Consider the following 281015-nt stretch of genomic DNA (forward strand, 5'->3'; position numbering starts at 1 on the left):
CGATTTCACAAGTGCACTCCAAGTAGAAAATCTTCACATGGTCCCAAAGTACTGGAGACAGTTCTTAACAGTTTATTGACAAAAAGCTTCAAGGGTGTTTTACAGTCAGTCCAGCCCCAGAGTGTTCACATAGCCTATTAACTGATTAATGCAGCTGTAATGATGTTCTGCAAATTAACATATTTTACATTTCCTTTTTTGTTTTTTCTGTGCGCTATCAAATATCTTATTAATGCCTTTCTTATTGCATACTCAGTACTTTAGCGCACAGACAGATCGCTTTTTCTCTGCAAACACTGATATCACGACAACTATGGCCTTGTAGCATCACAGCACTCAAGCTGGAGTTGCTATAGCAACGGGTGATCAGTGGGGTTATTCCTGTGTTTGTGAACATATTGAGGAGATGATGGGGAAAAGAGGATTTTATGATCAGTCACCAGCTAGATGGCAATTTGTATTCACCAACAGTGAATACAAATTGCAATGTATCTACAGTAAATAGGTCTACATCTACTCAAGTGTATGTACTGTATGTAAGTAGGCTACAGTTTGTAAGTAACCTACTGGAGTAGTTTAATGTATTGCTTCTTTGTTTTGCCAACCCATCACATATAAAAGGTAGATAGGGTCCTTATTACTCACCTCCATTTGTTTGATACTTAATTTCTTTACAGTTTTACGTTACAAACATGAAAATAATTTAACCACACGCTGCCCTTAATAATGTAGATAGAATAGTTCCATCTTTACCTTCTGAAACTTACAGCAAAATTACAATTTCAGTTATCACTGGTGAATCCAGGGATCAAAAATGCATTGCTGTATTTTTTATTTATTTATGAATGAGAACTGTCATTTTAAGATTTGCCACTCAGCAAAGTTCTACTTTTTCTTGACTGACTTTATGTTTATTTTTTGGCAAACATTTTATTTCTCAAGGTGAATTTTCAATGCATACTTAAGTATTTTTATATTTCAATAATGCTACTTTTACTCAAATAAATTATCGAAATATGTCAACAATTAAATAATACTATGCACTGCTTACCACTCTCCTATTGTTCCTCTTTTCAGAATGTGTCGCAATATAAACAACAATGCATCACTTTAATATGTTCCACCTCTTGTGTTGACCACCCAGGAAAGGATAGCTGGCTCCTCTGGCTAAAACCTGCATGAGAGCATCTCCAGAAAAAAAGCTTTCCAAGAGAAGCCCTTCTGAGAAGTAAAATCATGAAGGGCACAGCGTGATTTCTTATCACCCCTACAGAGAGCTGACACTATACTGCCAAATTTAAAAGGTCAGGGCTGGAGGCATCCGCAGCATATAAGGAATATGTTAGGATATGTAGTACTTTTATGCATGTGGTGCATTTTATCTTGTAATCATGGATGCAGGGCCACATTTTATGGTGTTTTTAAAATGTATAAAACATGTTGTTTTCTTTATATAACATAAATAACAAAAAATATTTAAAGCACACACGCGCACACACACACACTTTTTTTCTCTTCCTATTCTTGCTGCTGAGCTCCGTGTTCTCTCTTCTCTGTGGTGCGTGACATTGCTTGAACAGAGAGACCAGTTGAAAAAGATGTGACATATTTCAGACACATTTTATTAAAGAAGCACCAGATGGCTGTGACAGGAGCTAAACACAAGTCAGCTGGAAGTAGTTTGCAAAGTTTTTAAGACACACAACCACAAACATGCAGACAGAAACAGGCTTTATATATCGTCTATTTGTAGGCTTATTGTTCTCATAATTACGTCCCTGTGTTCTGTACGAGCATTACTTACATGAAAGCATTGCAACAGCAGTTGATCTTTGACCTTTCTTTGACTTTAGTCTCTCCTACATGACATATTCCCGCTCACTTTAAAATTCAATGTTTTATCCACTTTAACATAACACATAAACATTCACTGCAGGTACAAGATATAAAGAGGAACACATCAAAGTCAAGGTTGAGAGATTTATGCAACCAGCCTGCCTAGTCGCAGCAGTCACAGCCTATCAAGATGTTGTTCCCATTCTCCAGGTTGCCATGGTTGCATCTTTAAAGTTGTGTCATCCAATCTGTGAACGCAGTCATTGATACTGACATATCATATTTTACTGTTACGTTAACATTTTGCACAACATTTCTTTTCACACATGAGCTAGACACGAGACTTTGTGAAACCTGATACAAAGATAATGATAAGAAGATATCGGCACTGCCTCACATGTTTCTGTTAGCAAGGTTAGTCTGCGGTTGTTTACTGTGGAATGTCATGATTCTCTATACATTTGAAAATGTTTGTAGCTGATGGTTAAAACAAACTTAACCCTTCCACTTTGTCCTCAGACCTAAAAAATTATACACCTAAGTACTGTAAAATATGTCCTGCAGATCCTGTTCTCTATCAATCTAACAAGCTCAATTGAACATCTTGTATCTTCAAATGTTTATATGCGTGTGTCCTTTACTCTGACTCCTCCTGATCTGTTGTGACACCTTCTGGGAGCACATCAGCGGTAGCACCTTAACACGTCTGTTGCTATTAGAATTCACAAAGATATTGCCTTCACCTTTAAAGCCTCTGTCATCGTGCAAACCTCATGTCCAAACTGCTCAAAGCAGTGACAGCGTTTCTTACAGCACTCTATAACGTATTGAATGGGTGACTCCCAGATCGCGTTTATGACATTATCAAATAATGTTGTCATAGAAACCATCTCTCTGTGAACCCCTTCTGTTGGCAAGGTGGCTGTGATTCTAAAACAATTCACTGCGGGGCAATTCAGACTAACTACATTCTTACCATGTAATGAGCAAAACTGTTGTACCATTTTCTTTCTGCACACGTCTTTAGGTTAATAGCTGATGAAGCTTTTATGATTATTAAAACTGGAACAATCTCAAACAATGTACATGACAAAATATTTTAAAGGCCAGTAGAAATTTGCACCGGCCCTCCAATTTAAATATCGACCATGTTGGCATAATTTTGATTAATAAATCCAACTCTTTCATGCTCCATTGGTTCTCTTTATTGGAGTTTCATATGTTGATCTAAAATGAAAATTTCTGATGGTTGGGTCAAGGAAAGTAACTTCATCCAAGCCTAAGAATTGACTTCTGAAGAAAATGTACTTTTGTCCCCAGATCAAAAAACAACACTAGAGTTCATCACGTAGACCGTTAAAATAGTGGACAAAGCCTGAGTGACTTCACCCATTGGTTACTGCAGGGGGGCCGTCAATGGAGGTAGCAATGCTGCAAACGCTGTTTCAACCTAAACTTTCAATCAACCTAACGTCAGGCTAAGAGCTGAAACTAACTGTTAAATCGCACCTACCCATCAATCAGGTCAGCCACGCACCTAACTATGCATAACTCGTACCCTTCATAACATCATAAATGATGGTAGACACGTTCATTTCTGCAGTAAAAACAGGATATTTTGAATGTGACTTCTGGCTTTCTTGGAGCCAGCATTGCATTTTCGCAATGGCTTTATATTTCAGCAAAGGAGGTTGCCGCTTGGTTCAACAATGTTTTACTCAAGAATCATACGTGTATATCATGATTATGTTCATACAAATATGTTTATTGATAACAGTGAGTGTCCCAACTCTAATTTTGTAACGGAAACAAAGAACAATTGCCCTCAGTGAAGCATGAGTGAAGAGAGACAATAATGTCTTCTTCCTCCTACATTCCCAGGTGCAAGCTGCTGTGAGGTTTGGGAAATGCAAATTGAACAACAGCAGCCAAAGAGCACAGTAACTGAACAGTAACCATTTTACTGTGTGACTGCAAAATGTTGATGACTAATTAGAACATCATGATCAAAAAGGCACGTTGGACTTATGTTGCGCTGAGAGAAGACTGCCATGTAAGTGTGGTGGTGGGCTCAAGTTGGCTGCCTTAACTATGCTCAGGCTCATTTAATGAAAACAAAATCTGTTATCTCTCAAATTTTACATTCCAAAGGCAATGCTACATACACTACCCTTATCCACTCTGAGGGCCAACCAACAGAATTCAATTAGGTCATTTCCAGACAATCTTTAGCCCTGCCTGAAAACATGGACCTCTCATCAATTTAAATAAGGTTTGTCCTGCTCAAGGCTAACTTTAATTCTCAAGGCATCAAATATACTTTGCCAGTGCTCTCTGTTACTTATACAGACGCATAAGTTAGCCTTCATAGTCAGCATGAGACGTGCAGGGCTTATAGATGTCCGGCTTATAGCAGGACATTTTTACATTCTCAGATATACTACATATTGATAATGTAGACAAGCTGGCAAAAGAAGGATAGATGCACCAAAAAACATGTGACCTTCACCAAGGAGACTCAGGTTCTTGTCTGCTGGGAAAGCAAAAGTTTATATAATTTGACTGTGTTAACATACACTAAAAATTTTCCTTATCATTCCTTATCAAATCAGATCATTTTGATGGTGGACTGTAGAAACATGTTAGATAAGGGGAAAAAAACAGACGTTACCACCTGTGTCTGCATGACATGTATCTGAGCAGTTTTGTGCATCTCTGAGAGGCAACAGCACAATCTATTTGACAACCTGAGATGAGAACAAATGTGGTAGATGATCGGTTTAAAAGACAAACAAACCTGGAAAAATCCAACAAAAAAGTTATATTTAAATGACATCCGCCATGAACCTATACACTTACAGTGTTTAGTTTATCTTATGATGGTTGTGACAAAGGGTAAATTGTTTATAACACACTGTGCAATTTTCAGATTCTCAGGAGCATTTAAACAAATGATCTGTCTCAAACTGGACTTCTTTGACCATTTGTCCATCAGTTACCTGAACCAACACAGCCCTACAAACCCCAGGCTAATTTTGGTCTGAATACCTTTTTATGCATTAAGAAGGACTTTGATCCTTCTCAGGCTTCCCAACCACCAACACTGCCAAGAGTGCTCTTTGGAACACAAAGCAATCCTAGCAATGCTGTTGCCAAGAATCAAACTTGGTTGAGTTGTTTTTTTGCTCCTTTTCCACCTGGATGCCCTTTGTGTCTTGCTGTAAAAATATTTCTACTATTGGCTTGCTAACAGTTACATATGTTCTTGGCTATGTGTGGTACTTTAACAGTATGGCAGCGAGAAGCAGCTATTACCACATGGCTGACCTGTTCTTTGCTAGAAGCCCTGCAGATGGTCGCCTCTTAGCAATGAGCACCACTTCCTTCTCACAAGCTTGCCATTTCAGAGGAACTTCCCATTTCCAGTTCAGGACCACAAATCTAATAATCTGTCTTTGATAATAAGGATGTGTGGACAGATCTATTTGTCTACAGTCGGTGGAAACTCATAAAATGTGATGATATTAAGCTCACTCTTAGAAAAACATCAGTTTTACTGCAACAAAGAGGAACTTTTTCATCTATCCTGTGACATTATGCTGTATAGAAACTCAGCAGAGACAAGACCTAGATTACTATGTGCTACGACTTGAAGAAATGTTTGGCTTTTTTTGGTAATGAGGGGTAATCAAACACAGGTGAGACTAATGACACAGGTGAAGACAATGAGGGCAATCACACTGGAGGGAAACACAGAGGCAGGATGAAATACAAGAAACACTGAGGACAACTGTGAAATAAATCAGGAAACATTGAAGACAGAGAACTGGAGGATGTAACAAAACACACTAGAACATAAAGAAACACCAGGATATGAAGTCACAAAATAACACACAAAACACTAAAGAATAAACTAGAAAACACACAAGGGAAACGCCAGGGAAGAATGAGAACTAAAACAAGACAAACACATCTAAACTCTGAAAAACTGAACTAAACAGACCAACTCATGACAAAATCAGCTGATGCATTTCAGATGTTTCTGGCTCAAGCCTGCGCCCCTCATGACCTTACTCTGGCCATTGTGTTGATAAATGGTAAAGAACCTGAGCTTGTATAGCGCTTTTCTAGTCTACTGACTACTTAAAGCGCTTGTACACCGCAGGTCATATACCCATTCACACCCATTCACACTGATGGCAGGGGTTGCTATTTAAAGTGACCATCAGAAGTACTGTAACTAATCCTATTGATACTCATTCATACACCGTCGTAGAAGCAGAAGGAGCAACTTGGGGTTAAGTGATTAAGTGACTTGGACTAGGACACGTCAGACGCATAGCTGCAAGAACTGGGGATCGAACCCCCAACCTTCAGGTTGAGAGACAACCGACTGCAACTGACCCACAGCCTCCCTGATAAGTGATGCTTGAAAATGATTCAGCCTGCCTCCATATAGGGTGGAGGAGTAGTCTTTAAGGCTTAATGTGGTCAGTAAATAAAATGCAATGGATTGTAATACGTAACAAAAGCAAGTAATATTTGGTGTTAATGTGAACGCCTTTGCTTTTGGCACAAAATTACTGTTTCATCCTACTTCCTTGCAAACTACAGGATTACAATAATGCTGGCATGTTTCTGATCTCATGGTATGATCTCAGTCTGGCAGATGGACCCAAATTGCCTGGCAAGAAACACTGCTGATGACTTTTAAAGTAGCTCAACAGAATGGAAGGGAACAGTTTAGAATGCAGACATTAGTCTTTTAGCTTCCTTTCCTTCTGTGATGGGTAATGGGACAGCAGCTATAGTGTAACAATGGACATGAATGTTAATAGCTCATCAGTATGAACTGTTTCCAACGATAAAACCTCTCAACTGACACATGCATTTTTTAACCATAGAACTATATATCAACATCTGAACCATTTTGTACGATAGCAGAACATAAATCCTACCAAAAATACCTTCAACAAAAAAATGTCTGTAAAATTGCTTGCCGTTAGTTCCAGATGATAAAGGTTAATGCTCTGAGACTTAGCCTGTGATCTGTCAACCTCTGATGGTCTCATCCCCCCTCTCTGACACACTCACGCACACACACAGTCATGCCCTCTCCTCTCCTTACACACACAAACACATGCAGGAAGTGATCCCAACAACAGAAGTGAAACATCTTCCTATACAGTTTTCATGAGCCTACATGATAAGGTTCTTTGTGGAACTTTTTGTCTTACTTTTTTTTTTGTTCTGTGGCTGCTATTTTTACTAAACACTTGTATCATGTTGTCAACTCCTACCACATCACTGATGGAGTCTGAAAAACCTCAGCAGGGAGCCTGAGATCTGTTTACCATTGAATGCCAGACAATAAGACTGTTTCAAGGTCTTTTTTTACACAAAATATGGAAGAATTGTATCTCCTTTTGGTTTGATGCTTAAAGGGGCTATATGTGACTTTTTACATGTATAAATCGTTTTTTTATCGCCCATTAAAAAGCGGACGGTTAATTGATGTGAAAAAGTACATGTTCACTGTCTATCTGTGTTGCCTGTATAAAAAGTTTCCCCGGGTCGTATTTTCCGCGAAAGCTCCAGGAAGTGACATTTTATGCACGTTCTCAACGTCCTCCTCACTCCGCAGAGATCAACAGTACAAACTCATCACACACTCCCGGTCTTCACCTCCACAGCCAGAGGTCGTCTTCCACACACTTCTATCCGACCTAGGAGCTCTCAGGAAGGACAAACTCATCACACACTCCTGCTCTCAGCCAGTGTCTGCAGAGACTGTCGTTTGTAGGATGGAGAATGAATACAGACACACAGACTCCTTCACAGACTTTCACATGTATGACCACTTACCTCCTCTGTAAACATTATGCTGGTAAATATCCAGTGTTTCACGGCCGATGATGATGCTCGTTTGTGTACGTACGAGCACGTATGACGAGCTCAGGTCATGAGGGAGAGTGAGCAACAGGTTACTGGTGCAGTTCGCCTAACGGCCATGTGGTATCACTACAAACACAGTATTTTTGAAAGTTACATATAGCCCCTTTAAGTTGTACTTTTCTGAAGAGTCTTTGTAGCGTCACTTTAACTGTGCAGGAAAACACTTGGACAATGGCTCTGGGTCTTCTTCAGGTGATGGGTTTTTTAAAAGACTAGGACAAGATTAAGAGATAAGATTTACTTTTATTGATCCCCAGGAGGGGAAATTTCTGTTTTTACACTCTGTAAGTCATGCAACACACACATAGGCTGAACTATACACACATGATGACGGAGCGGCCCACAGCGGGCGCTCCTGAGCTGGTGGTGGGGAGGGGGTTTAGTGCCTTGCTCAAGGGCACCTCTGCAGTGCTCATGAAGTGACCAACTTCCATATTTTGGTCTGCACCGGGACTTGAACCGGCAACCCTCCGGTTCCCAACCCAAGTCCCAACTGCTGCCCAACAGCCATATAGAGATGTGCTCACCAAAATGCTAACAAGCTCTTAGGTAGCAGTTGTGGTTAAAGGTGTACACCACCCAGGATGATAAATATCAATAAGAGCACAATTCAAATCACAAGACATGTAAAAATAAAAAATGTTTTTAAACAATCATTTGAGAAATTCTCACACAAGTAGTCGTTAGAAGTCAGTGAAGTTTCGAAAAGTTACATACATAATGGTCCACACCATAAACATACAAATATGAGATGTATGGATTCAGCTAGGTGTCCACATAATAATACATATAATACAAATAAACAGTACAAACAAAATCATTTTTCCTAATTCTGATGTGCATAAAAATGTTTTACAATCTCTTGAATACAGAGAATAATTATTGATGTTACTAGCATAGCTTTCTAATCCATGGAGTTTAGTGTTTTTGCTGCAGATACAGAAGAAAACCTGTGCAGCCCTATCACCGCAGTGACCATGCTTTTCATTCATATAATCTAGACTAAGCCCCCAAAGCGTTTGACAAAAATGAGCTTACTGTGTTATTTCAGTAGAGCCAGAAATAGCTCTCAGAATCTTGGCACGGACTGATATACAGTACCTGCCATAAATAAACAGACATGAAGACATTTGAACAGCTCTTGCACTTGGCTGTAAGCCTGTATTGAAAAATCCTGTGAGCTCCGGCACTCACATGTTCAATCCAAAACTATTCACGTGCTGGCAGGTAATCTGCTGTAAGAGAGAGGAATGTTTAGGAATACTCTAATATTAAGATTCTACTACATATTCATCACTGATCCTGATTTAAAATGCCTTTACTGTCAAAGACATACGGACACTGTGATTTGTTCATTGTTCAGAAACACTCTTAATATTGGCATGTCGAATACATTTTAGGGATTTGAAAATATAACCAGAAGACATTTATCATTTTTACACATTTAACACCCTGTTGCAATAAACAACTGTCTATACGGGTATTTACTATAAACTGAAATAGCTTGAAATTTTTTTTTAATGTTTGAAATTTCTCTTTATCTACATGACTTGTTTAAAAACACTATCTTGTATTTAAAAACCAAAGAAAATCAGTTCACTATCTGCAGAATCTCAGTGGTTTGATTTTAATTCTAACAATTGCCATGATCTCAGATGCTAAAAAAAAATCCTGCTCAGGGGGAAGTGGATTTGTCAATGGACTGAAATGAGGCCTCTGAGTGCTGTAATGGGCTGTGATGGGGGAAGATTCATCCTTCATGTGGATAGACGTGAATAGCAATAACAATGACACAGAATCATACAAATTCATACTGCCTGTCCTCCCAGGAATAACAATAAAATAATCTGTATATGCTGCCAGAGAGCGAGAGAGACAGACAGAGGGGGGCATGGGGTGGGGGTAAGAGAAAGAGAGAGAGAGAGGGGGGAGAGAGAGGGGGAGAGAGGTAGGAGAAAGGAAAGAAGAAAATGTAGCTACTGGTGAGTATGAACACATAACATGTGAGACCTGAGAGACAGTGACAGTGTTTGTACAGTGTGTGTGTGTGTGTGTGTGTGTGTGTGTGTGTGTGTGTGTGTGTGTGTGTGTGTGTGTGTGTGTGTGTGTGTGTGTGAGAGAGAGAGAGAGAGAGAGAGAGGAAAGAGAGCTGGTGGCAGTAGGTGGGTGGGGGATGGGGGATGGGTGTGCAGAGGATGTGAGTATAAATGTCACTTTATAATGCAGCGCCTTCCCTCTAACACATGACCACCACTTCACCCATTTCACATCTGATTAACATGTTGTTCCTGAGAAGGAACTTGCCGTTAAATTAGAGAAAAGCAGTTGTGATTTGTTAGGTCATCCAAATGTATGTCATTTTACAAGAAAGATAATCGTTTCTAGTATTTAAAGAATTTACTGTGAAGGCGCTTTTTTCTAAGCAAAATATTACTCTGTGGATTTGTACATCCCATGCACAGCAAGTGTGTGTAAGAAGCTATTAGGAAGTGATTCTCCCTGAGTGTGTTGGAGATGAGATGAGATGAGAGGAGTTTATTGGTAAGACAGAAACAGGGAGCAGAGGAGTTGACCTCAGAAGAGGACACTTTTCTCTGCTCTTAATTATCAGCAATCCCTGTGAGAGGGAGGATGTTCATTTGTGCTGTGAGCACTGTGCTCTCGTTTTCCTGCTCTGTAACCCCTACCCCCACCCCTCACATTTATTGCATTGCCGAACAGGAGCCTCAGCCCTTTGTCACTTTCTCATTTAATGATGCTTCTGTGGAATAGTGGAACGCTTCACCTGTACAAACTTTCAGGATAACTCACGAGTATTTCAACAGAGTGTGGGGTTATGATTCATTGTCTGGCATCTAGTGGAGAATATTGACTGGACTCAAACGTTATCCTCACTGCCTTCCTGATGTTACAGCAGCAGGAGATAATGTAGCTGTAAACCATCTCAGTGAGGAGAGTACAGTGCATGCATGTTGAGGGATAAGTGGTTTTATTCATAGTGAGAAGTGGTCCAGAATTATTCTAAAATGTGGTCTTGGATTATTACCACTTGCTGTATTAGCCCACTTTTTGTCTTCAGCATCCCATGGTGCCTAATGAGTCTCATTAAAACAGTTCCTGTTACAGATGGAAAAACACATAACTGCAGTATGTGTGCATGGATCGTTCAGGATGGATTTCAGCTTGTACTGGATTTCCCAGACGCACTGACCCTGTCACAGAAAACATATTTCATACTTAAACTAGTTCGATATGACCCTAAGTGGAATCAGTGTGCGAGCAAATTGTGCTGAAGATAATGTATCAAATAACAAGTTAAAACCATTTCAGAAACATATCCCTCGAGGAGAGATTCAGATTGCTTGACTACTGAATCCTTGCTTCACAGACACACACACACACACACACACACACACACACACACACACACACCTTTTGAGAGTAAGAGAAGAAAGAGGCAGCAATCCCTCATTGTGTTCCTGAAGATATCAGATAAATTGAATTTTTGTGAGAAGGAGCATCCTTCATTTTGCCACCACATGTCTGACAATGGCTGCTTGCAATGGATTATTCTTTATCTATAAATACATATCTTCAGCGGCAAGCTGGCCGAATTGAAGTGCTGTTCTTTCATCAGAAAAACTGTAATAGGCTTGCTAATCCCTCGCACATCAAGCTTGGGTACAGGTATGAAGAAGGGAGATTACATGTTTAGGGTCCCCCAGGTTCGGAGGACACACGCACGCACACACACACACACACACACACACACACACACACACACACACACACACACACACACACACACACACACACACACACACAAATATAATATGATTATTGTAACATTTCTGCACATTGAGTGAAGAATGGTGTGAGCTGTAATTAAAACATATTAGTAATAATAACTGAACCTGGTACAAAGTTCTTAACAGACAATTTTTAAGTTTCACCAAAAGTTAAAAGTAACTGACAGAGAATATAAATATAGATATTTTAGCAAAACTGGAATCAGACAAGACAATAGGCACAACAAATGAAAACACCCACACAGCAGATACATATCTTCTATAAAGCTTGTCTGGTGGATATGCTCCACACAAATAAGGCCCATTCTCAATACACATCTGTTATAATCTACCACTGTAAGAAGACAGCTGTCTTACCTGGTGCATTCTCATCAAGTCAGCAGTTAGGCATGTTTACCTGTCAGCAGACTGCACAGTAAATCTCAAAACTCCCTCCAGCCAAATGTCTCAGTGAAAAAAATGTAGTTCCAGCATACACCAATGCTTCAGGGTGCATCAGGTACAGGCAAGAGTACTGAGAACTCGTGAACTCACAAGGAAAGCTTGTAATAAATCAATATTGCAAGAGTAATAATAACTAATGGCTTTGTATTTACAGCGTTATGGTTTTATCAGTCTAAATAAGAAGATTACATAAAATATTTTCACAGTTTTATAGCAAAATAAAAGCAGGGTTGGTAATTTTCTAAAACGAAACTAAAAATGTTGAAAGTAGCATTCCCCGTTTCTCAGCCGGAAGGTCAAGGGTTTGATCCCCAGCAACATGTCCGATGTGTCCTTGGGCAAGACAATTAACCTTGAATCGGTGGTGTATGAATGTGTATTCAATTCAGTTCAATTCAAAAAACTTTATTTGTCCCCGGGGGACAATTCAAAGGCACACAGAGCAGTAAATTAACAACAGTGCAAGTATGAATGGGATTAGTAACCTCTGATGGGCAGACTATCACTGACATCAGTGGGTGAATAGGTATGAATGGCTACTTTAGCTCCTTGAGTACTCAGAAGACTAGAAAAGCACGATATAAGCTCAAGTCCATTTACCATTTACCCCCTCCCTTCTGTGCTCCCACAAAAGCCACGCCCCTCACTTACATGCTCGAGCACCATTGCTCCAAAAGCAGACCTCAGTTCATTGCTTGCATTGTGTAGAAACTACGTTGTCTCATGTCTCATTCAGCGGTGAGTAGACAAACTTTATCATAATACGCGTAAAAAACAACTTGACTAACGGCCAACAACAAGTTCACAGTAAAACCTCTGCCATCGTTGACATGCTTTGAGTGTGGGCTATAGCGGCTAGTGCACACAAGGGGTTGAGAACGAGCAGGGAGAAATGATTGGTTTATCAGATTGGTGCCAGACATTGGTCAAAGTTTTTAGATGCTTACAACTGCTACAGATGACAGATTTTCTTTGTTCCTTTTTCAGAGCACATGAGTTATTATTTCTGGAAGGACCTAAAGACAATTTCAACCAATATCTTAGAAAGTGTAGCTGGAGAAAATGACCGACCCTGCTTTTAATACATTCAACATCATCAAGTCTTTATTTATAAAATGCATCCTCCCTTCAGTGTCTGCCAGTTTCAGTTTCAGTTCCAGGCCTCCCTTTAACCCAAGGTTTTAAAAAAAAAAAAAAAAAGAAGAAATTGCAATATGTTCAGTGTTTCCTACATGTTTTCAATGTTGTGACCTGAAAACTTGTGGTTTGCTAATTTTTAATTAATACGAATCACTGCTGCAAAATTCTCAACAACCTATTTCTATTTGAATGTTTTGGTTATTCTAACATCAAGAGGAGTAATGATTTGCTACCAGCCATCTACCTATGCCAGATACATAGCTTGTGTCCATTCAATCTGGACAGAGGGACTCTGCACCTTTAAGAAAAAGCTAAAGACCCAGCTCTTTCATGAATACCTACTAACTTAATGATGATGGTCTCCATATTATTGATGATGATGATGGTTGTGACGACTGTTTTTGTTTGATATAATGACTTATAAGATGGTTTCTATGCTGATTAGAGCTCTCAAGAACTGCCGTCAATGTTGTGCTTTGCCTCTGTGCAATGCCTATTAGCACCTGGGCAGCTGTGGCTCAGTTGGTAGAGTTGTCACTTCTCAACCAGAAGATCAAGGGTTCAATCCCCAGCTGGGCAACATGTCCGATGTGTCCTTGGGCAAGACACTTCACCCTGAATTGCTCCCACTGCCACAGTGGTGGTGTATGAATGGAATTAGATACTTCTGATGATACTACATAGCAATCACTACTATGGGTGTGAATGGGCGGGTGTGACCCACAGTGTAAAAGCACTTTGAGTAGTCAGAAGAAAAGCTCAAGTCCATTTACCATTTACCTGTGTGTCCAAAGCTGATCATTTGCGCTTACTGACATTGTTCCCTTTTTTTTGTTTTTCTAGATCCTTGCTTGTGTTGTACTTACTCTCTGAAGTACATCGCTTTGGATAAAAGCGTCTGCTAAGTGAATTGTAGAATTGTAGAAAAGACTGATTCTGCAGGAAAACTCATTTTAAGTGAAAGGTACACTAACATATGCAGAGGGCGGCAGTATCTCAGTCTGTAGGTTGTCAGTTCAAATCCTGTTGTGGACCACAATATGGAAGTTAGTCTTGTAGCTGGAGAGGTGCCAGGGCACTTCCCGGGCACTGTCGGGTTTCCCTTGAGCAAGGCACCAAACCCCCTACAGCTCTGGTGCACTCCCTGCGTAGCAATGTTAACTATCTTCTGCAATGGGCCAGTAAAGGTGGGCATGTAAGCATCTCCTCTTAAATATCAAATAGCATTTATAAAATCCACCTGTGGGACTACAAATATTATACACCATACACCTATGGAAAACTCAAACTTGCAACCTCTTTGTGAGAATTTTAGAATCATTTTTCCATTTCTTTGCAGCATGACTGTCAAGTTTATAATGGTTCAAGCTGCTCTTTAAAAAGAAAAAAAGCAGACTTCTCACATGTATAGCATGAAAAAATATCGTCATTATTTTCCCCTACTCAGCTTTTAACAAAGCTGCTGCAAGCTGAAATGGAGTTGAAGTTGATGTATTATCAATCAATCAATCTTTATGAGTGCCAATTTATAACACCTTATCTCAAGACACCTTATCAAAGAGATAACGAGTCTTCGTTATATTATCAACATAGACCCAATATTAATCCAATATGAGCACAGCCAAGTTACAGTGGCAAGGTAAAACTTCCTTTAAGCGGCAGAAACCTCGACCAGAACTGTGTAAGGCTTTGAAAGTGGGATAGAGGGAGATGCAGAAAGGAGGATTACAATGTCTTACTGAACTAACCCTCACGTGCATTTAAATACATAAAGTGTAAAAAAATGTGCTCCAACATTTATGAAAGCTAAAGATTATTGCATTGACTATGAAGTGATCTTAAGACATTTTCTCCTATGAATGGGGTCTTAGCTCTTCTAAGAATTTGATACAAAATATTTGTAGCCCAAGGTCTTAATAACTCTCTGAAGGGTGCAGCATAGATTTCTAAAATTCCAAGATATGAGAGCTGTTGGAGTCCGTAGATGTACAACCTAAATGCAGTTTTTGTACATAAGAAATGTTTTTAATGTAGAATTGCTTCCATGGGAAACATTTAAAAAGAAAGACAGACTTTTTATACAAAAGATGGAATAAAAAATTGTCTTTGTAACATTTGGTTTCGTTTTGTTAACGTTGCTGAGGAATACTGATGAGGTAGGTAGCCTCTGTCATTATTTCCTTTTTAGAAAGGCAAACCAATCAAGTGTAATGACTAGATTTCACAGCCTCTAAACATGCCATCATTGAGAAACGACCAATGCAATGTTCTTTATAGACAAGGAAACAATTCTAATGTCATCATGGAGGTTTTTTATGTTGTCAGACTCACATTCTAAAAGATACCTTTGGCTTGCAATGATTTCTTGTTATAACGTAAATATTTCGTATTACCCTTTAATAATCTGTAAATGGTTTTTTGGACTGGGTGTTAAATCATGAAGTCAGTTTATTTTCTCTACATGTACTAATGCTGAATATAATGAAATTCATTTGTCAGCTGGTGCATTATTCCTTCATTCACTATTCCTAAGTGGCACTTGTAAAAAGATAAATCACTGAGTACAGAGACTAAAGCTCAATGAAGAGGACAACCAGGACTTTGTCAAATGCCTCAGGTTGAGCAGTGTCAGTCACTAACTCCCTGCAGAGCCTCACTGGACCTCTCAATGATGCCCACTGGGAACACTTAGCAGTGCTTTTGGCTGTGTACACACTCGCACAAGCACCTCAACTATACAGACAAAATGTTGTCATAGTTTTATAAACATTTTATCAATACCTGTGAATTCAGAACCATAAATTCACTATTTTATCAAGGCTTACAATTTCATCCCCGAGAGGAGGCATGAATCAAAGGCTTCCACTGCTTGTTTTTGGTCTGTTTGAGATTACCTCAGGATTTTCACATGAGCAAGCTCGATTGCACAGAACCATTCATAATGCAGGTTGTTTAGACCCAGCAAAGATATCGCACACGCTTCAGGGAAACATTATCCGTTATCCAGTATATCTCTTTCTATTGTTTTGCTCTTTTTTCATCTATTTCTGCCACAAGCTGTACATGCAACACCAAAATACAACACAAATTCACTTGGCTTCCTGACTCCTCGCTTTCTGGCAGGATCTATATTAAGCCTTATAACAAACACAGTTTTCAAAGACTCAGGACTTCTCCACTGATAATTCGACCCAGTTGGACTTGTTGTGTCTTTCTTTCGCTTCTTGCCCTCTGGCCACAAGCATTGTTTATCCCTCAGGCTGTGCAGCTGCTCAACGACTGGTATTTGTAGTGGAGGAAAAATAGTGCTACTTTCTCCAAACATATTTTTGGTTCAAGCACCAGTCACATTCTGTATATTTATTTTGTTGAATCACCATTTGCAAATACAGATGATGATGGCAGACTGCAAACACATTAGTGTACCATTAAGGCACATGTGAACTGAAAATTATATATTATGATGAATATTTCAACATGCAATGCCATCGTAAAACCAGCAAATGAAACCCATTACAGATGCTGACTATGACATTTTAATGTTAGTGCATGTGTACAATTTCTATGTTTTTACGGCTACATTAGAAAGTGTGGAAGATTTACAGCATAGGATCTTGTGATACTGTGATCATCACAACATTTTCATATGTGTCATTCGACACATATTCAACCTAGTCTTCAAGGCATGTTTTACATGGGCACAAACAGCATTCAATCCAGAGGAAAGCAGATCAAATTAAAAAAAAAAAAATGAAAGAGCATCTTGACTCCTTTATTTTTATCCAGCACTCTAAAATAAGAGCTTAAGCTAAGCATTTATAATGAGTTAAACAAAATTTGCTCCAAACCTGAAGTAGGAAAAAAAGCCTGTCTTTTTAACACCTAAAAACTAAAGGACAGATTGTTTAGACTGTACCTGATCCTGGGCAGAAGATGACGATCTGAGCATCTGTATGTTGCGCTGTTAAAGTAAAAAGCTCCGGTTAACAAATAAAATCCTATTTGTTTGGTTAGGAAAAGTAAAATATTAAATAACAAATCATAATTTATGATGCAGGTGCAGGGTGAGTTAACCAGCGTAAAACAACAGTTATTACATCGGAACCATTTACCTAGCAATGAACAGAAATATTGAAAACACCACCCACTCTCCTTTAACCTTTGAGTATGGTGTATAATTTCTGCACAGCATGGTATTATGTGTCCTGCATTACAACTATTCCTTTTGCAAGTTAATAAATAAAAATTAGATTTTCAATTTGTACTGCAAAGCTGGTGACTTCACTGCTGTTATTTTCTACCCTGCAGGGGAAGTGCCAGCGGTGTACCAAGATGAACACGACAAGACACACAAAGGCAACTCAGAGGGGGCCGGTTCCTGTTGTCATTTCTGATCTTTAGCCAACCTCCCTTTGATCCTCTGAGGACTTATAAATGGCACAAGCACTAACCAGGATGCTAACTCCACAAGGAGCTACTCTTTTCAACAAGTGGACCCCCTGCTACCTGAGAGAGCTCTAATGTGCATCAGCGACTAAATGTTACCAGAGCCCTTAAAACAAAGATGGCTTACAAGACGATGTGATTGCCCCTAACCCCTCCTATAAGAGCAAGACTCCCAGACAAAACTACCACAAACCAAGTTCTGGGTGCGTTGTTTGTGTTTTCTCTCCCAGTCATTTCAAGCGTGTTTAATTTATTTTTGTGCTTTTCTTCATTTTTTTGGGCATCATTAGGAAAAATGTACATCTTTTTGTGCAAGCTTTGTTTTTTTATGGCCATTAAGCTAATTATTTGTATGTCTATTTGGTCGTTTTGCATGTCTTTGTTGTTATAAGAGTGACTTTCAAACAAGAATTGTCACTTCACACACAGGATTGCTATTGGGTGTGCCTGACATCTGCAGCCAATGGGCTGGTGCCCAGTAGGCCTGATCAGAATTTAGTTTCCATTTGGAAGGACGCACTTAAAAAGACTTACGTATGATATCCCTCAGTGCTTTGAGTTAAAGCCAAGATCATGTGTCAGCACTGATGCCACATTTGGACTAGCACTGGAAAAAGCAAATGAAGCCCTGCAACAAGTGAGCGGCTGTTGTGGGATGCTCACAACAACTGTGAGGCATGACAAATGAACATCATAGGGAGAGGAGATCTGTCAGATAGTGAGTGGAAGCTGAGCAGAGATGTGAATTAAGCCCTCACAAGCTTGCCTGGTGCACACTGCACCCCACACAGTGTCTGCATTACAAGCAGCTTGTAGGTAGTGAGATGCGGTTGACGTCTCCTTGTGGGCAGATAGTCTGTATGTTTTTTCACTGAGATGAGAGGCTCTTCATTGACTGGGAAGATGGACCGTCTTCATAGAGCCAAAAGTCATGAGTGGATGTCTGCTGTAAGAAAATATCAGAAAACATTGTTTTTTAGTCTCCTTTCTTACAATAGACCCAGGCCCTCTCCAAGACATTGGAGTGTGTTGCCATAGCTATAGGAGGATAGTGGAAAAGCACAGCTGAATGAAGAAATTATTAATAAATGAACAAAACAAGTCTCCTGCGAAGAGCTCGCCTGCACAGATACACGACACAGTGTGCTAATAACATCCTGCCTAAAAAAAGACAATAGACTGTGGATTAAAAAAAACATGGCCTCATAAATACATGACTGAGTCTTGTTTTGGATGCCGTCCATTTAGTAACTCTTTGATAGATTAGTGTATTTTTGGGCTCATGGATGATGCATTGGCTGAATCAGGAACTCAAAATCGTACTCCACTGAAATATTTTGGCGACATTTTCAACTGTGTCCTTAATCCAATTTTTCATCAAACAATGTGCAGAGCCTCTTTTAATTCCAGGTTTATATTTAAAGCTGATAGCCATGGCTTATTGAGAACCAAATGTGAGCTGAAGCAACAAAAGCAATATCTGCATCCAAATTCTCTTGACACAAATACAAGGTTGTTTGATATGGGAACAAAGATTAGCAAAGCTGGAGGTGGTCAACATGAATAGACGTTTGTTTTTTTATATGGATGATGTTTCCAGTAAATTACTATTTCATGCAAAAGATTTGAATAAAGCTGGAAATCTGGTTTGTTGTTTTTTAGTGTCATCTAACACCCAGAGAAATGTGAATGCACATGTTTGTTGTTGTTTTTTTTAACTGTAATTCATCCAAGACCTACTGATACATTTTAAGCGATTGCTTTAAAAAGTAATTTACTAGACACATATATACAAATACAATAAAAAGGAGTTTTGACTTAAATTGACCGTGTCCGGGTTTGCAGACCTGCACAGCGGTGCAGATTCTGCAGGTTGCCTAGCTACCTCACTGTGATGAGAAGACCTTGTGAAGTCACTGCAATAAGAAATTATTCAGCAACCATTGAATCCAGTTTTAAATGACTGTGAACAGAGAATACGATACAACCTGCTAATGTGCTTCAGATGTGCTGGTAGGCATATTTTTAAACCATGCATATTTATGCAAGGCTAAGCTTATCTCCTCAAAATAACACAGAGGTACAGCGTTATCAATATTCTCATCTTATTCTAAGAAAAGTTAATAAGCATATTTCTCAGAGAATGGAATCATGATTTTGAGGTTTGAAAGGCTTGGAAAATCTTAAATTATCTTTTGTCTTAAGGCTAAACTAACTCTTGGTGACCAAATATCAAACACAAAGAGGGAGACTTTCTTTGAAAAAAAATCAAAGGTTATATATGTGTGCATGTGTGTGTGTGTGTGTGTGTGTGTGTGTGTGTGTGTGTGTGTGTGTGTGTGTGTGTGTGTGTGTGTGTGTGTGTATGTTGTTATTACCAATAGACATCTTTATTAAGCAGCTAAAGTGCCAAAAGATATCAGTATCATTCAGTGTTGTGTTTTATGAGTTGTAAGCTCATTTTTGGAAATATCATTCATTTGGCCGTGCAGCTCCTCTTTTATACACTGGACCAATGAGGAACTTCACAGCGCTTCTCAATGACCCCTGCTTTACTGCTGGAGAGGTATCTGTATTCAAGGGCTCTAAAGCTTCTCCCAAGCATCATTTTTCACTGATGACTTGTTCAGTCAACAAGAGACTCTCAGATGATCCCATATAATAAAGTGGCTACTCCAAATCAACTGAAGGTGAGTGTCTTCTTAAGCCGTATATAGACTACGACAAGAGGAAGATGGTGGGGTGATGGAATGAGTAAGATAATGAAGAATCAATGGATTCTATAAACAATAGATTTGGGTTACTGGTTGCATGGATTTCTATTGACACTGCCATGGAAACAGGTGATGTCAGCAGGGTCAAAAGTGCAGGGAGGTGTGGGGTGGGTGGGTAGGTGGGTGGGTTGTGCATCTGATGAGAGGCAAACCTTTGGAGCGGAGGTGGTGATTGTGGTGCTAATGGTGTTTCAGGAGGGGGGCTGGTGTGAGGGCTCTTCATAGCTACTTCTGTCCGTTTAATGACTTCACAGCGTGATTACTCAGGTCAGTCCACACAGTTACATAAACCACCACTCTGGATAGAATGCTAAATGTAGTCATCCTGTTGTTGTGAAGCCCACTGGTGACATGCAGTAGATAATAATAAAAACAGAGTTAATACTTTATACCCAGACTGTGAATTTGGAATGTGTATTGTTACCTGAAAGGAACTATTCTTAAGGATGAGATCATAACAATGGAGATGTATCAAGATTGTTTGGTGTGTTTGTTTGTACCCAAAAGAAAATGTACAATTTGAGTATAAAACTATTGTGATATGCTTTCCATTTGTATCGCTAAAAGGTTTGTGTTAATAAGATCTGAAAGGCACATAAAATATTCATTTTATTTCATAGCATGCTGCATAAAATCTATGTAGAACTGAGACAAACAGGGAGTTGAATTTTTCCTTTTCTGCCCAATAATTATGTCCTGCTCTGATGGTCCTGCGCTCTTTTCATATTTTATTCAGTGCCTCCAACATAGCTTTCACTTATTAGCAAACTAGCATATTCTTGTAATGTGTTGCACCAGTAATAATGTTTGACATCCCTTTCTCTGCTAAGCAAGCCCATCCTTAGTTATATCCGGCAACCAATAATATCATACGAGCTGTGAACATCAGTAGGAGATGGTTTATTGATTTTCCATTACTCAATAGGATGGTTAACAGCAAAAATAGCCATTCCGTTTGTTTTGCTTAAAACACTGTCTAATACATGAGCCATGGCAGTTGGTGCCATTAATGGGTTTTTGATAGATGTGGTTTAGTCCTGTAATATTCACTGAACCAAACCTCGGCCTAATAATCAGTACTGCAGAGAGACTATGACCTTTTTTGTAACTTCCAGCTTTGCCTTAAACACTTTTCTGTGAGTTTACTGAATCATTTGTTTTAGTCAACACACTTAATCGTTTTTCAATGTTATAGTATTGTTAGAGAGAACATAAATGACCAGATTGATATTTGTAGTCATAGAACTTCTATTAATACAGTTGCTGCTCTGGGTTTGCATTTGGGTCAACACTTTTGCCTCATTTGCTTTCCTCAGACAGTTTTCTTGAATGCAAGGCCATCAGTTGGTCAGTCCTTTTTAGCTCAAATATATTTGACAAATGGAAACCAGTTCTATGTAGAGATTAGACTGTACCAAGGCTTTGTAAGCACATGAACATTCATTTGTAAATTATTTATTACTTACAGTTAATTTAGGTCAATCACATGTATAAGGATATAATTTACTTTTGCTTGATTAATGTGTTTATTGTAGTTACAAACAATATAACTTTACAAGTAGCTTTTCATTTTCAAGAATCTTCTGAAGACTACCTTCTTCCAATGTATTTATATTGTCCATCAATTATTTCCTTCTTATTCTATTCATGCTTTTATTTATGTTCTTATTGTTTTTAATCTTATGTATTGTAAGTGTATTGTGTATGGTAGAGCTCTTAGCCTTTAATTGAGATTTTATTTCCATTTCACTGTCTGCATTGGTTGTACAACACAGTCAAATGTGATCATAAATACATTTGACATGACTTGATTTGACCTGACAAAAGTAAGCATTTGACTTCAACTGGGATTAAGGAATCAGTAGAGGCAACGATTAAGACACTACCTTAGGATTTGATGTTCATCAACTGCAGCATGGATACAAACATACTAGCTGGCTCAGTTAATATGCCTTAATTTAGTCGGGGCAGTGTTCCCTTATGTCATTTTGACAGGGTTGCCATATTGGAACACTTTGCTTGTCACCCTCGGCCACTCTTCAAAGGTCAACGAGCAAAGAAGAAGAAGATGTTCCAGCACTCTCTAGTCCTTTAATTAAAGACTTCTGGTGGACAAGAGTTAGCAATTACGGTCTTCTCAACTACTGTATGTCCCAGGGGAGGTGCCAAGAGGAACTCCTACTCACCTATTAATATTTAAACTGGCCTGATTGTGCTGAATTATTCAGCGAGTCACTCGTCCTCTGTGGGTAAGTACCTTGTTGTTGGTTTGGTCCTCAGGCATGTCTCTATGAGCCTGTATGAGCAGCTGCAGGAGCAGGGGTGTAGTAAGTGGTTGCTGTTGTAACATAGGGACTGTAAACACAGATGTATACTGAATATTTTGATAAAGAAGATAAAGAATTAATACTCAAAAGTGGTTTGGAGATAAGCAACATGAAGGAATTAGAACCAGAATGCCTGTTGACCAATGAGTTTATTACTTCAATGACCCATGATGGTTGATAAAGACATTTCAATGGACATTTACAAAGCAACTAGCTAGTTTTTACATTAATGTCTTCTTTTTTTGGCCCAAGTTCAATATACAGTTGAAAACCAGTGAAGTCAGGCTTCCCAGGATCAGCCCGATGTTGTCATTATTAATAAATGCTTTTTTTTAACAGTTTAAGTGATTCTTCCGTCCTGTTGCTGCTATGTCTAATATTCACCATTTTCAACTTACAATGAATTAAAGAGCCCCCACCCACACACACACATCCCCCCCACCCCCACCCCTGAGACAAATATAGACGAATATGATATAAAAGGTTAAACTATGGTGGCCATGAACTAATTCCCTCCTGTCACATTTCCAAGGAAGCCAGTTGAGGTTGGCATCCCTTGGTAAAATATATATAAATACATTTATACATATACATTTATATATATAATCAAACAATAAGATGAGGTTATGGCCATGTCACTGACTTACTGTGATTAGTCAGTACTATACCAAAGTAAACCAGCAGTCCTTCATACCAATCGAATCATAGCATTGTATCAACATGACTGAAATGAAATCACAGGAAGTAGCCCTCAGACCACCATTAACAACATTATTACGTTATGTACGGTGGATAATTAATCATTTATCTATAACATATGATGGCTAGTGAGTTATATTTGAATAGTGCCAGTTGAATAGTCCTCATTGATACAGTCATCCTCAGTCCTGATGATTCAGGGACACATACAGGTAATAGTGCAACAAAGACATTGATACAAGACACATTGATGGACTACTTTTCTTTGTCATGTTTCAATGCAATTTACTTGGTTGGGGAAAATTAATTTAATTATGGAACCTTTGTAACATCAGCATTTTCAAAAAGGTGCAGTTCAGCCCGGGATTCAGATTTTCTTGGCACATTCAAAACATGGTGTGTGTCATATTGATACTAATCCATTATTCACAACATTTCTTCCTCTCACAGAATCACTCCAAACATCCTTTTCTTATCCATTTTGAGAAGAAATTCCTTCACCAAAAAACTGACTTGGCTGCATGTTCTTACTATAAATGGAGCCATTTGTAGTACTTATCCATTTTTTTTTACAATCTACTGCAATGTGCAGCCTGGGTTATCTATATTGAACCAAATTCTGGCATAGCTGCTGGCATCCTACACATTCTCATTGTGAAAACAGCAGTTACCTTGGTAACAAGCACACCATAATAAGGGCATCTTAGGAGACAAACAAATTGTGCTGTGCCGTGGAGGCTGGGGCTGTGTGATAGATTTACATAATCAAGGACATTTACTGTACAGCCCCTTCTGCAGTTATCTTGAACATCTCACCAACAACACCCATTGAGGTGTTTAAGATAGAGATGATATTCTCACCAGGCCAAGCCGGCTTTAATTCACAGGAGGCTTTCACAGTTTTTAAAATACAAAAATAAATATCTCTATAACACATATAGGGACAATAATTCCTTGATAATTCTTGCACATCAGTATTTTCCACATGCAAATATTCCGGGGGCAATCTTGATGGGGGTAATCGGATGAGTTTACTCATTTAAACCAACAGATGTTCCCCTGTAACCACAGCTGTTAGCTTTATTTACCAACTGAGACTTTATGGGTAGCAGGAAGCTGTATCTTGTACACATCAACATCTTGCTGTGCTTTACTGGGCTGTGACAAAAGAAGGAATTTTGTGCTTTTGATTTTGTTACATTCGTTACAAACAAGTAGCTGGTGTTGTCTTTCATGAATATGGCCATTTTGATGATCCTAAAAGGTGTTCTGGTTTTCCACTGTTTTTTAATTAATATCCAAGACTGCTGTACATTTGGCCCAGTGTGTCCCAATAACAAGAGAGAAATTCAAGTGTCATTAGCCTTGGACTAATGTTGTCAGCCTACTTTCTGTCCAGCTGAAAAAACAGCACTCATCCAAAATCTAATTACCACCACATTTATTCCTTAATGTAGGGAACACAATTGTTCTGTAGGTACTCCATCACCAGGAAAGTTTATCTATAGCCCACTATTCCTTTCCTATCACACTGCAAAAAGCTGCCCTTTAAATGTTAATGTAGTTCATTTCCTGAGAAGGATTATTGTGAACAGATGTCAGTACATTACTTTCTTGCAACAGGATTAATTGTTCAAAACATTGACTTTATTTACTTTTATGTGTACAAATGAGGAAAATAAGTTATCTACAAGTCCTATTACAGCACATATCAGCATGATGATGGTCCTCATCACATACATACAAATATGTGTTGTAGCTACGTAATGAGCTCTGAAGTCTGAACAATAACACTGATGACATCATCAGGGTTGTGTATTAATAAATGTATTAATAAATGTATTAATTCATTTATTTTAGACTTTGGGCTTTAGAGAATTTATTTTCGAAACAGAAAGCATGTGTTACATTTACATATACATATATACAGTTATTTTTCAATATGTGACTTTTAACCTGTCCCTTTGTGACCCCAATAGTAATTGCCAGAAACATGCATGTCCCTCTGAAACATACCAATGTAGATCATGAACTATGAAAATGACATAAAAATAAAAGTGTTTTGAAATGAAAATAGAATCTCTCTTAAAAAATACAAGGTGCCACAGCTGAACACACTTCACAATTCCAAGCTGTACCTCATTTATCAGAAGCTCCTCAGCCTGCAAGTGGAATGATTCATGGTCTAAGCCTCAGCCCCTAAGACAGGACTAAATTGGTTGTATAACAGTGACAACATGTAGAATTACTCTGTCATAAAACTGCCATCTAATACAATCATGCTGTGATGCCCTGACCATGTCGCTGTATGTGACAAGAAGGTTTTCCTGTCTTGTATGCACAGTTTGGTGTGACACAATCTGACAGGAAGCAAACTGGATGAAAGTTGGAATGTTAGACAAACATATTAAGCAAAGGTCTATTTTTGCAAGATAAAAATAAATGTGCTAATCTCAGCATATTTTTCAAAATCTGAAAAATGCCTGTGCATGAAAAAAATGAAATTAAAATGTGTGAGTGGGCCAACTTCATCTGAAAACAACAATGAGGAGATAAAACAAATAAAGAAAATTACTATGATTAAAGGTCAATTGTTAAAGATAAACAGAGATGAAAAAATATAAAAGTGCTGCTGCTGAGTTTGCAAGGACACACATATGCATTGAGTTATTCTCTCTGTGGCCATGTGTATTGTATTATTCTTTTCTGCTCTTTCACCTAAGTGTCTTGTTGAATTTATATCAAGAAAGATTTTAAAGTCTCATTTTAACATAGACTATGAGAACATGTGGGAGAATATCCACTCTATAGCTACAACAGATTTCAAAAGAAGTGATTCGGTGGTGTGGATGTTAAAAAAAACATGACAGAGAGTTGAGTTGAATGTATTTAGGTAGCGTTTTAGTTGGCTCATCTGGTGAAAAATAATTTAAATAATTATAAAACGTTGGGTTGAAATACACTAAAAAAAATCAGGGCAGTTCCATTCTTTGATTTTGTTCATTAGGTGTCTCAGAAAAAAAAAGATGTTTGGAGCTGTCCATGGTGCTGAACATGCTCATGCTGAGACTAAAAGATTTGATACAGTTTTTTTGGCTGTCCCTATGATATGAAAGGAAGATCATATCTAGATTGAGGGATCGCTGGATGAACAACATATTTTCATGAATGTTAAATTGATTCTTTCTCTGTTATTGTTATTGCAGAAAAAAACTTCTGCATCCACTCCATGTGAACAAAAAAAAAAGACAGATGCTGGCATGCAATGAGCAGATGGAGCCTGGAAATAGTATTTTATTTCTTGTTCTGTAGTACGCCTAAAACAAAGCAAACGTCCAGACCAGTGGTACTCAACTCCCTACTCAGTAGCCAGATTGACAACAAATATCTTCGCAAGAGCCACAATCCTAAAAAGTTGTGAATGTGGTGATTTGTTCTTGTCCAACTTTAAACTTGTCCTATGTTTAGATCTCAATGCCCGTTGTTTTATTTTACAGTGGGACCATGGGAAGCAGTTCTTCTGTGATGTCAAACTGACTGTCGATTGCTCAGAGAACGATGAGTAAGCTAGTTGAGATATATCTCTGATATTCGAGCTTTCATCCATTGCAATGCTGACAAACTCAGCGAAAGCAAGCAATATGCAAATCTTCACTATATCTCCATCAGTATACGGTTTCACGTTTTTAATCAATTTGTGTATGATTTTGAAGGATGCTTCGGTTGTGGAAGATGTTTTTCTGAGTTGTAAAGTTCACTTTTAGCCTTGCTCTCTTGTCAGCCCTTAGCTACCCACCTTTTTGAAAGTCACCTCTGAACATTGGGTGTTCTGTTTTGTGGTGGCTCTATAAATTAGACCTTTTAAAATCATGTTATCACAAAGCAGACAGATACATTTCCTCAAACTGCTTGACACAAAGAAAAACTTTGGTTTCCAGTTCCCAATTCCTCTTCATACTTGCAATTCTGCCATTGTTTTACCATTATAGCTCCATGATATGTCAGTTATCCAAGTGAGTTTGTCCTTGTCTCATGAACCAGAAAACAGAGCACAAGAAAGAGAAATTGTGATGCTTGGTTGATACAACTGAGGGTGGGTGATGAGCAGTATACAGCCATGCTAACAGCTTTAGCATGAAAAACAGAGGGTGGTTTTCAGAGTTATGCTAAAATACATTTATAAACCCAATGATTTCAAGTAGCTAAATGTATATTGTATTTATGTTGACATACATTTCAATGCAATTTAGTTTGTTGGCATGCTAACATGAAGGGCTATAATTACCAATGAGAACAAATAATAGCTGGTCATTGGATATCTGGACTAAAGAACTGACTCGATGATGGCTGTAGTTTGCTGTAGGCTAAATTAGAAGTAAAATCAAAGGTCTTCGCTTGCCAATAAAATGTCAGTGTTACTTTATGTTATGATGTGACAAATGTTCCATTTTCGTCCATTTTCATTTTCGTACAGAACTCACACTGATGCTTTAAAGCAAGAAGTCAGGTGCAAATAGGACAGAAAACAGCAGGTCCTCCCTCTCATCATACAGGTTGTCTGTCCATTAATGCTCAGATAATCATTAGTAAATGTATGACTCTTGAAGAACATAAAGTCTTTCCCATATTTGATGTACTGTGTGTTGCTTCCACAATTTTGGGTTGTGGAAAAAACTAAAAATTGCTTCCACAGCTATAGCTGTGGCGTGTGAATGTGTTTAAATGGGATAAGTTCATACTGCTCCTCAGCCTGAGGTTCTGCCATCGGTGTGTGAATGTGGGGTTAATGGGTGAATGTGTCATGCTGTGTAAAAGGCCACTGAGTAGTAAGAAGACAAGAAAAGTGCTATTTAAGTTCAATTCCATTTACAAATTACTTATTTATTTTCCCTTATTATTACTACCATTCATATAACTATGGTCGTTGTCTTTCAGAGCTGTTGTACCGTTCATTTTGTATCATTTCATATTTACCTCTACTGTGGTTTTCCATAGGGAATTAAAAAATTCTCATTGTTCCAGGGTCTGACTTACTTACTTACTTACTCCTCTTCATCCCCTATAGGACATAAGGCTTCAATGAGCACTCTCCATTGCATTCGGTCCCTGGCAGCATGTTTGGCCTCTCCCCATGACAGGTTCATCTGTTCCAGCTCTTGTGTCACAGTTCTGCGCCAGGTGGTTTTTGGCCTCCCAGGTTTTCTTTTGCCTGGTGGTGTCCATCTTAAGGCAACTTTTGTGATGTGGTCCTGCTCCATTCTCAATACATGTCCTAGCCATCTCAGGCATCTGTGTGTAATCTCCTTGGTGATGCTCCGGCTTCCCGTTTTTTTGTAAAGGTCATTGTTGGAGATCTTATTAGGCCAAAAGATCTGGCATATTCGTCGGAGGCATCCATTATGGAACACTTCCATTCTTCTCATGTCTGTTTTGACAACTCGCCAGCTCTCTGAATCGTACAGAAGAACAGACTTTACATTGCTGTTGTATAGGAGCATCTTTGTTTAAAGGCTGTATTGTTTTGATCTCCAGATTGGACGGAGTTGGGAGAAGGCACCCTGAGCCTTTCCCAGCCTTGCTTTGATGTCTTTTGATGCCCCGCTGTCCTTACTGATGAGAATGCCCAGATAGGTGAAATCTTCCACAAACTCAAGTGGTTCCTCATTAACAAGGATGGGTGCTGTGGGGATGGAGTTGACACACATCACTTGTGTTTTGGAGGTGTTGATACTGAGCCCAACTTGTCTTGCGAAGTTGTTCAGCCTATCAGTTTTAGCCTGCATGTTGTACTGGTTGGTTGATAGGACAGCAAGATCATCAACGAAGTCAAGGTCTTCCAGCTGGGAGAACAGAGTCCACTGGATGCCTCTGGGTCTGTCTGCTGTGGTGTTGGTTGTGAGCCAGTCTATGGTGACCAGGAAGAGGATAGGGGAGATGATGCACCCCTGTCTCACTCCGGACTGCATGGAAAACCACTCAGAGAGGTCATTTCCCATGATGACACTACACTCAAAATGTTCATAGAATGTTTTTATGATTGGGATGATCTTTGATGGTATTCCATAGGAGTGCAGTATCTTCCAGAGGGTGTTTCGGTGGACACTGTCAAAGGCCTTCCTGAAGTCCCTGAAGTTGATGTAGAGGGGTGTGTTCCATTCCATGCGTAGTTTGGTTTGTACATTTGCCACAGAGTCGCTTTGTGTTTTTGTACACTGTGCCCAGGTTTCCATAGGCTGTAGCTTTCTCGGCTTCACTTGCCAGGTGTTCAACAAAGACCCTTTTGTCTCTCCTAGCACTCCTCTTCACCTCTCTGTCCTTGTTTTTATAGGACATCTTGGCTTTCTCGAGGAGTCGTTGGGACTTGGTGCTCAGCATCTTTGCCTTCAGCTGCTTCCTCTCTTCAACTTTCTGCCAAGTGTTAGCTGATATCCATTCTTTGGCCCCTTTCTGTTTGAAGCCCAGGACCTTTTGTGCTGTTACGGAGTATATGGTGTTGATAGTGTTCTATTTGCTGTTTATGGTGGGTTCTTCTTCCATTTCAGAGGTAGCCTCTGGCGTGCTGAAGCGGTTTCTGAGTTCCAACACAAACTCCTTGTTTTTCTTTGGATACTGGAGTTTTGCAATGTCCAGTTTCTTCTGCCGGTGGCTTTTTGGGATTGACTTCTTCAACTTGGTTGTTCTCGTGGCCAGAATGGAGGATGACAGACCCATCATGCAGGACTTGACGACCGGAGCCAGTCCAGTGACTCTCACTTATCCCCAGGATGTCTAGGTGGTACCTTTTCATCTCACTGAGGACTTGTGCTGTCTTGGTTGTCTCAAACATGGTTCGGACATTCCATGCTCCAATTTGGATCTTGTTTTTAGGCCCTAGTAGGCCCTCTTTCGCACTCCTGACTTCCTTTCGGCTTTCATCAGAAGTGGTCATACTGCCACCCAAAGAGTTTGGGTGGCCGGGGTCTACAATGGGCCTGATGTCAATAGGATTTCTCATTTTAGTTTCTGTAACAGTAGGTTTTTTTACGGGGTTGCGTTGTTAGCGCCACGCCCAACCCCCAACCTGGAGGACCAGGTGCTGCCTTTTGTCTCACTCCTCACCCAAGACCAGTCTGGTATGGTTGAACCTGCTAGGAGCCATAGGCTCCCTTCAGTATAGCTCTCAGGATCATAGAAGCACGCAAGCCTCTCCACCACGGCAAGGTCACAGCACAGGGAGAAGGTCTGACTACACACATTCTTTTTGTCTGCGATGGTCACTCCGTCACTGAGGCAATCATAGAGCCATACGTTTGGGATGTGACATAACAGACTACACGGTGGTATCCTACGACTAAAGTAATAACATTGCAAGGAAGAGGGGCGGGGCTAGAACTTTTTTAAACAAATTAAATTTTTTAGGGTAAGCACGTTTCTTAAAATGTGGAGTCAACCAAGAAGTATGTGTACTGTTTGAAGAGCAGCAGTCTTGCTGTTGTAGTCCAGCCTTTGACATACAGTGTTTGAAGAAACTTCAAACTTTGTATAGAAAGTGATAACAAGTATGTTAGTAAAGCACTTTTTGTACAGTATATTGAATTGTTCTATAGGAGAAGTCAAGTGATGATGCAGGAGTGCAGAGTGAAGTAGTAGTAATCTACAGCTTAAAAGTGTGTGCCCTGCAACGTGGGAGACTCAGGTGACACTCCTAACTGGGCTTGACATTTTCTTTCTGAAATGAAAAGCATCATTGTACTACAAGATGTGACTGTCTGGACATGGCTATTGAACAGTTAAAGACTGGACACCTCATACAGAATCAACAACCTGAGAAGCACGTCTGTTCTTTTGAAGAGCCGGCTAGCTCTCAGGTGAGGATAATTGAGGATTGACCTAAAGACATCAAGTCTCTCAGGAAAAAGTGGTGGACCTGGAAGCGATGAGTCAAAGAAAAAACCTAAATATTAGTCGGTATACCAGAAGGTTTGGAAGCCGGTGGTTTACTCTCGTGGTTGGAAAAGAATGTACAACAAATTCTGGGGCGAACGGACTCGGAGCTGGTGCCCGAGATTGAGTGTGCCAAACACGCTCTGCAGCCCATCCCTGACCTAGGGCATTCGTACAATTGCTAAATGAATTGTACCGTGCCGAAGCACACCTCTCCAAAGTGTGCCAAAGCCAAGGAAATGTATCGTGCCTGGGCACAGAGTGGTCACACTTGGTTGAAGCGTGCTTGGGCACATTACAGATGGCCAGTGTTACCGCGCCTTAAAAAAACAGATGTTGTTTTTCAGGAGTGGAAAACAGCTATGCAGTGCCTTTATTCTGCTTTGATATATCTTTCTCATATGACCTCATGAATGTTTGTGTACAGCGGAATTCTTCTGCACATCTGCTGCTGTATCCAAGAGCTAATAAGTCTTTGTGAAAATAAGGTAATATTACGAGCCTCTCCTTTCCAATAAGACATTCGAAGGGGAGTGAGACACACTGAAGCTGGTGTGGACATACACCCTTGTGAAGTCTGGTATTCACTGGCTGCTTCACTTTTTGTCATAATCAAATAGTTGCATTGCATTATTGTTTAACATTTTTTCTTTCCTGACTCTTTATTTGGCTTATGCAATACAATAGCAGTAGGACAATTGAATTCGAACTCCCAGTGCTCTGTGAGAAACATTATCAGCAGCCAGATTTACAAATTGCTCGAGGCATCTTTGAATTAACAAGAGAAGCAGGCTGGACTGCCAACTGTAGATGCCTGTTGCCTTGTCTAGACTCAGTAAAAGCATTGTTTACTGTCTTACACCTCTCGTTAACACACACTTGTTTCCACCAGTCTCAGATGTGGCAGACTAAGCGGGTGGAGAGTTGCTACAAAGTCTTGATTGATGTTGAGATTGATTGTCCATTGTAATCTTTAGGAAAGCAGGATTTGTCTCAGAGCTCATTAGTCCAAGCTGTCTGTGTCTGATGAACTAGTCTGAAATACATCTCTACATTTCTTTGTAATATTTGTGTTGGTGGTTTAGGAACAGAAAATTGTATTTAATGAAAATGTAGCTGCTGTAGCAAAGAAACATTATTACACTATTTCATTATTTTTACTTTTCAGAAAGCCTCTGTACTCTCTCTGTTTATAGTTTAAAGTCTCAATCTTTCTATTTTTTTTTTTTTATGGTAGTATTTTTTTTAGTTATACTTTTTCAAGAAACACAGATTGTTCTGTAAAAAGTTGCCAGCAATGCAGGCCACAACTAGTGCACATCCTCACAAACCCATTCAAATAGAAAGCAACAATTATTCATTGTTTAGAATAGTTGTGTATTTCTTTTTTGCCTTTTTACATTATATTTTTCTGTATTGAAGTTAAGTGTTTGTACATGGGGAAGTGTGTGCTGCTGGGAATGAGGTTAGTTACAGTAATGAGACACAACCAAAACAATGCGAAAAATGATTTGAACACACCCTAGAGCTGAGTAACAGCAAGGAGATTAGTCTCTGTCGATTCAGCACTGTGAGAATTCCTCAAAAACTTTTTCACTTTGTTGTTTAGAAAGTAAAGATCTGAGGAAATGCACTGTTCAAAAAAGACAGAACTTTCTCTCTCTTCCCCCTAAGCATAAAGCAGATGAGTCATGGATCAAACACAAGCATTCAGACAAAAACTCTACAATTAGCATAAGAAAAACACAGTGGGTAAATATACCAAATGGCTAACAACAGTTGTTGTCCTTTTCCTAAATGTTGTACAAAACAGAAAGCGACTGAAATCGGGATTAGGAGGAAATGATGGGAGATATTGACACAGCTGTGTTTTTGAAGCATAGAGACACTCATCTTTGTGATGATTGACAGGAGGTATTTCAATGCGAGAGAGGAGGTGAAACAGTGTGAAGCAAGGTGTCAGTGGAGCTGGAACATAAAGTCCAGCAGAGACGACAGAGGCAACACTGCCAACACAGCACCCAAAGGAGAATGCATCTGGAGTGTCTCTCCACCTGCTGTGCAGTGAAATAGGTGATGTTCAACACCAATTAATGTGAATCCATATGACGTCGATATCATCTGTACCGTTCAGTTCGTGCATGTTCACTGCAGACTAAAAGTAAGGTTTGATGCACTGAATCAGTAATGGGGCAAAGAACTGACACAGAAGACACAGAACATAGAAACATTTGAATTCTTCTTTTTTTGCATTCTATATCATCAATTAATCAACCTATGTTTTAATCCTGAATAATTGTTATTATACAATTATTTTTAAATAAAAAAAAAACAGTTTCCTGCAATTTCACATATTGTTCATTAAGGATCAGCATAAGTGCAAATTAAAATAACTGTATAAACTGATAAAAAAAAAGAAAATATTACACAAATAAATTGAATTGTTTTATCTATAACTTATACAAATGGATGTAAAATTTCACCCTCAGACTGTAAATCCCCTTAGCTCATGGTATCAATTTGCTCACAAACAAATGAGTGAATTCTGAGTTTAAATCCAACCTCACACTCTACACCTCAATAAAAGATAACTATCCCTTTTTAGAGTCACGGATGTTTGTTGTTGAACCCACCGCCCTCAGTAACCTGTCCTTGGCTAAGTCACTGCTGTTCATCAGCCTGTGTTATTGTTAACTTTAATAACATGAGTGTTTCACCACTATGTTTGTACACAGTCAAATGTTTTACCAATCAGACTCTTGGACAACCCTCATGACCACACTGCAATTGCTAGCCTGGATAGGTTTGTGTTTTTAGCCTCGAGGCTAAGCTAACCCTTTGCTACAACGGAGGATTTAAAACTTTCAGAAACTTGTATGGACTTCCTCTGGTTACCTGTTACCTCTGGTTATCGCTGAGATGGAAGAGGGAGTAAGCCTCGATTGAGCAACTAATTTTGGTTCTTTTCCAATGGTAAAACTCAGCAGTTCTCCCTGCAGCAATTGCAGCTCGAGCTCCAGAGTGGTCTCTCCATCTGACATCACACTCAACCCAATGGCAGTGTTGGACCACCTGATGCAACCCCCCAGACCTTCAATAACGCTTTTACTGTGCAATGAAAAACCTGTTATCCAATGTTGCTCATGTATTATGAACATGCTTGGGAAATTAAGGGCCACTCTATCAATCCTTATAAATCAAGATCTGTTCATTAAGTAGTGGGAGTAATACTCAGCCTGTAAGACAACTTTTAAAACATCCCATATGAAGCAATCTTACCAAATTCTATTAAAAAAAAACTTTGATACTGTCATCAGACTTTCCATTTGCATAAGGAGAAGTGATACATTTAACATCTGCTGTTTGACCCATACTCAGGACTTGTTATCTTGAAATCCACAACTGATCCACTGGTTTTTTTTTTACCATTCTTTTAATATATGTCCTTTGATTCTGCTATCTTATATACAGTCAGAAATTACAGGTGCAAACTCCATGTTGAAATGCTCACCCCTCCAGACACAGCTATAGTAATCAACTGGAAAAACTAAAAGTGGAGGCCTGACTCCACTTGGAAAAAAAAACCCTGCTATGTTTATTGTACAGTGATATATACTTATTGGCTGGCAGGAGGTGCTTTGCTGTCCTCCCTCACTGTCTTTTCCATGTTGTAATTATTATGCAAATTGCCATTGCAGGGATTGAGGACCCTCAGGTTTTCATTAGTTTTGGAGATGAGTGCTAATTGTTTTAGGGGTGGAAGCCTAGTATATCTCATGTTGTGCATGGAGGCATAATAAATGTATTTTTTCATTGCTTCCAATGAGCAGAAAGATAATCTTCAATTAGATGGGAGACAAATTAAAGCAAACAAATATAAAGGGCTCTATGTTACACCTGGTGCAAAGGTGTCCCTGCTATTTTCTGCCTGATATGGTTTTGCCAAGTGTATACATTATGTAAGTAGCAAATGTACTTTGTAGTACATGTAGATAGTCAGTGTAGATTCCTGCTTGCCACATTGGCAAGGAAATTGTGATCATCCCAGTTGGGAGCATAAACTGCCGCTAGAACACCTATGATAGAGTGTACTGGAAACAAGGACAAAACAGCCATTTTGGTCTGCAATTACGTCCTTATATGCAAAATGTGTGTTTTTCCTGATTCCAAAATAGCTGCTCTAATACGTCTAAACTTTAGTTGGCACTTCTATACTAGATAAGATGTGATCGGTATGTCTGTATCGATAGGCTGTAAGCGAACAGATATAATTAAACATCGTCATAAAAGGCTACTCCTGATCCAGGAACCCTTAACTATTGGCCTAGATCTGACCTTACTTTTTAAATCATGACCTTAACCATATGGATATCATTTTGCACATGTTCCTGATAAATCCTCGATACATACTAAAGTTAGCCATGGAGTGCTTGGACCACCTAAGGCAGCACCTTGCAGGTAATGTTATGAGGAAGTAATCCATAAATTGACGTTATTATGCAGGTGACTCAATAAAGCCAGATTAAAAAATACTATCAAATCTAGCAATGTTGACACTTGGATTGCCAGTTTAGGAATCTCAAAGTTTTGATCATGATATGTCCAAAAAATGTAAACCACAGCCTTTTTTCACCTCCACAAATTGCTAATTGAGGCATATTCTACAGTGATGCAGAAAAACTAGTCCATGTATTTGTTACTTCTAGGTTGGATTATAGTAATTCCCTTCATCAGGCTGCCCTAATAAGACACTTACGAGGGCAAATTCTGGCGCACGTGTACTTACTAGAACTAGAAAAAGAGAAATATCTCTCTACACTGGCCTCCTATAAAATCTATCCATCTATCCATTATCTATATCGCTTTTTCCCATTCAGGGTCTCGGGGGGCTGGAGCTGTTCCCAGCTGTCACTGGGCAAGAAGCAGGGTACACTCTGGACTGATGGCCAGTCAATCACAGGGCTGACATAAAGACACAGACAACCAGTCAAACTCACATTCACACATAAGGGCAATGTAGATTCACCAATTAACCTATCAAGCATTTCTTTGGAATGTAGAAGGAAGTTGGGGTAACTGAGGTAACTACCTCGCTATAAAATTCTTTCTCTTACAGTGCTACTAAGCTCTTAATGGTCAGGCACCCTCATATCTTATCTTATAGGGTCCTATTACACTTCCAGAGTGCAGGCCTATTCCTTTTACCAAACAACCCAAACTCATCGTCCTACCATACAAATGTCAGTGCTTTAGATATTGTTGCATGTTTACACCTCATTGCTCTGTGGAAGGAAGAGTATGAGGGTATGTGAGTATTAGAAAGTCACATGACCAACTTCAGTCCTGGCATGTGTACCACAACGTTTTCAGTTGTTTTTCACGGAGCCATGTACACAGCGGTTTTTATCAAAACGTTGTCGTCTGCACACGGAACTCTGTTTTTAAAGGCTCATATTGTGTCAACTTGGCCTTGCACTCCTGTGACATTAACACATCTTGTAAAAAATTTTAAGTGCACTCTCTTTTTGCCTCTATTGTGTCTGCCATTGATCTCTTGAATACAGCAAGTTAGGCAGCTCCTGGCTAACTGATTGACAAAATGCTTTGATATGTAAATGTACCTTTTAATTGATATGCTAACAATGCATATTTCCCCTTCTTAGCTTGCTTTTAATTAAAGCGAAATCAGCCAGAAGTAGGCTTACAATGATAATTTTTCCTCCTCATACTTAAATCCCTAGATATGAAGTACCGGTAAGTATTCTATCATTTGAATAATTTACATTGAGGTGTTATCATTTCACTGTAAATCATTGTTATGTTAAAAATGTATTTTACATTTACATTTTCAGTCGATTGATAAACTGTAAATGTACACATTTTGAGGTATTATAAGTGTGGATTGTCTATTGTTGTTTGTCAAAAATGGTTTGACAAAACATCTGGATGCGTTCTTAAAACATATGATGCTGATCTTGGTCGTATTCTACACATGCACTTCTTTAGGATTGAACCAAGGAAAATTCCTGAATACAGGAAAATAGTAAAATACAGGGAGAGGGGCATGTCCTGTACAGACCTTAAAAATTACCCCTAATGGGTCATGAATAATGATTGAAGTTGATTATTTTTGGATTAATCTGTACACGTCTCCCCCTAATCCTACTCATTTTGCCTTACAGGCAACAAGAAAGATTAACTGTTTACTACACATTTGCCATATTCTCTTAAATATCTTATTGAAGATATAAGTAAATCTCCAAAATCTTTCCATGAACAACAAATCTCACTTCTCAATACAGTTTCAAATTATTATGCACCCATTTTTCTTCACTCTTTGTCTTCATTGTGTCACAGAGCCTTAAAAAATACAAAAGTGGTGCTTTATATAGGCTACTGATGCTAATTTTGATGATTTGCAAAAGTACGTCATAAAAATATCTCTGATTACATTTGAAACTGCTTCATGCAACAACAAAAAAACTGCAGCAGCCAAGAAATCAACCAAAAAAATCAAATTACAATGTGTGCAATGTAGACAACTCAGAAACTGAATAATGAAGCACTGTTTAGACTTTCTAGACATAAATTCAAATGATTTGAATACTTATTAGCATAATGTGGGAAAGGGAGGAAAGAGAGGGCCTGTTCTGTATGCCTTATGTAACAGTCACCCAGCACCGGCCCTCCACAGATGGTCCAGGAGAGGTAGGCAGTTGTTCCAGCACATCTATTTCCACACAGCAGCAGTAAGAGCTCTTAGCCTTCTCTGCAAGCCCTAACTCTGACAGGAGGCTGAGGCACTTGACGAGCAGCAGCGAGGCCAGATACCATGATTAAAAATGGATGCTGTTGCGAGAGAGAATGTCAGCATGATGCTGCCATAACACACTAGTATAAAAAAAACAGTCAGATTGCTGTCTCTGGATGTGGCGCTCACTAGTGGGTTATTGATTATGGTGGGTGAGCAGAGTGTGCTAAGAGACAGGCTGGTCCCTGGAGAAGATTTGCATGATTGATGCTTTCTTTACGATGCCCGTATCCTCTGCTTGTCAACCAGTCAGCTCAGCAGAAAAAAAAGAACATACTTTACCTGGTGATGAATGGAAAAATGTGGAGAGCAATAAAATATTGAATACCTGTAGACCTTCATACAGTATATGGCAGCATGAGTAGGAAATATTTCCTCATTATGAAATGTTTCCATGTGTGAGATTTGAGGAGAGAGCAGCTTTAGTTTCCATGCATGAGCGATACAGCTGGGGCTGGCTGTTTGGATATGCAGCTCTCACAGTCCTGAGGGTTCTATAATTACAGGGGAAAATACAAAAATATAAAGGCCTCAAACACAAAAATATAAGACTGAGCCAAAAAAAGAGACACATACACATCCAGAGGTGAAGAATTCTTCACAACCTTCCTTAAGATAGAATAGTAATGAGACAGTAAAGCAGCTTTGAGAAACATTATATGTGAGGATTTTGGTAGCCCCTGTGGACATAGTGGTGCCTCTTATCTATCACTCTGACATCTCTCCATTAGTGCAGTTTGTGCATGTGTGTACATTCCAAGCCTATGTGTGTGTGCAGCACGTTTAATAACAGAGTGGAAAAACTGAATTCCTGCTCTGGGATAAAATAAACATGATATCTTGTACTTCTTTGCCGATCCATTCTGCTAATTTGTGAACATTATTATCCGAAACAATGCATCCTTTTTAATTGCCAACACAAGGCTCATTGTGGAATGTTTGCAGATAAAGTGTAAAGAAAACCTCTTTAGCCTGTGTGCTGTAAATTGCATCATCAGTGACCCAGCATTAAACTTATAGATATATGGTTTGGCTAATGGTCTGTATCCCTTTTGGAACCCAAACAAAGACATCTGTATTAAATTGAAATCATTTCATAACCGGTTATAAAACCTTTTAATGGTTTAACCAGCAATAACTGAGCTTTTGGCAACTTTGAGGCAGAAGAAACAAGTTGTGAACACAACAATGGGTTTGTTATTTGTTGCACGCTTGAGCACAACAAAAGGAACTTCCAAGCGTGCATGGGTTTTATAATAATTATTTTACTTTGTTCTCTGAAATACAGTAACACAAGCCCATCAATTCAGCGTGGCCGCATATTACCGGACATCTTGGTCGAGTGGATTACGCACGTGTATCACACTCCTGCTAACTCAAACATGATGCACTGCTTGTAATTCTCTCTCATACACTCACACTAACCCTCACACAGTTAATATTAAAGAAGGCTAAATGTGGTTTTGCTGTTTTCTGTACTAGCAAACACAGAAGCTGCGGCATTTCAAAGACTATCAGTTAATTTGCACATTTTCGACATAACATGACTTATTTGCAGTAACCGAAGTGCCTAGTGTCCAGAAACATGCTTGACATTACTACGGGCCCCACATGTGCCAAAAAACTTTACCAATTACTTATAAATATGGTAGTTATTAAGTAGTAAAGTTAAAACATATTCTGAGTGTTGTTTTTTCACTATGAGAAATAGTCTGTCTCCTTAAAGCCTTGCTTGTTATCCCACAGAGGAAAAAAATGTCTTAAAGCTTTTAGCTCTTTAATGCACGACTGTGTTTCCCAGCTAGCTGGAACAATGGCTGTCTGCTGGTTGATGCTGTGTAGGTAGCCTTTTTTTTTCTCTTGAAACAGCTGCATGCTGTCAATGATACAATGATAGTGATCCAATACAAAGTTGTAGTTGCGGGCAAAAAGCTTGAAAATGAGCTGATTGCTGCAGAGAAAGGTCATAATTATCTGTCGATTCTTCAGTGACCCCGTCACACTGTTAATGTATTGTTTTAGGAATGCACTTCAATATAATTTATAGATTATTGCCTCAGCTGAACACGCTTGCTTCACAAAATCAAAACATGCTTCTCCAAATCCAAATGGCTTAAGAACGTTGTTTTTTATGGTCAGTTAAAAATTAATTCCAATTTCTGATCCCCGTCACACCAATTAAAACAAAACATTTGGCCTGCAAGAGATTTAATCCTATCCCATAATACTAAACCTGCCTAATAGCTTTACACGCACACAAACACACACACACACACACACACACACACACACACACACACACACGCTGCTGTCACTGATTAATTCCTATGATAAGATGATTACTTGAAGAAATGGGACTCTCACATCACTTCACTGTAAGAAAAGGGATGCAGGAGATAGGGAGGGAACACAAATCCTGTCAAAGTAAGTAAAGAGCAACAATAGCTGAGAACTTCCATTACCAAATGTGACAATTACACAGATGAGCCAAATATGTGTGGCCTCCCATTGTGTTCCAGTGTTATCACGTTCTACAACCTGTGGCACAAACCAGTGACAAGGATGTCCGAGATGATGAGCTTATCATTAGTTTTGCTTTGTATTGAAGAAATACAATACAAGGCTGGAGGAACAGGACTCACACAAAGCCTGCCATAATTGAGCTCTGCCTCTGGCTGCTGGAACCAAACTATTGTCACACTGGAAGCTATTCTTGGCAACTCATTTCTATATTGATGGCCAAACAATAGCATGTTTATGCTGAAAAAAAAGCTTGTGAGATGGTGAAAGTCCACATGTTTAACATGGGTAAAATGTAAAGTTGCTTGCCTTCTTCTCAACTTTTGCTCATATGTTTATCTGCTAAATGTTTGTTGTTGTTTTTAAAGAAAATAATGAAGCATACAGAGGAGGAGGATTTTTTTTATATCGTAAAGAAAAATGTATCATGTTGTATGTTCAGTTGGAAAAAAAGTGCATAATAATTCAATGATGTAATTGAAAAGAAAAGAACAGACGCTAGCATGTTAAGAAAATGTTGCTTATTTTTCTTGACCCCAGAGATGAATAAATGAATTAAATTCTGTCAGGCAGAGATGGGCTGAATTGGAGTTTAAATTTGATCTAAGTTTCCTGCAAAATGTCAAATTGATTCTTGACTGACCACTTTACTTGGAATGGTAAGTTGTGTTTCATTGATACTAACCTGAGTTTAATTAAAGTTACTGTTTCTTCATTATAATAAGCTGGAATCCTCTTTAGACCTCTGGGATAAGACAACAGAAGAAGATGAAAAGACATGCGTGCATTAGACCAATCAGGGTTGGTCCGAGTACTGTTGATAACAGAACTCTCTGAACATCCTCTGCTTCGGGCAAGGTATCATTAATTCAATATGTTTCCATGGCTGTGATGTTTTATGCGAAAACCTTCCTCAATATATATTTGCTCAGGGAAGATTAATGTTAATGTTGTTTTTTTCTGCATTCCCTCGTGTTTCACTCCTCTAGCGTTCATATATTCAGAGGATGGCAGGGCCCAGGGCAGCCTCGGTCTTGTAGGACCAAGACACAGAGGACCAATGAGAACCTGGGCCACAACTAATAATGATAACTTTCCAAAAGACTTATTTTAAAGGACAAGGATATATTTTATTATTTTTTCCCAGCCAAATTCCCCTTCGACTTTAAGTAGTATTTAACCCACCTCAGTGAATTACTCTGTATATTGGGTTCACCTTGGTTGTACTATAAGAAGAATCTACTGTAGCCTTAAGAAAAGCCGGATTTATTTTAAACCCAGATTCAAGAAGAGGGCTAGGATTCCACCACAGGGACTTGACTTTCAGACTGTTCAAATGCAATGATCCCTCCAGAAGAGGCCATGCAGGGTCAAGATCAGGGAGGATGATTTATATATCTGTATAGAGATGTATGAACTATAAACCATCACTATTCAATATTCCTCAAGGTAATGTCTTCTTTGAAGGACAGCTGTAATGCCCTTTTGACATTTACATGAAGCCTCTAGTGGAGAAGAGGAGACTAATCAAGATCACATTCAAAAACCTAATCTTCACCTGGACTCTTTCATGCTTTGCTTCATTATACTTGCATTACAGTTTGTGTTACTGAGTACACACAAGAGGGCGGCTGTGGCTCAGTGAAAATGTCCATTATCTACAGTATCGATTACAGGGTTGGTGGTCAATCCAGGGACCTGCAGTCTACATGTGGAAGTGTCACTGAGCAAGACGCTGAATCCTAAAAGGACTAGAAATTGCTAAATAAGCACAGTACAATTACAAGTTATAAATTTCCCCCTTTTTGTTCTACAAACAACAGTTGCTCCTATAATTTAAATCTGCGTCCGAATTTCATGGCAGACAGACTCAAACAGCAAATATGGACCTTATGGTTACACTATGGAAGGTAAATAGATCCTCAGTATCATCTGGGAACCATGAATGTCAGAATATAGTGCCAAACCATCATCTCTGTTGAAATATTACTGTCGTTTTAGTTCTCTGAGAAGTCCTTACCACTTAAAGGCACAGTTCACACTTCAGTGATTTAATACCCTCTGCACTCAAGCATAGAGGTGTGAATGGACTTGGACGACTCTCTTTCGTGCTCTCCTGTTTACAATTTACTGCTGTGTAGGGGCAGATGAGAAGCCTGGCACAGCTTGATAAAGATTAATGGGGGCAGGAAATCATTAATTCCCAGCTCGGTGTTCGATCAGGACACAGCTGTGCGTCCATGAGTGCCAAAGTATTGAAAACGTGGGCTGATCCAATCTTAATTCTAATTATTTTGATTTGTAGTTAAATAGAAGAGATTCGATGAAAACTGCTGAGGATGTTGGGCACATTTCCCCTTAATATGATCAATTCTTCTAGGCATTAAAAAAAATGGATGACTTCAAGAAAGAGATGATTTTCTAGGGATTTCACACAGATTAAATTTCCTAGAGATTACATATTTTATAAATAGGAACAGTACAAAGTTTTTCTGGAATTATTTTTATATAGATATGTCTTTCATATTTGTTATGGTAGCTTCCGCCACCTCCTTAAAATATATACAAAGTTCCCCCCAGTAAAAACGTCAGCAATATGTCTTGACCTCCAACTCTACCTCCTGGGTAAAATAATTCAAGCATGGTGTTGCAAAATCAATAGCTTTTAACATTGCTACAGTTCAAGCTCAGGTACCCTGCCAACATCAACTTTACAGAGTGCATCTTCTTTCTGCTTTCGGCAGATGTAGACATAGGGGAAAAAGTTTGATATTTCTTCTCTTTATGAAAAAAAAAATTGTTAATTATTAATGTCTTGAATAACAGATAGAGGCAAGAACACTCAAGGGAGTGAATCTTTTTTCCTCCTGATACAGAACTGACATCAGCCTAACAACAGTTTGCATTCCTCTCATCTGCTGCAGCTAGCAGTGCTCCACTCAGCAGAGCTGGGCCTGACTGTTCAGAGGCCTATGCTCATACCTACACTGATAGAATAAAAACAAGATAACCACTGCAGGTTGCATACACTGTGCTGATGTTTCATTTCTTTATAAAAAAAATAGTGAGCACTAATGGTCAAAGGGGTTTTAATGGCCAGAGAGAATAGACAAGAATATAGAGCTCACGACTTCCAATCATCTCAACACTTTCTTAAACCCCACCTGCTGTAACCATCTCTTAAGGCAATAAAAAGAAAATGTAGACACTTTCTTTCAATTTTGTCACAAATCCTACAAGAATTTTGTTCTGCACATGGTGTTCCACTTGGTCCCTTACTTGGTCCATTCCTTTTGTTGCATTTAAATATACCTCCATATTGCTTTATTATGTTCAATCAATCAATCATTATTTGCCAATTCAGAGAAAGTGATATCTCAAGATGCTTTACAAAAGAGCATATGGGATGTGATGCAGGAAGGATTTCTCCTTTGTATTCATGTTCAGAGTTGTGCAGCCTAACAATTTGAGTAATCATAAACTCCCAACACCATAACACTTGTTGGTGCTCAGAGAGGTACAATGCACCATATTTGATGCTTCTTGTATCTTTAAGAACTGCATTTAATTTAAGTTACTAACCATATATGTTCCTCTGTATCATCAGTGTGGAAAAACAAATATTGATATCAGCCTTACATATATAATCATAATAATGCATTTGTGGATATTTCATTATCATTACAGTTGCTAATGTTAATATAAGTATGATCGGTCTATTATCATACTTTGTTGTTACTGCTACTACTACACATACTTTGCCCTAACTACTAGCATTGTAGCTATAAATATATCTTATTGTTGTTATTGTTATTGTTTCTGTCTCTCTATCCATGTCTCTCCATCGAGTCACTTTCAACCCCAACACAGTTTTGGCAGACGGCTGTTCAATGTGAGTCTGGTTCTATTCAGGGTTTCTGCCTGTTAAAAGGAAGTTGTTCCTTGTTCCTGTTACTTTGCTAAATGATGCTTCGTGCTCATGGTGGATTAACATTGGGTCTTTGAAAATAATACAACAAAGAGAACAGTGCTCTTTTTGTGAAGTGTCCTGAGATAACATTTGTTATGAATTGGCACAAGAAAGTTTTATTGCTTGATTGATTGGTTGTTTTGTTTTTTAATATAATCACAAGCTTACACCCTCCAAGCAGGCGGCCTGTTTTCATGTCCTGCCTTTGCTCATTTCCTGCATGTGATTCACTCTCTCTCTCTCTCTCTATCCCCGATTTTCTGACTGTTCACTGTCCTGTCTCTACATAGGGGTTTTCTCTGCATCATTGTAAATGAGGGTCACCCTCAATGATCTCTCCGAGAACTTAAATAAAGGTTGATGATGATGATGATGGGTATAAGCAGCCCAAAAATAAACTTTAAAAGAAGTTGTAACAGGAGTATTCTTTTTTATTTCAAAGTGCAAATGGTGTTCTAAACTATCAATGTAGTGCATTTGATAGGAAAAGCCATGTCCACCAACTAAGACATACATTATCCTAATTTTCCTCAGCAATACATGCTCAGAACATGAATATTATATTATATTATTATAAATGAAAGACTCAGTAAACACAGTTACTTGGTGCCAAAAGAGCAGGGTTTGTGGATTTAAAAGATAAAAAATTATAAGTTTTAACTTTTACCTGTCCTTTGACCAGTTTGAAAAAAGCAGTGCTTATCTTCAAATTATACTTTATTTTAGTATCCACTAATATCTTTATCTCACCGGCTAAACTTAAATGACACACTAACACTGTTCTGCAGAGGATGGAGTCAGGATGAATTGTAAAAGATGAAAGCTACGATGGCAGTATTAATGCTGGAAGGTTCGTAAGGGTAATACCACAAGTGAAAATGAGACTATTTGAATGCAAATGCTGACAGTGAAAAAGTCCCCAAAAGACCTTTCTGTTTTGTCTTTGCACTGTCTTTCCTGCTGCACAGTGTGATGAGGATCTTGCTTCACGCCTAAAGGGTTCTTCACAGGAATTCTTGTATGCCAAATCTTACTGGAACAGAATCCAAGAGCTTGTGTTTCGGCTCGTGCACTTATTTGTGAGTGCCTGCCATAATCACATAGCAGCGGAAATAATTAGCCTACTGCTTTCAAAAAGTCTCAGATGGCCAATCTCACAGATTGCTTTCCCTCTCTGCAAACTTGACACAGCTCTTGAGCACTGGTTATTCTTGCTCCCTTTGAGGATGCTGCCATGTAACACATACAGCATACAGACATAAATTACTCACACTTTTTGAATAATGATAAACCAGCATCAACTGTTTTTTTTTTTTTGGTTTGAAGTGAACTTAATAACTGAAGAAAAATAGAAATAAGTATTCATTTGAGGGATTTTCACACGAGTTTTTCAGGGCCTGTGACAAAGGTAATAACTGTGAAACCTGGCTCAAGAGAAAAGTTATAAAGCTTGAGATGGTCACACAGCTGACAGCAGCACTCTTTTTAGGTTCTGCACTTTTTATAGCCCTGATAATGCAGCAGGGAACAAGAGAGAAAAAAAGAGATAGAAAGGGGGGGATGATCTAAGGTGGATCCTGTGGGCTCTGCCCTGCACTATGTTGCCTTGCACACACACACACACACACACACACACACACACACACACACACACACACACACACACACATTTTGACAACCTAAGCTAAGCTCACTTTACTCGCCTATATCAAAGGCCCCACCACGTGGGGATAGACTTTTGTTCTTGGCACTTGGCAGCATGAAAAAAGAGAAAACTTTATGATGTTTATTTCCCCCTGGTTTGATTTCATTCAGGTTTTGTTGTGGGGGAAGTGTGCTAGTTGAGTTTACAGCACAGGGAGTTGCTTCTGTATGTCAGTGAAACATTTGTTTGGTTTACTCTTAGGATGACAGATTACTTGTTTATTTTGACTTTTTAATTGAAAATGCAGGTTTTTGCTCAAACCAAATATCAAAAGGCAGAACAAATTAGTTGCTAGATTGATTGTGATTTTGTGGTCTGCTTTTAGCTGTAAAGCTATATGACTTATTGGAGGAATTTAATAGATGACGTTTACACCTTAACACCTGGTTAATTCACATTCCAGTGTTCCTGCTAAACTGACGCACACAAAGGGATGGCTGCATCCGTGTTTCTGTGAACATCTTCAGGAACAATAACGACTAATGTTCAACAGAACGCTGCCCTCTACAGGCAAAATGTAGAATAAGACTGTGAGTTACATCATTTATCATGGAAAACATGGGAAAACATTGATGTGGCTTAGACATGAAGTTTTAAATATTCACTGTAAGTCCACAGCATGAAAACAAATCTATAAACAAATAAATACTTAATTTATTACACGAACTCAAAGACATTGTGTCAGATATACAAGCCAAAGGTTCGGTGTTTGTGGAGCATTGTGCCCTAAAAAGTATTAGTCCAAAGCATACATTACTTAAGGTACACTAGAAAACAATTAAAAGCAAAGGTTTTGTCTAACTAAACATATACACACATGGGCTCTTCAAACGTAACAGTACACTATGCTGTGGGTGGCAAAATAAATATTTCTGTGTAAGTAGCAGTGTATGGTCACATAATTCAGAGCATTACAAGCTGGATGTACCAACCACAGTTAAAAATGATAGAAATATATTTTCCTTGTATGTCTGCCTCTAACAGCCACTACAAAGACATTTAGAATTAAAGACAGTGAAGAGTTTGATGATCATTTCTGTGCAGGACTTGAGTTCAGCACAGTTGAAACACAGTTTGAAGCAAAGCTCAAAGAACATATATGTATACAAATGGCCCTGCTGCTGTAGCAGTGCACTACATTTTAAGATGTAAAAAAATAAATGAATGTGTTACTGAATTATATGGACTTCACTTTGCATTGTAGCTTAGCTTTTCTTTACTTGTTTCCTTAATACTGCAGCCAATACTTTGAAAAAAAACAGCTTATAACAAATACAGTATTTTTTTAATTGAATTGAAAAAAATGTATGTGAGAAAATCAATGTCTATTAATCTGAAACTGTTTCTGAAACTGAAGTTTTTAGCTTTCTAGCTAACCTGCACACATGTAGTATCCCAGTGTAAGCTAACTTTTCAAGGAACATATAAGAAGTATTAACAAGACTTAATTTGTTGAGCCAGCTCAAAAAAATGACCAGTGAAATCTTGTGGCAGTGAATAAAAATGGATACATGTCTATTCAATACTTTTAAGATGTGAGTTTGGAAGCTTGAACTTCATCTACTGTAAGCTGCAAAAGTTTTGAACTTCCAAAGCTGCCTGAGGGTCTGCTTTGTCCAGTGAAAGGATCTTACAACCACTTTCTTGCACAAACACATTAGGAATGTCTCTGTTTCAGATACTGTTTGAGACACATTGTGGTCTGGCAGTGGGTTTTCTTTGTGCTCTTGCTGCTAGCATTGATATCAGCATAAAGTCAAAGGGGGAAGAGGAGTGGCTCAGGAGGAGACTGAGCCTGAGTCTTCAACATCCGTTGAGTCATATTCGTCAGCAGACTCTGTGAGGGCCGGGTAGGGCCTTGGTTGGTCCAGGTTGACGTAGGTAATGTTCAGACTGATGTAGTGTTCTCCCTCCAGGTCAGAAAGAATGGTGGACACAGCTGACACCAATGTAGCAAAGCTGGGCCTCAACTCTGGATCAGGGTCCCAGCACTCAAGCATAATGCTGTACCTGGAAAAACACAGTGAGTCTGTTTCTAAACAAGCATTGAATGTCATGTTTTGATTGGCTAGCATAAAAATGATGCATTTTAATATGTAACGTTAAGCGGGCATTTTACACAGTTGGATACTGACCCACGCTATGGACCTTTTTTTTTCCTAGCAGAAGTGAAATACAGGATCTTGCAAAGTGTTGTTTTTTTATCTGTCTAAGGCCGCTTGATGAAAAAGAAAAAACCTGCACCCACAGTAAACACAGGTGTTGTTTTGTCATTTTACCTAAAAGGCCTCCTGTAAGGACTGTGTGGGAATGTGAAGACTGTGCTTGATTGACATTTAACAATAGCTCTGTGAGTATGCAGGAGGAGTGTAAAATGTAATACAATGAATACACTGAAGTGAGTTAAATAATGCAACCATGTAAAGGAAAAGTTCAACCATGAGGAAAATTCAATCATTTGATTTTTTGCTGCAAGTTCGATGCAAAGATGAAACTACTCTCATATATGTACGGAACATTTTCAGCGTGAGACAGCAAGATTTTGAGCTTAGTGTGAAGACGAGGAGTGGGGAACAGTTAGTCAGGTTTATAATATACATATACAATTTCATTTTTTTACAGTTGTCAGGACACCACGAGGTTGGTTCCTGACAAGAAATAACTAAACACATAACGTGGATTCTGGTACCATTACACAGAGCCAAACTAGCTGTTTGCTTTACATTCTTCATTCAATGCCATGTTACTGGAAACCATTAGGTTGGCTCTAGTTTTATTTAAAGTAGAAAGAGTTGAAAGTGTAAGATAATTTTATCTCCTGCTTATTTGACCCTTTACCCAAATTGGATGTGTAACAAAGCCATAGTGGACAAGAGATATGAATGGTTGATTTATTCTCCATCAATCTGTAAATTAGTGGGAAAAGTTTCTGGTCCGTGAGATTTATCATTATCAGTCCAGAAACATTTGTGTAAGAAGTTTTGCGAGCATGTTTGTATGTGCGTGTGTGTGTGTGTGTGTGTGTGTGTGTGTGTGTGTGTGTGTGTGTGTGTGTGTGTGTGTGTGTGTGTGTGTGTGTGTGTGTGTGTGTGTGTGTGTGTACATTAACTCCTAACCTATATTGCCTAACTGTGTCATAATACCAAGTAGTGGACAATTGACTGGTTTCACACTACTGAGTGACCATAGAAACATCTTGTTCTTACAGCTTTGACTTTGGGACTTTGTACCTTTTCTCTTGTTGCTGAGGGTCTGCATTAGTTTCATTGTAGTAAAAGTATTCATACTAAATTAGTGATTTATTCTTCAGAATTTTACAAAGGGTGTACGAGACATAAACAACAGCGAAAATGAACAATAATTTTTTGGTCCAATTCAACAGGTATGGGCTAAAAATGATATACTTCTATTACTTACAAAGGGTCAGGGCAGTACTGAGGCTGGGGAAGTCTTCTGCCCTTCAGTAAGTAATGTGTTATATCATAGGGGTCCACCTCTGGGTAGGGGCTGGCTCCTCTGGTCAGCATCTCCCACATCAGCACACCAAAGGACCACTGCATCAAGAGAGGCAAAGGTTACAGGAAGTACTGTTTCAAAGGCTCAGAAAGGGACTCCCAATCCGTGTTGAGTTGAGAAAATTACAAATAAAGACATAGACAAAACTTTCTTTCTTTATTTGACTTTGTTATTATTATACATATTTGAATTATTAAGTCCAAAACACCTAACTGACCCAGTAGCTCACAAAACTCGATGTTAGCTAGTTTTGTTTACGTTGGTAAATATTTGATTTAAAGGCAGCAGAATATAGTTTAATTATCAGTGCCATACCCTATCAAAATAATAGTTATTAAAGTACCATTTAGCAGTAGATAATAATTTGCTTACAACATCAGACTTGGAGGTGAATTTCTGTGTCTGCAGACTCTCGATGGCCATCCACTTAACGGGCAGCTTGGCTTTCCTGTGATCCTGAACGCTGTAATACTCTTTATCGAAAACATCTCTGGCCATGCCGAAGTCTGCAACCTTGACCGTGTATGACTCGTCCAGCCTACAGAAAAAGAAAAAAAACATTATAACTGAGCACTTTGACGTAACAACCTTTAAGAAATATGCACCATGAAATGCCTCTCTACATTTATTCAAAGAGGGGTTCCTTAAATGCTGATTCCTCCACACATCTTGGTGACTCACATGCAGTTACGTGCTGCGAGATCCCTGTGCACAAATTTCTTCTGAGCCAAATATTCCATCCCTTTGGCAACCTGCAGCCCAAAGCCAATCAGATCCTTTACAGTGGGGTTCTGCAAGAAGACAAGAAAACTGACTTAGGATGTCATTGGACACCTTTTGATAGCATATTTGATAGTCAACAGTGAGCTGTGTATAATTCAGATGAATGTTTTAACGAGCCTCACCCGCTTCTCGCAGCGTATAAAGTGCCGCAGGTCCCCATGCTTCATATATGGTAGCACCACTAGAGGGAGCCCTTCCTGTGGCAGGAGGATGCCAAGCAGAGACAACACATTACTGTGGTGGAAACCCTTCATTATGATGCCTTCCTTCAGAAACTGCTCCACCTCCTCAACATCTGTTATTCCTAAAACACATACACATAGATAGACATTATGGACTTAAATAGAAAAGAGGATACTGACAACTCAATTTAAAAAAACAGTTTCGAAAAAAGTACTCAGAAAACATTTCAAATCCTCGGCCAGTTGGTCCCACAGCAGATAAACTGAATATACTTTCAGTATACTTTCCTGAGAATGGTGTATATGTGAACACCCACTAAGAAGGTGGTACTCACTATTCAAAGACTTGACAGCGCAGTGGATTTCTCTGTTGTTGTGGTCTTTGAAGTAGCCGTGATAGACAGTCCCAAAATGACCTGCAGGAATGAGACTGGAATACAGCTGGTTCCAAAATATGACATGGCCTGTACGAGGCTTTCTTTAGACAGTTTTTATTTTTAGATAGCAGCCTGGGTTCCTTACCCTTCCCTATGATGCGGTGGTGCTGCACAAGAAGCATCTCAGCAGGAATAAGAACGTCCTTCACCTCCTCCAGCAGCTCCGGCCTAAAGCTGGAGATGGAGATCTTATCTGTAGGCATGAGGGGAGTGTGGGTAGGATCAATGTTACCTGCAGCGTAGGCTAGCCTGGGGAACACCACCGGCCCCACCAGTGGGGAGGGAGGATTCAGGGAGACTACTGGTAAAAACCAAGAAAGAGGAGTTTATTAATGAGAGTCAAGATGGTATGTAAGTCATAAAGAAGTAAGCCTTACAAATATAAAGAGTGGTATATTAAGCGCTTAGCAAGGCAGTCACCTCTCCTGTAGTCTCCAACTGGCGACAGCTCCACATTGTTTGTAACTGAGCGGTTCACACTGTGAGACAAGCGGCTCTCTACCATTGAGGCTGAAAAATATTGAACAATACTTTTTAATCATCAACCCTAGAAGTAGAGCACCTGTACATATTGTGCTACACCAGGGCTGTTCTAGTTCAATGACTTGTGTAGTTCAGCCCAGCAATCCCCACCACTGCTGCTAACTGTTGTATAAACAGGTGTGATCAAGGTCCACAGAGCACAGAAGAGCCCACCTTTCTTCTTCTTCCTTAAGTGTTTCATGACAATGAAGGCCAGCACCGCCCCTGCCACCAGAGCCGCCAAGATCCCCAAAACAATGCCCACCATGTAGTGGTTGCTGACCCTCACCACAGCTCCAACATTGTGGACCTGCCCGTTGATGGAGATCTAAAGAACAGTCCGTCAGAGAAAATGAATACTAGTGATGCTGCATTACTAACACTCTTTGACTGCTCGAGCTGAACTCTTAAGTTTTTAACTATTAACAATAACTCTTATGTATGTGTAAACATAATGAAGAACAGGTTCAGGATCTACTTCTGCATAAGCTCAACTGTGATATTTAAGACTAAGTTACCGTTTTATTTTTATAAGACAACTAAAACAAAAAACATAAATCCAGATGACAGACTGATGATTAATGAAAAGATGAATGGACTGATGTTTAAAACACTACTGGAATCAATCTTGGTATGATAGTATTAAAAGTATTCCAAATATGTTGCTCTATTCCTGGAAGTTCACTGATTTTGATTGCTTGCATAACCTAGCTCTAGCCCCTATATGATGGCTTCTCTCCAGTGTGTTTGCACAATATTTAAGAATGATTTGATTCCTGTTTACATGCTGGGTCCAGGTAAGTCAGTGATTCATTCAACAAGACTTACCTTCACTGGTAGCCCCTCACTGGGAATGGTCATGTTTTTGGGGATCCTGCAGGTGATCTCATTATCCAGGACTTTTGCATCACAGTTAACACCTGCCACTGTCATAATGATGGTCATACAGGAGCTCACCAAATTCAGCTTTTGATGCTGGAATCAGAGATAAAGGTTGGGATTTGAAACCAATTAATACGTTTAAGAATAAATCACAACTTAGCAAAGCGTTTTTTTTTCACAATTAATTGCAAATATCCTCACAACTATTCCTTACATGTAATGAAACTTCGTCAAACCCGGGGTACAAACTCAGCACATGTCCCTCTGTTTCAAAAGGGATGGGCTCGCCATAGGGGTGGTAGGAGAACTCTTTGTTCCAAAGTCCCAAAGCTCCATCCATGTCAAAAGAAAGCTGTCCTTTCTCCGTCTCATCTCTATGGAACACAGGGGAGAGACACTCCATCCTTGTAGGCAAGGACTTGCCTATGCACTCCTAAAAAAACAGTGTAATAATGGAGCTCAGCGCAAGTTCAAGCACATTCACACACATATTCAGTACATTCTTTTCATTCAACTTAGCCACTCCCTCTCTACCACTTCCTCCGTCTCCCTGCTCTGGTGATCAATCTTACTCTTTAAGTTATAATCCAACCAGATTCTGCCACAACCTCTCTCAACCAATCATCCTGCTGCTGTCAAATTTTAAAATCTGTTTTCTCTCTTCTGTAGTCAGTTTGTCATTTCAGTGTGATCGCTGTGACCCTCCTCCGCCCGATTCACCTCCATTCCAGCTCAGCAGAGTTCAGATACAGCCTCAGAAACCCACACCTCATCACCCCCTGCATTCTTCTATCACCATCACCACTAGACTCCATAGGGGAGTATCCTATCCTGCTGTCAGCATCGCTACCCCTCTAAGTGCATGAAGACTAATTGCCAAAGACATTGCATATTTATCTTTTCCTAAACTGTTAAATAAATAATTGTAAACTCTTACTCCAGTCTCTCCTGATTGAAATAGGTTCATGCTTGGCCCAGACATTAAAATAATGGCATATGATAGTTAAGGGTATCAGGTGTTCTAAAACTAAAGACTTATTACAGAAAATGCTTTTGAATGTATCTACTTCAAATTAAGATGATCACTGTACCCTTGTCACAGGTTTTAAGTGGCTCTCATTGGGTTTAAAGCGGATGATGGTTCGGTAAACAGAATCCAGGTTTTCCCCCTCAATTACAATCTTGGACCCCCTGCAATACAGACAAATGTGAGAGACGATAAATGTGTCAGGTGAAATGATATAATCTCTTTCACAGTTAAATATTTGAAATGAAAAGATTTGTTTGAACAGCAATGTTAATGTATAGAAAGTACATTTTTCTTTTTTGTGTTTTCTTTGTCTTGAGTTAAGCGATTTGTTTTCAAATCAAGAAACATATCAGCTGTTTGTACTGGAGGTCTCTGTGGCCTACCTGTCAAAACTACAGCCCGGCAGGATGGATGTAATCTTTGGGTTTTCTCTGTAGTAAAACACCTTTGTTGTTAGGACAGGTGACTTGTCGATGAAAACACTCAGAGGAACGTCCCTCACCTCTGAGATTTGCTGGGACAGACAGATGATGGAGGACACATTGCCTTTAGCCTTTGTGACTCTGGGGAGAGACCAAGGTATGTGAATGACTGTAACAGATCAAAGAGCTTCAAGCTTTGAAATACTTTTTCAGAGTTCAATAAGATAACATCAACAGCAAAAACAAAATATCTGTGTTCTGAGTCAGGCTTTGAGTACCAAGGCCTTTCCAGAAGTCAACCTGGAGTTTTCCAAACCATGATTGTATAATCAAGTTTGAACATGTTCCCCTAATTGTGGCAATGAAAATGTTTTGAGCAGCAACTCATCAACTTTACTTCTCGGAACTAGGGCATGTACAGCAAGCTTTTGGTGGGAAATTTGACATGAAAACAGATAAAGAATGATATTATTCCAAGACCTTTTTATTGGACAGGGCATGTCATTCAGAGTGACTCTCCTTGTCCTCCCAGCGTCCAAGTGAGGCCCTGACACTGTGATGAGTGTGCCTCCAACACGAGGCCCGTAGTTGGGCTGGATTTCTGTGATGTTTGGAATCTGACGGAACAGTTCATTCTGGTTAATAAATTGCTCATCATATTCCTTGAAATCTTGAAAGCTTAGTAAGGCAGCAAAGAGTACCACAAATGTGAATCCTGGAATTTCTGCCTTCCCATCGATAGAGTAGCGGCCGTCCACCTTGCCCTCATGCACCTCCATTGTAATGTTGACTGGTTTTGACAGCTCGGTGGCTCCAGAGCGAATCTTGCACACCAGGCTTAAAAGCAGCACAACAAAACACACAGAATGTCAGTGGCACGTACATTCACTGCAACGAAAGTGACTTATCAGTTCTATTAAAAGTATTGAACATATTCAGGAGATAGCTAAAATAAAGCTATAAGTAAAGTTCCTCTCTGTAGAACAAGGTATAGCTGAATCTATGAAAAGATAAAGAAATCAGCTCTTAGATGTTTAATCAGTTGTAATTTTACACCTTAAACTGTAATTTCACAAAGTTTCATCAAAACGAATGTCATTCACAACATTTGTACTCAACGTCAGCATGAGCACGATGACATTTGCCATTTAAAACAGTATGGTTATCTTTATGTCTGTACACTACCAGTCTTGGCTGTGTATTGTGTTTGGGAAAATGTGACATTTACTTTGTTACACTAAGATATTGGTCAAAAAGCTCCAGCAACACTTGTACTATAAAGATAAACTTTATTAACTTTCTTAAAGTAATGCGATTTGGCTCGTGGCCTTCATTGGATGACCCTGATGAAGGCCACAAGCCGAAACGCATCCTTTTAAAGAAGTTGATCTTCATACTTCCAAGTGATGCTGGAGCTTTTTGACCTCTTTAAGCCTTTCACTCTTCATGCACCTTGGTGGTTGGTGTGCCAGAAAACTCTACTCTGCTTCTTCTTACTCTGAGATATTTACATGTATTAGTGAAAAGGCAGATTAGGTCATATATAAAGTTTTGGTCCCTCAATGTCTGGACTGGATATTTTGTAGTTATGTTCAACAGTCAGTGCAAAAGAGTTTTATGTAAATTATTAGGGGCCTGAATAGATGGATATCTGTGCACAAAAAAATAGCTTTGTCACTTCCTCAGAAGACTTCTTGAAAATGAATTCAGCTATTTTTTTTTTCAGTGGAAGTATATTCCAAAGGCAGGATTGTCCAAAAAAATAACAACAGTATGAAAGGTTGTTGTTGAATCAGGACAAACCCTGCAAAGACACTCACTGTGTCGTATTGCTTTTGGCTGAAATCACAGCGCAAGGTGTCTGTCCCAGTCGGACCTGGTGGGTTCTGGAGGTGATGGCAGGCCTTAAAGGCGACTGGAACTCCCATCCACACACTGTAAGCTCTGTTTGACCATCAGGGGGAGCAGTCCGTGGAAAGAACTGCGTCAATAAAGCAGAATATACGGTGCCTACTTGAAATGAAATGTTTAGTGGCACAAAATGACTTTGTATAGTGCCTTACTGAACAAATCTCACCCCAGTGATCACTGGTGGGCAGGACTCGTTCCTCCAGCGCCTGTGACATTCACTCTTCCAGGAGCACACTCCAGAGCACCAGCCACAGCCCATAAACTTGGGGGCTGTCAGACACATTGCACAGGTGAGGAAGTGTTGACAGCCTGGCCCTCGCTGGGGAACCTGGAACATCTGAAAAGGAGAGAGGTCACAAAATATGCTCTTTCATTATTAATGCGGCAATTAACACAGCTAAATAGAATGACTGAAGATTACTCCTCAATAATTTATTTATTTCAACAGTGAGATGTTAATTGATACTGGGCTTCAGTACCAGAGTGATACTGTAGAGGTCAGATAACCAGCTTCTTTTTCCAAAATGAAGTCCAATAAATGTATTCAAATAATGACCCTATCTATATCAAATGTTCAACATCAAATTGTCTTCTCTCTTTGGTTAAAACTCCACAGCATTGGATAACATAAATGTTGTTAACTGTGTTTATCTGACCAAAGAGATGATAAACTGTTGAGTTTTGCCTCCTTTTTTGTCCCAATGTCAACAAAACGTAATAATCCCATGTGAGTATTGATCCAGCCTCAGCCTCTTATATCCATCCTGTCCTAAACTACAAGGTTATATCAATTGCATTGATTTTGTTTCGCCACTTATGCATTCTGCTGGTCACAGTAGTCAAACCATATCCCAGCATCGATTGGGCAGAAGGCAGGAAAACCACTGTGGGTGGAACGTTGTCCACAAGATCCTCCAGCACTCAGAAGGAGATAATATTCACTAAGCCACAAATATTCATAGAATCTGTCCAGAGGGTTTGCTTTACTTAAAATAGAAAACATGGGATTGCTCTCTTACCTTATCTCCAACAACAAAAAGAAGATACTCTGATGAGTAGACAGTAGCAATTGATGACACTCTCTTGTTCTCAACCAAAGAGTAATTGGCAAAGATAACAGGGCTGGATCTTGTCAATACAAGCTGCCAAAATAGACACAATACATGTTTTGTTGGTAGGATCATACAAGTGTTCAAGTAATGAAAGATTAAAGAAAAAAAAGACTGATATTAAAGTCAATAATGTTGAAATCAAGCCATATACCTGCAGCAGGCGTCCAGTAGAGGTGCCGATATGAGCTACAGTCTTGTTCTCTATAGTTGTGACCAGCAGAGATGTGAGCAGGACGTCTGTCATCTGCCTGTTGAAGAGGTCAACTCTATAGTAAGGCTTTGACACCATCGTAGGATGGTCTCTGCATGTGGCATTGTTCTCCATGCTCTAGGACCAATTCCACCGAGATCCAGAAAAAAACAAGAATATAAAAAAACAATAAATTAGAGAGAGAAGTAGAAAAAAGTACATTATTTTAAGTATACTATCAAACAAGTGCAGTCACATTATGGTCAACATCTGGTGGCGGTATGACACATATTAGTGTAGGTAATAAGTCGTCACTTCCAAAGTGCCTAGCTGATAAACCATTACCAGGACATAAGGTCTTTATGACAAAAGTCCGCAATAGAATATCACATTTTCCTTAATGCTGCTTTAAAGCCAAACAGTAGGAAATTACTCAAATTAGCAAGACAGCTGAAGGAGGTTTTTTAATGAGTTCAAAATGATTTCTACATTCGTAGACAATAATATTTTCTTACAGCTGTATGGTGTTGGCTTGTCAGAAATGAGCATGGTATGAGCTGAGCTTGTCACCAGGGTGACCATGAGAATATCTGATAATATGATCATTTTGTTATCTCGTCGGCCATGATAAATGATAATGTGCTTCATAAGAGACAGGGGATTGCCTTGTAGCTATAGACACAGAGCAGGGTGGAACGCTGTTTGATTAAAGGGTGTCTTTGTGCAAACACGGCTTAATATCCTTAAAACCAATATATAAAAATAACAAGAAACCTTGTTATAGGCAGAGGATGAAAAAATAATTGTACATGCATCCTCTGCTGTATGATAAAAGCCTGGAGTACTAATTACTGAAGTCATTCAACTGCAAATCTTAGGGGAGAATAAAAGCTTGGCTTAAAGTCAGTTTACTCAACCCTAAAATTCATTGAAATTTGAATATTGAATAGCTTAAAGACACTGCACGTTATCAATGAAAGAAAACAAAACAGCAGCCAAAAGCCACAAACTACAAGAAATATTGGGAGAAAAGTTTTGCTAGTCCAAGTAAAATAGTATTTATTTGTTTAAAACTAACAGGTTTGCATTAGTTATAAACCTCATCTTAGAATTAAACACAGGGTATATTTTTCAGCAAGACATATACCTGAATGAAGTCAAAGTGTTGGAGTCACATCTGTTTTCTAACAAGTCTAACCATATAATCTCACTCTCCAATGTAAAATGTTCCCATTAATAGGCTACAAACAAATGTAGGAAATCCCTCTCCCTCTCTAATCTTAGAAACCACTCACTTGATGCAATACATATAAGTCGCTTCTGAATAGTGATAAGTGTGACACTGACTTTTTCATTTAATTATTTTTCAATCTGTTTCCTTGAAAAATCTGATTGCGTAAACGCTGATACAGGTGGTTCTAGTTGCAGGCTGCAACATGAATAATCTCAGTATTACAAAGGGTTTCCCTTCATGGGCAACTCAACTACAAGCTCTGATATAAAATGAAGAGGATGTTCATTTAGTACATGATTATTCACAGTCCAAAACAAAATTGTAATACAATGTACATATCATATATCAGCCCTTGCCATCACATTAAAAATGTCTTCACCATGATTTATTGACAGTATTTGAGAAATGTTCAGTGGGGTTTCTTATTTTAATAAACTCTTTCAGTAGTATGAGGCTAGAGCCAACAGGCAGTCGGCGTAGCTTAGCAGTAAACGCACAACAAACGAAAACAAGTAGCAGCACTTATGAAGCTCAGTTATTACAACCAAATACTATTAATAATTCTCTGCAGGTTGTGTCAACCTCACAATGACGTCAACATTCCAGAAAATGACTGCTCCCGGCCATGTTTTCAACATTGATTGTTTGTTTTTTTGATAAGCCTAGCTAGCTGCTTCCACCTGTTTCTAGCTATGTTAAGCTAGCTCCTACAGTAGGTGTAGCTTCAAACTAGGTGCATAGGTATGACAGTGAAATTATCAATCTTCTTATCTAACTCAGCAATACATGTTTTTCAACTAAGACCCTAAGTCTTATTGTAGCTTCAAAGAATACAGATTTTGTGTTTGTTTGTGATTGGGGATTTTTTAGAAGATACACCAAGATTTTTGCTCCTTGTAATTAATTTACACAACTGCAACAGCAGGTGGACTGCTCTAAAGACTTTAAATGACTTTGACCTGATGACAGACTCTCAAATTAACTAACAGCAGCAGTATTATGGAAAATGTGAACAACAGTTCATTGATGATCAGGGATTTATTTTCAAATATCTCATATTATAAGTGGTAACAGATCATACAACAAATATACTTTATTGTTCCAAACCCTCATTGTAAGATGTTTTACAGGCCCTATCAAGATACCTGCTGCCTGAGTCAGCCAATGGTTACCGCCGTGAAAAGATGTAAACTAGGTGTTTTCTATTTTAGTGACAGTGCCTAATCTGAAAGTATAGATCAAACTAAATGAATCACCTGGAATGGCTGTGCATGGACGTATGCTCTTACCTCGTGTGGACAGCTCTCACAGGGCTGAAAATGGCAGAGCCCTCTGGAGAGCTGTTCTGGGCCAGACTCACAGCAGTCATCCACCCCGTCTACGATTGCTTTGTTAACATTATCCATCGGGAAGGCGCATAGTGCTGAGTCATGCTCCGTCACCCCATTGTCATCAGTTACAGCAAAAACCCCGTAAAGGATGTCATCTTCCTCCTCTGCCCCTAACTCCTCTGCCAGCTCCCTGCCAGCCCTGCCAAAGTGGGCTGCCTGAACCACATTGTATACCACATCTTTATAAGGTTCACTGACAACGTTCCTTCTACGGCGCTTTGGTTCAAAGCGACACTCCAGGATCACCTCACGATACCGCTTCATCTCCCATTCATTCCGTGGGAGACGGCCAAGACGAGTCTGAAACGGAGATGAGCCCTGATCAGGGCTCTCTCTCTGAACAGAAAGGAAGTAGACAAACTCCTGAGTGAAAAAGCTGTACACATATTCTATATTGTATGTCCTCCGTAAACCTGGAAGAACAGTTAGGCCACGCACGTCACTGTAGAAACCATCTTCTGTTGCCAGTGGTCGACGCACTGATATAGATTTCCTTCCATAACGCTGGGTCACACTGTCATTAACAGTTGTGGCAATGAAGAAGTAGACAGTCTGACCCTCTTCAACCATTGTCACCTTGGTGCCCAGAGGGCTAGCCACACAGTCAGGACAGTAGGCAGCAGAGTTTGAATCCTTTCTGAATAAACACTTCGACAGAGAAGGCGACTCTCCATTTGAGGTAAGTTGGTGAAAATAGCACACACCATACTGAGAACTTCCACAAGAGTATAAATACATGAAGAGGGTATCCAACAGCAAGATCTGATTGTTTGTGTCCTCCAGAAAATTTGGATCTTTGTCAACATTGCACAAATTGCATATCTGACACTCTGGGCTTCCAACTGGCCCAGTGCGAAGCTCCCACACCTTCTCCAAGCTTCTGTTGACAGCTTCAATCACGTTCTGAGAAGCAACATACACCTCCTGGTAAAACGAGTTGTTGACTATGTTCTGGATCGGGCTCCGGGCCTGGAAAAAAGGCATGGTGTACACCACAGAGTAGTTGACATTGCTTGGGGCAAGTGAGGAACAGTTGGCCAAGGCAAAGGCCATCAGGGTCTGGAGCCAGGCACATGTCCCCCACTGTGTGGTCCAGTGGACCATCTCCACTCCTAGATACAAGGGTTGGTAGCAGCACAGTCGACGTGGGGTTACCTCCAGGTTTGATGTTCAGACAAAAGCATCCTCATACAGGCTGCTGATTCCTGAATGAGGAGAAATTACAAAGGATGTAATTAATGTAATTAAATTCACTTTGTGGATGGTTTCCAATGGTTACAGGTCTGTTGTCCTCAGCTAGGTACCAGTTCTCTTGGCACAAGCTTCATATTATTAAACATAGAGATCAAATTAAGGTATCAATCTTCACTTCTCACAAATGTGTGAGCTGGTCCTTTACTTACTAGATTTTGAAAAGCTCAAATAAATGTTATTGTACTCAAAAGTGAACCAGGATTTTTTTTTAAATAACTGACAGAATTATACAGATTATTTTTTCAATGGAAAGGGTGCTTCAGATCAGCCTTCAATACTCTGCTCTGCACTGATTAAAAGATCTGATGCAATAAAACACATTGTGGTTGACCCAAATGATGATAAAAGCACATGTGGTCATAAAGTCTAATGTTTCTCGGACTCACAACAAACAATGAAAGGAAATGTTTACATTATTAAGAGAAGGCTGTGTTTTCCAAGGTAAGAATAGCAGTGTTTCCCCTAGGTTCACAGCGCACACACGCCGACACGCTGACACACCGACACAAACACTTGAAGGAATCTTGGTGTTCATGGGTTACTTTTAATGACAGCTGTCCTTTTCTATTGGAAAGGTATCCTTAAATGACTTATTTCCCTGATTTCTGACTCTATCATATCCCTACAATAAAGGCACAAAAAGCCCAAAAATGAATCTTAAAAAAAAAAAATATGTGTGTGTATATATATACACATTTTTTTTTTTTTTTTTACTTGACCTTCAAGGGGGGCGGGGGGGAAATGGTAGGGGAAACACTGAATAGTAAAACATGGATAAACTAAGTTTATTGTGACTTCCTGCACAAGACACTTATACTGTACGTGCTACTTCATGTTTACTCTAGTTTAACAAACATCCCATCTTTTTTTCTCCCACAGGCTGACTGGACTTTTTACATTATTGCACCATTCTATTCAATGAAAATAAACATTATTCATGACTCATCCTCACAAGTCCTCATACAGCAACCAACCATATGGAACTTTGATTCCAACGCAGAGCCTTTACATCCTGAACAGACGCTTATTGGTGGATCATTAACTAGACACATCGTGGAAAGGCTCAGAAAGAGCCTCAGCCTCTCCACTTTGCATTCCTGTCACAACCGCTACGTGCCTTTCAGGGGGAAAGACATGCACGGACTGATGGTCATAGGCGCTATGTGCCTTATTAAGTCCCAGGTGAAAAAGAAACAGCTCCTCTGCTCGTGTAAGAGAATCTCATCAGCGCTGATTTTTTTTTTAGAAACAGAGGAACTTCCCTCTTGCAAAACTTCTTTCAAGAAAGTGACACTTATGCTTGCAAGCAGTCTTATGGAAACATGTCGAGTCAAGAGTCTGATGTCTTTACATCAATTATTCACAGAATACCACTCGTGCAGTGTAACATTCTAACATTTGCAGCTCTTTGTGAACTCAGGTTAAGTTTAGAGAACATGGGTATACATAGTAATGGCACTGATTGACTTTCTTCATGTTCATGTTCATGGTTAATAAAGCTAATGGTTGAAACTAGGTTTCCATTCATGTATCATGGTGTTACTTACAGTCTGGTCAGAAGGCAGATTTTTGCATGAGGCTACAGTGGTGTATCTCTTGACTGTTTATTGGATGTGCAGACTGTTTTTTTGACAACATCATATTCTTTACTTCTGCCATGAGGAAATAATCACAGCAAATTGAACAGAAAGTGATTTTGATTAATAGTCTATGTTTCCTTTTTACCTTAATCATCTTTTTATTGATGTTTCAGCATTTGCATCAAAAAAACATTATTCACCTGTCTGCTTTTCCAAATATACATCACACATGTCTCTTCACAATGAATTATTTGAACAAAGAACCTACAGTGAGGAATTGGGAGATGTTGTATTGGCTGTGGCATGCAGGAGGATCTGTGCCTTGCTCACAGGTACTTTGGTCACAGGTAATTAGTGAGGAAGAGTGCCTCTCTTTCATTATCGAATGCACAAATACCCACAGGGATTTGAGGAGGCAATCCACTGTCCAACAATCGATGGACAAAACATATTGTACCCCAAGGACACATGTATTGATTCAGTATACCTACATTATGCTTCTCAAACCAGTACAGAACCACATCAGCTCTGCTTTTACTTTATTCTGAAAATTCATGTTTTTTTGGTTAGTCAGCTATTTTAAAAAAATTATCCAGATAAATCTCAAGTGGTCAAGTCCACCATAATCATTTTAATTGTGCTTTGTACCTGTTCTTGCCCATTTAGGCATGTTATGTTTTTTATCCTGCCATCCTGTTAATGCTCCTATTTCTTATTCTGTCTGTTAAACCCTGACATTGATTGCTAAAATCCACAAGCAGGATGGTATCTAATTCTATCAGCTGCACAAAACAAAAACCTAATAATACCACACTCACATTATTATTGGAATTGAAAATGCAACTGACAACCCCCTCCTCATATCCTCCTGTTATAGCATCACAAACAGAAATAAAGCAGCACACACGACTCATTAATTTCAAAATCCACAACTAAATCATATTTTTTGGCAATACATCTCTATAATCAAATAAACTTCAGGAAATGTAAACCATTTTAATTATGTGAATGATCATAAGAACTTGACTGTATTTAAAATCGAATCTCCTGTTATGGTATGACTGAAATGTCTCAAAAGAATAACTGTTTTCCTTTCACTTTGTGATTTTTTTTTTGCCATGTTATCTTACAAGAAAAACAACTGAAAAGTTATGAGGTGATAAACGGCAGATTCTTATCCATTTTCCATGGGACATGTAGCTGTGTGTGTAGAGGAAGGCTTACCTGTTCAGGTTAGAAACTGTCCTCTTCGGGGATATGGTCACTGCTAGCTTCAGAGCTTCAGAGCACGGAGATTCAAGTTTACACGATAGTTTAATCTCTGCTATAAAACTGAACCATCTCACACCTCCCTAAGCGCCTTGAAGTGTCGACTGTGTTGGTTTCGGATTTAACTTCTAGTACGAGTCAGTATTGTAGATCCCCAGCTCGCTCCTCCCTCTCCGCTGCAGACTGGCAGACAGAAGCGACAAGCCCAATTAACCCACAGGATCTGTTAACAACCTCTCATGTTGGCCAGTCCTACACAATGCAATACAACTATTTGATGCTTAATCATTTTAACTAACTTTTATTTAAATGGCTTTTTCTTTTCTTTTCTGGAAAACAATTTCAGTTTACATGCTATTCATTCCCCCTTTCTGCTGTGCTACTCTCAAATGTTTGACTCATGCTGCAAGTATTTCCTTATTGTTTTGCCAACAGACCAGTATGCTTACTGGTAAGTCTTTTAATGGTCTACTAAACTTTTATGGTGTATAAATAGTACACAGAAAATCCCCATCCAAATGTTTGAATCATGCCAACAGACCAGTATGCTTACTGGTTTGTGCATGGTTTGTGCAGTATGCTTACTGGTTTGTCCAGTATGCTTACTGGTTTGTCTTTTAATGGTCTACTGAATTTTTCTGGTGTGTAAATAGTACACGGAAAATCCCCATCCTAATATATCAGAAAAGCATTAGTGACAATAGTTGATTAATATATCGACACCACAGTTAGGCTATTGAATTGAAAATATTACAACCAAGGAAACACTAATGTTTGTCAGAGTAAAGCCAGACAGAATCAGGACACAGAATCTGTTAGAGAGTCAGTTTTATTACTTACCACTCAGTTATTCTTTCATTTATAAGCAGCCATAAACCTGCATCTATAATGTTATCATTTATTTATTGGCTTTGTACACAAAAAACAATTAAGGCAGATGTGGCATCGTTGGACTCATTAAGCAAAGCAGGACCCCATGAAATACAGCAAACTTTGATGATTAGTCACAAGTACATAAAATATCACATACTTTTCTCAATTATTATGCTCATTATACTGAATGACAGTAGTGAAGTGTTAATAGGGAAATTCTAACTGACGCTGGGAAATGAATGGACATAAATGTAGTTACATTAATAATACATGTTAACACAATGAAATGACAGTAGAAAACAGGTTACAGTTTTAGGAACACATTTTTCTTGGAGTGCCTTTTGCATAAAGAAAGTGCATGGAGGTAAAATGACAATAGTTCTTACAGTAATTGGTCATCATGTAAAATGCAGGAATGTGCCTTACCCATATTTTGACAATACGTCTTATGACAAGAGATTATAATTCTGCTTTAGGTGCTCAATTACTTCCAGTTTTTTTAAGTAACTTAGCAGATAGCATTAAAAAACACAGGCAGCATTTTTTTTAAATCTCAGAGGCAAATTAAGACAGTTAAAGTAAAATAATTATGTATTTATAACAACTTCAAAAGCATACAAACGCCACAGTATGTCGTTGTTGATTTGCCATCAATATTGATGATGCGTCGCCACCCTGTCGATATCATACATTTTAAAGTCATAAAAATCTGGCGGATTAAAATACAGCGTTAACTCACCCTGATTACACAATCCATACCGTCTTGTCACAAATCTGTGAATGAAATCCCATGAATCCAGAAGCAAGAATAAAGCTTAGCTTTGACAATCTTTCTCAACACAGAACTGACTAGTGCATTATTGGTCGCTGTTGTTAACACCTGGACTGTTAGCAAAGGCTCAGTATGTGAGAGGACTCAGGATGAAGAGGCGATCCTCCTCCTTCCTGATCCACTTTAATAACTTGGTGACAGCAGAGACAGCCAAGGCCTTGGTCCCTAGTGGACTGAAGCAGAGGTAGAGCTCGAAGCCACTTGTCACCTGTAAAAGAAGGTCGTATTTATGATGGGTATGATAGGGCCTGGTGTTAAAAGTAATACAACAATACATTATATTTAAAAATTAAATAAAAAGTTTGCGTTTGCATTTATAGTGTAAAACTAAAATGCCTCGCTCAGTTCTCGAAATACAAGGCCCTCGTGTTACAACAAGTTTCACTACGTATGAAGAAGCATGCTCTGACTTTATGCAGCATGTGTTTGCAAGAATTTCTGATCTTTACAACATACCAGAGCAACATTAAAACCTAATTAAAATTAACTTCAGCACAAACGGCACACATTTTAGAAGGATGGAAATGGGGAAGAGAAACAAAGGTACTAGTTTCATTTACAGTTGCAGTGACTTTGATTACTGCTATATGTCCTCAGGCATTAAAGGTACAGTACAAACCTATGAAATGTATAAAACACATTTTCAATACATGCACTGTCAACTGATCCAGTGAAGATCAATCTTAATATTCTCTCTTGAAAGCATGTAGGGCTGACTGTAGATTAAAGCTTAAATCTAAAAAAAAAAAACGATTCCTTGTTCATATATTTTTAAAACAAACGTACACTTAAACTGATTTACTAATCAGTGCTACACAATCCTGAGGAACTAACCCCTTCATGAGATGAAATAACAGTTTTGGCAGTGTCATTTGATGATCTGATCAACTTTTGCAAAAATTCAAAAAGTCTCACGATGATGCGCTGGTAAATTTAAAAGTCTGTGATGTATTTCTTAGTTTAGGGACGTTTATAACGTGAAAATTTAGTCAGAGCTAAATTTAAAACACCAAAAAAACTACAAGCATCTCACTTCACAATGCCAAGCTTACCCATGCCATCAGGTTTTCACTTTCAGTACAGCGATACAAGGAGCGAAGAGGTCTGGTTGGATGATGCAAGCGGCTATGAAGGTCCTGGTACAATTCCATCAGCCTCTCCTGCTCTTCATCAGTCTGGTACACTACAGGAAATGCTGGGCTGTAGAAAAAAATGAAGTATTATGAAACGGAAAATGCATGAATACTTGGACAAAGAAGGTTGCTTGACATGACAAAATAAATTGAATTACTTAAGACACTTACAGTATGTTTTTCATTTAATAAACCACCTAGGTAAATGTATTACAAGTATAAAATGATCAAGCAGATGTTCCTACCCACCTGGTGTACAACCCTGAGCTCTTCGATTTATACAGAAAGTGTCTCAGCTCTGGGATGCCAACCTGCTCCACACAATAACTTGGACACTTGAGTGCCTCCTTCAGGGCCTGGTAGGCACTGCGCTTGTTCAGCCTCTCCAGGAACCGTTGCTTGCAGTCGGACATGTTAAAAAAGTCCTCTCGATCAGTAGAGACCAGGATCAGACAGAGATCAGAAGCAGGCTCAAGATAAGAAATGTGAGCGTGGAAAAATCCTGCAGTGTTGAACTTTGGCAAACAGATGGGCGTCCAGCCTTCCCCCTCCCGGAATGACGATGAGGAGCCTACAAGGTTGAAGACCAGGTTCAAGTCTATATGGTGCAGGAATTGGTCCTTTTTCCTCACCAGAGTCACCAGGCGATCCCCTGCCAGCAGGATGGAGAACACAAGGCTTTTGGATTTGGCTGCCTGCAGGCTCGATGACACCACATCCCTGTTGGAGCTGGGAAGAGGCAGGCAGGTGACAGCACTAAGCAGCAGACCGGGGTCTCGGTCCAGTCGATGCAGCAGGCTGTCGGTCAGGTACTCAGAGCCGGCCAGCAGGCGGCGCAGGTCGTAGTTCTGCTTGTGCTGGAAGATGTGGTTCAGTTGGGTGAGTGTTAGCAGGCTGACAATCTGGTAGTAGATGTACTGCAGCTCTCGCAGCAGCTCCTTGTCTGACTGAGAGGTTCGGGACACGCCCACCAGGACCAGAGGGCTCTTGGCAAGGAATACCACTTTACAGCCATCTGACACACACAAAAAATGAAAAGTTGACATGAATTAAGGACATTTTAATAAACATGTTTCTGACCATTTTATATATTACTTATTAACTGTATTCTAACCTGCATGGATGGAGCGAATGATGTTCTTCTCTGCCTCAACGAATGACACAAGGGCCATCATCACCCCCATGGTGCTGGACAGGGCCTCCTCTGTGCCGTAGCGGGAGTAGATGGGCTTTCCAGCCTCGCTTAGCACAAACACATGTTTTCTGTGGCTCCTCCATGCCTCACTAGACACATCTTCCTCCTTTGTCCTACTCTCAGATGCATTCTCATTGTTGTGCTGGTCCTCTACGCTTTTCTCTCCCACCAGCACCTCGAGGTCCTCTGCAGACTCTAAGGGTTTGTCCAGTTGAGCCTCCCTCCGAACCAACTCCTCAGTCTCAGCAGTCAGATCTTCAAAAGACTGTGCACGGACAAACATAGCACTCCTCTGACCGGCACCTGCATTCAGGGATAGAAGGGATAGAAGTGAAAGTAATAATGAGTCATTTAAAAATAAATGAAACATACACTTTCATTTCCCTATCAAAGGCTACCAGTCATGCGAGCAGTCATAGAGAAATTATCCAACTCTGGTCATAGCTTAACTCTAAACGAAATACAGATAGTAGATTTTAAAAAAAAATGAGTCAGGCAGATTAATCTGCAAAGAAATGTCAATCTAAAATTGAGCATTGTTTCTCCTGGAATAATTATATATCTTTAAACTCAAACTGAAATACTTGTTCTGCTGTAAATATGCTAGCCCCATGACACAAACACACTTTCTTGGGGGTGCCAGTGGTCTAGTGGTTAGTGCATGCGCCCCATGTACAGAGGCTAAAGTCCTCCAAAGTAGGTGTCATGGGTTCAATGGGTTAAACACTAAACAGTGAAGTTAAAAAAAGGGAAGTGAGAGTGGCATTTCAATAGATCCACTGTAATTCACACACACTCACAGTCCTTATCATAAGCTTGAACCTGGATAGATAGATAGATAGATAGATAGATAGATCAAATGAGAACAACAATAACATTTGGTCAAAATTAGCCTTAAGAGATATTACTTGTAATAGCAGCTGTTCCTTTGTTTTAGGAACTATGGTGTACTGTTAACCTTGTTCTTGTGTACTGTAAACATTTAGGAAGTTTTGTAATAAATCCATGGAGCATGGGCCAAAAGGTGTCATTATAAGAGCATATCAAAAGTATCTGGAAGAGCGTAGTTTGTAACTGCTGTCATTAACTTATTGTTGCAACCAAAGGGTAAACTCTAAGAGGGTAAAGTCATGAAGAGTCAGAAGAGATAACATTTCAGTATATTTAAAGCTTTAAAATCTGTTCGGATTGATCACCAGATTTACACTGCAGTCCTGCCGGTTGACAATGAAGGAATGGAGACTATGGACCTCACCAGGTTCAGTTCCCTCCACCAGACCTGGTGTGGGACTTTCTGCCCTGTCGGAACGGAGGTGGTCCACAGGAGCCAGATAACCATTCTCCCATGACGCAGTCGGCCTCAGGGCTTCTCCATCCATCACTGCTACTTTTGGCAGGGACACACACCTGACAGAACAGACCGACCAAAACCTTTAAGAAACAAGCCAGCAACTTGGTCACTTAAGTTTGACCGGAAATCAGGTTATGCGCATGCTGTACTACTGTAATGAGACAGCTTCTAGTGTAAAAGGCACTCATACTTTACCGCCTGACTTTAACCCTTTTTGTGATGTAAGACACTCCTGAAGTAGAAGCAGTCTCATTGTCGTTGCTACAAAGTGTTGGGACTACATTATTGACACTTTGGTAATATAACATTCACTTAAGCGTTTACGTCAACTTTTTTAATACACCTTTCTTGAGTCACACCCTTTCAGTGTGACTTCACAGGCTACTTCGATCGCTAACTTTAGCAGATAATCAACAGCATCGAAAGCTAACTATTAGCTGGGTATGGTCTATAGCGTTCTTTCTTTTTTTTACAACAGGTCCCGTGACTCTTATAAAAAATGTCCAGATCATTACCTTTCATTTCCAGAGCTGTCAACATTAGCTCGTTGAGCTCAACGAATCGCTTGACACATGACGTGCAGATAGGTCACAAGTAGGGACAAGACAAAAGTACTTGTTCTTGCTAGTCAACATGCCCTGTTAAATTGCGGAAGTATGAACTATGGGATTTGTAGTTTTGTGTTACAGAACCACCTGGAGTGGTAAAACTGAGGATTTGATTTTTATTACAGTTTGGAAATATGTTTGCATTGTTGGTCAATGGAGTTAATTCAATAAAAAAATATGATTCTGCTATTTAGCTCTGTCCATTTCTGACCTTTAACGTTGCATTGATAAAACTGAATAAAACAGCAATGCATTCTAATGGCTATGATAATGGATTAAGGCACACGTCTGTTGTAAAAGGGGGGTAGGCTATAATAGGAAACTAGCAGTATTGGGTCATTGTGATATCAAAACCGTCAGGTGGATGAATGACCCTGACCCGAGGACGTAGACTGAGCGGCGATAAGCAAGTTCTAGTTTATCTGATGAAGGTAGGATTTGCTTTAAATAACATTTCAAGAGAATACCCACGTTAACGAGCAGCACCTAAATGCAGCATTAGGGGGCGGGACTTACGTTTGAACGTGCAGCGGGGAAACACTGCCGCAGTTGTGTTCATGTTAGCTAGAAGTGGTTTGTCTAATGGGGCTAATTCAACTAGGGTGTAATATTTACAGTCTATGGTGTAAACCAACGCGACAATATGGATGTTAGCTTTCAACTCAGGGCGGCGCGGTAACTTAACGTATTTGTTTCGTACGCATCGCAAGGCATTAAAGGGCAACGAACCTCTAACCAAAGCTAAACAGCGTTAGCCTAGCTTATTGGTTACGTCACGAGTGTATGGTCTGTAACGTACTGGCCAACTCTATCGTCACAGCTTCAGCCAAACAAACAAAAAGAGACCTAACACTCACGAATATGCTCATGTAACACCTTTTCATCGCCGAGTGTGGTTTTCCTTATCATAAATAACAGGCTGACACTCTCACATTAAGATGCCTATCCGAGCATATTGCACCATTTGCTCTGATTTCTTCGATCACTCCAGAGATGTTGCTGCAATCCACTGCGGACACACTTTCCACTATGAATGGTAATCCCATATGGCCCTATCTCAATCTACAGTTTTGTTTAACAAAATAAATTAAAATGTATGTCGTGTTTTAAATGTGGTTTGATTTACTTTCATTGTCTCTTCTAAGTCTGCTCCAGTGGTTTCAGACGGCGCCCACTAAAACCTGCCCACAATGTAGAAAACAGGTAATGTAACATCCAAACGCCACCAAGCTGCTTACTTACCAGCAGAGGCTCAACTGGTTGGGTCAAACAGAAGGAAAACGTCAACATACAAACTTATGTCTTTCTGTATAGGTCAGCACCAGACACATTATCAGCAAGCTGTTCTTTGACATTGGTGGAGAAGAGGAGGCAACAGCGGACCCTGAGAGCTTGCAGGTACTGAACGTAGAGCACCTAAACAAAACATCAGTCTTTATTTTAAGATACATTGATTGTGAGGAGGTGAATCATTGTTTAGATTTTCTCTTACGATCAGGCAAGTGATACAGATAGTCCATTTCACTTCTCATTATATCATAAATTTGTGTTTCTAATTGTGTTTTTCTTCCTTACTTAGAATGAGGTCGATAGGATGAAGGCAATTTTAAGCTCTAAAGGTGAGTAATTTGACAATGTTGTTAAGCACTATTATTTAAGAACAATAAAGCACATCTTCATAAACTGTCGAACACATTTGTAGAGCGAGACTGGCGGGACAAGCAGAAGGTGGTGGAGGGCTTGAAGGACACTGTGGAGAGGCAGCGGAGAGACCTGGACGGTGTGCGGAAAGACGTTATGGAAAAGGAGATGCTGTGTTCTGCCCTCAGAGTAAGCTGCCAGTTCTCCTTCAAATAAAACCACATTCTATGCTGACTTGTACTGTTTCTGACATTAGGTGTTATTTATTCTGATTTATGTATATATTTATTTGCTTTTTTTTTTTTTTCTTTTCACAAGAAACAGATGTCCTACCTTGAGACACAACAGAATGACGTTCAGTCAGCCAAGGAGGAAGCCCGGCGACTCAGGACCAAAATGAAAACTTTTGAAAGGTTTCTTTACTCACACAAGTGCTATCAAATTTTGTCTTCAAAGTTCAGCCACACTTTATTTATCTCAAAATTAGGCCTGGGAGATAAAACTATGAAGATAATTATCAACATTTTTTTTTAATAATAGCAATATAATTTTGATCACACAATTGTAACAAAAATATGATATTTTAACTATTTACAGTCTAACAATAAAAAGAGTAGCGTGCTCTGTAAACTGTGCCGAAGACATGGGCATCTGAAACGGGCAACAACACTAAACCTTTTCCACCATTAGAAACAATATCACCCATAAGGACATACAGAAGGAAAGAAATGACCAAATGTCCCAAATGAGTGTTATTGGACAGTCTGCAAGCAGCAGACCAATAAGTGTTACTGCACAACAGAAAACTGTCATATCAGCGTTTTCCAGCTCTGTGCTTATAATTGAGAAATGATGCTCTGTTCAAGTAGAGTTTGTCAAGTTCTAACAATAGAGAATAATTTAACCACAATTAACCATCTGGTTTCTTCAGCTTTCACTCAGGAGCCGAAATCAGCCTTAAGGGTTTACTTCACCCATTTGCATTAAGCTTTGTATCATTAGAAACCTGGTAGTATTTTTGAATGGTTGCGCAAGCTCAGCAGCCGAGACTGCCGGCGGCGATGAGGAGCCGGGGCCAGGGCCGGCTCGTGCTGGGGCGGACTGGTAGTGTCTGTGCTCTCACTGTTTGCCTATGGACACAGACAGAGTCTGTTTTCTGCCAGGAATTTCCAAGATGCTAATTCCTTCTGGAAGAAATCTCGGAATCAATAGAGGAAACGGCCTTATGTGTTGAAGTAAATATGTCTGTAAACCATGACCTTAGTGGAGTGGCCTGCAGTGCTGTACATTCTGGGATTTAGTGTCTTTCATCCACATGAGCCAAAAAGACACTTTGTGCCTTTTCACAGCCAAGAAGGCACCAACTTCAAAATGTATTTCACATTTCTACTACATATATGACCCAATGTCAATACAGATTCATGTTTCAACGGGTGAAGTATCCCTTTAAACATTTCCAAGAAATAATGATTTGACATTTGTCGTGATAATTCTCGATATCGACTGATAGGAAAATTTTTATTGTGATAACATTTTTTGTTATATTTCCCAGCCTTACTCAATACATATCATTCTGAAAGTATGAAAAGAAATTGATTGACCCGATTACCTCAATAACATTAGAATGATGGTCCTTTAAGTATTCACATGAGCATTTGTGTATTTGGAGTTCGTGGCTGATATAGATTAACTAGCAGATACAATTAGGGATTCCATTTTTCAGTTACCTTAGAGACTCAGGTAAATAGATAAAACAAAATTATATTGAAATTCTAAATATGCAAACCAGCCTTTCTCTAAAATGCAATATACTGAACAGATTGTTAATTGAATAATCTGAATGCTCCTTGTTAGTACTGTAGAACCGTGTCTTTATTCATTGTCAAATAAGGCATACCCATGCCATGTACTAATAGTGTTTTTTTTTTTGGTTTTCTTTTTTCCAGTTTGGAGGTGTTATTACAGGGCCAGAGAGCTGAGGTGGAGTCCATGATCACAGATATGGGCATCAGCCAAGCGAGCAATGGAGCAACTCTCTATCTACTGTATCTCTCCTCAAAAAAGTAAGGAGCCCTCGAGGGCTGTTGATTTTAAGTGATTTTCACATTGTGTTGTTTAAGGACAAACATAACTTTTGATGTCTTCAGTCACTGAGAGCATATCCCCTCCCTTCCTTTTTTAGAGAGTATGATAATCTGAAGGGAAGCCTGAAATCTTCAAATGACATGTGGTGAGAAGCTCAAGAGAGAAGTGCTCACCTCAAACAATAAGGTAACTTTATGTTAGAAAGTCACTGCGCTGCGAGAATTCCATTGTTGTATGTGAAATCTTTATAATTTAAGTTTTTTTTGTGTTGTTTAAGTTACACAAAGCCTCACTGGAGGTGAAGCAGACCAACGAGGACATGAAGTCACTGCAGAGCGATTTGGCCAACGCTGACAAAGAGATCTCTGTAAGAGAAATCCTTAAAATACGAAGAGAAATGGATGGATGAATAATATAAAATATGCTTTTACTTTAAATCTGTGAAATTCACTTTTGTATCTCCTGCATGTTTGTCTGTTTGAAGAGTCTGAAGAAGAAAGTGGAGTTTCTGCAGAGGACTCTGAGCACTCCGACACGGACGAATGAAGCCCTGAGTCGACTAGTTTTTGAGAGGTGTGTCTCTCAGCCACCTCACAGAAATGTTCTTACTTTATGTCTTTTTATGACATCATCATACACACATCTGTCTGGGAATTACTGACGATTTTCTCTGTTCATCTATCAGCCCAGCACCAATGGAGCTGAAACAGCCTTATCTCCACCACACAGCAGGTAGCAATGATATTGACCTCAATATGACTTATGACGTCACTACGCCTGATAATGTAGCCAAGAAGCCGATGCAGGTCCCATCAAAGAAGATGCGGCTGGACCCTCCAGCGTAAGTTTAACATTGCTGATTTTGTTTTGTTTTTTAAATTGTCTTATATGCTGAATAACAAAACAGAAACTCTCAATTTCTATATTCAGGTCTTCTATGTCCAAGCACAATGAGAAATGTTCAGCTAAAAGCAAGGTAGGTTTGTGAATGTCACTCACATGGTCCATTTTAAAATCAATCGTGAATGCCCCTGAATATGATTTCTTACCTCAGGCTCGAGATGAGGAGGGATCCATTGATCCTTTTTTGAGGAACTCGCTCCTCTTCAGAAAGAAGACGTTCGGTAGTATGTTGGACCCTCAGAGGAAGCCAGGCGCTGTATGTACTTCAGAGCTTCAGATCGAATGATGCTAAGTGGAAATGATCCCTTCAGTGTTTTGATGACAAAAAATGTTTCTCGTTTCAGGTGAGGACTGGCTATGATGGTTTAGGAGGACGTACTAAATTCATCCAACCTGTATCCTTTTTTCTGTCACTTGGAACATACTTGTCAAACCATTGAGGAATTACGTAAACATTAATTTAGTTAGATTTGACCATTCATCTTGTCAGTCAATAGTTTCATGCTCGATTAGCCATGAAAAAACACTTCTTACTGTCTGCCGGGCAACATATGGCAGACAGAAGCAGTGAGCAAGTAACTGGTAGATGAAGTGAACAGCTAATACACAAATATTCCTTATGATTTTCAGAGGATCCAAACAGAGTTTAGATACTGGACTTAAGACACACTTTACATGTGTCAGGTGTTTAAAACATAATGATTGCTTACACTGCTTTCTTGGCTAGATGTGTTGATACTGTATTTCTAACAGTTGACACTTTTATAAAGTGATATTTCAATGATGCATCTAACCTTCTTTCACTGGTCTGAACTTACAAAAACAGAATGCAGCTTAAAGCCTCTGCACACCCACACAGGTGTTCGTGATTGAGACTATGCTATGACCTCTTCTCAGGAATATGTGGCTGCAACCGAGTTTGTTTGAATGACAGCACCACTAACCTGTTAGTTTTGGAGAAACTTTTCTGACAGGAGGACTTGGTGACCTTTTATCACACTCAGTGCTTTCAATGAATCAAAAGATACACTGTCACCATAGCGCCACCAATCACAAACTGTTCCTGGTCTTATCCGCAAGAATGATTTAAAGACAACTGTGTGGGTGTACCAAGGCTTAAAAAATACACTTTAAGAAAATAGTAACAAGAAGTTTTAAAATCCTACATCCAATTTGCATGAAAAAAACATGAACTTTAGCATTCCTTAACCAAGTGTTTCGATGCAGTCTCCTTTATCAGAGATTCGTCCGCTGATGAAAGCTAAAAGGAAAAAGGTAACCAGGCCCCTTCCCAAGATTGCGACCTGCCTGACATTGGACAGCTTCCTTGAGTAAACGACGACATCCGTGTATCTGGAAAGGGAATCAAAGGACAGATTGCTGCACATGATGAAGCATATTGGTGCTCCTGTGGCACTTATAACCAGCTACTCATCACCAAACAGGACTACATGTTTGAACTTTTATTTCAAAAGCAGTAACTGACCATAATTGTGACACGAGGTTGAGTGTTTGGGCGACATCAGTCAACTTGCTGTATATATTTTTTTAAGTGATGACTAGAACTGATGAACATGTGTGTGGTCAGTGTCTCGACCAGCCTTCTACTTGTTGTTTTGTGGGTGTGTTTCGTATGTGAGAGACAAAGCCAACTTATTTGGGTCCATTTGAATGTCAGTACTCTGTTGTATGTCCTTTAAAATCATTGCTGCATCTGTTCTCTTTAATATGATAAATATTCAGTTATTTTTCTACACTTCTCCTTGAACACCTACATGTGGATATACTGTAGTTTTTTTTTTTAAAAAAGGTCCTGTCGCATGTAAATCAACTCAAATAAACAAAAGGGTTTTTTTTGTTTTTTTTTAAATTAAGGTTTGTGTGGGGTCTGCCATCAAGTCCCTCTTTTTTAGGATTGTATTTACAATGAGGTGTTCCAGCCTCAAGATGGCAGTACAGACTGTTTTCTTTTCTTTCTTTCTTTTTTTTTTACACAGATGTCTTTTACTTTGACAAATGACCTGCAAGTTGATCCATTTGTATTTCAAATCCTACGCCACTACAGAAAGAAATTCCCAATAAAAGTATTATTTAAAACACCCTTGATTAAACCTGAGTTAAACATTGTGATGTACTCAAAAGTACACTGCAAATAATAAAATGGCAAATAATACTTTTTAGGGTTTAGCTGATATGAAATGAACTTTTGTAGAAATAGGAATGCAGGGATAGAAGACCTTATCATGGCACCAATTCATTAAATAAAAACATTTACATGAAGCTCTCCGACAAGGTCCCTGTGCCTTTATGTAATAGTAGCTTGTCTGTGATTTAACCATGTTGTCTGACAGGCTGACCTTTGTGCTGATTGCATGGTATTTAAATAAACAATATCAGGAAATCCCAAACTCTGTTTTCTATCATGGAGAAGTAAAAGTACCTAGCAGAACACATGTATCCTGTTCACAATCACCTGTATCCTGTCTGCCGCCATGAATTTACAGATTCCACAATGAAAACTAGTTGGTATAATAACTGTACAATACTGTAATTTAAATGAAATACATTGTTGCATTAGTGATTGGATGTTGAACGATTCTCCTGTGAGTGGTTAAAAGAAAGCAATTAATTATAGCTTCCCAGGGGTCTTGATCATAAATAGTAACAGGAGAAGGTCTTGGTGTACTTCAAAAGCTAGTTCCTTCCAGTGCAATCAGAAGAGAAAGTTACGACAACCCGTACAAACAATATTTCAGAACATTCATATACACATTAAACACAATCCATGCAGTGCAACTGGAGCCAGTAAACATTGAACAATGAGCTCCACTGACCCCGAGGGATTCCACACATTTACGTACATCTTCCTGTAGGGCAAAGGTTGCCTTTTTAACTAACATTGTTTTTCCGTAACAGCTCTTTTTTCAGGGAAATTCAACCAAACCATACCTCATTGTCACATTGAGGTGTAAATGTGGATTTGGAAAGTAAAATATCTTTAATGTTGCTGTCCATTCGAGATGGCTCAACAGCCTTCGTTCTTGTTCAGATGTGCTAGAAAGTATTCCATTTAAAAGTGAGCATTCGTTTCCATTATCCCTCAGCCAAGGTTCAGCAGATCAGAATCATTCCAATAAGTAGGAAAACAAATATAATCCTGAAATGTCTTTGCTGGTGTTTCAATCGATAGTCCAAAAGAGGAAAAAAAAGTCAAGTCAAACTTAAGTTAGTGCTGATTTTTTACACTGACATCCTGTCATTTCAGTGCAGTGTATGCTGTTAGTGTTGAGAACAAGGACCCAGTTTACTTCTTTCTTTTTTTTTTACTGTGATCTGTCTGGCACAATCTTGGACTCTCCATTCGGTTTGTCATTGGACTTCTGGGACAGATGTGTGGACACAGTGGCTGCCTGAGCCACGGATTTGAAACTGCGCTTTCTCTTCTGGACGTTCTGCTCAGGGTGGAAGATGATGACATAGACCTTGGGGATGTAGAGCATGCCCAGGGACACCGTAGCACTCAGGCTCATAGACACGGTCAGGGTGGTGGTTTGAATGAACATCTGCAACAGAGAAACAGTCGGTCAGGAAGATCATTTTACGCAATATTGCTGAGAAAATCATTGGATTGTGGCATAAGTCTTTGGATCCCCATCAGTATGCAGTCATTATTGATCAAATGATCTTCCACAGCTTCAATAGATACAGAATATACTGTATGTCACCTCATAGGTTGTCACAGCGCAGTCTTTACAATTTTCATCTCAAAGCACAGGAGGCAGTGTTTTTCTCCTAATGAATGATTTATGACCTGCTATATGAAGTCAGGAAAAGAGGCTCTATTTATGGGCTTTGACCAGATCTTCTACTGACTGTTCTTCTCATTGCAAAGCAAACAGTAGTAATTTAAAGTGACTTCTCCTGAGATCTGCCTCCAATAAATTATGAACTCATTATTCCAGCAAACGGTATAGGTAATAAATAAATCAAGCCATATGTGCCATAAATAAGATATATTTGTGCCATAAATAAGTCATCAATTGTACACTATCCTCTGCAGCAATGGCACATCTTGGTATCTCACATGATGATGCGTATATCGTTTCTTTTATCATCTCTATTATTCCTTTTATTTGATCGTCTTAATGGTCTCCATTTCTATAAAGAAGCTGTAGTGTACAAAGTGGCTTGTATTCATGAACTTGGCCTAAGGCGAGCAGAGACACTGATTCAACAACAGTGAATGGTTCCTCCATATGTAAATACAGACATCACGCAGGTAGATCATTTTGTCCCACACGTGCTCTTACACATGATTGGAGGATAACAGCCCATCAGCTGGATAAAAGTTAGTGTCTATATATAGATCTTTTTTCAGTGATGATTAATTGAATGGGATGGCTGAATTGGTCTACAAGGGGTCCCTACAATCCCTCAGCTCAGCTGACCTCCTTTCTATCCAGCCTCTCTTTTCTTAATTCACTTAATTTCCGTTTGGAGGAGGTGAAAAGACTTTGAAAGCCCCTCGGGCTTCAATTGTTTCAGCCTGAATGATTCATAATACAGCTCTCTATTAGTCAAAGCATATATCTGTTTTTCAAATATTCCCCTGTCAGTCTTGGACTTAGTGAGGGCAGAAATAGCCCACAAGCTAAATTAAACTCAATAGTCCGTACAGTGACGGCAGGATGTCCTGTGAGTACAGAAGGAAGCAAATGCGATATGACAGACAACAAGCTCAGGCTTTCCTTTGAACGTCCGAGGGATTCATTTTCTCTCTTACCGTTACCACATGTTATTGTGTATTGCATAATTCTACAGATCTCTGGGAATTCTCCCCATATAACAGATCTACAATGTGCTGTGTAAGTCACCATTATAAATCTCCAGAGGTTAATTTAAACAAAATCTGTACAGGTAAACTAAACTTACCAATAAAAACCAATTGCCCTATCTCTTGATTGTTCAATCAATGATTGCACAATAATGTGGTGATTAACTGAAAACCATAATTAATCTAAAAATAATAATTTGGCAAACTTTATTTTGCTTGTTTTGATAAGTGGATCCATCGCCACATATCTTAATACGTTAAGCTGTTCATTTTTATTGAATAAAAATCAAAATAAAATGCACAATTTAAATTTTGAAATTGATGTAACAAGTACTTAAACACATCACTATTGGATGTTGTGTTGGGCTATCTCTCACTAATTAAGAGGTTCAATTAAGGGTAATTAATGTGCATATTGATAAATGATAACCTTCTGCACATGGATTGACATTTCTGTAAATCTTACAGTATTTCTATTTTGGATTCATTTTCGATAACATGCCCTGGAAATGTGTGACAGTTCCAGAAGGCACATAACAGCAACGGCCCTATCAGAGAACAGTGGCAACATATAACTGGATAGTTATTAGTGATGCATTAAGTGAAGCATTCATTTATAAGCAGCAGCCTAATGGCTAAACTGGCAATAATCTCAAGTACATGAAATACTGTTGGGTTGATCAGTTTGTAGATGCCTCACATTAAGAAGTCGTGTTTTGTTAGCAAATTCTGGATCTTCCACATGAAAAATATATTTCCCGCAAAAATGACTTGGTGTTAAAATATTAGGAAACGATAAAACTAAAGTAGTCAGGTGGTGTAGAAGTTCTTTAAATCTGAGAAGAGGTGGCCAGTAATGATTATATAAATTTGAAATCCCCACCTTCTCAGTTGACTGAGCTGTGCCAAAGAAGATTGGTACAAAAGCAAGCCAGATGATGCAGGTGGTGTACATGGTGAAACCGATGGGTTTGGCCTCGTTGAAGTTCTCAGGAACTCCTCTGCTCTTGATGGCATACACGGTGCAGGTGATCATCAGAACAATACTGTAGCTCAGACAAAATATGAGTGACAGATCGGACATGTCACACTTAAGGAGTCCACGGGCAAACTCTGGGTTTGGAGGCTTTTGCTCCTCATAGTCAATGATGGTGTGGGGGGGCATGACCCCAAACCAGATGAACACTCCCAGAACCTGAAGAGAAAGGAGCATTATTTACAGTGTAACAAAGGATCTACATGATGTGTGTGTGAGAGTGGCATTTGTGTGAATACCTGCACTGCGATGAGTATAAAAGTGATTATAAGCTGAGAGGTCGGACTGATGAACTTTGGGGGCGTGACCGACTTCTTGCCCTGTTCGAAGATGCGGTAGATGCGGTTGGTCTTGGTGAGCATGGCAGAGTAGCTGATGCTCATGCCAAGCCCCAGCAGCAGCCTCCTGAAGGCGCACACAGCCACACTGGGCTCTGCTATCATAAGGAAGGTAATGAGGTAGATGAGGAAGATGCCCGTCAGCAACACATAGCTGAGCTCCCTGCCTGACGCTCGAACAATAGGCGTGTCGTTAAAGCGGATGAAGGTGACAATGACTCCAGTGGTCGCCAGGATGCCCAGGATTGCAATGAAGACAGGAATGATGGCCCAGGGGGAGCTCCACTCCAGCTTAATGATAGGTGTGGGCCGACAGCCTGTGCGATTCTTAAACGGCCTCATGTCGAAGGGGCACATGTCACAGGAGAACTCATCCAGGAGGTACTGGTAGCCATCACAGAGCTCGCAGTGCCAGCAGCAGGGTACACCTTTTACCATCTTTTTCCTCTCTCCAGACTCACAGGGGAAACTGCACACTGACTCTGGGACCTTACGGTCACCACCTGACCACTGCATGTCATCAGGCTAGAGTGGATGTAAAACACACACATTGTGTTATTGTACTTGAAGGACAGGCACTGGGAACGACAATGTAGAAAGCTAGGCCTTGCTGTCATTAATTCAGGCGGACACTGTTTGGATTAAGCCTTTAAACATTAATTGGCTGTTCCTTACTAATTTTAGAATGCAAACGAATTTCTGCCACATCAGCGTAATCTAATGTGACAGGGAATCAGGGTCAAATGTCAAATTAATTGGCTGAAAAGCAACAATATGGCTCTCATTCTGGATATCTGGCATTAAAATAATGTTTTGTCTGTCAAGACAAGAAGCGTAGACATAGCAAGCCTATTACTGGCTGGTTTCAGACAGTACTGCCACAAAATACACACACTTATACAGACACACAGCCGACAGTCTTTTATGAGCTAACTTGTCTCTGGCTATAGCTTTATAGTTAGCCAACAAACACGACAGTGGTATCTTACCAAAATGTCTAACTCTCTGTAAAATTTTTACCTCAAATAGACCAAAAATAAAAATTTACATCGATTCGGAGGTGGTTTGTCCACTGGCCGATGACCCTGTAGCCAGGGTTGGTGACGTTTGATAGTTGGTACTGGAAGATGTCATAACGACCAGGAGCGTCTCCGTTCTCATTAAACATCACTCCAGTTCCTGCACTGCCTGTTTGATAGAGACAAAGTTTTAATGAGCTGTGTACGTCCAATAAAGCAAAGTAGTGAGTCAGAGGAGATAAGGCTTTTAAGATCTTTAAACTGAATACATGCAAGTTTTGACTTGCCACTGTAACTTTGCTAAATGTGCTCATGATGTTGGGTCTTTGTAGAAAACATGACAAAGTGTAAGTGTCTTGAGATAACGCTTGTTGTGAATTGGCGATATACAAATAAAGATTGATTGACTGATTGTTTGATCCCCATCCTCAGTGGCAGGGAAAACACCCACACAAAGTTGAATACAGCTTGTGTTTGCTTGCTTCAGTCTTGTGCAATCGTGTGAAAGCTGAGTGCAGGAAGCTCTTTAGTGAAGGTTCTACACCATGCATACAGTTATCCAGTGCACTCTGCTCTGTTGCCCTAACGTGATTGAATGTTGGTCTTAGGTCCCTGCAGGCGCTCACTCAGGAAATCTTCCATACAAGCCAAGGTCATCCAGCAAGAGGAGAGCAGTAAATAGGATGCTTTCATAGAACACTTTTTTTCTTTCTTTTTCCAAACTGTGATTTTTTTTTTTTTTTTAAATGAAAGACGAGGATGAAAAGCAGGAGCATTGTGTATACAGAAGAGCGAGGAGCCTGCCCTAGGGTAGGGACATGCTTTGAAGAAATATGCTGTATTCTGTAGCTAGGTGCATTAGCAGAAACATTTCAAGGCCTCCGACTTGAAGCTGACCTTCCTTTTCTTTTTTTCTTTTTTTAAATTAGCTCTTTTTCAAACATTCTGTATTGATGAAGAGCATCATACATTTCCTAATTGGAATTTCTTCACCAATGTGAAATAAAAATTTTCAAAAATAAAAATAAAACAATGGAGTCTGAATTTACAACCTGCCTAAAAAGAAGAAAAATGTCATGTCGTAAGCTCACCGTTAAAGTTGACAGAGCGAATGTATTGGAGGAGCATCTGTCCCTCCACAGGGTCCATCTTCTCACAGACACCCATGGAGCCAGGACATAAGTCCAGGTGCATGCTGTGTAAGGCATGGGCCATAGCATACACAGCATCTATCACAAACTGTACCTTGCCCTCTTGCTCGTACTGAGAGTCCTGACTGATTCTTTCCTCTCCTGAGAGATGACAAATATCAAATGCAACAATGATGAAAACACTCAACCACTATCAAACACAGAACTACTTCAATTTAGAGTTTAATCTTCAAAAGACTTCCATAAACTGTAGCCTGCTCACCTGTACATTTTCTTCTGCCAAGTTCATACTTAATACCAGGGCGTGTTAATTTGCACTTGAAGTCATCCTCCCAGAATTCTGCAAACCAGATGTTTCTTCTGTTGTTTTCTAAGGATCTTGACATGAAGTACTGGTCGAACGCTAAACAGTTTCACATACAAGACTTAATTTCATGTTTCATTAAAGTGTCATGCAATCTTTGACAGCACATTACTCAGATTTATATTAATCTATAAATAATAACGGTATTATTGAATTATTTGAGGGAGTGGGCAGAAATATCTAGCGTCTATCACCATTAATCATTTCCTTTATTTGTTGCATTGATATTGGACTCATCTATCACTGTCGTTTGTCACAGTCTATTACAGATATTACTTTTGCCTTGAGTTTGTTACAGATATATTTTGATTTAATAGTGTGGCCCTACCATCAATGGATGCTCTTTTGGGCAGGATGGTGACAGCGCCTTCAGCCACCTCCTCCTGGTCTTGAATGGGGGAGTTTTTGGCCCCCCAGCTGTCCGAGCCAACAAACAGGAAGTGGCCTGTCAGGTTGGCCGTTTTGGCCGCCTGCAACACCCGTCTAAAAGAGGACAGATTTTACACTTCATTGTATACCTTCTACCTTATGCACTTGCAAGATACCAAGTGTGGTCATCAAAAAAGAGAGATTTGGCAATTAAACCTGAAACAGTATTGTTAAGCCCATCTAAAGATGATTGTTAAGCCCATCTAAAGATGATGAGCAGCTGAGCTTGACTCACTTGATGTCATCCTCGTTGGCAAAGATGATGACCCCACGAGCGTTAGAGGTCTCCATGAGTCTCTTGATGATCTTCTCAAACTCTCCTGGTCTGGGCTCTCTGGGAATCTTTATGGACTGTGCAATACACAGCCCACCTGTGTCACAGACATTGGGACTACTTAATGTGGCATAAGTGCACATGCTTGTTTTTCTAATTCACAGCACACAAATCTAATTTAATCATAGCTGAAAGAACATTATAAGTTGCCATGTATTGATATTGCAAACATTTACACTTCAGATCTGAATGAAGTAGATCTGAATTTTCACAAATCATGAAGATGAACCTGAATTTATTCCAATGCCTTGGTTTTTGTCTTAGCATCTAGCAAGATTGACAGTCCCATCAGCATTGTCATTTTTTAGCATTGCTACTTGCTAAGAAAATTAAGGTGGTTAACATTATAAACATTAGAGATGCTTAGCAAGTGCATTGTCACCAGTGAGGTCGCAAGAATGCCAAACTTAGCGTTAAATGTTTGCTCAAAACATCACTACAGCATGAGTGAGTTCCTATCTTGTCTGTAGCCTGAAGGCCTGAAAGTCTGAGTTGACAGATACAGAGCATCATACTGTATCTTAGACAGTGCTGAAACCACTACACTAGTCTAAATTCTGTAAATCAGGTTTTATTACCACATTTTGACATTTTAATTCATCTACAGCAAAACTAGAAAGTATATAATTGTTACTATGTTTCCATGTTACTGATAATAGTACCAAACATAGAGTACAGTCGGAGCATGATAACACTCATTAACCAAAAATAATGATCAGAATTAAAAGTCGTAAAGAAAAAGTCAAGAGCTAATAAGGCTGTGTTAAATCATGAAGAGAACATGAATGTCTGTGTGTACCTCTTTTTAAGGCTATTTAATTGTAATCAAGGATTTTTTTAAATAACTGTGTCGGCACTTGAGGAAAGGTAAGGGGATTATCAAAGAATCCTCTTTGAAATTCAGAAATGTCAAGCTGTGAGAGTGTAAAGAATCCAATAGTTGTAAGATTTTAGTTCACACCAAAGTGGTGTATCAACTACATCACTAGCATGTCCAAAAAAATTGTAGTCTTCAAATAAGCAATATAAATAAATGAGTAATGCCTTAATGTTATGGCAGTGAATTCATATTAAAACAGCAAGATACACAACCTGCTTCACGGGATATCTGGAGGAAGGCATCCACACCACTCTCTCCATAGTTGCCCTCTGAGGCCAAGGTGGAGACATAGTTCCAGCCCATGGCTTTGACGATGTCCACCATGGCTTGCGCTTGGTAGGAGTCCGGAGGCACCACGCGGGAGAAGAACTCATAGCGGCTTTTGTCGCTCAGCTCTGGGGCAGTGGAGGCATAGCTGATCTGGGGGATCTGAGACACGCATATGGGTGAGCGGTGATGAAAGGGTCCAGTCAAGTGGAAAAATTAAGCATCTCTGACTGTAAAGCTGATGTAAGCTACAAAAGGTAAAAAGAATGACTGGAAGAGGCAGTGACCCATGTCAGAGGATGATGCACCGCTTACTCACAGAGCCTTAACAGTGTCAAATGGAGGACTTTCACATTAGTGCTGACAAGTTGCAGTACATTAAAAAAAATATGAGTATAATAAAGATTTATAATATTTTGTAGGGCCTGTGTTCTCCTGGGTTTAGACAACTTTCACAGCACAGTTTGCTCAGGGCCGGTTTGTGCTGAAGATATAACGTCACAGTGAGATACAGATGGTAGAAACCACAGCTGTAAAAGCATTTGTTTGCAGGGAAAATGGATGAGAAGATTAATTTACTGGTGTGCTACTTCTTTAATGACACAGTTTATGTCGATAGTCTCAACCCTGACCCTGCTAATGCCGGTCCCCCAGCATGGCTTAACACCGGGCCCTCTGAAGGGGACGAGGAGAGAAAGGTAGACACAAGGGGTAGTGAAGGGAGAAGGAGAGAGGAGTGAGAGAACCATTTCACAGATTATCTGGAAGGATTATAGGGGTTTTAGTCAAATTACGTTAAGCACAGTGGGAGAGACAGAGATCAAGAGACTGGAAAAAAGGCTAGCATTTCTCAGCTGTAAGCCATACAATATATTTAATTCTGATGGCCATGTGCATCTTCGATCTACTCCTGTGTCAACTTGAAATTACCGGTAAACCTTCAAGTTACGGACAACATCTTCAACCAGGATTGATATTAATCTAAAAAAAACTCCTTCCATCACTTTTTGCCTAGTCCGCTGTCTGACTTGACAAGTGTCCAGAAAGTCATGTGTCAGCAAAGTGCTACGGTTTATTTGCATACAAATTTGTAATTAACAAGGAAACACATAATCCTTTCCATATGAATCCTGTAGGAGCATCTGCACCAATTCACTTTGTAAAATCAATGAGCCGTATCAGTAACAAGTATCCTCTTACTATCCAGCAATGCTGAACTCTTCTCACTGTCAGTAAATAGACAGATAGTGGATATTCTGTAATCCAGGCCAAGGAAACATGATTGTGGTGTAGCCCTGACCTAAAGGCCCGATAAAACAAAACTAAAGGTTAAACATGTGAGTGTGTGAGTTTCAGATGTCATGAAAAGGTGTACCTGGGATGAAAAAATGAATGTTGTATTTTTTTACATTTCAAATCGCTTTGAATTTACAAAAAGACTGGAGGTATGCAGTTTGGAAAACACCGACAACACAGTCTGCATATAATATGATTACGACTTTAAATAGTGCGTTTTTGTATTGGATTATACTAAATTGAATGTATTATTATAAATAGACCACCAGCCATAAATCCTTAATAATATGAATATATAGATGCATGCTGATACATTTTTTAATCTAAAAATGGCAAAGATAGATAAGAGTGCTTTACATCTATATAACCATTATTTTCAAATTGCTTTTTTTTACTGACCAGTGGTAAAAAAAAAAGAAGAGGAAAAGATATTAATTTCACAGTAATGTAAAAGAGAGTGCATCAAAAAGTCCTTAAATCTTTGTGTTTGGATGTTTAAATTAGAGTACGTATAAAATCTACTGAAATCAGTGACACAGTCACTCATGTTTATTTCATTGCGTGTAGCCCTCTCCTTGCTCGAGTCAGTCTTCTGATTAATGTAATGTTATTTCACCACCTGAGTATAAAAACCCCTGATATTGTTCAAACTTCATAAACTGCAACAGAGATAGACTGCTAATGGTAATAATTAAGCTACAGTTTCAGTTTCAACGTATCAAAGCCAACATGATGAGAGAATGTATGGAGAACGATAAAGCATCTCCAGCTCTGGCTTGGAGCAGATGTTCAATGTAAAGTTGATATGATTCTAGAAGCATCCGCGGTCCGGAGAGCAGCACATATGGATAGCAGGAGGAAACACACCATTTAGCTAAATCTACTCCACACCGTCTACGCTACAAGATGCTGTTATCCCAGAACCGATGTCATCCCGCTGCCCTGATGCTCTATTTTCAGCCCAGGGTCCTGAGCTGCTGAAAGGGGCTTAGTGGAGGTTGGGATCTATAATTCTGTAGTTAACATCTGCCTGTATGAAAGCTGTGCTTCTTGGCTCTCAAGCTAACATCCTCACTATAGAGACTGCCTCTAAGAGGAGCACTAAGACAGGTATAGATTTCATACAACATGTAAAAACCAATTTGGCCAATTTGATCCTGACTAATGTTTATCTAAAGACGTTTCTAGATTTCTGGCAGACTGTGTCAGTAAATTGATTAGAACATGACATAATGTGGGATTTACACTGACTCAATGCCCCATCATCACTGTAAGCAGTGTAATCAATTATCAAGGGTCAATCATCTGTAAAAAAAAAAAACAGAAAAAAAACTGGACACTGAACCCATTTAACAGATTAGCGTGCTGAGACTAACCCTAACCATGGACTTTGAATCCTGGGACATGGATCGACTGTCGACACGGTAACACTGTCAAATAATTGATTTTTTTAAATCATGTGTTTCAAAACCAGAAGCAGGTTACAAATGTGTCTCTATACGTAGCAGGGAACAAATGATGTATACCAAGGAAACATTGTTAAACTAGGTTTGTAGAATCCATAAGTGAACTGCAATTGAACTTCTCCATGGCCATGCTTAAGAATACACTCAATGGTGACCCCTTAATTATCTAGGAGTGGACGTCAAATCAAAGACACCTTTGATCACCTGTACATCTTGGCCATCAGCAGTTACTTAAATCAATAACATGAACAGGTTTGTCAGTGAAACGGGTGATCAAGTTCAGCTAGTTTGAGTCTAAAGACTACTTGTGTTAGTGTGTGTTCATGATATAGTAAGTCCTCTATCTTAGCATAGCTGGTGACAAGGAGATATGTTCAATACTTGATCAAGCTGATCAAGTTGGTTTGCTAATGTTGCAGTTATGTGAAACAAGATCTTCACACTCAGTCACAATGCCACTGCCTATATCTGAATATTCAAATGAATATGTTACATACACTCTGTTGTCAAGAGGTATGCTTCTCACACACATAGGCCCGGAAAACACACATGCACAAACAGGACCTATTGACATGCTTTAATGGAGAGATGTCAGAGTGGGGCTGCTACACACTGCTATGTAGGAAGTACGCCAGAGCTGTTGGGGGGTCCGGTGACTCGGGAAGTGACCTGGCACCTCTCCAGCTACCAGACCAATTTGAATGAATGAAAATAAGAGAGAATATATTTCAAAATATTATATTCAAAATATCATAATTTGGTTTCAATTTTTAACAGTTTTCTATCCCTTCAATCATTTAAGGCCACCTTTAATTTATCTCAGGGTGATGCATGATCTTTTATCCATGTGTGTCTTTATCCTTATTTGGGATTCATTTGGGTAAAAAAAAATAGTTAATGGCTTTTACCTGGATTCCCTCCACTAGTTTACTTAATGAACAGAGTAATTAAGTAATATAACTATTTTATGTCAACAAAAACAAGAAGGAAAAAGAAACTCACAGAAAACAATCTGAGCACGTTGGCCACCATGATGGACACCGAGCTGCCAGATGCCCCGATCACTCCAACCACTCTCTCAGGTTTTGGGATGATGGGAGGCTCTCCGTTTGAGCAGCGCACATCTGATGTGTCCTTCTGAATGAGGGCCTGCACAAAGGTAAGCGACTGTTCCAGGGCGTAGGTGTCTCTGGAGCAGGTGTCAAGGATCCGGGCTCCCAGAGTGATGTTAGGCAGCAGGTCCGGGTCACTGTTTATCTGGTCCAAGGCGTACAGCATGGCCTCCAAACGATGGATCCCCTTTTCTCTCTTGACATCACCGCAGGGCACCCCAGCAGGACCCCGGGAATGCACAGGGAACAGCCCCCCTAAGGTGATGTCACCCTCGATTTTGATGGACTGGGGCTGGGTGCCCTGCTGGGCCCAGGAGCCTGGCCCGATACCCACCAGCAACACCCACATCAGCTGGAGCCATATTTGGTGTCCTGAAGGTGAACTGATTTGATGGGATAAGCAAGCTTCTGATGTCATGATGATGACCAGCAGAGGTACTGACAACATCCAGCCACTCCCTCTACCTTTGACACCTGAGGACATTCAGAGACGGGCCTTAACATTTGATCACAATAACATTTAATGACAGGATGTATGCATTTTTTAGACAGATAAAAAAAGAAGAACGGTAAAAATGATAATTCCATTTATCGGTCTTAATGCTTTCAATTTACTCTTATGCACACATTTCAATTTTAAAGCTGTTTTTTTTTTTTTTTTACTTCATCACTTTGTAATCGACTTAGACCTTTCAATAGATCTGCAAGAGGTAAAACAGATATTTGAAGGTTTCTCCCTTTTCTTTACATCATTTTTGTGCCTTTTTTTGGTGAATTATATACAACTTTGAAAATATCTATGAAAGCCACATGAAATAAAAGCTACATCTTTGGACACCATAGATGGTCTGTAGTTGAGGAGAAGATTTTAGCCCGCATGCAGGATGAGAGTGTGCAGAGGAGTGAAAGTTGGAAGCTTTTATCATGGAGAGCTGAGAGCCCATGATGGAAAACACTATAAATTTTGCAAAACACAAAACATCTATAACGGCTTTACTGAATTTCATGCTCCAAAAGTTGGAGCAGATTCATTTTATCTGCATGAGGATCATTGAAAAAGGATCCCACACACAGTGAAAAAAAGATTTGATCTGGTGTGTGAATATATTTAAAGTTTGGCAGCAGAATTTGGTCATAAAAAAATATTTTGGGGTAAAGGATTTAAGTTAGTCAAAATGTCTTTTATAAAACAATATATGCCTATATACCTATATGCCTACAGATTTATTTTTTTTAAATTGCTATTCTTACTGAAAGTCACATGTATGATGTTCAATCTGTCTATATTTACATAATGCTCTGTGAAGTTGGAAAAAGAGAAAAGTCTTGGAAAGATTATTATCAATAAGATCATAATAAAAATCTGCAGCAGTCTAAGCTTCAATTATCAGACAACTGTTGCATAAAATGTACTTTTCAAATCTTTAATTACAGGCAATCTGCAAGTATAGAAATGTCTTCATGACAAAGACTAACTTACCAGTCCATTCTTCATTGACCAGTCTTCAGTTTATCCATCCCATGAACTCTTCCAAACAGGCCTCTGTCCATGGTGCGAAACGTGACTTTATATTTAGAGCCACGACTATCCTCTCCTCACCAAAAGTAAATCCTCTGTCATCTCAGACAGCCGCTGTGCACTCTCCAAAATAACCAGAACACACTGAGAACTGTACCCTAAAAATAATTAAAGACAAAAGGATAACTGTGATTTTTAAAGGCTTTAGGCTGTATTATCATGGCAGAGTCTAGGAAAAGTGGTGGAAAAGTGCAATAAAGCAGCAGTGAGATTCTACAAATCATTGGCAAATCCCTTAAAAGCTCTCTCTCTCTCTCTCTCTCTCTCTCTCTCTGTCGTTCGTTTTCCTCTGCGTGCATCTCTGTCCAGGCACTCCCCCCAGCATCACCACCCCCCTTTATCTCTCTCTCTCTCTCTCTCTCTCTCCCTCCCTCTCTCTCTCTCTCTCTTTCTCTCTCTTTTGAACTCTCTCCTTGCTCGTTCTGTCAGCACACTAATGGCCACGGATTGGGATTATCATGCAGGCGTCTGTGAAGAAAGCACTAGGTGCACTAGCCCATTTCTTTTTTTCATACAGCTAAACCAAATATCCCCCACCCCCACCGACCCAACAACAGTATGATGGAACTCTGTCACTTTGAGAGATTAGATGTGCAGCCATTTGATTCATACTCTCTCTCTCTCTTTCTCTCTCAAAATGACACACACATACACACAAATAAATGCTAACATGCCTCAGAAAATAAGACTCACACACCTGTCAACAGTGGCACAATGGTAGAGAATATCTGAAGACAAACTGGGCTTCTGCTGCAAAGAATGCAGATGGATTATATTTATTATTGATTTGAGTAAATGCTCTGGGGAAAGAATACCCCAGATCAGTTTGCAGGTCATCATCTGTCAATTATAGGCTCGAACGTAGTAACAGTACATCCACTTCCTACACCTATAGACACATCTCAGAGAGCATTTCACTTATTCCAGACTCAAAAAGGCTTTGAAAAAAAAAACAGACAACGTTTGTTTCCCCTTCACATTACATTTTTTATTTCAAGTAAACCCATACTATTAGAAAAACAGTTTTGACTTATTTAAAGTATATTCAGTAAAACAGAGACTTCAGAGATCACTGGTTTATTAATTGCTGTGTAAAACGTGATTTTTGTCAGTGGCTACCCTAAGAAGACAGACTTCTCTAAGCCATCCTCCACTTTGGTGTACTCCAGGTGAGATTTGAAGTACTGGCTTTCATATTGTGGACTGCTGCGAACATATTCCAGGTAGTCTGGAGCTCCCGGGCAGATGACATTGTCGGCCAGCAGGATGCTTCCTTTCCCGAGGAGACCGCACTCCTGATGAAAATGGGAAAGGGGTGTCAACAGCAGGAAAACAAGCATCAACTCGGAAGACAATTAGTAAATACCAAACATACCTCCATCAGTTTTGTGTCAGGAAGGTAGCGATCCTTCCAGTGATCCAGAAAAACCAAATCAAATGTGTTCAAACCAAAGTGCTCCTTCATTTTTGGGATCCAGTCACCAGATGCTCCAACAACTAACTGGACCTAAAAAGAAGAAACATTTTAATTCTGTGTTCACACTACGTTAATCCTGTTTTCATACTTTGTGAAGATATAACTTTACCTTTTCCTCTAATCCTGCCCAAGCAATGACTTGACGAGCAATTGCCGCAAAGTCTGGGTTAAATTCAAGGGTGATGAGCTTTGCATTAGGGGGAAGTAGGCTGGCAATCCGCACAGTGGAATAGCCACAGTAGGTTCCTAACTCCAGCACAGCACCCGGATTTACCTCGGACACCACTGAGTCAAGAATGCAGCCTGTGGCGAAAATACAGTAGGTAGTTACCAAACATATGTGTCAAGAGAGAACTTCTTTTTCAGGGATGGCTTTGCCTAGTTCAGCAATGCAAAGACAAATCACATGCACGTAATAAAACAGGTGATCAACTGGCCCGCCTGCAGTCCCAACTTGTCACCCACTAAATATTTGGTGCGTAGTGAAACATTAAATGAGGCCCAGGCAACCCTGAACTGTTAAACAGCTGAAATCCTACACTGAGCAGGAATTAGACAACCCAACCCAATCATCTCATAAAACATATGGGTCAAGAGAGGAAATTATTTTACACGTGAAATGACATAAATCATTCAAAATCAGAACCTTTCTCATCTCCCACGTTCATGGCCCACTCCTTCTGTCTGCAGAACTGGTCGATGGCTTTTACCACGCTGCGAGGGTCCCCTCTGGTGGCATTCTTCTGTACTGCATTCAGAAGCCGCTGAAGAGACAGAAAAATGTTTCACCAAAGGTTTCAGCATGTTCCTATTGGACAGACTAATATTTCATCCATTAATGCTTTTGGTTTGATTGCTTAGCAGACATAATAGACGTGCTGGGTTCTTAACCTCTTTTTAAAAGAAAGACTCAATATGTTGGCGTATTTTCAAAATCTAGGCCATCTTGTGCTTCTGATTGAATGAGCTCTCACGACAAAAATGCGTGTATCCTTTAAAATCCAATCCAAAGCACGCTGTAGGATTTGTAGAAATTAAAATGTTTTCATTCAAGGTTTCAGTATGTGTCTAAAAATGAGGCCTTGTTCACCTTGTCATTATCAGCAGTAGCACATATTTGTTGTGTTACAATATTGAGTTGAATTGGGAAAACAAGGGGAAAAGGAGATGGAAAATGCAAAATGACAAAAAGAAGAAATACTATAATGTACAAATTCAAAGTGGACCTGAATATTTCCTTAATTAAATTACAGATGGTACATTCTTCATCTTCCTGCTCCACATTTTGAAAGGGACTTTCTAAAGATCAATATTTTAAGTAAAATTTGGGAGTAGTGCCGAGTAGATTCAGGCAGGGGCGGATTTAGGTTCAGACCTTTAGGGGTGTTCAGCTCCTAAAGAAATTCTGACATAAAGAGTTCCTGTTCAATCCTCCTGCTGAACCACTCACTTCATAAACAAGACATATTTTCCTCCACGTGAGATTTCCACAACAATAATAGTAACATGTTATTTTTAAGTAACACTACAATATAGTTTGTAAGGAGATGAAAGATGTTTTTGCAAAGGTATTCCATTTGCTACATGTTTATTATCATTACATTAGCCTATTATTTTTATGTTGTCTTGTAGGTGATTCAGTACAATATGTAGCCTAATTCTACTCATTGTTGAGTCCATATTTTAATGCAAATACCAATCTACTTTATATCAAAGTTTTAAAAGCATCTTAACACTGTGTATAAATACTTTTCTTTACCAAGACAATAATCTGGATATTTTTCTCACTATCAAATCACTTTTCTGTTCAATAAAAACAGCCTACAACTTCATATTTTCTCACCCTTAATAACGAACCTATAATTCTCACCCTTAGGTTTTTTTTTTTTTACCATTTATCAAGTAAGGAAGGGAAAGATGTTCTTCTGCATCCTGACAGGTAATTATTATTTCAAATGTATTGTTTCACAACTACAGTGGTCTACAAAATGCCAACCCACTCACCTACTGTCATAAGATACACGCAGATACACTCATTAATATGAAACACGATGCTACCTTATCACAGCATTACGTTTGCAAGCTAGCCAGAGTGCTAAACCACCTGAATGAGGGAAGGCTAATAACTTTGACGGGTGCTAAGGAATGTATAACTTATTATATCACATGTTTACATATTTTAATGGCCAGCAAAAGCAAAGAACAATTTTGACTTAAAATATAATGGATTATTGCTGCATATTCTTAATAAAAGCTTAAACATATAATTTAGATAATTGCAATAATTCTGTCACATTTCCCCACCACAAAAGTAATAATCCAAAGATATTTGAATAAGAGACTCATTGCATTCAGTGGTAAGAACATGTATGTAGAGGCTCAGGGGCCCCAGAAATGATAGCTGAGGAACACCTTCAATCACAACTAAGGGCCGATGACATCTCTACATTTGTCTTCGTCCTCTATTCTCTATTTTTCTGCAAAAAAAAACTTAGTTGCATTATGAGAAAAGCTGAATATGAAATCAACTGAGAGCTTTGAAAGAAGCACACATCTGTAATGTAAAAGTATTTTCTTAGATCAAAGAATATAGCTCCAACAACTCTATTTATTTTATTAAATTTTTTACTGTATGTTCTACTTGAGAAAGAAATTACACCACATTGTAAAGCAGTGGAGAGATCTGCTGTCAAGGTGGATAGTGCGGTGTTCTCCTACATATCTTTTGAAATACCTTTTGACGTATTAGATATGACGGTTAATTTGTCTTGAATTGTACCTCTGAGGGAACACTTGTTTTGTGATTTATTATAGCTGTTTTCTCCTGCTCTTGGACAACCCCTTCAATACATGACGCACTGACAACAGTTAAATTTGGACAAGACAAATACCCCTTTAACATTTTCAGGAGCATTGTCTCTTGTCTGTATCTCTGGTATGTATTTTCTATGGTGTCTAAAATCATTTTCATCCGTTTTTTAGCAAACATTGTGTTTATTCTGTTGGAGCTCGAGCTAGTCTTTGAACATGAACAGTATGTTGTCTTGGCATATAGGAGCGTTATCAGAAGAGGCTCCTTCCCTTCATCAAAATGCCACTACTTAAAAATGGATCCTTGTGAGCCTTGCTGGTCTAGATTAAATGACCCACAGGTTATGTGGAGAAGGAACAGCCTCCTGCAATCTCAGAGGAAAGCTTTGTATGTGTGTTAACATACATTACTAAGTGAAATAACTAAATGTTGACCAGTGTTTTGTGTCTCAAAAAGTATTGTGGTCAGCATTTTCCTTTAGCTTTGTCAGGACAAAGGTGTTTGAAATTAATTCAAGAGTACTTTAAAGGTGCACTATGTTGATTTGGTAGTGACATTTTTAAGTTGGAGAAGTTAAACAATTATATGCTAAATTTTCTGAACTGAATACACAAATTTACTTAAAGAAAAAAATGGGTCCCTGGAACACTGTTTGGAGCTAAAAGCTACCAGGAGAGTTACGGTTTCACTGTTGCGGACACCCCACCATAACTTCTCGCGTATCATTTTATCTTCACAGTGTTACGGGGACCAAATTTCCCTCTGAGGACAGAATTATGAGCATATACTACAGACTCTGTACACTTTTCCAACTTTCACATTTCTCTACCAAAACTCCATAGTGCACCTTTAAGTACCGTATATCGTCTAACTATGGATTGAAATTCTCCATTAATACTCTACTGTACACTATCTAAAGAGTGATGACTGTGATGATGTTCAATACATTCAAGATGGTTATCATTAAGGCCAGGGCTCTGATTAAAGGTATCAGTATTATGTTAAATTTAATTTGTCTACCTATAGTAACACAGCAATTGTTCATAATCTCTTCAAGAAATCCTTTGTTCGTTTGTTTAAAGTTGCTGGCTGTCCAAAGTGAAGTGAAGTGAGTTTGATTTGTTTGAACTGAAATTAGTTGAACATCCCATAATACCACACCAGTTGTTGTCAGCAGGTAACTGAGTAGTGCTTGGAAAACAGGAACTGTTGTTTTGAATTGTAAAGTTATGTAATTTAATGATAACACTGAATTCTGACTCCAAGCTTCAGTTTCCTGCACGAGTTTGGTCTTTGACAGTACTAGTTACAGCTTTGTAACATTACTGCATGGTCACTCTGTTATTAACATAAGTACTCTTACATAGTTGGAGATTGCAGTAACATACCAGAAACAAAACATCAAACTTGGCATCCATTCAAAGCAAGATTCTCTGCTGAATTTACGGTGATTGCAACACTACCAAGCTATATTGAATTTCATTTATTCATTGAATTTTGTCTGATTCTAGTTATAGACCAATACCTGCAAAAATGAATACGAACCCATCAGCCTCAGCTGCACTTTGAGTTCATTGTTAAAAAAGTAAATGTTTTTATTAACATCATTTTTATTTTAAGTATGTTTTCATTATGAAGTTTTCATTTGTCTCAGCACTTTATCCACAAATCAAGTTTCAAGAGTGTAGTCAGTATGTTACAATTTAAACCACAATTATTTCAATTTGTGAAAGAGGTTTCATTCTAAAATAACTAGAGTTTACAATGTGAAGCATAAATGCATGTGTGTACACTTGAATAATAGCAGTATATACTTTCAGCCTCCGCTGTGTGTATTTGGCCAGCCTATTTTCGGTCGTTTTCACTTCAGTTATGCAGTACTTCATTGGTTTGACAAGGCTGGCCTCGTAAAAGTGGATTTTTTTTTTTATAGAAGGCTGACCTGAGGACGTGTTGATTGGGTCAGTGTGTCCAGCATCCGCTCCACAATAACATCATGCCAGATGAGTGCCAGTCCTCCATGATACTGCACAGCTGCAGGAATGAGCCATCTGTACAGAGCATACAGAAGAGCCGCTCCACCGCTGCAACTGTAAAGAAGGGTCAGCCACATCCTGCAACCAAGGCAGAGAGCAAAAACATCAATTCAGCATGGTTAAGAGTGCTGCATTATGGGATGAGGCTGTGACAAATGGAACGCAGACACAGTGCAATAATAACACATTTGCCTGAGGTAGATGAAAGCCCTCATATCATCTCTCATTCAAAGGCAGAGGTGTCCTTTGTGTGGTGCTAATGAGATGGGTGTTTACTATGCTGAGTACAACATTGTTTCTGCTTCTGTTTTCTGTATCAGCTGCTGCTCACAGGATCAAACTGCACACCCACACACCTCTTTGTGATCATATCACTGTTGGCTATCATTTAATATTGACCAGAATAAGCACTGATAACGAGAAAACACGGTGCTATGTGTATGAGAAAAGAGCAGAATGAAAAAGGGTGACATAATCAGAATACTTAATAGGGGCTCCTTCTCTGGGAAAACAGAAAAAGAGCATGGCTGAAAATGGCATTACCTTCCACTCAACAATGCAACTGTGAAAGACCAGTGGTGGTTGAGGTAATTCCTTTTGATTAGGAGTTTGAGTTGCATGGCAACTGGCTGGGGGTTAAGAGCTGTGTCACAAAAGGCAGAGCCAGGGACTTCAACCTTTACTTTGGTTTCTTCCTAAGGATCTCACAACCTCCACAAGCAGAAGCAGAAATGCACAATAGTCTTGGCATGGATTGATTAACACACACTTGTGTCTTTTATCATTATGTAGAGATCAATCACAAAGTTACATGTTGTGCAATATCAAAGAGATTTCTATCGTTATGCAAACATTTTAAAATAAAACAGTCAGGAAAACAACACAAAAAAGGTTTTTTAAATACTGTTCTCATGGTGTCCTAGTTCCACAATAATACAACTGCACATGATCCACAGTCTTGGAATTAAAATCGGACTAAGCCATGATCTCCTTGAGCATGAGCAAACACTTGTTGGGATTTAAAAAAAAACATACCTCAGGCAAAGGTTTTTCATTCAGATCTAGAAGACAGAAGGACTTACATGTGTGGGCAGGCAATGCTCCCTGTCCACTTCTCACCTCCTCTCGCTTCTGGTGGAAAATGTACGAGTTCTCTCACAGCCGGACATATGCCCGCATATATATGAGACTAACTCCTCCCTCCTCTTCCTTCCATCCCCCTCTCGGAGCTCTGCTGAATCTGATCATGCAAGGAATGCACAACAGACCCAATCTCTGCAGGCACTAAAGGCAAACACAGACACATGTGGATGATTGAGTAATGCCACAAAAACAAAGATGTAATCCGTTTGGTATTTAACTGTTTCTGGGTAAACTTCTGGGTGAATGTGTTCACCTATATTTGAAGTGACTTTCCTGTGTTGATAACATTTTCATCTTTTCTCCAGAAGGGCCTAAAATGAGGTTTCCATTAAAGACTGTAGTGTGTTGTTTTTATCAATACCACATACTAACTCTCCTTACTTTGGCGAGTGATCAGGGTAATCCTTATGTAAGACAAATCTAAGACTTGTTGTGTATAAATCCATCCCCAAAAGCTCAAACTGCTTTACTATTAACCCCTTCAATACTGCAACTGAAGCAGCAACTTTCTAAAAAATGACACTAAAACCAATCTCATCAGTTTATTCGAATACAAGAGCTTTGTGATCACGTCACAGGTCAGTCTTCCAACAACACAAACTTTTTTTATTATTCTGAAAATGCTGTGCAAAAATCAAAGAGACATGGAAGAACTACAAGAAACAAGCAGTAGCTAAGTTTTAGTCGGGTAAAAATGACAGGCTCATGATGCCAGCATCAGAATTATTGTTATGTCCCACAGCTGTCACATGTCACTGGTAATGTGTCCAAGCTAGTAAAGTGGGCCCTGAACCAGACAGAACCAGTGTGTCTAGGAGTTGATCCAGGGGTGTTTGAGACACTGGGCAGCTGTGGCTCTCTGCTCTGGTAGCAACTCCAGCATGGTCAGGAGGAACGAGCTGAACTGTAGAGCTTCCTCACGCTGCCACTCGTACTTCTCCAGAAGAATCTCAAACAAGCTCCACTGCTTCAGCTTTGAGATGTGTCGCAGTTGTCCTGAAAAGAGTAAGAAGTAGACTGATGCGACCATCGATCTCACACTTCTTAAAACCAACCACAAAAAACCTTTTCTAAGTATGACAAATTGAGTCGGACTGTGAGTGCATAAAGTGTCTCAGTCCTGATATCAGATGCAGGTATTCTGGCCGCATTAAGTTAGCTTTTTGTTAAATGCTGTTTGTTTTACAATGTCTGCTTTATGTTTATTAAGAAAAATGTCACTTTACCTTTACGGTTGAAGTATCTTTTGGAATTCCTTCCTGAGAGGGCAAACTCAGATGGGAGGGGTCCCAACAGCTCAATTATGTGGGCAATGTGATCTGAGAGAACACGAGCAGATACTGTTTGTAAGCAGATTTAGGAAGAAGAAGGAAAGAGGCGGTCATACAAGACAACACAGACCTTCCTCGCGCGTGAATGTTGCTCCTGATAGAGGGTCAAACAGATAGTCCCCTGTGGCAAGCTCAAAAGCCTACAGTAAAGGAACAAAACATGGTTGTGAAACCTAAAATACACCTTTCAAAAGGAGAAAAAAAGGAACTGTTCTTTTAGATCCTCTGCTCACCATACAGGCCGTGCTCCAGATGTCAGCTGGTGTGCTGTAATCAGCGCCAATCAGAACCTCCACAGAGCGATACTGGCACGTCTGGATGTCCTCAGTGAAGTGTTGGTGCTGAAGATCAAATATATGTGACTCTACTGTACTACTGTAATCAGTCATAACATTTTCACTTTGATTTCTCTGAATGAAGCTACACATAAAGTATCAAATTTACTACAACATATTTAATGTGTTTATAAGGGAAAAAGATATTAGAGAGGGTTAGTCAGGAAATCATTAAACCTGTTACATTTCAACCTAAGGATGACATAAATTAAGACATTCCATAATAATCAATTAAATAGTTTTAGAGACATTTCACCCCTCCCCAAAAAATAAAAAATAAAAATGCAAATATCTTGATGCTACAGGAAAGGTCAGCAGATCAACAAAGTTAGAATTTATATTTTGGGTACAATAAATAAACTTTTTTTGGCAATCCAAACTTTACCTTCCCTGGAGCAATGCTACCGGCATAGCTTCTGAGATGTTTTTAAAAAGTGAAGTGAGCTGTCACAGTGAGAATTAAATCACAGTCTGTTTTTCTGACTATTTTGTCTGATCAAATGCAATAATAAGCATAACTGCACCATTGATAGCATTGACATTTACAAGAGTAATTTGGTCCACACAGTCATGTCTCACTGGAAACATCTGTTTTCACTGTTGAGTGTAGTAAATGTGCCTATTTCTGAAATGTAATTATTGAATTGTAATTTCATGGAGGGAAAAAAAAGGTTTTGATTTCTTATTAAATAATGACTCACCACCCAGCAGGCATTGCCCAGGTCAGCAATCTTGATGAGAATTTGATCAGCATTCTGGGGATTTAGCAGGTCCAACAGTGCATCGGAGTCACGGACACCTGAATACATCAAGGAAAATGACATCTGAGAAATGCAGATAGTATTACTTTTTCTGAAGATGTACAGTTAGATACTGTGTAAATATTAGCTCATTCACACATGCTAACCAAGCTTCAGATCTTTATTAACACAAACCATAACACTAACCACAGACAGAGGGAGGTAAAGGTGCAGGTGGCTCTTTGTCTGTAGTCTGATTTAATAACACTGATCTGGAGCCAGTGGCCGGAGCATCTGTGTTGAGGTCTGGCCATGAGCAGATGGAGTCTCTTTGGCCGTGTGAGGCACAGTCCTGTCCATCTTCAAACAGCATGGTGTGCCTCCTAAATGTGAAGTTAGTGAGAGCTGTGAGCTTTGAGTGACGCTTGGAGCTTGGGGTGCTAGAGAGAGCACAGTCATCAGAGAAAGACACATGAAGTTTGTCTTTTCGATGGTTGTCAGAAGCACCCTTCTGTCCTCGTCGACTTCTGTCTTTCCGGGTCAGTCGCTTCATTGGGCTGCTGGACACCTTACTGGACTGCAGACGTGCAATCAGTTGTTGGAAATGATAAGAAATGAGCAGTGAGTGAAACTATACATCTAAAAATCATAAAATTATCAACTTTTTAACACAATATGATGCAAACTAAAGCAGCTTTATCTTCATTCTGATGCCTCTTAAAAATATTTTCTCATTACATGAAAGATGCAACTATAAATATAATCTGGTATGTACTTATTCCTATTTAATACAGTGCTACAGATGAAATTCAGACATCCCATGTATTATGCATTCCCCTTTTCATATCATTTTCATTTAAAAGTTGGTGTTACTGTCTCAATAACAAATTGTGACGCTTCTGCTTTTCTATTCTTGTTAAATGTCTGATACTCAAGGTTATGCATATATCCATGGGTATGTATGCATATAGGATTAATATGTGCCAGATTGTAGATTTTATAAAGATGCAATTAAAAGACTCGAGCACAAAATAAAATCACAGCATCAATCTTACCCATTCCCCAAGACTGTGGAAAACCCCAGTCAGCTTTCCAAACAAGTTGGACAAACTCTTGGAAAGCCATGAAAAATAAATAGTTCATAATCAAGTCATAGCAAAATTAAAAAGAACAGGACAATTATTCAAATAATAATGAACATAAGAATAAATGTGTTTGTCACACACCTGTTTTTCTCTGGAGTTTCCATTCCCTGAGAGAGGTGACAAACATCAACAGGGAAAGATTCACAAAGAGTAAATACTTAAACCTTAAAAGAAAACAGTAGAGAATATGAAGCTTGCATTTGATTTAGTACAACTGACCTGACGAGCTGCTAAAAGCTGGGGATGTTGGCAGCTCCCACAGCTTGGTGTTTGACGCCAGCTTCTGGATGTAGGCCTCGTCCACTCTCAGCAGGATGTTTTCTGGCTTGATGTCTGCGTGAATAATCTTGCATTTTGTATGCAAGTAATCTAAACCCTGCAGAACCTGTGATAAGAAATGTGAATACAGTACTGCACCCCAAGTCAATAATGAGCAGAAATGGAAGAGTGTTTGTTCAGAATAAGAGCTCAGGCTGTTGTTAGAGACGTGGAGGATAAACACCTGTCTGAGGATGCTCTTAACACAGGGCAGGGGGAGGCCTGTGTAGTTGGATTTAATGATCCACTTTAGCAGCTGGTGGCCAAGCACCTCCAGAACCATGCACACGTCTGGTGAACTATTAAGGACTTTGTTTCACATTGTCACTGCTGAGTTGTTAGATGTTCTCGAGCTTTTAAAGGAGGCAAAAACAAATTGACACAATCTTTCAACCTTTCACTCATAGGATGTTGTTCTTGTAATGTCCATTTGTCATCAAAATAAAAACCCTGCACCTCTAGTTAAACAGCAGAACATTATATAAGATGCCTCTGTAAAGGATACGCTCTCTGTTTACTCCAGTGACCCTGAAGTCATCGATGAGGTGCACGACTCTCTCACGCTTTGGGTCTTTGGGGTCACTGTCCCTCACCTGATGGGCATAAAGTGGACATATTACAATGTCAACACATATTCACTCCTGAAACAATCACCGTTCATTCTACAGTCGTTCTTATATCTATAAAAGTGCAATAAAATGGCAACTATTTGAAAACATTGGAAATAATCTAAGCCAATATTTTCCCACCTTTACTTTTAAAAGTGTCACATTTTTATCTCCCAATGATACACTCTACTTTAAGATATTGCTATACAAAACGTCAGAAAAAGCATTTCCATTATCAGCATCACTTATTCAGGAATCTTCCTGCTCCACAGCCACCACTGTGTCAACAGATTTCTCTGTGTTGTTAGTGTCACAAACATTAACAACACTACAGTCAGACATACTACTTGTGGGAGAACTCTTTTATGAATAAAATCCGCTGAGTACACTTCTGTAAAAAAACAAACAAAAAAAAACAATGTGGTCACACTGACACATTTCAGAAGTTTGATCTCATCCAGTGCCGTCTCTGTGAATGTTTCAGCACTCTTCACCACCTTCAGAGCCACAAAACGCCTCTCCCTGAATAAATGCAGACAATTACGGTAGTTAGCTACTGTATGTTTATCATTATCACTAGGTTATGTTTTCCAGTTATATGATTAGGCACATGATCAAACCTTTACTTACACCATGTCCCAGCAGAGCCATACAGTCGAGAAGTGGCCCCATCCCAACTTATTAACCACTTGGTAACGGTCAACAAAAATCTCTCCAATCTCTACATGGTAGTAACCACCTGCAACACAATGCACAGCCAGCATCAAAGAAAATGTTTTAAACCAGTGTGTCAGAGTTTGATGTTGGGATACTAGATACCTATGCCATAATCTGCAGGATTCTCCTGTGGCTCCTCGGAAGATCCCAGAGGCTCAGGTGACTGAGGATGTGTCTGTGCAGATGAGGAGCAGGGGGCAGGTTTGCTAGATGGCTGGAGCTGTTTAGGCCTTCCCGATTTCTTTGGGGGGGGTCGTGGGCTGTATCTGATGACGGAACTTGAAGAGTTGGCTGTAATAAGGGCTGATATCGCAGCAGCATATGAAGATGACATGTTTTACTGGAGCCTGAAGAGTTTGATCACAGCCTGAGATTGGCCCAGATCCCAGCAGCGAGAAGACAGAAAGCTACAAGAAAAAGCCATTACATAATTTCAATCATGGAGTTCTTATTTAATCTTTCATCTCTTCAACAACTGTTTGTTTTCCTAGTTCACAGATTGTGCTTTTAGACACTCACAGCAAGCGGCTCTATGCAACGACATTTCAGAAGAGCCAGTGAATGTGTATGTTTATTTTTAGCTGGACAAATGGTATGTCAACGTAAATAGCTCCTGACACTGGCCCAGCTGTAACTGAACTCTCACGCTCTGATTTTGCATGGACTACAATGAGGAGGCAACACAGCTGTAAACATGAAAGGCAGACAATTGAAAAGAGTCATGATCTTTTCAGGGTTAATTGGCAGAAGCAAATTAAAAGTCTCTAGTTTTAAACAATTCAGTAATAAGGCTAGCTCATATTTGTATATATTATACTTTTTAGAATTCAAATGTCAAGAGCAGGCATAGGGACTTCTAAAAGGGATCAAGTCAAATGGCATTTTCTAGAAACGCCAAAGTAAATGTAAATCTTGCAATACAGCTTATTTGTTAACCAATGCAATAATTCTGGTTTAGGCCTATAAAAGGCAACGAAGGGTCGCTGGTATTCATTTGTGTGGGTGGAGGGAGCGAGAGAGAGAGAGAGAGAATGCGCCGTTAGAATTGTTCAAACGGAAGGGCAGACACTATTCACATTTCTAACACAATATTTCAAATTTAAATACTTTGTACTCAAATGTCGAGATTGGGATTGATCCATAACACTACTTAATACTCAAAGACAGAGGTTTAGAGTTGAAAAAAGTGGTTTCAGGGTTTAGTTACTCTTTAACTTTTAATTTGTTTAGTGTTAACGCAGTGACATTATGGTAAATGTAGTTTTAACTTGAAGGTTTTAGAGGAAGTGAGTTTAAAAATGTAGCGCTTGATTGAAAGGTGCGCCATAATTGGTTGTTTTGGGATTAAAACGGCGAGAACTTCATACTAGGTTAGTTTTACTCTCAAATTATAATAGCAATCATTTGGTACGAAGCATACTTACCCCTGTAAGCGTGATATATCCTGTTCAAATATTTATGACGCTAGAAATTAAAGCTTCTTTACTTCCTCACTCCGGTCTGTGTGACTGAAAAACACTCTGGTCCAAGAATAGCAAACTGTTGCTGCTTCTACTGAGACTATCACTGTGTAGCTACAACTTCTATTTCCAGAAGAGGGCAGTCTCCTATCTGTAGTAATTGTATATATGACTGTCATATGACAATGACAGTTTTAAGAAACCTCCAACCTCCTAACACTTCAAGCCCGACAGAAAAAAAACCTCATACAAGTCCAACATTTAAAGATAAAACCCTCCTATTAATTATATTTAAGATCTCAATAATATAATTTGTCCATGTCAAAACTATACAACATCCACTTTTTGACTTATAAATGCAGAACATCACTACTTGGATGTCACACAATAATCACACAAATATGACCCATTGTTTGATTTCAACATGACACTTTATTAAGTAGAATGAATGCACAGTCTCATACATACAGTATAGAGCAGGCCATGTTTAGTCATATCTCATAGGCCTGGTTATAAAGAGAGGAGGAATGGAGAAAACAGCTGCATTTCAATATCTAAAGAAAAAGAATCAAATATTGACACATCACACTTCTGAATGAAATGTTTGAAACACAGAAATTTCCCACACTTGATGAGAGCTACACAAGATAGCTACAACATGGTATATGTTCATAAATATAATATACTGTAGTTTGAATAAACTTTGCTTCAGAGCTAAATGTATATCATTTATTTTCAACTGAGAGTAATTACAGAGTACATAATATGAAAAATACATGTATGACCCCCAGTGCACAGCTGTTTGGTCTTAGATTTCAGGATTTTACTCGCTGGGAGAGGCTGCATGAAACAGGATACTGAGAGGATGTGAACACATCAGACAGCAGAAGAAACCAGGTGAACATTCAACAGTTTGTTGCTGTTTGTAACAGAGTAGAAAACAATTTCACTAAAGACAATTATAAAGAATTACATTCATATGAGTCTCAACATGGCCAAAGATGAAGCACATTAAATGGGAACAAAATAAAAAGTTTCTGTTCACACAAAGACAAATATTTTCATATTTCTTGAGGATATCCATTATTATTCAGGTTTTTCTGAAGTTGTTCACAGAATGTTTATACAACTGATACAAACTCAGAAATACACAATAACAAATAACTACCCTGGATTTTAAAAATGTAGATCTCTTCTTCATAAAACACAAAACCAAGAAGATGGAATGAGTTCAAATCTAACTAATAAACAATTTAGAAAGCATGAATTGTCATTAACAAATTTACTGGTATGAGACCTGCTCACACCGTCATTCACAACTGCAGCAGCCCTACTCTGTTCACACCACCATCCTCACTTTATACAACCAACTACATAGTGCTCATTTAGGGTCAGAATGAGTGGGAGAGTTTATTTTTGATTAAATACATATTGTATGGTTAGTTTAAAAATTAAACTGTTAGTACAGCAATTAAATATCAGCTTGAAACGCATCAGTACAATCCACACTATATACAGACGAACACTCACAATGACCTTCAGTAGATGTTGCCGAAACCCTTTTCCTAAATGTTTCTCATCTCTCTTGGCAACCATTTAAAAGGGATTTAAGGCTTAAGATGTTCATAAAGTGCTCCATATGACACTCAAAACCGCCAAAACTGAATGCAGAAAAAAGACAGATTTTATGTTTTTTAATTATTGTCATACAGTCATATGCTACTGCCACATAGGTCTCAGAACAGCCCTCAGGTTCTTCCTAAAGCTGGTCGAAATCAGTCAGCACAAACAGAGCTACATTTGTTAGCCAGCACCAATCGGAATCTAGAAAACTAACAGAAAGGTCATACATGACTTCATTTCAAATACCCTAATTTAGTGACATCATGACCTGATTTCAGTTTCTGATTACACTAAGCTCAAAATGCTCAAAGCTAGCATTTTAGGTCACAAGAAAGCACTTTAAAGTTTTCTAACCAAGGTTTCGTTTTGATATTTGAACATTTAGGCACTCCCGTCTGCTACGTCTGTATGCTACAGTTCATGACTCCTGTTTCATTATCAATCATGAAAAATACAAATGGCTGTGAAATTAAAATCAGATGAAGACTGAAGCATGTTTTGTGTTTTTAAGAGTATACAAACACATTCACCAGAATGCACTGATACCTTTTAATTGATGCGAGCTCCTTTGTATATCACACGAGTAATGAGCAATAAATTACCTCTTGAATATAACGGTTCTTTATATCTCAGAAGATACAAAATAGTGATTTAGAGTTGTATATATTCTGTAAAAAAGTATATCTTGGGAAACTTTTGGGGGGTTATTAGGAAATATTCTACTGCTTGTGTTGAACCAGTAATATCCATATACAGTATGACCATACTGTTGTTAGATAAGTGAAATCCAGTGCACATCCATCAGAACACTAGGTTTGAGGTTCACATATAGTGGTGAGATCAGTTATAACACAGGGAACTTGCCAAGGCTTTTTCACACTGTACATCTACAGTTGTCATTTATTCCAGTCTCTTTCTGCTGAGGTTTCCATGTTTTGATTTTCTGCTGAGGTCACATTGTATCACCTTATCTGTGTTAGTGTGTGACTATCAGAGTCTGAGAGTACTGTGTGTGTGTGAGGCTACAGTATTTTTACTCATAAAATGTGTGTGTTCTGCTGAATCAGACTAGGGTGCCTGGGTCTGGGCTGGGTTCCTTTGGGGTCACTTCTTGCATCTGTGGATGGGGAGTCTCCTGATAGAGAGAGAACTCCATCGACCTGTAAGGATGGCAGCACAAATCAATACAGCGCCCCACAAACAAGAGGCAGGTAATGAAGGGGGAAACCACAGTGAGAATACATCTGTGGTTACAGCATGATATGAAAAGTATGAGTCATGGTCAGATTGAGAGTAGAGCTTGGAGATGGGTATCCTGAAGGATTATGTAATCCCATCTCAAATTAATGAAAGGGGAAATCCCTTCAGTTATTTGAAGGCCCCCCTTTAATGCATGCTCACATTTTATCTGCTCAATTGTCAAAGCTACATTTATTCATATGGCTGCTTTTCTCTCACTCAGGGCAATTCTAGGAAGCCTATAAGTGGAAAAAAAATACATTTTTTATCAGGAGCCATAATAACTAGGATGCTGGGTATGCATTAGACAGACTGCAATGAAAACTGCTGACCATGACAAAGACTAACAAATACCAACATAACACAAGCAGGACTTTCAAAGTCACAGGACGCTGCATGATTTGTTGGGAATGGAGCGAGAGTAAAGCTTCACCCTCTGCTGGAAGTCACGCTGCCAACTTCCAACGAGAAAGATATTTAAGCAAATCTCAGAGGTAAATACAAAGTGAGTGATGACTAAATGTTTGCAAACAAGCATATTTGTATTTGTAGTTCAAAAACTGTTAGACTTGAGCCTTCCTTCTGCTCTCATTATGGAAAATGATTAGCGCAAATTTTAACAATGTATGAGAAAGTATTCAAATTCACAACTGACGGCAAATCCAAAAAAAAGCTTCAAGACTTAGAATAACTCACCTTCCATGCATTGGGTGACCATGGAAGCTGGCTGACTGGGGTATCTGGGATCTGTGAAGGTTGGCTGTTTCCCCTTGAACAGACTGGGCCTGGTGCACCAGTGGGTGGGGGTGCGAGAGACGAGATATTCCTGCCTCCTGACCCTTTGAGGCTGAAGGAGGATATCCAAGGGCATTTCTCAGGTACCAGTCCCTCAGACCCTCCAGGGCGAGCGCTTTATGCAAGCTTCTCGTCGAGTCTTCTGGGGTAGGGAGAGAGAATTGTGGGGGTCTGCGGCTGAATGCGTGGCCAGACAGGTCTGTCTGGTAGGGATGGAGGTTGGGAATGGAGGATGTTGTGGTGCCAGAGGCAGGAAGGGGAGACTCGTAGGCTGACAGCAGGATGCCATCCTGGGTGTGTTGCTGCAAAGGAATAAAGGGCCCACAAGATTTGGTTCTGGTTACTTTGACCCTGCGCAGCTCAGCTTGGGACCCTCGGAGGACCATGGGGCTGTAGGGAGTCGCAGCAGTGGGGAGGTGCACCTGGGAATGGGAAAAGCCGTTGGCATGGGGAGGGACAGCTGCAGTGGAGGAACGAGGAGAAGTCGCGTCCTGCCAGATCCTGCCTGTGGACTGATACAGGTGGTGCTGCACTTGCATCCTTTGCTGTTTCCCCCAAATATAGTCCATCAGTAGCTCATTGTAGCCGCCGCCGGCCCCTCTGCCACCCATGGAGAGACGCAATTTGGCCTGTTCCACCGAGCTGCCCGCATGTCTCTCTGGGCTTCCAAGGTGGATCTGTCGCAGCTTCCCATCAGTCAGTGTCTCTGAGCTCTTATAGGGTCCTCCTTTTGGGGGCATCCCGTTTCTAGGAGCAGGATCGTCAGGAAGGCTCGATCTATCCAGCAGGGCCTCAGAGCTGTTACTGCGCCTGGCACGGGAGCTGTATGGACAGCTTCGGCGGTCAGAGGAAGAACCCTCCTGAGCCAGAGGAATCATGTAGGGCACATCCAGACTACCAGACCACTGCTTCAACCCATTACCCCCTGACGTGTCCGACCTAAGACAAAATAAGTACAACAAAAGGGCTACATCAGATGAGTAATCTGAGCAGTAATGGAAAAAGAAAAGAGTGAACGCATTTTAAAAAAAACTGTAACTGTATTTTAAAAATCACTTTAGGGAAACAATTCATAAGCTCAAAAGAAAAAAAACGTTGAGCTCCAACCCTTGCTGATAGCTAAATATGACACTAATCGCTGTTATAACCCTGACTCTGTGTCTGCGTTTAACTAAGTCATTAAGCCATTTCCAAGCACACAGTTATCACAGTAGGAGGGAGCTGGAGCTCTGCTACATCAGACAGAAGCAGCACTGTTTCACAGATTACCTGACGTGAACGCTGATTGGAGCAGTCCGAGCCAAAAGAGGAGTGGCTGGAACACTTCTACCTTCAACATTAGATGCACTTCTGGGTAAAGAGTGAGTTGGGCTGTAGAAAAATAAAAGGAACATAAGAGGACATGGGTCTATTTAACATGTACATAGTACAGTTGGTGATAAATGTGTGTAGTCTCAGGCGCATGTAGCAAACAGCGTAGCCTCACTTACAGAGTGCGTTTAAGAGAGAGGTACCTGACAGAACTTGTGACAGAGTTGCGGCGTGTCCTCATCTCATAGTAAATCTCAACTGGAGACAGCTTCCTGCTGATCCTGTGGTCAGGGCTGCCAACAGTGAGCCGAGGCTGAGACAGTGAGCGCTGGTCGGCAGCAACGCTAGGAGACGACTCTTTCGGGGGGGGGGGATAACAAAGGTAGTTGTGTTTAAATGAGGGTGACCAAAGATGATGGCAAACACTGATCACTTTCATTAAAAGCACAAAAGCAAAGTTTGCTTTTTTTTTTTGTTTGTTTTTTTTCAGTGGAAATATAGGTCAATACTCTTATTTTGAATTGACAAAAATAATACATACATCCCATGTATTCCCTGTGTGCTCACTACTGTGTGACTAAGTAGAACTTTGAATGTGTAATGTATGTATCCCTCAGAGACGGGGACAGTTCAAACACAATTTGTATTCAGCTGACTCACCATTGTCATGGGATGTGGAATCTGACATGGAGCTTGTACTCTCTGACATGACAGTGTCCTCTGTAAGACAACAAAACATCCAGGACACAAATAAAGCAGCTACATCTATTATCTTTGCTGAGCACAAGTGCAAAGCTTAGTGTTTATTTGGAAAGCTTAACGTTTCCATTTTTTAATGAATGGTTTATTTTTCTATGAGGGTATAGTTATAGGCGCTTTGTAAATATACCTGTGTGACAACCCCGGTGAACTGTCCTCTTGTTGTTTGGTACATTTCGGTCCGATTCTGAATGTCTATACAGAGCACCCGTGAATATGGCTTTCATCTGCTTCCTTTGGGCAGCCTCGTCCTGCAGCCAGGGACAGCCAGATGTGTTGACCACAAATACACAAAGAGCTCCAGCCACTGCGTACACACAATTGATATTCAAGGTGTTGACTTACCTCTGCCTTGGCATTGGGCGGGATGCCAGCTCTGCGCTGCACCAGTGGGGGGTTCTCTCCCGTCTCCAGGGGGAAAGAACGTGGCAACTTCCCAGTAAGCTCCTGCAGAGGACATCCATTAGCTTGCAGTAAGTAAAATCCATCTTCACACTGACTGTGAGTGCCCAAGTGTTATATTAAATGATACCACTTAACAGATTACTTTAAGCCTTAATAAAAACACCCTTTAAGTATTTTGCTGCACTGAAATGGATAAGCCAAAAATCATTTCATTTCTACCACTATTTAGTTAAAGCTGCAACAGAATATCTGCAGTTGAGCAGTGATCAAACCTCTTGCTACTCGCAAATTAGACAAGACAACTTGTGAATCTAAGAATAGAGCACACAGCAGTGTGTCACAATACATCCGGCTGAAAATAGAGATGAATTAAACAGCTGATAATGAACTGCTAAAACAGCTGTTTCTTCATTAAGAAATGCTGACAAGTGTGGAGCAATCGAGCCAATCCCACTATACACCACATTTTCTATGATAATTCCCTATTGCCCAACCAGTTACATCTCAGCTCACAGTTTCCATGCAGAATATTCAAAAATACTGCAAGTCTAAATTGTGCTGTAGGCTCTGAACGTGAAAAAAAAAGTGTTGAAAAGTGAAATTGAAATGTTTTGACCTGAGCCAGGTCAATTTGAGCTACTCACTGCTTCCTGCAGACAGACATGTTTAAGCTCTCCCACTCTGGTTTTGAGGAGAGCCTCAAGGGCCTGCTTCCTCTCTTGCAGCGCTGCAATCCTCTCAGCCTGCAGCTTGCTGTCCTGGCAGCCTTGAACATCTACAGAGCACATCACATCACACATGCATTGAAAAAAGTCTGAAACAAATTGTAAGACTTGCAGTGTCCTACAACTCTAATTCCTAACAAGTTGGGACATTGTTCTAAAATGTAAATAAAAACAATGTGAAAAAAATCTATCAAATGTTGAAACTGAAAAATGTCATTGTTTTTGGATACTTATATTCCATTTATTGCCAGCAACATGTTTAAAAAGAGTTGGGACAGGGTCATGTTTACCACTCTATTGCCTCACTTTTTGGTTAAACAAAACTTTGTAAGCTTTGTGGTGACAGAGACCCCTTTCTGTACCTTTGAAAGTGGAATGTTGTCCTTTTCTTGCTCAGTGTAGACTTCAGCTGTTCAACCGTTTGGAGTCTCATTTGTCTTATTTTATGTCTCACAATACTCCAAACATTTTCAATGAGTGACAAGTCAGGACTGAACGCAGGCCAGTTCAGCACATGTAACTTTACCACTGAGCTTGTTGTACTACAGACAGAGGGCAATTTGATATTGTTTTGCTGAAATAAGCAAGGCCATCCCTGAAAAAGATGTTTACTTGGTAGAATATGTTGCTCCATAGTTATTGTATATAGTTCGGCCATAGTAGAGCCTTCACAAATGTGCAAGTCCATACTCAGGTGATCCCTCTCCTCTTTAGACTGAAGAATGAGCGTCCAGGATTTCCAAAAAATCATTTGGAATTTTGGCTCAAAAGACTTCTGGACAGTTTTAACTTGCATTTGTGAATGATGTGATGACCTGTTTTCACAGACAATGGCTGTGTCCATGTAGTGTTGTCTGTTTTTATTGCAGAGCCGTCTGAGAGACCAAAGATCACGGCCCCCCCAATATTGGTTTTTGGCCTTGTCCCTTGTGTTCAGAGATTTGGGTTCTTCAGATTCTTACAACCTTTATGATATTATGTACTCAGGGGCACGGCTTGTCAACAGGCAAGCAGTGGCCCAAAATGTGCAGATTTTGCAATGACAGTAAGAAACCTCCATAAGGGGGCCCCATCTGACAGCACTCACTCATGTTGCCCTGCTAAGCTTTGCATGCATTATTGCTGTGAAAACTAAAGTTTGTCAATGAAAGTCAACAAAGAAAAATGAAGAAGAATTATAAATCTGTAGGAGAGAAAAAAGAAACAGGTAACATGAGGAAGAGTAGTAAGCATTGGCTTGAAGACATAATGGTGATGATCTCTGGTTGGAGGCCCCCAAATATTTCTTACCCAGGGCCCCAACAGACTTTTATGTTAAAAATTATATTCTGAAAGTGTTGCACTCTTTTCCAGCACAGTCTTTGGCAGAGTGTTGAACCTCGCCCCCCTCCTTACTTTAGATATACTCAGCCTCCTTGGGGTGCTCTTTGTATATCCCATCACATTACTTAATTTATTAACTCTGACATTTTACATCAGGTATTTTTTAAGCATCTCACAACTTTTCCACACTTTTGTTGCCACTGTCCCAACCTTTTCTAAATCAACATGTTGTTGGCATTTAATTCAATTTGGGCATATCATTTTTCAAAATGTTTTTGTTTTCAGCTTTAACATTTGATATGTTGCCTTTGTGCTAGCTTCAATCAAATACGAGGTTTCAATGATTTAAAGAATCGTCACATTCTGTTTCTAATTACATTTTACATGACGTCCCAGCTAAAAAGGAAATGGAGTTGTACTTTTTTTAAGGTAAACAAATCCAATGAAAAGACCAAAACCAACAACCTTATTTAAAAGTATTTTTTGAAGATATAAAATATGCATCAGTGCAACCGGTACTACTCCATTATTCCAGTTTAAATGAGGCTTTTAGTTTAATTTCAGTCAGCTCTTAAGACAAAATAATCAAAATAAAAGAAACATTGTTTTCATCAAAAGCTAAAAAACAGTTCCAAACAAATGAACACCTTTTTTTTCAGTTTACTCATAACCACAATGCCCTGCTGTTTCAGGAAAATACTGAGCACTTTTTAAAGTAAAAGTGTTCATTTATGACCTCTTCTGTTCAGGCTAAGCAGGGGGGATTGTGGTTTAGAACTATAAACACGGTGAAGAAGTCAGGAGGGAATCATTAGAAATCATTTGGAAGGACACAGACCCGTTCATTGACAGGAAGAGAACGAATATTTTCAACCAATCACTGATGTAAAGGATTCTAACTCTAAAAAGTGACTATCTATTATTCACATTACATTAAGATGCATTGCTCATGTTTCTGCTGTTTCCAGGTGGTGGTTTTGTGTGTGTTTCTGTGTGCTAACAGTTTCTCAGTGCTCTGATAAGATTATCTGACAGCTGCTGAGACAGTCAGTGAACAAAAGGCCTTCACACATGCAGATGTTTTTCAGCTCGCTGTTCCCATGAAAACACTTTTGTTTTCCTTCTGCTGAACTGTGAGAAAAAAACACAAGCTGACAGATTTGCCGGGCCATTTCAGGCTCGCCCAGACATGAAAGTGTCCGTCTTTACGCTGTGAGTCATTAAAAGTCATTAGTACTCACCAGGAGCCCCTAGACCCATGGATGTGATCAGATGTCCTTTGACCTCCATGAGATGTTTGTGTGGGGACTTTACGACTCACACTCCCAACCGCGCCCTCACCTAAGGAAGAAAATAACTGAGATGTGACTTCTGCTGAGACTGGTCAACATTTTTCTTGGGTGCCTCTCGGACCTTGAAGTATCTGCCATTTGTTTTCCCAAAGTGCAGAATCAATGGTTGCTTTTCTTGCCAGTCAGCAATAGATAAGCATGAGTGTCTGATTACACCAGGTACCATGAGGGGGAGCCACTGCACCTCTGTACAGGGGTCTTAAACTGACCTCTTGAAAATGTTAAAATATGTCATCTGAAGAAGGAATGGTGTAAATATATAAATCAATTTAGGGAGGTGAAGTCAATCCCTCATATTGTATTTAAAATAATCTATTATCAGTGCAAAAAAAGCTTCAATAATAGAACTTTCAAAATCATATTTGAAAACATGGAATGCCATATTAAAAATACACATTAAGCCAGTTTTATGGAACATTTAGAAAATGTAAAAAGTTCAATAACAGTCTAATCATAATTAACTTGCAGCTTCGGGCATTCTGAATATGAGCACTACTCTAAAATTAGCTCTCTGATTCAATTAGCAACCAATTAATTTGAAAGGAGAAGAAAAAGAGAGACAGGAAAAGTGACATTAATAATTTATGGACCGATACGGAGAGGGAGAAGAAACTTAATCCCTGTGTGTTTATGTCTCAGTAGCTCAATAGCTACTGTTACAAAAGAGAGGGAGCAAGAGGAAGGGAGCCAGGAGGAAAGTGTTGAAATAAATAACAGAGTGGAGAGAAACAACATGTTAAGTAGAGGTTCACGTTTGCTGCAGTCATAAATATTAAGGTTAACATGAAATTGACTTGGCTTTGAACTATGTTTACTATATTTTGAAGCGTCTTTGTATCACATCATCTCTGATCATTCTACTGAGAAAAATACATAAAAAATGTTTCCTTCATCAAGAATAATGCCCCATTTAAAAAACACAGGACAACACATAATACATATTCTAAATCAACAGTGATTCATGAACACTTATTCCTACACAATGGAGGTTCATTACAAACAAAGCCTGTTTCCTAATACCCAATAGAGACTTGACATCCAAAAATAGCGATCACATTTTCTGCCAAAAGCCTCTCACTCAACGCCGCTCACAAATCGCTGCCATAAACAAGGATCCTGCCAGTCGAGTGCATCATAAATTGACTTCATTCAACCCACAAACTAGATGGAAGCCCTCGAGGGCTGAATCAAAATGTACCCTTCCAAAGACTTCCTCCAGCATCACATCTTTCAAAAGGAACATTTATCTACCAGTAACTCACAGTCACTGTCCTGAAGCTCTACATATAACTGCCCAGCTTTTTTCCTTGGGTCGGTAAGACATAGCGTTCTGTTTTCCTCACTCAAACAACAGAAAGAAAAAGGCTCACTTGAAGACATACTTGAAATACTTGTTCCCAGTTTGCTCCTGTCCTGGAACTGAACCAGTAACTGCTGTTTGCTCCTGTAAGTGTGAAAGCCCACAGCATGCTTGACCTCCCACCGAAAGACATGTAGAAGCCTTTCACACGAACAAGGGGCAGAGTTACGACCGACGCTCAGACAAAAGCTCATCACATGAACCCTGTTACCCACAAACGAGGCTGTGATAATTAGATTTTAAGATAATTTAATATTCTGAGAATAACTTTCACCTGGAATTTTGCATGTCTCTGTGGACAAACCCTCAGAGGAGGAGTAAAGAGACGACAGAGACTTTGGTGGTCCTCTGGATGGTCGCTGGGCAGCCAAAAGGCGGCCTGAATGTAGCTTTTTTCTGTTACCACAACATTTGCTTAGAAACCAAGTGTTATCCTTTTCACTCACCAAATTGTGCCCTTTGTCTCTTTTAGATCAAACCAACTTTTGGCCTCTGTGCTCTGCATTAACAAATGTTTCTATTATGCAGCCATTACCGCTGTAGCTACTTATTGAAGCATAACAATGTAACTTCTGAAAGAATAAAGTACACATTCTTTCTCTTGCAAATGAAAAGTGAAATTCAGTCAAAGTAAAACCCACCTTTGTTCTCTTTAACCGGCTCAGGGCTTTTCTTCTGCAGTCTTTCTCAGTCTGGTATACCAGGAGCTACTGTTGGCTAATGTTAGCGACACTGCTGTATGGCTGGCATTTCTAAGTCAGAGTGTAAACTTAAGGACACTTGTCTATAGACTTTGTACTTTTGTAGTGTCTACAAAGATTAAATGTCTACAAAAACAGCAGTTTTATCACACTGTTTTGCTTCCAGTGTACTACTGGCAAGAACTAATAACACACCGTGTGTATTACACTCTTTGCTTTACCATTATCACATAATTATATGCTGTTCAGCAAAGGCTACGCAGCAGTTTGGTCCTCAACCTAAAACAATCCTCAAGTGCGTGGCGTCAATACGATTATTTTTCTGCTCCTGATCTAGTCTGAGCCTCCCTGATCTCGAATCTTAAATATCACTCATGTTTGATTTTTATGATTCCAGGTCGGGCTGCCTCCGACCACTGAGAGTGAGCAGACCGGGCAGGGTCACAAACATGGCAGCGAACATAAACACAACTGTGCCCCGAGCCAAGTGGAATATATGAAAAGAAGATCAGCTTGTGGAATTATGGCAACAACATGTGTGCCTGTATGTTTCATGTGAGAAATACGAGCTGAGGACTTCTGTAGTCATGTATGATGATGCTAGTTTCTGTGCAATCTCATATCTATGGAATCACCACTGTGAAATGGTTCCTACAAACGTCAGGTGTGTGGTCTTGCGTTCTGGGTGAATCGTTGAGTGTGTGCGTTCAGCAGATTATAATGTTAAAACAGTTTTAGAAATGTCCTTACCGTATGTCTGTGGTTATGCAGATTAATAAAATAAAGATTTGAAAATTGTCTCCTGTGTAGCCAGCCTAACTAAACCCTATTATTTATCCAGTCAATTCATGTTTGCTGCCTGTACACAACATCCCAGCTGGTAATGGGGTTGTATTTGGTAGCTCTCTCTATGGAGAAGTTTACAACAACAACTTTTACTTTTTTTTTTTATTAGGAAAAACAGATTTAAAAAACCCATCAACGGACAATAGTTAACCATTAAGCTGCGGCAGGTAGCCCTCTGCCCACCACTGAGTCTAACAAATAACACACCTGAGAGGATCTGTAGACCCACAGGATGAAGTTACACTCTAACTGCTTCAACATCTGGAGTACAGATGTGTGCAGAGCTACAGGTAAAGAAATATGAGAGGGCATCACATTCCAGAGGGAAGCCTGCGGGAGAGATGACGGACAATGAGGAATCAGATAAGAAGAGTCAAAGAGAGCTCCATCAAAGGAAGGATCAGAGGAGAAATAAGCACAAGAGATATGATCGCATCTCAGTCATCAAACACATGTTGACTTAGCATGTGTAAGGGGGATGAGGGATCTCTGGATAGCGGTATAGATAGCACTATGGGAGCCATGCTGATTAAAACATGAGCAGTGTGATGAGAATGAGGCGGCCCTGTGCAGCGTGCATCGCACGAATGCAAATCAGCAAGGAGTTTAATATTCAAGTCCGACAGGCTAAACACTGAAGTCCGTAATGTAGATCCAGTCCTACCGTGTCCACACACAAGGAACAGCACTGCTCTATTTTCATCTAAGAAGCCATACATATTAGATGGCAACATTCGTAGCGAAGCTAAATTACCACAGGCAACAGTTTTATATGCAGCTCTCTCATCCCTTGATAAACATGATGCCTCCAAGCTCTTGTTGCTGTCAGCTTTTATCTTACCCAAGACTCCCTAGATCCGGCCCCTGTTGTCAACAACATGAACTGAATATACTCATGACTTACAGAGCAACATGGATTAACATGTAGCAGCAGATTCATACATCAACAACTTTCAATCTGTTGCAAGTGGTAATTCATGCACAACATGCATGCACGTTTCTTTCAACAGGCAATAGAGAGAAGCTGAGATGTTAAAGAGCAGCTGAAATTTCCCCTCCTGCTTTCTACAGACAGGTGAGGCCAGCAGCCCTCATGTTGACGGTTAGTGTTGACACAGCTGCTGCTGTTGTGATCAGACACATGGTAGGCAGTAGGCACAGCAGGGTTACAACTTTACAACTCCAACAAGACTTGTGCAAAGGTCTGGAGACAGTGTACGGGGACTCAAAGCTAGGAAATACTGTTGCAGACGTTTTAGCTTTGAAATATCCACATCAAATGTTGCTATTATTAAGCTGTCAAAGGCATTCTGGTGTGTTTTCTTTAAGCGGCAAACCTCTGAACCTCTCTTTGTTCGTTTGTAAAAGTAATAGTAACAGGACCTTCATCTGCACACTTTATCTGCCATCATCCATTAAACTCCAAGGATGTTGAAATACAAGCGATCCCAAGTGGAGGATTTACTGAACCTCCACCTGACCAGCCCCATCCATAGAACTGTGCAGGGCTTATAGAAGCTCAGATGACCCCAACCCCCTACCTCCCACACTAATATGAGATCCTCTTGTGCTCTCTCTATCCATGAAAAAATGATTTATAACATGCTTATCGGCACAGCCGGACAGCTTAGCTGGGACTGACCAATCATGGCCCTACATTTCTCCTCCCTGGCCCTGACGCTCACCTTTTCACGTTAGACACAACTGGCATGGGTGAAACAAAGCCATCTTGGTGATTGCTATCCACCTGGATCCAGCTAAGCTGAGGGGGGGGGGGAGTAATAAAGAAAGGAATGTGGCTCCAACGTCTGAGGGGATTATTCCTATACATTTCCCCTTTGCTCTGTAACACCTGAAGGGACTTCTGTACAGTATGCATTCAAAACTCATTTAAAGATCCAGTGTTGCTGTAATCCACCTTGCTTGGATTTGGGAGAGAGTTCGGTGCTGTGTAAAATGTGCAACCACAGCCTTTAAGGTATCCTTCACAACACACGCATAAGGGCCTGCTCTGAATCGTTTGAGCTTTTTGACTGAACAAATGTGGTGGAATTCTCTGTCTATTGCACGGCACTACTACTGCTCTGGTGTATTTTTAAACAGTTGATAAGGTCTGGGATTTGACTCCCTCAGCACACAGACATAAAACCAAGACACTGACTCTAGACGAAGCTAAAAGCATGTTTCTGTTTTAACCAATGCAGACAGGTAAAGATAGAGCTTTTCTGAAAGGACCTGAATCCTGACCGTATGTGAGTGTGTTACTTCTCATCAACCCCACTACTGAACCAGATGCTGAAACATGTCAGTTTATGTCTTCAGGGTGCCGTAAAGAGAGCAGTGACACCTTGCTGTAACAGAAGGGCAAAAGCATATTGTTGTACTTGCACCAATTTGGGTCATGATCCAATTTCTGGCTGTTTGATTGAATTGCAATTCTCAGAGTAGCATGAAAACCACAGGGAGGGCTTTTTTAGAATAGCAGAGTGCCATGCTACCAGAGAAAAAACATCCCCCCTGAATTACGACGAATACCACAACAAATGGTCTGTTAACTTTCCCTGCATTAAACACTTTGATCACATCTCTTGGTAATTGCTTTATCGTCCGAGAAATCACGACCATCCAAAGACAATAACACCAAAAAGGGAATGATCAGCACTTTGAAAAATGCTTGACAGCAGAGTGGAAAATCCTTTTATGAAAACAGAGGTGTTTCCCAGACACACAAAAGGTGGACTATAGTGGTGAATCACCCTGAAGGCACTGACTGACCCACACAACACTATTTGTCTGAGTTTTGTCAGATCCAGACAGCCATCCTTGCTCAGGAATCTGTTAATAATAGGGCTTAACTGCTGCATGAGAACAAGCAGTATTTATGTAGGAGAGCAATGAAATCAATAAAGGCACAGCAGAGAAGCTCCAGCAGTGCTTCTGCTTATTTTGCTCCCTAACAATGCAGTATTAGGGGGAAGTTGTGTATTCCCAATAAGCATGACACATGTTTTACTCATTGGATTCATTGCTTAATGCAGTGTCAATCCTGGCCATCCACGCATATGTTACTCTGAACAGGCGCTGTGTTAGTCTGCACAACACATGTCGTCGATGAAAGAGATACGTTGGATTTCATGTCATTACAGTCCTTTTATTGACAGGCGTGTTTTCTAGCTCAGTGTGTGGAGCTTAAAGCATGTGTTCCCACAATAAGCCCGGCAAACTGAGCCTGCAACAGCAACCATCCTGGACCTGCATAGTCTTTTCGGCAGCAGCTTCTAATGAAACATGCTGGACTAACTAATGAAAGCAACAACATAAAGCAGGTGTGTCACTCACCCGACCATAACGCTTAATGCACAGGCTCCAAATGATTCATAGCCTACAAACGCAAATATCATTTTGGAGTCTCGTCTGCTGGGCCAAGCATTGTAACAAAAAAACAAAAAACAAAAACAAAATAAAGAATCCAGGTTGTGATGACGGCTATTCATTTAAAAACGCCCAGTAAGGATGAGAAGGACACCTTGGAGCAGAATCCCCCTCTTACCACAAAGCATGACCGATGCCTTCGGAGGTCTCCATGGTCCTCTGTAGCAAAACCAAGCCGAGAAAAAAACATTCCTGTGCGGGGACCACAGGACAAAAATCCTCCTCTCCCCCCCCCACCACCCCCACCCCCCCAGGACAAGCGGATTGAATGAATTAAAACGTACGGTAATTTCTAAATCACGTCAAAAAAAAAGAGCCTCGTTCATCGCGGCTCCGTATCCCAATTGTAATTCACCAGCTGCAGCCTCACGACCTCCGCTGTGCTGAAGCCCTGCGCATCTTGGACAAGAATGCTTTCCCTTTTGCACCGGATGAAAAACCCCTCTATTTCACACAGCCAACTGACTCAACACCGTCACAGGAACGATGCCCCTCCCAGATGTGAGGGCTACATGTCTCCAATGTGCGCCAGATAATCCCCGTGATACAAATATTGTTATAATAAATACATAAATAAATAAAGGCTTGAACTGTTTATGTTAGTATTGCTCCGAGTGTCCCTTTCTCCCTTGTTCTAATCAAATAATATTGTCAAGGCAAATTCAAAAACAGTTTCAGTGTGCAGGGCCTAAGAAAGGAAATACAACGCCTTCTCATGAGAAGGTAAAAAATAACATCCAAAATCATAAAAACATTTTCACTATTCTCTTGTTTGCAAACAGTGTTGAATTCAGATTACATTAAATATATAACAATATTAAAATGAAGCAGAAAAAGGTTTTTTTTTTTATGAGAATGCTAACCATTGTTAACACCATAAATAAATGTAAATCTATTGGTCTTTTCAGAGATGCTTTACTTTGAACACTGAACTCATCAATATAACATACAGGCCTGGTTTCATTTAAAGGCATTAGCTGTGGTTCCCCCTGAAACGATGCCTAATGTTATAAAAACAGTAATTCAATCAATTACGCTAACAACCCTGACAGTCAGTGCAACCTCAGATTGCCAAGTCAATAACTCCATCAGCTCATAGGCACAAACACAGAGGAGAATGAGCTATCAGGTGACACAAGTGGTACTATGGCTTTGACTGAACAGTACACACATATTCTACAATCAGGATGTGACTAAACCAATTGATCAGATCAATAATAATATGTATACTTTAAAAAAAAACAAGTCAGAAAAAACACTTTATTTGCACATTGCCTTGTAAAAGATAAAGACAGGAAATGAGAAAACTTTCTTTCTGACTCTTTAAATATGTTTTAATTTAAAGTCTAAATAACTAATGTTATCATCCGGGATAATTAGCTGATCCAAAACATTTCAGGTCCAGCACAATTACTTGAGGAAAACAAGATAGAAAAAATAAATCGGATGAACTGTGTGAGAAGAATGCATACACTTTCACATTGTTAAGAGTCCATTAGTTTCTCCAGAAACATCCCACTGGAAATAAGGAGGGGAGAACGTTTTAAATATTTTTACAATTCAACCAAACTCGTTTAAAGGGGTTTTGAAGACAATGTTTAAACACGAACCATCATATTATGGTGGCTTCAAACACATGACAGCATCATGAGCACAGCGTCATATTTGTAGTTTGAGCTTTGGATACACCATCTGTTTGAGTGAAAACACATTACAAGCACACACAAAACAATCTGTGAACTCTGATCTCCATATTTCAACATACGTCAGACAGTGAAAGTGCCTTTTCGAACCAGCTTGCGTCGCAAAAATGTGTTTTTGAATTTGTCAAAGTGTACCAAATGTCTCATCCATTTTGGATTTCTCCAGAAAAAAACACCGTCTATTGGAGGATTTGTTGAGCTTTATTTATAAGTGGTAAATTGTTGATTATCTTTATATAAAAAATTAAAAAAAAACATTTCCGGCCTATTTAATGTTTTTTTTTTAAATGAAGCTTTTATGCTGATAATGTGGGATAAAGTTTTCACATCAAACTGATCTTAATTACTACAGACTTCAATTTTGAGACTTGAGTCTTACAATAAATGCTGGAGAGCAGAGGTGTCTTAACCAAAGGACAGTAACATTGCTTGTTTTAAGCCCGTCCAACCAGAGAACTGTCATTAAAATGCTTTTACACCTGTGAGGCAATCACTACCTCAGACATCTTGAGGTTGCTTTAATGGTGGCTTTCTCTTTGACCCCTCTGACGGACAGCTGCAACTGTTCAAGCAACAGTTGTTGTCTGAACATCGTCTCCTGGTGCAGCCAGATCCTGCACATGATATTAAGTGTTCTCAGTTGTTGCAGCTCAGTAACTTGGGTGAACTAGATATTTTATAATCAACATGTGGGATCTTTTAACCGATTGTTTTGTCAATAAATCTTTTGCATTATGCAAAAAGCTTACACTTATATATTTGATGAAACGGATTTCATATCTCAGTACCTTTTACTGGACATACACAAACACTTGGAAGATTAAACATGATGTTTTTGACAGTGTTGTAACATAATATCTGAACAATTAACTGAATGGTTTTTTTTTTCATCATGAGTTCACTGACAAAGCAACTGCTCAAAACGGATCAGAAAAAAATGATTTACTATCAAATGGAAGAGGTCAAAAAAATGAAAATGTGTTTTTCTTCCCAAAAACATAGGTAACATAGGTCTGCTGGTGAACTCCAACAGATATGGAACACATAAGCATGAAAACAGTGTGGACATTTTTCATTTGTACAATTTAAGTTTCATTTCTGGCTGTGAGAGCAAAGTCAAAAATAAAAGTGTTGTAACCCTGAGGGGTGAGGGTTATAAATTCCTCAAGTTAGAGTGTGAAATAATCAAAAGCACAATCATGATTCAGTAGTCTGATGGATTCAAGATCTACCCATCACACTGACCAAAGTCTGACGTAACAGTCATTAAGAAAAGCCTCAAACCAGCATAACAGAAGACATTAGAAAACAAATAAAATGCCACAGCACCTGGAATGCCTTTGGTGATTCTTCAAATGTTCAAATCATACTATTACAGTCCAGAGGTACGTTGTCAATCTGTAAAATGTTTTTTGTATTATCAGCAGGTGAAGAGGCAGTGGTCTACACTGTCTTCACAGACTTTATTCTGCCTCAGTTGACATTAAAGTCCTTGCAGTGTTCTGCAGTTAGCACAGATGCTCACATTCTTTTTCACTAAAAAGTCACATGTTGATGCCCGCTCCAGTATAAGTGGGTCCTTATTGGATGATGGATCTTTGGGGGGCAGTCCTCGGCACACAACGTACTGCTCGAGGCGCAAAAGCAGATTGACCACTTCAGTCAGCGAGGATAAGTGTGTTGGGTAGCAGTCGTAGAGCGGGTGGGTGGGGAGCAGTGGCTGCTTTTGGACAGTTACCTGATAACAGAAGTCTGGGTCGATCAGCACCATGGTGTCTGTCATGCTCGATTGTTTAGAACACTGGATGAGCTGAAGCTGCGGGCCCTCCACCATTATGGCGGACCATAGGATGGGCAGTACAGAGGTGCGCAGAGAGTGTAAGAGTTTCATTAGCTGGTTTTCCATGTCTGCACCACTCCCAGCCGTATTATCAGCCAGGCTGCAGATCTGTGTGATCTGCAAAGACGTACAGGATGGAAATAATTACACAAAAGAGTTTGCCTCATCAATCAAGACGACTAATATGAAACATCTTAACATGAAATTCACCATGGGAAAGTCTTCTTCTTCTTCCTCTTCTTCTTCTTCTTCTTCTTCATCATCATCATCGTCGTGGTCACCATGTTTCTGACCATGTCTGCCTGCAGGGCGTTCCTCTCTGTCCCATCTGTTTACTGGGACCTGAATTGATAAAAGTAAGGTCAAGAACTATTAATTAGACGTGCCTACAGGCTGCAGTCCTCTAAGCAGGCGGCCCGGGTTCAAATCAAACCTGTGGCTCTTTCCCGCTTGTCATTTCCCACTCTCTCTTTCTCCAATGTCTGACTCAATCCACTGTCCTATATCTAAAATAAAGGCAAAAAAGCCACAAAATAAACCTTGAAAAACAATTTCTCGATTATCACAATTATTTTGATTGAATTTCACAACTTTATAAACCTATGAACTAGGGGTGCAACCGAGTACTCGTTCATTAAATAATAATCGGTTACAAAAACAATGTAATCGATAATCGTTTTGAAGTCCACATTTTTGTAAATGTTTCTTGTTGCATTGTGGGTTCTAGGATCAGCCTAATTCAAAACAGAAAAAAAGGAGCACGAGCGCAAAAAGAAAACAGATGACAAACAAAGCGCTGATAAAGGCTCTGTACTGAAACGTGTCCGTTGTTGATCCATACGCTGCTACCCCAACAAAATTATCCCTTTAATTAACCCCCCTATGAATTCACAATGAACAAAAAGTCCCAAACAAACAAAATATGCAATATGATCTATGAAAGTTCAGTTCAAATTGTCTTTGTAGTCCACAGAAAAAGAAGGACTTTCACTTCGCGATTACCGCTTTACCCCGCTAAACCTTCTTCTCTCGTCTAAAGACGTTTGATCATCCAGGACAGAGCAGTATAACTAGATGTGTTCCTATATTTTGGAATTTTAGATGATTATTCTTTTAATAACTACAAAATGGAACAATCTTATAGGGAGAAATAGCTCATAGCGGACGGACGAGCGAGATTGAGCGAGTGTGTCATCACACACAGAGGAGAAAGATGAAACAGACACACTTAAATCGTTCACCTGTTCTATTGTAACTTCATTTACCAGAGTAAAGTGTGCTCTACACTGCAGACTGTAGTCTTTGTTAACAGAATGTTGCTGTCAAAACAGCTTCAACGTGCGATGAGTGCGCATTGATGTCTGCTCGTCCGCTCGCCACACTCACTGCTCTTAATTATAATAAAGTGTTAAAACGGTCATAACACGTCTGTGTGAATTTTTATTTGAGGTTTGCTGTCTGTTGATGTAAGAAATGTCATATTTGAATGTTAATACAAAGGCATCTTAGGCGCAGGCACACTGGTCATCTGTACCGTGCTGTACCCAAGCACGATTGCGCCCTCGCTGCGCCATTCCCACGCTGGCCGGCCCGGCCCGGCCCGGCCCGCGGTCACTCTACACAGGACTATTTGTGCCTAAGCACAATTACCTCTTGTACATAACGTCGAAATACAACACATGCACGCATTATGTTATTATGAAGCGTGCTCAGTTTACAAACAGGCGGACGAGAGAGAGAGAGAAAAAGAGACGCGCAGTCGAGTCCGCGTCCGCACATCAGACAAAAACACAGAACATGACAGCTACTTTACAGCTTATTTTAAGCCATTTTAATCAGACACAGCAATAAATAAATAAATAAAAAATAGATGTGCGGCCGAGTCCGCGCGCGAGTACGTGCGTGAGTCCGTGCGGACGCCCGCACATCGGAGAGCAACAGAGAACATGACAGCTACTTCGTGGCTTATATTGTGTCATGTTAATCAGATACAGACATGAAACTCTGGATTTCTCCATAATGAAGGCTGTCAGCGTTGTTTACCTGCGTGCATGAAGTGTACCGTGCCGAAGCACACCTCTCCAAAGTGTGCCAAAGCCAAGGAAGTGTACCGTGCCTGAGCACGATACAGAGCGGTCACACTGGTCAAACGAACTGGACTTTAGGGTTGAAGCGTGCTTTGGCACGGTACGGATGGCCAGTATGACCGTGCCCTTACTAACAATTATTAAAATCCCGAAGATTCAAATTAATCAATAGATACAGTCGGCATCGCGTCATAGTTGGGGGCGGGCCTCCCGTGAGGGAAAAGAATCAGAGAAAAAAAAAGAACTACAAAACGATTACACGAGTACTCGCTTTAACAATGGGAAGAGTAATCGATTAGAAAAAAATTTGCATTTCTGCACCCCTACTATGAACAGTCTTTATAAATTTAATACATTATTTATTGCTGCTAAACAGAAAGGAAGTTATCAAATAATAAATAAAAAGTCTTTCTCTTCCTTTGAATTGGAAGCATTGTGGAAAATATCTAGTTGGCTTTTTCACTTAAACTGTTGCTGCCTTTTGAAGCATAAAACATAATCCTACACAGTGGTTCTCAAACTATGGTGGTACGCAAATAAATCTCCACAATATAAAAAAAAAACCTCTTCAGCATAAAACGACACTTTTTATTTTTGTCATACTCTTATCTTATCTGTCTTGTATCTATTGAGTTGTATTTATATGAAATGTGTTTCCCCTCTAAATTAATCTAGTTTCTGCAACAAACAACTTTAATCTGCTCAATTTTTGCTCGCGTGCGCACAGACGTAAACAACAACAGGAGTACGCCTCACGTTTTTATATTTCAGTACTGAAACAACAGCAAGCAGCTGTAGGCCTACATTAACAGATATTCTGTTATTTATTGGAGTTCAGCACACAATCGGTGGCAAGCAGCTGTACATAACGGAGCCAGAAGAAGCTTCAGTTTTTGATGCATGTACGGACAGTCGCTCACTCTCTCTCTCTCTCTCTGTCTTGCTCTGAAGCTGATGTGATTCTGCTCTCTTTTGCTGTCTTAACACTCTGCAGGAGTCGAGAGGGATTTTTTTTTAAAAAGGCAGTTTTGCTTTGTTGAACGCAGTGACTTATACATATAAGATAGATAATACAGCGACTCTGTTTGCACGGAGCCTGCACTCTCTCGCGCGCTCGCTCTCTCTCTCTCCCCCACAGCAATTTTATGAATAAATGAAAAATTTCATTAGAACAGGTCGGAAATATACTTGGGCCCAGGTATCGTCTATCAGTGGGAAACACTGGAGATTAAATATTCTCAAACAGGTTGTTGGTATAAAGTCGTCATTTTTATTGTGCTGCACTTTTTTTTGATTTGGGTAAATGTCAGTGTTGTGTGGAGTTAGAAAAGTGCCCTAGCCCTTATTAGAGCCAAATATTTTCGGAGGTGGTACGCAGTCTAAAAAGTTTGAGAACCACTGATCTAACCGATAATAAAACATAATGAAAATTTTTTAAAAAGTCTGATTTAAAACAAAAAATCAGAGGTACTGATTGCTAAACCATGAACTCATAAATTCAATTGTCATATCATGTTGGAACTCAACCTAGACATATCACACTGAGCCACAGACCACAGGACAGCGCTGCAGTAGATGTTTAGGTGAAGGGACAGTGCCTTTGAATGAAGGTGCAAAGAGGACGCCATGATGGCGAATGATACGATGGGTTTAGTGCGGTTTAGCAAGAGCCAGAAAAAAGTAACGTTCCTCTAAGTACCCCTCCCACCCTTAAGCAAGACCCTTAAACAAGTAGATTCACCAGAACCAATCACTGAATGTCAACACACTTTTCGGCCAGAAGGACAAAATTATAATTTAGCAAAAAAAAAAGAGAATCAAAATTGTAACTTACCAGTCCAGAGTTGTTGTGGTTGCTGATGTGAGGGATTCTGTCAGGCAGTCCATTCCGCTGTCCAACCTCTAAATAGTTCAACTGCTGATTTAAAACAAAGTGAAGATGCAGTTAAGGTTCATCCATGAAAAGCATTAGTGACATATGCATGTTGATTGCTGATCTATTTTCAAACCTGCATAGATGAATGGTTGTTTCTCAAATTCTGTTCGTATGAGTGTTTGCTACTGGCAGGCTCAGAGCTCCAGCTCATCTACAACAGTGAAACATCAATCGATCTTTATTTGTATGGGGCCAATTCATAAAAAAATTTATGTTGTGACACTTAACAAAAAGCAGGTAAAAGACCTCAAACATAACCAGAGTAAGATCAACAGAAGGATTGGTGTGTTGATGTGTCGTGTGCAGGGATATGAAAAGAACGTCTACTAGCACAAAGTTTAGGCCCTCAAAGCTGCTGGAACTTACTGATTGGAAGCTGTCATCATCGTCATCAGATAAATCATAACCGAGTTGTGGTCCTTTGCCTTTCTTGAAACTTGACTTTCGACTGTATGTGTAGTGAGGTCTAGGCCTGCCAGGCAGCATCGTGCCATCAGCCCCAAAGTCACCCTGCCCCATCTGGAAAGGCAGCAAGTGTCTCTGTACAGAAATATTTAAAGACACACCATAACATCTTTAGGAGAAGAAGAACTTCCTATACCAATCCCACGAGGGGAAATGACTTTACTGTAAGAAAAAAAACAAATTCATTTCAAATTGGTGTTGTGTCTCACCATTGCCTGCCTCTGACACTGACGCAGTCTACACTTCTGCCTCTTCTTGTTGCTGCCTCCAAACTTAGGTTTGTCTATGCAGAAATCACACGTGCCGCAGTCTTTCCTGCAGAGACAGGCTTTACATTCTCCACAGGACCGCCGCTTTCGCTTCTTATGCCACTGAAAACAAGAATTGTTGCAGAATTCTTTACAAGTGTAATTGATTATATAAAATGTCTGTTGACTTTGTAAGAAGAGGCATTTTCTATAAACAAAATACTTGTTTAATTGAATCTCAAAACCCTATACAAAACAAATCCTTCACTGTGCAACAGCGACAGTACCTAAAAAACAGTTCAAAGCAAGTTTGAAAAACTTCCTGCCCCTGTCAACAAATACTACATCTCATGCCAACCCTGCCCTGTTCATGTGTTAGCAGAAGGACCGACCAATTTTTTCTTTTTCCGAGCCGATACCGAAATTGGGGGAGACAAAAAATCCGATAACCGATATATTGGCCAATATTTTTCTTAGATCAATGAAATCTGTAGAGAGAGATATTCATTTACACATCTCTCAAATACACTTTTGGAAAAGACAAGAGAAGATGGTCACTCCACTGGAAAGTAACTGGGCATGTACATGCATCATTTTGACACTCTGGAGAGTGATGATGCTTGTTGTAATCCATATAGCACACTCTGCTGGTGAAAGAGAACTGCCGGTGTAATACAATGAAACTCAAATGAAATGCCATTTGACTGGTGAATAAATCTCGTAATGTCGATAGTCACTGGATATTCTAATATCGGACGATATTATCGGCTGACTGATTAGTCGGTCAGTTTCTATTTAGCAGTATTTTTATCAAATCTCCTTCTGCTTCCTTTAAACTGTTCTAATATTAATAAATTGTGTTATTATCAAGTCTTGTCTTATAAAATTTCAACTTGCTATTGATCAGGCAACAGCTGGGTATTTCCCATCATGCCCAGTGTTTGCAGTGGGCGGAGAGAAGCTGTGGTTCCAGAGTCTGATTACTGCAGCAGACGAGATCTTGTGATTTCATTGTTGCTCATTTTGCAAGATGCGAGTGATTGTCCGGATCCAGTCGGGTACAAATTGATCCAGTATGCTATTGTGCATGGTTCCTAGTGGATCATTCTGCTCAGGCCTAACTTATCTTCAACATCCCTCAAGGCACACTGAAGATGGAAACAATGTGTACGATGTTGCCATCATGTGAGGTTTTAACTGGTGCTCTTAAAATCACAGTAGCACAGAACTTGCTCATTAAGTTGCATTTCTTAGCTTCTTTAATTGAGATTCGTGAAGTCTAAGGTCACTCAGATGGGAGTCAAGTTCAGTATGAGTAACTGCACCTCTAAAAGTCATCATGAATCTTTTATCCCTGATAAAAACCAGAGGCCTGCTTCCAGTGTGCCAGTGCAGTAAATGATCTGAAACTGAGTAATCAGCCAACATCTGACAGAACTACAAAGACACTGAGCATGCAGACAAAGAGCAGAGTACAGACATGGCTTTACAGACTTGGTGAGAGAAGTTTTGCTTTTTTGTTTGCTTAACTTCTTTTATGAAGGAGAAATCAGACATCTCTCCCTCGCAACTATCCATGTAGAAAGTTACTGTTACAAACTAAGTTGTGCTTGATTCATTGTCTCATTGGATAATATTGTCTCCCCGTCTACAGGATGAGGAAAGAAAAGAAAAAAACTCACATCATCATCGTCATCTGTTGACATGTCATCATCATCATCGACGTCCACATTGACCGAGAAGTTCTCTGTGTCGCTGCTTTTCAGACTCGGGTGCTGTGTGATCAAAACATTTTCAGTGAGTATGGGGGAAAAAAGGGTCGCAATAATATTGAGGATTATGAATGAAGATATGATTTGATCTTAAATCACTAACCTGAGAGTCTGTAACTTCACTCTGTGAAACAAAATAAAAACAAAATATGTTACAAAATATGTCCCAACTTCCACACTTTGGGACAATTAAGTCCATCAACACTTGGCACAGTGTAAATAAGAATCAGAATGTAAACTAGTAAAAGTTAAAAACACTAGGGAATATGGTTGTAACAATACTTTAAACTCTGATACTAGTAAATATCAAACTGTTTCATAACCATGGCAACAAAAAATAGAAGCCCTAAGCCCCCAATATTGGGTTATTTTTTATTTCTTGGTTTAAATTCTAATAACCCACACACTTGACAAAGGTTCAGAGGGACCGAAACGTTGTGATTTTTCTTATAAATTAGTGAATCTTAGCAAGAGTAGTGTGCGGGATTTTTTCTTTTCAGGTTTAAACAACCATAAGAAAAATGCAGTCCAACTCCTGAACCCTGCCTGAATTAGACTGTGCTGTCTCTCTCTCTTGCACCAGCTTTGAATACATATTACTGAAGATCTGTGGTTCTGTCAAAGACGTGGTTCTTTTCAATATTCATTAATTTAATGATCTCTAGTATCAAAATGTACAAGTAATACAAAATAACCTGTGGCCTATAGAATAGCCATTTGATTTAAATGTGTGCTTTAATTAACACAATGTACCATCAATATTGACTTTACAACCAAGTGTTTCTATTTTTTAACTAAAATATCATGTTTATTGAAACGCAGTGATGGGAATTTTAGATGTTCTTCCTGAAATCTAAAGAAAAGCTCATGAGGACAGCACTTTGAGACCTTTGACCCCCCCCCCCCCAGTGAACACAGGCACATTACCTGGAAACTCATGCTGTCATCAAATGTTTCAGGAAAGTCATCATAAGACCTCTGCGACAGCAAGCTCCCACTGACATTTCCACCTCCACCTCCACCTCCACCTCCACCTCCAGGCCCCTGATGGATTGTGCAGAAAATGTAAATAACATCGAAAAAAAAACAAAAAACAAGAAGCATCAAAATAACTTCTGTGTACCTAACAGCTTACCTTGCGAAAAGGACATATACATTTACGTTTCCGGCACAAACGTCTCCGAGACTCGGGGCTCTGCAGCCCATGCTTGCAGTTGGCACACTGCCCACAGTTGACTGTGTTGTGGCATCCGACACACTGTCCACAAGGAATCCACTACAGGTGACAGAAGGAAGACAAGAAAAAAGACTGTGTTCATATATTTATCCCTGCCTGTCATAAACATATGAAGGCAAAACTTACAGGACTTTTTTTTCTGGGTGTTGTTAATATCATTTCTCATCTTTTCTACATGCTAGAGGCACAAAAACAAACACCTGGAGAAATGTTATGAATAGCTGCAGGTGGTTCATAATGTGTCACCTTCTCATAGAAAAAACTTAAACGTAAGGTGGAATTAAGGAATCGAGGGTTTAAATACGGTGTGGCTGAAAGGTTCACAGAGGGAACGCATATTAAGAGAGGTGACATTGTTTTACCTTTCGGAAACGGATCATTGGATGCTCTATGGTTTTCGATGCTGCAGAAAAAAAGGGTAGAAAACTGTAAGAAAGTCATCAATTCGACCTCATGTCATCTCTTTACATGATTTTTCCACGTTATTCTTCTTAGCATGGTGATATTGCCCCCTTATCAATGGACATACCCCAACAGGTGGGACAGAAGGGCCTCTTCCTTTGTTTGTCATACCATGTGCCTGTGAAGGAAATACCACATCTGGCACAGACCCTGCAGGAGAGGATAATTATGCTCAGTCCATCTGTATTTAGCAACAATTCACTACAAACAAACTCTTTGGATTACATGGAGATAACTCAAGGTCCTTACAGATTTTATGGGGTCATATGACTGAAATTAACTCAAGTAAAGGACTCACAGTGTGTTTTCTTCAGACCCAATTTCCCCATTTATGGATGGGAGTTTCAGTGGTTTGGATGATGACGAGGGGGGAGGGAGTTTAATTTTAACTTCAACTGGATCTCTGTAAGCGACTTTGGCTGTAGTTAGTGATACACTCTGTGAAGAGACGCTCGTCTGGTTGGGTGTGACGTGGAGATTTTTGGGCACTAGACTGGGGGTGAGCCTGTGGTAGGAGTCCGGGGTGTCAGCCCCCTCCCTTTTGTCAACCAAGCTGGATTCTGAAGAGGAGCGCTCTCGGACCTTTCTCTAATGGATAAGACAGGGAGAAGAAAAATCAACCTTTAGGCATATCCTTCTCCATGTTTTAAGTTTAAAGTGGTAAAATGAGGTCACTACCTTGGCTCTTTGACGAACTCTTACAGGTGCTGCTTCACCATCATAAAACTTTCCTGACTTGTAGTCGAAGTTCGACAGGTCAAGCTGACCCACCAACACAGTAGTCAGTTCCACTCTGCTTCTTACTCGATCTCCCCGTGGACTTAAGAAAACAAAACACAAAAACATGATTTGCCATGAAGTTAAATAATTCCTAAAAGCTATTATATACTGAGCGTATTCATTATTTCTACTAATTTATAAGGGCTGTAACTTACAATCACTCATGAAACTAACTTTTGATAGTTAAGTCCATGAACTGTTACAGCCAAACAGCAGCAACAATGACTGGTTATGTAAATTCCATCACTGTGTCCAACTAGTTCAAAATTCAAAAGACTGACACTATTTAAAGAGAAAAGAGCAGCAAACATCACCATTAAAAGATTAGGAATATTATGCTTTAAACAACATCATTATTTATAAACCACAAACACCACTGTAAGAAACAATATGTTGGGTTGATGTTGTCAGCCCTAAAACAACAAAATGTGCAATTGCTAAAAAAAATAAAAAAAATTTAAAAAAAAAAACATTTTGCTAAGGTTTTGCCTCTTGAATTTAAAAAAGAAAACATAATGTTAAATATTTGAATACATTAACTACCCTTTACTTACCTTAAATAATATACATCCTTCTGTCCAATGCTACTACCAGAGCGTCGAACCACTTCTTTCCGCTTCCAGCCCTCTCCGAGCATCGGCCATTCAGACCATCCTTCATCAGGATGCGATCGCTTGCGGCGGGGTAAATGAATCCTGAAATAAAAGGGGGAAGAAAACCATTAAAAAAATCTTCCCACCAGTTGGGAGAAACTTACTGCACCTGAAGTTACATGTGAAAAAATGAATAGCTCCAAGTATACTGTGTTCTTATCCATAAATATTAAGTTGCTTTTAGAGACTCATTTGAGCTCATCTTTCAATAGTGCTGAGAACCAATTTGAAGTCAGTCAAGAACCCTGGGATTTCTCTGTGTATCACGCTGCACACTTTAAGAGAAATTCAGATATAATAGTGCTCTACATTCTTCATGCAAACCTACCTTTTCCTACACTGGACCCCCTTTATTTAAATAAGCAGCCACTTTCAGTAAAAGAAAAAATGAAGTCCACTTAGCACATATGAAACCCCCCTTCTGTCTGCAAAAGATATTGATGCAGCTCTGAAGCTTGCCCATGAAAATCCAAAGATAATGCTTCTCATTTTGAGAGTACACACCAGAGAGGTCATTGATGAAAACATCTTATGTGACATGTTGAAATAGCACTCTTCTAACACCACGGTTTGTAAAGCAAATCATTCAACTTACTTGTACATTTTTTTAACAGTCTTCTCTCCGCTCGCCATGACTTCACTTCTTTCACTTTCTCCTGCCAGGCTTTCCAGCTCGCCATCGCTATTGGCTTCATCATCGTCCTCAAGTGGTTCAAACCAGTCAACAGGAGGCTCACCAGCTGTAGATTTAGCGTCCTCCTTTGTCTCTCCTGAGATTTCCTCTGCTGTATCTGAGGTGGGCTTTTTCTTTGGCTCGGATAAGTCTAAACAAGCGGAGGACTCCGGGGCAGGTGCTGCCTCTGAAATGTTTTCTGCATTGCTCTTCTTTTCTGGGTTTCGTCCCGCATCTTTCAAGGACTCCGGGGCAGTAGCTGCCTCAGAAGTGTTTTCTGCATCGCTCTTCTCTGGGTTTTGTCCCGCATCTTCCAAGGACTCAGGGGCAAGCGCTGCCTCACAGGTGTTTTCTGCAATGCTCTTCTTCTCTGGGTTTTGTCCCGCATCCTTCAGTCCAGGCTCTCTGTCAGGGACAGGGCTCTCCAGTGGTTCCTCATTCATTGATGCTCTCTTTTTGACAACAATTGGTCCAAAGTTTAGTTTCCTGGTGACCAATTAACTACACACTACAGGTACTCCTGCATGTCAGTAAGATGTTTTACAAAGGGTCAATGGACGTAGACACATGAAGTTGGCCTGTATGGTTTCAGCTTTTCATGACAGAGCCTGGGGGGGGGGGGAAAGATAATATTGTTTAACAACAGAGGTTTTAAACGTAGTGGGTCCACTGCTGAGGGCTACTTGTGTTACAGTAACAAATCTTATCTTAAGACAACCAGCCACACAAACACACGTCTTATAAACACCGCTACCTGATGACAATGCGCCGACAGATACTCACAAAATGTCAGCACATAATCCAAAATGAATCACACCTCAAACTAACTGAGGGGGACGACGTGTCTCAACTTGTGTCTCAGCTATAATGTGCTTGTCGTAGCTGCGGCTCATCCGTGGTAAATTAGCTTAGAAACGCTCATCAGCAAACGCTAGCCGCAAACACAAGCGTTAGCATCACAAGCTAACACGGGCTGCTGTAAGTTCCGACACGCTGCTGTGACTACCTATATTTTTTTTTTCATCACATGCTGTTCAGTTATGCGACATAACAAGCAATGCGAATTCAGCAACGAGTGCGTTGTGTTGGTGAAGAGTGAAAGCTGAATGAAACAGCTGAAGTGAATCAGTTAGCCACGACTAGCTACACTAATGTGAATGTTAGCCACATTTAGCAACAGCAAGTTGAAAGCGGTGTATCGCAATCTGTTAAAACAATATATATATAGAGAGGAAAAAACACACCTGTAAGTTAATTTGTCATGAGATGCTTGGCACTCTTGTCACAACAATCCCCACTTCACTTTAAGAGGAAGAGCCCACGTAGCTAGTGAATTACCACGCATATAGCTAACACTGACAGAAAGCGGTGCAGAGCTGTGTGGCCCAGCCTGTGAACCCGCCTCCAGAGGGGGCTGAGGGTTTACATTCAACCACTCAAACACAGTCCCCCTGTTGTATTTCAGGTGATTTTCAAACAGTAGTCCACATATACTCACGTCATGCAATTATTCTGCCAAGGCTGGACGTTAAAATTAGATATTTGTACACAAGATACCTTGTCCAATCAGCATTTAGAGTTTGGGAGGCGAAGGCGGAAGGGAGTGATTTTAATCATCTCAGCCCACTTCCTACCTCTTTGATACTACGCTTCATGTTGTCATTAAGATGTGCTGCCTTCACGGGTTGGGAAGAAATCCACTCGAGGTAGATTACGCTGTGTTTGTCTTGACAGTGGAGGTATCAGTGTGTCACAGTACAGCACGAACATCTTAAAAAATAATGATAAATAATAGTCTATCAATGTAAATAGACATCCTGCCCCATAAATTGTGCAGAAAAAATAAGTCCTTTCGTTTGCCCTAGTTTGGGATGTAGCAATTTTTCTGATGATAAAACTGCCATCATAGACTCTTCAGCTGCTCCGTAATGCTGCAGTAAGGATTCTGACCATAGACAATAAATGTTAGGGTCTGACCAAAAATAAAAAAATAAACACATCTCTCCTATATGAGCTTCTTTTCTTCACTGGCTCCCCATAAAAGCTAGAATATAATTTAAAATCTTACTCCTCACCTACAAAGCTCTTAATGGTGAGTCGCTGCATCATATTAGAGCATATTAGAGTTACAAAATAAAAATAAAAATGTTACCAAATACAGAGTAAGTTTAGGTTTTTCACGTTAGATAGGAGCCTATTCATTAGTCTTTTCTAGAACAGGTGTAGGGCAGCTGGGGCTCAGTTGGTAGAGTTGTCGTCTCTCACCCGGAAGGTCGGGGGTTTGATCCCCAGCTCCTGCAGCAACATGTCCAATGAATGGGATTACTTCTGATGGTCTCACTACATAGCGATCATCATGTGAATGTGTAGGTGAGACATGCAATGTGAAAGTCCTTTGAGTAGAACAGGGCTATGTAAGCTCAAGTCCATTTACCATAGACAGATAATTCAAGTTTAAGAAATCTGTACAAGCCCAAAACAGACATCAGTTTAAAGACCTGAATGCACCATCACACAGCATCGTTCTGTTGTGCATTATTCAGTCTAAAGACGTCAAAAGGTTGAAATTAACTTCTGAATAAGTACAAATAAAAGGTAAAGTTAAAACTTAAAAATCAAGCAACACAAGAGATAAATCATTCACATACACACAAAGTGGAGAATGTTTCAGTATTTTATTCAGGGCAATAATATGAAAAACAGCTGATTTAATTAGCAGTTCATCTACTTGTCAGGGAAATATATATACATAACATCTTAAATTTTATACTCATACAAAGATTTTAAAATAGTTATCTAGTTATAAAATCAGTTTCATCCAAGTGGTAGTTATTGTTGTACAAGTTTAAAGGTATGATATATACACAGATCCACAGATCAAGTTCTGCTACCTGTCCTTGTTACTACGGAGATCGGTCGTCAAGGGGTCGTGCTGAATAGTTTGATGCAGCATCAGAGCGAGCAGACCTGCTCTGTTGGTCATTGCAGTCCTGACATTACGCTCCTGTTCAAAGAGCTCGTCCAGCTTGTACCACTGTGGGAAAAGATCAGAAAAATACTGCTGAAGGATTGTTCTTACTCGACCTTTAATGTGTTTAACATCAGAAAAATGTGATGATAATCAACTTTGCTCATTGAAGGTCAAGGACCAAAAGATGTTGTCTTTGAAAACATTCAATTACAAGTAGAAGACATGCACGTTTTATAAAAACTCCCTTAGTATCCGTTTGTATAGACACATTTCATTAAACAGAAGATTCTGTGGGATTCTGTCAAAAATAAAAACCTAAAGAATTTAAATGAGAAGTATTTTCTTTAACTTAAGCATGTTTCACTTACAACTCTGACTCGCTCCAAGTCCACTTCTGCTCTCCTAAGCTTTTCCCAGTTGTAATGTTTGTTGCATTTCCTTTTGGGGACCCTGCAGTAATCTCCAGTCAGCTCAAACACATTCTTCACCAGAGGACATCCGCACACCTCGTCCACTGAGATCTAGTCCCCAGACCAAAGAAAAACAAATGAAAAAACGATCCCTACAAACACTGCTTCATGTGTAGTAGGTTAACACTATCTATATATTTTACGTTTTTTTTGTTTAGTTAGAAGCTTTACACGGGACTGTGGCGTTCACACACTGACCTTAGGATCTCTGGAGTGTTCTGGACACAAAACCTGAAGCCTCTTACAATATGTTTTGCTTTGCGGATTGTACACGTCGCAAAAGAGTCTGGTTGCCCTGTGGGAAGAGAAAGCGTTAGGAAAACAACAGAATGAGGGAAGAGGACTCAAAACTTTGCCTTAGTCTTTTTCCCTACCCTTCTATTCTTGTAGGGTACATGGAACCAAAGGACGTCTGACTCTCGTACTGTAAGAGAATGATTGGGGAAAAGAGAAGTTAGCCTGTATGCTTTTGTATCTGTTCTTCGGAGGAGAAACAACTATTTCAAATGATTACCTTTGCATAACACCTTTCCATATGTCTCAGGGCCACTTTTGGGTTGATGGGATGGCTACAAGACACGCAGAAAATCTGCAGGTCGGTGTCCTCGCTATCACCTTCATTCACCTGCAAGCATAACCAAAGCATTTTGTGATCAAATGTTTCATGTGTTCTTCTTTAGTAGCCTTAAATTAACAGAGAATGCCTGTGTCTGATATTTTCAAGCAGACTGTACATTTTACAGGATCCCAAGGTTACAAACATTAAAGGCTTTATATGCGAATTTTTGATCCAGCAGATGTAGCCCTTGAGCACCAGCATGAAACCAAAACAGCTTGCGGTGCATTGTTGTGTTAGCATGCTAATGCTAGCGATCTTTATTATGCTCGTATCTTCACACTGCATGTAAATTTACCCGAAATGAGCGTGATCTAGAAACACAGTTAAGCAGTGAGTACAGTATGTTATTCTTCTTTTCTCTAGTCCCTCAATTAAACAACTTTTATACAAGAGGGGAGGAGTCAGCCGGCCATCCCGCAATGTAAACAAACTGAAGATATGACTCTGAAAACTCTGAAAGCATCACAGACAGTGGGACTCGGGTGTTACACCCATTGTAGACAGTCATTACTCAGAGTTATTTTCAGAGGATATACTTGATTTCTATTACATTTAAGTGTGAAAAATTGCATATAAAGCGTTTAAGAGGACCAAGTTATGTAATAGAAAGAACAAGGCGTCATAATGTTAGTGAGGCTAGCTAACCTCCTCATCCTGCTGAACCGCCTGCTGCTTGGCCTTGGCAATGATGCCTTCAAGTTCATGAAAGCGGCGCTCCATGTCGGTGAGGCGCAGTCGGGCGTTCTGCTGTTCCTTTCGGATGCGCTCCAGTTGCTTCTTGCCATGCTCCTCAGCAATGCAGGGACTCTGCTGCCACTGCTGGATACGCTGAGGGAGGATCTCATAGATCCGGCTGTGGATTGAAATGCACACATTTATAAATTCCAAACTAAAAAAAAAACGGTTACATTTATATAAAGCATACAAAAGTAATCCAATAAGTTCAACCTTTGAATTAACATGTATGTAATCTAGCACCAGATGGCGCAGTAGTACTGTCATGTGGTCCATGTAAAGGGAAAAAAAAGATAAGAAAAAGTTCTTACTTGGCAGCTAACTTCATGCCACAGTCCTCAGAGCAGTATTTGGAGTTTGGTCTTGCTGCTTCCACACAGCTTGGCCCCAGACACTGACGCTGCCCTGTGTTATCCCGCAGTTCGCTCTTCTCATTGCTTCTGGTTTTGTCTTTATGCTTCTGCTTCTGTTTGTGGCGTCGTGACTCCTTCTAAAAAGTTGGAATCAAAGTCACGCGTCAGGAGACAGGACGTTACTCGACCATGTTACTACTCATCATCATGTTAACACCTGGCAGCACTTACTTTTTTGTCAAACTTCTTTTCCCGTCTCTTGACGTGCTTCACTTTTATAGCTTTCTTGCGCATGACAGGACTAAAGGGGGGCTCATCATCTTCATCACTACCCCATGCCTGGAGGAGGGGAGAGCAGAAAAAAAAACTCAACATACAGAGGATGAAGATTTGCCAAAGGACAAAGACAAGAAGAAAATGAGTCACTCAGACCTTGAAGCTAGTCATTTCTAACTGCAATTCTGTGGCTGAAAGAGTGTCATGATCAATACTGATACTTGTCAGTGGTTATAATGACTGTTTTTGAAGAAAAATGCTCTCGGCTTTTGTCAGCTGATGTATTCATGTATTTTAATTATCTTCGTACAGAGTCTGTGTGCAAACGCATGTGTTTAATGGTTTTACCTGGCTGCAAAACTAATTTTCCTTAGGGACAATAAAGTCTAATTTTTCTTTCTAGAGTAACAGAAAAGATGTTTATTCATAGCAATATGGAGTCAAATTTTAGCTACCATGTTGTTCTTATGTCCTGCTGCCCTGTACTGTTGGTAGAGATCTGCCTCACTGTCGTAGTCCTCTGAATAGCGTCTGCGGTTGTCTCTTCTTTCTTGCATAGAGAGCTCCTCATCCTTCACACGCAGCATTTTCTGTACAAAACAAAAAGCAGCAGGTTGGTCTTTTCCAAAGTAATCACAAGGGATTGCACAAATATTTAGAGATGAGGTAGTGCTGATCACTTTAAGGGTTGAAAAACTCTTAATGCTTCAGAACTGAGAGGAACGTTCTAGTAAATGATCATTGTATTAGTTTAAATGCACTGACTTTAAAAATGGAAAGCATCAAAGAGAAACAAGGCAGACGTGTAAAAAATTGTTCAAGAAGTATTTTATAACCTTACCCTGGCTCGAACCTCACATTGCCTAAACCTGCACTTCTGTCGGATTTTGTTTGGGCCTCCAAACTTCTTCATGTCTTTGCAGAAGTCACACTGCGCACAGTCCTCAGTCCTTCTGCAGGGCTCACATTCCCCACACATGCGGACTGAACGCTTCACCTGAGAGAATTAAACAATGTACAATAACAGTCAATGCATCCTTAGAGCTTGAAAATGGGGGCGGTTCAGTATTGTTTACATTTTGAAGTCTGAAGACAGCAAAAGATCAGAGGTATGAAAGTAAAAATTATGGCTGAAAATTGTGGAAATGAAAGTGAGGTTATAAAATGTGTGTTTTACATACATGTATGTTTTATTTGCCTTGCAGTACACCATGTGTATTGGCAGTGACCTAGATCAAAGACACTTACTTTAGATCCACGGCGCCTTTCACTCTTATAGTCCGGAGTACTCGGGGTGCTGTACGATCTTTCAGATCTTTCAGACCTTTCAGATCTTTCAATTCTCTCAGTTCTGTCAGGCTCGGCTTCCTTGTCCCGGTTTTTCTTTGATCTATACTTTATTTCCAGTGAGGAGTTTTTATCTGGTGACAGTGAGAAAAGCACAATGATATGCTGTTTATTTTAATTTTAAATATATTTGATGTTAAACATGGCTTGTTTAAATACTGATGCAAAATAAATAATTATATTTAATCACCTCTGCATCTCATGCAGTACCATTCTCGTATTGCCTTTGCTGACTTCTCTGTGATGTCAATGCAGTGGCCATGAAACCACTCATTGCAGTTATCGCAGCCACTGTAAATCAAGAAAGCATATGAAAATCAAGTTGACCACAGTTGGATTTATTAACAATAATAAGGATATGAAAAAATATATATTGTTGTTATTAATTTACATCATGAAGCAGCTGATGTCCGGCTTTCTGCAGATACAGTACACTGGTGCATTCTCTCCCTCCATACTGCTCTCAGGCCCAGGAAAATGATCAATGTCAGACATTTCACTGTCCTGAAAAGTACAATATGCATCAAAATATGAATGGGTGTTGTTGACATGTTCGTTTGTACAGTGCAGCCTATCATTTAACATTTAGAGTCTTTCAGTTGTAGTATAGTGTGCTTAGTATCTGAATTTAAAGACACCCATAACAGTGTAGTGAACTATCAAACATACTGAAGTACACTTCTCTCCTTCCCTACTCCTACATTAAGTGTTACTTTGAACATGTTTTATCACAGTGGGGGTCCAGTGTATAGCATGTTTCTGTACAAAAAGATTTTCATAACTCATGTTAACCAAGGAAGTGAAACTGCACTTTTATTTTTTTACCATGATGCACAATTTCTTGGCTGGTGTGAAATGCTATCCTGTTTACACGATTAGCCTGCACTGACCTGAAGCATGTTATGATGTGTTAAAACACCTACAGTTAAACCTCCTACGCTAAATGTAACGAGTTGCTAAGCGAGTCGACGTTCATGGCATTGAAAGGCAAACACCGTGCCTTAAAAAGTGGCTTTAAAAGTTTTATCCAAACCTACTGAAATGTTATGCGCTAAAGTTAGCTTACATGGTAGCTAGTTAGCATCCGCCAACTAACATCTTCAGTTGACGCTGTGAGCTAACAGAACATGTTATTTTCCGGAAACTTACCATTTTTGGGATCAGACCAGTCGTGTACAGCACTTAAGTTGAAATGCCGATGCAAATAAAAAAATACAACAGAAAAATATAAACCTGAAAAGCTGGCGTTATGTTTAGCGTTTACATTTGACGGACACTTCGTTTGCAGTCGGCTGAACTCGGCTGAACTCGGTACTACTCGTTGAAAACATCATCGCTTATTGGTCAGTTTTCTTCTTCTGTGGTACGGCAACAACATTGCAATGCGATGTCGCCACCTGTCAAGAGTGAATTCTGTTTTTATGAAGAAAGGAAGCGCCACTCAAAAACTATTATTTATAAAGACCATTTAAATTTCTTGCATCATTATATACTTTACTCCCATTAAAAAAAACAATGTTATAGGTGTAGGGCAAAAACAGCTGTTCCTGTCACTATCTCTGTACTTATATCATTTACAGTGGATCAAAACATTACATTCTGTTGTTTATTGGACACACACACACACACACACACACACACACACACACACACACACACACACACACACACACACACACACACACACACACACACACACACACACACTGTGACTCACATAAAGGGGGTGCTGTAAAAGAGCCTTTATGATGCAGTTTCACCTCCAGTGCTTACAGCTCACAGTCACTGGTGGATGTATAGGAAAACTGGATACTGGTTCACCCACTTTGAAATAAATAAAGGTAAGTAAAATATATTTGCTTTCAAACTTGTGACATAGGCTAGTAACATGTATCATAAGAGCTAGACAATTATTTGACATATTCTTCAAATAGCAGCACTAAAAGTGTTTTCCATTTCTATCCCCAAAGAGCAATGTGTCACATGAGGTTGATGTTAGTGGAAAAAAAATGAATTATTGAAGCATAGCAAATCCAACATCTTCCTCAAAGCTGTCAGGTTATCCATGATGCGCATTCCATCTACATTGTAAATGTTTCTAAAATGGTGATTAATAATAGATTAACTTCTCTGCCATTTCCAAGATGTCCACTCATCACTGAAAGCCACAAAACCTTACCTACAGACCTGAGTCTGGGCTTGTGGTGTCTACAGAGACTGAAATCCATTTCATGTATCATTGTATATCTTAATTGTTAAAGATAAATTATTTCCAAGATTTTATTCGTAATGATCTTGCTACAAAGTTACATCATTTTCTTTCAGATTTACAGGTCCAGGTTGACTTTAATCTTTCTCCTGTCCTACCCTTGTTGTTTTTTTTATTATCTTTTTTTTTTTTTTTTTTTACTTATCCAAGATAACCAAGCAAGTAGCACCTACAAGTGGATACCACAATGGAGGTCAAGTGGACAGACACAAATGAAAAGAAGCACAGAATTGACAATGAGCAAATTCTCCAGGACTCACTTGTTAAACCTGACGACTCCATCCCAGGTCAAACAGGTATGTTCCCAGACTACAAGGTGTATTGTGAGTATTGAGTTGTAGTTTATTTAGAAACTGATAACTTCATTGTTTTTTTTATTCTTACAGAATCTTTGACACAAGTAACTACTTTTTCAGAGAAGACCTCCCAGACCACCACTGATGACACCAAAGTATCCTCAACAGTCATCTTTGTGGATGTAATCCCAAAAAAAACAACAGGTAATTGATAAAAATTATATCTAAACGGCTATTTCTACTTGATGAAGTTGTTATAAAGATTATCTGACTGCATTTTACGAAACTACCTCGCATGATAACCAATAAGGCGGAGTGACTGGACCAGAATCCATCATCAGTCCATGCTCCGTGGAGAAAGACCAACCAAAGCCTCCAAGTGCCCCGCTGCCACCTTCTGTGGAGGACTGCACAGTCTATGACGGTAGTGAGTCGGTCAGATTCATCAACAGGGGTCAGGAAAGCCTCAAAACAATGACTGTCTACACTGAGCCAGACGATGACGGTAAAGGCAAAAACTTTTGTGTAGTAATTATTGATCTCTAGTTTCTGAAATACTTGTTTCCTTGACTTGAATCTTTCTTCTGTCTCCTCGCCTCTTGTCTTTGTCACTATCATTCCTTTCATGAGACCTTTGTACTGCTATCCTTCTGGCCTGCCTCTTCTGTCACCCTCTTGACTGTTTACTTTCCATGATGAGGGGGTGTAATGAGTGTGTTTGGACTCTCTGCTCATACCTGTGCGGCTGCGAGCCCTCCACCCTTCAGCCTATTCTGGACATCACCGGCCACTGTGGATGTCTGGGCGTCCACTGCTGCCAGTGTGAATGTCCTGTCTGCGATATCTGCCTCCAGGCTACAGAGTGTCTGGACCTTGCTATGGAAATCTCTCAAATGCTTTACCACTGATGCTGGCTGCCAGTAAAAGACCACACCAAGACAAGAAATCACTGGGAATCATTTATTTGTTAAAATCATCCAAAAGCCAACTTGTAGGAACAAGACACAAATGATGTCCTGTTCATGGTTAACAGTCAGTGAGTGCTAGCACTCAAATATCTGTCAGGGTAAGACAATTCTGTATTGTTTTTGAGTGGAAAAGATGACCATAGGAACATTAGCAGCATTGAGCTATTGAGTGAAGCTTCTTTCAGCCAAGTAGGGAAGTTCTGTTTAAACAGATTAGAAGCCCAGAAAATAATCACAACACAAAAATAAAACAGTTGTGGCTGCATTAACTAGTTCAGCTTTTAGATTGGTCACAACTTAAAACAAAGATTCAACATTAGACTTTGGAGGTTGTGTTGATGAAAAGAAATACAGTGCGTACATGTGAAAGTAAAACACATTCATTTACTGTACATAATGTTGCATTTAGCATTTTACAATTTGAATGCCAATCTAGAGTTGCTGAAAATAACTGTATTGAAGGTTTCACACAACAAACAGACCACATCACTACAGAGGTGAGGCTAGTGGTTGGTTGAAAAGAAGGCTAAAGCCCTCTGAATTCATATTACTATAAGCAATAATGTTTGGCAGATATATTACTTTTATTTTTTTTTTAAAAAGCCACAGTCTTAATAGAACATGCTAACCGGTAACTTCACTCAGTGATCGTCAAGGTTAACAGAGACAAACAGTCATGGACAACACAGATTTTAGTCTGAAGACACTACTAATGTTACTATTATTCAAATGTAAAAAACTAATAACCTACAGTACTAATGAGTAAGGAAAAATTGTTCTGCATCTCATACTGTCTTGCACTTTTATTGACTAAGTGTATATATATTAAAAAATAAAATGCTGATCTGTAATTTGTAGCTACACTGGAAGAAGTCCTGCTTTGGCTAACTAGCTGCAGCAGCAAGTGATTTCCCACTGCTTTTAAGGATCATTACAAATACATGCAACCTGGGCATCCACTGTGTGAAATAGTAATAAAAACAGACAAAACTCTCATAAAATGCATAGACTGCCATAAAATAAGGTGCAATAAAATTGCTCAAAATAAAACATTCTTATATACAATATGCAGAAAATATTTCACAATATGCCAATTCATTATACAAAGATCCCTTCTGAAGCTGCTGGTGAAACAACCCAACATGAGCATGTAAATGTTACTAACAAACCCTGATTCCAAGTCAGTTTATATACTGTGTGTTGGCATCTCTTCAACAGTTTTTTATGCCAATGCTGTTGTGAACAACAAAACATCACAGCTTTCTTCCCTAAAGATGAGCACATTCTAAATACAAGAAAACTTTATATCCCTCTTAAATCTCTGAAGAAAATCTTAAAACCTATTTATGAATGTATTTCTTAATGCCATGCTCCTATTATACAAGATTCAATATTTATACGATTGCATTTCAAATCCCAGACATAATCATCTGACCGGCTCCAAACAGGAACTGTAATAATTAGGTCTTTATGGCGAAAATATTTGTTAGTTATGATCTTATTGTTAACTACTTTTGCAGTTCAATTCTACAGTCCTATAAATAGATGTCATTTAAGGATAGACCTCACTTCCTGACATTCTTGTCCCTGCAGAAGTCTCTAACTGCCACTCAGAGCTTATCACAAGTCCTCATCCATTTCAAGGCTGCTCCTGCGACTGCTGGTTTTAGAGGCACCCGGTGACAAAGGAGAAAACAGCGAATCAGCCCCCCTCTCTGGAGACAGGGTGCATCCGTCGTCCATAAGAATGTCTCCCAAGCCCATGTCAGAGTAGAGTGCGGAGGCAGAGTTGTCATCAAGCTCAGCAAAGCTCAGACTGCCCAGGTCCAGGGGGCTGCTGATGGTGACTCCTGCTGGAGAGTCTGAGGAGGGCGGAGACAAGAAGGAGGCTGGGAGAGGCTGTCCGATGGTTGCCGCACCGATACCAAGGAGGTTTTGTGCGCTTACAGCCATAGACTGGCTGCTGTGTTGGACCTGCTGCTGGAGCAGGGAGGGATCAGAACTCAGACCAGGGGAGATGCTGTTGGGTGTGGATAGGCCATGGAGCCGTGCCTGCATTTCCAGCTCCTATAAGCACAGCAGACAATTCACACTTAGAGGACCTTGACAAAGATATAATGATACAACGCCCAGCTGCTGTTGTTGAATTTAAACTGTGAAAGTGAAAACACTGCCTTAAAAAGTTGAGCTATGTCACCTAACTGAGAACTGCTAAAATTTGATCTTCGGTAATCCAAAGGCAATAAGGGCTTACCAAGTCTGGGTTGAGAACTAATAAAAGGAAACGTTCTTGTTAAAACATAACATTCTTTGTGCTAGATTGTTAAGCTAAGTGTACGTTTACAGAGCACAGTGGAATTTCATGCATGTTGGTTTTTTTTTTTTTATATAAAGACATAGCCAAACATGAGGAAGGCTTTAAGTGCAGGCTTAAGTTATCAACGGCTGACATGTTTCCAATCTATTTCAAAATATAAACATTAATTTATGAATATATCAGCATCAGACCATGCAAGTCTGCACAGAGGCAGGCTACATTGCATGATTTCTTACGCTATGATAACTGACTGAAACACATCTTTACAACACAGATCACATTTGCTTCATTGTCTCCAATTTCTGCATAACTAAGTTTTAACTACTACAACAAGTCAAGAACTTCATTGTTTTTGTACTTGAAGTCATGTATACGCCACCTTCTAACTCAGGTGAGACACACACTCACCTGTATGCGTAACATCAGACTGTGGTTTGCCTGCTCCAGCTTCTTCTGACGCATCTCGACATCTTTGGCTCTGTGCTGCTCTTTTTGTAACTTCCTGATGTAGTCTACAGAAGCTTTCAGGATGGTGCCTTTATTCCAACGCATCTCACTGTCACCATTGTGAGATCAGTAAATATGTATTATAAAGGCAGTGAAGAGAGGGAAAAAACAGGAAGAAAAAACAGGATGACAATTTTAATAAACAGTAGCTGCAGAGATTTCTACAATTAAAAACACAAATATTTTCATACATATTGAATAATGAATGAAAGGAAAATTGAGCATTCTTAAAATCAAACTGCACTTACGGGTCACTTGATTTGGGTATGAGAGTGCCCAGCTCCTTAATACGGTCATTGATGTTGAATCTCCGCCTCCTCTCAACTGTAGACAAGCAGGAACCAAGAGGAAAGGAGGTGAAGCGAGCACATACACATATCATCTCAAATCAATCACTAGGAAAGAATGACTTCAAACAAAGTATGTGTTGTCATAGTGGGACATTGTGATATTGTCCTAGAATGATCTTGTATTCATTTTGTACACACACTGATGCAGATGCTAACACATATGAATAAATGAAGCCGAGTTAAAGCCTGACTTACTCAGATTATGGTTGTCTTTCTTCTGCCTTTCTTTCATTATTGCTTTGACATCTGAATCTGAAAGACACATTGAGTTTTTTATGCAACACATCAAACATTTGAAAAGAAAGAGGGTTTTTATTAAATGTTAAACATGATTATAAAAAGGAATTTAAATTACCAGTTATTTCCCTTTTAATTTTGGGCAGATCAGCCGGGCAGGAGTTGCTGACGGTGAGAGTAGGTGCTGCCATTCCAGGGCTATGGTATACATCCAACAGATTTCCTGGGAGCTGCAGGAACAGAACAAACAAAGCAGATACAGTATTTATGAAGGTTGTGCTCCCTTTTTCGTCTTAAAAGTTTAAAGCAAGTTCCATGAATTCAACCAAAGCTGACATATTTCACAACACTACGACATATTGCTCAGTTCTAATGTGCCACTAGAAAAAGTAAGCATTAAAATGAAGTTAGAAAATAATTCAAATAACAGATCTTGTTTCAGGATAAAGCATAAATGCAATTCTTACATATTGAAGCTGATTAGCTGATGCTATTTCAAAACTCACAAAATGCTGTTTACCTCACTGTGTTTCCTTTTCTTTTCCTCCAACAGCATCACCATAATCCTCATTTTTTGTTTAGCAGCTAATTTTGGGCAAGCTCTATCTATCTAAGAGATAGGTTGTTAACATGGCAGCTGCAATGTACTTTTATAGGCAGAGTCCACTTTGGTTCACTTCTCTCTGCCTTTTTGTTTTGCCCCGCCCTGGCAGCACTTTTGTGACGAATAATAACCAAGTGCCAAAACTGTATATTTACTACGACGTCTTCAGAATTTCTCACATTAAGGAGACCATCCATTCACAGGAAAAACTATTAATATGAAAAAAATCTGAATGGGTAAGAACTGCCATAAATCATTTTTGTTATTCTGAGGAAATATTTAAAAGAAAGTATACATGGTTGAAAAAAAAAAAAAAAAACACCATCAGTCTTCTTACCGTACTAGGCAGCTGAAGACCTGAGTCAATCAGGGAAATGATGTCGTCATTAAAACTGGATTCAAGACTAATGATGTCATCTATCACATCATCGATCTAGATAAAGCAGATGACAGAGAAAACACCAGTGTTACTCATTCAATATAAACTCTGTGGTTTCATGTGTGAAAGTTATCAACATGTATGTACCGGTATATACCTGAGGAGCACTTTGTAATGTAAAACAGTCAAGTATACTCTGTAAAGACTGAATGCCAGCGATGAACATTTAAACTAACTGTTCTGAAGAGACCTGATTTCAAAGAGAGAGATGTGGGCAGAAGAAGTGCTGGCATGCTTAAACTGGGGATGCAGTATTTAACATCTTATTGTGACAACAGGCCAACAAGGGTACGATAACAAAGGCATGCATCATCATAGTGGGACCTATGGGTCCACCGTTGCTTAGCAAACAGAAAGTAATTACCTAGAAGTAAGCAGGAGGTTAGACATTTAACTTCTCCAAAAAAAAGATGCACACTTAAGAGATTGTGCAATTTGCTGTATCAGCAAACCAAAGTACAAGCAGTCATTTCAAAGCAGAAACTTGTCTTACTTCCTCTTTGTTGGAGCCAATGTTTAGCAGAGCCATGGGACTGTTTGGGGCACTGCTGGCAGTTTGAGCAACCTCTGGGGCAGAACTGGACTGCTGCACAGGGGACACACCCATGGTCTGTGTAACTGCTATGTTGCCCAGAGTGGTCGAGAGGTATTGCTTCACCTGCTGCCTCTGTGCTTGCTGGATGTGGTACTTGGTGGGGTTCTCCAAGTGGGTCTGCACCTGATCAATTAAAGATTTTTTTAAGGGCTAATGTACTCTCACAGTCAGTCTTCACTAACTGGAAAAAAGAAGTTGCGATTATACTAGATGATGCTCTTACTTTCAGCACCTCCACAGGCACCTGTGCTGGAGGGGGACGGGCAGCATTTGGGGGCAGTGTGACAGAGATGGCCGGAGTGGAATCAGAGGCCCGGAGCTGAGAGGCAGAGGCCTGCTGCTGGGCCTCACGTCTCTCCTGCTCCTGGGCTTGTTCTCGCATCAGCTGCTGGCGCAGCAACACGCGTGAAGACATGACTGATGAGCGATATCAAGTTCTAGAGATGGAGCTGGAAATCAAAACACAGAAATAGGAAGACTTTTGATAGGTTATAGGTAGTATCAGCAGTTTTAAGTATATTATGTTATTGTGATATTACACAACTCAATCCTTAAAATTATAATCTGTGGTTATTATGATTTTGGAGACCAATCAAAACATTACCTCAACTATTGGTTTGGCATAAAAGCAACATACACACCATACTGTTAACTTAATAAATCCAAACAACTGTGAGACTGAACAAATACTTCAAATGGCAGAGAAAGGTAACACTGGACAGCATAAATAATTACATTAAAAATATGTTGTATGTTTTTTTTCTGCCACTCAGCCCAATAAGGATTATTTTAACCTCACACCTTCATCTATACCAAATAACTACAACATACCAACATCCTTAAGGCTCAATTCTTTCCGCCGAGCTACTTGTTGGTACACAGTCCTTACACAATCACTTGTCAGGTCGTATACGTAATAATCACTGACTGGGACTTCAGAGTACTTGTTATAGCCCCTACCATTACTCAGTCACTAAACTTGCAAAACAAATCCCATCATGACGTCACAGGTGTAGCCAGCGTTGCACCAGCCTTTGGGTCAGATGCGGGACGGTGCCGATGTTTTGAATTATGAGACTATTACCCACATAAATTAAAAGTCTACTTAGCTCCATGTCATTTTAGAGTTTGGTTAGTTTCATGCGCCGTTTAGAGCGATTTGTCAACTTGTTAACTTTTGTCTTTTATGGTAAACTCTATTTTTATCCAGACACAGCTCAGCGCTGCAAACGGGCCCACATCAGTGTGGACAAACAACTCCCCTTATTGTTTTTTGTTGTACACCGGACACACTTTGAGTTACCTATCAGCCGTCAACTGGAAAGAAACTGAATACTTCTGTTAAAAACAGTGTTGTTTCAGCTGTACCGAAAGGCAGTCGTGAAAAACGAAAATAGGAAGTTGCAGTGAGCTAGTTAGTTAGCACGATTTACAAGTCCTGAAGCTAACGCTGCATAGTAAGACAACTTGTTTTTAGAAACAGAGAGAAACGTACTGTAGTAAAAGGTTAGTTTTTCGTAACCACAGCCATTAGCTCCCGAAGTCCTCCGTTTTCACGTCCATGTTTAATGCGCTGGAGCTCGTTTAACAGGAATTAACTAAACCGCGGCACCAGTGTTGTTTATCTCAGGCCGACGGGCTGAGGTCATCTAACGTGTGACCCGGAAGTTGTTGACAGCTGTGAGGTTCCTACACTTCGAAACATCTCAGATAAACAACATTCAAATTGTAATAGTTAAACACAAAGCCCTAGTTTAGGTTAAAGTTTATTTAACTCAATATGCAAATCTAATTTCGCAGATAGCTTTAGCTCATAGCCTCGATGCCAGCTATCTGCATTTTGTAATAGAGACAAAAAAAAAAAAAAAAAAAAAAAATTCTTAACAGCTTATAATCTTAACCAACACCAGCATGAACCATCTACATCATTGCCTTAGTTAAGAGTAGTACTTGGGACAAAGAAAATGTAAGTGTTGCTGGTTGGTTGTAATCGTTTTAAATTAAACCGGCCTAATAAGTTTCAAAAAAGACAAAATGCTAATAATATTTTATGTTCCTTTTATTTCAGCTCTCACAGTTAAAAATCCATTGCAGATGTCAAAGTATCAGAGAGTTTGGTGGCAATTTTGTCTGCAGAAGGGAAAAAGAAAAAACAAAGTTAAATATTTGGATGATTATACAGTTCCAGCTATATAAGCTAACACTTTATTGTTAACAGAAGACTTTGTGTGTGTGATTACATGTTGATTGATTCATGTTTATCATCAGTTACATGGGAAGAAAAATATGGCATAAACTAAAAAAGTCCCCCCCCCCCAACTGAGGATGAATGCTACTTTAGTAAAACCATATCAGATTTTTTTTCTATGTGAAAAAGGTGAGAAATAATAACATGTACACTTAATTTCACAGACACAATTTAAAACACACAACTAGGAGACCAATATTTATACCAACCAGCTCTTTTCTGTTGTTTTTTCCTTTTCTTGCCGGCTGCTAGGAGTGCTTGGCCCTGCTGCAGAGGATCCACATTCAATATATCCTTTAAACCTGGAGTCTTGGATGCAGGATCCTTCGCTGGAAAGTCAGCCTTTGTCTTCTGAGACTTTATTTCCACAGTCATTGGTCCAAACTAGTTTGAGCAGGACAGAAGGTTTAAGTAAAATATTTCCAGTAAGTGCACACAATAAAATGTAATTAAGTTTAGTCTTTAGTTGTGATGAGGAAGAGTTTCAAACCTCTGGGTCTTGACCATCCTCCATAGTTTCAGTTTCATCTTGAAATTCTGGCTCTTCAGATGCTGTCTCTGCCATTCCCAGGTAAGAGGATGGGTCACTCTGACCACCCTCTGTCATTCCAGTGGTTTCCATGCAGAATCCCATTTGGATATCTGGACAAGATGACTCTGCAACATGGAGAAAAGCAAATTAATCTCTAGAGAAAAACATACTGACAGCTTGAGATTGATGTTGTCATATTAGGGATACCTTCCTCAGCGACCAGTTTTTCATACAGAAAAAAGCCCAAAAGAAAAGTTGACAGGGAGGACTTCTATAGTCTAAATGGTGACACTGTTCCAAATGACCGCTAGGAGTAAATAACAAGCTATAAATTTCCGTTACCTGCAAGAACTTCCTGATTTCCCTTTTCCAGTACATCCCAGTCAAACGCTTTACCCATCTCTGTCACAATCTCAGCACTGACGTGTGTGGGGAGGGTGTGTGTCTCTGGAGGGTGTGTGAAGTAGCTGATCCTCCCCCTAAAGAACAAGAAATGATGGCATGAACAAAATGCTAAAAACATGGTGGCCCATTGTCAATCTCTAGAAAATCTTAAACTTTACGCACCCTGTCCAGTCCATTAGCACACTCTTAGCTGCTTTGTCAGTGTCGGGCAGTCCCCCCTTTCTTAGTTTGCCCTGACGTTTAGCCAACATTGCAAGGAACTCCAGAGCTGTGTGGAAGTCAGAAACTCCATAGTGCTCTATGATCTGTACATCCAGAAAAGATTACATTAATGACAGTTTGACACACAAGGTAACATGTAAACATATTGAAACACTGACTAGATATACCTGTGCTTTGTTGCAGCGTCGAAGAATGGCTTCAACAGGTGGAAGGGGATCTACAAGCTGTTCGATTTTCACACAATTCCTAAGAATCATGGCTGCATCAGACGTGGAAGTAGCCATGACAATACCAGGGCAATCCAGGAGCTTAATGTGTTTGTCCAGGTGCACCTCTTGAAGGCACCTAAAATCCATCAACCAAAAGAAAAGATGTTTTAAAAGTTAGCAGGTTTTCACAGGATCCTGGGATCCAGCACTTATGGAATACTTACTTGGTGACACCAGGAGTGGCTCCAACATTACACGCTCTTGCTCGTTTCAAACTGTTGATCAAACTACTCTTTCCCACATTAGGAAAACCTGTAAAGCAGGAGGTGTATAATTATTGCACTGTGGACGTTGCATTTTACACACAATGAACCTGAAGAATTGCTGGATGTGATGCTCACCTACAACACCTACAGTGATGGCTGTCTTTATGTCTAGATTTCGGCAGTAGTTGCCGAGTAGCTTCATCAAGCAATCTGCACCAATGCATGCACTGCTACTCAGAAGCTCTGTGGTGGCTTGTGTCACCGGTACATTACTGCGTTTCTGTCCACGACATGAGACAGAGGGGGAAAGTCATGAAGGGAAATCACGTCATTCTATAACTTACATTGTGCATTTCACATTTAATGATTGAAATGAACATATTCAAAAGCATACCAAGTTCTTTGACTGTTGTTGTGTAGATGCTTTGAAAGCTATTGTAGGAAACTCATTACGAAGATATTTAATCCATTTTTCCACAATTTCCTTTGACACCAAATCTAAAAAAAAAAAAAAAGTCAAAGTCAAGATTTGTATATTTCACAGTCAAATAAACCCTTAACTACTTTGTTATGCAATCAAATATATCCTGATAAACACAATTCCTAAACTATTAAAAAAAAAAAAATCTAATAAACTTACCAATTTTATTAAGCACCAAAACTATTTTCTTGTTGGTTCCACTTTGAATGACTGCCTGCTCCACCTGAGGACATCTACAGCCAAGAGGGTCACGTGCATCCAAAATCTCCAAAATCACATCTGAGGCGTCCACCACCTTTAAAAACAAATTTTAAATATATAATGAGTGGGAGAAAGAGTATTGTCAATTTTATGTCAGAATCGGGCCAAATAAATACGGACATCCAAACCAATTTTGAGTTCGACATAAAAAAGGGGATGACCTAATGTTAACGCAGAATCCAATTGCATCCAATGAATCGCACTTTAGATAATATTTGGTATAACAAGCATTCAAAGTTGATAACCCAGTAACATAATAAAGGTTAAAAAATCTACCTATTCTTTTTGTTATTACATATACACCATTGTTGTGTTTTTCAATCAGGTATTACAACACACATTTGTCAATATGCATAATATAATATGCAATAGCATAACATTTTTTAAAAGAAACACAGAAATATGTTAAATCGAATGGCAATAAGTCAGATGTATAATGGGAGCTTCAAGAGAACTGTATGATCATATTACAGAGTGATGAAACTGTAACATACATAGTAGGAAAAGACCAGTTTGTGGAATATTTGACAACCTACATACTTTTTTAAATTCTCTGTAGTATGCCTTTCTTGAGTTTTCATTTTCGAAATTAATATGCTTCTCCAAACTCTGCATCTCTGTCTCCTGTGAACAGAAAGAAGAAAACATAATTCACAACAGAAATGTGCGTTGTGATTCTACAGTAACTACACAACATATCTTTCCTAATAATGTCCACATGTACCCTCTGCTCAAACTGCCTTTGTCGCTGTAGGATGTCATTGTGGAAGCCTTGTAAATTTCTTCTCTTCATCAGCTCTTTCTCTCTAGAGATTTTCTGCTTTTCCTGGAGGTCCTGAAGCTAATTAGGAAAGAAATTAGAAATTATTATGGCATAAAATGTTCATGCAATTTAACCTCAGACAGTAATATAGGCAAGACTATCAAATGTTTACCCTTTGCTTCCGGACTTCTTCTGGGTTTCTTTGGTCTTTGATATGCTGCTGTGGATTCTTTGAAGCTTCACCTTTTTGTCCATCTTTAATCTGTAGACAGGAAGCACGGTCAATTCCTGATAAATTAATCTTGGGAAAAAAATAATATGCAAATGTTTGGTAAAATAATTGTCATTATAGATGTGTACCAGACTTTCTCTGCCAGCATTTTAGTGTTTGTGTGTGTTTTTAACATTTGACCTGTTTTTCGCCCAACAGTGAATGTCTGACAGCATTCAAATTACTTTATTATCCATTAGGAACTTCAGTTGTGAAAAAAACATCAGTGCGCACTGTCTATGGTGCACACAGCATGAATGACAGCACAAAAACAAACCACACACACACATATGACATACCAACATCCAAAGTGCAATCGAAGAGTACTGAGTGAGTGTCACTTGTAAACCATAACATCTTATGCATTACAGATTAGCAATAAGTAAAGCTAAATATTAATTTAATATGGGTTAAAAATGATTAAGGACTCGAGTTAACTTGTGAGCTATATTAAAAAAAGCATGATAAACAGATCATGAATATTTTTTTTAAGGTTTAAAAGAGTGATGTTGAAAATAAATGCAATGCATAAACATTCATTAGTCTGGTGTATGTGGGCACAAAGCCTGACATGGTTCTCTTCATCCTGAAGGTGGGCGATCTGTACCTGTGGCCTGAGGGTATAAGGTTGTATATATTGTAAAGTGAGTGTGTGGAGTCTGAGGATATGTGTTGTGCCTTTAGTTTTCTCCTCCTGTTCTATCTGATGTACAAAAACTGCAGCTGCTTGGTTTGCTAAGCAGAACGCTAACATTACTCCCAAGTATGGTGAACAAGAAACTGGGACTGAATTTTATCTTCGCCACACATTGGTCCATGGCAGTTCATGCAATTTGTGCCAATAATACTCCCTTACAGTAAAGCCTACCTCAGCATTGACATGGCAAACATGTGACGACATTTTAAATGAAACATTTAACGCTCTGGGATATGATTTTGAGCACTTAAGAGTGGTTAAAATGAGCAACTAGAAGGTGCTCACACTATTTTAATTATGTGCAGCGTATCAAATGGCAAGTGAGTTGATGACATGTAACTCGCCACGGATAACATTAGCCGGATAGCGCTTACCTTGAGTTTTCCGAGAAAGCCGATGCGTTTGGCTCGTTTTTGCTCTGCAGACAAGAAAACAAGAAAAGACACATTTAAAAAATGTTCACAGCGATTACGACAGTGACTGCAGCGTGTAAACAACTTTAAAATACGTACTAGCTTTCGACATTAGTTCAACCAAGTTGAGGTCCTGTATCCTCACGTGTAAGGTTGACATGCGCAAACTCTGACGTCACAAATCGTATCCTGCTGATGTCAAAATAAAATACAGTCTTGATGATAATGGCTTTCATTTTTTTTTTTTATAAACAAATTTCGCTTATGTATATATTTCTCTTCAGCGATAACAAAAAAAAAAAAACTCTTTATAAGAATAGTAATAGGCTAGTTAAACTTCATAGTTAAATCTGTCTAGAGACATGTCTCCTCATATCTCAGTTTCTGGCAGACCATATCCAATCTAGTACTGCAGTAAAGGGTGACTCTCTGCTTGGTAGATAATTAATTCTAACTCAGCTGGCGGATGTGAACTTGTAGCTTGGAATGATTCTGTACTTAATAACATTCCACTGAAAAAAGGAGGTTCATTTTTAGGAATAGTAATGACTAAGCATCGACATAAAATACATAAAATGTTCATGCCATTATACAGAAAAATCCAAATATATGCATTTAACCAATGGCTCTAAAGGGAGTCTTACTAAAGCAGAGGGAATTTCTTGACTGACATGCAGCTTTGGCTCTGCATCTTGATTACAAGCTATTGAAAGAGAGTGACAAAATGTTCTTCAAAATTCATTTGGAAAAATAGGACCAATTAGGCTACTTGAAGAAAACAGTTCTCACAAATTCATATGGAAATGGTGGGCTTAATTTTGGGGATGTTTATGCTTTAAATAATAGATTTAAGATAAACTGAACAAGTTTTGAAAAACCCTGCCTCAATTTCAAATATTGTACCTCTCCATGTAATGTCAAGGCTGGGTGTCATTCCTTTTTTTTGGAATGGAATGTTTGTAATTTTGATATGCAAAATATCCTATAAATATGTCTACTTTCCATTGCCAGGCCTTCTTGTCATGGTCTCTTATCTACAAACCCAATGTTTCACCTCATAAATATTTGATTTGGATTAACACGGATATTCTAAACACAAATACCTCATAATGGAATATTGGTTTCACAATAATATTGTGTTTGTAGATCATCTGTTCAACAGGGAGGGTCTTCTTTTCATCTATGAAGAATTTCTTTCAGAATATGCACGCCAGCCACCCCACCACGCAGCCAAGCACCTCCCAAGCTGTCATCAACATCAACAGTAAGAAAAACCTGGAACTCATTTGTGACAATGAGTGGTTGATTACCGATCCGAAATACAGACTTAGGATCTGATCAACAGATTCATTTTTATATGGTCAACAGGGTACCCCATGCACAGCCTTAACGCTCCCAGGTGCTCACGGTTGCAGGATCAAATCATGAAAAAACAATCAGAAGTCCGTGGCACACTGAAAATACCTTTTACTGTGCGCGAACAACGCGTCTCACCTGTAGCTTCTTCAGGTTCGCCCAGCACAATCACAGGGCATACATTACACAGGTGCGTTAAATGCAAGTGGTCACATGACCAATCATCACAATAAACAGCCTCAAATGGAAACCTTAATGTGCAAACACAATATATCAAGGTGCGCACAGTGAGGAAAGTAATTTTTCATAGTGCATCAACAATTGCACATACAAATTCAAAGCATATTGACATAAAACATGTTTACAAGAGGAACAAGACAACTACCAATATATATCAAGTTTAAATCTAGTGGTCAATACTGTACCTGTCCCTCTCCAGCTTAACAGGAAGGGGGAGTGAGAAGGGACCTAGTGGCTAAACTCTCCCTATGAGTCCTCATTCCCTTGAACTAAAGGGATTCATTTTTATATAAGATTTTTCCATACCTGTACTACTATGTAACTTGTGCTTTTTGTGTGTTTATAACAGAGTTTTGCAACATCTCTCTGTTCTTACAAAGGAAGTAAGTCAAATGTACAGTCATATGTCAGGATAAGGTTCAGATTAGAATAACGGTAAAGGGGTTAGTCAGGTTTATGGATGATGGAAGTCAGTATGATGCTCATGCTAGTGTTCGTAAAATGTAGAGATCATTTGTGTTTATTGAGTTCTAGAGAAAAACAACACGGTCAATGCCTTCAAAATAAACAGAAAAAAGGTTGAAAAGAGAAATAAACTTCTCAAAGCTGCCCTGGTGAAAAAAAAGAGTAAAAATAGAGATACAAAAAGATAGTGGCAAAGAGCCAAGAAAAATATGGGACAAACTCAGTAACCTTGCATACATTTTAGCCAGTTATCAAAACATCCTGTCCTTTCCAGCTCACTCAGAAAAATGTTGCTTCATAAATCTGTGGTTAAGGAGCTATCCCAGAAGTACCACAATGCAAAACAAAACAAGAGAAGCAGATGCTTGCTAGAGCCCCCATGGGAAATATAATTAAGAAATAGAAGTATGTACAGCAAGCACTCTAAAAAAAGAGCAGAGCTGCAGATGGTTCTGACTGCACCAGAGAACCAGCTGTTTCACCTCCCGTCTGTAAGCAGACTCGTCTCCGTCCTCCATGAGACCGATGACGGTGGTGTCGTCTGCAAATTTCAGGAGTTTCACAGAAGGGTCCCCTGAGGTACAGTCATTGGTGTAAAGGGAGAAGAGTAAGAAGAGTAACTTGGGGTTAAGACAGCCAAACGTAGTGCAATGTCTATTACTTATTTCAAATGTTATTATGTCGCATGTAGCCTGCGTCTGCTGTGCGCAATTACGCATGTGGCACAGCAGCGAACTAAAGTGATTATTTAAATCTCTGGGCATGCCGATAAATGGTCAGCTGTTACACACACACACTCAGCCAGGGTTCATGCAGTAAAAGTGTGGAGAACTTCACCTTGACTTTAGAGTCCAATTTGACGATATGTGCTTTAAAAAACAGCTCACAGTCAATAAGAAAACCCAAGTACTTGTAGTTTTTGACAAGCTCAATTTGATTTCCTTGGGGAATTAAAATCCATTGGACATTTGTTGGTGAGCTTTGTTTTTATCATAGTTTAGGACCAACTTCAGTTCCCTCAGACCAGACTGGACAACATTGTATGCTGACTGCAGAAACTCAAAAGCTTGTGCAACAGATGTTTAGTTTTTGGTGAGACCTGGTGTGAGATTTCAGTTTATCCTTCGCTCACGTCCAGATTGTTAAGAGCCACAAACCCAGGCTGCCCGCTTTAGCTATTGCCTCCGTACATGGGACTCTAGTACTTAGCGCTACCCCCTACCTCTGTTAAATTCTAATTGAATACCCATTCTAGATGCATGTATGTGTTTTAAACAGTTGAATAATTTTAGATTCAGGATTGATTCCATTTCTAATATTGCTGTGCTAGCTAGTTTGTTTTGCATGCAAAGGTTTAAGGTTTGTGATTTACCTCTGGCTGGCTAGCATTGGTTTCTACCTGGGAGGTGATTGGGATAGACAGTTTTGGCTGAAGACTGTTTAACATGAGTCTGGTTCTGCTCAATGTTTCTGCCTCTAAAAGGCACTTTTCCTTGCCACTAAACTTTGCTAAATATTGCTTAGTGTTGTGCTGATGGTGGATAATGTTGGGTCTGTAAATAATATAACAAAGAGTACAGTCTAAACCTGCTCTTTTTGTAAAGTGAATTAAGTGTATTCATTGTTAGAAATTGGACCTCATAAATAAACCTCAAATAAATATTGATTGTTAGGCCTTTAGTTTAATGCTTGCAGGCTTTAGATTTATTTATAAAATACATGCATGTTTTGTTAACTTGCACACGCGTTTTCATTTCAAGAAATTAAACTAATAATAGACTTTACAGTTCCCATTTTTCTCATTTGCTTTTAATAAAGGATGTTATAGGCAACATTCAACCACTAGATGTCACACTACACTTTCTCAAAACAATGGTTTACACAGTAACTTAATTTGTCTCACTCGTTTTGCCTTTTTTCTCCATAAAAGTTTTAACATTCTCTGACACTGTAACTTAAATAACACAACTGTTTACTGTGACATCAAAACTATATTGCATATCTTCAAAAGGTCACAGGTCACGCAAGACCTTTAATTATCAGTCAACAGAGTAAAAATGTAATTTTTTTCCTACATTTTTGTTAACACTGACTGCTTACTGTTATACAATGCTTTGTATAATGCGCCCTCAGAGTCTAACTTTAGGTTTTAACCATTACTGTTGTTATTTTCATATATATTTTGATAAATTGTCAATGCAGATTTGCAGTGAAACAACAAGAAACATGTGCACTACTGTTCTCTGAAACTCAGTGTCAGCTCATGACTGTGTGGCACCGGACTATCTCTTAAATTTGATTTTATATTTTCTCTTTTGTACATTCACCATTGCTGAAGCAAAAGTATTTTTCATCTGATTCATTGATGTAATAATCGGTATCAATAAGTGTCAATAATCAGTGTTACACAGAAAAGGGGAGAGCTGGTAGCTCCTACAAAAAAACTCTGAAATAACCTGCAGAACAGTGTCAATAAACTACCCAGAACTCAACGAGGAATGTAAATGAAGAAAAAAACTTCAAATCAAAAACTTTTAATCAGTCAGGTTTGAAGACTGTCATCATTCAAATAGGGTTTGGAGGAAATTGTGGTTTTTTTTCAATGTAAACAACATATAGATCAAATGAAAAATATTGATATCTCGGGGTCAATGTGTGTCATTACATTGGTGAGAGTAAAAGGCATATTCTGTAAAGTACCTTCCATTTTTGGTGACTAGGTCTTCATTTTTTTATTGCAAATGTAATGACTGTAGAGAAAAGATTCTCTGACTAAATATGCACATGCAAACCTAGGATTCTTTTTTTAAATATACTTGAAATATACCCTCTGTTATTCAGAGACATGCCACTCACACACATGCCAGATATGCACACATGCACACAAGCACGACCTATGAACATGCATTATTGGAGAGATGTCAGAGTGTGGCTGCTAACAGGGAGCTCCCCTGAGCTGTGGGGTTTGCAGTGGCCATCTCAAGGGCAGTAAGGAACCAGACTTTAGTCTGTACCGATACTTGAACTAATGACCCTCCGGTCCCAGACTGAGCTGCTGCTGCCCAAACTGAGCTTAGTCCACCCAGGTATTATTTACTACCCTGTGTGCATGGGTGATGTGGCCATCTGGAGATTGGGACTTTTGACCATTCCATAGTCAATGGACAATCCATGTCTTTGGATTCATTAAGAAATTTAAATGCACAAAACTTGTGTATACAACAGTCAAAATATTGGTCAAAACATTTTGATAAATATCACTCATCAGGCACATCAAAATAGCCAAAAAAAAAGGGGGCTTGATGTTGAAGGTCGGGGTTCAATCCCGAGTGTGTGAATGGGTAGGTGTGACCAGCAGTTTAAAAGGCCTTTAAGTAGTCTGAAGACTAGAAAAGCGCTATAGAAGCTTAAGGCCATTTACTATTTACCTGCTGCTTTTCCATCGATAGAGAAAGTGACATTTTTAATCGATAATTTAGTGTTTGCGTACAGCCTAGCCTGCAAGATGATATTTTTTGTAAAATAAGAATATCAGCTCGGAAAGTATTATTCACAGCAGCACAATGCCTTCTTCTTACTCCTCTTTGCTGCAGCTGCTATGCACACACGCCAATGCGTATGTGCACATACCCACATGCAGAGATACTCGTCAGTTTGATGATGAGTTACTCAGAGGCAGACATCAGGTATGTGACCAAAGTTATTACAACTGTTGTTCGCTTTGATTCTGTATAGATGGTATAGTGCCACACAGATCAGTAGAGCATGGAGGAGTAATGTGTCCCTCAAAGTAGCATAAATAAAGCAGTGGGCTATAAGCTAGCTACTGTAACGTTAGCTCTTTCCCTCTGTCCCTCTTTCATTCTTCCCTAATTTCATCAAAGTTCATATCTGTTCATAGGAGAATGAATACATAGAATATCTAAAACTATAAAAAGAAAAAAAACATTTCAAGTTCAGCCCCTTTGGTATAGGATGGTATTTTGGAGGGAATGTAATAAAAGTTAGTAGTCAAACTTTTTTTTTTGCAGTAAATCAATCAAAGAATGATCAAGTTTCTTGTACAGAACAGGCTTATGTGTTGCTTTTTGATATTGTTGCTAAAATTTGAATGCTTTCAAATCCCCAATACAATGGTGTTTCACCAAAACAACTACATTGCCCACCTGATGTAGTTTGGCACTCAAAACACTGGTTGAGCTCCTAACCTGTCTTCTGGGACAGGGTTTGTAACTATAGAGCCTACAGTACAAAAGCATCACTTTTGAATGACAAATTCTACAATGTATGTTATTTTGGATCAACAGTGTTCATCACTCAATAAGTGGGATACAGAAACGTTTTTCAATACTTTGCATTTATTTACTTTGTGTTTTGTTTTTTTGTTTTTTTTGTATTTGCAAGAAATCTACCATTTTGCTAAAAAATGGATATAAAGAAAATAGATGCAATAAATATTTACTGTACAAATTACATTGGCTCTCAGCTTTTTCCAAAAGGGAGAACATGGAGGTTTATGCAGGAGCCACAGAGGAGACCTCTGTCTTTGATGTGGACACTTCAGAGCCTTCATCCACTTCTTTGCCAAAGAGCTTCATGATGCATTCACGGAACTGAAAGGGGCAGAAAAATAATTTATCTCAAAAATAAACTAAGAACAACCGAACAGACATTGAAATTTGTTCAACCTTAAAATGTGATATTTTCACCCACCTGTCGGTTCATAAAGACATAGATAACTGGGTTGTAGATGGTGGCGCTCTTGGCAAAATATGCAGGCAAGGATGCAGCCAGAGGATGGAAAGCATATCCAGGGTTAGCCGCAGCATAGCAGGCCATGAAGGTGTAAGGTCCCCAACAGAAACAGTATGCAAAGATCATGACCACAACCATCCTGGATACTTCTCGCTCAGCTTTCTGGGTTGACTCTGATTCCTTTTGCTGCATAGCAACCTGTGATCAAGAAATCAACACATAGTGAGATTCTGCAGTCAGGCTGTGGTCAAGTATAAAACTGCAGTTAAGATCACTTACGGCACGGATAGCCAGCCAGACAGCAAGGTAGCACAAGATAATGATAGCCAGAGGAATTATACAGCATGTAATCATAAGAGAAATCATATAGGACTGAATTCCAGGGGCATCACTTCCACTGAATACATCAGGTCCACAGGAAGTCTTAAGTCCATGAGGCCAGAACCTGATGCAAGAAATTGTAAAATTAATTTTTTTTGCTGGTAATTATAAAACGCAAGGTTGCAAAATTAGAAAGTCAACAGCAGGTTACCTGCTCCATCCAAAGAGAGGGCATGCACACCACGCTGCTGACCAGACCCAGGAAAACACAATTCCACCTGTGGCCCATTTGGCATCAAACTTAACATTTCCAAAAGGTTTACATACAACAACCCATCTTTCCCAGGAGATGATTGTCAAGGACCAGAGAGCAGTAATACCTGTACATGAAAGCAGGATATTCAGTTAAAGTGTTTAACTCACAGCCTGACCTTGTATGACTGTCTCCAAAACCTTTTCTATAGAGAAAAACTATTACCACTTACCACAGGTTGAGACAACAAAGCCCTCAAACATGCACATTGGGTGTCCGAGAATGAAGTAACCAAAAATCTGGTTGGATACACTGATGGTGCTGGCAAAAAGTGTCTCTCCAAGATCTGCAATTGCAAGATTGACCAAGATCCAGTTCAGAGGGTGGCGGAGTTTCTTGAACTTTGCTGTGGCCACCAAGACGAGACCATTGGTGAAAACTGATAAGACGACCACTATAAGCATCCAGAATGTTGCAAGATTGTAAACCCATCGTGGAGCAATGTGGTAATTGGGACCCTCAAATGGATCTGGGGAAAAGGAAGAACGAAACAAGTTTCATATCGTATATTATGCCTCAATCAATTCAGCCTTCAATAATTGTAAAAATTAAAAAACTCCCAAATGAATCAGTTAGTGGTCTTAGTTAATGACAGGCGCCAGAAAATGCTTGGAGGAAAGTTGCTGTTGTGAATTTTTCTGTAAGTCATTTATTTTTATAGACTGAACAGTACAATCAATTTTAATGAGCATGTGAAATAACTAGTAAAAACAATTCAGCAATTAATTCTTTGACTCATATACAATGTCACACGGAAAAATATATACTGACTACAAAATAACTAAAACCCTCGAAGGCTAATTTCCAAGCCAATAAAACAATACAGTTGTAAATCATTTGAATCATACTTTGTTGGAAAACAATCTTGCTCCTGTTTGAGGTCCTACTGCTGTCACTGCCAGTTTTTTGTGGATTTTTCTTTACTATTTTTATGATTTACATGCCCATCATTGACGAACAAAAAGATCATACTGTACCTTTGGTATGATTGACGTTTGTGTAAACGAAGGACGATCCCCTCGTTGTGTCTTCATGGTGCCTCCTGGCTTCAAAAGACTGTTTTCCCCACTCTTCTGCCATTCTGTGCTTGGAAGGAGGTCCCCAGCAGTTTGGCCTTTCTTGTCACTTACAACCTCCTTGGGTGACTGGTGATTCAACTCTTACTTTAGCTTTTATACCCATTCTTCAGCGACTTCAGATCGGATTAGGTCAAAATCACATTACATCCATGGTGTGCCGGTTGGCAGTGATACTGTGGAAGAAGGAACCTTACTTTGAACTGTAATTAAAACTAAGAGCTCATTAGGTTACACAATATACTAGACTAATCTTATTTTAAAGTGGATAGCTGTCCACTCCGTTAAAATGGAGATTAGTTGGGAGACCATACTGTACATAATTTTTTCAAGCTATTACTTGCTGACCAAAGACCGACCTTGCATGACAACTTTATGTTATTATGTGTGAAATGCTTTGGCTTCTCTTTGAAGGGTATTTTGTAGACCCTGATGGGCATGAAAGGACAACCAAAACTTAAAGCAGCTTAGGTGGGGTGACTTGGGATGACTGGTGACAAACGGAACTTTGATGACAGCAGTTGCAGTTGTTGACATGTGAGAGAAGTAAGACAACTCTAATCCCTCCGGAAAGAGAGTTCAACTCAGAACAAAGGATTTTTTAACACTCCCTTGATCCTATACACTCACGTCATAGACCTTATGGTTGGGGCAAAGTAGTCGGTTAACCCTGTCTCATGAGGACCAAATTCAAAGAAACATTACAGAAGGATTGATCAATTAAACAGCATGATAAAGTTTCCTTGTCTGGTTTCAGTGGGTAAATTACCTTCTTTAATTAGCAAAATTATTTTTTATAAGAAATTGTCAAAATAATGAATCAGATAAAGGAGGTCTGGTGCGTAATGTATACAAATTCAAAAGAATACAAAAATATATTTGTACAGTATGTGACTCAGACGCCACTAAGTAGGACAGTCAGGTCACAGGCCTATGAGCCTGTTGATGCTCGCCATGCTTAGAAGCCAGAGCGAAGACTGCGTCCTAGGATCTGAGTGCTGGTTGAAATCAATTATTCAAAGTAGTGTACATTGGTTTTAAAGGAAACTGATAATTCAAGTTTTGATAATAAGTTGGTTGCTTCTTTATTTACTGTGTAAGGTTTCAGCAGGGATATTTGCCCTGTCTACCACCTTTAAGAGCAGCCAATAATTGAGAGATTTGCATATATCCATCTTGACTTGATGAGGTACTTGTAAAGATAACCTTTTGAAAATTGTCAACATGCAACATGTATCTAGCTTCGTATAAAATGTGATATATTGTTCATTTAGTTCTATTTTTTATCTCTTAGAAATACATGCCAACCAGATTATTTACATTTACAGAGTCTTTTTAAGATCTTCTGGGAAGATTTATTTTTGGGTTTTTGTGGCTTTAATGTAGAGATAGGACAGTGGATAGAGTTGGAAATCAGGGAGTGAGAGAGTGGGGAATGACATGCAGGAAAGGAGCCATAGGTGAGATTCAAACCTGGGCCGCCCGCTTGGAGGACTACAGCCTCCATACATGGGGCGCAGGCACTAACCACTGTGCCATCAGCGCCCCTATTTTTATGACTATTTTGTGCCATTTCCCTTTATGAAACCGGTCAGAAAAAAGAGAAAGTGCAAGAGGGGATGACTTAAAGCTCAGTCAGTTGGGATTTAACCTTTGGCCCCTGCAGTCAAGACTCAGCCTCTGAACAAACTCTGCATGCTAAATATTCTGTGCTATCGGAAGTCTTTATATCTTAATGGTCTTGATGAAGGGTGATCTTGAAGAATGATCCTGACGGGTTACTTGAACGCTGGATATGAAGAAGTATGGGTTTTTCATATTACAGTTAAAATAGTAGGTTTGTCACGGGCATGAAAGTGCAGACTAAAAACAAACCTGATGTGAAGTGTCAAGGAAATCAGAATCAGAATCAGAATCAGAATCAGGGTTTATTGCCAAGTACATTTACACATACAGGAATTTGACTTGGTGTATTGGTGCTAAACAATTAACAAGGAAATAAAGCAGAACTAGCAACAACTTAAATAATACAGTATAAGAAGCTATTACAATATATACAATAGAATTTAAAAATGTAAGATATAAAATATTTTTAAAAAAAACACAAAATGTACAAGGTGCAATGTAGGAGCTGTGCAGTGAGATAATAAACAAAAAGTAGATTATGAGTGACAACCTCATAAAGAAAAGGTGAGCTTGTTAAAGCTGATAACAAAATTAGATTCATGTTTATTTGAGAACGTGAACAGATGGATGTGGAACTCAGGTGACCAGGATCAGTAGGACAGTCTCGGGGAGGCTGATGGACAGTTGGAGAATAGCAGGTCTGGAAGAGTTCCCAGTAAAGCATGGGCAGGAGGAGGGGGAAGGTTCATGAAGAAAAAATAGTATTCTCCACTTAAAGAAAAAGGACTCCCAAAAAGTGGATAAAACAGTTCAGCAATTATATAAGCGCTATAGATGTATTAAAAAAAAAAAAAAGGAGGAGCAAAGTACGTTTTTAAACAGTAAAACAGCATGTGTTTAAGGTGTTTCATAATTAATCAAAAAATAATCCAATCATTAGTAAAAAAATTTCGAGGTGAAAAAATGGATCACACCACAAATCCATGAAATGTTAAAGAAAGAAAGTGTGACTTTTTGATCTAGTAAATGTCGCCCTTTGAGCACCAGCATTAAACTAAAACAACTGCTGTTTGGCGACACCTCCGCTATTCTGAAGCCTCCGCTCTCCAGCGCCTCCAACCCCTTTTCACTTGTGTCCACACAAAGGAGTTATCAATTAGAACGCACCATAATTAAGCACCATGAAGTGCAAGTGGCAGACATAATTGTCCTTTATTCGAGCTTCAATCGCCTGTGGCCTGCATTGTTGTGTTAGCAGGCTAATGTTAGCTAATGTTTGGCTGTCTCATAGCTTCATATTGCTCATAAATTGACATGGAATTACCGTGATCTAAAGACGCTTACATGACATCCAAATAAGCAGTGAGTAGGCTATGTTATTATTTTCTCTTGTCCTTGACTAAAACAGCTTTATACTCAAAGCCGTCCTGTCCATGTAAACATGATGTAAAGACGGCTCCGACAACAGCACAGTTGGCGGGACTCCCGCTTCTCACTCACTGTAGACAGTCATAACTCAGAGAGACATTTACACAGGATAAACTTGATTTCTGCTGTATTTATGTGTAAAATGTTACCTTTTTATAGCTGAATCAAAGCTTTAGGACTATAAATCAACATGGCATGTTGGAATCTAGCTACAGGATAGTCTCTTGGTCAACAGGATAGGTCCCAAAGTGCAAACTTTCACTGGTATAGTGCCAAGGATCAGGATTGTTGGTGGGGGATTTTTTTTGTATGTTAGAAGTATTGCCACTAGCGTTTGGTGGGGCCTGTGGACAAATGCTTTTTAGAATTACGCACGTTGATTGCTCGATTTTTGGCGGATAAATGAAAGCTAGTGACAGCGTTGTAATAAAATGTAATGGGTTAATGGAAGAAATCACTTTCATGGCTCCTGTTTGAGGTTTAAAGCTGATTTAGTGCGTTTAGTCAGAAGGCAAAAAAAACGAGTTCTAAACGGAGCTGATCGAACTGAAGTGTAGCTCAATTGGATCCATTCACGTCTCTTCATTTGGAATCCTTTTGTCAATTTGCATCAAATGCCGTTTTCACACTAGCAGAAATCTCCTGAAAAATGCAGGATATTTCCTGGAGGAGCTGTAGCCTATATGTGAACGCAAACAGCTGAATTTTTCGCTTGGACTTCCCCCTGAGTTTGTCCTGCCAGATCCATAGTATTTTTTCTGCATAGAGCTCTACAGATTGATTAAAAAAAACTCTTGTATTCCGCTCACCTTTTGATGACACCTCATAACAGCCTACAACAGCCAATAAGAGCCTTTGTTAAACGGCGGTGCCTCCCCCTGCTATGATGGACAATTGAACGCGACTCTGTTGACATGTAATGTGTTTGGATTAAATCTTTCAATGAAGAAAAAGTTGGCTCTGAGGTGTTTTTTGTTTTGAGTTTTTTATTTTTTATTTTATCGTTGCGCACTATGAAGTGACAGACATGTCACGATATCTACCTGTTAACTAATGGTTACCTCGTAGTTATTTCCACATATGATTCCCACTAACTAATTAGCTACTCTAGAACATATGATGAAGAAGAACTCACTATCTAGTAGATAGTGAGTAACCATTAGATAACCACTATCTACCCATTACTTAGTGGTTATCTAATGGTTACTTAGTGTTACTTAGTGGTTACTCAATGGTTACCTAATGGTTACCAAGTTAGTTTCCAATTTGTTTCCCTGAAACTCATCATTAGCTACTTTAGAGCATGTAATGAGGAAGAACTCACTATCTACCAATTTCCTTAGTTGTTACCTAGTGGTTAGCTTCCCATTCGTTTCCCACTAACAATGCAAAATATGTGTACCTTTTTGTGTAACTGAAGATGGTATTACAGGAGAAAAGTGACTGAGGGCTTTGCCTCCCATCCTACTTTTGGAGACCCTAGGTATCACAGGCAAGCCTGCACTCTCGTTCATGTGCTTTCAATTATAAAAAAAAAACAGATCAATCCAGCCTTGAACTTTGTCAGAACAATAAAGTATGTACACATCGTGTTACCCTCTAGTTCAGTGGTAATCTCAACTCGTCTGGCCTCAGGACCCACCTCCAACAACAACCCAAATTTCGGATATTTTTCTGCCAATCAGATTTCCGAAACGGAAGCACGAAACGGAACAAAACCAACACGTTTAAAAAGCACTTCACAGACTTTTTGATACAAGTTTTTTTCCAGGCACACATTCACAACCCACTGAAAATGGCTCCACAACCCACTACTCTTACCCGACCCACCAGTTGAGAACCAGTGCTCTAGTTGTTACACTCCTAACCTCACCTATATCATTGGTGTTTGTTATAGAGCACAGTTTGACATTTCAGGCAGAAGGATTAGGTTTAAATCCAATAGACTGAGTGACTGATACTCTGCCAGATGGGTCATTGTATCTGGACAGTCTGTTAAAATGTTTCTACATTTAATTGCACACTAGTTCTTTACTCAGGAATAAATGGTGGGAATTCTGACCTGATCTCTTAAACATAAATCTCCTAGTTAGTGTCGGGTTGAGTATAATGCTGAAAACACAAAATTGTAAAAGTTCTTTCTGAAAGTATTTTCTCAAATCTCAGGCATCCATCTTATGCATGTCTGATGTTTGGGAGCAATTCAATGAGAATGGAATTATAAAATGTGTTAAAAGATCAAAACCTTTTTTAGCTATAGGCCTACTATTCTGTCCAATCCCTGCTGACGCCATAGACTGTAAATAATAACACACACCGGACAGTTCTCCAGTCATTTAGAAGGCTTAATCTCATACCCTGTTTACATTTGGTATTAAAGTGTGTCCTAAGTGATTGGATTAGGAGTGGACAGCCGGGTTAACACAGGTGGATTCTTTGAGGACGGAATGTGATCCGGTCACTTAGTTTGAACACAAATATTTCCTGTGCCACATTAGGGACAGCCTACTTTCCTTGTATCCATGTCAACAACAACATGACGAAAAAGACAACTCCCTTCTGATACTGAACGTATTAAATATTTCTTTACTGTTTCTTGTGAAAAATTCTCATTTTAAATTCCCATGTCATTTTGCAGATGTAGTGTATGCATCAGAAACAAATGTGCATGAAAATAGGGAATATGTCCACTTCTTTATTGAGTAAAAAAAAAGACTGCATTTTATTTTGATTATGGGACAAATTATCAGAGTTCAAAATAATCCAGCACCATGAAGATACAGATGATTTACTGCTGAGACAAGCAGATTGGACACACATTTGTTTTGTCACGCTCTACCCCTGACTTAATATGAGATGCGATCTGTCTTGTGTAATGTTTTGCCAACTAAGCAGTGCGGAGGTGCAGGGCATAAAGAGGTTTGATTAAGTTCCTTGGTTATACACAAGTGTGTTTTGGGTGTTGCATGAATCAAACCGATCAGTGTCAGCTCTCATTTCCTTTAAGAGCCAGGTACACCTGCAGGCTAGTGCATTGTTATTTACTCAGTCTTTCTTCTTGGATAGACCAGGCTCTGACTGGCTGCATGTTACATGTACCTTTCATTCTGCCCATAACACCCAGAACACACACAGGCCACACTGTTTGAAATGTGTTTGAGTATTCCCACAGTATAAGAAATGTTCAGGGCAAAATCAGATTCAAATAAAGAGAAACACTGTGCACTGCACAGGTGTCGTACCTTTGCACCTTTGCAGTCATTAATAATTATATGTGCATATACAAATTGCTCTACATATTTGCAGATCTGTGTAAGCATTTATCGATCTCGGTGTATGTATTTGTTGATATATTCATGAATTTGTGGTTCTGTTTCTGCATTTCTGGATCAGTGCATATATCTGAACGCATTATTGGATCTTTTTACGTATTTGCAAATTGTTTTGCAATAGCTCCATTGTTTGGGATCTTATTTATCACTTTTAGTATCTTCCCATTATAAGATTATATTATAAGAAAGAAAAAGACAGGAGCCAGTTCCCAGGGTTCCCAGTGTCCAACTAAGCAGTTGGCTTATTGGGATGACATGCTCTTGTCTAACTTGTCATTGATTAAATGGCATTACCCTTGTCTCCCCCACCACAGTAAGAAATCCAGGAGTAATCTTTAATCAGGTTATGTCCTTAAAGTCCTACATAAAACATTGTCCAAGGACTACTTCTTCCCAATGTAACATTGCAAAAAATGGTCACATTCTTTCTTATAGAGGTGCTGAAAAACTGGTGCAAAAATGTTTTGCTTAATTCATGTGTTTCTTCATATCAGGCTGTATCAATACATCCATTCAGCTTTCAAGCGTCCACAATGCAGATGCAATAGTGCTTACAACATGTTGAAAAGAGATCTTACCTTCCCTGCATTTGATCACTGTAAACTCTACAATGTAATGACACTTTCACCAACAAAGCCATTAATGGTTGGTCACAATAATAACTCAAAAGATAAAATAGTTCTCTCTTTCCACAATAAAACCTTTATTTATTAAATTATAAAAAAATAGGGATAGGGCTCTGGTGGCGCAGTGGTTAGTACATGTGCCCCATGTATGGAAACTATAGTCCTCCAAGCAGGCGGGCTGGGTTCAAATCCGACCTGTGGTTCCTCCATGTCATTCCCCACTCTCTCTTTCCCTGATTTCAGACTCTATCCACTGTCCTATCTCTACAATAAAGGCATAAAGGCATGTACCAGATTGTAGCCATAGGCTCAATTCCATCTGTAGTCGCTTGGCAGGTTGGTGATGCACAAAGATACACATTTATAAACTGTCCAGAAGTTGACAGGGACACATATATAGGCTACAAGCATAAAAAGTGGCTGTGCACTTTTTTATAATCAAACCCAGATAAAGTGACCTTCAAAGGTAAAGTGCTTAGAGTGCCTGCATAAGGAGGTAAAGTGCCTTAGCATTAAAGTGCAAAAGTGCTTAAGTGTTGCACATGATTATGAGGTACTGGTGTAAATGACACAAATGCCCTAGATCCTGTAACTTTAAAGTGCTGGTGTGATTGCACAAAGCCCTATTGCACCGATTGATCGATTAATTATAAGGATCCTTTTTTGGAAACATATTCCAGTTTGAGTCAGAGAGGAAGACACACTCTCTCTACTTGAAAGAGTTGGCCTTTGATTTTCCTATTTAAGAAAAGCCTATTCAGAGGGGTGGCTCAGGCAGGCATGCCCTGGATCAGCCCTGCTGTCCTCAAGCTCTCGGTCATGGTGAGGTTGTTTTGTCTCTGTAAAGAATATTACAAATGAGCTTGGTTAACAAGGTCTGTAATCCCCAATAACTATGATTTCAATTAGGATGCTAATGTTGGCACAAAGAAGCGACTTTAATCTAAATGCACTTACCAAAAATTAACAAAGCCTTTTTTTTTATCTATAAATTACACACAATTTGCTTCATTGCTTAATTTTCTCTAAGAAAACAAAACGTGTCATTTAAATCTCTGGAACATTTGATACAAGAGATAATGTTTTTTAAACAAATGTAAACACTGCCCTCTGGCTATATGAAATAATGTAGGTTAAGATGCTGGAGCAGTCTATTAGAGAGACACAATAGTCTTTTGAAAACGTGAAACACTTTCACAACAGTCTGCAGGTAAATAATTTAAAGTGTTTCACACGTTTGCACATTCAAGGTTTTGTGAAGACAAAATGACAGCAACATTAAAAGCAACAATAATGACAACAATGGCACCTGAATAGGACAGAGCCAAAGTTAAAGTTACAAGCTGCATGTGTGCTTTTCCTTTTACAAAGTACAAGTGTCTTCTGGGTAATCTGAGATAGAGAAGAAAAGCAGCCACCAACATCATACTGTTTAATGGAATTTTTACCTTTATTTATAAACTGAATGATTGAGTGAATTACTTCACCTGTGAAATGCTGCTGAAGATTTCTTATTCTCAGCTGACCAAAGCAGATTAAACGGACAACTCAGGTTCTTCCACAAAACAGATTAACACGGAGTAATTACTTCTGACATGCTTACTCCGTAACACTTTAATCTCTCCGGAATAACAGTTCACTTCAGGAGCAGAGGTTGACAAAAGCTGCCGCCTCGGTTTCTTTTAATCCGTTGATTCTCTGTCTTTCTGTAGTCAACGTCTTGCACAGGTAACGCAGATTGGATAAGAACTCCACACGGGACAGGAGGGACGGCACACAGAGAAGAGGATGAAGAGGGATGGACACTGAAGAAATCTGTAAACCATTCTTTGTTACGACTTTAAAATGATTCTCTGTTTTGTTGGTGAGTAAAATAGATAAATTTAAAAAAAGACAATTTGCCTTTTCTTTTGTTTACTGCTTGAGATTATAGTGCTTTAAGCAATTTACTTTTCTTCTGCCAGAACTAAAGACGATTTAAAAATATACAATTGCTTTTGCTTTCAAAGACCTTCTGTAAATTTACACATCATCCAAGAGGTGGAGTTGGCAGTAGTTTATTCTTTTTTTTATTACCCCTCTTTCCTCCTATTTCCATGTGATCCTGTGATGTTTCGAGAGTAGGTCTGGAATTCCGCTAGTTCTGAACTATTCATGTTTGGTAAAAGTTCACTACTAGCAGAACTCGGATTTGCTCCCGACTACCGACGTGAATCGCCTTGACCACCGTGAACAGGGGACAAGTGGTTTATTCACTTGCCGTTTGAGCAGCAGGTGGTCAACATGTGTGGTGACAATTACTGAGTGTAAATAATTACACTGGTGTGATGTGAACCGAGTGCACCTTTGCCTGTCTTATGGTCTCTTGTTCACTTTACATCAGGTAATAATCCTACTCTCAGATTTGTATGCCTTATGTTGTCCAGAGATGTTATTGGCTAACCAACAAAACTATTTTGTTTTACCTCTGCCTTTCCCTGCAGCTTACATTACCTATGGTGGCCTAAATTCCAGGGGTAATGGTGCCAGTAGTGATTTAGAGTATGGATTAGAATCATGCCTTCTATCTCTTTCAGCACCAGGACAAGCAGACGACATGTGACTGCTTGTTTTATTGTTCCTCATTTTCACAGGTAAAACTAAAACAGTGCAGGAATGTTCACTATTGATGTTTCAGCATGAGTTACTAGGTTTAGAATTGTTATACGAGTTGTATCAGTGCCTTTTTTGTGACATATTTGTTTTCATGTGCTTAGGAAGATTTTTCACATTTATATTTTGATGTGAAGTTGAACTATATATTATATTTCATACAATATTGTGATCGACACCAACAAGGACCTGTGACGCAGAAGCCAAAGATTACTTTGGTTCAACCCGCTTTCATTTAGAATGTTAGAGAAATTGAAAGCATCAAGTGCGTATCAAATCATTTCCTTTCTGTAGCAACTTATCAAACTTTATCCAATTATTAGTCATCAAAGATAGTTAGTGCTTTACTTGTGTGTGTGTGTGTGTGTGTGTGTTTGTGTGGGCATGTACGTGTGTGTGTGTATCCAACGTGCGTGTGCATATGCATGTGCGTGTGTGTGAGTGTAGGAAGCCATTGAGACGACATTAATCCTTTGCTTGCACATATAGGTGGCCTTGTTTGTGGCTATATGTGTACATGTGCTAAGTCATCTTGTGCAAAATAAAGCAGCGTATGTGTACAGTGTCCATAGTTTTGATAACACCTGTGAATGAGTTGTTCTTTTAAACGTATGGCGCCATCTGTAGGCTTTTCGAACTTATCGTCTACGTCTTTTACACCACAGAGACCTGATATATATTGTGTGTATGTCTATGAATCTGTGAAGGATGTACAGATGGTGTGTTATTGGTGAACAGATGCACATGCTACTAATACTACTAATATTTTAAACCATAAATGAGGCTGTTTCAGACAAACTGGCAGTAAGAAGCTGGTACTATTTCCTGCTATGCATTAATGTGTTTACATGTGATAGGGAAGACAAGAATGGGTGATTTCTTTTTGAATGCTTCTCACAGAAAAATCATAATTTTATATGAAAAGTTTATTTTTGTTGTATGAATAATGCTTTGTTGGTTATTTACACCAGAGCCATGTGTTTTCTGTGTCATGTTTATACTGTGTGCTCTATCCTTACTTAGAAACTTCATAAAAATGCTGGATCATCACTTTCTAACTCATTTTTGATGTTCGAAAACATTATCGACAATGAGCTGGAAGGAAATGTATCTTTGTACAAGAAGCAAATTAAAGACGACAGAACTGCAGTTAATAACACACACCAATGCAGCGTTGTGAGCAATTTCTTTACTATGACAATAGTGAATTTGTGCAACTTTTCAAATACATTCACAAAAACTCTAATGTACTTGGAGCATTCGCTTGTTATTTGACTAGTTACTACTATGGGTTTTGAAGTGACCTCCATTGTGCATCTTGAACAAAAAACAAGATTTCAGGACAGAATACAAGACTACAAAATAGATTACATTTTGGAAGTGTACATTCAAAATGAATAGCCTAGTAAAGACAGAAATAATCACTGTCATCATGTATTTAGTTCTTTTTTTTTACATTTTTATTTGCATATAACTCTTAATATGTAATGATAATATCATTACACCTGCCATACTGTGCTTCAGTTCAATCCTTTTTACAATATATGTCAGCAGCATGAAATGTGAACAACCTAAGCAGGTCCAACTTTAGAAACTTCAGTGACCGATGAACTTGATGACTCCTCATCATCGCTTGCGCTCATGCCCAGCATCTTCTTTAAACATGTGCGGAACTGAAAAAGGGGGAAAAAGCAAATTATTGTTGTGTGGTATTTCTTTCCATTGTTACATGTAAAATACTTGCAGAATTGAATCCATTTGGAGACACAATATACAATATACCAGATCATTTTATTTTACAATTGTCAATCTTTTGTCTGTATCCAAATCAAACAAAATTGAAATGCTTTTTTTGTAATTGCACATGAGCTTGAAGATGGTTATCAAGATGCTCAGAATCAAGCTGTGGTCTTTATTGTTTGTTACTATTTCAAATTCAGCAAAACAGTTAATCCAACAGTTCTCTTCCCACCTGCAGCTGTTTTATTGTTACATCCATACCGGACTTTGAGGCTTACCTGTTTGTTAAGGAGGATGTAGATCATTGGGTTGTAGACTGTGGAGGCTTTAGACATACAGGAGGGTATGGTGGCCAGTCTCAGGTCAAACGACTGGCCGCGGTTGTTGACAACCCAAAGTGAAAAAATGGTGTAGGGAGCCCAGCAAAATAGGAAGCCCAGCACCATGACGACCACCATCCTGGTCACCTCCCTTTCTGCCTTCTGGGTGGAGGCAGACTCAGCTTGGGCCTTTGCCGCCTGTTGATGAAGAAGCACATAAAAGTGGAAGGTCTGTTGGACACACTCACACATCACATATGAAATCTGTATTTTACTTAAGAACACACAAATGGAAAACCTGAAATGTATTGCCTACCGATTTCAGCATTAAGAGCAGCTGTGAGTAGCAGAACACAATGGTAGTGAAGGGAACAGCGAAGCAGAAACCGAACAGGAAATACACATAGGACTCATTGTTGTACTTGTTGTTGGTTGTGTACCAGTCTGGTCCACAGGAGCATTGCATGCCCTCTGGGATATACCTGCAGAGACAGAAAACAAAGTAAAGGGTGTGGTGGGTTTTACGCCACATTTTGGTGCAGGGGGATAAATAACACTTAATATTCTAACAAGAACTCCAAGAGTCTAATAAAGATTTGAATATAGAAAAAGTCAGCTGCTGAAGAAGTGTTATTTTGTAAGAAGTATTAGTCTTCTAGACTAGTTTTCAAATGAATATATCTGTTGTGTGTTTTGTCTGTATACTGACCTACTCCAACCAAACAGAGGAGGAGCTGAGGCAATCAAGGCAAAGACCCAAGTCGCTACACAGCAAGCTATAGCATGGTGCGACTTGAAGGCAAAGTTCCCAAGTGGCTTACAGACAACAAGCCATCTCTCAAATGCTACCACAGCCAGAGACCACAGACTCACCATACCTGCAACGGGACAGAAAAATGATGCATGTGTTTCACTGTTCACTCACTGCGATGAAACGTATCATATTGCACATTTGTTGTACAAACTCAGTTATACTAAATTGTCGGTTTCGTATTCTTTTAAATAGTATCTTCCAGGTTTAAATCACAGAGCACTCTTACCGTCCTCTGCTGTTTCTTTAAGGTATTGTGGTCAGATTTACAATCTTACCTATGATAATTTTATTTGGCTGTCACATGTTGATTCAATAAATGAAACGATTACACTTGTATTAAAATAGTCCTTTGCCTGTGGATTCAAGGTTGAACAAAACTTATCAGCAGCTTAAAGCTCAGCTATTAACCTGAGCCATTCAAGTTCCAAAGTTGGAAATCTAAATGAAATCAAAGTTGGGTTTGATGTGTTTTATAAAAATATTCATGGCAATATATATCTGCCAAACGTTACAAAATATATTAACAAAGATTAGTATACACAAAGCCTTTTCCTTTATTGTCATTTAAATATTTTGAACTTATTTGATTTGTGAAGCTCCTCACCCCCCAAGGTTGCTGCAAATCCTTCAATCTTGCAGCCGGTTGGTCCAACAGCCATGTATCTGAAGGAGAAGCAGTAGAAGCAGGTGGACGACCCCACACAGGCAACGATGAGGTTTGCCACTGCCAAGTTCACCAGGATGTAGTTCAGATGAGACCGGAGTTTCTTATATTGAACAGTACATGCGATAGTGAGGACATTAATAGTTGTTCCACTCACAAATAGGAAGAACATATAAATTGACATTGCATAAAAGACACCTAGGTGCCCCAAGTGATCCTGTGGAACAAGGAATGGGCTCAGTGCAGTGATATTGTTGGTATCCAGAGAGATGGGAATAAAGAAGTCCTCTGGGAGCTCCATTTGGCGATGTCCCCTCATCGTTGTCTGTTGGAAAGTCAAATAAAATTTGGAGCGCTCTTCAAAAAGAGTTTAAAATGGTTTTATTAGAAATCTACAAACGATTTCCATCTAATTCAGAATGAAACCGAGGAACTTGTTTTGTGCTGTCCTCCGACAGTTTCTTTTCAATGGGACATTAACCTGCATTTATAGGAGACTTAGATATTGCTTAGGCTCAACTTAATTGGCTCAAGGATGGGATTTAAAGCTTTTGTTCACGTCCCACACATGATTGCTCAAGGAACGAGGAAGGGATTTAAAGCTTAAGTACACATCCCATACACACTTGTGCGTACATGATGAACTCCCAAAGCAGCAATCACCACCTTGGAGATAAGTATCAAACTGGGCATGGAACAGCTCATTAAATCCTATTGTCTAATAGGCCTGTGTTAGTGGACTACAGTACATAATCTGATCATCTGTGATGTTCATGGGGTCAATTGAATGCATCTGGCCCTTTGTAATCCCAGTGATCCCCACAGGCTTTAAGTCATGTATCTTGGCGCATTATTAACATTTCCAAATAAACACTGTAATTGTTTGTCAAAGGAGTTCAGTGGACTTGAAAACTTTAAAGGTGACAGCTAAAACAATGAACGACTACTGTGGAAAGAAACAGCTAAGGGACCACTGAAAAAGTTTGTTGCCCTTAGACGAACCTTTGTTTTGTGTCCTTTTTGCCCTTGTAGGTGCACCTGGTCTCTCCCCTACCCCCTTCCACCCAGACTTCCATCTGATCTGATTTCAGGCCAATCCAATCACTTCCATGAGGCCGATTAAACTATGATGACTGACTGCTATATGTCATTAGGTCAGTAATGTCTGAAGTAAAAATAAATTAGCTTCTCGTGTGACGCTGGTTCAGTATGCCAGGTGTCTATGATACACCATCACAGATGTTAGGAGTAAACTTGTAGGACTGTCTGACTTAATGTTTATTTGTTTGACTGATTAGATAGCAGAAGAAACTCAAACTTTAATGAAAGAGATCAGAATACCACTAGACCAACATCAACTAACACACTGTGATGTGGAATAATTAACAAAAGTACACATCACATTTTAAATGTAGCTTTGTATCACATCAAGTTTGATCCAGCACATCGTTTGGAATCAGATTTTCCAACTAATGTGTGTGTGTGTCAACTAATAATGTAATTCATTGTGTTTGTAGAGATTTTTTAATGCTATTACAATGACATGATTATTGTAATGTAAAGATGGTGCTGTTGTGGGACATACTTCAATCATTACAAATCATTACAAAAAAAATAAAAAAAACTATTGACTTCCTCATTCTGTGCTTCACCAGTCTTTTGTATTATTGTCTGTTAGAAGCTCAGAGGATTTCACTTCATGGAAGTGATGTCAAATGCTAAATTAATGTATGTTGTACAACAGAAGGAGCTTCTTGACTGAGATAAAAAATTACAATTACAAATAACAAGTACAAATAAAGGAGAGTCAACATCTTTTTTGAACTAATGCAAAGAGCTGTGATTGTTCAACAACAGTGAAAACTCGATTATAAAGCTTTAAAGGTGTCATGCTTAAACATTGAAGTTGAGGTTTTGACCATAGATTTTTGTCGCCTTTGAAACATAGAATATTTAAAACCTATGTCTTTGAAAGACAACTACTTTGTTCAGATCGAGGAAATCAGTCAGGATCCATCGAGCCTTTTGTAACCTCTTTGTAAGATGTTGTTGTTTATGGTGACATATGTGATCTGATTGTTGAAGATGACGCACATCCTGCTGTTAAGAGCCTCACTATATTTGGCTCAAAAGAAGAAATTCAAGATTCACGTCTTTCCTAAGAGAAAAAATGGAATCAAGGCAAACAAACACTCACACCAATACTTTGTATTTGTGTCCAAGTGCACACAGTGCTGTTTGAGATACTTATCATCACTTGTTCTTAACATCAAAACCTGGTTTAACAGGTTAATCCTACTTCCTAATAAGGAGCTCAGCCATCCAATCTGGTTTCCAATGACACTAAATCGGATAATCTCATGTGCTTAGCCTTTTGTAATCCGCTCTCCTAGTTTAACTCAAGCTGTGTGTTACCTTTTGGGCATTTTGCTTCCTTTCCTGAGCTTTAAAAGCACATAAGACATCGAGAACAATATTTTACATGAATTGTTCACAGCACAGTCACTTTGTCCTTCTAACGCTCAGTGAAATGAAGGACTTTATACACGTTCTATTAGATGAGGCAGCTGATATTGCAGAAGACTAAAATGCACTATGCTCTATGTGTACGTAATTACATTAGGGTTTTGTGTGTGTTTGTTCGTTTGTGTGTGTGTGTGTGTGTGTGTGTGTGTGTGTGTGTGTGTGTGTGTGTGCAACACCAAGCTATGTTTTGACAACAGGATTTTTGTCTCACCACCAAGTGCTGTTGGTGTATTAGCCTGGTCAGAAGTATCTGGATGTAAAGGAGCCGCAGGAGGTGAAGGAGGCTACACCAACACAGGACGGTTAGCCGACGTCGAGTTGATCGTTGGTTTTTCAGGTGGGACCAAAGCTTCTTGTATTTGGTAGTTCATGAATTTGAAAGCACATTGATGCCATTGATCACTGTAAATATAACAACCACACATCGTTGCTAGACAGATTGAGTCATCAGGAAGTTCATAATGTTGCCCAAATCCAGAGGAAAGGGGATCTGATATTTCTTGTGAAGTTTCAGAACACTGCTATGCTAGCTGTTGCTATGCCACATGAATAGAAAAAAACTAAATTTGCTTTTCATGCTCCAAGTGGAGGAGGCTTTTTCTGACAGTAACAGCTGATTGTGAGGATGGAATTTATCTTATGTGCATCAATCTGAATACATTTGCCAGGACAGAAGTATTCCTTTTCACTTAATTTATTTACTTCATTATCAACATAGCAAAGCACAGGGAACTCTTCTGCAAAAGACTTGTGTAACTTTAGCTTCTGTAAACGGCAGTTGAAAGCAAAAAGTTCAGGGAACGTATTAACAAAATGTAAGTGCTCTCACATCTTAGATTTACACTGATGTTAGACAGTGGGATACAGTTAACTTAATTTGAGCATGATTTTCTAACTGACAACTTAATAATAAGAATCTTAATCTTTAAATAATTAATTGCATGATTTTTTTCAGCCAAAGAAACATCTGGGAAGAATGACATCTAACACTGCACAGATAAATAAAAAGATGACAGAAGAGAATACAAGAACGTTAGGATATCAATCCTTACAGAAATATTCAAAAGTGCTCATATTTATAAATCAATTTATTTATGTATCCAGGCAATACAAATCATGGACAAATAATGTTGTGTATTAGAGAAACATTATATGTTTAGCTTTGAAAGCTTCATTGGCCACGCAATCTCAGATTCACTTTGAAATGTTTGCATTGTCTGTCCCCTGTGTGATTATCAGGACTCTCTAGCAGAGTCAACACAAGGGCTTCAGTAACTGTTGCATTCCAATGTGCAAAACCTCATTTGGACAATCAGCATTCTTAGTTATAGGAGCAAAACTGAGCTGAACATGCAGCACAAGTTTAATGTTTTTAACGAAGGTATACGGTGGCTGTGAAGTGCAAAGCAAAATTAAGAAGTATGAAACACTTTTACAAAATTTGAGACAAATTTGTAATTTGAAAACATATTTAAAATTTTATAAAACAAAATTACAAAACCTAACCCTAACCCACTTTACCAAGGACAAAACACTTTTACATTTTATTCTACAATTCATACAGCAGACGCTTTGATCCAAAGCGACGTACATCAGAGAGTAAAAACAACACAAGCGAGGATCTAGAAAGAGGAAACAATGTCAGTAAGTGCAAACGATCAGCTAACATTTTATAAAACAAATTTACAAGATGTGAAACACTTTTACAAGCACTGAGACAAATTTACAAGGGACACGGAATACACGGAAAGACTTGGCGGACTGTGATTCGGAGTTTGTGGTGGCAGAAAGTTATCTAATTCCTCTTATGTTTTAACTTTGTAATTTCTTATCTTACTTACTTTGTCTATTTATGTTTTATATTTATATATACTTTTTATTTTTATTAATATTATAGTTTTTTTTATCCTTTAACCACTTGTTTCTATTTCTTTTACTGCTCTTATCTTCTTATTGCTGTTATTTTTGTATTTGCTTTTAGCTCTTTTAGTTTCTTAAATCTTTTAAAATCTTTGGTCCTTTTGGTCTCAGCTCGTGTTGTTGGGTTCTTGTGTTGCCTGGGTTCTTATGATGGTTCTTGTGATGGTCGGGTTATACGTATATGTCTGTTGGGTATCTTGCAATATGGGTTCTTTTCTGTTGAATTGTATTTAATTATTTTTAGTATTTTGCATTTGTTATGTTCTTGCTGTTGTTTATGTTCTTCTGTGTTTGGTTTAGTTTGCTTTATTCCTGTTTTTTCTGTTTGTCAAAGCACTGTAAACCTGTGTTTTTAAAGGTGCTATATAAATAAAGTTATTATTATTATTATTATTATTATTATTATTATTATTATAAAGATGTTTTGCCTGTTTTGTGGAACTCCTTTGAGCCTGATTACTCAGTATTGCTTTTCCTGTGGACGGTTTCTCGAACTTTTGAAGTAGAGGTCTGCAAATAACTCCATCCAGAACCGAGACCTAAAGACATGAATATAATCTTATGTGTATACATATATGACTAACATAAAGATTTATAAAATAATTAAAATTAAATTATCCACCAAGTCTTTCCGCCAAAACAAACAAAATGACCCCTCATTCAATCACTTCATTCATTTGGTACATTCCCTTTCTGTCGTTTGTAAATTTCTTTGGGGACTGGTTAAAGTGTTCTGCCACTTGTAAATCTGTCTCAGTGCTTGTAAAACTGTTTTACATCTTGTCAATTTGTTTTGTAAAATGTAAATGTGTTTTGTCCTTGGTAGAAGTGTTTTGGTTTTGTAATTTTGTTTTATAAAATGTAAAAATTATTTTCAAAATGTAAATGTGTCTTAAATTTTGTAACAACATTGTTCCCTCACATAAAACACAAGCTCACATATCTACTTATGTGTTTTGTACTTATTTGTATCTGCACAACTGCACTGTATTCGTAGCCATACTTTTTCTTATGGTATTTCATCTGTAACTTCTAAAAGCCTCCCGTGGACAGGTGTTGCAAATAACCTTTTTTTTACATACTTCATTTACCTATTAAACACTTAGAGCAGTGCATCTGGGATGTGTGCATGTTCAAATGTTACTGCATCAATGTTGTTGTATGTCCATGTTAAAAAAACAAATCAAAATAAAAAAATCTATGAATAAATTGTCATGTGTGTTCTTATTGGTGGATTTGGAGTTTGATCTACGTCACCTGCAGTACACATGTCAGTGTGTCCTTGGACAAAACCCTGATCAACAAACTGCTGTAAAAAGCCATTGAGTGAATGTGAAAATGTGTTAATGTGATGTGATTTGATGGTTAGCTTGGATTTAGCATAACAGCCTCTGCCATCAGTGTGTTAATGTGTGTGTGAAAGTGTGAATGCTGCATGTATAGTGTATAATGCTATAAATTTAGTCACACTCTGTATTCTCTGTTAGAGTTCACACATGAAGGAGTCTAGTGCCTTCGGTGCCCGAGACGCTTCAGTTGGATCCTATCCAGACAGGAGGAAGTAATTGTTTTGTAACCAGATAATCCCACAGAGCTATTATGACCGCTAAACACATTAAATAGGAACAGAGGTATCCTGTTTTCTCTTAGCATTATGATGGATGATCTTGTACCTTCATTATCCTATCAGGATTAAGAAGGATTACATTAAGTGGAGCATGGATCGCAGCACAAACAGAGGATTTCCATTATGGTTGAATGTTTGTTTATTACAATCAAGTTTGGAAAGCCTAAATCAAAATTTTCAATAATGAAAATATTCAGCAAAACTATTCAAACTTAACAGAAAGTTTCACAGAGTTTGTGTGTGTTGCAAAAATAGTTTTCTGAAAAAAAGACCATTACATTATTGTATAAATCTTTCAGCAGGTTAATTGGGCTTTGCATAATGACGCCATCCCCAAAAGCTTGAGAGGACAATCAATTAGGATAATTGGCATTTAGAATAAGAGACTAAGAAAAGAATGGGTTTACAGGATAGCTGGCATGAAAGCTTGTTATCCTATCATACACACACTGTCATTTGGTTTATGCGACACACTAGTGAATCCTGCTTCATCGTCACAATGCCAGGAGCGCAGCAAACCTTGTGCAGCACCTGCTAACATCAGTCACCTCGAGAAAGGTAAGTCATGTAGAGTTTGGGGCAAATATCACAGTTGTCATTAATAGTTGTCTTTTCTTTTTCACACAGGTGCTTGTTACAGCTCTGTATCCATGAGAGGACTGAAAACAGCTGATGGTAGTTTGTCGATAAGAGTCTGGACTTGATCTTTAGATTTTGTGACCTGAGTAAATTTGGGACGGGAGCATTTACAATTTTCAATAGAAAACTTCCAGGTTGATTTCAGTTGTCTCATACGCCCAACTGGGCTACACACAAAGGCATCTTCTCTCTCTCTCTCTCTCTCTCTCTCTCTAGCGCTGTTTGTCTCTCTCTCTCTCTCTCTGTCTGTCTCTGTCTCCCTCAATTCAATTCAAGAGACAGATAGATAGATAGATAGATAGATAGACAGATAGATAGATAGATAGATTTACTTTATTGAGCCCAAACTGGGAAATTGTGGTGTTACAGCAGCAGGTTATAAGAGCAAATAAAAACAATGTTATCAAATACAAAGTAAATAAGCACTAAACATATAACAATAAGAATAAGAAATATATACATCCAGGATTTAACTTAACATTACTTCTAGTCTAACATGTGAGCTTTAGAGGCATGACTGTGTAAATATATAATCTGCATCATCAATAAACACAAGCTCTAGCATCCCAAATGAAGGTCTGCAGATAGTTCTGCCATATTTCTTAAATAAAAGAAGGGGGGGAGACAGATAAAAAGGGCATGCCTGCTGTTGCCATGGGGATTTCAGACGCTACCTGTCAGGGAATCGGCTGGTGGTTTTGCTCACACAGCACAATCGTGCAGCCGTATGACCAAAATATCAAACATGTCAGGAAATCCCCCGGCTGATCGGGAGCAGCTGTTTGAACCGTGAACGGCCATCATTCATCAGTGTAGGGTTTACATGCACGCCTGACGCCAGGCGGCTTCGTATGCCCAGCTTGAGACATACCCCAGCAAACATTTTACTGCATGGATAGAAAATGAAAGTTAGTGAATCAACATAACCAGATGGATGTGATAGCATTTAGAGCATTTTTCTTATATGACTGATACACTATAGCCTGCTGTGACAGTTGGGTGAAACCAGATGGCCTATAGCCTTCCATATACAAACCTCCACCTCCTGCTGCCATAATCCTTTCTTCTGTCGCTTGTGAATCTTTTTATCAGATCTCTCAAGGCTGACAGAGGTAAATTCTCCAGCAGCTTCTTAATACTCTTACTGTGTTAACCACAACTGACCACTCAGATCAGTATGGAAGATCAAGACGTCTGAGCTCCACTGATCTGTGTGGGTGTTCACATGCATGTCCTCATTCATTTAAGACCAGTGAGTTCAGCTATTTAAATGAAAATAAAATGTATAGATTTCATGCTTAAGTTGATATCAAGAGTTTATAAGCAATGTAAAAACATAAAAGTCTGACATCAAGTCAAATCCATCATAATGGGAATAAATGTTTGTTTCATAATAACTCTTTGAATGATTTAGAGTAGCCTATGTCAAGTTGTGAAATAGCTAAATGTGTGCTGTTTTCTATATGGACATTGAGATATCACCCCTTCTTCCATATAATATAAATACGGTTTAAAACTTGCTTTTTCTTGGAATCATTTTCTTTTCTTGGAATCACTTTCTTAAGACTTATAGCCTTAAGTCCCCAACCCGTTAAGGTCTACCAACACATCCAAATAAAGCCCCTTCCTTAAGCAAGAAGCAAAATGCTCTCACATCTTGCTCCTTCTGATCTCAAAACAACTTTGAGCAATCTTTTTTATCAAATTAAAAGTTCTATCATCTCGTCTCATCAAAAAATTCAATGCTAACACAAACATTATTAATGCTCCATGAGGGAAAATGGTTATGCCTGAAGAATGCTTCAGGCACACTTCACATTAAATGAAGCATAACCTTGGTTTATAGAATAGCCTACTTGTACTTTTGAAACTTTGTATATATATATATATATTTTTTGCTTTGGTATTCTAATGCAAAGAATTTTAATTTAATAGACCAGTCTGAGTAGGCCTACTTCTGCCACCAGTGGTGTAATCCTACTGTAATGGTGCTAGGAAACGTGTTAAATTAAATTCAATCATGAACCCAAGAAAAGAACCTTCCAACAAACAATTGATAGCCTACGTCATTTGATTCACCGACCTCACAATTGATGAACTAAACTTACAAGGTATAGCCTCGTTTCAAAAATATTTTTAAACATCTTCCTTTCTTTCCTCCCTGATCATTGTTTATTTACAACTGTATAGGTCACCTCTGGTGTAATCTCCGCCTTATGTTGACTGCAATAGGTGGCTCTCTTACCTATTATATGGCAGTCACTTGCAGTAGTCTGATACTGAAACCAGGCGTTCAGGTTAGTCTTTGTTCCTGCATCTTGCTTGTCTGAGCGCACCTGAATGCAGCATGCTTACAGTGCATCCCCTGAACTCCAGAGAGATGTGTCCTGACAAGTTTGAGGTCAATTAGGATTAGAGTGCTAGTGGACTTTTATAGTTGTGTGTGTGTCTGAGAGACACGTGAGTTAATTAGTGTTGCATATTTCTGTTGTTTTTTAAAATCTGAAGAGAGTAGCATGCATTTATTTCATAGTTTATGTGAAAATGAATCTCTTATTGTGTTACAATGACTTGTTGACTTCTGTTAAGACTGAAGTCCTTGTAATTAGTCATTTGACTGACAATTGAATAGTTATGCTTATAGCTGTTTCTGTATAAGCTAACATTCGGTCCGACATCCTGAGGTGATTGCTGCCACCCTTTTTGGATCCATAATTCCTCTTAGGCTTCAATTTGTGTCATATGACTGTAGAATTTGTAACCTTTTTTTCTCTCCTTGTATTTTGACTTCCTGAAAAATAGATTTTCTTTGAACATCTGAGTAAACTTGACATTCCCTCCTTATTAGAAAATGATAAATATCAGCTTGACCATGCATTGGAAGACCATGAAATTCGAGAAGGTATGTCCCACATGAAAGGTGGAAAATCTGCAGGTCGGAAAGACTTCGAACAGATAGGCCTATATATAAATTGTTTAAGACTAAATTGGTAGGTCCACTGAAACATATGTATGAAGAGTTCTTCCAAAAAGGCTATTTGCCTCCCAAGAAGTGCATTAATTTTACTGATCTTAAACCAGATAAGTCACCCTTTAAATGTGAATGTTTTAGACCTATATCTCATTTGAATTCAGACACTAAGATATGACCTAAAAATCTTTGCTTTAAGGCTGGTTAATGTCTGTCATCTGTTAGGAATAGATAGGGGCGGCTGTGGCTCAGTTGCTAGTGTCGGTTGTCTCTCAACCGGAAGGTTGAGGGTTTGATCCCCAGCTCCTGCAACAACATGTCCGATGTGTCATTGGGCAAGACACTTAACCCTGAATATCTCCTGCTGCTTTGTCAGCAGCTTCATGAATTTATGTGTGTAAGAATGGGATGAGTTACTACAGATGGTCACTTTATAAAGCAACCTCTACCATCAGTGTGTGAATGTATGTGAATGTGGAGGTGTGATCTGCAGTGTAAAAGCGCTTTGAGTAGTCAGAAGACTAGAAAAGCGCTATACAAGCTCAAGTCCATTTTCCATTTGATAAAAAATGTCGAACTCCAGACCAGTGGCAGAGGTTGTGACCCATTATATCGCCGTTAAATACCAATCAACTATTAGAGGAATTAAAATTACTGATGTAGAACATTGCATAGCTCTATACGCAGATGACACATTACTTTTTCTGTCTGACCTGGACCAGTCCATCTCAGCTGTCTGGATTGGATGGATTAATAGATTTGGGAACATGTCAGGGTACAAAGTAAAAAGGACTAAATCATCTATTCTGTTCCTTAATGAACAAGAACACAACTTGCACCTTGTGACTCTTTGACCTTTAACCTGGCTCTGATTTGACTGACAGACTTGTCATAGATTGAATGGACAAATGGTTTCATCTGACTAAGCCTAGATTTTGTGACTTTTGACTTGACTGACCTTTGGCTCACGAAGAAAGAAGACATCGTATGTCTTATGAACTTTGAATATTGAGTTTTAAATGAGTCTTACATGTTACTGTTTGTAACAGAGACCGTTTATGCTCTGCTGGCCCGTCCGAAAAAATAAGAGTATACCCACTTCTTCAAGCACCACTCCACCACTGATTGAAGTGTAACTTTGAAGTAATTTAAAGGTTAAGTTATGTAATGGGTTCTATTTTGGTGTTTTGGGTTATGATATCATTTATTGTAAGGGATATATTGAGTAGGGGGATAGCTGGTCACATGGGTGGGGATGTTGTGTTGATTTAACTCACCTGTTCACATTTGGTTCTCAGTGGAAGAGTCGTGGGTGGTTGTATTTTTTGTTGACCGCTATTTTTTTTTGCCCATCATGATTACTTTGATTATGTGTCAATGCACGTTATCATGGATTATCTTTTTCAATTATAAAAAGTAAAACATATTTTCATATCTCAGTCTATTTTTTAGGTATGGTACTAGGCCCAACTTCAGCCACTCAGCGGTTTCATTGTTCCGGATAGTCGTTACAAGGACTTATATAACTACATTTAAAATAATGTAAGATGCAAAGTATTAAGATTAATTTCCCACATAATTTCTAAACCCATTCCTCTGTGTCCCAAACTCTGCATCTTTGACTTGTACCCTAAATATTTAAGTTTGGTAAAACATGAAACTATATATTGATTTATTGGAAAGAAAGAATTGCCATCTTATATTCATTTTTTTTTTTTAACTCTGCATAAAATTGTAATGAATTTACTGTAATGCATTTGTAATGAAAAAAGATGGCTGTTATAACCATGATCAACAAATAAAGGACACAGCTTGCTCTTAATGCGCAATTGTTTATATACTTGCTGTACTTTGTACTGTATTATATGAAGTTATATAGCTCCTACTTATTTCCCTTCTTCTTTCATGAGAGATGTATGGGTTGGGGCGATGGAGAGGTGTATACAATGTTTGTCAAAATATGTATGCCCCCTTGATTTATTTTCTTTAAATGCACAAAAAATACAAGATTATTTTTACATTAACTCATTCAATTCTATTTTTTTTTAACAAAGTGACCATGCATTAAAATGGCAAATATTGTCTCAAACAGAGGCAGAAGAATTAGTGCATGTATTTGTAAACTTCCAGTGTTGGAAAAAGTACTTTAAAACCACACTGACTAAAGGTAAAGATACCTTAGTGTAAAAGTATGCCGCTTAAATCAAAAGTCACCCTAAATAAAATGACTTAAAGTAGCCAATTACAGGGGCGGTCCTTGTTGTTAATGTTTGGTCACATCTTAGTGATCTGTTGATTTTAAGTTGTAAGATGTCATGACAGTCACTAGGTTATTGTGGACTCCACGAAGAATCTGAGATCCTAAACTAAAGAGTGTGATGCTTAGAAGCTGAGGGCAAATTATTTGCAAATGATTAAAAAAGACACAACATGATGATTCACAAAACACACTCAAAGGGTTAAATGCAGCCTCTAGCGCAACAGAGCACGCAGTCTCTCTGTGCGTTTGTGCACCAGTGCAGTGCGCACAGAGACGCACAGGCACGCAAAGAGGCTGAGCAGTTATGCAGTCATTTGGGGGATAATGTCCCCCAATATTAAAATCTGCTTCATTACAAAAATTCACAAACACTAGCAACACTGGCGCTAACAGCCTCGCACAGGTAACAGTTTTCAGCTGGTGATTGTGCTTCAGTCGGCTATTTATAAGAGATATAAAACCCACCTATTTAAGTCTGTAAATATGACTTTAACATTACTTTGAAAAATATACCCAGGGTTAAGTCAGTCCGGGGCTGTAGACACTTCATCCACATGTCTTTTTTGGAGCTGTTATGCATGATAAAGATGAGGAGTGTTGCTTTATCTTGGGGTTTTCCTTTCCTTGAGTTGTCCTTCAGGGAGGAATATTTTTATTTAGGCTATATCTAATGTGTGAAAACAAATGTTTTTGACGTGTGTGGTGCTTAACCTAAGTGAACACATTCAGGCCATATTGTCATTCAGTTAACTGAACGCACTGTTTGTTATTCTAAACATTTAATGTGAATAGTCAGAAATCCAGCGGGAGCGGGATTAACACACCCTCGCTCTTTCAAAACAAGTCACGGAATATCCAGCCATGTCTTCACAACGTGACACCACGGTTGTCCTCCCATCTCACATCCGCCCTCGAGACAGCTGAATGAGATGCAGACGCAACACAAACCTCTAATGAACAAAACAATGTGGTTGTCTTGTGTCTGTGTACTTTCATTTGTTCATTTCGTTAATTCATTTTAACATCATATTGCCTACTTTACTGCGGTCACGCCATCCGCACTTCGGAGATCGACAGTCGCGCTGTCCGCGCTTGAAAATCGATTGCGCGTCTACTCCCCTTTTTGCGGTAGAGTGAATTGAGGTGCGTTCATGTGCATTTAGTAAATAATGAGTGCTTAAACCAAATGGCAACTATGCCTACTAACGGGGATGGCTTCATTCATTTTTTATTTTCCGTTGTTACGATGCATAGCCTGCATTTCTAATTAAGTTCTCAGTGTTTTTCAAACAGATTTGATTAACTAAAAGGTTACTGTGTGGACAATAATATTCATAAAAAAAATCTAATCAAATGATTACAAGCAAAGTCCATAGAAAAACGTGTTAAATACATCTTCAATGACACATGCAGTCACATACAAGTAAATCTAGGCCTACATTAAAATAGATGATCAATTCAAGCCGATCATATCTGAACTGTGGTGTTCATTCTAAAAGCATTAATTTTAAATCAAATTGTTGTCTACAAGGTCCACCGTATAATGGTCAAGCTTATTCCTCAGGTACATTTTTGGTGATATGTAGAAAATGTATTGCAAAAGTTTTGAAAAATGTGATCACTAAAAGCCAAATATACTTAATTTTACTTAATTAATTACTTAAAGTGCAGATATCAGAACAGACCTAAAAAGAATTCATCATCAGATTGCATCAAATCTGTATAAGGACCTTCTTCATTTACCTCTGTGATGACAATCAAGTACATTTACTGAATATTTATTTAATAATTTGATGAAAAAGTAAGGCTTAATACAAGGTGGCTTAATGTTCTGATATTAAAACATTCATAAAAATTCAAAATCAAATTGTTATCACAAATTCCACTATGTCATTGTTGAGCTCATCCTCAGGTACTTCTGGTGATTATCAAGTTAATTTACTGTAGCATTATTTAATAATCACATGATGAAGTCAAGCTTATTGCACCCCCGTCGCTAAAAAATCAGATATTTATAAATGAATTAAAGATCAAAATAAAATTGTTATCAGCAAATTCCACCATATAAGTGTTGAGCACATCCTCAGGTACTTATGTGGTGATGATCAAGTCAATTTACTGTTTACTGTTTACAGCATTATTCAATTATAACATGCAGTCAATACAATAATACACAGCAGTCGCGAAAAATAAGAGACTGAGGATGTGCTCAACACTTAAATGGTGGACTTAGCTGATTAAAAAAAAAAAGAAATACTGTTTTAAAATTAATTACAAGTACTTTCTTGTTCGTGAACAGACTGGAACACATAAATGAGGTCAGGCCAGCACGATCACGATGCCCTCTCGTCCATCCACTTCCCTGCAGCTGCGAGTACACGCCCCCATGCGTGAGCGCGCATAAACTACACAGGCACACAGGGAGGGATAGGGTTCATGTCCTCATGGCGGAAAAACACACAACTCAGTCTCTTCTGATTTTTCCAACACCTCCATTAATGTAAGAGATCAGACCCTGAAGCACTATACGCCTAAACTAAAAATGTGGACTTATAAATTCTAAATAGCCTACAGATTGCAGGCTCTCTACTGTTTAACGGTCGCCTATAGGCAATTACTGTGGGATTACTGCTTACATGCGCTTCTTTCAGACGGTAATAATAATAATAATAATAATAACACTATGGACTAATGAAACTAGGTAACTACTGGTACATGCTGGAATTATTAGGCTATGTAGGCCTATATTAGCCGACTTAAATTGTAAATAAAGTGTCCAGTGCATAACAGCAAAATACGAAAAGATCCTGGGGGAGAAACCCGCAGACCCACTGAAGTCTGATCGCAGTCCTGGGACAGGGACAGAAAACGAATGTGTACATGATGGAAACAAAAATCCCCATTTGTCTCCCTGTTGTACTGAACTTTCAGGCCACAAACAATATAAAAAAAAAGAAAAACAATAAAAGTCTGACATCTAATGGACAAAAACTGTATTGCAGAAAAGGACAACTGGACTCACTGTTCGAGGGGAAAAAAGTATCAGATATAGAATCAGAATCGGTTTTTATTGCCAAGTAGCCTATATTTGCACACACAATGAATTTGACTCGGTGTGTTGGTGCGAAACAGTTGACAAAAGAAATAAGGCAAAAATAGCAAAAACTTAAATAAAATAAAATATCAGAAGCTATTAATATAATGAGTGTAACAAATATAAAAACACAAAATGTACAAAAGGTGCAGTATTCAAGGTCCAGTGACGGTATGACACATTGTGCAGTATACTGTGTGAATATTCTTAATATCCGCTATAGATGGATTTATTTTTATTTTTATTGACTCACATACATTATTAAACAAGAGCTTTATTACATATCATAGCCCTTTTTGCTCTTAATGAAGTCCATGGCCTCCTACTTGATGTGATATATTAGCATTTAGGCCTAGTGCTTTGTTCAATGTAAAATCATCACAAACCACATGAGTCAAGTTTCCAGGATGACTTGTACACATATAGGCCTAATCTATTGGGGTTACAAGGTTTAGTTTAACATCTGAAAGAAAGTCTTCATGTCAAATGTTGGCTAAGGTATGTTTGCAAAATAACAGCATCCTCATAAGAGATCTGTATAAAGTAAAAAGCACTTCTTAAAGTGAGAGACATCCATTTCAATTCGGCATCAGGCTACACTCAGACCTGCCAAAACATTGATATTTCAGAAAATAAATTTAGATTGAAATGTCATTTATATTTTATAATTTAAACGTATCAGAAAACTGATTTTCGGTTAAAAAACAAACAAACCAAAAAACAGGACATAAGTAGCCCAAGTCTGATTTTAGGGGAATAAATCAGGGGGTTTCATCGATGTGGAAGGTATTACAGTATGAAGAAACTGTTTCAGTGAGCGCGCTCATGGTAAATGTGGGCGTGTCATCTTTAAAAAATATATATTTAACCACTTAATCTGTACATTTGTGCTTAAACACTATTAACAAGCACGTATGGCCATATCTTAATAGGTTATGGAATGAATTAAAGCTGCATCATCATATATATTAATATAGAAGGGGTTCCGGCACGGATGTCGCCATCTTTAGTAAGGGACAATAAGCCTAGTGAAATAACACAACTTGTTGTTATTCCGTGAAACTTGCTAAATGTTTATTTGGTGTAGGTTTCACGTGTTCTTTGAGGCACTTTAATAAACAAGGAACTCCTCACCTATTCATAATAAAAAATAACGGAAATAGTTTCTGCGTTTCTGTGTGAAACGCGAAGTGAGCGGGTCTTTGTCGCCATGTTTACTTTGGGTGACGCCAGCTCTCTTCCATTTTCCTCCGCCTCTGGTTGTCAAGAAGATGGCAGCTTCCAGGCAGGCATGAGAGGAAATACTTCTTCGCAAATCGAATGAATTTGGATTATTATCATAAGATAAGCCCTCTAACAAGTGCTTTTGCAACTACTGCATCGAAATAGGTAAGCAGAATTTTGAAATAGGCCCGCCTTTTGAGGTTTGTTGTGTTTTGTTGTGGCACTCCGTACGGCCATTTTTCTTGTGGGAGCTGTAGAAGTAGGCCGATCGTCGAAAAGATGGCTGCTTCCAGAGACGGCATGAAACATAATAACACACTATATGTGCAGTTAACTTGAGTTTGGTTGCGTTTTAAGATTGCTATTGCAACTGTATTAGTATCAGGTAACATATGCATGTGAAAATAATACGAAGTAACAGTGCATCTAATAGTAAACTTGGTCTATCTTGTAACAGAAGCTAACTCTGTTAGCCTGACCAGAATAGGTTTAACTACTAGCCACCAGTGCTAACGAGGTCTAGCTTAGGGCATAATTCATTTCACGCTCCGGGTTTACCTCGTTTTTTTTTTTTGTTATTTCAATTGTATATTCGATGTGGCTAAACAGATGTGGGTTTTGATTGTGCTGCGTCCACTGAAGAAGCTCACTATTTCCCCCTCAATGTTGTGAAGTGCGATAGAGCGGCTGCAAAGAATGCTAAGTTGCTAGCTACAATATGGCGACTCCCAGAGAAGCATGAAAATAGCCGACTCTTGCTAACGCATTTAACCGTGGATTAACTCTTTGTTGAATCAGCTTATTGGTTTACTTAGTTGATCCTCTATTCGATTTTGAAATAGTATCTCATTTTACATCCTCTCTTAGTCGGTGTTGTGTGGTAGCGACCATGTATATTTCAATTTCATTCGCTTCCGCCATTTTTCAGACTGGCAGCAGCGTTAGCGGGGGTTTGTTTGGTTACAAGATGGCTGCTTCCATGAACTGAATTCAATGGTTGGACACAACTATACACAACATAGTTTGGGTGTTGGATTGATTTAAAACATTCAATGCACAACTTCAACTCAAATGCATGTAAATGACTTTGAGTCCGGCTCAAAAGACTCTCATGTAAGGTAATGGTTACTATGAAGCTTTGTAGCGGCTACGTCCATAAACACAGTGGGACAAGTTAACTACGGGACGTGATCCGATGCCCCGTGTGTTTTAAGACATGTTTATGATTTGTTTAAGTGTCAACAGACTCATTCATTTTTGGTTTTGATAGAAGTCATGTCTGCCCCTGGCTCCGCGGTGTCTGGGACCACAGTGTCGGTTCTGCAGCCCCGGTGGAAGCGGGTCCTCGGATGGTCCGGTCCGGTTCCCCGGCCCAGACATGGACACAGAGCTGTGGCCATAAAGGAACTCATGGTTGTGTTCGGCGGTGGAAACGAAGGGATTGTGGACGAATTGCACGTATACAACACTGGTAAGATTAACTTTGTATTTACTTGTGTGACATTTCTTTACGTGCATTAAAAGTTAAATTAATAAATATTTACATGACCTACTGGAATAAAATGCCACGCAGTTAAAGATGGAGTCATTGCCTCAAAGTTATGATAATTAAATTGTAAAGATGGATTCGTGATGTACTGAATTATCTATCGTTAAGGCCTCGACAGACCGAGCAGTCCCGTGTCTGAAGGGATTGGTCTCCATCTGCTGGAGGAAGAGTTTTATTGCATATGAAAAAGGCGGGCTAAAATAAAATGGATGATGCTAGTTGGTTTAGGAGTAATGTTTGCCACAGTTTCTTGTATACAGACAAATAAGAAAGGGAAAGTTTTGGCGAATGTGTTATTTATATCCATATCTTTAAATACCCTTTGCTGAATCTTCCCATATGAAAATGATAGTTGCTGCTTAATAGATTAACAGCTATGTTAAAGTCTTTTATTTTTTTTTATGTCAAAGATTCTATCTCATTGCCTTTTATTTATTTATTTTTATTCTTTTTTTCTTTTCTTTTCCTAGCAACAAACCAGTGGTTTATCCCAGCAGTCCGAGGTGATATTCCTCCTGGTTGTGCTGCGTATGGGTTTGTTTGTGATGGCACAAGGTTGCTGGTGTTTGGTGGAATGGTTGAGTATGGAAAATACAGCAACGATCTCTATGAGCTACAGGTAACTAAGCTATAGAAAGACAAACTCAATCTGTTTTTTTTTTCTTTCAGTTTTACAATTTTTCAGTTCTGTAAATATGTTTGTTTTTAACTTTTTACTATTTTTCCATTTTTTTTCTCCTTTGCTGTAACAACTACATTTCCCCCCCTTAAGGTTTAACTTATCTTATTAAGTAATATTATTTTAGATAACGTTCTAAAAATATTTTTCATATTAATGGTAATTCATATGAGTATTGCAGTGTCCCACAGAATCACACTATAGTTGGTTGGATGGTTTTTAATATATGTATTAATTGTGATTAATTTATAACATAGTTTGTAAACGTCTTAATCTGCTCATTTTACTTCCCTTCTCTTGTCGCCACACACAAACACTCGCACACACACACATGAACCCACACACACACAGGGGGCGGGTCCCGTCTCGCCTCATTCTGTAGCTTTGTATAATGTGTGATTTGACAATATTCACCAGCAGGGTAGAGAGACGCTCAAGCACATTACCTGCGCATCACGACAAACATCGAGCTGCGGAGAAATATTTAAACAGCATGTGAAGGTGGCGTTTTAAAATGAGACGTAGCACCACAAAGGTTGCATAGCTCTCACACACACGTGCAGCTCTCTCTCTCTCTCTCTCTCTCTCTCTCTCTCTCTCTCTCTCTTGTGCATGTGGTGTTTAATGGATAAACCAAAAAAAAGAGTCAGGAAATATATGTGGATGGCCAAACACATACCCGAATGTCCCGTCCAGATATCGTCTATGTGTGCCAAACACTGGATGTTTATTTCGTATGATTGTATTTACAGCTTATTCAAGCATTGGGCAGACAGGGAAGTTTTTACGGCACAAATAAAAAAGCCCAGAGTTACAAGTACCAGAAAGTGTCTTAATAGGCGTTCCTTATTTTAACTCATACATAAGCAATGAGTTTATGATATGAAACAACAGAAGTTATTCTGGTCTGATAAATTGGGAGGGGTAAAAAACATGGCAATATTCTCCAACATGCAAAAGTTTCACTCTCTCCACCATGAATGAAGTTATAGTTAAATATGTTCAATTTCTCGTTCTGGTGTAAAGTAAGAACTTTAAATCCTAATAGATATTCTGTTCACTTGGAATGGAATAAATACAAATTACATAAATATGAATCAATGACAAATGTAATATAGGAAATATAGGAGTGTGTAGAGATGCAGCGATTGTGAAACTCGAGGCCTATACTGATGTTCTTTTTTTTGAATTACTTCTTTTGGTGTCAGAATCCCACCCTGCCAACTTCTTCTCTCATGTTTGACTCAACAGTTTGTCCTCTGCCCAATAAAAAAACATCTCCTCTGAAACAGCAGTTGCATAAACTAGTTTGGCATAAATTAATTGAAACGACACAACAGATAAATAGTGGCCACAGACATCGGTTCATGCCACATTATTTTCATCATTATTTGCATCGCTGGGTTCAGGAGTATGGGTTACATATGTGTTTATAACTTGCATATCGCTTAAGTTACTTTGGACTAGGATCCAGATAGAGCTTAAACGGGATCTTTGAATCATGTAATAACTGAATTTATTGATGGACGGCGAGTATTAATCAACTTATCAGCAATACGGGTCAATGTAAATATCCAGGAATTAGCACAATAGCTAAGTTTAATGTGTTGCCAATCTTTAGTCTGATCTGTTATTCTGCTTCTCCTACGACCTCATCACTGAATAATATGTTGTTGAACATTGTTTGTTTTAGGCTAGCAGATGGGAATGGAAAAAGCTGAAGGCAAAAAACCCCAAGAATGGTCCCCCTCCTTGTCCTCGTCTTGGCCACAGTTTTTCCCTGGTTGGCAACAAATGCTACCTATTTGGTGGACTCGCCAATGACAGCGAGGACCCAAAAAACAACATTCCCAGGTATCAATATTTTTATCAGCAGGCAATAGCAGGGCTTACAGACGCACCAGTGCTATAGATTTAACTACAGCAAAAACATGAGTGTGAAATATGTCTGTACTCTTCATTCACAGATACCTAAATGATCTCTACACACTCGAGCTGCGTGCTGGTTCCAGCGTGGTTGGATGGGATATTCCGATCACATATGGAGTTTTGCCTCCTCCCCGTGAGAGCCACACGGCTGTGGTATACACAGAAAAGACGAGCAGGAAATCTCGCCTGATTATCTATGGAGGGATGAGTGGTTGCCGTCTTGGAGATCTGTGGACCCTCGATATTGGTAAGTTTCAAAAAGTGTAAAAAGTTCCAATATAATGCCCTAATGTTGCTTCTCTTAGAAAGTGCTGCTGTTCTTAGTCAATTGAAAACATGTAATTCTACAGGGAGGATTAAAACTAATCTTTTGACAATGGTCTGTTTAAATTTGTCTTGTATGTGGTTAAGTATTCTGGTGACATGTCAGAAAACATTGTGTGGCTCTTGTATAACATTTACAACTGCTCGTGATCTTTAGATACCCTGACATGGAACAAACCATCAGTAAATGGGACAGCACCGCTCCCCAGAAGTCTTCATTCTGCCACCACCATCACAAACAAGTGAGACCACAGTTGCACTTAAGCAACAACACAATACACCTTTTTTTTTTTTTTTGATCATGTTAGACTTTCCTGGTAGATGCATCTCTTTTATTATTTCAATGTCTCAATCTGCAGGATGTATGTTTTTGGAGGATGGGTTCCTTTGGTGATGGACGATGTCAAAGTAGCAACACACGAGAAGGAGTGGAAGTGCACAAACACTCTTGCATGTCTAAACCTTGGTTTGTATAACTGATATGTACTGAATAGTTGTTAAAATTTCTCTTCTGGCAACGATAAAGTATAATGTGCTTCACTGGAGTTAATTTTTTTGCCATGTGTTTTTATGTAGACTCGATGTGTTGGGAGACAGTGTTAATGGATACTCTTGAAGATAACATCCCTAGGGCCCGTGCAGGTCACTGTGCTGTGGCCATTAATTCCAGACTTTATGTTTGGAGCGGTCGTGACGGATATCGTAAAGCTTGGAACAACCAAGTCTGTTGTAAAGACCTCTGGTACCTTGAAACAGGTTGGTGTACTTTAAAAGGATTTGATTCACACATAAGCGTGGCATTGGTGGCTCAGGTCGTCGACTGCAGTATCATTATGTGTAATATCTTGTTCTCCACCTCCACAGAGCGGCCGCATGCCCCTGCCAGGGTGCAGTTAGTCCGTGCCAACACAAATTCTCTGGAGGTGAGCTGGGGTGCCGTCTCAACTGCTGACACCTACTTATTGCAGCTACAGAAATATGATATCCCTGCAACTCCAGCCTCACCAGCCATGAGTGCAGCGCCCTCGCAGCCTTTGAACTCTCCTAAGAGCCCGGCACCAGCTGCTGCAGCACCTTCTGCTCAAAGCCTACCACAGACAGGTACTATAAAAATGGCCTCTCTCCCCCTTTCTGACTCCTCCATTGTGTGGTAGTTCTCACTGCAAGCGTTATCATTGTTCCCTTTATCTTGCAGCTGTTTTGAAGGTTGCAGCACAACAGTCTGCCACAGGCACATCTCTTGTCACAGTCCGCCCCAGCCAGCCTGGGAAATCCCCTGTCACTGTGACATCCCTTCCTCCAGGTGTACGAATGGTAGTGCCTGCCCAGACCACACAAGGATCAGTATGAACAATTTCACTAATTTATTGAAGTATATATTACAGTTGAATAAGCAAACAAGTTAAGCAATTGGTTACTTTTTCTGTTTTCAGCCTCAGATGAGTGGCATGGCAGCTCTTGCTGCAGCTGCAGCAGCGACACAGAAGATACCGCCTTCCTCTGCAGGCACTCTCCTCAATGTTCCTGCAGGTGCTACCATTCTTAAGACCGTAGCGATGTCTCCGGGCACAGCCACAGTGAAAGTTGCTTCTCCAGTCATGGTACAGATTTTAATTGAACATAGTCAATTCTAATATTGTGTGCATTTCATCTTTCATAGGTATGTGGTTAAAATAATGCTCTTCTTATAGGTCAGTAACCCAGCCACACGGATGCTCAAAACTGCTGCAGCTCAGGTGGGCACAGCAACTGGCTCCTCTCCCACCACAAGACCCATCATTACTGTCCACAAGTCTGGGGCAGTCACAGTGGCCCAGCAAGCCCAAGTGGTAACCACAGTGGTTGGAGGGGTCACGAAGACCATCACCCTTGTTAAGAGTCCCCTCTCTATGGGCAGCGGTGGCACATTGGTAAGAAAATAGTACTTTTGCACTATGTTATACTGAAGCGTTTGAACTTCTAAACACACCCTTTGGTGCTTTCACATGCATGCATTTAATTTGGGGATCTGCAATTTGGGGTTTTTACACAGTGTGTTTGCATTTAATTTTTAATTCTTGTCACATGATGAGGAAAACGTGTACTAAGCCAGTTGTGGAGGAAGTTAAGGTTGGCCTATAGTGACTGCTAGATATGACAATCAGTCAGTTACGGCCAGAGTGTTTCATAGTGCTAACAGTTTGGTGGTCCATCCTCCCACTGAACTCCCTGTGCCATCCAGTGTTTTCTGGTGACTCATGGATTTGAGTCTCTCTCCTTTGTCGGCAGATCTCCAACCTTGGCAAGATGATGTCTGTGGTGCAAACCAAGCCAGTGCAAACATCAGCGCACACAGGCCAGGCTTCAACTAACCCTCTCACACAGCTCATACAGGTCAGCTATCATCATGAGTGCAGGAAAAAAAACAGGAAGTAGCTTATAACTCCTGAGACAGGCACCATGTCTGTCTGTCTTATGGTTTGCATAATCTGTGCTCTTCTTTCAGACAAAGGGTCCTTTACCAGCTGGCACCATACTGAAGCTGGTGACCTCTGCAGATGGCAAGCCAACAACCATAATTACAACTTCCCAGGCAGGAGGAACAGGAAATAAGCCCACTATCCTCAACATCAGCGGTGTCTCTCCTTCCACCACAAAGCAGGGCACCACCATCATTAAGACTATCCCCATGTCAGCCATCATGAGCCAGTCTGGAGCTACAGGTGTTAAATCACTCATTGTCATAACTATTTATCACAACAGGTTGCACATTAATTACTGTGATTAGAACTACAAAAAATGTGTCGTCCATATTTTCTTACGGGGTTAAAAAGAAATCTCTAAATAAATATTAATGGCATGCTATGACAGAGTAGTTATCATTTAGTAGAGGTTGTAAATAAAACAATGCGAAGAAGTATAAATTGAACACAGTCTCGTGTTTGAATAGTGCGTCTTCATTTGACATAGTTAGAAGGTAATTGGTTTCAGTTATACATGTTTTGGCCTTGCAGGTGTGACGAGCAGCACGGGCATGAAAACACCAATCACGATCCTTACCACAAAGGTGATGACCACTGGAACTCCTGGTAAAATCATCACCGCAGTGCCCAAACTTGCCACTGCAGCCGGCCAGCAGGGACTCACACAGGTACACTGACTCTATATGTCTGTCTTTGTATACATCATCAAGTGTTGCCATTTGTGTTTTACCTAATGACATCATCCCTACAATGTGTTTCAATAGGTGGTTTTGAAAGGTGCGCCTGGGCAACCTGGTACTATTTTGCGCACAGTGCCCATGGGCACAGTGGGTGGTGTTCGACTTGTTACACCGGTGACAGTGTCTGCAGTTAAGCCAACTGTCACCACTCTAGTTGTCAAGGGGACTACTGGTAAGAATAACTGTTATCATGAATTTTTTTAAAGAAGGTTTTCTTTGAGCGACGTTTTCTGTCGTTTGTCGTTTTCTGAAATGTAATTTGTGGTTCTTTCTCTTTTTTTTTTTTTTGTATGCCACTGATCGTCTGTCTAGGTGTCACCACTCTTGGAACAGTTACTGGTACAGTCTCTTCTAGCTTGGCAGGAGGCGCAGTGGACAGTTCCAACGCTTCTTTGGTTACCCCCATCACCACACTGGGTACAATTTCTACCCTGTCCAGTCAGGTGATCAGCCCATCTTCCATAACTGTGTCAGCTGCTCAGACAAGTTTGACCTCTGCCTCATCACTGCCCTCCTCTACAATCACAGTTCAGGTAAGACTGTCTCCCAGCTAATCGTTATACATTTGAATTTCTCTCATTAGGGCATCAAACCCTTAAAGCAGTCTGTGTCGTACGCTTTGACTCGTTGATTGGGTTATGGTGCTGATAAATATATATGTAACTAAGCTACTGGTGTGAACGTGAAAATGTGTAAAAAGAATAACTTGCATTTCTTTAATCTCCTGTGGTCAGAACCAGCCCACCCAGGTGACTCTAATCACAACCCCCAGTGGTGTAGAAGCTCAACCCGTGCAGGATCTACCAGTGTCGATCCTTGCTTCACCAACCTCGGAGCAGCCCAGCTCTGCTGAGGCTGGAGCAGCTGGAGAGGGCTCTGGGACCGTCACCTTGGTCTGCTCAAACCCACCCTGCGAGACCCACGAGACTGGAACCACCAACACGGCCACCACCTCCTCTGCCACCATTGGAGCAGGAAAGGTCTGTTCCAATCCGCCCTGCGAAACCCATGAGACTGGAACAACCAACACAGCCACCACCTCCTCTGCAACAATGAAGGCAGGACAGGTGTGCTCGAACCCCCCCTGTGAGACCCATGAGACTGGAACAACCAACACAGCCACAACTGCATCTTCGAACATGTCCACTCCGCGTATGTGCTCCAACCCACCATGCGAGACCCACGAAACTGGGACAACTAACACAGCTACTACAGCCTCGTCTAACATGGGAGCAGCCCAAAAGGTGTGCTCCAACCCACCCTGTGAGACCCATGTGACGGGGACAACCAACACAGCCACCCAGTCTTCATCAAACATGAGTGCAGGCCAAACAGGCACAGCTCATAGGGTTTGCTCAAATCCACCCTGTGAAACACATGAGACTGGGACCACCAACACCCCATCTACAGCCACCTCCAGCATGGGAGGTAGCGAGCAGACCAGCACAGCAACAGGCACGGTCCAAAGGGTTTGCTCCAACCCGCCCTGTGAAACCCACGAGACTGGGACCACCAACACAGCCACCACTGCCACCTGCACTATGGAGACAGGCGAAGGCACAGGTAAACTCACATATACTGTATCTGTCAGTATACCAGTGGAAATTGTTTTCTACGTCCAGATTCATTAAATTAATATTTTTTCATGAGGCCTATGCCTAGGATCTCACAAGTTGTTCTTGTTCATGTAACACAAATGTGAAAAATCCAAAGGTGTTCGTGTGGCAACGAGTTGTCATTTTATTACAAGAATGAATGTATTGGTATTGAGTTGTCAAATTGTACTTTTGTATCTATTAGCCACCCAGCAGACAGAAGAAGGAGCAGAAGGTCCCAGCAGCACAGAGGCAGCCTCCACCACCGCGGCGGCAACTGGCCCAGCTACCACCGCCCAGGGCAGGGCAATCACTACTGTCACTCAGTCGACACCAGCTCCTGGACCCTCTGTACCTGTAAGTGCTCACTAAAGAACATAACTACCTCTTCAGAGCAGTTGTTACTACAGCAGATATCTCTGACTGCATGTCTGATTCATATTGAATTACTTGTGAGAAACAATGTTTCCCTGCCTTCTTGCTATAAAGCATAGTACCACATGTTTATTTCTGTAAATTTTTATCTTCTTCTTTCTTTTTTGTAGTCAATATCATCAATCACAGAGGGGGTGAGCACTGCTGCAAGCTCTACAGAGGAACCAATGCAAACTGATGAGACAGCATCAGCAGAAGCTGCAACTGCAGAGGAGGGAGCTACTGCCATGGAGACACAAGCACAGGTATTTACAATATATTTTTTCAATTCCAAGTCCATCTGATCAAAGATATGTTGGATGTATGTGTGACCTATAATGTGTTTTCTCTTAGGGAGAAGCAGCCACTGGAACAGCTTTGAATCTGCCCTCAGAGCTGATGTCTGAGGGTCAGGGAGCCACACTTATGGTGACTGGTCTTTCAGACGAGGAGCTGGCCGTGACTGCAGCAGCAGAAGCCGCTGCTCAGGCAGCAGCCACTGAAGAAGCCCAGGCTCTTGCTATCCAGGCTGTCCTCCAGGCAGCTCAGCAAGCCGTAATGAGTGAGTCCAGTTGTTGTTTTTAAGTCAGATTTGTCGCTTGTTTTCTTGTCACTTGGATTTCAACAGTAATGTTCAATGTATGTTGAAGGCTGATGCGTTAAGTGAGGAAGAAAAATGGAAACAATTGCATTCTCCGACTATTCCAAACTCCACAATTGTTTAACAGTTTTTTTTCTTCATGGTTGCACTAGTATCATTTCTTGATTACTTTTTTTGTTTCGTTAATAGATGAAAGCGGTAACACTGGAGAGAGCCAGCAACCCACCAGCATCCCCATCATGCTGACCCAGCAGGAGCTAGCAGCACTGGTCCAGCAGCAGCAACAGCTACAGGAGGCTCAGGCTGCTGCGCAGCAGGCTAGCGTGGACGCCAGCATGCCCACTGAAGGCCTTGCCCCTGCTGACAGCCTCAATGACCCCTCTGTCGAAAGTAATGGACACAATGAGATGGCTGCCGCAGTGACCAGTGCTGTGGCATCACTGCTGCCACGGACCACTGCTGAAAGTAAGACTCTAAAGAAGTTTGTTTGAGAGTTTCTTTTCATGTTTCTGTACAGTAGTTTGAACCTTATGAACTTTGTGTTTTACACCATAGCGCTTGCTCCATCGAGCACATTTGCGCCGTCTGTATCGGTGGCAAGTCCAGCCAAGCTGCAAGCAGCAGCTGCTTTAGCAGAGGTTGCCAATGGCATCGAGGGAGAGGTGAGTCACTTTAGTAATTCTGATAACATGCTGGCCCAGCAAGATGAAAGGAGAATAACTTGGACTTAATTGTTATTTTCTTTCTTTATTTTACAGAAGCCGAGTCCTCAGCCAACTCCAGTGAAGCCTGTTATAAAGAAAGAGAACCAGTGGTTTGATGTTGGAATTGTGAAAGTGACAAATATGGTTGTTACCCACTTTTATGTGCCAGGAGATGATTCGCATGGAGATGTAAGTGTCTCAGGAGACATGTAAGCCAAACCATGACTGCTTTTTGGTGTTGCCAGTGCATTTCTTATTTCTGTATGTTTATTTATTTATTTATTTTTGAAGGATGACTCTGGCATCATGCCAGACTACAGCCAGATGAAGAAAATGGAGCTGCAGCCTGGAACTGCTTACAAGTTTCGTGTTGCTGGAATCAATGCTTGTGGCCGTGGATCTTTCTCAGAGATATCTGCTTTCAAGACTTGCCTACCGGGCTTCCCAGGGGCACCCTGCGCTATCAAAATCAGCAAGGTAACACACCAGTGGAGCACTTCCCCTCATGGCACATGACAAATATCTGTTTGAGCAGGAAAATAAAAGCAGCTTTGTTTAAAAGCCATGCCATCAGACATTGAGTGTTTGTTGTTCACTGGTTCTCTACAGAGCCCAGATGGTGCACACCTGACCTGGGAGCCACCCTCGGTGACGTCAGGAAAGATCATCGAATACTCGGTGTACTTGGCCATCCAGAGCAGCCAGACAGCTGAAGCCAAGGCCTCAACTCCGGCACAGCTAGCCTTCATGCGCGTGTACTGTGGGCCCAACCCATCATGCTTGGTGCAGTCATCAAGCCTCTCCAATGCCCACATCGACTACACTACCAAGCCAGCCATCATCTTCCGTATTGCCGCTCGCAATGAGAAGGGTTATGGCCCTGCCACCCAAGTTCGATGGTTGCAAGGTGAGGGCATGGATGGACAAACTAATATTTAATTCATAAATATGTATTAACAGTTGGTGCTTTAAATAAAAAATAAAGAAAGTACTGGAGTGAGGGATACATTTGAACCGATTTTTCTGGTTTGTAGAATCCGGCAAAGATGCTGCATCGGCAAAACCAGCCCCGAAAAGACCAGGCACCTCTCCTGACACGTAAGTGCGCTGTTCATGTTTCATCTTTTGCACACAGGATAGACGTCAACATTGCACTGAAAAGTTTAACATGCATAACTCATTCTGCTTTCATATTTGCTCTTACAGCAAGGCTACTGGTCCAAAGAAAGCAAGGACGGATCAGTGAGGTTGCCCAGAGATCCCTCCCAGTCTTTTGTCCTTTTTTTCACTTGCTGTCCTTTTATCAGGAAGACTGACCTTCACCCCTCCTCATCCTCATCGTCCTCTCATCCTCCACCCCTCAAGTCTCAGATCAGGACAGCAGTGGAGGCAGATCAACTGAATGATGCTGAGATGAAAGTCAATCTGAGATGTTTCTGTAGATAAAAACCCTCCTTCCTCCTTGTTCTGTTGGTCGTACTATTTTTAGAGCAACACAAATTTAGAAGCACATTACCTTTTTTCAGTCACACCCCCCCTCTATCATTTAACCTCTACTTTGGCTTGTTTCGGTAGTTGAGCAGTATAGAAAAGCATTTACATCTTTCACAAACTGGCAGCCAGCCTGAGCGCAATGTTATATATATATTTTTTGTCTTTTTGTTTTGTGAATCCTGGGGGTATGTAGAGAGAGACTACATGAAATGATGTTCAGAGATGAAAAAGGCTGTGGAGGCAGGAGTTTAGATGAGAGGAAGAATCGGAATCAAATAAAGCACTTGTCCTCTATGAAAGAGGACATCATTTTTCTCCTTTTTTGCTGAAAACAAATTTGCTTCATCAACAACCAAGTCTATAGTCCCCGTACTGGACTCCAGTCAACTGGTAATGTCATCACTGTGCGCTTTTTAACCCCAAGATGAGGACTGGTGGCCGACACTTCAGAATGGACAACAAAGAATGACAAAGGAAGAGGTTCATAGAGAAGGAACGACAGACTTTGATGGGACTGAGACTTGCAGCACACAACGTGAAAAATCCTCCCCAAAAAATAGCAAGCAATGACACAGAAGATCTTTTGTGTAGTTTATTTTTGTATTTTTAAGCTTTTCTTTTCCTCCTGTGTGTATGTGTATGTTGAGTGCATTTTAAAGAAGAAAAAAACATCACTTTTTTTTTTTTTTTTAAACTGTTGTTCATCCCCATAGTTTGTGTTTGTGGGAAGATGGGTGGCTTTGTTGAGGTTGCCACTATATTTTTAAAAATCTTCGTTCAGTTGGTTGTATGTTCTTGATGTTAACAGATGGTAATGAAAGAGAGAAAGAGTTTTGTATTTGTTCCAAGTAGAACCGCAGAGGTGATAGGACTGAAGGGAACTTTGAAGTGGACCCAGGGAGAGGAGAGTTTTTACTTTGTTTACTACTCAGTGCTTGTGTTGCTTTGTTTGCCAAATCTGAAATTTCACAGGGTATGAAGAAAAAAACACCATCAGATCTGTTCATGCCCTCCCCTTAATATCCCCATCAGCTGTCCTACACTTTTTATGCTCATGAATGTGGTCTCGCACCTCTTGTTTAATTTTTAGATGGGGGAATTATATTAGTAGGCATACTTTTCCTATCCTATTGATGTTTGTGAATCCATTTAATAAATTTTTAATTTTTGTCCTTCCACGGCTCTGTATTTCAGACTACAGATGGTGTGCAAGCTAACTTGACGTGTCAACCCGTATGTTTTGGAATGGGGATATCTTGGGAAGAAAGCTCACATGGCCGGAGTGTTCTCACCTGTAAATTAGTTCGTTCATAGAGCAAGAATAAAACAAACAAAAAAAACATCTTGGCCTTTTATATAATTACCTGTGAGAAACCATTTTTACATGTTGGTCATTTCTCGATTGCCTTTTGTGTCTTTACTTATAAAAGAAACAGTTATATATATATATAAATATATATAGTCTCCCTGATTGTTCTGATTTGATTCTGTCAGGCTGAGTCACTGTAAAAGTCTGAAGCCATGTTAGGTTCATCACAATACAACCGTGTACAGGGAGGATGTTTCTGACTGGATATGAGTGTAAATCTACTTTGTTAGGGCAGATTCAGTTGTGATGGAAACAGCCAGGACGATCAGAGCCAAGGTTTTCGCTTGCCACCTTTTCTCTGGCCGGCACCTTGGTTTTTGTTTGTGGTTCCCCCCCCCCCCCCCCCCCCCCCCCAATTCCTTTCTAGAAAATAACTTTCTCTTCATATGCATTCATAATTTTTGTGCGTGTCAGTGTGTCTGTTGAACAAAACTAGACATGCATGCAAAAGCAGTGTATTTTAGTAGTGATGCCTTAAGTTAGACCATAAGCTGAAGGTTCTCAAAAAAGAAAAAAACATTTAATGAGTTTGTTCCTCTCTCCATGTGGTATAAAATTGTGTCCTTTCCTTCCACAGTACCTTTGCTGGGTCACTATTTTTGCACCCTTGTTGGATAGGTCATCATCAGCAGTCAGTGCCGGGGTCTCTCTGAACTTTCCCTCCCACACTGGGACGAGTGCTGCTCCTAGCACTCACAGGTGTTGCGAGTTTCTCTCGGCTGTTTGCAGGTTATCTGGAAATGTCCTGTATTTTCCAATGTGTGTTTTTTGTACTGTAGGGAGTAATGTATCTTTTATCATCAAAAAATAAACATGTTAAACATAGATCCTGTGTTTTTCTTATTGTCACTGAAAAAAAAAAAAAAAAAGACATTTGAATCACCTGTTGCAAACCTCTCTGAGCTGCTCTCAGGAACGGCTTCTCCACATCTAGATCCTGTTTGGCACTTCCTTCAAAGTATTCAGCTCCTATGTCCTCACACCACTGCATGGCCAGCCTGTGAGACACCTGAAGAGCGAGTGGCATAGAAAAACATTTTAACACATGACAGGATCATCAGTTTCACCTGTTTAATGTCATTTATCCTTTTTTACAACTGTTTTATACTTCATCACGTTCACTGACCTCCCTGTTGCTTAGGTCAGTCTTGTTGCCCAGCACAATAAAGGGGAATTCAGATGGCTCCTGAGGCTCGCCCTGGATCAGAAATTCATTCCTCCACCCCTCCAGTGCAGAGAAACTATCTCTGGATGTGACATCAAACACCAGCATGCAGCAGTGGGCTCCTCTGTACAAAGGTGTGCCCAGAGACTGGAACCTCTCTGTACCCGCTGTGTCCCAAATCTGAGAAGACACAATGCTGCCACGCTGAAGATGTCCTGTCCTGTATTAGTTTGTGTGTGTGTGTGTGTGTGTGTGTTTGGGTGCAAACTTGTTGGCCAACCTGCAGGATGACAAAGTCCCCGTCTATGTTGACTGTTTTTGAGAAGAAGTCTGTCCCTATAGTGGCCCGGTAGGCATTGGTGAAATGGTGAGTCACATATCTGTTCATGAAGGAGGATTTTCCCACCCTGTGTAAACACGCGCACACACACACACACACACACACACACCACAAGATAGGGTTACATCACTTTTAAAGCTCTTCTTCCCCCCCCCCCCCAACACACACACCCTACCAGAGACAATTAGCCTAACATTTTATAAATGCACTGTTAACATTTAATATCCTCCCAAATTGTAAACTTTGGGAACTATCCCCCAGGATTTACACCGCAGTCTTAAATCGGCTATAAGCCTAAATGAAAGTGAAACAACTGTCGACGAAAGAGTAAATCAATACATAACAACAGGTCAAATAACAGATTTAATCAAGCTTGTGATAGTTACCCGGAGTTTCCTATGAGGATTATTTTCAGTACTGGACTCTTTCCAGCGTTCATGTTCACCTGTTTCCTCCGCGAGTTTTAGCCGCTGCTGCCTTCAGGTGCTGCTCGTTGTTCACAGCTGTAGGTCAAAGCAAAGGGATAATAATCTGGGTTATTATTTTTTATTTTTTATTTTAAATTTGATTCACATGTGCTACTGTCTTCTTTCCTGACATATGTGTACATTATTGTCTTTGAAAAAAGTAATCGGGGAAAATTTGGGATGTAATCATAATGTTGGGAAAAGTCATTAATCCAAGTCAATATGCCCCCCTTTTTATTCATTCAAAATTCTAAAATAATGTAGCCTATTATTTTGACTTTTTAAAAGAAAAAATATAGACTTATATCCTTTTTATATTTGTTTTGTTATTCATTAGACATAGGCTACTGTGTTTAAACATTTATACATGACAGGCTAAAGAATGTTTCTCCTGTCTTTCAACTATACCAAGATTGCTATGTTGTTGAGAAAACACAAAACACTTTTGATGGCCTAATATATGCTATAGATATAAATAGACATCTGACTCCAAAGGCCAAAGGAAAGAGTCAATGCAGTGCTGTTGGCTAGATCTTGAAACTTCAGAGTGTTAAGTATCTCTAGATACTTAGAAGTAAGCGCTTGCAGAAATGAAAGCATGTGAAAGACTTTCTTATCAATCAATCAATCAATCTTTATTTGTATAGCGCCTATATTCATAACAAGTGTTATCCCAAGCACTTTACAAAAAGCAGGTACAGACCTTACTCTTTATTATATTATATTACAAAAGAGCAGGTAAAACACTTTACTCATTGTTATATTATCCACAAAGAGCCTATTAATCCATCATGAGCACCAAATAAGATTTCATTTCAAATTCAAACATCATATTAAAGAATATTTTCTTGGTGTTCTCTGTGATTTAATAATAAAATGAAATGGATGTCGTCTGCTCTTATTTGTTTCAAATGTAAAAAAAAGTGTTATTGCTCAAAATTCAGTTCACATGTTTAGTAATGTAAACGACATTGTATAGTTCCTTTATTCCCCACCAGGAGGCAGAACATGCTTCAGGCTATTGATTTTTCTTCCAGGATTCAGTTTGTATTTTTATTAAATTGATAATATCACAAAGCACAATAAGATATATAGAGAATTACAAAGATGAAAACGGTTAGTTGTAAACCAGTTGATAATGAGGTCAGAGCAAATACAGTCACATTCTCTGTGGTAACTGTTTCATTCATGTCCTACTGAGACTTTCAGAAGTGCAGCAGACGTTCTGAGATTACATAAAACCTGCAGTAAAAAAAGATTATGGTATCTAAGTGAGCATAATTGTAGTGCCGAGCTTTGACCTCTAATCTACCTGACTGTATTAGTCATGGCAACGCTGAGAGACACACTTATACACACAACATCACAAGCAGATCAGAGGTGGGCGACACAAGTCATTCTTTGTTGACAAAATGCAATTAACTCATGAGAAATATTAAGAACATACACAAAAGTGTATGGCTGCATGTGTGGGTGTCTGTGTGTGTGAGAGAGAGAAAGAGAGCGAGAGAGAGAGAGAGAGAGAGAATTTGAATTTAAGAGAGAGAGAGAGAGTGCGCGCTCTCCTGGGTATGTGGCTGCAGCGCTGTGTGGTAGAGATAAGACCACCGCCTACACAGAAGCTGGTTTCATGGGAATTACAAAGCTGTCCCCAAAGTCCATGAGTGATACACAACACCATTCGACAACCAGCTACAACAAGGTCATGACATCTCCCAACTGTCCAACAAGATGTACCAGTGTCAGCTCTAACTGCTCCTGCAGGTTCATGGGTAACATGGCTCGACCACGGACATGCTGCAATGTCCTTTAGGTCTGTGTGTGCGTCTGTGCTGCTGAATGACAGTGAGCAATGGGCCTGTAATTCCTGGCCTCCTCCTTTCATCTTGATAACTTCTTATCAGAGCAAGGCAGCCCGTTCTCACAGCGGCAGCAGCCACATCCCTGCCCAGCTGTCCACACTGCCACCCAGACCTCTTTCACTCCTAATATCACTTTCATTCACACACTCTGATGCTCTCAAAGGGCAGTTAGGCTCTCTTCCATTACAGTCTCATTACATTTCCGTTACAATGTCTTCATGAAAGGAAGTGAAAAAAAGGGGATGAACTTTATTTGATAGCACAATAAAATTGCAACTCCAGCCATCTTTTCAAACATTTCTTCTCATCTTTCACATGATTATGGCAAACTGAAGCCTACCCAGCATGCACTGGGATGAAGCTGCAGCCTGAACACGACTCCAGTCCGTCTGACACATCATTGCATACTTTTATGATTCAAACTTTGCAAGGCCTTCTAAGAGAACAGTTTCAACTATAAGCTCACTTCTATCAACCAGCATTAAGAATAAATACAAGTCCTGCAGCGTTTAATAATGTGTCCATCCGATGGAGGTGAAAACACATGAAATAATGTTAATCCAACTCTCAAATTGTAACTTTTGGGATCAAGATGACATTTCTCATAAATCAGACAAAACAGAGTAGTGTATGGTTTAAGAAATAATAAGCTAATGAATCATGGATGGAGCTTTTAGAAATAAAACATGACTTTTGTTTGTTTTCTGTTTGGAAGTGTTAGAAACATTATTATTATTATTATTATTATTATTATTATTATTATAAGTCATTACAGTTTAACACATATTAAAAGTCATTTTAAAAGTTTTTCTTGTGAATGTTGCAAATAAACAAATATTCACATCTTTCATGATAAGTAACTGTGTATCTTTTCCTAACATCAAGGGATTTGAAACATAAGTTAATGTGGAAATGATCATTACACTATAACATCAAACCTTTTTAGAAGATCATTAATTGTGTTGTGTGGAGATAATTCCCACAGTGAGACATTTTTCCATTGACTACTTCCCTACTGGACTGTCCGACTATTTCCAGTCAGACGGTTCTACTGAAGAGAAGATTACAGCTCTGTTTGTTGATACCATCTGAAAAAGGCATCAGTAGAACTTTGACCTTGTTGACCTGAAATGTTTTTTTTCCACCTTTTTTCTGTTAACGGCAAGAATATCCTCTTAAGAAGCAAATGTGCAAAGAGCAAAAAATGTAGGGAAAAAGGTGACCTAAGCAAAAAAAAAAAACCACCAGGTTTATATGGACAATGCATTTATTTGCATCTATCCTTACTCCCTTATGCAGATATAATTTTAATCTAACTGCTGCGGGTTCTTAAGGGGCAAAAAAGGGGGGGCTATTGTTGCAAATAGAAAGGCCTCAATTCTTCCCAACTGTTTTCTCCCCTGATTTCCCTGAAAACTGTAAATGAACAAAGAGAGAGGAAAGTTGGGGAGCTGTTTTGACTATCAAATGACTGGCACAGTGTCGGACTTGTGCAGAGCCAGGACGTGTCCAGACCATATCTCTCCCCCATGATTGCAGCTTCTTTCCCAATTTGCATTACTGTATTCCACTTAAGCTTTGCTGGACCACAAAGAAATTGAGTCTTTGCATTTTATATTTGCTTTGTTCAAATGTCTGTCGCCCTTTTGCCATGTAGTTTAGCTCTTATCTGGGGCTGTATGCACATTTCATCAACAGACAAAAAGCACTCCTCCGACATGCTTTCTGCCCTCTCTACAGGCGCTCTATGATGTCCTTCATAGTAAATGTGTGTATCTATGACAAAGTCAGTCCACAGTCATTCTCTCTATCAAACTACTCCAGTGTTGGTTAATGACTGTATATTGCTGCTGATATGTGGTGCTTACTCTGTTGAAATCTTTATTTTAAAGCATGTTATCAATAGCACTCAAAGCCACAGAAGAAGAGGAACCAAGATTAAAAACTGACACCTTCACCTTTCCCACTTACTTCAGTCGCCTAAAACCTTTGACAGGACACACAATATTTCTGCAATCTGTTAAAAAATGACAAAGTAAGACATTATTCAACATTCAAAGTGGTGATTATATTACATCTGCCCTCATACTTGTTTTTTCTCTCTGTACTTTAGAGGTGTGTCTTTGAAAAAGTTGTCCCCAACCCCTCCCACGGACTGTCTCTTCACCCTAAACTTCACTGGTAGTTGTAGAAGTACTTCTTGTAGCCATCAGCCTTTTATCGAGGTAACCACACAAGCTTGGCCACCTACCTGGTAACACAAATTAAACCTTGTGTTCTTCGGATTGCAACTCTCATCAGTGACATCCAGTCAGGTAGGTGACCGCTCGACTTTTCTCTCCTGCTGCTCTTTATGTAGACGCCAGTTAATCATCGAGACGGTTTAAAAAACGACATCCAGTTTATGGAAGCATTTGAGTGCTTTTGAATCTCTCGCTGTTAGGTTTTCAGATCACCTCAGACCATTTATTGTTTAAGTGATTTTGACTTGTTAAATCAATTAAATAATTTTACAATGTAATAAATAGTTTTCATTCGAAGTAAAGATGGTTTATTCATGTAAAAAATAAAGTGAATTCATTCGGCTCGTGCCTATGAGTAACCTGGGGCCAAATTACGACATATAATATTTCTCATAATTTTATAATTATGTTTATGTTTTAATATAAATAACTGTTATACACGCCTTACCATTAATATTTCACATACAAAAATAATTCAACCTTAAGTAGATTAAGCATGTACAGTATGTGACATCAGAAAAACAGCTAAAAGTGATTAAGTCTATCTAAACGTGGTTAATGCCATCTGTTGTTATTTCTCTCCACGTCATGTCGCCTCACTCTCTGTTTTTAAATGCACACACATCTACTCTGACAGATTTCTATTAATCAGATGAGATTAGGGTCATGTAGTATTGGGGAAGCTGGATATATTTAGCCTTATAATAATGCCATCTATCAGATTTTCTCAGACTTTATCACACACTATCAGCCTCTTCTCTTTCCTCTTCTCTTTCCTCTATGAAGATACGGAGCGAGGGCGGCCTTGGCTGTTATTGCAGCTCTCATAATGTTGCTGTAACAGTTTCTGCCTTTTTCTGGTTCTAGGCTTTTTTCGAGCATTTTTTCAGACCTTTTCAAGTTCCATGATGGGGCTTTTCAACTAAATGACTAACAATTGTGTAATAACTCAGATTTGTTTGTTTGAAAAAATCAGGGTGGGGGGGGGCTGCAAACTATACTCACTTCTTTTTGTAGTGGTTGAGGTGTTGTGCTGTTTGTCCACCCTTCAGGGCGTCATGTCTTTTGCATTCTTCTAACCGGCACACCAATTGTAGAAGGGCCACTTAGTAACCGTTTGGTCAATGGCTGCATCACTGCATTTATAGACCCGTTTATTTTTAGATTTTACTTTCAACCACTGACAAACTTCCTTTTCCTTGAAAAGGAAGTTTAACCATGCTGTCTAGAGATCCTGCCCCTCAGAAGTTTAAGTGACACCAGTTTTGAGGTGAAGAGTGTGGTGTTAAGGTTTCTGCTTATAAATTACAGTAAATCATTGTCAGTAAATTACGGCACATATTTCCAGACAATAAATGACAGAATACGATGTCAGCTTCCAGTGTTTGAAAAGTGATAAGAAGAGACATACATTCTGAAAGAGCTTGTTCTTCACCTCTGCTAAGATCATGTTCAAGGTTGAGGTTTTTTCTTTCAGCATGGAGGATTCATCCGAGCAGTCCCATTGGGTGTCCTCATCCCTGCTCACCTCAGATCCTCTGGCCACTTTTTCCTCTGAGCCCGGCCTGCTGCCTCCAGGAGAAGATGGAGAGGCTTTCTTCTCCATCCAGGACACAGACTACGCCAGCCTGCCCTCCTTCTTTACCAACCCCAGCCACAGCCGAGCACCATCCACCTATAGACACAGCTCAGGTCAGTGCACAAACCTGCTATCACCCATCAAATCCATCAATTTATCCATCCTCCAAATCATTTTTCTTTATCTATTCTCTCCTCTTCTCCCAAAGTTCGCCAGGTGTTCAGCTCGCCGAGCCTTCTCAGCAACTTCCAGCTGCTTGATGGCTCAGGGAGCCACTCGCTGAGCTCGCCGTACAATACCCCATCCTCCACCTGGAGCAGCAACCCCCTCACCAAGACCACGCTTCACTCACACACCCCAACCTCTCTATACACCCCCTGTGTTACCTCCTCCTTCACAACCCCCAGAGATGGATACTCATCTCCAAACAGAGAGAGTCCCAGGCTCCAGGAGGCCCTGAAGGCTGAACGCCTGAGCCCGCTAGGAGGATCGGGGGCCGGCAGCAGTTTTTTGAATTTGACTCCTGCTGGTGGAAGTGTGTACAGCTCCTCGTCCAACGTCCACCCACACATGCTGAGCCCCTACAGTTCATACATGACAGGTCCACAAGATTACAACTCTGCCACCCTCTACTCCAGCCCTGGAGCATGGATCAGCCCTTCATACTCCCCCAAGCTCCACAATAAAATGAGGATATCCACTCCAGGTGGGGATTGTATTTACCCAGGTATTTTATTTGATTATATGATAGATCAGTCAAACATTTAAAGATAAAGATAGTAACTTCAAATGAGTTGCCCAGTTCTAATAAAGTACACCATCAAATTACCACAAAAAAACTAAGTAAACATTTAAAGATTCAGGAAGCAAATGAACATGTGTACAACTGGAATTTTTCCATTATTGTTAACTTTACCCATTTTCATTATTTAATAGCCTAAGCCTTTATAAGACTTGTAAGAAATTGATTGTGACAACGGGAAACTTTTCAATTGAGCAGAGGCCAGAGAGTGTGTTAATTGTGGAGCCACAGCCACCCCTTTATGGCGTCGGGATGGTACAGGCCACTACCTGTGTAACGCCTGTGGACTGTACCACAAAATGAACGGCCAAAACAGACCTCTCATCCGACCCAAGAAGAGACTGGTATGACCCACTGTGAAGGACACATATTTTTATTTATTAAAATATTTGACATTTAATAACTCATTCGTCAACGCAAAATAAAACACCTTAATGATTTTTTTCTGTTTCAGATTGTCAGCAAGCGGGCGGGCACACTGTGTGCCAACTGTCACACAAGCACAACAACACTGTGGAGACGCAATGCCAATGGAGAACCTGTGTGCAATGCTTGTGGACTCTACTTTAAACTACACAATGTAAGTCAGTGCATAAAACTCACAACTTTGGCTGTTTTTGTTTACACATACACAACATTTTACTCCAAATTCCAGAGGATCTTATGTAATATCTTTTCTCAGGTTAACCGACCCCTCACCATGAAGAAGGACGGCATTCAAACACGTAATAGAAAAGTGTCCAACAAGAACAAGAAGAGCAAGAAGGCAGCCATGTTTGAAACGTACGCCGATATGAATCAGCCGCCTTCCCTGGATGGGGGCCCCTTTTCCCTCGGACCCGGGACTCTCCTCACCTACAGCCACACACCTCACCTCATCTCAGCACCATCATCCCTACATCCCTCCGCCTCTTTAACCTACACACACCACCTCAACACTGGCATGGTACCCACACTGGTGTGAATCAACCAAACAGGCCCCTGAAAGCTGTTTATGTTTGGGTATCAGCATGCCTGCTCGCTTTACAGTTATTTTTGTGAAGTTGTATATATGTGTTTTTGCACTGAGTAATGTGATTATGTTTTGTTTTTATGATCACTATGTTTAAGGGGAAACACAAAATCTGTAGATGTGATTTTTATCAAGTGCTTGTTTGATGTCAGAAAGAAAATGGTCTCAGCTGTAAATACAAACAAATATCTGATTTCACTTCCATCCAAGTCTCAATCTTTCTTCTATCATTCATAATGTGACATTATACTTTGTTTTTGTGCTACACAGATCTCTTTTGTATTTGAAAAGTTATTGTTACCATTTTGAATCTCAATCAAGAAAACAATAAAAATGTTTGACTTATTCTGGTGGAGAGTTTGAAGTCATTTGAATTCTCAGTTTATCCGTTCAGCTCAGAGAACTGACCGCAGGTACGCCCCCTGAGGGCTGATATTGTCCTCCCCTGTTCAGGTATAATAGTCTCTTTGTACAGGCAGCACTCTACTCTGACAGTGTCATTGACGTGTATGCAAATTCTCCATTCTGCAGAAGTGACAAACATTCACCACAAGTGGAACACTTAACCCGGGGCTTAAAATGTAGACTAGAACTTGCAGATATTGAGAGACTGAGCTTGAAATTTAAATGCACACACGCGCACACACACGCACACACACACACAGATGCATACGTACACACACATGCACATACGCGCGCGCACACACACACACACACGTACGCACACACACACGCAATCACACATACGCACATAAGTTCATGTCTGTTGTTACGCATGTCTGTGTGCTCATAAAGGGGAAATTATTTCATGCATACAGTTTCCTCCTTCATGTTTGAATGCAAAAGGTCAGGGCTACAGAGAGTTTGCTTAGTGATGATCAAGTACCATATGTTACATGACATCTCAGCTCTTAACAGAGGATGTTTTTTGTGTTGCTGACAAGACAAAAGACACAAACGTGAGAAAGCAGAAGATCCATTGTGTTTAGATGTGTCAGGAGAGACCAATAGAGACTAACAATCAGACAGACAGGCTATTTGTATAAAGTTATCGGGCAGTCTTGGCTGACCCAGGTTTGCCTTGGATCAGTCCCAGTCCCCTATTTCGTAAGTATACACTTTAATAGAAAGGACAGTTTTAAGCCTACTCCTAAGACTGGATTCCAAAGAGAGGGGCCTGGTGCTTTAAAGTTCTGTCTCCCATACTATTAACCACAACAACTTTAGGTACCAGAAACAGCTTGCCATGTGTATGCGCAATACTCCAGGTGGTTGATAGGACACCATGAGCTCTTTCATAAATGATTGGACCTAATCATTGGGAGCGTTGTAGGTTATAAGAAAAAGTTTAAATACTTTGCAGTTTACTTGGATGAGTTACGAGAAGCTTATTAATGAAGAAAAAAAAAAAGATCTCTTTAATCAGTTCTTGTGGAGCAACCTGATTGTAGGGATTACAAATATCAACCCTAGAATCTAAAAATTAATCAGCAATGTATCACATTTTATTTGCTGATCTCAAATGTTTAAAATATATTTCTGGAACAGTAAATTTGACTGTACAATTAATTGTGGGGTATAAAAAATGTTTATATAGAAAAATAAATGAAGTTGAAGAACAGATAGACTTCAATTTGTCTTCAGAATTCAGAATTTGTCTTAATGTAATGTACATGTTACTGTTGTACAATTACTATTAAGATGTAAGTTAGTTCTTAGTTGTGTACTGCTGATCTTTGAACATGCTGTGATTTTTATGTTAATTCCATTCTATTTCCACTCAATAATCCAACGATAGCTGTTTAATATTGATAAAACGTGTAATCAACTATCTCCAGTTTGATTTGACTATTTAGAAAGAGTTCTTTGGTTGAATTTTGTTGCAAAAAGCCAATTGAAAATCTTTACATTTAAGAAAAACAAAACTCTGTTGTAATGTCCTTTTAATTAAAAAAAAAAGTTAAATAATGCAGTATTGTGTGTGAGCAGTGTTTTTTTTCCATACTGAGGAGTAGGGCTGGGGTCGCTCACACAGCACTGCGGGATGACTGATAGGTTATCTTTGAGGCCACAGACCCACAACCATCTACCTACTGCTGGCACCGCCACTCTCACACTCCCTGTCAGTTATTCAGCGAGGGGCACCATGTACATTTAAGACACGAGGCCAGAAAGAGTGTGACTAACATGTAAATACATCATTGGTGTCATCCAAAGACAATGCTGAAGACTCCACAGAGTTCAATTGCTATTTCAGAATCACTGTGTCATTGCAAATTTGGACTCAAATAATCCAAGTCAAGTTTCAAAATCTGTTGTCACAAGCAGAACGCTTCACTTGGCGCACATCTATAAATAATATCACACACTTTGATGATTGTTTTGACTGCAGATTTGTACACGCTTCACTGCAGACTTATACATTTGGTTTCAACTCAGCCCTCTGAACATCTGGGTGCCACCACCCAGTCATTACACTGCATTACACTGCATTACACTGCATTACACTGCATTACACACACAGACACAAAACAAACACACACACATTATAAACACACAGTACACATTTTGTCATAGTAACTTATCACATTTGTAAAACAAATCACTATTTAAGTTAATATTTCCTCAAATGTCTTCTTCCTAATTTCATTTACAGTCAACCATTCTAATGCCTCCCCTTATTCCCTCGGGGGCTATGATGATGGGAAAATATTGTCTTGATGTTCCTCTGACTTGACGGCGTGAAACAAGGGGTTTTCTATTTGATTTATCTGCATTTAGGCCTCAATCAAACCTTTAAAGAAGATATTATGTCCTCCTCAAGCATGATTACAACTGGAAAAACATAATGTTCCAAAATGTTTTTGTTTTTTTTAAAACCTGTATAGTGAAAAAAAAGGTTGATTTTCGGCCTTTTTATGACTTTATTTAGAAATAGGACAGTGGATAGAGTCAGAAATTAGGGAGAGTGGGGAATGACATCCGGGGAAAGAGCCACAGGTCGGTTTCCAACCCGGGCCGCCCGCTTCGAGGATCATGGCCTCTGTAAATGGGGAGCGCACACTTACCACTAGGCTACCAGCGCCCCCATATTGTGAAAAATGAAGATGACTTATACACATCTATAATTTACACTCTTTTCCCTAACTGCCCATATCTGCTGTTTATCTGCTGCAGCTGCCAGCTCTGCTCTGGGGAAATGGCAACAAATGCTGGGGATAGATTAGCAACCACAGGCAAGTTGACTCAGGAGGCCATCCGTTATTGTCCTTCTCTCTCTGCTGATCCTTCAGTGTTTGTCTCCTTTTCGCTTCAACCATTTTTATCCAGCAAGACTATTCAATGTCCTTTATTATTGAAGAAACCAATTAAACATTGAGGCAAGTAATTTGATAATGAATTGTTCCATCTTTGATGGTCTGGAAGACTGAAAATAGATCAATGTTTGGGCATATAGAAGTTTGATTTAGCAAAGATTGAAATAAAATATTCAGACAGAGAGAGGAAAAAAAGTTCATTTTGGGCCTACAAAAAAACATGTTAATGCTTAACTCTCTGAGCGTGAGAAAATGACCTTTGAATCAATGCAGTTGCCACAGCTTGCAGTTTAATATGCGGCTTTATCAAGTTAGAACATGTTATACACTAGCACCACCAAAAGGTAATGATGCAACACTGCAGTGAAAGTCTTCCCCACTCCAACTGCCACAGGATGTAAAACTGTGAAGACTGTGTTCAGAGATAACACACATTTCTTTGTATTATGTGGTTTATATTGTCATCTACATTGTTGATGGATCTTGTGATGCTGAAGAAAGACAAGTTTTATGCGTAGTATAAAGTATTTTAGACTATAACACCAAGTGAAGTCTATGAAGTAAAACATTTAAATTCCAAAATAATTTGTAATAATAATTGTATATATAATTTGTCATGTACAGGTATGTGAGAACAGAAAAAAGTTAAATAAATTTATTATAATGCATTATTCTATCTGACATATTGTATTGTTCCCTTTCATTCAATTTACAACTACTGAGTGAATGCTTTCAGATAGGGCTCCCTTCAGTAGGTTTCCTACTTGTCATTGCAAAATTTCCACACTATGATATGCTGCTTTACTTTATATTTTGTCAGCCCTCTGGGGCCCAAAGCAGTTGCCTACCTTGCCTGTTGACAAGCAGCGCCTCTGCGTAAATACAGGAAGGATTCAGAAGCTGATTTAGAGTACTAAACAAGAATGTAGGGTTATGCTTTGTTATTGATCCAAAGGGATGAATTGACAGCTAATGCAGGTCTGGTTTTATATGGGGCTGTTGAGTCAAGAGCTAAGGAACATCAATCATTAAACTAGTTTAAAGTGTCATTAATGTTTATATAATTGACGATTATAACTGTTCTGAGAGGGTGGGGGAGAACGTACTAGCAGAGCACTCATTTAAAAAGCGTGACTGTTTGTTTCAGTAACGGGACTAGTGTAGAGTGAAGAACTGTGTCAAAAACAATACATTTAAGTCAGTCATGTGAAATGAATTTAAAGAGAGACACAGCATAAAGACAAGGCCGAGAGTGTGGCCAAGGGTATGTGTGGGGAGAGAGACGTGTTGCCCCAATTTACTAATATAGCTAAAAAGTCACAGTCAAGTAAATTAGATGGATTGTCAATGTCAAGGTTAAAATCAACCACTATAATGATCTTATCAAATGTAGGAACAGTGGAGGAAAGCAGGAGAGAGAATTCATTCATATAACCTGAAGTAGAGCTAGGAGGTCGGTAGATAACCATTCAACACACTCAAGGGAACCAGCAGACATACTTAAAGTTGATGTTATAAATCACTGCAATGCCCTGACCACCACCTATAGATCTCAGAGCGTTCAAAAAATGATAACAAAGGGGACAAAACTCCACTAGAGGGCAGCAGTCCCCTGATTTTAGCCAACTCTCAGTACGACGTAAGAAGTCTGAGTTGTTAGAGGTGTTGAAGTCGTTAAGATTAAAAGATTTGTCCCACAGTGACCTACAGTTTAAAAGGGCAAAACATCTTAAGTGATATATGGAGTAATAGTAAATGTTTCATTTGAGTTTTAATGACATTGGCATTACATGTATGGGAGATGTGTTGCAGAGTTACAGAGAGATTAATTCAGCAGGACAATTGCATGTTGATAATGTGTGAAGTGTTTTATGGTTGGTTTAACACAGTCAAAAAATAAGACACAAGAAAAACATAAATATATTTATTTTTTGAAGCATGCCTAAAACTCCAGTACAGCTGGCCAATACAAAGTGAAAAGAAAATATAACGTATTTATTCTGTAAGCTGTCTGTTCATAAGTAGTAAGAGTTGGTCATTGGATAAAGAATAAAAGAAAAACAGATAAACACGCAGTGTGATCAAACCAGCTGATTCTGTTTCACTGTGACTTAGCTTATCAGGTTCATTTAAAGCACTTCCAGTCTGGAGAGTAACACCCCGTAAAAAGTGTAAATCTCTCCTGTGTGTTAAAGAAAAGAAAATAATAGTATAGTGGAAGTATATCAGCTCACCAAGCCACATATTCTGAATAATCATACATCCTTGCTTTAGCCAGCCCTGATCCTCTCAGTGCAAAAGCAGACTGGCTTTTTGTAAACATTACCTTTTGAGTTCTAGTTTGTTTTTACCTATGTAAAGCATTTTGAATTGCTCTATGTATGAATGGTGCTCTATGATTAAACTTGCCTTGCCTTTTCTTTTTATGTGCGTAGCATTACACAAGGTGTGCCACAGCAGATGAGATGGAGTGCCTTTAATGTTTCTTAGCGATGTAAACACCAACCACGACTCCCATTAGCAGCGCCATTCCAACTAGCAGCCATCTGGTGAGAGTTTCCCGAGATCTCCTCACTTCTCCAACAGCGCCCCGTCCGAAAATTTCAACAAAGCAGTCCTGGAAAATATAAATGAGACGAGAGATATTATTTTTTGTCTGAATTTTTTTTCTGGTTTTCTATGGAACGAACAAAGAAGCATAACAAAATCAAATACGGAATCTTTGATGTGTGTTTGTCATTAGATATAAAGCCTCTAAAGTTGTATCTTCTGCCCTCCATTAAAATCAAGCTTTCTATAAGGACTGCCTTTCAAGCCTCTTGGCAGAGATGTTTAAATACTCAAAAAGAAACAAGAGAGCTTTGAGAGCTCCTTTTTTTTTTAGTTGTGTGCCCCATTCAGGGACACCTTGGTTGACAAGGTTACAGAACCATTAATACACCTCATGTTGTGTTCTTCTGCTGCCGACTCACCCATCCTCCCTGGCTCTCGATCCATGCACTAATGTGCTCATCCAGGTACGTAGTCATCCAGCCTGCGATGCGGGAAACCAGTTCACCCATATCCTTCTGGACGCATTCCACACACAGTACACCGCCAAAGGCAAACAGGCCTACTATACGCCCCCAGTTGACTCCATCCTTGAAAACCTCGTCCATCACACTCTTAAAGCTGTGATAGGCTGTGTTGGGAGTAATGTCAAGCTGCGAGGAAAGGTCACTAAAGGCCTGCGTAAAGAGAAGCTCAAACTCATCTGCAGAGTCCAGAAGAGCTGCCTTTACAGCCTCTATGTCGGTGTGTGGGGATGATGACATCACTGACTGGCCGGCCCGGTTCCTGCTGTTGACCAAAAAGCCATTACTGGCAGCAGAGTTTTCCATGTCTCCCTCAGTCCTTTCACCAGCATCCTCTGACCTCAGCACATAGGTTGGATAGTTCCTCTGAGACAGTTTGTAGCTTATGAAGAACTCCACCAGCTCTCTGTTACTGTATGACATTATTAACTGTAAACCTCCAATGCACAGCCAGCCTAATGAGACAACATGGTTACTGCTGCCATTCCTCTCAGTCTGTCTGCTGCCACATCAGAGCTTCTCCACCTTATGGTGCCTGGGGGCAGACAGGGATCAGAAAAATCACATTGATTCATGATGGCAAGCATTTTGCAAACATTGATATTGTTTTTAATTTCGTTCTGTTTGGTATAAATTCTAACAGCAATATTTAAACTTGCTTGATTTGTGTAATTAATCATGCTAAACCCCAAGTCTCAATTGATCTTTTTCAGACAAACAATCAATGCAGGTAGTACAATTTAAGAATGAGTAATTCTCAATCACACCTAAATACAGTTTAGATGTGCCCTACATTATTCAGCTATCTGCTGAAATGATTTTACAATCTAACGAGATGCTCGGAAGCTAAATGCTTAGAAAATATAGATCTGAAGCAAACATGTGGCAAGTAGCATTGGCTAACAATCAAAACAAATGGACGATCAGCATTATGAACTCTGGTAAGGTACATTCATTAAGTTGTTAAAGGATGAAGAATGAGTCTAGTTGTCCACCTACCATTGTTGACAGCTCTGGGCACACGTCACACAAACACTACCATTTTTAGCTATGAATGCTAACTAGCTGTTTATAAACAGTCCATAGGAAACGCGTCGAAAACAACTAAAAACTACAACCACTCAGCTGTTCTGGGGTAATTCTTGTTTACAGTTATACTTACACCTGTTTAAAAACAGTATTTTCACTAAGATATTGCAGCTCTGGAGTTACCAAAGCCGCAGTTCTATATAAAGACACAATATTGGCATTTTTGCAGCTGCACTGTGGCCTCAATAGTGATGCACGCTGGCGGTTGGCCAATTCTGCTACTGTACGAGCCAGAAGTCCCGCCTCCACCCAGCGCTGCACCAATCAGCGTCTGAGTGTGGCCGGAAATTAGGGGGCCCGTGGAAAAAAAAAATCCAACTCACTGGAAAAGTTTGTGCGTTTATTTTGTTGTAGATCACATTGACAAATGTCATCGAACCTACAAACCTGCCTACCGGTATGTGACATTTTTGTAGTAAATATCATATCTCCTCAATGAAAGATGTAACGTTCATAAAGCTCATACATATTATTACTTCATTTTAAATAATGTGTTGCATATTAATTTCAAAGTTTGAGTTAACAGTATTTTAAGCTTGTATGTTGTATTCTATTTTGAGCATGACTTTTGATTTGAAAGTGCGAGTTAATAATATTTTAAGCATATTATAGTTGTAATTTAATTTAAAAGTCTGGGTTAACAATATGAGAATGTTATGCTCAATAAAAAAAGTTATGCAGTTTGTTTGCTTTTCTATTCATGTTCATGATTCAACCCTTATGCAGTAAATCCTTTAGATTAAATAAGGTCAAATCTGATTTCCAAAATGTATGATGCAAATTTCAACATCTGACTGCACCCAAAAAATTTTTGTAAACATCCTGCTGAGATAAGGTATGCATTTTACAATCTTGTTTAATAAATCATTTTTGAGAAACAACGGATTCATCCCAACTGCGATTCAGCCAAATATTTATACTTTGTGACTAGTGTATAAAAAAAAACTTTACAAAAAAAAATGTAAACAAACATATTTATTAAAATGTGTACATAATCAATAATAAGCATATCCTACACTTTCTAAATGTGAAAGAAAATTAGTTATGTATATTAAATTAGCATCATTTCCTAAATCTTGTGATAGTTAGGTTGTGGATAAGACAGACTGTTTAAAGAGCCTAACAAAGAAAGATGGCAAAAAAATATATACATTACTTACATGTCATATTTATGCACCAACATTTTTCCTTCTTTCAGACTCTAAGAACAAGCTTAACATTTGAAAGCTAAGTTTTTTGTGACCCATGGCAGAGATTTATGAGAAGTAATTGTTTTCAGCAAAGTTCTTTCTCTCCAGCTGAATTTATACACGGCTTTCTCAACTGAACTGTTTCACAACCAAGGCACACTTCCAGACACTAACAGAAAGTCATCCAGGCATTTGATTTCCCATCTTGCAAAGAGCTCTCCTGCTCTTTAGAAAGATCCTCCTTGGTGTCAGGTTCTTTTTCATCCGTCAGGTTTGCTGGGTCATTGGACTTCACATTCACATGTTGGTTGGTGGAAACATTTCCATTCTCAGGTTTTTTCTCAGTTTCTTGGTCACTGTCAGAGTCTATGGAGATGGTCTCTGTACATGTACTGAGTTTCAAGGTACAATTAAGTGTCTCACACGGCTTGTTTTGGTCTGTGTTTGGAGCGCCAGACTTCAGAACTCCAGGTCTCTCTACTGACGGGCCATCAATCTTACTCTCCTCAAAGATCAAGTCATGCTTTACTTTCTTGACAGCGTGCATGTCAAAGCCAAGTAGCACAGACAATTTCTTGGTCTCACACTGTCTCACACACATTTTTTGTTTCATTACAAAGTGACTAGAAATGTCTGACTTCCACAGCCACAGGCTTGCAGACAGCTTCTCCTCTTCCTGGGCTGACAGGTATGGTTGCCGGTTGAAGTAGGCTGTCAGAAAATTTTTCCTGGCCTCATACGTCTTGTGCTCGTAGCTTCTTGGATCCAGAGCAAGCCCAGATTCGGGAAGCTTTCCAATGGTTGTGGAGGAAATCTTTGACTCCTTGCTCAGTTTTAACCTTTTGGGATTGGACGTGGTCTGCGCTGGTAGCTGCCTCTTGATGAAGCCAGCCCCTGATGAGTTTAGAGTCAGGGAAGACTTGAAGGCTTGGCTGGCCTGTGTCCTACCCACAGCCCTGCACTGCACCAGATGCAACGTGATCGTGGAGGCAACCATGTTACTGGTGTATACTCCCAAGCAATGAATGCACTTGTATGTCATCTTTTTCTCGACAGGATGCATTGTTTGAAGCACTTGGTGTCGCTCCCTCAAATGCATAGCCAAAGCATCAGATATAGGACCCTTCAGGATGGTAAAACACAGCGGACACAGAGTCTTACCAACCTCACTTTTGTGAGGCAGGGAAGGGAAACTTGCAGCAGCAATTTTTGGAGCGCTCACTTTGACCAAAGGTGGAAAACTGCCCTGAGCAGGTGCGAGCTGATCTTGACCATTGACGGATTCTTTCATGTTGAAAGTTAGAACAAGCAGCTGAACATTAATTAACTTATCTTGTTGAATGGTGAGATCAAAGGTAAGAGGTGATGCACCTGGGGGTCCAACATAGTCCCCAGGATGAGTCTGGGCCACATGCTCCATGATCTTCTCAACATTGTGGAAAGCAGCATGGCATTGTGGACAGGTGATCCCGTGTATCATCATGTGGTTGAGCAGGGTATCACTGGGTAGATAGCGGTTGCAGAGTAAGCATTTGCTGGTGAAGTTGTGGATTTTCATGATGTACTTGGCCAGCGCCCAAACTTTCTTTGCTTTGTGCGCATTCTCAAAATGAGCACTGTACAGGTTTTCAGGAAAAAGCTCATTGCAAACTGTGCATATCTTCCACTTCTGTGTCTGACCCGTGTTCACACCAGCAGAACTATTTTCAGCCACAGTGTTGTTGCCAGGATGTTTGACATGCACCTTACCAGCTGTGATGGTGGATGGATTTTTAACAACAGGGGCCGCAGGCTTTAAATAGCCAATTACTGGTTGTGCTATTGGGCCTTGTGCTACTGCACCCCTATTCATCATAAGAGGGGTCTTCTGCGAAGTGACTGGAAAGGACTGATTCCTGGAGACAATGATATTAGCATGTCCAATCATAGTGGTTACTTGTGCACCAATGCGTTCGTGATACTCTATTACATGTTGTACCAGAGCCTCGTAGCTTCGAGTGGAAAACTGGCAGCGTTTACAGAGGATGTTGTTGCCATTGACAGAATTAGATCCATTTTTGACTGAAGATTCAGAGACCATACCTAGATATGGTGATACAATATGCTGAAAATGTTCCCTGTAGATGTGCCTTCTCACAACGTTATAGAGAGTGTCTCGGAACGTGCATTTTTTACAATAATACATTGCTTTCTCCACGCCATCTCCCTGTCCAACTTTCTCACCTGCTTTGTTCTTCTTTCCCACAACAGTCCCCTGTGGGATCCCATAACTCTTGCGCACTGTAGTGGGTATATGGAATATTTTTACATGTGTCTCTAAAGTTCTCTTGCTTGCAGTGAATGTGCAGTATGGACAACTGAGCAGGAGTGTACAGTCAAAGTATTTCCTGTGTACATTGCGGAAGTGATTCTTGTAGCCTGAGTAGTATTTGGAAGAAAATGGGCACTCTGTGCAGCAAAATGGCTTTGATCTATATTCCTAAAAAAAAAAAAGACAGGGGAAGAATCATTAGATGATTTAAAAAATATGGTGATTTGTGTATCAAAAGTTTGTAAATGATTTGGATAAAGAAGGATTTACCTGTGTTTTAGAGTCTGATGGATCCCATGCACAGATATCAAGGCAAAGACTACCTTTTACAAACTGCTCATCAGGGCAAAAGTCCTTGAATTCCTTTAGAAAAAATGAGAGGGATAATATAATATGGAATATGTATTAGTCAAAATACACTTTTGCATACAACATCCTACAATATTTTTGTATTTATAAGTCACACTGGCTTTGAATATATTCTGCTGAGCTAGCACAGAACCAATTTGCCAAATCCTGTAGTTTCAAGATTTGTATTTGTCACATGCTCATACAGATGTGCAGTGAAATGTAAAACACTGTTCCGCAAGGCCATGCAATAACACTCTGTACATTCAGACTCGACATTTTCTATATACTGTAAACCTTTAATACAAGAATGTGAAACTATCCCATGATCCACTTAAAAGCTCTACTAGTAATGTTATTTTAAACTTACCTCTGCTGCCTCTTTGCAGTAGTCCAGTCCAATGTCTTCAAGTGCTTTTTTCACTTGTTTCCTCGCTCGTCTGATTCTAGTAAGGTTATTCACTGGAAGCTGATACATCTCTCCTGACAAAAAACAAATAAATATCTTTGAGACAGGATGAATTTTTAATCCTAGTCAAGGCAACAATAAGAATTTATAAACAATCACCAACATCACCAGAGACTGATCTTACTGAAATACTAATGTGAGGCCATGTCATTTCAACCCCCATCTCCTCTCAGTGAATAACTTTGAACTTATTAACTTTAAAAGATGACTGGACATCTACCTACAATACTTCAGTGGAAATGCTTTAAGTAAGCTTTAATTTACCTACTTTCTTTAAAGTCAGTGAGCAGGTTTGGACTTCTTCTCACAACATGACCAGAGAATCTGAGTGTAATTGTTATCAGTGTAATGGACTAGCATGCATTTATTAGCAAACATTAGCTGTGTCGCCCGCTCCCGTCTGCTTGGTCACCTAGCACACTCAGAGCTAACAGTAGCTATCAGTAGCCGGTTTGCGCTTATTACTTCTCTAGTTTCACTTCCAATATCAATCGTTGTGTTCTACTCACCTTATGGTAGGTCAGGTAAATATCTTGACACTGGTTGACTCAGTACATTGACACCTCACAAAGAAGTTTGTGGACCGGTCGGGGTGTGTTTTGCTCTCCTCAGAGCCGCTGGGTGCTGATGCTCAGCCCCACAGCAAGCTAACTCAGCTAGCAGGTCGGCTATCACATCTGCTTTGCTGTCGCTGCAAACTATCAGGAGTGGCAGACAGTGTGGTGCACATTCAATAAGAGCTCTAAACTCATACAATACTGGCAGCCAGGACAAACCAGTGTCATATGAGCCCTTCTACTTCTTGCCACCGGTGGTCGGGCCGGGTTTATACCGAAGCTAACGCTATCTTTTCCAAGTGAGTCAAATCTCAATTCAAAATGGCGTCTTGAATTCGCCGGAAGTCGTAGCAGAGAGCTTGGCCTATTGTAGTTAATATAATCATTTGTTTTTAAAATTACACTATTTGTCCAGTAGGCTGATGAAAACGTCATAGTCAGAGCCTTTTTTTAGTCAAGATTACATTTTTATTTAGTTTACCAACCAAAAGCACATTCCACTTAAATATTGCATTCATGACTTGTCAATATGAAAAAAAAAAGATTACTTAGTCCAGTCTGTGTCTAAATCAAGAGCAAGACTCAAAAGACAGTTATTTTCATTCTAGGGGTTCCATCACCTCGAGTACTACAGTGCGAGTTCCTGTCATCACCAATCTTGTGACTGTCTTGTAGTCCAGGTGGAGAACACACTGGCCATTCACCTGGCACACAAACTGCCGAGCCTATAAAAAAATAATGTCAGGTAGGTCCTTTTTTTTTTTTTTTTTTGTCAAAAGTGCTGTTTTCAAAGCCCTCTGAAATTAATTGAGCAATTTATCTATGCTATGTGTGTGGCATTCAGTATCTAACCTTAACTCCAGCAGTGGCTGCAGGGCTTTCAGGATCTACAGCCTGCACATAAACAGGAGCGATGCCTCTGATAACAAAGCCCCAACCCAGGGCGTCTCCTATCACCTGTCATGACACAAAGCTGAAATAAGTGACACATTCTGTTGTAATTATTGTAAAGTTTACCTTTTGACATGATATGTCATTTGTTCATAGGGAAAAACAACGTTAGTTTGTTAGGTGAACTATGAAGGGGTCTTGGTACTAATGTTTATTATCATTATTAGTTTTAAGTAGACAATAAACGAGAATGCTGTAATGTCTTTTTCAGATTTTTCAAATAATTTTGGTAATAGTAACCAAAAGTTTTGGTAAGTTTTTCATCACATATTGAAATCATATTACTGCATTATATCCACTCTGGGAGAGTGCTGATCAGGCTTAACTACAAGAATGATGTTAAATCCGAGGGATTCCATTGGTATTTGGAAAAAAACATGGTTAAATCATTACAATAATTCACCGTCAACACTTTCTTGATGAAGGGTGCACCAGGTGCTAGTAACTCTTCACATGTAAAATGTCTTCGAAGTACTGCAAAAGAAAACAAAGTCAGTCACGTTCATTCTGTTTTGGACAATGAAACACAAGAAAGCATCAATATTCAAAATGTTTTGAAACATGAATATTAATTAAACACTTGCCTGATTTAGGATTATATCTCACCAGTGATGCTGAGGACGGCTGGACGAGCAGTGGAAATCCATCTGTGTGAAGCTGAAGTGAGCTCAAGCTGCCTCGACGCCCACTGGTAACCTGTTTTAAGTCTTTACTTGATCCCACTGTAATAGGTGTCGTATGAAAGTAGTTATGGCACTATAAGCAAATGCAACAACAGTGAAGTGATGCAAAAAATAGGGCAGTGTTACTGTTTTACCGGACTGAAAAGCACTGTTGCCCTCCTGAAGTTGGCTTTTGCGCAGAACAAACGGACTATCAGTATGGTTGTCCCCTGGCGTCGCCACCACAACACTTTCATCGTTGTCTTGTTCACTTTCATTTAACAGCTCAGAAAGACGGCGACGGCGGCGAAAATTGATGCAGAACTGATAGAGCAATCCACTGTCAAAAAAGTCACGCTTCTTTGTCACTTAATGTCGGAGTGGGAGAAAGAGAGAGAGAGCATAAAACACAAGTCATACATGTTTCAGAATGAATGGGATTGGGAGTGTATTTTCTTTAAATTGCAAAAGTGCTAGCAGCTGCTGACAGTCAGCTCATCCATGGTGTTGTGCATCAAAGGGCAACTGAGTACTCGACTCACCATGTTGAATGATGCCATGCTCCTGCAATGCCCGGCACAGCTCTATTCCCTGACGCCGGCTCTCTGCCTCTCCATTCTGAAGCAGCCAGTCAATTAACTGACATCCAGGAAAGGAGCGCTGATATTGAACACCATGTTCTTCTCTTAGCTCTAGAATAGAGTTCTTGTCTCCGATGAGACTGAAAACACACACACACATGAAACACAAATCAGGTTTCATGGACATTATGTAGTTACAAATGAACTTCAACAGGCCTTGCAGCAGACACAATTACCAATATCCAATGTGTCTGTCAGAATGTAGCTTTGTGGGAAATTAACATCCCAGCCTATTTATAATGTACTTTGTGTATATTGAAGTGCTATGTGCACACTCCAAGGTTAGCTATTAGCAGTGGATACACTTAAACACAAACAAACAGCAGTTCTTACTGATCATATAATCGATGTCCTCTCATGAAGATTTTCACCTCTGTATTGAGGGGAAATGTGCCATCATCCGTACGGAAACGATACAGCAGTTTAGCATCCTTGAAGACAGGCCTTTTATCACACACTAAAAAACAGGGAGTACACTGTTTCAATTGAGGTTATTTATTTCATTTGTACTAAAGCTCCTCCAATATCTCCATCCCAAACATTCCCAATTTGCTTCCTTCTCACCGTGGTGAACAATGTCTTGATCAATGAGGTGCTGCATTAGGCACACAGCAGTTGCTCGGTCAGGGGCCTCCTTATGGCTCACAAGCCAGTCTGTAAGTTCCTGAGCCACAAAACAGTTAGGATATGTGCGCAGGTGGTAGCGTCGGTCCTTTATCAGTTTCCCATCATGAAGCCTCAACCTTGAAATTAAGTTTGAAATTAGCCACAATCCTCAAAATCAAACTAAATCTCTAACCTCAAATCTTGAGCATCCGTCCCCCTCCTCTCTCTCTTCTTACCTGAGCTGTTCTCCAGCAATCATGACTTCAGCTTTATGTTGTCTTGCCATGGCTCTTTTCCTAATGCTACTTGTTCGCTCCATGTTTGTTATCTGTAGACCAGAAAGTAAGTGAGGACACTTAGTTATGGCTCTTTGTGTTGACAAAATAGCCCTTGAATCACACAGAACCCCATGGCCATGTGGGAAACATGTTGTGTATACAAAAAAGAAGAGGCACAATGACATGGGGTATTTCTGTCAGGATATCATCGACAGAAAGCTTCCAACCAAAAGAAAGTGCAGTGTTCAAAATCATGTCTTTCTGTTCTGTACTTTTCTTTTTTTGCTGTGTTGAAGCTAACACCCATTTTCTTGTTTGCTGTTCTGACAACACACAAGGCCTTCTTTGACTTTTTTCCTTTTTTTAGTGTTTAGAGACATGTTTAGTTCATTTGTCCACATGACAAGCCTTTGCTAATTGCTTCTCATGGCTCTAATCAGTCAGTTCGTGGAGGTTTTGATGCAGTCATGTTTTCTAAAGGGTCTGTTCATTTAGGTGTTGACTTCTGCTCAAGCATTTTGTTTACAATTTAAAATATGTCAGTTGAACAAATAGGACTAGTTGTGTTGTCTGTGGATGTTACAGCAAAACTTGAATCCCTTTAACATTACTCATAGGTGAATTAAGCCACATTTTTAAAGTCATAATATGGCTACCCTGGAGAACCTGCTCGTGCAGATGCTTGTTTTTATAGACTACATTTTGTTTTTCGCCTAGTCTCTTTCTTCACCAATGGCAACAAAAGTCTTTTTAAAGTGATCCATTTCTCCATCAGTTTTTGAAGGTGTGACCGTTTTACTACATCAATTAAATGGCAAACGCAACCTGCTGTTTCTGTGCACATATAGTCTGTGAACATCATAATTTAACCCCCCCCCCACACACACACACACACACCAGCTGGCATAAATCCTAACATGTGTCCCTGAGCCTTCCTTGCTCAGTCACACTGTCTCCTCTTTTCCTTTTTTCCCAGAAACTATAACTGACTGAAACAATGCATCGCTGTTCTCACGCAACATTTTCTATTGGTTTTGGCTTGAGTCCTATATCTTGTCAGCGAAGCTTTTACGCTATCTTTGGAGTCAAAACTGCCAAAGAGGGTCACCTGAGGGCAGGAACATCACTTGACCCTCTGACATCCTGTGCAGTGGTGTCACCTCTGGACACAAAGGGGTGACAGCCCTGAAACAGACCACAGCTCCTGGAACATGTCAGAGGTTTTTTATTCTGCTGTTGCTTGGAAGTTGTCAGGGGATTCATGAACCCTCAGATGCTTCTTGGTCTGTCTAGGTCAGTAAAGTGTTAGGGATCCACCACAAACGTTTATACATGTTCCATATACGCACAATACTGTCAGTATGAATCAAGGACCATTTACACTTTTAAACAGGAATAGTAGATAGAGTCCAAAAATGAACCTAAAAAGGGCTTACTTTAAAAAGAACAACGATCATATAATTGGCAAAGCTTTGTGATATTGAAAAATGTTTTCCATGTGACTTGTTCTCTTCACAATAGTTTTTAGCACTAAGCAGGTGAAAAACAGTAAATCTGTTAATTTGCATTTGAGCCTCAGTGAAATAGCCAAAGAAAGACAATCTCTCCTTGTAGTCATGCAAGCTGCCTGTGATGGACCAGACGGTGTGAATACGTCGACTTAGTGTGGACTAATAACCACAAGATGTCAGTATTCTCCCGTGCAGCACATGTGCAAAGAAGACTCCTGACTCAGCCAAAACTCGATGACAAACCAACTGTCTTGCAGCCTCCGTTTTTGTTGTGTCGATGAAAATGTGTGTTTGTGTAACATTACTAAATCACAACAATCTGTATCATAAATGTAGGCCAGTTAAAGCTAAGATATTCCTTAGTTTCATTAGCTTACATACGCTAATGTAGATTTAAAAAAAAAAAAAAAAAAAAAGGTATTAAATGCCTGGCTACAGCATATTTGAACACTGACTTAAATCTAAACCGTCTGTGTGAGGACTGTAGGTAAACCTGTAGTAAGGGTCAAATAATATGCTCGACATTAAAACGCCTATTGTTGGGAATGATAGTGGTGTCCGCTGTGAAAACATTTTATAGGTTTTGGTCAAATGATCATCACGAACAGCTCGTGAGCACAGACTCGTAGCAGCTTTTATGCAAATCTGTCTTTTCCGCGTGTTTTCATTGGAGAGGGCTGTGGAGGTGTAGTCTAGAAGGCGTGACATCATGCCAATGCAGCTTTATGAAGAAAGTGCGCTCCTCCTGAGCAAGCAGAGAGGTGCGTTCAGTCCTCTTGGCATCGCTGGACTTTCATTGTGTGGCTGCTGAAGCGAAAATCGGCTGCGCGCAGCACAATTCGTCAGCTCTCACAGAGACCGATCACGTTGGAGGCGTTTCTCGCACACATGTTTTTTTCTCTAAGCTGAGAAATCAAAAGTTTGGAACTGTTGTCTTTTTCTTTCTTTCTAAAGTAAGTACGCTTTCATTGACTGCATGAACTAGCTGTGGACATTTTTGGAGCTCGTGCAAGAGAACAGCTACTGGCAATGACCGCTGAGTCGCATTCGCATTTGGGACTGCAGAAAACTAACATGGATTTTGTGAGCGACTTTGACTTGATGAAGTTCGGCGTCAAAAAGGAGGCGATACAGGGGATAGAGCGCTCCTTCATGGGGCCGTGTAGCCAGCTCCAGAGACCAGCCTCTGTCTCCTCCACTCCTGCCAGCACACCTTGCAACTCAGTGCCCTCATCACCAAACCTAAATCCAAACGAGCAGAGAAATAATCCCGGGAACGACCAGTTCTGGGTACCAAACAACGGGGGTTACCCACAGCAAATGTACCCTCAAGCTTTTGGTCTGACCCCCGAGGACGCAATGGAGGCCTTAATCGGCGCCACGGCGCAGCAGGGACACCCCTCTGCAACTCACAGTCACCACGGTCCGCCACCTTTTCAAGCTGAATACGACGGCTACGGAAATCTGGGCGAGCCTGTCCAGCACTACCCGGGACTACCAGGTCACTCCGACGTGCAAGGCATACCTAGCAGTCACTGCCATGACCCCTTTCTCAAAGATGACCTGGGAAGCCCCGAATCGCCGGATGACCAGCAGGTCCTCGGTGCGCACCACCACCTCCCGCAGCACAGCCGCCACGACCGGCGATCCAACGCCGATAGCTTCTCAGACGACCAGCTGGTGTCCATGTCCGTCAGAGAGCTCAACCGGCTGCTCAGAGGCCTCGGCAAGGACGAGGTGATGCGTCTGAAGCAGAAGCGCCGGACCCTGAAAAACAGGGGTTACGCACAGTCCTGCCGCTACAAGCGCGTGCAGCAGAAGCATGTCTTGGAGCACGAAAAAACCAGCCTGGTGTCACAGGTTGAACAGCTGAAACATGAACTCGGCAGACTGATCCGGGAGAGAGACGCATACAAACAAAAATGTGAGAAACTGTCCGGTGCAAACTGTTACCACGAAACTGGGTCCACCAGTGACAATCCTTCCTCCCCTGAGTATTTAATGTGAGTTTTTAATTTCCTTGCAGGACTGATCTTTTCCACAGAGAGTTATTGATTGTTGACAGCTCGCCGTGCTCTGTAACAAACAGTCAGATGGATCCACCAAGTTTGAAGTAATGATGGACAAAAGGATATCACTCAAGTAACTGTAATAGACTCAACTAGGCAACAAGTTATGAATGGAAAATTAAATTGAAGCATGCATGCAGGACATGTATGAGATGTTTTTATTACACAGGCATATTTGTATTTTGTTTGAAAGGATATACTTGAAATCAAAGAATTCTCCCTTTTTATTAATGTACAACTTTAATCCTTCTGCTTCAGTTACTGCGCATCTTGTTTTTGGTGATTTTGCTTGGCCGAGTTTTTGTAACTCAAAATTATATTTTGTGTTCATGCGTCTAAATTGAAAACAAAATTGAAAGAATGATGCTGAAAATGACATTTGTATTATTTTATGAAGCTGATTCTGCTGGACAGATGTGTTCCTCCTTTACATTTATTTTGAAGATAATATATAATTATGCAAATTGTTTTTTCTTCTATGTTTTTCATTTACTGTTGATCAATAAACCCATTGTGACTTTTTAAAACGGTGTCTTATCTCGTGTTTGAATTGCTATCTGATGATTGAGTTTCTATTAATACAGTTAAACATTTACCAGACATTATCACATCATTTTAGGTTACATCTTGGTACTAGTTTTACAAACGTATACTTATCAGAGCTCCTTCAAGATTCAAAAATCCGACTCACAATACAGAAAAAAGACATGATTTTAAAATTCACAACATCATAAAAGGAGATACACCAAGACAACATTGTGTACTCTAAAGAAATGTAGATGATTGAAGTTTTTCAGTGGGTGTATTTTGAACACAGGAAAGTCAATTGATTTATTTGTTTGCAGTACCAAAACATTTACTCCACTACGTATTTCTGCTCCAAAGTTATACACAGTTACCCAATAAAAAGTATAACAATTACACACAAATGAACAGTCGCTGTCAAGAAATCATGTGACTTCTTTATCATCTTAAAAGTATTTTGTCAGATGGCCAAAGGAAGGAGCACAGGAACAGTCGCAGTGTATTTGTTGGTCTGGTGGTGAATGAAAGGACGAGTGGCTGTCTCTCCTTCCCTGACCTTTGCCCTTCATGGATTGCTGTTTCCTGTGGGACCCATGCATGTGAAAGCACGGGAGGCTGCCTGGCAGAGGCTGTGGGGCACAGATAAAATGGAGTGGAAATCAGGTTTCCCTTCCACTGTCTTCCTCAGACAAACAGATCACTTCTGCATTCATTAACAGAGGAAGAGAGAGACAACAACCGCGGCCTGCTGCTCCCAGCTCCTCTGGGCAGCACAGGGGGGAATTTTGTCACTTACTATGTGTTTTTCTCTCTTTTCTATTCTGCCCTGTTACATTTTGAAATCCTCTTGCAAATTTCCTGCACACAGATCACACTCAGTTCAGGACTACAGTTACATTTGGATGATCATAATAGTTTCAAGGACAATGTGATACTATGAGATAAGTGGTCACATTTTAAACTGAGTTTATTACTTCTGTGACAGGCTGTGTGCTGAAAACTTTACTGGATTTTACTCTCAGTCTGAGGAGACTTTCTCGCTGCTCCCCCTGTGTGAGAGTTCAACTTGGCAGGTGGCTCTGTTAATGGCACCACCCTTTAGCCTGGAAACCAGGTTCCCTTTTCATGTGTGACCCCTGGCAGGTTTGACCTCACCATTCTGTTGATGGAAAGCAGCTCTAAAATCGCACCACAGGTGCAAAAGCACTTTCCTTCTGAGAACAGGACTAGTCCCTAAAGATCGGCTCTGCAGAGGGAGAATGTGACGCAAATGAGTGTGGTTGTGAACTTCAAGGATGTAGCAGAAAATAACCAGATGGTTAAGGCCATAAATAATGCTCCTCTATATTTTAATGTTATTGTGAGGGGCTCATTAATCAGAGGCTCCTATATGCAGCTTAAGGCATAGTGTACAGGCAAAGTCTGACTTTAAAATGAGGTTAGAGGAATACTCGTAAAGACACTAACAGTTAACTGCTGTGCAGAAGTAAAACGCCCATCAATTAAAGGTTTTCATTAAATGAATTAAGATGAATAATTTTTCTTTTGTGTCTCAAATAAATATCATATTACATATTTAATGTAGTTTGTAAATAAATACCATTTGAAATATGTAAACAGATCAAATTTAAATTTTCGTTATTTTTTGATAATTTTATACATTTTATTTAGGATTGAATTACCTAAAATTAAAGAGTATTTATTTGTGAATGAATTAATAATTGCGTACACTGTATTTCTGTTTATGTATACTGCCATATATTTCTTATTGAATACGTGGATGCGGTTTTTCAAACGGTCCATTTCTTTGTGTGGTGTCCTTTATTTGCGCACTTGCAAACATCACATGTGGATTTCCTAGCAACAGCAGAGGAATATGACAGTAGTAGAAGAAGAAGTGTTGGCGAGGAGAGCGGTTTGTGGTCCTGTGTGACAGTGTGCAGGGTGCTATTGTAGAAACGATTAGCCAGCTATTTTCCCTCGCATGTGATAGGCTGTTGGGCCTGATGTGGGAGCCTCACCACCCCTCCTCCCTGCCACCAACACCCCCAGCCCACAGCGCCTGAGGCTGGCTACTGAGTCAGCAGGAGGGAAAGGTGTCTGCACGGCTGTGGCATTAGAACAAGAGAGAAAGCAAAATAGCTGGAGAAGGATAAAGAGCAGCGAAAACGGTTCCGAATAGACATGCTTGCATTTTTTAAAAACAGATGGAGAGAGGGAACGATTGCATGGGGGGAAAAGAACGGGATGATAAAGCAGCTTAAAGAGAAAGCATCAGCATCACATGAATTATTTCCAAATCTCAACTGATGAGGTCTTTTTATCATAACATGAATATGACAATATATGCAGATTTTACTGTAGCACACTTCTATGAATAACATGTATAGATGGCTAGTGTTCAATGAAAGCACTCAAAGGGTCAGTTAAACGTAATGCCAACCTCTCGGCTGAGTGCTAGGCTTTGCCAAGGCCTGGCCTCCTCTCAGACAGCGCACACAGACAAAGGAATGCTGCAGATACTCACCATTGTGTAGGGAGAGGCAGAGGAATGCGGCTGCCAGGCTACGTACACTTTCACCAATGAACACAGCCAGAGGCCTAGACCCATGATGGAAGACCCGGGCCAACAAAACCAACAGTCACACTTCACTCACCACTTCCATCTGTGATATCATACCCTCTTCTCAGGACAGTAAGGATTTGGTCTAGCTTGACTGTCTAAACATTTGTGGAAGATCTCCTGATTGACTGACTGACTGTAACAGGAACTGTCAGAGATTAGATACAAACACCCGTCAAATAAGAATCTGTTTGTCAGTTCGTTAATGTTCTTTTGTTTCAAACACAAACCAGCTGCTAGATCAGTTCATTCTGCATTCACAATAATGATTATCACTCATCTTTCGCTAACTGACCAGACATTTGACCCCCAATAGCGAGCCCTTTCCAGCCCCAGCCAGTTCGTTGCTGTTGTTTTGCAACAGTTGAGGCTCAAACTGGCAATTGTCTGTAAGATTGGCTCCATGTGAAGTGCAGAGCACAGATAGGAATGGAGGACAGGATGGATGGGGGACTTCCTCTTTCACTTCCCATATGGGGATCCAGTCAAGTGACTCTTTGTGAGAGTGTTGGGTTGTATGTCGCAGGAAAGCGCAGCTTCGGCGGCTGTGGTTTCCGGTCAGGATGTCCAGTCGTTTCTGCATGGTTGTGACACCGTGAATCATGCAGCGATCACACGCACACGCAGACATTTCCATGGACATGGCACACTTACAAACACACAAACACATGCGTATGCAAATGAAGACATTCACGTGCACTCTTGCTCCGTCACATATTTTTCAGTAAAATCAGGTTATTTTGACTTTTTAGCGTATGATAAGGAACTGTTTCTTTAGCTCCTGCTTGGACCATGAAGACATTTTTAATGCTGTTGCTACATCGTGAAAGCTTTCAGAGTAATTATGATTGTACCTCTGGTAATAACTAAAGTTATCACATGATGGGCTCTGTAAAAGAGTGGATTAATGTGTAGCCTACAATAAAGTCCTGCTATCTTGGTAGCTGTAATAAGGAATCTGGCTTGCTTCGGACGTTGTGTTCAGCGTGTTTGTGCATGAACTCCTTGGGATCTGATAGGAAGGCCCTCTGATAAAGAGCTTGTCACGTTTAAGTTGACACCACTGACAGAAGTGTGACAAAGTCCTGTCACATTACACACCCTGGACTTTGGTTACAGAGTAAAGGGTGAACTACTGTATGTAATGATTATACAGGTTCCTCCCAGCGTGACAGAACCATTAAAAACATCCTGAGCCTGTTAGCAGAGGTTGAAAAACATGATTTTTGCCCCCCTTCGACTGATAAACAACATATTCTCCTGTTTTATGAGTGACACTGCAGTTTTGCAGCAAACGAGAGAAGAGAGACTGGAAGAGGGATCATAAAAGGGAAGAGAAGAGTTGAAAAAAGGAGAGAAGAGATCTCTTTCCCTTTCATACCCTGCTAGGATTTCCTGCTCGGTTTTATGGGGGTCATGCAGCTGGCAGGCGCCCTCCTGTTTCTGTCCGTAACGATGACAGGCATCCATTAGTGCACAGTAGAAGCACGAGCCACAAAGGTTAACTCAGGCTCTTCCCCCCGTGGCAGCCTCTTCCCTTTTTACAGCCCCTGGCCCCCCTGTATTCAACCCACCTATCTATAGGGCAGAGAACTACGGCGCTCAGTCACTGTAGGCAAAGCTTTACAAATTAAGGGTCGGATCCTGCTCAGATTCTGACTCCAACATGTGCACCTTGGCAAGTTTTACAACGGTGTGGAGAGCATGTCCAGTCCTCTGGGACCTTGTTAGGTCACATCCAGGAAAAATAATGGTGTGGCTGGAGGTGCTGTAGATGAGGAAATGAGCATTTCTTGGTATTATCAAGAAATGAAAGAGAAATATACTTCTTTTTTAAGTGTGTTAGTGTGCAAGATAGAATTGAAACTTTTCTATGTAATCATTTGAATGACTGGGCGTGAAGTTCCTGTTTCAGAGTGATGTATGTGCAGAAAAACTACATAAAAAAAACCTGTAAGATACATTTTTATTAGTTTCTGAAATGCTGTAAGTAAATGCACTTATAAATAGATGGTAGGGTTAGAAATTGAAACTACAGTTGTCACTGAACATGTACAAATTCAACACTGTTCTTCATAAGTTTGTGCGGGTGTCGCTGACATGAGAATGTGGCAGCAGTGTCATGCGCTCTGTTAAAGTCTCACAGGCCTCCTTGGAATTGGGTGTGTCACTCTCCCACTAATGTGTCATGTTAGCATCTCCATTGTGTCATAACTCTTCCTTCATGTTTCTCAGAAGTACTATGCTGAACTTAAAGCCATATTATTTTTCTTTTCTGACGGTTTTAGCGCAGCCGCATCCGTCTTGGCCTTTTGTGCAGCTGGAGGACTTGGCAAAACAGAATTCCCACGCCCAGTCTTTTTATTCTTTGGCCATCTTTGTGATCATGCTCGATGTTTAGCCTCCTCTACAACGACACAACCAACTGTGTGCTGTGTGCTGTGGTTGGACTGTCAGGGACAGAAGCTTGTGATTGGACAACAAAGAGCTTATAAGGCATCTATTTAAGGGGATTCAGACTTTTATACCACAGTGAACCCATGTACATGTTAGCTCTTTTTGTGGTCAAGATAAAGGAAGTACTTTGTTCTGGGATGTAACGGCAGTAAAAAAAAAAAAAGAAAAAAGAGAAACACTGACTTCTCAAAAGAAAAAAAAATTAAATGAAAGGTCACAAGTAAACAAAAAAGTTTACTGAGGGTGTCTACTAAGAGTTCCCACTCAATTAAGTTCACTTTCAAGACGTACTACATCACATAAATCTACTCCTGGCTCTCTGTTGATGCAAAGAGAACGAAAATGAACCTGGTCTCTTTCACAACTTTGACATAAAGCTGTATCACTAAAACATTTTTATAGTTTATAATTGGAATACTGCAGCCGCTTCTCTTAGCAGCAAGGCTGCAAACATGAGAGAATTAAATGATGATAGTGGCAACACTGAATTTTCTGATGTGTCAATTCAATCATCGCTGAGCTAACTGAGACAGGATCTGCAGACTTTGGTAATAAATATTTTTTTCATAACTACAAGTGACTCTTCTGTAAAATGCTGTTTGACCTCTGCTAAAATAACAAGACAAAGTATCTACAGCTTTACTCTCTGCTCTGTGAAGCTTGACTTGGCCCAGCTTAGGCACATCAGTTACATACTAATAACGTCAGCTGAATATGACGACACTACTTTTCAAAAGTAGTTTTGTTCTGAAAGTATAGTTGTTGCCATGGTCATCATTTTGAAATAAATTCAAAATTGAACATGATGATTCATTTTGAAAGTCTGTAGATCACAAAAGTTACAACAAATAATCATAATTGAGACATATAGGTGATGAGAAATGTCCTTTAAACCCAAAACTGTAAACTACACAGTTCTGTCAGATAAATTCGCTGTGAGACAAGAATATCTGCCCAATAACTGTAGAGGTGGATCAATACATGCTATCCCTTGAAAAGTATTGATTATAGCAGGTTTAAGAAGTTGCACTATGGAAAAGTCTGACCCAGGAATGTGTTTTTGAGGCTTTAGTTTGTGTTTAAGTTGTTCTGAATTTGATGATATGGTTATATATTCATCTTCCTGACTGTACAAGCCTTTATGTTCTTTATGAGACAACAACCCATTGTGATTAAGAATGTACTAAAACAAAACTGCAAATGATTTGAAAAAAGCATTAGACAAGTGTCAGAGAAGACAAAGTGAACTGTGTGAAGGAACACATCGCCCACACGTGGCTGAGTAGTGGCCTGCAGCACTAACATGCCCTGGCTGTACAATAACACAGGTTGGTGGCCTCTGATTTGTAACCCAACAAACTCTGACCTCAGCCTGCACGTCAGTTGTTAAGTAACGTTGAACTGTCCGATTGTTGTGGGAACCCTTCATCTGCCTGGCTCCCGTGTGTTTATACTGTCTCCTTGAGCGCAGATGAAAACTCAGACCAAATCAGATAGTGAGCGAAAACAACACCTATCAGACAGAAGGCTGATAAAGCAAAAGCTTCCCCATAAAGAAATGTGTTTTATGTGGCAAAGGCTCCGTTTGACTGTTCTGGTAAAAAAAACAAAAAAACATTTGGGATGAGTGTGTCAGCTCCAAGTCTCTTTTGTACAGCCGGAGTCAAAAGGTCACTATAAGTCTGTGAGTGACAGCAGTAATGGTGAGTGTGGCTATATTTAAATCCCAAGGAGAGGAACAGCCTTGACTCATGTGTGTGGACCCTATCCATCCACACACACACACACACACACACACACACACACACACACACACACACACACACACACACACACACACACACACACACACACACACACACACACACACACACACACACACACACACACACACACACACACACACACACACACAAACACACACACACACACACACAAACACACAATTGAAACAGATTTTGTGAACTCACCTTAAATAAAAGAAGCATTCATATGACTTGTTGACAATTATATGAGTTATCTTTTGCTGAATTCCTATACAACTGTCACCTGACGTGAAGGGCATGTGAGGGAGTACAAAAAATTGTACCTTGCACAATGTTACCATGTGTCTTGATAAGTTAAAAGGTAGACTACATATTATTGGACAGAGTAAAGGAGAACTGCCTGGTAACAATAGATTGTATTGATCTGTGTGATAAAGTGAACCCTTTCTTTAAAGATTCTTTCCCAATGTCCTGCTGAGAAGTTGCCTCGCTTTGTTGTCCTGGATAGATCTGAGACCATCTGTGTTGATTGGCCGGTGGTAGCTGAGGTGTTTGGTAAAGGTTACTGTTGTTCATTGGTAGAAAGAGTGGAAAGCATGAGCATTGGGCTTTCCCATAGAACCAGTGGAGACTACAACTTTGAAATAGGAGCAGCTTCTCTGAAGCTTTTATCAGGCCCATGATCACCTGATAAATCTGTCAGGAGCTGCCATCCCTCCATAGGAACCTGTTATTCATAGTATGTGCTAGCAAGACAAATCTTTGCAGCACTAATCCCTTAATCCTGATTCAGTGTTTCATCAATAGAAGAAACACTTGTGTTTGCTGCAAAGACTTAGACTTAGACTTTTTTATCTCAGAGCAATGCTTCCCAAATCAGGTTGAAGTGACACCTAATTGTTTGTGATGGGATTAATGAGAAAAGTGTGGCACATGGTGCATGTGTTATGCCTTTACTCTTTGTGTTTTTAGACCGGCTTAACCCCCTGGGGTACTTTGACATGCACATGCATACCTATCTGCACCGCTATCTCTTTACAGTATATCTGTGTCAGCAGTAGGGTGAGGCAGGAGCATGAGAAATGGAGGCGAGCTCGGTCCTCAGTCCCGCAGATAGGGGCTACACACTCTGCTGTAAACAGTCTGTGTGTGTGTGTGTGTGTGTGTGTGTCTTTATTTCCATCTGTTTTCATCGCTTATGGAAAGGTGGCATGACGAATCTTCCCACAGGAGTGTTGAGAGCGTTGACGTCCCACACCTTCCCTCTCTCCTCACCTTTCATGATGATACGGACCTTATCGCTGCATCTGCCTGGCCAGTTAGTCCACACCCTTTGTTTTAGGATTAGGGGATGCTACTGCAACCATTGTGAGCTACACAACACTAAACTGGGAGCTTTACATCAGAGGAGAGGCACATGTCTTATACCGTGAAGAATCCATATTAAGTGTGAAACGAATATTTCAGTAAATCTTGAGCATAATTGAACGATCTGTGGAGCTGCTGTGGACTCTGAGTGCTGCACATGCAAATATCTCCCTGAAATCCTATGTGCATTAAAATCTCAGGTGGCTCAATTAGATCCACATGCAAGAAAACTGTGAAACTATCTAAATCATAGGAGGGACTCCTATGATATGATAAATCAAAATGGTTCCTCCAAAATATTCCGTGCAACTATTAAGTAAGAGGGTGATACATTCTCAGTTTCGGTCTCGGACGACTCAGAACTGTTTGACAAAAGCATGACAGCTTCAAAGAGGTGAAGCCTCTCCTCCACAGTGAGCCACCGTTACAAAGAGAGGTTGACCTTGCCTTTGGCCTCTTGGCTGCCTGACAAAGCAATCCCCATGCTCTAGTGCAGTACGGCTGTCCTCTAAATGAAAGTAGCTGAGAGGCGAAGGGCAAAGAGGCCTATGGAATATCAATGTGCGATGCTCTCAATTAAGATTAAAGCTTCGAATGGAATCCTATGGAGCCGCTTCCCTAAGAAATGCTTGACATTTTACCCTTGCTGACTCTGGATAAAAAAAAAGGTCCTGCGCCACCAGTACCACCATTACCACAGCTGCTAACTAGCTGCCCCTCCTCGGCCAACCCTCCATCCACTGAACTCATTCTGGAGATATTGACTTAGGCTACAGTCACACTTCTTAGAAATAAGTGAAATGGATCATCTTACTGCCAGTGGATGATAAGAATACTGAAATATGAAAAAGCGTCTGGATCAGCAAAATGACAAACTAGGGGGGGGAAATATGAGGCAGTCATGATAAACCCTTAGAGACAAATTCCCCTCAGCTAGACGGAGAAATGAGGAGAGGAAAGAGAGACAAAAATATATACTTCTGCAACACGGCCATGTTTAAGAAAGAGCCTCATTAATTCACAATACATGTATTTACTGTGAATGCCGAAAACATGGACAGACTGCACCAAGATAGGAAAAAAAACACACGAGCCACATGGTTTGTAAAGAAACCGACCTGAAACCGATTTATTATAGGCACTCAGAGAGTTGCCTTTCTATATTTCAGTCTAATGAATACTGCAGATATTTTCTTACAATTGCATACACCATTTTTTTTGTTCATTTCCAAACACTTCTCATTAACGAGAATTCCCATTACTGAGCCAAAATTCTGTCCTTTGTTCTCTGAAATGATTTTATTTCAGGGGCGGTGGGTTCAGTTTGAATATTAAACACAAGTCAGTGTTTATTTGGAATATGCAGCATATTTCCTGGTGATTACAGAACATGGTGTGAGTTGTTTGAATCTGATCTTGTAGATTAATACAGATTGGGATGATGTTTACTGTGTGTATCCACCAGCACCATCACATCTGAGCTGTGAAAGCCTCTTAATGTTTCTGGTGCAAAAGACTTTGGGAGACACACATTGTGGCTATTCAAATTCAGACATTCAATTAGATACAAACATGTTTGCTCTTTTTATTCATCAATAACTCGAGGTGGGGCTATATGCTGTATGAAGAAGGATGATCTTGTATTTTAGAGCTTATATAAGGCAGCAGTGGATGATTATTAATGTGATGTAGAAAATAAGATCAGAATGGAGCCTATCGCATAAACTCCACCCTTGATAAACAGAATTCCACATCACGCTCCAACTCTGCAGTTAACTGAATCAATGCAATTCCACTTGTGCTGATCTTGCAGACTGGGGCCCTTCCCCCATCCTCCCTCTTTCCCTCTCCTGCTCCCTCTCCCTCTCTCGTTCTAACACACACATACACACACCCATCTCCCTCCCCGTGCAGGTCTACCCATCGTAACACATTAGCAGTAGAAGCCATCACACAATCAAGACAAGGCAGTGTATGAGACGTCAGGCCAATTTGTTTCCTTCTTGGAGCTACATCACATTAGCAGGGTGGCTATACCCTTGAGCTAAATCCAAGTTCACACAGAGGGAGCGGGCTGCCGGACAGGAGGGCAGCCATGTCAGCACTTTTCAGACGGCTGCTGACATGTATCCAGCAGACTGACAAGAATGGAGAAAAAAAAAAAAAAGAAGCTTGATAGTTTGAAATATGGTCCTTTTGGAGGTTTCTCTCTTTTTTTTGTGGGCTTGTAATGGCATTTTCTGAGGCCTGGAAGAGAAAGAGAGGCCAGTCAGAAAATCTAACTAAAAAGTTCTTCAGTCAGCGGTCAGGACATCAAATAGAGCTGTCGAGTAAATAAAAGGACAGGGTTTTATTTCCACTCTCATCAGGATCTAATGCCTCCAAACAAATCTGATCTGACTTCAGTTGTGCTCTCCCTGAATCAGAAGACAAATGGGACTCCAAGAGAGCAGTCAATAGTTCAATTATCTGATGTCTGTCTTGCTTAATTAAACATATAATTGACCATCCTAGGACTAATGATATCCTTCCCATTACCCATGAATCCATTGGATTTGGCATAACCACCACTTGACCCCACTGTGAATTGACTGGTCTTAGTTACAGGGTCAGAGTGTATCCACCGTTCACCGCTGTGACACTTCACAAGACCACATTCCCCATCGCATGTCTCAGGATGTGGCTCTCAGCTCTGCCAAAAACAGTTGGAGGGAAAAACGCAATTACTACCAGATTATCATACTGCTTCCGTTTGACTTTTCTGACTGAATTCATGAATATATATGAATCCATCTTGCATCTCAATCTGGAAACCCCCACATCTTAGTTCCCCCCACATCTATGTTTGGCTGGTGGCATTTTCTTTGTTAGCCTGTTTAAACAGGAAGATCAAAGTGTTACTTGAAAAGCTCAGGCCATCATTAAAAACATCATGAGACTCAGACACTTCTCTCTTAACAAAAAAAACACACATAATATTTTAAAATACATTTGAAGAACTTAAAGAGAGAGGTTCAGATGTGTTTGCAAAAATACACTGCAGAAAACCTCTCAAATCTTGATCTCTCCAAGAACATGGAAGACAACTTGTTTTCTAAGCCTGATGAGCAAGCATTTTAAGTTTGTCCAAATCAACTGTCAAAGTTATTTTCTTTTTATAATCAGGAGCTTTAGACTTTAAACATATGAACAGAAGGAACATTCAGAAGCTTTTATTGAAAAGCTCAGACTAAAACCAGCAAAGATAGCTTAGATGTATGTTGGTCAGTTTTGCGTTTGCGTTGCACCTTTCCTTTAAAATAAAGTAAAAACAGTCAAATGAATACAGCATCAACATCCGAATTTAAGTTATCCAAACCTAAACAGTCTTTTTTCATGGCTTACTTTCACCTACAGAAAGGTTTTGTTCAATTCAATTCCAACAAAAGAAGCTAGAGTTCACAAATGTTAAACGTTGCAAAGACACAAACATCAGTAAAAGAGGACTGAGAGATAAACAGTTTATTAAAAATGAGGCGCTTTCACTGTATGATTCTGACTACATATTCATACATGAGTCTGTTTAGTTTTTGAGAGTGTACAGAACATCAGAACAATAAACCCATAACAAAGAGCCCATGTTAACTAATTTGAATGGCTTATAATTTAACTACACGCGTGTATTAATAAGTGACAAAAAAGTGTTGAGCTACAATACTAGCCCTATACTGGGTTCCAACTATTTGCTTGAAAACCTAACCTCCCTAAACACGCACACACACACACACACACACACACACACACACACACACACACAGCACCCCTTGCTCCCTGAATGTATCACCAACCTTTGGACTTCACTACTACTCCCCTTAATAGCTCAACCTGACGAATCATTTAAAAGCCCACTGAAACAGACAGATGGGTAATGGATTGCATGGCAAATCAATGCTGGGATCAATGGGAGACATGCATCAATAAATGGATAGAGAGCTGCTGAAATAGACACCGGAGTTAATGCGGAGCAGTGTAGAACATCATTGTGAGGAGCCCACAGTGGAGGAGCTAATACGAGTCGCCTCGGCTGATAAGGTGTCCTTTTGAATAATGGAGACAACAAACTGACAGTGATAAGCTAAACTTAAGCTAAGCTGCCATAGTGTGGCTGAGGGAGCTACGTTTTTAGTCCCCACCAACACACACACAATCTCCCCTCTCTCCCTCTCTCTCTCTCTCACTCACTCTCTCTTATAAAGGAGCCAACACCAGGCCCTCTTCTTTGCCTACGGCATAGCTCCTCATCAGCCAGTTTAAACCATGTGACAGACGGAGGCGGTGGTGAACTGGACTGTTAGATAAAGTATCAGGAGGAACAGTATGACAGAAAAGGAACAAAAGGACAAATCTGTGTTTTTGTACCCAACACAAAGTCCTGGGAAACCTTTAACTCTCCTCGTCAGAGACATGTTATCAAGCACAGAGTCCCTTTCCACAGAAACAAACTCTATTGTTATTTTTCTCTTGTAACAGTATGCTGAGCTCAGGACACATGGTGTTGTGTGGGGGAGAAGTTCAACACAAGTGTTGAACATGTGTTGGGCCCAGGTGGCGTTGTGACCAGGGTCTGACTCATCGCAGCAGCACCGGACGCTCTAGACTTGTGGTTTTTGCCGTTCGACAGCATGAGGCATCCCACTCACTGATAACTCCATTTAATTCTCAACAAAAAACAAAAAAAAGCAAACAAAATCACTCTTAATAGGCCTCCTCCTGCTCTTCTTGGACAACCAAACTGCAGGACTACAGCTGTTTCTTGTGGGCTGTCGCCATAAATCTCGAGTGAATGGCTGGTTTGAGGATGGGTGCTAAGGAGCAGCTGTACATGTCTAAAAATAGTGTCACGGCTGCGGCCGGACAGCGCAATGAAGCTCAACATGCAGTTTAGCAAAAAGAGACTATCAACAATACGTTCCACCTGCATTAGCCCAACTGGAACCTGGCATCAGCATTGCTACGCGGGAAGTGACTGACTGTTGTGCAAACTGAACATTGTGCATGTTACTGTGTCTGTCTGACTCACACAACCAAACAACTGCCAATCCTGACCACATAATTCAGACGCACTTTTGTTTTCCAACGAGCTGAATGTTCGTTATCAGTGTGTCGTGGCCTGAGGCAGAATGCTCCCTCCTCGCTGTAGTGACAACCACCGGACGCCCTGATGGAAAACAAAGCCAAGATGGCACAGCAAACATGAAATCATTATGACAGGCAGAGTTGAACAAAGTAGGACTCAGCACACTAAGCACATTTTATCAGTGTTTTGTATTAGTCAGGTTCCTCCTATGAATTAAAGAACAGACTGAAATTCCTTACATACAGCTCTGCTTGTTATCGAGCTGATACCAAAGTCTGTGAGTGTACACACATGTTCTGCTTGTGTTTGTTTGTGTATCTGCCTGTACACACCTGTTCTGGTGTACTGTGGGGTAAATGTAATTGCTAAACACAGAGGCAGGCAGTGTTTAGAGATGCCAAATTGTACCTCTGGGAGTCACTATAGCTCACAATCTGACTAATGAAGGCCAAGTAATCAAGCTTCAAACTCATCAACCATGTTTGCAGTAATTAAAAGGTTTATGTTCAGCACCAGGAGAGCCGTTTGACTCTGTCAGTCTGTGTCAGAAGCCAAACCAGATCTTTGTTACATACAGAAGCCAGAACCAAAATCCCAAAGTATGGCACTACATTTACAGCCCTGACCGCTTCTTTCTCAGTTTCCGTGTTATTTTTTGACAACAAATACATTGTTGTCGCAGGTGTAAGTTCAGTTTTTGCATTCACACCCAGCCACAGAGGGAGCACACATAAATATAAACAGCGATGGATTTAAATCCAATAATCAATCGTATGACGAGAGCTGCCCGTCTACATCATCCTGATCTATTCTGTCCCAGGGGACTGTCAGGGGCCGTGAGGAGACGATGGAGAGGCTGTTAGTGTTAAATAGTACACTCATACTACACACACCCTGGCCTTCGAATCTGCAAGTCAAACACTAAAAAAATCACATGATTACCCAAAGGAAATAACCATGTAATACACCTACAAGCATGCAAAAGTAATGAGTGCATCACATTATTGAATAAACACACGTTTCCCTTCCTTTGACATTCAACATTAACCTTTTTATCATAAACCTCAAACATGTGATTCTATATAGTCGTCTGGACATGTGTGCTTTGTCATTGTGCTCCACAGCATACACGTGCTGACTGACTGCATTTGGCCTTAACACAATATTTAGAAGGGTATCATGTATCCTTCTATCAGACATGCTGACATCCACAATGAATTTACCCAGCATTCAGCACGGGGGTTTCAAACATTACACGTCTCCAGGGATCAAAAGGGATGTTTGTGAACAGTTTGTTTGTCTCTTCAATTTTACTCCTTGCATCATTTCACACTGGAGGACAATGGAAGACAGCCATCAAGAAATATTTATTAAAAACAAATTCAAATGCATAAAATTGAATAAATCAAGTTAATTTAGCTTAGATTTGTGAAGACAACATATTGTGCTGTTAAATTCAGAGTGTAATGCTTTGGAGTTCCAACACAGGACAGAGTAAGGAATGTGAGCCAGTGAGGATGTGAGCATGTGTTTGCTAAGGTCAGGGCTCTCTCTGGTGGCTGAATGCTGCTAGTGTAATATCTGATACTCAACATGAACGGGATCCCAGAAAAAAAGAGTAAAAACAGGGAAGTTATATCGAGGAAGAAAAATAAAATAAAAGATAATCTGTTTTTTAATTGTCCTACCTGAAGTTAGTGTAATAAGCGAGTTTCTCTGTTTTCCACTAAGCCGAGTCTAATAGGTACAGGCTGCTGTGTTGTGGATCCCCCACTGCTTCCTTCATTACAGTCAATGGTTGTTTTACAGCAGCCAATTAAAACTAAAACACCATTTTCTCACAGACTACTACTGTATTTACTCGTAGATCTTTCCTTCAGCTGTATTGTACATAACAAATTCAGAGGCTTTTGGTGTGTTAGCCTGGCAGGAGACACACCCAGTAGGGTCTGCTGCTCTTTCCTTATTGTTGTGCTACAGTTAGAATAGTAAGCTATGATGTTAAGCCGAGATGGTAAGGTGTCAGCTTATAAATGAAAGAAAAACTTGATACCATCAATGAGTGTTATTAATGAATAATAATATTGTCTCGTGTTTTTGGTACACCGGTTATCTCACTACATTTTGATCTTTTGGTACATTTACCAGTACCTTTTAAACTCACCAGAGCCAATATCAACACTTTTCAATCAATCTCAGACCACACCTATATTAACTAAACTTCAATTACAATACAGGGTAAGCTTTTTTCTGATCCACACAGGTCATATATTTAAGGCATAAATCAAAGGTGGAAGCAGCTCTCAACACACTTGTTTATCAAGATGTACAAATAAATGTATGTATGTTATTGGACACTCTGTATATCAGTATAATTGTATCATCAGTGTGTGAATGTGTGTGTGGAAGCATGATTGTGGCATGTTGTGAACAACTGCTTTTTGAGTGGTCAGAAGATTAGAAAAGTGCTATACAGGTGTAGTCCTCTGTCATGTCATTTTAAACTATAGTTGTTGAATGTTGGACAGGTTGGTTAGACAAGAAAAATGCATTTCAAGATGTCAGTTTTGATGATCATCAGGTAAATGGGCAATTGACGAAATTGTTCAAGATAACTTTGGATTTAATATCTACAGTAACTATCGCTGTTGGATTTATGTAGTAATGGAAAAAGTACAGTAAGTTTAAGAGTTAAATCCTTAAGTTCAATTCAAATACGTCAAAGCTTCTATTTTTTTCTTCAGATTTATCTTTATAGAACAATAAGTAAATCAAATGTGTTTAGTGTGTTGTATTCAGATGAGATTCAAGTCATCTAAAAGTCAGATTCCTACAGCCAAAGGCAATGGACTGAAAGACACATACATACAGTACTTCATTAGTCTAAAGCTGATCATCTATAAACCCAATCCTTTGAAAACCTGCTAATTTCTGACTAATCAGACTGAAAGCACACCCAGAAGGCCTCCTTGTGATAATGAATCATTATGAATAAAGCTGTACTTCTTGATCTGGTAGAGTTGCACCTTACCCCCTAAATATAGTTAAACATTAGTCACATAAAGATAGGAGTGAATCAAACATTTATAACTCGGGCCACTATAAAGTGAGGTGTTTGGATCATTCACAGTGGGACCTTTGTGCTCAGGTGTGAGATATGAAGACTGAAACCCTGTTGGTGCCAGCCTGGCTGCACAAGGTGCCCCTGTAAACCATGATTTCATTTAGGTCCTCAAAATAACTTTAAGTAGATTGTTGCTAATGGGAAGCTTTGCAAAAAAAAAAAGCCAACCATTTGCTTCACTGCAGCATAGAAATAAGTACTCTTTTTGGCAATCAGCCATCTGAAATCCCTTTTTGCAAAAACAATGTTGACAAGTGTCTTTGACAAGAAGAAAACAAATACACTTAATACAAGGAATTTGCATTTGTAAAACCCAATCTGTGTGTAAAGCATTCATTTAGCATTCTTACTAATCTTTGCTTCTAATCTGTGACAGAGCTTCTACTCCAAATCCTCCCTGGATACAAACTATGATTGGCTGCATAATCAGCAGAGGTGCCAGTATCACAGATGCTGCCTCTCAACTAATTGCAAGAAGACACTGCAGAGCACGACGTGCAGGTGCTCATTCTCTTTGTGAAGTCACTTTGGCATGGTTTGCTTCCTCGTGTATCCTGGAAATGCTTTCTAAGATAGTCTTCACAACAAAAACTAGATTGCAACTTCGATGGCAAAAAAAAAAAAAGAGAGAGAACGCCAAAGATGGATAAGTAGAAAAGACAAGGAAGCACTCATCTTGCAAAATGTAACTTTGTTTATTAGCAAAGCGCAATGAAAGCCAGCTTCCCCTCTGGAATGTTGATCAGATGCAGTTGCAACAGCCAAATGTGATTTAGAAAAGAAAAAAAGAAAGCACAGCACCTTAGTGCATTTTCACTCACACTACAGCAGATTGTATTCAGTCCTAACCAGCTCAACAAATAATTTGCCAGATTTACCCTCAGGACTGATAAAGTTTTCCTGATTGTGATTCATAGAAAAAATGGATGAACATTTTTAATGCAGCATTTCTTTGGTTAATACAATAATTTCAAAAGATGTTAACATCCTGAAGAATTCTGTTACCATTACATAAAAAAAAAGGTTTGAGAGGAAAAAAAAAGGTTTGAGGAGAGGACACAGCATGAAAAGTCCAAAAGCGGGCACTGCAGGAAAAGACGACAAACTGAGGAACTTTTGAATTCTACTGCATGAGCCAAAACCACTTATTTAAAACAGAGGATTCACTAGAATCCTTGCCATAGCTCTTCCCCCACTCTCCTCCATCGCCAAAATCCCTAAAGACAAACTAGTGTGCACATCTGGCTCTTGGCCATGTGCCCATGCCTGCACTTTCAACAAGCAGTCTAGGGTTTGGTTCCTGCCCACAGTCTATCTGTACCCTCTGCCTGCTGAGAGTGCCAGCCCCCTGAGTCATGTTGGTGAGGTCCTCTAACTCTCTCCTCTGGGACAGGCTGGTCAACATGTGCTCCAGCTTGGAGCGGATGGCGGAGTAGTGGTGCTGGCGCTCTTTGGACAGCTTATGGAAGCAGTCCCTTAAGTTGTCATCTGCAGCTGCGGCAGAGGCCGACATGAGCCTGGGAGACTCAAAGGAGGGAGCAATGGCTTGGTTTGGTGCTGTGCGTGGCAGTGTGATGACAGTATTGGGTTGATGCTCGGGCTCGAGGTCAGTCTGGGTGTCACCGTCCGCCATTGAGTTACTGGTTTGAGTAGAGGCGTGGCAGGAGACAATGTCTTTCTCTGCTGGCTGATCAGCAGGGAGATGCAGAGCAGTGCTACCAGCTAGGATGTCCTCCTGCATGTGCTTCTGCTCCACCCAGTCATCATCAATAGGGGTGATTTCTGGTGCTGTGTTGCTCATATGCTGATTCGGAGCGGAGGGTTCACATAGGGGCCGAACAGCTAGAGTACGGGGCTTGCGGCTGGGGGTGCTGGTCAGACACGCTGGTTCCACTGGCCTCTCACCAGCCAGACGAAGGGGAGAGGTGACTGAGTGTCTGATGAGGAGATGGTCGTAGATACCGCTGTTGCGCACACTTGGAGGTCCTCGAGTGTTTAAAGGTAGAGATTGGGCATAGAGGATGCGGAACTCCTCATCAAATTTCTCTGTTATCTGACCAGAAAGCTCTATGAGGTTGCTGCTGTTTAGTTTACCATCCGTCCAGTTGAACCTGCAGAGGAGTGAGATTTAACAACCTGCATTACTTTTTTTACCTGTTCTTCATAATTGCAAGCTAAAAAAAACTTCCGTCTTTTGGTAAAACAGTTAGCGGGCTTACTTGTAGGAACCTGTAGCAACTCTGTTTCCGTCAATCAGCATGAACCTCTCGTGAACTTCTCCTGTGATCCTTGCTCCTGATCGCATGTAATAATTATTACCAGTTATGGTTCGCACTCTCATTTGCTGTGAGGGTTAAAATGAGAAAGCAAAGGAGTTACAGATTAGTGAAGATCCTCACAGTCACACCAGATCTTAGAAGGATATAGTCTATCTAATTTGATGCCATTTTCTATTGTTATTGTGCAAACAGAGCCACACCCAGCTTTACTGAACCAACCACATACCCGTAGGTCATCGAGGCGAACACCGACATTTTTGCACATCTTGAGGAAAGCAGGAGCACATGATTGGTCCAGCAGGATGTAGACGGGGACTTGGTGGGAGCATGCATCCTGGAGATCCTTGAATATATCCAGGTCTGTCAGGGAGTCTGTAACTATGGCAATCACCTGCAGTGGAAAATTACAGGAGTAATATAAGAGAAATCCTTTTTCGGGCTGCAGCCCTGCTCTTCCAGAGGTAGCACATGACTGTGTTTTTATTATTATAAAACGCCAGGCTTTATTCAAACAGAGCTGTGAATCTCTGTCAGATCCACTCCCAATAATGTGTGTGCTGATGAGCTTTCTATTGACTGGGGTCTGTTACCATGGCAATCAGCAGTAACGCTTGGTCAGCAAACAAGTTACTTTTGTACAGGAGAAGAGTATTGTAGGTTCACTGCAAGGCTTGCCTCCATTTACCTGAGCCTCGGTTTGCACTAAGATTCCTCTTTTTTCACAAGGAAGAATGGAATTTCACATGTGGTGGTCAAGGTTGTGTGTGGAGGATTAGACACGGATGTTTACATATCACAGATTTATTTCTTCAGGCTGGTGTAACTACATGCAGCTTTCTCTGTTTTTCCCCATTCTTATTTGGACAGATCTGTGAGGGTGCTTTTTTTTCCTATTCCTTAAAAATAGTTAAATGTCACAGAAAGACAAGGCCAAGCAGTTCTTACAAGCCGTCCAATGAGGAAATAGATGCACAGTGTATTGTTACATCCAATGGCGCAGTTGTATAATAAAGACTGTGTGCTCGTAAAAAAAAAAAGAAAAAAAAAAAGATGGACGATCTTACGGATAAACTTTGGTGAGAGTTCACCACTAAGGCTTCAAGTGATTACAAGCACAGAGTGTATTTACCCCCCACATTTGAGCTGTAAACCAGAAAGGCTATCCGATATTCAAAATGTTTAAAGCTCTCTAATGAAAGAGTGAATGCAAACTTTCATGGAGGAGAGCAAGAGCAAGTCAAGGCACATGTGGCACGCAGGCCTTACACAGGCCTGAGGTGCTGCACAAGCCACACACTCTCTTCATGCTGGAATGTCTCCTTTCAAAACCATTGGCTGGGCTGACAGCTCTCATCACCAACATGCCCATGAATATTCATGCACTGATCCTTTTATGCGTCTGGTCACTTTCTTCTTTCTGATCAAGACTTCAAAACCCTGAACTTCTGATATTCAGACTGATCAAGGAAATTCCATGGGGACAATCTTGCATGTATTTTAGGAACAATACAAAGAAGATATTCATACCCAAAATATTTGGATAATTAACTACACACACACACACACACACACACACACACACACACACTTTGTATTGTGCATTCATTTTGAAAAATAGCCTTATAATCCTGTTACAATGTTGATACACTAATCCATGCTTTGACGGAATAAACACTAGAAACAACAACTTAATTACAATGTAAAATATTTAGGTTAACAATTTATAATTAATTATATAAAGTTTATTTCCTTAAAGATATAAACATTTGAAATAAACGATCATCATAGCACCAGTGTCAGTGTGTGCAGTTCATTGTTTTAGAATCACCCGTCAAATTATTAAGAATTCTAAAAGATATGTGTACCAGTAGTCAGCTGGGTTTTATACTTCCTTTGAGCATACCTCTTTGGCACTTTTAATCATACGCCTCGCAGCCTCCTTGCAGCTGTATATGCACTCCCCGTAGCTGGGCTGGAAGTGCGCCACGGCCCTCGTTACGCCCCGGTACGAGCCGGCGGTGAACGCGGGCCAGCCCAGCTCCAGCATCGGCGGCTCCACGTCGGACACCTCGGGGAAATAGGTGACGGAGGAGCAGTCCACGGAGCTGCTGAGAGACTGCTCCAGAGCCTGGTCCTCCCCATGGAAGGACACACACCGCGGGGGCACGGCGACGCTCCGGATCCGCTTGATCTCTTCGTCCGACAAGAAGTTTGGGATCCTCTCTTTCCCGAGGAAGTCCAGGAAGTTTCCGACACCTCCCGAGAGTAACTCCTCCAAAGCGAGCCGGTGTCTCTCGTTGTAGACCTCCTGCAGGTCCAGGTCACCGGTTCCGGTGGGGTTTTGACCCAACTTTAGAGGTGAATCGTCAAGAAGTTGCGAAAGAGCCATAATTCTGGATGTTGTTCCCCACTTTCCCACTCCCAATAAACTAACCGTGGCCTACTGCAGGTGGTGGCAGGTAACGTTTGACCTACAGGACGGCAAATTCGTATTTGTGTTTTTCCCTCCGTTCCTATCCGGCACGGATTCGTATTGGCTTGCGTACAGTTGTCAAAGCAGAATGGCGTCTCTTGGCTGGCTGACTTAGACAGTCAATCTAATGTAAAGTCGATCTTATTGGCTCATTTGGAGGCAAACAAGCCTCCTGTACGTCCCTCTGCTCTCCCTATCCGGTTACACGGCGCTTAAACACAGAGCCCTCACTCTGATGCTTTTTCCTGGTATCACAGACGCTGGGAATTCATTCTGGAGCCCAGAAGCCGCACTCTCTGATTAAAGAGAGCACACACAAAGACAATGATCCCATTTAAGCTTCATCTTCTTTTAAAAACTTGTATTTTCTGGTCAATAAAACTAGAATTTTTTTTCGCCTTTTGGGAGAAGATAAATTAGTTGTTGAAATGTTATTTTTCCATCTGCCCCCTTGCTTGTAGCCTATGCATTTATTAAGACGCATGCGAAGCTGTTTGTAGTCAAGAGGAGCAGCATTTTCTAATTTATGGTATGAAGTATTTCCCTGCAGCCTGTCTGACTCTGTGGCCCAGTAAAAAGCAGCTAGCTCGGTTTTGTATGTTTACAATCTGACTGATGTGTCTGTGTCCTTAGCCTACACTCAGACTTACAAGCACAGCGCATTTCAATGTCAAAATGTTAACAAGAAAACAAGAAAACAAGACAACCATTTTACGGACATGTTCTACAATTCTAATTGAACTGCGCGCAATTGCAACCTCTGCGGGTAACCATGGCGACGGTGACTACCTTGGATGCTGCGCGTGAACTTAAACTGTGAGCAAACTGCAATAAAGGCTATAACAAGGCTACATTGTTTTCAACACACATGCTTGTCTTGATGAAAACAAAAGACTCTAAGAATATGGATAGGCCTATTTAAGGTTGGCAGGCACATTTAAGGGCCATCCAAACTTGACCAGTGCTGCAGTTTTATCAACTGGATTTGCTTATTCTGTCAGTGACTGGTGCACTTGTGTTGTGCATTACTAATCTGTAATGAGCTAAATAACTCTGGCGTAAGCCTACATTTGCAGGAACCCGTCATCCAGTAGGTCTATAGCCTCCATTATAAAAGGGAAAATTATCCTGAAGAGAAAAATGATAAATATAGGTCTACACACTGCATGGCAGAGGTCAAAAGTGCTGCCTGAGAAATCCAACACACACTCACTTAATTACCCAGAAACCGTCCAACTAAATGCTTTATTATCAGTCATCCTTAAAGAATTACAATTATTGTAATAATGAACAGAAAGTCGTCTGTGTTAAGCAGTCAGCGTGTGAACATAATATGATCACATAGGCTATCAGCCTATGCACTTAACATGTTGCTGCAAATGAGAGTCACATTTGCATTTCTGAGACAAATAAATGAAACCACGTTCTATACAGGATCATGCATGATATCACCTCTCACTTTTGTATTTTTGTATTTTGTCTTTGCGTGATTCATCTTCCTCTTATATTATCTTTGTCTCCCCTGACTGCTCACAGAAACAACTAAAAGCAACGTTTGAATCCATTCGGGACAAAGTTAGAGGAAAAAGTATATGCGTGTTCCCTAAATTTTGAGGACCTGGCTGCCTGGCTGTGTTCGGGCCCTTTCTACTACCCAACTCAGCGCGCTTTTACGCGCGGAAGGCCAAACAAGGTCACGAGGGTCACAGCAGAATAATCGCCACAGTAGAATAATCCCTATTCTACACAACAAGACATGTATATGATTAGAAATTAAAAACATTAAATACTGTGTACCATTGCTAAGCTTTAAAACTGGACATGAACAAAAATGTTACATTTACTGTTCATCTGCGTAAATTGGTCCACCACTATTACGCGCGTGCGTAAAAGTCTATTTTAGGACGGTTAATAGACCTCTGCTTAAAATGACAATTCCCACAACGATTAATATTCATGGTAGCACATCAAGAGATTTTTTTCTTCTAAAGACGGCACCAGTCTGAAGAAAAAAAAACATGTGACCTAATAAAGAGGACGTTTTGGGCGATGGAGCACGCTGAAAGGCAGATTACTGAAGTCTTGTCAAATCCCAAATGTACACAATACAATCCATCTGTTCAGCCTGCTCCGCGGCGCCATTGTAACTATGTATAACCCAATCTGTTAGAGCACAGCCTAACCCCTATAACGACATACCCAAATGTGCACTGTGCTCAGTATACGTCCCCCCTCCCTCTCTCTCTCTCTCTCTCTCTTTCTCACAAACACACATATACACACATCCCCATCACATCCCCGCCCCTTCCCAAAATTTTAGATGAAAGGGCTTTTGGATTTTGGATGACGCTCCAAATCACGTGTTCATAGGAAATACACTCGCTATAATTTTTTGGAGCTGCCTCGTCCCGCACCGCCGACCGTAGTTGTTTTGCCGTCTCCATACAGTGAAGCAGAGGGGTGGAAAGGTAATGTAATGTAATGTACCTTGCCGTGGTCAATGACGGGTTCACGCCAGTTCACCGGGTTCACTTAAGGAGAGCTCCCACCCCCTGCTCGCCTCCTCTTCTTCAAAACGCAACGATCGGAGCCAATCCAAAATAATACATTAATAGCTACATTCATGTCGGATTCTATTTTTCCCACCGACTGTTGAGGTAAGGACACATCTACTCTTCCAAAACGCGAATGCCTCCCAATATCGGCGAGGTGCGATCTCAAAAGTTGTTTGCTTAAATTCTGCCTAGCTATTGAATATTGAATTTTAATCTTGTGCTGTAGTCAAGGCAGTTTATATGAAGTCGCCAATGTATAAAATGGCGACAGTAGGTGGAGGAGGGGGTGGAGGATTTTTGGGAATATTCATAAGGTTATATAGAGTGCCAGATCGCCTTTGGGAAGAAGACTCCGAGGCAGTGTGTTGCCCCGCAGCCTTGTGAATGGAGTGAAACGGGTTAACTCGTCAGTTTGTTACACTAACAACAACTGCCTGTCTGAATTTTCGCTCCTTCTCTCGCGCTATACAATGTGGCGTATCTGCTAATTTTATTGCCCAACGCGCTGTATTTCCCCCACTGTGCCGTGACTGTGAATGCTTTTAGTTGTGAAAGACTTCGAAACAAAGTGCTATAGCCGGCTGACATACGACGCTTCGAGTGTATAGATGTACAAACTGCACGCACAGTATCCATTTTCATCTATTGATCGCTCTCTCTCTCTCTCGCCACACATTTCTTCCTCCCGAAAGGCAGTAAGGTAGGCCTATGTCTATGCACAGCACTCTTTCTTTCATTTCCTCCTCTTCCTCCTGCCAACATGTGCTGCTGCCCTACTCAAACACACGCACGCGCGCGCACACACACGCACACAAACACACGCACGCACACACACACTGTGAAATATATACGGTACAGGAAGAGCTGATCATATCAGTAGCACGCAGATATTTGGCAAACTTTGATCTCAGAAAGGCATGCATGTCAAGAATACCATTAGTAAGGTCACATTTGGTAACTGTACATAAATATTGACCCAGCTTTGAATGCCATGTGTCTCCCACTGCCTTTAGGGGAGGGACCTCTGTGCTGACTAATGTTGCCTCTGCTGGATCATGTGTGGGTCCATAACACAAGAGACAAACCCATTTTATTCAAGCAGGCAGCGAGCAGGCATGAATCACTGGTAACATTTGGAACGTGTTTTAATTATTTAACTATGTAAGCTTGTTACATATAATGTAGGTCATGGAAATGACTGTGCAACACTTCAGCCAGAGAGTAGGTGTTTGGACCGAGGAGAGCGTCTGCGAGTGTGGAGTACAGCTCGGTCTAAAGTTGACATTTCTGCACTTAGATGGTTCATATATTCGCAATGTGTGATGACTGCCCGAACAAAGGTAATTGAGCACTTGCTGTTACCCAAATTCATTTCAGCTTGGCCCGGTAAATTCAGTGTGTGTGGAGTTTTTCACTCCAGCAGTACGCTTACACTTGGGGAATGTCAATTCCCTTTGTGGATCCCTGGGAACGGTCTTCCATCTCCCTTCTCGGAACTGCTCTAATGAGGCCAGGCATATTGCCTTTCATCCCTCACTCCCTGCAATTAGGCACAGCTCACAGTTTTCGTTATGGCCACAGCAGAGTGTTTGTATACACAGTGACAATGTAGTGGGCCGAGGCTGCCCACTCCCCTCCAAGAAGCAGCAGCTTTGCACAAGCCGCACCTCATATACCTGGAAAACTGTACTTTTTAGGATTTAGTGTTTCTTTTTTCTGATTGCAGTCCCTGTAGATGTTGTGTTTGTGTGTGCCTCCCACAGCTCAAAATGAATCCTCTGCCAGAAAATACAGGGGAAGGTCATATGGTCATGATTTGCAGATTTAGCCAACATAGAGTGTTTAACATTCCTTGAGTTCAGAGGAAAAAAAACTATCTATTGCAAACCAGATTTTTTGGGCTGTTTTTATACAAACTAGTATTCATAGCTTGATAGTGGCAAAACCTCCTGATCTAAAGAATATTCTCTCTCAGTCCCAGTTTTTATTTTGCATCAGAAAAGACAGTGTTCTATGCAGCTTCACTTTTATTTGGGTCTTTCATCCTTTTTTAATATTGCTTTTTTCATTGCACCAATGCGGAATTGTAGACTGCTAAAGAAGACTCACTAAAACAGCATGTTTGCACAGTTCTACTCAAAAGAATTGCCCATGCAATGGTGGGGGTGGAGGGAAACCTCTGGGCTGGTGGGGAAAGAGCCCCTGCCACTTCCTCTGTCCAATACAAGAAAGGTTTGGTCAGCAGGAGCTGGCATTTGCCAGGCTTTGGCACTTAGAGGAGGCTGTGATGTCAGCCATTTTAGGATGGACAGTACAATGTGCGGTACGCCGCCATCTTTCTTCCTTTTCTTCTTAAGTTGCCTTATGAATGCCTGTAGTCTCTGCTGCAGACCTGAAGAAGTTTTTCATCAAAAGTGATGTAAAAGGAGGTATGACTCAGAATTTTTTTTTTTTTCTCAGCGTGCCATGGTTTATTTGTCTGTCATTCTTTTGGGCCAGGGATAGAAGAGTTTCGTTGAACAATTGAAGATTTCAACGGTGAGCTCTCGATCCAACACAAAACAGAAACATGCAACAAAGATGCTCGGACAGGCAGAGTGTAGTTAGTGTACCACCACAGTCTCCAGGCCTCTGCACTGATGTAGCAAGACAATAACACTGACGGGGGGGGGTCGTTTACAGTTGGTTCGACTGCGATATTTCTTTCGTCAACCTCTGTTGTAAGCATAAGAACAGTGTAGCGGGCCCTTTTTTGTGTGTTGCTATGCCCTGAATGGAAAAGAAAAAGAACTGTTGTTGTCGTGGACCTCACCCGAAGTTGTCAGAAAGAGACTCAAACCATGAATCTACTCTCAAAGATGGTGGCAGCGCATGTGGATTAAGTTTGTCCTGCACCGGATGAAGTCTGGGGAATTCAGTATTTATGTGTGTGTGTGTATGTGTGTGTGTGTGTGTGTGTGTGTGTGTGTGTGTGTCTTGAGGTTGGTGGGTGTGGGCAAGTGACTCTGCTGTGTGTGTGGTGCGGTGGGCAAGGGGAAGAGAGGGGTTGCCATGGCGATGTTAACACATGAGTGGCACCACCGACCGGTCTCCCAGTGGACGAGTCTGCAGTCATTGAGGTAAGGGGGGGGGGGGGGGGGAGTGTAGTGTGACTGTGTATTTGTGTGTGTGAGGAGGGGAATGATCAGGAACGAGATGGATGAAAACACCTGCATCTCACACATCCTCACACACACATTTGCACACAAACACGCCCCATGTTAAGAAAAAAAGAAGCGTGTCTTGCGCTGTCTGCGTGTTGAAGACTTGTGTTGTATTAGCAACGTGCTAAGGACCCTGATGATGGTTTTCGGAACGCGTAACGCTGGAGCCCGGGGACTTATTCATGCGGGCGGTCGTACAGTGCCATTCATGCACAAAGATGTCCCCAAACTGAAACCTGTCTACCCCTACAGTCAACAAAAGCCCCACATTGGTAGCCTGATGGACAGAGGAGACTCCCAGACATGCAGGAAACAGCACAATCCCAATCTGACAGTGTAAAGGCTCCGAGCGCTGGATCACGTTTCCTCTATAAATGAGGCGCCATTGTTCCCAATCTCTTCACTGTGCAAGACAGTAATTGCTCTTGGTCTCTGGCTTATATTTGAGTGTCCAGCTGATCCACTCACATGACGTTAATCTATTTAATGGATATTTTGCAGAAAATGTTCCCACATATCTGTCAGGAGTCTCCCTCCCCCCCCCCCTCCCTCTCTGCCCCAAACCCCAGCAGACGTCAGGTCATTTTTTGGCGTGTTCATGAAGCAAACTCCCCAGACAATTTTGGATTTTTGAAGTAAATTACACAGAAAACAAATATTGTCGTAAGAGAGAGAATTTATGCAAAAAAAAAAAAAAAAAAAAATTGCTCCTCCGTGACTGTCGCATCAAGAGACTCCTTGCCAGTTACTCAGTTCAAAGAGAAAAAATTTCAGAACAGTACAGGTGCTAAATGATGGGAGGTAAGAAGGGAGTGTGTGTGTGTGTTGGGAGGGGAGGGGGGGGGGGTGTAGAGGGTGCGTAGAGGGTGTGTGGAGATGTGTGCCTACAAGGTGTCAGCGGGGAGGAATATTGAAACAGCAGAGCCTGTCATCATCATCAGTCATCCTCTCACTTCACTCCCAAATGTCTGAGTTCTGTCTTCCTTTGTCCTTCCTCCTCCAGTCTTCACATTCCCATTCATCTGACAGGCAGCACGACCAAAACCAAGATCTCCGTTTGTAAATGTCAACTGTAGGTGACCCAACAATCTGGGAGTGTCTGAATCAGTGGACTGTTTTGAATTAAATTTTCATGTTTAGCAACCACTTTGCAGCCTCGCCTTCCTTTCTGCTGGTAGCAGCCTGCTGTAGATTGGGCATGTTTTTCTGTTGTAATATTGTAATTACTGCAGCAGTTTATGAGGTGGTGAAAGGAGATACATGCTGATTTTCTTTTAGTCGGGTTTGCTTAAACAGAAGCAGAACAGTCCGCTGTTTTCTGTGTAAAAGTACGGGAAATAAAAGTAACATGAATGAGATGTAACTGTTTTATTGTTATGGAAATTACATTCTCGGAGCACATAAGGGAGCCCTCTAAATCTTGAAAGCTGCTATTAAATTAGGCGGAACGTATAAACCCCATCAGAATTTAAACCTAGCATAATCCCATTTGTTTTGAAACGCTTGTTTTTGAATAGTTGAATGGTTCAAACGTGATTTCGGTTTGGCGAACAAGGCCCCTCTGCCATTGCCGAGCGTGGGTGTTCAGAAATGTCGTCTGAGAGCTCTGCCACTTTTCCCTCACTTCAGATGCGACTCGCCGGGTCCGCAGAGATGTAAGGAGTTTCCTCCCCTCTGCTTCACAGAGCCAGCGCCAGTGCAAGGACATAGCACACACAGGGGACACTGATCGTCTGACTGTTGTCTACCTTGCCACTGAAACAGAAGGCCTGGCTTTTCAGAGGGAACTATTCAATGCGCTCCCTGTCTGGGAAGCCCCTTGTCTTGTGTCTGATCGCACGTCTCACTAGCCAGATAAAGCAGCCCATTCTTTCGATAGGTGACCTGATTCTTTACGTAACCTTTCACAACTTTTGGCTTGTCCTGGGCTTTCTCATGTAGGAAGTAGATTTTTTTTTTTTCCTATTAGAGGAGCCTCTTTGCTAGACCAGCCTCTGTGTCATCACAGACCCGCTATGTCGCAGACCGATGGAATGACCAAGTTACCTTTTCTATCTCTTCATATATTCTCAATGATCCTGGCAAACGATCAAAAAATGTGTGGCCTACAAAGACATAAATCTGCATGGTTTAAACAGATTCACAAGGTCCTATAGCACTGTGACATCTCTTGCACACATGTTTCAGATGAACATGACTAGATTCCTCTGTTGCGTGAAACAGACTTCTAAATCGCTTGTTCAGTGTCACAAACCCAGTGAACGCTGTGTCCTCATCAGGGGTTAATCGAGTGTACTGTCAGAGGATATCATGACCTCTCTCCCAGCAAAATATACAGCACATGCCCACGTCTGGATGCAGTGAACCAGGATTACTGCATAAGATGCCGGTGACCTACTTTTTGAGTTGTTTGTTTTGTTTTGTTTTAGGTTTTTTTTTTTTTCTGTCCAAAAGCAGCAAGCATCAGTAGGAATGAAAAAGAGGTAGTCACATGGAGGACGTCACAGTCTGTCTGAGATCAGGGTGTACTTTCGGGAAGTCATTTGAGGGTTTTAATTCTGGAACAGGTTCATCTTTTATTTACCATCCAGCCGGCCATGATGACATGCACGTGGATGTGTTAAAAGTCTGTGGATGTGCCTTTCACTGTGTACAAACGCATCGGACAAAGATACAAATCTGCTGAAAATATGTGAAAAAGTTCCCTTTGTAACCAACAACATGCAGAACAAGGTATTGAGGCAAGTTGGATTTCAACAGAAATCAGTTTTAAGGTTGGTTGAATTTGTCCAGCTGATGCTTTTTGCAGAATGTTAAGCTTGCAGGAGTGGGAAAAATCCAAGTGATATACTGTAGAAAGATGATGATAGGGTGAGACAAGTCTTTAGCGCCATATCACACATTTCTTAGTCTCTTCCACATGATCTCCATCTTCAGAAAGTTAAAAGGTAGCTGTGTGTGTGTGTGTGTGTGTGTGTGTGTGTGTGTGTGTGTGTGTGTGTGTGTGTGTGTGTGTGTGTGTGTGTGTGTGTGTGTGTGTGTGTGTGTGTGTGTGTGTGTGTGTGTGTGTGTGTGTGTGTATGCATGCGTGCATGTGTATGTGTGTGAAAAGTTTATTCAGAGGTTCTATGATGCCCAGCAGTGACTCCCCCTTAGAACCAGATGTTGCTCTAATGAAATACTGACTTGAGTGCATTCATTGTTTTGTCCTAAATCTCTGTTAAATATTTGCGGCTTCGTGAGAGAACATTTCATAATCTGAAAAGAAAGATGAGAAATGTTGAAGACTGCACACACAATTCATATCCATCCTTATGGCAAGATCGTTACAGTAAAAGAAAGCCTGTGGATGTGGTTTGCTAATGGATTTGTGCACTTAGTGATCTGTGTATTGTGTTTGCCTGAATGCATGGGCGGCCATGATGCTTGTTGAACACACATGTAGGATTGAATGGTTTGAGCCTGACGCTTATAAATGCCTTCAAAAATGTCCGTAGTAGCCTCCTCACTGCTGCTGTTGGCTGACTGCTGGGATACACACACATACTCTGGTCACCTGATTTTCCTTGCATTATGACGGGAAGGTACACTGTAGCTTCCGATGTAAAACATATGGCTCACATCCAAGAGTGGCAGTCAAATACTTCATCTCAGCCCAGCACAGTCCTATAACCTTCATGTGCCTGCTTTTCAATATCAAAGCAAAGAGAATCAGGACAGAAAGATACAGAGCATGTAATACATGTTCAACATTTTATAATATAAATGTCCTCTGTAATTGCTTACCTCGTAAAAAAAATGATACCTGTTCCTAAGACAACTTTAACAATATTATTTTGCAGACAAACACAAACCTGTGTGCATATTTTTGCATTAATGTGTGTGCAGACGATGTGAAACAGCTGTTAAGGTTAGACACATCTAGCCCTCTCAATTTGAAGTGGTGAAGTGCATCCCACTCAATAAATGCAAAATCCCTAAGGTACTCTGGGGACCATATTTATCTCCTGATATTAATTCTGTCCTGGGGTGAGGCAGGTGGTATCTGGCAACAGCAACACTGATTGAAAAATACCATCTCATACTTACACAATAATAACTGAAGCGTAAATCTTAGCACAGATTTAAAATTGCAAAATATATTGTGGACATCAAAACACCAAAAAAATGTGAAGAACCAGACCCATGGCAACAGTGACGAAAATACGACAAATATCTCTGAGATTAGACTGTCATTTCTGGCTCTGTCAACTTTCATGCTCTTTTTTTCAGAATTCTTAATAAGTGACAGCTAGACAGAAGTCTGTAAATCCAAGTAAATAACCAGAACACTGCATGACAGGCTTTCTGTGATTGAAGGTTGTGTGTGTGTGTGTGTGTGTGTGTGTGTGTGTGTGTGTGTGTGTGTGTGTGTGTGTGTGTGTGTGTGTGTGTGTGTGTGTGTGCGCGTGTGTGCGCGTGCGTGTGCGCATGCATGCTTGCGTGCTTGTGTGTGTGAGGTTCTCTGTACGTGTGATTATTATTGAAAGCCTTTAGCTTTTTAGAATGATTGATACATTTTGTTTCAATTATTTCTTAATAGTAAGGATATCAGAGAAATGTTTAAAACTCAAATTACAATCTTATTGATTCAGTCTGAGATATATCCTGTTTACCGCTTTCTGTACATCCATTTAATGTATTAATCATTGATCATGATCACGATGAAAAGGCTTTTTAAAGGTTATTTTTTGTTAGTGCTGTAATTTCTGATTAAACCACCTACACTTATCACACAGTATTACCACCTACACTTATTACCATGTGTTGAGGCTATTATCTTTCCCTGAATTCGGCTTTCTTTTAAATATCACAATTAAATATTTCATGTTTCTAATTTCTCTTAAAGCATAGATTAAAAAATCTACCATCCATCCATGTGAATCCAGTTATCTGTTATACGATGATGTTCAACAGCCATGAATACTCCTTTTTTTCTTGGGTTACTAAAATAAAATGGGGCTAAAAGAGTCACATGCTTATTTTTTATTCTCTTTTCCAACAGGATCCTTGGTGCTGGCAAACTTGTCCATGTGACTAGAGTCCTTAACTGGCAGTGGGCATGAAGCAACACTGTGATATCATAGTGGCTGGTCCATGACACTAAACTTCATTCAACCCTCTCCACTCTCCACCCACCCACTGTTTTCATCATACTGGACAGGCAACCATTCACTCTCCCATCAACAGAAAGCTGTGCAATGGCTAGCAAGAGGAAATCCACTGTACCCTGCATGATACCATCAAAATCCAAACATGTGCGTGAGGAAATCATTCTGGGCTCACTACCAGAGCTCCTACCAACAATCCCAGAAGATAGCATACTCAGCATCTCTGGAGAGGAGTCTGGCCATTTCTCTCACAGCTCCTCCACATCAGAAAGTGGCATTGAGATGCAGAAAGGAGGTACATACAGCTGTCCAAAGTGCCGTTTTGAGTCCAGAGATCTAAACTACTTTTTGGATCACATGCACAATTGCCATTTAGACTTCAGGGCCCAGCCCACCTTCTACTGCCTGAACTGTGGGGTGTCAGTTGTTCGCTTTGAGGCACTAGCTCTGCATAACGCTAATGCCCATCCTAAGATAATGGAGGGCTTGACCACTGCCTCCCTAACTGTCAACCAGAGGGATGGAGTAACAACTGTGGAGCAAAGCCTCTTTGAGGACAACAGAGGAGATTACAGAGAATCTGGAATCTCCCTCACCAAAACACCAATTGCAAAGATGATGAAAGCCAAGGGGGAGCACAAAAAGATTGTGGTTTCTCATACTGTTGAGGTACGAAAAAAAGACAATGGAAAGGATATAGACCCCAGCATGCTGACTAATGTGCCTGAACTCCAAAACGGGGTTCCCAGTGTTTCTGGAGCCCCAGCTATGCCGAGGACCACTGTCACTCATGTGATTAAGACGACAGTGCCCAACCAAGTCTTTCACCAGCACACTCCTTCCCTTTACTCTCCCCCTTCCATTGATTCCAATAAAGACCTTCCAAAGGTGATGATCCCTCTCAGCAGCATCCCTACCTACGATGCTGCTATGGACACCAGCAGCTTTCTCAAGACATCCTTTGGCAAGTTCCCCTACCCAACCAAAGCTGAACTCTGCTACCTAACAGTGGTCTCAGAGTTCCCAGAGGAGCAGATCAAACTGTGGTTTACTGCCCAAAGGCTCAAGCAGGGCATAAGCTGGTCACCTGAAGAGATTGAGGAGGCCAGAAGGAAGATGTTCAACACTGTGTTCCAAGGTGGAGCACCTCAAAAGCAACCTCCTACACAACGGCACGTCAATCACATTGTAACCCACCACACTGTAACTGCTAATCCAGGCTCAAAAGGACCAAACTTTCAAATGGCCAAAGTACCATACGGCAGTTTAAAAACCAGGCCTGGTGGAGTCCTAACCACACAGGCAAGCTTGTCAACCAATCCCAATGTCACTAGGGTCTCATATTCTACTCCAATTGTTCCCCAAAAGTTTCCATCTGCAATCAGAACAACAAAGGTACCCACCAAGAATGCCCAACCCACTGTGGAGCCAGACAAGACCAATGGCCTCAGCCTGGACATTGCTGGAAGCAGCGGATGTGTTAGTAGCACCAGCAGCAGTCGAAGCAGCAGTAGCAGCAGTAGTTGCAGTAGCAGCAGCAGCATCAGCAGCTATTCCAGCAGTAATAATGGTGTTGAGACGTTCACCAAGAAACCAGTTCAAAACAGCAGCCCAACCAACAGCATTAAGAGCATCACCGCTTGCTCTACAAACATTAGCAACAATGATGAGCACTGTGTTGCTGACACAAATGGAAGACCAAATGGTAAAAGTAACAGTGTACCAATTGGGTTGGGAGATTCAAGCAGTACCAAGAGTCAAGTGATCATTGATAATACCAGCAAATTCAGCACCCCTAGTCACAACAGTGGCATCACTAGTACACAAGAACAGACCCATGCCACAAAGAGTGATGATGAACAAAACAACTACATTAACAAGACCAATATCAGCAGTATTAGCAATGAGTACCCCAGTTCTACTTGTAATGACAGTGTCCCTTACCTGAACCATGCCAGCAAATCCCCAACTGAAAGCACCAGCACCACTGTCATTACAAAAAGCAGCTCATTAATTTTAGATGAGCGTAAAGGTAACAAGGACTTTCCCATGAAAGGTATGTCAATCCTACAACAACTCATCAAGGATGATGACCCATATGCAAGGGACAGAAGCTGTCCAGAGCTGAAAGTTGACCCAATTAAAATCAGTTTCAAGAGGCTGAAGATGAATGAACCAGAGACTACATCTGAGATTGTGCATGACGAAAATAAGTCTGAAATAGCTGAGGTGTCTGCTTCTCAACCATCTTTCTCACCGCCTTGGGGTAACAAGACTCCTCAGCAGCTACACATCCTCAGACAGGTTTTCTCCAACACCCGCTGGCCAAGCAGTCAGCAGTACGAGGACTTGAGCGGCCAGACAGGCCTTCCTAAGTCAGAAGTGGTGCGTTGGTTCAGCGACAGCCGGTACAGCCACAAGAACGGGCAGTTAAAGTGGCTGGAGAACTATCAACGACCATCCACAGATTCAGAGGAAGTAAGGGGCCACGGAGATGTTGAAGTTGAGTCACCAAAGGACTCTCCAGTGGCAAAAAAGAAACTTGTTGAGAAAGACTTGAACAGGCACCTTAAAGGAGAAGATGGACTTAACTCAGGGCAGCGGGTTGTGTGGCAAGGTTCATACTCACCGCTGCTGGATCTGATGGGGCCCGGGGGGAATAACGACCAAGGCCATGCTGAGGATTCAGCACAGCCAGGAGTCCTGCAGGATCCATGGTCAGAGAGAGCAGAGGACAACCAGCAGCCAGTGGCCAGTCAGTCACTCATTGAACAGCAGGCTGATGCCAATCAGGCGAGGTACTTAAGTCATGATGCTAGAAATTAAAGTGTTGCTAAAGTTACTTATTTAGGATAAACGTATCCTTCGCAGTGACTCCTGATACTCTACGAGATAAGGACTAGTTATCCATCAAGACAACAAAACTATTGTAAGCCAAGCAGAATGATAAAAGCATGACAGCTTGTTCTTTGTTGTAGTTACTGTGTGATGTACAGTTAAAAGGAGGCAGGAGATGTGTGTACAGGTACTCATGCTGAGTGGCTTATTCACACAATCAAAGGTCTATGTTTAAGAAGCTATTTTTAGATAAGTAGGAGTCTGGGTTGTTGAATTATAGATTTAGAGCGCATGCTAATATATGTGAATAAATCATGACAATTGTCTTTGGTGAGAGGGATTTCGAAGAGCCATGCTTATATAGGCTTCTGTTTATAATGCCCCCTTATCAAAAGCACCTCCCTTGTGCAACTGCAATACAATTGAAGAGGAACTACTCCCTCACCTGATCACAGAGTGTTTATGTTGTGTTCATGCCTGTGTGTGTGTTTGTGTGTGTTGCTGATAGGGATCGCCTAAGGATGGAGTTGCTGGAGGTGTGATCAAGCAGAGCCAATCTCGCCAGAGGAAAATGATGTTTTAAGGCTGGCTAACTCCCCTGGCCGTGGTCTAAAAAGAGTGTTCATAATGACAGCAGATGTGATTGTAGCTGGACCGTTGGACTCTGACTGTAACTGTGAATACCCCCCAGCCCTCCTCCTTCTCTGCGTCCTCCTCCTCTTCCATCTGCCATCACTTCCTGCCATCGTCAAAAGAAAGAACTTCTCACCTTTGAGTCCTGTGATGTTTAAGCCTTTCATGCTTCTTTGTGGTTGTGTGGGGAGGGTGCACAATAAGGTCAGTAAGAGGGATCAAAGAAAAGAGAGACAAAAAGACGCACACTGACTGGAAAACTGACTTGAATGAGCGAAGATAGGATAAGATAAGGCAGAGAGATATTGTTTTTGGTCAGAGGGAGAAATATAAATATATGATTGAAACTGCACTATAAAAGAGGGTTTGTACTGACCGGACATACGAAAGATGTGTCAAGGAAATGTTATTGTTGGCTTTGTGATATTTTTTACTTTTTTAGCAACCAGTACTTCAGCACTGCCTTGAATTTTACTTTTTCCGTTTTTTGGGGGTTTTTCAATTCTATTTACTCTTCTATAGTCACTGTAAGTCCAGATGCAATCAAACATGGTTTATTAAGATCTGTATTAATGTTGGTGATCACTTTGCAGTTCAGCTACACGCAAGAGACTATATACAATGCACTAATGAAGACAGCAATGCTAAAAATCACACTGCCCCACTGCAAAGGTATTGACAGCTCTGTCAAGATCAATACACTACACTGCCCTGCAAAGTGAACAGAGAGAAGCCTGTCACGCTAACGTTGCCTTACTAAGCTCTGTCCATGTGTTTATATGACTGATCTGTCCATCACCTTGCTTTCCAGCTATTGTGCTGTCCTGAAAATACAAAAAAAAAACAAAAACAAAAAAAACCTGCCAGTGCAACAATGGTCACTGTTCGTCAATATCTGTGAAAAAAAAAAATCTTGTGCTGCTTTCTGTACACTTGGATATGTTTAACTTTAAGCTGTAATTGTATCAAATATTGTTACTGGCAAAATGTTTCAAACAAAATTATCAATTTGATCCCTAGACACTGACAGAGTGAGATATTGTGCTAGCTAGAGAGCCAAATGAGGAGATCTTTGCTCTCCTTTGAATTTTGTTGTGTTTCTATAAACATACAGTCACTACATGAATCCTATTAAGCTGCATCTTTGTCAAGCTGCTAATAGCTAAGAACGGTGCTATACCATCCAAAGTGAAATTGGAGGTTGATCTCCTACCAGCAGTGTATGCACTTGTGTCGAATGTTACAAATTTATTTTGGTTCGCGATTAATGGAATCTGGACTTACGGTGTTATGATCACATAAAAACTTTTATGAAATAGTCTGATCATAAAGCACTGTTGTATCATCCTTTCTACACTTATGAATCTTTACAGAATAAACTGAATACACACCAACCCGTGTTGTCTCATTATTTGCCAAGCACCTTGCACAAGGAGAGGAAAAAATAAACAAATTGTACAATGGATGCCTATCAACACATTCAGTAAGGACTCTCCAGTGTCATGCAATGCTCTATGGTAGGAGGAGTGCATGCAGCCTCACCTGCTGGTAAACAGCAGACAGTACAAGTTGGTTCTGTTAGCCGAGTTATGGTGGACATGTGGAAGTCGGTTTCCATGGCAGACATTGGTCGCCATAAAGAAAGATAAAAGAAAGCCATGTATTTAGTCTGAAGGTGTAGTGTGAGGTATTTAGTTTGAAGTATTGATGCAGATGAAACCCAGAGAAACAGGCGCAGACTTGTCCGTTGGCACGGAGATGAAATCCTTTTTGGGCCAGAGTAAAGGGATGTTCCTGAACAGGAAAATTATGAGTAGTTGCAGAATTTTGTTTTCTACAATAACATACCAGTCTTTGTCAGCGGTTTAAATTTATGGATTTTTTTTTTTTTACATTAACCTTTCATCTGGTACACTATGTAAAAAGTCAAAGCCCCTTGTGTTTAGAAGAGATCAAATGTGTTTAACAAAGCAAATGAGAGTGCAACTCTAGCAGGACCACTTCCACGGCGGAGGCGCCAAAACCAACAGGCGGCTGTGCTATTTGGGGGCTCTGCTGAGGAAAAAGTATATTGTTTTTAAACTTGATTCTATAAGTTATTTGCTTAACGTCAGTGATTAAATAAAGAATCAGGCAAAAGAAATGACACCATACGTTAACTTGTAGGATTTTATTCATTTTTCAACCTACAATGAGCTTAAAACTCAAATAAAACATGATCAAAGCTATGACGGAAGGTAAAACAAGAATAAGATGTTGACTTTACAGCTACTTACATCAAATTGCTATTCAAGAGTGGAATAGATGAACTGAATTCACATTAAATGTTACATTTCTTTATCATCCTTTACATAATTAAAAAAGACTGCCTCTATTGTAACAGATTGGTGATTTTTTGGCAAAGTGGATATCCCTCACATACCCTTCTGGAAAGCAACACTTTCCTTTTACTGACTTTAAATACATTATCATAGCATTATCTTCAAGTAACAATGGGAGATCTTTCTAAAAACAATTGTTAAATTAAGTTAAAAACCAGATGAAGAGAGGGCAACAAAGAGATTGAGAGGATGCTTGCAGCTCAAAATGAATGGTTCACATTTACACTGAAGATAGAAGTCCCTGATGGAGGCTGTAAAACAAAATATTCACATTCTGCTTGCTTAAGTAAAAATCCACATGGTTGCATTTTTTTCACCTTTTACCTGCCACGACATCCTCTTTCATGCTTAACAATTCAACAAAGTCCAGTTTAAAATATTCACCCAAACAGATCATTTCGTTGGCCAAGGTTCTCTCACGCACACACACACGCACGCGTCAGACACACACAAACATCTCATCAAGCTCACTATTCCGTTTCCTCGAAAGGCGCATGGGTGTTAAGAATTAATTTGATTTAACTTTGTCTATCAAAATATAGAATTCATTAATACATGGGAGGCTAAAATACAGAGCAAAGTGAACAAGAAAAAATAAAATGATAAAAGCATTTTTTTTTTCTTTTGTTTGAATACAGTAGCTGTAGGACCACAGAGTTCAGTTCAGGCATTTTTTTTTGGAGGGAGTGAGACAAAGTTAAAATTGTCTTCCGATAACAGGGACTTTGCCTCGATGTGGGTATAGTTCAGCCTTGATGCCCGATCTCAGATCAGATGTTTAAGACCACCCACAACCCCCCTGCCACTTCAAAATGGCTTCTTTTTATCTGACCGTGTTGCCACCGTTTTCCTCTCAAACTTTCTAAAATTCCTGGCAGGTCTGGCCATCGAGTAAAATTGACTTAAGCTAAAAAACAAGTATCCAATAAAAATGGGTGTATCATAGTTAAAACCACAAATTGGGATTTAAAATTCATAGTCCTCCTCTGCCATATCGATGGCCCAGGCAAACTTCTCACGCTGCGTTTTGTTGTAGATCTTCTCCACAGGGATGCCCCACTTCTTACACCTAAGAAACAGAGAGGGACATTTGAATGGAAAGTGGCTCCTCTTCTTGTCCTTTGTGCAACTTTGGCTCCAATTAGGGGAGTCAGTGATTCTTAACACAAGGTTACATATTGCATCTTACCAAGCCACAGAGATGCGAGGGTCCAGATAGTTAAGCTTGGAAGTGCCAAGTGCAATTTGCTTGTTCTCTTCACGATCAGTTGCCTGCACCTCCAGCTTCATAAGCTGGTCCTCTAGCCTCTCAACGGCCTTCTTCTTAGTCTCCACAGTCCTACATAACAGACACATGGCACACAATCAGAAATGTAGGAAATAGTTGGTTACCCATGAACACAGCGATTTTATTCATACCAAAGTTTAGACACTTACTTTTTGGATCTTTCATCTCTTCGTACTTTAGCATCTGCCTTGGAGCTTTTCAGTTCTCTCTTGGCATCTGAGAGCTGGTCCCTTTTTGCATCAATCTAAGAAAAGTACTTGATTAGGCAATACAATGACACACACTGCTTAGGTTCTACCATGCAAAAAAATCATATGCAAGTACAATAAACAGAGAAACCTGCCCATAATCTACAAGAGTATTTGTCAAGCCCAATGTTTGGGGACATTCAGATAATTTAAAAAAAAAAGAAAAGAAAAAGTGTTTTTTCCACACATTCTCTCCTTAAAAGATTACAGAAGGTCTTCAAGCAGACTGCCCCTGAAATCCTACTCAGTTGGTCCCTTACAGCGTGAGACTATCCCTGACTAAAGAAGCATGACGTAAAAAGAAAGCTGTTGAAGTGATAGAGAGGACAGAATGGCTGTATGATCCTATAATGAGAATGTTTGCGTTTATGCAACCTGTAGTTGAACAAATTACATTCTGGCAAACAAAAATAATTCAGCTGTTTTATTACATGCACAGAGATCTCACTGGCCCCATGCATAAGGTTTATGGTAATTTGTCAATTGTGAGATGTCAATGTCACCCCCCTCTTATACCCACAGTGAACTTTCCTGAATATAAATATTGAGCTGATATTTCCTGAATATCAGCTCAACACTGGACATTTACAAGTGGGCTAAGTCAGAGTGAAAATGTGGCTGTTTGTGTTCGTACATCCCCCCCACAAACATGTCCATTTGTTTTCACATTAATATAAACCTTCTTCAGGTTACTTTGAGAGAGTAAAGTCAGATGTGTTACTTTCAGAAAAGACAATGTGTCCATATTTTTATGAACGCTACACTTTTTCTCTGATTGGGTTTGAGTTCTTCCAGCATCAAATTTTCCATTTAATCAGAGACTTAGAAATAATATTTAGGAGCTGTGAGGCTGTGTTACAACATGTTACAAAAAAAACTCACCATACATTAGACTATCAATTTACACTTTACAATCACTTTAGTTTTTTAAAACCAATGATGTTGAGTGTTCATATGTTCACCTTAGTCTGCAGGTTCTGCATGGACTTCTCAAAGGTCTTAGGTGGAGCCCTCTGATGGTTACACAGGATGGCCACAGCCCTGTTAGCCCTGTTGTAGGACAAGATCTTGGCCGTAACGTTTTCATCCGCTAGAAAGACATACAGATTACGATCAATTAATTTTATCAGCATGCTCAATTTCAAAATGAACACCCAGGTACAACAGTGCCTATTATCATTAACTAACATGTAATCCAATTGTCTGCTTGTTGATACTATTATTTAACCCTACGTGGGTCTGAATTGAGCTGTATGCACGTACAATTTTAAGTTTGACAATATTTGACTCAACAGGACACGAACCGTTTGTGAGCGCCTTTAGCTGCTGTTGCAGGGTGATTGAAGCGTTGTAGGTACGGAAAACTTTGGCAGTCAGTCCGTCCATCAGCTCCTGAAGATGTTTGTTCAGAACAGAAGTCTGGAGGGAGCAATGAGAAGTACAGCTTTTAAAAGATATCAGTGTTAAGAATAAACACAGCTACCTCTAAGACTAGACAATTTTAGTATCTACTGAATAAACATCTATGCAAAAGGAAACTCTACCTGTTCCAGTGTAGAAACCTGATATGGTCACTAGCTTCCTCTCACACACAATATATATTACATATAACATAGTAATACTTTGCTTACATTCAGGCGGTCAAACAGGTCGTCATCAGGCTCCTTGTTCTCCATAAACAGCTGAAGATTCTTGAATACCTAAAAGAAACAAGACATGATTATACAACTGCAATGTTTGCACACTTTAAAGAAGAAACTAAAATAAAGCTATCCACTCCTTACCCTTTTCTCCACAGGTACTTTGTTGTAGTAACGGATGGAGTCTTTACCAAGGAAGTCAAACTCCACCACAAACTCCTGACCGTCGTTTTCTGGATAGAGTTTGATGTGTTCGACTCTTACAGAGCAGCAGCCCACAGTGTCTGCAGTCTCTCCTTCCTCCTTCTCATTACCCGCTCTCAAAGCGAGCTAGAGCACACCAGGACAGTAGGATTAGAGCTGGCTTATACAGCTATTACTCTCACTGCAGCTAATGTTTAAGCACCTGCTAAACCCTGCTCACAAAAAACAGTCATTATTCAAAAACCAATTACACTGCATTAACTCTATCAGCTATATAAACTTAAGGACAATGTCAATAGTAATCATGCACCTCACCTTGTCGATGAAGTAGAGAGCCACAGCCCGCTGTCTGATCCGCATCTCCTTAGACTTCCAGTCCTCGCGATATTGGGTTCTGATGCGGTCAACACATTTCTTCAGTCTACGAGCGGTTTCATATTTCTGCCAATCCTTCTCTCCCTGCAGACAACAACCAGTGTTTAAGAATGAGTCCCAGATAAACTAATGGTTTAGATTGAACTATTTTGCATTTACAGAAAAAAATAAAACATCCAGGCTTATGAGCACAGATTAAATAATGGAGCCATTATCTGCACAGCAATATAATGTGCTGATGAAATATGAATGAAAAAAGGAAAATCACCACGCTTACTAAATCCCACTTGTTGTTCTTATTAGTGTACTTCACTTATTTAAGGAATTACTAACATCCTTCAAATAAAAGAGGTGAATTTGTAGCTCCAACATTTACATTCCAGGAGAGAAACTAACTAAACTGATATAAAAGATCTGAGTCAAAAATAATAATCTACAAATGCTTCACAGTCTACATGGGAGCTCGGCCCATTTGCTCCTGTAACAATTCTCAATGGTGCTTTAAATCCATTAAATAAACCATAAACAAACCAGCTCAGATGGCCTAGCAGTAAGGTCGAGCCCCATACAGAGGCTGCAGTCCTCCAAGCGGGTTCAAGTCTGACCTGCAGATCCTATCCCGCATGTCTTTCCCCAAGCTCCTAATTTCCTACTCTATTCACTGTCCTATCTTAATAAAGGCAAACAAAAAGTACAGTCTAGCATTAAAAAAGGGAAAGGGGGGGGTCTTAGAAACATTTGCTTATTGTAGTATGCATATTAAGCCTCAGGGAAAGCTTCTAGGTTGGATATTTGAGAAAGTCAGATTTATTGTAAACATACGAGTTAAGTACTCAGGTCTATACCATAAGCAGCAATAAGTAGTTATATCCTGCTGCAGAAACACAATCCTAAAGTCTAAGTCCTGCACTGATTATTACTTGAGTAAAGTGAGCTCAGAAAAAAAAGGCTGAAAGACCAGCACAAGTAGAGTTCTTCAAATGTCCAGAGTAATGACTGAACTGTTAGTGCAAGGCATCTATTGGGTCTCCACTGACACTAGTTTAAGATAAATAAGGAGTTTTTGGAGATGCAAACCATGCAAAGCTACTTTTTAAGTTTCACAGACTAACAACACAAAAGGTGAAAAAGAGGGGCGCGCTGGTGGCGCTGTGGTTAGGGCGCGTGTCCCATGTGTTGAGACTCTCGTCTCGAGCGGTAGGCCCGGGTTCGCTTCCACCCGTGGCCCCTTTCCGCATGTCATTCCCCGCTCTCTCTCCCTGGTTTCCGACTCTATCCACTGTCCTGGATAGGCCTAACAGCAAGAACCGTATTCCATGCATCAAAGGAACATTGGCTAACCCATTTTCAAACCAGGTCAAAAGCACATTGTAGTACAGAACCACCAACCCACCTTGATCCGGGAGCTGGGGTTCAGCATGATGTACTTAATGGAGCCTTGAATGTTCTCAGTCCACGACACCAGCCAAGTCACCTTGTTGTCATGACGAACCTCTTTCCACTTAGTGCCTGGAGGAGGCTCAGGGTGCTTGGAGTCCCTACGAGGAGCACATTTCAATATTACATCGTTTAAAACATTAGTTCATTATCAAAGGGCGAAAACAACA

General features: G+C 40.0%; 24 protein-coding genes across 38 annotated transcripts in view; 6 read left to right on the forward strand and 18 right to left on the reverse strand.

Annotated features, from left to right (window-relative positions):
- Positions 1–46993: 46993 nt before the first annotated feature.
- On the reverse strand, positions 46994–64223 carry mst1rb (macrophage stimulating 1 receptor b). Of its 3 annotated transcripts, none has more exons than XM_029277340.2 (21): positions 64030–64212; positions 59870–61176; positions 57308–57484; positions 57064–57186; positions 56211–56381; positions 55954–56114; positions 54835–54970; positions 54614–54750; positions 54095–54274; positions 53773–53872; positions 52896–53114; positions 52628–52774; positions 51974–52127; positions 51698–51787; positions 51363–51575; positions 51176–51256; positions 50781–50962; positions 50557–50666; positions 50248–50413; positions 49777–49913; positions 46994–48369 (listed from the first exon to the last, which is right to left on the reverse strand). In XM_029277340.2, exons 2-21 carry the CDS (start codon positions 61073–61075, stop codon positions 48138–48140), a joined length of 4122 nt encoding a protein of 1373 aa, XP_029133173.1. In that variant the 5' UTR covers positions 61076–61176; positions 64030–64212; the 3' UTR covers positions 46994–48137. The 3 variants fall into 3 exon arrangements, with proteins under 3 accessions (XP_029133173.1, XP_020489425.1, XP_020489426.1); XM_020633769.3 differs by having other exon boundaries at positions 51363–51578; XM_020633770.3 differs by lacking the exons at positions 46994–48369; positions 49777–49913 and having other exon boundaries at positions 50273–50413; positions 50781–50855; positions 51363–51578; positions 64030–64223.
- Positions 64224–64885: 662 nt separating this feature from the next.
- mon1a (MON1 secretory trafficking family member A) lies at positions 64886–70128 on the reverse strand. Of its 2 annotated transcripts, none has more exons than XM_020633896.3 (6): positions 69974–70128; positions 69363–69514; positions 68027–68410; positions 67162–67927; positions 66832–66979; positions 64886–65987 (listed from the first exon to the last, which is right to left on the reverse strand). In XM_020633896.3, exons 2-6 carry the CDS (start codon positions 69484–69486, stop codon positions 65847–65849), a joined length of 1563 nt encoding a protein of 520 aa, XP_020489552.1. In that variant the 5' UTR covers positions 69487–69514; positions 69974–70128; the 3' UTR covers positions 64886–65846. The 2 variants fall into 2 exon arrangements, with proteins under 2 accessions (XP_020489552.1, XP_020489553.1); XM_020633897.3 differs by having other exon boundaries at positions 69363–69538; positions 69974–70115.
- Positions 70129–70577: 449 nt separating this feature from the next.
- On the forward strand, positions 70578–76454 carry traip (TRAF-interacting protein). Its single transcript, XM_065954998.1, is given in 17 exon segments — positions 70578–71102; positions 71212–71269; positions 71381–71464; positions 71646–71685; positions 71769–71896; positions 72026–72120; positions 73654–73726; positions 73728–73770; positions 73892–73938; positions 73940–73978; positions 74070–74159; positions 74277–74365; positions 74478–74633; positions 74723–74768; positions 74847–74951; positions 75040–75090; positions 75923–76454. Coding segments are annotated over 17 exon segments (1350 nt in total). The 5' UTR covers positions 70578–71004; the 3' UTR covers positions 76031–76454.
- Positions 76455–76672: 218 nt separating this feature from the next.
- grm6b (glutamate receptor, metabotropic 6b) lies at positions 76673–91082 on the reverse strand. The gene is made up of 11 exons (XM_065954989.1): positions 90702–91082; positions 89112–89695; positions 85293–85509; positions 84102–84237; positions 83766–83920; positions 83336–83476; positions 83014–83214; positions 81952–82091; positions 80805–81428; positions 80413–80724; positions 76673–78258 (listed from the first exon to the last, which is right to left on the reverse strand). The coding sequence occupies exons 2-11, from the start codon at positions 89667–89669 to the stop codon at positions 78019–78021; spliced, it is 2724 nt and encodes a 907-aa protein (XP_065811061.1). The 5' UTR covers positions 89670–89695; positions 90702–91082; the 3' UTR covers positions 76673–78018.
- A 680-nt stretch (positions 91083–91762) lies between these two features.
- On the reverse strand, positions 91763–98717 carry comtb (catechol-O-methyltransferase b). 3 transcript variants are annotated; one of them, XM_065954997.1, is made up of 7 exons: positions 98522–98717; positions 98245–98409; positions 97032–97203; positions 92924–93041; positions 92387–92580; positions 92176–92307; positions 91763–92095 (listed from the first exon to the last, which is right to left on the reverse strand). In XM_065954997.1, exons 2-7 carry the CDS (start codon positions 98292–98294, stop codon positions 91916–91918), a joined length of 846 nt encoding a protein of 281 aa, XP_065811069.1. In that variant the 5' UTR covers positions 98295–98409; positions 98522–98717; the 3' UTR covers positions 91763–91915. The 3 variants fall into 3 exon arrangements, with proteins under 3 accessions (XP_065811069.1, XP_020489487.1, XP_020489488.1); XM_020633831.3 differs by having other exon boundaries at positions 98245–98717; XM_020633832.3 differs by having other exon boundaries at positions 98208–98646.
- Positions 98718–98796: 79 nt separating this feature from the next.
- Positions 98797–105044, reverse strand: LOC109983897 (SRSF protein kinase 3-like). Of its 2 annotated transcripts, XM_020633830.3 has the most exons (15): positions 104887–105044; positions 103565–103869; positions 103376–103484; positions 103180–103267; positions 102643–102730; positions 102322–102428; positions 102039–102204; positions 101901–101926; positions 101730–101786; positions 100882–101251; positions 100636–100733; positions 99833–99940; positions 99670–99739; positions 99495–99587; positions 98797–99264 (listed from the first exon to the last, which is right to left on the reverse strand). In XM_020633830.3, exons 2-15 carry the CDS (start codon positions 103794–103796, stop codon positions 99080–99082), a joined length of 1797 nt encoding a protein of 598 aa, XP_020489486.2. In that variant the 5' UTR covers positions 103797–103869; positions 104887–105044; the 3' UTR covers positions 98797–99079. The 2 variants fall into 2 exon arrangements, with proteins under 2 accessions (XP_020489486.2, XP_065811067.1); XM_065954995.1 differs by having other exon boundaries at positions 102039–102428.
- A 1321-nt stretch (positions 105045–106365) lies between these two features.
- On the reverse strand, positions 106366–121257 carry ccdc120b (coiled-coil domain containing 120b). 3 transcript variants are annotated; one of them, XM_020633905.3, is made up of 10 exons: positions 121078–121257; positions 114344–114443; positions 111699–111829; positions 110995–111096; positions 110780–110900; positions 110551–110610; positions 110094–110247; positions 109849–109950; positions 108481–109518; positions 106366–107705 (listed from the first exon to the last, which is right to left on the reverse strand). In XM_020633905.3, the coding sequence occupies exons 2-10, from the start codon at positions 114390–114392 to the stop codon at positions 107609–107611; spliced, it is 1854 nt and encodes a 617-aa protein (XP_020489561.1). In that variant the 5' UTR covers positions 114393–114443; positions 121078–121257; the 3' UTR covers positions 106366–107608. The 3 variants fall into 3 exon arrangements, with proteins under 3 accessions (XP_020489561.1, XP_020489560.1, XP_065811068.1); XM_020633904.3 differs by lacking the exon at positions 121078–121257 and adding an exon at positions 120912–121046; XM_065954996.1 differs by lacking the exon at positions 121078–121257 and adding an exon at positions 120701–120888.
- A 782-nt stretch (positions 121258–122039) lies between these two features.
- mbd1b (methyl-CpG binding domain protein 1b) lies at positions 122040–136245 on the reverse strand. 5 transcript variants are annotated; one of them, XM_065954991.1, is made up of 17 exons: positions 136148–136245; positions 134572–135257; positions 133878–134018; positions 133222–133363; positions 132842–133131; positions 132611–132693; positions 132444–132484; positions 131980–132120; positions 131772–131888; positions 130948–130968; positions 130755–130847; positions 129034–129195; positions 128726–128899; positions 128433–128510; positions 128258–128341; positions 124547–124678; positions 122040–124453 (listed from the first exon to the last, which is right to left on the reverse strand). In XM_065954991.1, the coding sequence occupies exons 2-17, from the start codon at positions 135090–135092 to the stop codon at positions 123980–123982; spliced, it is 2694 nt and encodes an 897-aa protein (XP_065811063.1). In that variant the 5' UTR covers positions 135093–135257; positions 136148–136245; the 3' UTR covers positions 122040–123979. The 5 variants fall into 5 exon arrangements, with proteins under 5 accessions (XP_065811063.1, XP_065811064.1, XP_065811062.1 ...); XM_065954992.1 differs by lacking the exon at positions 136148–136245 and adding an exon at positions 135894–136092 and having other exon boundaries at positions 128258–128338; XM_065954990.1 differs by lacking the exon at positions 136148–136245 and adding an exon at positions 135894–136091.
- Positions 136246–137309: 1064 nt separating this feature from the next.
- cxxc1b (CXXC finger protein 1b) lies at positions 137310–142729 on the reverse strand. Its single transcript, XM_020633860.3, has 14 exons — positions 142570–142729; positions 141812–141924; positions 141611–141711; positions 141322–141494; positions 140915–141070; positions 140529–140663; positions 140029–140136; positions 139756–139934; positions 139355–139562; positions 138605–138715; positions 138465–138514; positions 138289–138385; positions 137989–138141; positions 137310–137683 (listed from the first exon to the last, which is right to left on the reverse strand). The coding sequence occupies exons 1-14, from the start codon at positions 142570–142572 to the stop codon at positions 137537–137539; spliced, it is 1734 nt and encodes a 577-aa protein (XP_020489516.2). The 5' UTR covers positions 142573–142729; the 3' UTR covers positions 137310–137536.
- Positions 142730–143066: 337 nt separating this feature from the next.
- On the forward strand, positions 143067–144909 carry LOC136179245 (uncharacterized). Its single transcript, XM_065955000.1, has 5 exons — positions 143067–143261; positions 143840–143985; positions 144076–144189; positions 144296–144490; positions 144686–144909. Exons 2-5 carry the CDS (start codon positions 143877–143879, stop codon positions 144907–144909), a joined length of 642 nt encoding a protein of 213 aa, XP_065811072.1. The 5' UTR covers positions 143067–143261; positions 143840–143876.
- A 22-nt stretch (positions 144910–144931) lies between these two features.
- On the reverse strand, positions 144932–151665 carry tfe3b (transcription factor binding to IGHM enhancer 3b). Of its 2 annotated transcripts, none has more exons than XM_020633817.3 (9): positions 151498–151665; positions 150226–150451; positions 149901–150125; positions 149306–149401; positions 148483–148594; positions 148323–148379; positions 148026–148101; positions 147679–147826; positions 144932–147020 (listed from the first exon to the last, which is right to left on the reverse strand). In XM_020633817.3, the coding sequence occupies exons 2-9, from the start codon at positions 150415–150417 to the stop codon at positions 146574–146576; spliced, it is 1353 nt and encodes a 450-aa protein (XP_020489473.1). In that variant the 5' UTR covers positions 150418–150451; positions 151498–151665; the 3' UTR covers positions 144932–146573. The 2 variants fall into 2 exon arrangements, with proteins under 2 accessions (XP_020489473.1, XP_020489472.1); XM_020633816.3 differs by having other exon boundaries at positions 147679–147844.
- A 378-nt stretch (positions 151666–152043) lies between these two features.
- gnl3l (G protein nucleolar 3 like) lies at positions 152044–156974 on the reverse strand. Its single transcript, XM_020633815.3, has 15 exons — positions 156870–156974; positions 156732–156775; positions 155562–155651; positions 155351–155467; positions 155167–155250; positions 154525–154660; positions 154279–154382; positions 154020–154164; positions 153843–153930; positions 153577–153754; positions 153350–153492; positions 153125–153261; positions 152741–152907; positions 152460–152634; positions 152044–152132 (listed from the first exon to the last, which is right to left on the reverse strand). The coding sequence occupies exons 1-15, from the start codon at positions 156928–156930 to the stop codon at positions 152080–152082; spliced, it is 1722 nt and encodes a 573-aa protein (XP_020489471.1). The 5' UTR covers positions 156931–156974; the 3' UTR covers positions 152044–152079.
- Positions 156975–163171: 6197 nt separating this feature from the next.
- On the reverse strand, positions 163172–165366 carry LOC110006035 (red-sensitive opsin). Its single transcript, XM_020661276.2, has 6 exons — positions 165198–165366; positions 164393–164689; positions 164119–164287; positions 163866–164031; positions 163545–163784; positions 163172–163444 (listed from the first exon to the last, which is right to left on the reverse strand). Exons 1-6 carry the CDS (start codon positions 165298–165300, stop codon positions 163346–163348), a joined length of 1074 nt encoding a protein of 357 aa, XP_020516932.1. The 5' UTR covers positions 165301–165366; the 3' UTR covers positions 163172–163345.
- A 10768-nt stretch (positions 165367–176134) lies between these two features.
- opn1sw2 (opsin 1 (cone pigments), short-wave-sensitive 2) lies at positions 176135–180107 on the reverse strand. The gene is made up of 5 exons (XM_020633907.3): positions 178439–180107; positions 177730–177898; positions 177337–177502; positions 176979–177218; positions 176135–176633 (listed from the first exon to the last, which is right to left on the reverse strand). The coding sequence occupies exons 1-5, from the start codon at positions 178815–178817 to the stop codon at positions 176532–176534; spliced, it is 1056 nt and encodes a 351-aa protein (XP_020489563.1). The 5' UTR covers positions 178818–180107; the 3' UTR covers positions 176135–176531.
- A 14661-nt stretch (positions 180108–194768) lies between these two features.
- Positions 194769–209444, forward strand: hcfc1a (host cell factor C1a). The gene is made up of 28 exons (XM_020633779.3): positions 194769–194924; positions 196030–196230; positions 196779–196927; positions 198681–198841; positions 198955–199163; positions 199398–199482; positions 199600–199706; positions 199817–199996; positions 200105–200341; positions 200436–200584; positions 200674–200841; positions 200932–201150; positions 201509–201613; positions 201726–201942; positions 202234–202370; positions 202467–202614; positions 202755–202975; positions 203177–204005; positions 204243–204394; positions 204583–204717; positions 204806–205013; positions 205242–205517; positions 205608–205714; positions 205811–205945; positions 206048–206233; positions 206366–206663; positions 206791–206854; positions 206963–209444. The coding sequence occupies exons 2-28, from the start codon at positions 196035–196037 to the stop codon at positions 207000–207002; spliced, it is 5118 nt and encodes a 1705-aa protein (XP_020489435.2). The 5' UTR covers positions 194769–194924; positions 196030–196034; the 3' UTR covers positions 207003–209444.
- Positions 208956–210627, reverse strand: si:dkey-13a21.4 (uncharacterized protein LOC494576 homolog). Its single transcript, XM_020633780.3, has 5 exons — positions 210511–210627; positions 210065–210191; positions 209746–209964; positions 209503–209628; positions 208956–209392 (listed from the first exon to the last, which is right to left on the reverse strand). The coding sequence occupies exons 1-5, from the start codon at positions 210561–210563 to the stop codon at positions 209306–209308; spliced, it is 612 nt and encodes a 203-aa protein (XP_020489436.1). The 5' UTR covers positions 210564–210627; the 3' UTR covers positions 208956–209305.
- A 4012-nt stretch (positions 210628–214639) lies between these two features.
- gata1a (GATA binding protein 1a) lies at positions 214640–218435 on the forward strand. 2 transcript variants are annotated; one of them, XM_020633870.3, is made up of 6 exons: positions 214640–214768; positions 216174–216388; positions 216484–217002; positions 217276–217421; positions 217532–217657; positions 217760–218435. In XM_020633870.3, exons 2-6 carry the CDS (start codon positions 216175–216177, stop codon positions 218039–218041), a joined length of 1287 nt encoding a protein of 428 aa, XP_020489526.1. In that variant the 5' UTR covers positions 214640–214768; position 216174; the 3' UTR covers positions 218042–218435. The 2 variants fall into 2 exon arrangements, with proteins under 2 accessions (XP_020489526.1, XP_020489527.1); XM_020633871.3 differs by having other exon boundaries at positions 216484–216981.
- Positions 218436–223314: 4879 nt separating this feature from the next.
- On the reverse strand, positions 223315–225779 carry LOC109983907 (bcl-2-like protein 1). Its single transcript, XM_020633851.3, has 3 exons — positions 225480–225779; positions 224379–225015; positions 223315–224023 (listed from the first exon to the last, which is right to left on the reverse strand). The coding sequence occupies exons 2-3, from the start codon at positions 224901–224903 to the stop codon at positions 223883–223885; spliced, it is 666 nt and encodes a 221-aa protein (XP_020489507.1). The 5' UTR covers positions 224904–225015; positions 225480–225779; the 3' UTR covers positions 223315–223882.
- A 750-nt stretch (positions 225780–226529) lies between these two features.
- Positions 226530–230737, reverse strand: adnpa (activity-dependent neuroprotector homeobox a). Its single transcript, XM_020633900.3, has 4 exons — positions 230397–230737; positions 229789–229901; positions 229341–229433; positions 226530–229238 (listed from the first exon to the last, which is right to left on the reverse strand). Exons 2-4 carry the CDS (start codon positions 229894–229896, stop codon positions 226929–226931), a joined length of 2511 nt encoding a protein of 836 aa, XP_020489556.2. The 5' UTR covers positions 229897–229901; positions 230397–230737; the 3' UTR covers positions 226530–226928.
- A 153-nt stretch (positions 230738–230890) lies between these two features.
- On the reverse strand, positions 230891–234247 carry si:dkeyp-97e7.9 (DEP domain-containing mTOR-interacting protein). The gene is made up of 9 exons (XM_020633773.2): positions 233541–234247; positions 233263–233441; positions 233032–233155; positions 232600–232778; positions 232213–232425; positions 231980–232117; positions 231799–231869; positions 231297–231401; positions 230891–231169 (listed from the first exon to the last, which is right to left on the reverse strand). The coding sequence occupies exons 1-9, from the start codon at positions 233765–233767 to the stop codon at positions 231044–231046; spliced, it is 1362 nt and encodes a 453-aa protein (XP_020489429.2). The 5' UTR covers positions 233768–234247; the 3' UTR covers positions 230891–231043.
- A 1585-nt stretch (positions 234248–235832) lies between these two features.
- On the forward strand, positions 235833–237689 carry mafbb (v-maf avian musculoaponeurotic fibrosarcoma oncogene homolog Bb). The gene has a single exon (XM_020633774.3). It carries the CDS (start codon positions 236123–236125, stop codon positions 237098–237100), a length of 978 nt encoding a protein of 325 aa, XP_020489430.1. The 5' UTR covers positions 235833–236122; the 3' UTR covers positions 237101–237689.
- Positions 237690–254815: 17126 nt separating this feature from the next.
- On the reverse strand, positions 254816–261035 carry fam83d (family with sequence similarity 83 member D). The gene is made up of 4 exons (XM_020633895.3): positions 258324–261035; positions 256647–256811; positions 256361–256485; positions 254816–256252 (listed from the first exon to the last, which is right to left on the reverse strand). The coding sequence occupies exons 1-4, from the start codon at positions 258807–258809 to the stop codon at positions 255370–255372; spliced, it is 1659 nt and encodes a 552-aa protein (XP_020489551.2). The 5' UTR covers positions 258810–261035; the 3' UTR covers positions 254816–255369.
- Positions 261036–261187: 152 nt separating this feature from the next.
- zhx3a (zinc fingers and homeoboxes 3a) lies at positions 261188–274666 on the forward strand. Its single transcript, XM_020633894.3, has 3 exons — positions 261188–261550; positions 269696–272599; positions 273148–274666. The coding sequence occupies exons 2-3, from the start codon at positions 269892–269894 to the stop codon at positions 273179–273181; spliced, it is 2742 nt and encodes a 913-aa protein (XP_020489550.1). The 5' UTR covers positions 261188–261550; positions 269696–269891; the 3' UTR covers positions 273182–274666.
- A 761-nt stretch (positions 274667–275427) lies between these two features.
- Positions 275428–281015, reverse strand: part of top1a (DNA topoisomerase Ia) — a 10735-nt gene continuing 5147 nt past the window's right edge. Inside the window, exons 13-21 of the mRNA XM_020633864.2 lie at positions 280802–280946; positions 279349–279492; positions 278974–279159; positions 278821–278889; positions 278494–278608; positions 278152–278279; positions 277091–277185; positions 276843–276992; positions 275428–276722 (exon numbers count right to left, since the gene is read on the reverse strand). Coding sequence (XP_020489520.1) covers positions 276620–276722; positions 276843–276992; positions 277091–277185; positions 278152–278279; positions 278494–278608; positions 278821–278889; positions 278974–279159; positions 279349–279492; positions 280802–280946 — 1135 coding nt within the window. The 3' untranslated portion in view covers positions 275428–276619. The remainder of the gene's footprint in view (positions 276723–276842; positions 276993–277090; positions 277186–278151; positions 278280–278493; positions 278609–278820; positions 278890–278973; positions 279160–279348; positions 279493–280801; positions 280947–281015) is intronic.

Source organism: Labrus bergylta, chromosome 5, assembly GCF_963930695.1.
Source record: "Labrus bergylta chromosome 5, fLabBer1.1, whole genome shotgun sequence".
In the NCBI taxonomy this organism is placed as follows: Eukaryota; Metazoa; Chordata; class Actinopteri; order Labriformes; family Labridae; genus Labrus; species Labrus bergylta.

What these genes read in the sequence shown, in the direction of transcription:
- mst1rb (XM_020633769.3), bottom strand. Translation starts at nt 61,075, where the DNA reads ATGGTCCACTGGACCACACAGTGGGGGACATGTGCCTGGCTCCAGACC. An exon ending in CCACCGCATCATAGGGAAGG is followed by an intron (nt 51,257 to 51,362) that starts GTAAGGAACCCA and finishes TCATTCCTGCAG; the next exon opens with GTCATTTTGGGACTGTCTAT. An exon ending in CGCTGTCAAGTCTTTGAATA is followed by an intron (nt 50,963 to 51,175) that starts GTGAGTACCACC and finishes TATGTGTTTTAG; the next exon opens with GAATAACAGATGTTGAGGAG.
- mon1a (XM_020633896.3), bottom strand. Translation starts at nt 69,486, where the DNA reads ATGGATGGAGAAGCCCTGAGGCCGACTGCGTCATGGGAGAATGGTTAT. An exon ending in GGTGGAGGGAACTGAACCTG is followed by an intron (nt 68,411 to 69,362) that starts GTGAGGTCCATA and finishes CCCTGAATGCAG; the next exon opens with GTGCCGGTCAGAGGAGTGCT. An exon ending in AGCTCAGGGTTGTACACCAG is followed by an intron (nt 66,980 to 67,161) that starts GTGGGTAGGAAC and finishes TTTTTTCTACAG; the next exon opens with CCCAGCATTTCCTGTAGTGT.
- grm6b (XM_065954989.1), bottom strand. Translation starts at nt 89,669, where the DNA reads ATGTTGTCAGTACCTCTGCTGGTCATCATCATGACATCAGAAGCTTGC. An exon ending in CAAACCACCTCCGAATCGAT is followed by an intron (nt 81,429 to 81,951) that starts GTAAATTTTTAT and finishes CATCCACTCTAG; the next exon opens with CCTGATGACATGCAGTGGTC. An exon ending in TTATACTCATCGCAGTGCAG is followed by an intron (nt 80,725 to 80,804) that starts GTATTCACACAA and finishes CTTTCTCTTCAG; the next exon opens with GTTCTGGGAGTGTTCATCTG.
- comtb (XM_065954997.1), bottom strand. Translation starts at nt 98,294, where the DNA reads ATGTCCGGCTGTGAGAGAACTCGTACATTTTCCACCAGAAGCGAGAGG. An exon ending in TCCACCAGAAGCGAGAGGAG is followed by an intron (nt 97,204 to 98,244) that starts GTGAGAAGTGGA and finishes CCTTGGTTGCAG; the next exon opens with GATGTGGCTGACCCTTCTTT. An exon ending in CTGACACAAAACTGATGGAG is followed by an intron (nt 92,096 to 92,175) that starts GTATGTTTGGTA and finishes CATTTTCATCAG; the next exon opens with GAGTGCGGTCTCCTCGGGAA.
- LOC109983897 (XM_065954995.1), bottom strand. Translation starts at nt 103,796, where the DNA reads ATGTCATCTTCATATGCTGCTGCGATATCAGCCCTTATTACAGCCAAC. An exon ending in TGGGCAATGCCTGCTGGGTG is followed by an intron (nt 99,941 to 100,635) that starts GTGAGTCATTAT and finishes TTTGATCTTCAG; the next exon opens with CACCAACACTTCACTGAGGA. An exon ending in TCTGGAGCACGGCCTGTATG is followed by an intron (nt 99,740 to 99,832) that starts GTGAGCAGAGGA and finishes CCTTTACTGTAG; the next exon opens with GCTTTTGAGCTTGCCACAGG.
- ccdc120b (XM_020633905.3), bottom strand. Translation starts at nt 114,392, where the DNA reads ATGGAGGTCAAAGGACATCTGATCACATCCATGGGTCTAGGGGCTCCT. An exon ending in CATGGGTCTAGGGGCTCCTG is followed by an intron (nt 111,830 to 114,343) that starts GTGAGTACTAAT and finishes TGTGCTCTGTAG; the next exon opens with ATGTTCAAGGCTGCCAGGAC. An exon ending in GGTCACCCAATGCATGGAAG is followed by an intron (nt 107,706 to 108,480) that starts GTGAGTTATTCT and finishes CCATCCTTACAG; the next exon opens with GTCGATGGAGTTCTCTCTCT.
- mbd1b (XM_065954991.1), bottom strand. Translation starts at nt 135,092, where the DNA reads ATGAATGAGGAACCACTGGAGAGCCCTGTCCCTGACAGAGAGCCTGGA. An exon ending in CTTCTGTCCCACCTGTTGGG is followed by an intron (nt 132,485 to 132,610) that starts GTATGTCCATTG and finishes TTTTTTCTGCAG; the next exon opens with CATCGAAAACCATAGAGCAT. An exon ending in ATGACAGCATGAGTTTCCAG is followed by an intron (nt 130,969 to 131,771) that starts GTAATGTGCCTG and finishes TTTGTTTCACAG; the next exon opens with AGTGAAGTTACAGACTCTCA.
- cxxc1b (XM_020633860.3), bottom strand. An exon ending in GTACTGCATGAGATGCAGAG is followed by an intron (nt 141,495 to 141,610) that starts GTGATTAAATAT and finishes CACTGTCACCAG; the next exon opens with ATAAAAACTCCTCACTGGAA. An exon ending in AAAAGAAGTTTGACAAAAAA is followed by an intron (nt 139,935 to 140,028) that starts GTAAGTGCTGCC and finishes CCAACTTTTTAG; the next exon opens with AAGGAGTCACGACGCCACAA.
- LOC136179245 (XM_065955000.1), top strand. Translation starts at nt 143,877, where the DNA reads ATGGAGGTCAAGTGGACAGACACAAATGAAAAGAAGCACAGAATTGAC. An exon ending in CTCCATCCCAGGTCAAACAG is followed by an intron (nt 143,986 to 144,075) that starts GTATGTTCCCAG and finishes TTATTCTTACAG; the next exon opens with AATCTTTGACACAAGTAACT. An exon ending in CACTGAGCCAGACGATGACG is followed by an intron (nt 144,491 to 144,685) that starts GTAAAGGCAAAA and finishes TTCCATGATGAG; the next exon opens with GGGGTGTAATGAGTGTGTTT.
- tfe3b (XM_020633816.3), bottom strand. Translation starts at nt 150,417, where the DNA reads ATGTCTTCACGCGTGTTGCTGCGCCAGCAGCTGATGCGAGAACAAGCC. An exon ending in GTCTTCAGCTGCCTAGTACG is followed by an intron (nt 148,595 to 149,305) that starts GTAAGAAGACTG and finishes CTGTTCCTGCAG; the next exon opens with CTCCCAGGAAATCTGTTGGA. An exon ending in AATTAAAAGGGAAATAACTG is followed by an intron (nt 148,380 to 148,482) that starts GTAATTTAAATT and finishes TGTGTCTTTCAG; the next exon opens with ATTCAGATGTCAAAGCAATA.
- gnl3l (XM_020633815.3), bottom strand. Translation starts at nt 156,930, where the DNA reads ATGTCAACCTTACACGTGAGGATACAGGACCTCAACTTGGTTGAACTA. An exon ending in AGGATGGTCAAGACCCAGAG is followed by an intron (nt 152,635 to 152,740) that starts GTTTGAAACTCT and finishes TGCTCAAACTAG; the next exon opens with TTTGGACCAATGACTGTGGA. An exon ending in AAAACAACAGAAAAGAGCTG is followed by an intron (nt 152,133 to 152,459) that starts GTTGGTATAAAT and finishes TCCCTTCTGCAG; the next exon opens with ACAAAATTGCCACCAAACTC.
- LOC110006035 (XM_020661276.2), bottom strand. Translation starts at nt 165,300, where the DNA reads ATGGCAGAAGAGTGGGGAAAACAGTCTTTTGAAGCCAGGAGGCACCAT. An exon ending in CTTTGTTGTCTCAACCTGTG is followed by an intron (nt 164,288 to 164,392) that starts GTAAGTGGTAAT and finishes TTTCATGTACAG; the next exon opens with GTATTACTGCTCTCTGGTCC. An exon ending in ATGTCTTTATGAACCGACAG is followed by an intron (nt 163,445 to 163,544) that starts GTGGGTGAAAAT and finishes TGCCCCTTTCAG; the next exon opens with TTCCGTGAATGCATCATGAA.
- opn1sw2 (XM_020633907.3), bottom strand. Translation starts at nt 178,817, where the DNA reads ATGAGGGGACATCGCCAAATGGAGCTCCCAGAGGACTTCTTTATTCCC. An exon ending in ATTTGCAGCAACCTTGGGGG is followed by an intron (nt 177,899 to 178,438) that starts GTGAGGAGCTTC and finishes GTCCCGTTGCAG; the next exon opens with GTATGGTGAGTCTGTGGTCT. An exon ending in TGCTCTTAATGCTGAAATCG is followed by an intron (nt 177,219 to 177,336) that starts GTAGGCAATACA and finishes CTTCATCAACAG; the next exon opens with GCGGCAAAGGCCCAAGCTGA.
- hcfc1a (XM_020633779.3), top strand. Translation starts at nt 196,035, where the DNA reads ATGTCTGCCCCTGGCTCCGCGGTGTCTGGGACCACAGTGTCGGTTCTG. An exon ending in GCCACGGACCACTGCTGAAA is followed by an intron (nt 205,518 to 205,607) that starts GTAAGACTCTAA and finishes TTTACACCATAG; the next exon opens with CGCTTGCTCCATCGAGCACA. An exon ending in CCAGGCACCTCTCCTGACAC is followed by an intron (nt 206,855 to 206,962) that starts GTAAGTGCGCTG and finishes TTGCTCTTACAG; the next exon opens with CAAGGCTACTGGTCCAAAGA.
- si:dkey-13a21.4 (XM_020633780.3), bottom strand. Translation starts at nt 210,563, where the DNA reads ATGAACGCTGGAAAGAGTCCAGTACTGAAAATAATCCTCATAGGAAAC. An exon ending in ATCCTCATAGGAAACTCCGG is followed by an intron (nt 210,192 to 210,510) that starts GTAACTATCACA and finishes GTGTTTACACAG; the next exon opens with GGTGGGAAAATCCTCCTTCA. An exon ending in CTGACCTAAGCAACAGGGAG is followed by an intron (nt 209,629 to 209,745) that starts GTCAGTGAACGT and finishes CTCGCTCTTCAG; the next exon opens with GTGTCTCACAGGCTGGCCAT.
- gata1a (XM_020633870.3), top strand. Translation starts at nt 216,175, where the DNA reads ATGGAGGATTCATCCGAGCAGTCCCATTGGGTGTCCTCATCCCTGCTC. An exon ending in CACCTATAGACACAGCTCAG is followed by an intron (nt 216,389 to 216,483) that starts GTCAGTGCACAA and finishes CTTCTCCCAAAG; the next exon opens with TTCGCCAGGTGTTCAGCTCG. An exon ending in TGGGGATTGTATTTACCCAG is followed by an intron (nt 217,003 to 217,275) that starts GTATTTTATTTG and finishes TCAATTGAGCAG; the next exon opens with AGGCCAGAGAGTGTGTTAAT.
- LOC109983907 (XM_020633851.3), bottom strand. Translation starts at nt 224,903, where the DNA reads ATGTCATACAGTAACAGAGAGCTGGTGGAGTTCTTCATAAGCTACAAA. An exon ending in TCGAGAGCCAGGGAGGATGG is followed by an intron (nt 224,024 to 224,378) that starts GTGAGTCGGCAG and finishes TATATTTTCCAG; the next exon opens with GACTGCTTTGTTGAAATTTT.
- adnpa (XM_020633900.3), bottom strand. Translation starts at nt 229,896, where the DNA reads ATGTATCAGCTTCCAGTGAATAACCTTACTAGAATCAGACGAGCGAGG. An exon ending in ACTGCAAAGAGGCAGCAGAG is followed by an intron (nt 229,434 to 229,788) that starts GTAAGTTTAAAA and finishes TTTTTTCTAAAG; the next exon opens with GAATTCAAGGACTTTTGCCC. An exon ending in CATCAGACTCTAAAACACAG is followed by an intron (nt 229,239 to 229,340) that starts GTAAATCCTTCT and finishes TTTTTTTTTTAG; the next exon opens with GAATATAGATCAAAGCCATT.
- si:dkeyp-97e7.9 (XM_020633773.2), bottom strand. Translation starts at nt 233,767, where the DNA reads ATGTCATTGTGCCTCTTCTTTTTTGTATACACAACATGTTTCCCACAT. An exon ending in CAACAGTGCTTTTCAGTCCG is followed by an intron (nt 232,118 to 232,212) that starts GTAAAACAGTAA and finishes CACCTATTACAG; the next exon opens with TGGGATCAAGTAAAGACTTA. An exon ending in CAGCCACTGCTGGAGTTAAG is followed by an intron (nt 231,170 to 231,296) that starts GTTAGATACTGA and finishes ATTTTTTTATAG; the next exon opens with GCTCGGCAGTTTGTGTGCCA.
- mafbb (XM_020633774.3), top strand. Translation starts at nt 236,123, where the DNA reads ATGACCGCTGAGTCGCATTCGCATTTGGGACTGCAGAAAACTAACATG.
- fam83d (XM_020633895.3), bottom strand. Translation starts at nt 258,809, where the DNA reads ATGGCTCTTTCGCAACTTCTTGACGATTCACCTCTAAAGTTGGGTCAA. An exon ending in TGATTAAAAGTGCCAAAGAG is followed by an intron (nt 256,812 to 258,323) that starts GTATGCTCAAAG and finishes TTTCCACTGCAG; the next exon opens with GTGATTGCCATAGTTACAGA. An exon ending in TTCGCCTCGATGACCTACGG is followed by an intron (nt 256,486 to 256,646) that starts GTATGTGGTTGG and finishes TAACCCTCACAG; the next exon opens with CAAATGAGAGTGCGAACCAT.
- zhx3a (XM_020633894.3), top strand. Translation starts at nt 269,892, where the DNA reads ATGGCTAGCAAGAGGAAATCCACTGTACCCTGCATGATACCATCAAAA. An exon ending in GCTGATGCCAATCAGGCGAG is followed by an intron (nt 272,600 to 273,147) that starts GTACTTAAGTCA and finishes TGTTGCTGATAG; the next exon opens with GGATCGCCTAAGGATGGAGT.